Below are 288,358 nucleotides of genomic sequence, written 5' to 3'. Positions count from 1 at the left end.
TGCCATCCGAGCCTGCTGGCGCTGCCGCGGCCCGACCTTCCAGAACTCCGAGCTCGAGGATTGTGATCTATCCATCAGACCACCTCAATACCAGAACGGTATCAAGACTGTCCCGCTACCCCCTTTCCCTTCCAGAGACTAGAATTGAGAGGACCCTCGTGTCCCGATCTCACTGTACTGTGATACTTTGCTTCGAGAACTGCATATAAAAAGCCTTAACCTTATCCCTGTGTGGTGTCCATCTGTGGGGGGGAAGTTACTTGTCTGTACGATCGCTAGAGACGGCCCTCACCGGAGGCCTCTCCCCTTGTCCTCGGCCGACCCTCCAGGTCCCCGTCTAACATTGGTGGCAAGCGGCGCGATCCGAACCAACGCGTAATCGTACAGAGAGTAACTCACCCCACGACTCAACCACAATGAAACAAAAGAGAGCGGATCCGCAGAGAAATTCCAGATGGAGAAACTAGAAGAGTACAACCATCGAGAGCTAAAGCAATTTTGCATGGAACTAGGCATTGCTACCACCAGGCTGAGCACGAAAGAGGACTTCAAACACGCCCTAGAATCTTGGGCAGAAACGGGTACGGCTGTACCCCGGAACCAAAACAGCGAGGCACCAGAAACAAACACCAATCAGACGGAAGAAAGGAGAGCGGGTCTCTCCATGGAAGAGATCCAAGAACGAGAGAAAAGCAGACTCCATGAATTGGAGTTGGTACGGCTCCGGTTGGACGGAGAGCTGAAACTGGCGAAACAAAAGATAAACTTAGAACACTTACGGCTCCGAGAGGAGCGAGAAGAGAAACAAAGGCAGAGAGAACTCGAAGAGAAAAAACTGGCATACGAACACGAGCGCAAGCTAGCAGAAATAGAAATGCGGAAACAGAATAAAGATCTAGGGGTGCCCGAGCGCCCGCACACCCCGGGCACTACCGAACCAAAGGTCCACATCCCCAAGGATGTCGTCAGAGAATATTATCAGAACGACGACATACAGCAGTGGTTCAAGGCCTACGAGATCGCTATGACCTCCCACCGGATTGATCGAAGTGACTGGGGAGCCGGGCTATGGGGGAGGTTCGTCAATGAAGGCCGCGATGCCCTGCTACAGCTCCCTGACCATCAGATGACCTCCTATGACCACATGAAGGCCGCCCTCCTCACTCGATACGGACTCACGCCCGAGATGTACCGCCAGAGGTTCCGCGACTGCAAACGGATCCCGGGTACAACTTGGGTAGAGTATGTGAACTATTTCAGCCAAGCTTTCGAGGGGTGGATCAAGGGCAGCCACGTAACCACCTACGAGCAACTCTTTAACCTCATAGTATGGGAGCACCTCTCCAACAATTGCTTTGTCGAGCTCAGGCAGCACCTTCTCGACAGTAAATTGACTGAACCTCTGCAGCTCGCCGCTGAAGCTGACCGATGGGAAAGCACTCGAGTGGCCCGGAGTGGGCCAAGTGAACAAAACAGAAACAACCATGGTCTCCATCGCCCCCGAGGAGGAGGAGGAGGCCAGGGCCGGGGCAGAGATGCCGTTCCGGCAGCTCCCGCCAGCAGCACCCCGCCCCCGGCCGGTCGGGGAAACCCCCAGATGCGCCCAGGTTTCCGAGCCAACGTTACTTGCCACCGGTGCCAGCGAATCGGACACTATGCCAGCGACCCGAGCTGCCCGAAGAACCAGACTCCCGTGCCCCGCCAGGTCACTGCCGCCGCGCTAGGAGAGGAGCAAACCTCCGAAGAGTATGAAGAGTACGAGCAGGAACAACCCGAGTGGGAACCTGCCGCCATGATCCTGGCCTGCCTGGGGGAAAGAGACATGATCCCGCGGGCTCCCCTACCCGCCAACACCAGAAAATACAGCCAGTGGGTGAACATAAATGGGCGCAAGGCCGAAGCCCTGCGCGACACCGGGGCCAGTGTGACGCCGGTCCACTGTCACCTGGTGACCCCGGAACAAATCTTGCCAAACGTTCTTTGCCCCGTCCGATCAGCCGACAATTCAGAGAGCCTGTGTCGGATGGCCTGCGTCCCCTTCGAATGGGGAGGAGTGTCCGGTATGCTAAAAGTGACTGTCCGCGATGATGCCCCCGTGGACTGCCTCCTGGGAAACGACCTCGAGAGTTCCCCGTGGGCAGCCGTTGAGAGAAGAGAGCACCTGGGGATGTTGGGCCTCCCGGACTGGGCATGCGTAACAACCTGGTCCATGGCCGCCCGTGCCATCCCTAGACCCGAAGAACCCGAATGGCCAGCACCTCCTCCCCCGATCACCACAGAGGAAGACGCCCTCAGTACTGATCCCCCAGAGCAAACCCCAGAAGGGCCCACTCCGCTCCAAGATCTTCCAGAACTGGCTCAGTGGCGTCAAGAGGGTGGACCCACCCAGGAACAATTCCGGCAGGAGCAGAAGACCTGTCCTTCCCTCGAGGGACTCCGACAGCAAGCACTCGCCCAGAGCGCGGGAGACACCGCAGGGGCCCACTGGATCTATTGGGACAATGACCTACTATACAGCGAGCAAAGAATTGCCGAATTGGGGGCCAGTCGAGTGCTGGTGGTGCCCCTCCGCTTCAGAGACTTCCTTTTGAACTTGGCACACGATGTCCCCCTTGCTGGGCACTTGGGGCAAGACAAAAGGTATAACTGCCTGGTAACACACTTTTACTGGCCCAAAATGCGAAATACGTCTCCAACCACTGCCGGGCATGCCCCACCTGCCAGGCCAGCGGGAAGAGCGGCCGAAAAATCAAAGCACCCCTGCAACCATTCCCCGTCATAACCACCCCGTTCGAACGGGTGGGAATAGACATTGTGGGGCCCCTGGACCCCCGAACATCACAAGGGCATCGATTCATCCTGGTCCTGGTGGACCACGCCACCCGCTATCCCGAGGCCATCCCTCTTCGGACTGTAACAGCACCAGTGGTAGGCCGAGCCCTGATGGGGATCTTCTCCCGAGTAGGATTCCCCCGGGAAGTCGTCAGCGACAGAGGCACGAACTTTATCTCCAAATATATGAAATCTCTCTGGCAGCAGTGCGGGGTTACGTACCGGTTCACGACCCCCTATCACCCGCTGGTCGGGCGGTTTAACCGCACTCTCAAGGGGATGATCATGGGGCTGGAGGAACACCTACGTCGCCAGTGGGACGTGCTGCTCCCGTGCCTCCTCTTCGCCTACCGAGAAGTCCCCCAGAAATCCCTCGGTTTCAGCCCCTTCGAGCTCCTGTACGGACACCCTGTCCGGGGGCCCCTCAGCCTGGTTAAAGAAGAATGGGAAATGGCCGCCCAGAAGACCCCTCCGGACGTGTATAAGTACCTCCTGGCCCTCCGCAACCAGACCCGGTGATTCAGGGAACTCGCTAAAGCCAATCTCGAGGCCAGTCAGGAGGACATGAAGAAATGGTACGATCAACATGCCTCCTCTATTGAGTTCGAGCCTGGTCAGCAAGTATGGGTAATGTCTCCCATCGAGCCTTGTGCCTTGCAGGACAAATGGACAGGACCCTTCAAGGTGGTCGAGCGCAAGGGCCCTGTCACCTATCTAATCGACATGGAGTCCCCCGGAACCCCCTCCGGGTCCTTCACGCCAACAGACTCAAACCACACTTCGTACGCTCGGAGCTCAGCCTACTGATGGCCACAGATAGTGGGGCAGAGGAAGACTCTGAGCCCCTCCCTGACCTACTGAGAACCCGTGAGAAAGATGGCTGTCACCCGAACCGATGCTCACCCCATTCCCCGAGCAGATGAACTGGTTGATCGCATGGGGGCTGCCCGCTACCTGAGCATCTTCGATCTGACAGCGGGCTACTGGCAGATCGGCCTCACCCCCAGAGCCCAAGAACGATCCGCCTTCTCTACCCCGGATGGTCACTACCATTTCAAAGTGATGCCATTCGGCATGAAAAATGCCCCTGCCACTTTCCAACGACTTGTGAACCAGGTATTGGCGGGCCTCGAAGAATTCAGTGCCGCCTACCTGGATGATATCGCTGTGTACAGCCACCACTGGACAGATCACCTTCACCACCTCCGAGAAGTCCTGCACGCCCTCCAACAGGCCGGCCTCACCATCAAGGCCAGCAAGTGCCAAATTGGCCAGGGATCCGTGACCTACCTCGGGCACCAAGTGGGGAGCGGTCTGGTGGCCCCTCTCCAGCTCAAGATCGCTGCCATCCAGTCCTGGCAGCCACCCGTCACCCAAACCGAGGTCCGAGCCTTCTTGGGGCTCATCGGATACTACAGGCGGTTTGTGAAGGACTATGGCAGCATTGTGGGGCCCCTCACGGAACTCACATCCAAGAAACACCCCAAAACCGTCAATTGGACCCCGGCCTGTCAAACGGCCTTCGAGAAACTGAAGGCCGCCATGTGCACCGCCCCTGTGCTCCAGGCCCCCGCTAACAGCCGTGAGTTCATCGTCCAGACGGATGCCTCAGACCATGGCATTGGGGCAGTCCTCTCCCAACTAAACACAGAGCGAGTCGACCAGCCAGTGGCCTTCATTAGCTGACGCCTGCTGGCCCAAGAACAGCGCTGGAGCACCATCGAACGGGAGGCCTTTGCCGTAGTGTGGGCCCTCAAGAAGCTCCGGCCCTACCTCTTCGGTACCCACTTCCGGGTACAAACAGATCATCGACCCCTGCAATGGTTGATGCAGATGCGGGGGGAGAATCCCAAACTGTTGCGATGGTCCATCTCCCTGCAGGGGATGGACTTCACTGTGGAGCATCGTCCAGGCCAGGACCACGCCAACGCGGACGGCCTGTCACGCTTTTTCCGCCTCGACGAGGAGAGTCCCCAAGAGGATGGGTGGCTCTCCCCGCCTTTAGCTGGGGGGGACGCATGTTGGACAGGCCTCTTGAAGGGCTCGCTCCCTCCCCGCATGACAGAGCCTGGACACCGGCTCTGCCGGTGCCACCAGAAGAACGACCCCGGCGACCCACAGAAGCAACCCGCAACCCGTCCCCTACGGGACACCTACTCCCGGACATCTCTGTATCACTGGCCCGGGCCCCCGCCAGCACCATTGCCCGGCCAAGCCGCCATCTTGGACACTGCACCACGAGGCCGCGTGCTCGACCCCAACCCTGGGCCTGGCCAGGCCCCGACATCCCGGCACCACCATCCACCCAGGAGGTAAACGGACCACTTGGCAGGTCAATGGGAGAGAGGAGTGTCGATGGCTCTCCCCCGCCAGGTGCCGATCGCCCCCAGCCTCCCCGGGCGCTGGCTCCACCCCCCTGCTGGGTGTCTGGACTCCCTCATCCCGGACCTTCCGACCTCCAAGAGCGAGGGTCCGGACATCAAAGGGGGCCAGACCTATAACTGGGGCAGCTCCAGAGCAGGAAGGCAGTTGCATCCTGGAGTCGAGAGACACCTAGAAGAACTCATCCTTGACGGACTGCTGGCGCTGCCGCAGCCCTGCCTTATGAACCATCGTCCTGCCTGCTGGCGCTGCCGCGGCATTCTGCAACCTTCCTCCTCGTCGGGACCTGCTGGCGCTGCCGTGGCCCTCTGCAACCTACATCGTCTTCGGGACCTGCTGGCGCTGCCGCGGCCCTCTGCAACCTACATCATCGCCGGGACCTGCTGGCGCTGCCGCGGCCCTCCTCAAGTGAGACTTGCCATCCGAGCCTGCTGGCGCTGCCGCGGCCCGACCTTCCAGAACTCCGAGCTCGAGGATTGTGAGCTATCCATCAGACCACCTCAATACCAGAACGGTATCAAGACTGTCCCGCTACCCCCTTTCCCTTCCAGAGACTAGAATTGAGAGGACCCTCGTGTCCCGATCTCACTGTACCGTGATACTTTGCTTCGAGAACTGTCCATCTGTGGGGGGGAAGTTACTTGTCTGTACGATCGCTAGAGACGGCCCTCACCGGATGCCTCTCCCCTTGTCCTCGGCCGACCCTCCAGGTCCCCGTCTAACAGACGCTCTAAAGCACGTCGAACATTACCACCCACAATCATACCGTTCGAAAACTGATCCTGGAGTTCAGTCATTTCGGGCGGTACATTGTCTACCTCATCATTATCCCACTCCTCTCGTAAGGATTTACACATTTCCTCAAACACAAATCTTTGTGTGGGCTCATTAAATTGAGAGAACGTGTCAAAAACCATGCGCGGGGTGTACTTAGCAGGATGCCTAATCCATTTACGCGTCATTTTTACTAACGTCTCACTCTCCCTACCACCAGGAATTTGACTTCGTCTCTGAGAGACATCAGAAACATCGAACCCAAGGATCGGTCCAAATGGAGAGTAAAGATTAGCAACAGCATTAGATATGCGACTACGGACAGCAGGAGAAGAGGAGAGAAGTACAGGAGCAACAACATGAGGGCTGAACGTAGGAGCAGTAGGAGTAGCCAAGAGAGCAGAAGTAGCGGGAACAATAGACTGAGAAGGTATAGGCAGTGGAGCAGTAGGAAGAAGGGCAGGCAGGGGAGCAGGAACAGCTTGAGGAACAGGAGGATTCGGAGGAACAGGACCAACGGCAGGCTGACCAGCAGCTGCCGGAACAACAGGTTGAGGGACAGGAGGAACCACAGGGGCTGTAGTATCCTGCACGTATGGAGGTGGTGATTTCAGAAGATAGGACAGCAAAGGGTCCTCTACCGTTTCTTCTCCCTTTTTATCAGAACTCGACGGTAAAACAGGATAACACTTATCCACCGCCATATGTTGCAGTCTAGCAAAAACTTCCTTTTCCTTCTCTTCTTTGTCTCGCTGAAACTGCTCTGCATTTCGCATCACCGTAATGATACCTTCTCTCTTATTTTTCTTAATCTGTTTGATTTCTTTCTGCTTGGCCTCTTTGCCCCATAACCGAAAGGAATCAAACATGGCCGGCCTAGCTTTCTTTTTGAACAATTTTGCTTCGAGATTATCTAAAATTGCAGTTTCGAAACTACAATGGGGTGGCCAACTAAGGACACCATAATTTTTAGTGTAACGGATCCAATATTCATTATGTACGATAGGACCTACTCCGTGGCGACTATAGAGCTCATAAATTGGAGTTCCAACTGGAGATATCGGACATGAGTCCTCCAACCGGGAATCCGTACCGCAACATTTAAAGAAACCAAACAAAGTACTACGGCCAGGCATCGTGCACACTAACCGAGTTTACAAACTTCAAGGGTTATCGGATTACGATGTCCTCGCAAAAATGCAAGACCCTCGGTTTTTGGCAATTGCAATCGTCAAATAAAACCCAACAACTAAGAACCAACAACTAAGAACCACAAATGCAATGGAACCATGCAAACAACCAAGTAACAACCAAGGATTCTGCGAGCGACCCACAAATACTTAACTGAAAGAACAATGGCGTCACCAGGAAGGCGCGTCTATCGTCTCACCGTACAAGCGCCAAAACAGGTCGACAGTCAGGGCATCAGTCCGTCGCAGCCGTCAAGAGGCGGGAATCTTCGCGGCAAAAGTCTTCGGACCACAACAATTATTTCGACAACAGTATCGATGAAGCGGGGTGCACCTTCCCTCGGAGATTTCACACGAAGTTCCTCACGATCGTCGGGCTTTGGACCGGTACCGCTGATGTCGCCCCACATTGGGCGCCATCTGAAGGACTGGGCTATTCTAAGGCCCAGCGGTGCCAGGGGACAACACCTGAAACCTTCGTGGGTTACCTGTTCCGGCGTACAAATCACAGAGACACGGGACACTTCCTTTGGCGTCAAGATCAGCGTTTATTTACTGCAGGGATACAGAAATCGCAAGAAGTACACAACGTGTAGGTTCTGAGAGACTGCTTCGAATTGCAACAGTGGATCGCTCCTTTTATACATATTTTAGTAATAGCACAACATGGCAAACAAAAGTTTACAACTCGGTTCCCACAGTAAAACTTCAAAAGGGTTGCTTTCATGTATTCAGGAGCCCGGAACATAATTACAGTAGCATCGCCGGTTCCCAACTGTAAAAGTACGTTATCCCACCATTAAGTACATTCCATTCTGGCTGTAAATGAGTTAAGAAAAGAAACAGAAACAGGTGCAAGGAAGACAAAGATAGAGAACAGATTGAAAAAGAGTGTAGGGGGCAATATCGGAAGCATGATTGCAAGATCAAAGGATTCGTGCCTAATGCATGCACGACTGAAACAATAGACCGGCACGGCAAGATGAGCCTCGAGCGGAGCCATCGGCCTTTGCAGTGTCATCCCCCTCATCATAAAGACACCCTCAAAGGAACATGTGTCTTCCGCAAGAGCTTGGGAATCCCAGGGTCACGAAGCGGACAGTGTCCGTTCGCTGACTACTTGAGGGCAAGAAACAAAATGGATGCCATATCTAAAATGAAACCCGTGGGTTCAGATTGAGAAACCCACGAATGAGACGAACGGTTCAAGGCAGCGTAGCGAAAACGCGTACACCCACTAAACTCGTCATTTGCGGTACATAGATACCAAACTCGTCCATATTCGAACGAGTCAAAAACACCATTACGATTCTCACGGAACCTCAGCCTTCACAAGGCTCCCGGCCCGCTTCACCCAGCCTTCACCCGGTCCCCCATCTCGGGATCGGCACTTATTGCTGGGGCAGCCCTCTGTCGAGCGGGGCTGCCCTGAAGATCAGCGCAGGCCATGCCTCCCGCCCAGCCCTCACTCACCGGGGCTGACGGGGCACTCCTCTACCCGGGCGGCGGCGAGCAACATCCCCGGTCTTGCCTTCCACATGGGAGACCGGAAAGGCCGGCAATGGCTTCCCTCAGGCAGGGGGAAGCAGAAGTGAGGCAATCCAGGCCCTGCCCACAGTCAGGCGGGCGCAGGCCTTGCTTCTGGTTTTGCTGCAGCGGCACCTGCATTTTCTTTCTCGGGGCATACGAGGGGTGGGCTCCCTCACCAGCAAAACAAGCACAGGAGCGTGATGGCACCCGCATAAAGAAACAAGTTCAGAAGAAAACAAATGAGGGGTGGGCACCCTCCGGACATCGGGGCATAAGCAGGGTGGGCTCCTGCAAATCCAGGACACACGAGTAGCGGCCATGACGCAGGGCAATTACCAATAAGCGGGCAAAAGGCAGGGTAGGCACCTGCAAGTAAAATATTAAAATACGCGGGGTGGCACCCGCGTTGCCATGATCACGGGGGAATCCCTCACCAGGGGATTCCCTCCTAAAGGGTCAAAAAGACCAGGACAAGCACAGTGCTCCCTGGACACTAAGAGAGGCAGCAAGGTCCTCGGGCAAAAAAATGGAGCAACAAACTCCTCAGCAAAGGGGAGTCCTCCAGTCTCACAGGCAAGGTAGAGGGGTCCCAAGGAAACAAGATCTTCTAGGCATCCAGGGGCTGGGTAGGGCCCAGGAAGGCAAGCCTTCTCCTGGTCCCCAGCAGCAGCATGGCCCTGGTGGATTCTAGTCAGGAAACAAGAACATTTAAAATGAGGTCCCAGCCTCTTTTTATACACAAAATCCCTTTGTCTCTAGGGTGTAAGGTGGGGGAAAAACTAGATGCAGCTGGTTTTGGAGCACTCTGTTGCTCAGCCCCTCTCCCCATTCACTGGCCAGGCTAGGGTTATCAGTCGCACCACAGGGGGCGGAGCCAGCATTGTGGAGGGAAAGCCCAGCCCTATTCAAGTCCCAGGTGCAGTCCCTCCCTGCCATCAACATGCAGATCTCTCCATTCACCACCAGGGCAGACCCATCCTGACTTCTGGATCCAGGCACACCAGCCAGCTCCATCCAATCACAAGCCAGACAGTCAATTCACATTTACTGCACAGGCAGGCCAACTTCTAGAAGTGGCACTTCCACACTAGTCACATTAAAGCTGCACACATCATTGCACAGCATTTAATCACACGAGTCCGCACGTACCAAACTCAACCTTGCACTCCCCACGCATCAGGAATTATCATGGACACACACATTCCGCATGCATTCCTATGGGAGGGCAGGCCAATCTCACACACGCAATCAGAGAGCGCACGCACTTTACACTGTGCCACAGTGCTAAAGTGCGCAAAGACCAGAAATCATTATACTAATGTCACATTAAAAAGGCAAAAAGTTCAGGGGTGAACCTGCCAGAAGCGCCAAGTCCAACAAGAAATAAACACATTTTCCTTGTTTCTCCTCCCCATCAGGGGGGGGAGGGGGAGTGTCAGGGGGGTTGCATTTTGAAACTTTCCAATATCTACCACTAATGGTAAATATGGGAATGCGCCAGCATTCATGGGTGGATGTGTGGGAACACCCATGAGCCACCCATGAAACACCTCTCTGGGGAAGAGTAACGCAAGGCAGTGATTTGCACTGTCTTACGTTATGCATGATTTATCAAGATATGCAGGGCCATGCAAGATGGCCTTGTGTGGCTTGATAAATCTGACTTTTTTTGTTACATCGCCCATGTGCCCCCTTGACTGGCGCATAGGTGACTCAACACAATGATAACTATGCCCCCAAAATTAAATTTTCTTCCTGAAGTGAATGTGGTCTGTTTCTGACTCAGGCTTAGAGGTTGAACATTTCTCAACCGGACCCGATTTCACATCATCGAGTTGTAGACCATTCTGCGCAATAAAGGGTGCAATTCCAAGTGTGGCTCGTCCGAATCAATACTGCAAACCAAAAAACTTTCGCATTGCAATTTATTTGGAGCCACATTGTTCTCTCAATTCACTGTATATATGTAACACTTTTATACCATGCGCCGTTCATGCTGAACACAATTTTCACTTGCGTCACCACCCTTTACTTCACTTGCACATGCCTAGCACCAAGTCCCGTTCGGGTTATTTTGTCATTTATTTGAGTATAGTGCTGATACAACTATATATTTTGTTTTTCCTCCCTCTTCTTTCCTTAATTATATGATGCCATGAGCACGTTTCATAACCAAATGAGTCTCCTTGTTTCTGTTCACGTAATGCTTTTCGTATACATGTTTAATTGCCTTTTTTGAATAATACCAGTTGGGATATTTGGTTTTTTAATCAGATTGTCTACCCTAATCCCAACGTGGTTTATGGTTCACACTCCTGTAATGCTCTACAACCCCGAAGCAGGGCAACAGAGGTGCAGAAAAGAAAGCGAGAAATACCCAGGCAGGACAAACAGCAACCCAGGGGAGCCAACAGGGCCCCCCCCCCGCACCCACCCTGCAGCCGCCCAAGAAGCAAGAACCCCGACTCTCCACCTCCCAGGGGCAGGGAGCTGCAGAGAGCAACCCGAAGGAGAGTGGACCAAAAGCGCATCCCAACATGCCGCCACCGAGGAAGCGAAAGGCGACCCCGACACAAGAGCAGCAGAGGAAAAGGCGCAAGCAAGCAGGCAGGGAGACCCCAGCAACACAGGGAACCCCTAGAGCAAGCACAGACAGAGCCAGCAAAAAAGGAACCAGCCACCACAGAGGCGACAGGGACCCACGCCAACCCGAGGCAGGCAACCAAACAGAAGAGCGAATGCCAACAGCCCATATAAGCAGCACACAAACTCAACAGAGAGGAGAACCCCCCTAACAAGGCCCGAAACAAAACGCAAAAGCACGCGAGGCCAGGAGCAGGGGCACAACCCTAAGGCAGCGACCCAAAGGAAGAAGGCCCGCGGCGGAAACAGAAAACACCCACCACTCAGACCACAGGAGAAGAGCTGAGAAGTGGAGCCGGAAGAGGTAGTGGCAGGCCAACCATGCAAGCTACTCTACTGTGGCTTTTAGTTCATCAAAATGTACGTTTGTTGTTAAACGAATTTTTGTGTCCTTTTTTAATCTATTTAAACGCATACCCTATATATCTTTAACCAGTTCAGGTTTCTGTCTTGCGCTGCCTTTAATGCGCAATTATTTGTAACTCCCTAGACAGACACGGGTAAGAAACAGCATGTAAATGACTGTATAGAAGAACATTAAGGGGGACATTATATAAATACTCCATAACTCATGATATGTAGACAAAATGGTTCACTTAGGAAATAGTTCACCCATATGGGTATTTTATATGCCCTCAGGAAGCAGCCCTAACTCACAATAGATTTATTAAAATAGGAAAAGTGGTTTTTGTATAACAAAAATGCAAATAAATAATATAGAGCACAATCCAATTGACAACTAAATAGAACAAACCACATCATTAGATCAAACATTTAGACTGAAAACTTAAAGAAAGGGCTACAACATAGGAATCCTATGTATGGTGCATTTGTAGAAATTAAACCACTTTTAAATGAAAGTTGAAATCTGAATGGAGATTTATAGTTCATTTAATAAACCAAATCATTTTGAATCGCAATTTGAATATTATTGTATTATATTGTTATTCTGCTGTCAATATTTGTCAAGGGCTGGAATTTGTGGGGGGAATTCAAGATCTTGTGCAGTACAAAGCTGCCACTCCCTTTTGCCATCCCATTATAGAATCATTGATTGGTTAAAGAATAACAAAGGCAACACACTGGTATTAACCAGTCTAGTAAGAGAAAAAAACAGGCCAAGATAATGAGCAGAAAAACACATTCTGAGTAGAAGAACTAGACAAGTGAATTTTCGGGAGCCAGCTCCCAGTAGGAACAATCACTGTTGTGATGCACTGGAGACCTCACTGGCTTCCTTTAATAGTGGAGTAAATAGTTGTGACCTGGTAGAGGAAGAGGCAAGCAGGACGTTAGTGTCAGCCATAACATGCAGAGCTATACCTACCCATAGAATCTAGACAGTTTTCAAGGAACGTCTTGTCCTGGAATTTGGCTCAGGCTACTGATGGGAAAGTAGAGTTCCTGGGCAACATTCTGCAGCTCTGACAAGGCTCTTCCATCGTGTCCTGTGGCTGAGGTGGGCATCAGAAACTACTTAAAGGCATGCCACACCCTTGTCAAGGCGAATTGGCTGCGCTGACCACAGAGGAGATGTGTACAAGATTGGGGTTCCCAGAGAACCTGCCAGCATCACCCCCACTCCACTTCGACCATTAGGGTGACCATGATCAGTCCATCCTGACATGTCAGATTACCTGCACCTGCTACACAAGATGCAAACCCATGAAAAGCTGCATCCAGCCTAGGTGCATAGACTCCGGACATAGCGGTTGACTAGCAGGAAATCACTGCCATATAGAAATAACAGCGATGATGTCGTCAAACAGATCATTAGAACCATCTATCAAATCAGAGTTTACATCCAGACAATATATTCATGCATTTGTTAGGAATGTCATGGCTAATTCAAAGCACTACACTGGACCAGAACAAATGAAGTACTGGGAAGTTAGACTACACTCGGTGAAGGGTGGAACCCTAACCTAATATTGCACATATGAATTAACTTCAGTATAGAGCAGATGAAAAAAATCTAAGGGGGCATATTTTTCATAGTTTCACCCTGTGCAATGATGCAAGCCACCTTGCTGCGCTGTCCTGCATGAAAGGGAAAGGGCAGGAATGCTACGTATTTAACATCATATGGCTAATTCCTGTCCTTTCCATGCACTGGCACACTTTTGGCTGCCTTGCGCCAATGCAATCACACTTGCACCATGGTGCAAAGGTGCCTGCATTGTAAGCAGGATTTTTTTACGTAGGAAGGAACACCTTCCTGCACAAAACAGTCCTGAAAGACATTTTCCTCTTTCTATGTGTGAAAAAAACGAGGAGACCTGTTAGAAATGGCGATTTCTGGTTGGCTGAGGCTTGCACGAAAGCCAGGCAGAAACCACCACTCTTCGTCAGGGCAAGGAAGTCACCCGCCAAGATAACCCCTGCTCACCCCCTTGGTAGCTTGGCACGAGCAGTCAGGCTTATCCCGGAGGTGATGTGTAAAGCATTTGCGCACGCACCCACCAGCAACAACATCCAAGGCCCCTGACAAAAGGAACTCCTCACAAGGTTATATAAAAAAATAGCCTTTGTATTATACCAAACACATTAGATAATAAACACACAATTTACACTGTGCCACCGGCATGGGCGGAATTTACAGGGGATTATGTACATAAGATAGGGCCACCAGGACCACTGTCAGGAATAAGCACTTGGTAGAACTAGCACTTAGAACATAGAACAATTGTAGCACCTAATAGCAAATGTAACACACAACCAGTAACCACTGGTAAAAGGTAAGTACACCCCGCGCAGTCCTAAACACCTTAGGCATATATCACGCAGGGAACCAGGAACTCACTAGCATAACTATGCTAGATAAAACAACGTCCTAGGCATAAACGAAATCTAGAGGAATCAAGACAGGGTGCGCAAAACATACTACTCACAGTACATTTCCTAACACCCAAAAGCATCAGCACATAAATCAGGATAGCACATAAATCACATTAGGGTCCAGGTTGCGCCACTGCGCCAAAACCTACACATAGCAGCTGCTCACTACTTGCTGGGCAGCTGAGGACAAGCACAGGGCCTAAACGCTGCAGCTGGCAATAAGTGCTGCGCAGCTGTGGAAGGCCAACGTAGGTGCAAAGGAAGGCGACTCACTCCTGAGTCCAAAGACATGTCCCTACAAAGAAAACCTAAACGGTGCAGCTGCCCACTACTTGCTGGGCAGCTGGGAAGCAAATTGCGACAGGGGCTCTCACTAGCCCCTCAGGACAAAAACTGCACCACGTGGAAGGATTTCAGGCTCTAGAACAACATATGGTGGCACAGGTTGGAGCCATCTAGGCTCTGATTCAATACTGCGACACAGGCTGGAGCCATCTAGGCTCTGGACACAGCTGTGCCCCAAATCACGTGGGAGCCTTGCAGGCTCTGATTACCACAAATACTGGCACCACTGGGGGGAGCGGGCCGCTGCCAACCGGGGCCGCTCTACCCTCTGAAATGCATCCAAAACGACATTGGAGCCATGGACTCGAACAGACAATGCCCCCTATCACGTAGGAGTCCCTCTCTGGGGACTCGAAAGACAATGGCCCTCGGACGTTGGAGTCCTGCTCGGGGGACTCTTACTAAACTGATGCCCCCAGCACTGCAAAAACCGAGCCCCACTAACCGGGACTCCTGGTGCAACGTCTCCACTCTCTCAGGTCCATTGGGGCTCTTCTACACCGGGGAGCTCCACTCTCCGGTGCGGCGGTAGCGCTTTGGGGGCTCTCTCACCACATGAGAGCCCCGCCTTCACAAGGCTCCCGGCCCGCTTCACCCAGCCTTCACCCGGTCCCCCATCTCGGGATCGGGACTTAGTGCTGGGGCAGCCATCTGTCGAGCGGGGCTGCCCTGAAGATCAGCGCAGGCCATGCCTCCCGGCCAGCCCTCACTCACCGGGGCTGACGGGGCACTCCCCTACCCGGGTGGCGGCGAGCAACATCTCCGGTCTTCCCTTCCACATGGGAGACCGGAAAGGCCGGCAATGGCTTCCCTCAAGCAGGGGGAAGCGGAAGTGAGGCAATTCAGGCCCCGCCCACAGTCAGGCGGGCGCGGGCCTTGCTTCCGGTTTTGCCGCGGCGGCACCTGCATTTTCTTTCTCGGGGCATACGAGGGGAAGGCTCCCTCGCCAGGCAAAACAAGCAAAGGAGCGTGGTGGCACCCGCATAAAGAAACAAGTTGAGAAGAAAACAAATGAGGGGTGGGCACCCTCCGGACATCGGGGCATAAGCAGGGTGGGCTCCTGCAAATCCAGGGCACACGAGTAGCGGCCATGACGCAGGGCAATTACCAATAAGCGGGCAAAAGGCAGGGTAGGCACCTGCAAGTAAAATATTAAAATAAGTGGGGTGGCACCCGCGTTGCCATGATCACGGGGGAATCCCTCACCAGGGGATTCCCTCCTAAAGGGTCAAAAAGACCAGGACAAGCACAGCGCTCCCTGGACACTAAGAGAGGCAGCAAGGTCCTGGAGCAAAAAAAGGGAGCAACGAACTCCTCAGCAAAGGGGAGTCCTCCAGTCCCCCAGGCAAGGCAGAGGGGTCCCAAGGAAACAAGATCTTCTAGACATCCAGGGGCTGGGTAGGGCCCAGGGAGGCAAGCCTTCCCCTGGGCCCCAGCAGCAGCATGCCCCTGGTAGATTCTAGTCAGGAAACAAGAACATTTAAAATGAGGTCCCAGCCTCTTTTTATACACAAAATCCCTTTGTCTCTAGGGTGCAGGGTGGGGGAAAAACTAGACGCAGCTGGTTTTGGAGCACTCTGTTGCTCAGCCCCTCTCCCCATTCACTGGCCAGGCTAGGGTTATCAGTCGCAACACAGGGGGCGGAGCCAGCATTGTGGAGGGAAAGCCCAGCCCTATTCAGGTCCCAGGTGCAGTCCCTCCCTGCCATCAACATGCAGACCTCCCCATTCACCACCGAGGCAGACCCATCCTGATTTCTGGAGCCAGGCACACCAGCCAGCTTCATCCAATCACAAGCCAGACAGTCAATTCACATTTACTGCACAGGCAGGCCAACTTCTAGAAGTGGCACTTCTACACTAGACACATTAAAGCCACACACATCATCGCGCAGCATTTAATCACACGAGTCCGCACGTACCAAACTCAACCTTGCACTCCCCACGTATCAGGAATTATCATGGACACACACATTCCGCATGCATTCCTATGGGAGGGCAGGCCAATCTCACACACGCACTCAGAGAGCGCACGCACTTACACTGTGCCACAGTGTACATACTAATGTCACATTAAAAAGGCAAAAAGTTCAGGGGTGAACCTGCCAGAAGGGCCAACTCCAACAAGAAATAAACAAATTTTCCTTGTTTCTCCTCCCCAGCAGGGGGGGAGGGTGTTAGGGGGGTTGCATTTTGAAACATTCCCAGATCTACCACTAATGGTAAATATGGGAATGCGCCAGAATTCATGGGTGGATGTGTGGGAAAACCCATGAGCCACCCATGAAACACCTCTCTGGGGAAGAGTAACGCAAGGCAGTGATTTGCACTGTCTTGCGTTATGCATGATTTATCAAGATATGCAGGGCCATGCAAGATGTCCTTGTGTGGCTTGATAAATCTGACTTTATTGTTACATCGCCCATGTGCCCCCTTGACTGGCGCATAGGTGACTCAACACAATGATAAATATGCCCCTAAAAGGTAATATTCTTCCTGAAGTCAATGTGGTCTGTTTCTGACCACAGGCTTAGAGGTTGAACATTTCTCAACATACTTATCTGAACTCCAAGTTTCAACCATTTGAAGACTCCATAGGAAATCAGGTGAATAGTTTCTGATGGTAAGGTCCTGTAAGGGTCTTGCTGAGAAGACTGTTTCAATTAATATACCGGCCTCCTGCCACATCAAGATGGGTGTACAGTACAGAGAACTCTGATTTTAATTCTCTAATGCACCAATGGACAGTGCAGCTCCTTCACCGAAAGTTTGATGTGCATTCTTCTCTGCAGATTCTACCATCAATTTTGGATTTTGAAGCATTTGAAAATTGTTTATAACTTTCTTTGAGAAAATAGTAAGGCCTGGGCGGTAAATTCCGTTCCGCTCGCGGAATTTGGGTAATTTTGGGTTCCGCGTAGAACACAAAATTGCCCGAAAATCTGCGTTCCGTGATCTTGCAAAAATTTTTTGCGTGTTTGTGTTCTCAAATGTGTGTTCAGAAGATATTTTCCCCCAAGCACGCAAACAGCGATTGCAAACAGAAAAAAAGCATTGCAAACAAGCTATTCCGCGTGTTCGCGGAATTTCTGCGTGTTCACTGAGATTTTTTACCGTTTCACAGAGATTTGTGTAACGCGATTACGCAAATTCCACCCACCCCTAAAAATAGTGCAGACATTATGGAAAATCTCAAGGCATACTATCACTAAGGCTATTGTCAGCTCAGCTAAGCAGTTTGTTCAGAGTAAACAAAAAATGTTCTGCTCAATTGAATGGTAGAAGTAGATGACTTTGGTCCCGCGAACCATTTGGGGCATGAAAGAGGACTCAGAGTCACGCCAAATTCCCAAGCTATTCACTTTCATGCTTGTGGAATGAACTAGACCTAAATGAGGCGGCGATTTGCCAGGCAAGTGGTCAAAGATCACTTTTTCAAGTGTTGTTACCTCAGTCCCCACTCTGTTCACATATAGGAAACTGTCTCTCTCAACCAGTGGAGCACGTAATTTTTTGTAATTGTCCCATTTTCCACATGAAAGCGTATCTGGGTGTCATGATATTACATCTAGAAAAGGGATTAAAAAACTGAGCGAAAAGGAGCAAATCAACACTGAATATAATGCAGCAACGGGAAGAACCCTAAGGGACTCTGCAAGTTACTTTGAAAAGTGCGATTCCAATGCCCATTTACCAAAGATGCATAGTATTATCTTGTGGTCCACTATATCGTAGGCAGCTAACAGATCAAAGAATATGAGAGCCAAGGTATTGGTTTTAGTACCTGGTGGGAAGGGGTTTCTCCCTGATGAAGGACATGGCTTATTGGGAGCCCTTCGTGTGCCTGAAACCAGACTGATGACCATGAAAGATGTGGTTCGTTTGCACATATTCTTCAAGTTGCCTCAGTACCTCTTCTTACAGGATCATGCTGGAGAGGGTAGGCTGCAAACTAGGTAATAGCCATCTTCCTAGCATCAGCTGTTGGCTTCTTCAGAAGAGGTGTGATAATGGCGTTCTGTAGTGTCTTTGCAACACTATCTTCACAGAGAGAGGCGTAGATCATGGGAGTCTGTCCTCATTCTAATTCAGGAAAGAGTAGCTCCAGTCATGTGGCTTGACACAGCTCAGAATGAAGCCTAGAAGCTTTGGTTTTGTGGGCTACGTGTCATAACTCATACATCATTGGACTGAATGTACAAACAAATTGAAAGGAATGTGCAATGACATGATACAATTCTAAACACACTCACAAGGATTGCTACTAATACGAATTGAAATATGTTTAAGATTAGCCCAGTGATATTGTTTAAAGTAATTATATAGGCTTTGATATATTCAGTCCTCGCAATTTTGCAGCCTACACAATGACATAATTTACAACTTAGTAGCTGCTACTCACAATGGACATCATTCAGTGATTGGCAACGTTGAAGCAATGTCAGAAACAGATGTGTATGGTACCAGAATACCACAATAGCATCTGCTAGAAAATGTGCGTATTAAAATATAATTTGCAAAAATATCAGCACAATGTGGTAAATGATGGAAAATCTACACCTAACAATGTTTTTGGAACCAATAATTGAATGCACAATATTTCTGTCAGGTCATATTTTCACTATGATAGCTTCTGAAATATGACATCAATGCTTTGTCAGCGGTAGTATGCACTGTATAAACTAAAATGACAGGGATCCGCCTCCAATTAGTTCATGCTTCCAAGATCTCATTTCTGGGGGGTGGAAGCACCAGGTTTACAGTGACAGAGCCATAGTTGGCTTCACCGGCAAAATCATTTGACATTGGGCTCTGCCCGTCAGTGGGTCGCCAGGCCGTACACAGTGTAGTTTCCCAGCAAGGTGGCAGTCACTCGTCCTCAATTCCTGCTGACTTTACAGCAGGGGCATAACGGAGGTACCCTGCAGCCCCCATGGCATGGGAGGGGGGTGGCAGGGTTTCTTGTTATGGACGGGGGCCCCTCACCCTCTAAGCCAAGCCATTGCATGCCTTGCAGAATATGTGCAAGGCCATGGAATAAGAGTTAAACGCTCGGGAAAGCCACTCTTCATCGTAGGGGCGGGCAACCATTCGGGGGCCCCCATTGACCCCGAGACCAATGAATATCTGTGCGATCTGTGGCATGCCGGGGTCCCTCACCACGTTTTGCAGGGGGGTCTATCATTTTGCGTCATGCCACTGCCTTACAGTTACCTGCAGACGGACAACGTCTTTTGCCTAAATGACCCCATAATATGTTACAAGTTGCTTAAAGGACCAACATTGATACATTGAGATTTTATGCAGCGACCTTCTCTCTGTACGGCTAGGAGGTCGAGTGAGTATGTTTCCTGCCTCATTAAAGAATGTCAGTTGGTATAAACTTGAATGATTTTGAAAACGTGCTCTTTATTTCCCATCAAAAGGTCACGGGTGTCTTCCAACATAGGATTTATTTATTGTGAAAGGATATAAACAGAAATCAGACTGGAGAAGTGTTGACACATCTGATAAGAAGGGTATGTGTTGCTTGCAGCAGTGAGTTTACCAAGCAAACTAATTAGAGTGATATTTTTTTTAGCAAGGGTGAATTTGAATCAAACAAGGCAGCTTTCATAGCGACTATGACTGACCTAGCAACAGCCAGACGTATACATTTTTCAAAAGCATCTCTGGTGATTTAAAATAAAGCCCTGCAATTTATAGAAATGTCTCATTGTATCATGGATTATAAAACGGCAGAGAAAATGTACGGAAGCAATGGGGACGATCTGCTCTCACAGCTGCCATACATAAGAGCATATCACACAGTGAACTATCGGCTGCACAACTGGAAATGGGCAGTACGAATGACGATACAATATTTGACATTGTGAAATAACAAACGACTCGAGTATGATATGTACAAAGCCTTCAAAAGGTGGTGGGTATGATCTGGCCCAAACTGCCTAAAAAACAGATTGGAAAGAAAAGAAAAAAGTAATTAGCAGAGATGTGAATGTACTACTCACGACACACACCCAAAGAATATCAACGCTCTCATGTATTGCCATTTCATGCAACTTGTGCCTTCCTCCCAATGTGAGGGAAGCCTGGCATGTTTACCAACCCAGCGTATGCCAAGTGCCCCTCGTATCACACACACACTTACACATACACACGCTCACACATAACCCTTCCACAAAAACACAGCATTCATCAAACGCAGAGATCACCAACGTTTTCTGCAACAAATGTCTGTGGCAAGACTGAGGGCCTCTTCATGGGGATTTGATGTTGGGCTGAGCAGCAAGTCACCTTGCTGCGCTGCCCTAGGTCAAAGTGAAAGGGCAGTAATACTCCATATTTATCTAATGCGGTGCATTCCTGTTCTTTCCTCCAGTGCTGGCGCCGTTTTTGGATGGCTAGCGTCCACGCAGGCACCATGGTACATGGGTGCCTTTGTTGTCATCAGTATATTTTTTGTGCAAGAAGGGGCCCCTTCCTGCACAAAAACAATCATTAGAAGTGTCTTCCTTTTTCCATGTGTGCTGCAGAATGCATCAGACATGGAAAGAGGAATAAATGAGGAGAAATAAAGTAATTTCTCCTCATTGTGCCTCACCTCGGGAGGCATGAGGTTTTGTTGCTTCCCCAGGTTTACATGGTCTTGTAAAGCTGGAGAAGCATCAAAATCTATGGGAGTTATGTAGGAACAACCACCACAGTGCCCATGGAATGCCTTCCAAGCAGAGAGTAAGGCAACACATTGATTTGCATTGCCTCACCTTACTCCTTATCTATAAGGCCATTCAAAGCAATGCAAAGTGGCTTTGCGTAACCTCATAGATATGATGTTGTAGTTTGTGCCATGGGAACATCATAAAAAGTGATGCTCCTGGGGGGCAAGGGGCTCATACATTTGCCAATGAGTGTGAAAGTGAATAGTTACCTCACACAAATACCCTACAGTATCAAGGGCATATAAATTGGTGTAGGAATTACGTATAGGCAGCCCACTGTTCTAAGGTTCAGAGAAGAAAAGAATAAAGCTGTTGCCCTAAGAGACCCAATCATATGCATCATATACATGCATATGTCAGATGAGGCTCCCAAATAATTGGTGTGTGTCTAAGAAGAACAGTCTCTCAAACACAGCCTAGATCATTGCTTTGTATGCAGCGCACGCTACGAAATTTGTTTTCTTTATTTAATTGTTTACCTACCTACAATCATCCATGTTCCGGTGTTTACTACACCCCACCCTGCCCCTCCCTGCCCGCCTTTCCGCCCCACAAAACTCCCTCCACGGGATGCTCCTGCTATTAACACAGATAATCACCTATAACTGGTCTCTCGCTAACTGTCTGTGGAAAAAGCAGAACCACTGACATTGTGTATGCTTCTTTACAGTACATTCAACCTCTGTTTATAAGTGCTGGTGCGACTATTTGCATTATTTGCATTTGTTCTTGCCAGATTACTAAAAAGTCCATGGAGTGTACTTTTGCCAACATCACACTGCCGGTCAACCTTACTCAAGCTGTGTGTGAACTGGTGAGATATTGTATCGCCTTGACCTCATGAGAAGGGGGCTAACAAGACACAATGCTCATTTGGAAAAGTTGTAGAAAATGTGAATTGCATGTTCCTGGTAGTTATGAATTACAGTTATTATGACCGAGCTGAGTTTCGAACTCTGTACCTGAACATGGACTTGCTGGCCTGTGACTAGCAATGTACCCACAATATTACCTTAACAGAGAATTGCCATTGCCAAAGTCATGCACATCAAATACCCAGCATCTATTGGATGAGGTTTCTGCTCATGGAAAGTTCCTAGAAACACAAGCTACATATGCAAGTACTGAAAACCAATATAATTCTCGTAGTCACCAGGATGCATGCAAGGAATATTAAAGGCAAAGGATTTTGATTTCAATTTACATTTTTAGGATTACAAACTCTTTTGCAACTATTCACGGGAGGAGCTAGTGAATTTTACATATTGTAAGCCTTTGCATACTTGAATCACCAGCAGCGGCCTGTGCAAGTAAGATCGGTGGGGCAGTGTGGCCCGACGGACAGACGACGAAGAGGGACAATTAATGGTTTATTTAATTTTCCCTTTTGGTTGTCTGTCAAATCCACCCCAACCTTGCCCCACCGGTCTTGCCTGCACTGGCCTCTGCTGTGAATCACATATGATATTATGGTATTTCCACGGGTGGGTACATGAATGAATATAATAGTACTGAAAGCAAAATGCTAATGAGTATTCATTGTGTCAAATCTGATTAAATATGTTTTTTGAGAATCATTTAGATCAGACTAGATTTCTAACTCACTGAAGGTAGATATAGACCACAGAGAGTGGGTTATACAGAGGCTGCCACAATGTATGTTACATGTCATACAAAAAATATTGATCTCCATTATCATTTTACAAACACTAAATTAATTATTTTAGATGTACGTCATCAGCTTTGTACTGCAGGTTAAGTCTGTCTGTAGGAACAGCTGAGTTGAAAATATCTGGCGTTTCCATTTCTTTCTTTTTATCCCATTCCCCTTTCCCCTGATCTACTGCTGACCTGCATAGATATTCTTTGCATGGTCCCTGATTACTGGTATTGATGCTGTTGGATATGGGTTGCAGCTTCATACAGCTGTGGCAATCACCCCATCTAATAGGGATGCAAAACGCACACAGACAAAAAACCTCACAAAGGAGCATAAAACTTTTGTCCTAAAAGACAGGTTACATTGCTTACACAACATAGGTGGGACATTGCTTTGTTGTTGTACTGGCTTGCATCTTCCTTAACATTTCTCACCAAAGTTGTATAGGCATGTCACCTAAGGATGCCTCTCAATCAAAGAGCAATGATGGTAGGGACACAATCTTTGATGTGCGAATTTAGTTGATATTTAAAAATATTGGGCAGTAATAAATGGAACAGACACTAAAAGATTGTTGTTCCTACACAGTACACAATGTGCAATTTTCTGCAATCACATTCCAGTTTACTCTTTTATAATTCATCCTACGTGTCCTATCATGTATTTTCTTATTCAGTACTTATAAAAAGAACAATCACAACTATTTACAGAGTTTAAGTCAGCCCCTGTGTAATTATTAGTGCACATTACATGTCATATATGTCATATAGGTATTGCACACCTTCATAATCACAATGTAAATGTATTATCATCATATTAAGTACTGCTTATTCAGATGCCAGCAGAGTGCACCAGATGTTTACCTCTTTTGCATAGGCTGGGGGAGGGGGACCCTGCAGGTAGTGCCACCAACAAGTTGGGCTGAGCCCATTGGTACTTGAGGAAGGAGTGCTGTAATTCTACTACTGTCATCGACTCTCTGACTAACTGTGCGACTTCTGATTGCATGCCTCATGCCATGTATCAGATACACATTATAACCCTTGTGAAGGTAATATATTTGCAGCATCTGTCATTCTTGCAGATCAATCTGTATGCTCATTTTAGGCACCCACATACTGACTTATCACACCCAACAGCTACTGTTACTCTCCAGCAAAAGTGACCATGTAGTCCACGATTGACTGAAGACTTTGATGGACCTGGCTGGAAGATCTGTGGTGTTATATCACAGGAGGGGATTCCTGGCCATAACGTTTCCTCTACTGTGTTTGAGTGCGCTCCCTCGTCTTCAACAGGAAGCTGGGAAGGCTCATCTTGAGATGCCTCCTTGCCTTCTCACAATCTTGAAAGATATCTGTGCTAGACTGATGTCCTACTTATATCTGACATTGCACCCGATGGTTTGTTTTCAAAGTGAAAGGCCTAGATGGTGTCTAGTTCTGACACCGCTAGGTATTTATGTATGATGTGATGATAATGATTTAGTGTTCATTAGCGGCCATGATATGTTCCACCTCATCCTATTTGCTGTATCATGCTCAAGGTTAACATGTCAGTCTGGCATACCATACATCAGTGTGCTGTATGGCAACTGTGTGGTGTACTACTGGGTGCTATTTAACAATTCAACAGGTTTCTGAAGGGGAGAAATTGCATGAACTTATGAGATGCATAAGTGTGGTCTATCTGTTCAAAAGAGAGAACTTGTGAAGGCTGAGACTGGCCCTCACAAATGTTGATAGTACCGGATATGAATTACAAGATGTATTCATGCAGCAGTTGTCTGGACAGTGTGTGTTATAGTTGTGTACCAGAGGTTGTGTGATGCACTATGAGACCAAAAAAATCTTAATAAATAAATAATTGATCTTCCGATAAATACTTGTGACCATGCACATTACATGCTATGTTGCTCTATTCTTTACAAAAAAGGTGCTCTATTCTTGGCAGTTCAAATTAATCTCTATGTGGGTGATGTGAATAATGAAGAGAAGTGGATCTGATGCACAAGCTTGGCAAAAAATGTGCTGTAGGAGCTTATGTGTTTCCCTTGTTTAATAGTTCCCTTTAAGTCTTCAATGTTCCTCAGTTCCTTGCCTGGAAATCAATATTTAGAACGACGTAGAGGTGCATTAACTTAATCTTCATCTTCAAGTTTCTGAAACATAGCTTTTGTACTCATAAACACTTTTGTGCCTCAAGCAATACATCGATATCATAGTCAGACAGACAGAAAAACATGCACAGATAGATATATAGCTAGGTAGATAGATAGATAGATAGATAGATGATAGATAAGTAGATAGATAGATAGATAGATAAATAGATAGATAGATAGATAGATACATAGATAGATAGATAGATAGACAGACAGACAGACAGACAGACAGACAGACAGACAGACAGACAGACAGACAGATAGATAGATAGATAGATAGATAGATAGATAGATAGATAGATAGATAGATAGATAGATAGATAGATAGATAGATAGATAGATAGATAGATAGATAGATAGATAGATAGATAGATAGGTAGGTAGGTAGATAGATAGATAGATAGATAGATAGATAGATAGATAGATAGATAGATAGATAGATAGATAGATAGATAGATAGATAGATAGATAGATAGATAGATAGATAGATAGATAGATAGATAGATAGATAGATAGATAGATAGATAGATAGATAGATGCAGTTATGGTACAAATTAAAACAAAAAAACACTGAAATTTGCAAGGTATGGTTAAGATCAGCATATATAACTCGCACAACAGTAATGCAAACCATAACTTGCACACCAAATGTAATGCACATTGTGTGAGATCGTGACCATTGCATGTGGTGTGCGATCATGTAATGCGTCTTGACTCAAAGTAGTTGGCAAGTGGATGCAGGCTTGTTGTGTAGTGGGTTTTCAAGCACTCATTTAGCTGGACTATGTAAAAAGTGCAGCTAGAGTCTGTGATACACTTATTTATGACAATAAGTGGCCTCTGAGGTATGTAGGCATGGCCTCTCAGACTGTGTCATGCAGGTTACCTTGGCGCTTATGTAGCGGCCAGGTATCCGCTGAGCATTTAAATTCGGAACCAGGGGTCTTGAACCACTTCAACAAGCCCCACTGGTCCCATGCACACTCTGTAGGGTCTTCTGAGAACTCCAAGTTAATTCTGTGTAGGGACCTTTGTGGCACTGAGGTAGGCCTAAGGCGGTCAGGCAAGATGAACTCTCGCTCTCTTCATACAGATTACTGTCATATCATGAGGGGCGGTTTATCTACTATGTTAACAAGCATTTGCAATGCAATAGGTCTTGCATTAGTGAGAGTTTGAACTATTGGCATTGTAAATGGCAATGCCTTCTATTGATGTGTTCTGAAAACCTGCAATCAGTGCGTGAACAATGCTTGCAGGTTTTGAAAACATAAATAAAAGGCATTGCCATTTACATTACTTAGGTTGCTTGTCCACGATTATCTTGCATGGAGCCAGTATGGCCTTAGAAAGAAGAGGACATATGATATCAGAGTGCATACTGGGGATAATTAAAACTATTAAACAGAAAGTGGGAGCACAAAGGACTGGGACAAACTGAACTGCCATGAATCATAGAATCAAAAATGCGAACTATCTTGGGCTATGCGGACGGCGGGAGAAGGTAAAAGGGAAGCCACAGGGAGTGGGAACACAACATTTACCGAATCCAGAGCATATGTTGTCATCTTTTTAATTGAGCCTCAGACAGACAGACGAGCATTAGCCATTTTATACGCTAAGCCATGTTCAGTGCAGCTCCATGTTATTTTCTTCTTTTCTCTTCATGGTAGTTTTCCATGTTTGCCACAGCATAATTCTTGGTTAGTGTGGTAATTGGGGACCCCTAGACATACCCGCATAGGTACAAGCATAAAAAGAAAATCAATGGTGAACATGAAAAGCTACAGACTTTTTATGCTTTGGTGGAGTGCTTCCATGAGGTACCCCAAATTTCTGATTGCTCAAAGCTATAGCCTATCACTTGAATAGGAAGTAATACTTTCAAGGAACAAGTCTTCATGACTCGCACCCCATTTGAAAGTTTGGCTATGAGGAACGAAAAGTTCCTACTCAGTGCGGTGAAACAAGAACCATCTCTAGAAAAAAACGTATAACTATTTTCACAGCATATCAGCCACTTTGATGAACCAATACTGATATGCAGCTCATACATTATCCAAGGTGTCTGCAAAACACACCCGGCTCACCCCCCAAACAGCAGTCACAAAAGGAGGACCCGGACAACACTCACTAAAAAAAGGAAAACAAGCTCAGCAGACCGGGATAGGAGCAGCTGGAATTTCGCTTACTCAGACAGCCTGAAATGCCTCATGAAGATGCCACTTGAAATGGGAAACAAAATGGCCAGCCATTGCTACAACAATCATAAAACACGAGCCGAAGCAAATGAAAACAAGTGGAGCTAAACTGCGTCTATGCAAATGTGAGCATTTGAACTTAATTTGGTAAAGTTCCAATGTTTCTTCCTTGAAGTCAGGTGAGCACTGGACCACCCCCACTCTGAAGAATCGGGTTGTGTAATGGAAGGGTCTTTGTGCAAAGCAGCATGCATTGCCTCCAAGTACTTGCTTCAAAGCCAAGGAGTGGTGCAGGGGCTGGCTGGCCAATAAGTAGCAATAGATTTCATCTTGCTGAATACCCACATTTAGTCACTGTTACTGCCTATTCCTTTACACTATGTCATACAATACTGTTCAAGCTTCTGAGCGTCGAGGGCACTCTGAAAAGTTTCTGCTCGACAAATGAAAGCAGCCTGTTCAACTCTTGACGAAGGATTGCTTTCAAGGGAGCAATAAAACATCTAAGTTGGAGTGACTGTTGTGAAACCCCCCCACTCCAGAGCCTCACATGATTTCGTTTTCAATACGTGGCTGGTGAATAATAAATATTCCTGCAGCCTGCAAGTCCAAATTATATTGAAACTTTAAAGTAAAATTGTAATTTACACTGAAAAAAACCAACCTATTATTTCACTGCTTGCTCTGCAGCTAGGCTGCAGCTCGCCAGTACTAGAGACACCGGGCCATGGTGTCGGTCTTCCGTGTGGAGCGGGGCTAGCTAAATGTGTGCTTCTGGAAATAATGCGTTCCCGCCCGATGCACAGAGGGAAAACATGGCCTGTGCACACCCTCTTTTACCTACTAATACTGCGTTTCAAATACACGTCAAGAAGTAGCTATGGGGACATATTAATAACAGGCAATTACCAACCTGGGAGAGGAGGTAGGGGGGCAGGTTGTGGAGACCGGTGAAAGTTCTGTGCTGGTACGCAGAGGAGCAGCGAGAGCGAGATGGGACCCGCGGGCAGTAAACAGATTACACTCACATTTCAGTTTCTGCCTGTTCATATTTAAAGACTGCCCCTTAAAGATGTACACGGGTAAAACAGCACAGATATCATGTTGCCACACATTTTTCATTCAAAAGATGAGATTTCAGTAGTACCACGGAAAGAAAGAGCAAAAGCTCTCGTCCAGGTTAGTTGAATTAGGGGACCGAATTGGACTGTGAAGCAGACGCCAGGATGCGTGATTACGTGCTAAATCAATATAGTAACAAGCGAGCTACCGAAATAGGCGAGGCCGAAAAATAAACACTGTAGTTCCCAAAGGACTAAACACACACCCACTGCGTAAGTGAACTGCAATTAGGCGGTGCTGCTTCCGGATTAAACAGAAGTGACGCATCAACTCTACAGCCAATAATAAGCACTGTAACAAAAAAAATGCCAGTGTAAACAAATGGCAAGTGGCAGGAGAAATTCCCCGGCAAAAGGTGGAGTTTCACCTCTTATAGAGATTACTTTATGTCTCGGAGTGACAGCGTATGCCTGCTGCCTAGGCGAGACCTAAAACAGGCCTTTGGGAGCATAGCGATGGATGATGGTAGAAGTTTTCGCTGCAGGCGCATCTCTTAAAGTGAAACACACACAAGATGATGGGGAATATTGAAAAACTCTGGCAATGACTCTGGATAGCATTCTGATGTGCCTGACCATAACAATGCTATTGATCACGTGGAAGTTTCGCAAACTTACAGCTGGAACCATTTGCACTTATGTGCCACTGCATATTTTTTCTGAATCCCAAATACGTCCATCAGTGTGGTCAATTATACTGGTGGTATGCCCCTCGCCTGCGTTTCAAATGGTGCTGCTGGGAACAGATGTGAAATAGACTTTAGCACTAAATAAACAACACATTTTGGAAAAGCCAACTTAGTTTATGTTTTCATCACCACATACACTTTCCTAAAAATCTTGAACGTGCATTTTACAATTTAAATTTCACTAGACTGATAACAAGTATGAACACTCCTTCATGAATATGCATTTCCCATCCATCGCCCTGACATCATAGGAGGGATGTACTCCATTATTTATGTATGCACATTTTCTTAAGCCTTTCAATTAGCATACTGACGTTTACAAACCATGCATGTACTGCAGTCAAAAGAGAACGAACATTTCCACTTGAAAGGGCTGACCCAGCTCCTTCACAATGACGACTTTAGAGAAGCAGTCCAGCCTACAGCGCTTTCATGCAAAAATGAGGCATATTTTCAATCCTTTAACACATTTTTGATCAGAGAACTCGCGATATTTGTATCTGTCATAGCTGATTTTCAGATCATTCACAGCAAGGCTGACCCATAGCCTGTGGCGTCCGGGCTTGAGGATTTTTTACATCGGTTCTCCGATTATCAGGCGAATATTACCTACTTATTTCAAACTAGAGCACATATCCGTACCCGCATTCTACCCTTCGTGGCAAATTGAAATGACCGAGAGTCGGTTTTGGTTATCTATTTATTCTGTACAGGATATTCACTCCGGGCCCATATAGTCGAATTACCATATATACTACGTGTTGAGACGTCATTGCTCACCCGTAACGCTATCCCGAGCAGTATTCCTATCAAGTATGGGACGGCCCACTTAATGGTCCTATCATTTTCTGAGACATTGCTTGCGTTGAGCACGTTTGCGTATATCCATGTTGGACGTCCAGCACGCATTCTAAGTTATGTAGGAGATTCGTTTGAAGCAACAATGCATCAATATTGACATCTGGAATATACTACATTGTGCAAAAGATGGCTACCTGAAGAAGGCGTGTATGCCGAAATGCGCGTTGTAGACATCTGCCGCACTGCCTGAATCAACGCTCCGTCTATTATGTGGATTTGTATATATATTTATGATGACTGTTGAAATCAACTATCTGAAGTGATCAATTTGAATATTGTATCCATAATTGCTGAAATGAAAAAGGAAATATGAACTTTACAAATATAAAAAATAAATAATGAAATGTATCATGTTACCATCTTTCACGTGTATATATTGTAGATATAGGGTGCCTTTTTGAACAGATTGTTTATATATCATATACATAGAGAGGTATTCTTATTAATAGTTTTTCTCCTAGCTATATCTTTACATATTAGCTGATTTTCGATACACTGCAATGATTGTGACATCTTGTCACTTTTCCTCTGTGAAGAAACGTGGTTCTATTGAGGTTGCTTCCTATACAAGACTATTTATTAGCAGACTTCCACAGAAGAGGCTGGGGAAGAAGACAATCCTGAACAAAGAGAAGTCCGGATTATGTTCAAGACTCGGGGGCAGATTTACAAGAAAGTGAGGCCTCTGTAGAGATGAGTCACTTTCCCTGCACCACCCTAAGAATCCCTTGCACCACCATGGATGTGCCGTATTTACAATATGGTACAAAAGGGGGTGGTAATGGACGGAGCATCTGAACCAATCAAACACTCACACCCAGTCAACAAATCTGGGTTTAATCCATCACTGTGCTTTAGCCCACTCTGCCACCCCAGTTCAGACATGGCCATATGCAAATCAGTCTGACCCTGTGCCTCATGGGAACAGTCCAGCCCTAACTGCCAAGCCATGCCTTCCCTGGACCGAAAACAAGCTTCCGAGGACCGGTTTCTGGCATTTCAGCCGTCTTCAGCCCGGCTTGCTTGAATCTAGTGGCAAAGTGAGCAAGGGACTCACGTCTGAGCATACCCTGCCAACTTATGGCGAACAAGGCGGTACAAAAGGGGGTGGTTTTGGACGGAGCATCTGAACCAATCAAACATTGGAGTGGCGGAGTGAGCTAAAGAACGGTGATGGATTAAACCCAGATCAGTTGACTGGGGGTGAGTGTTTGTATTGTCAACGCTCCGTCCATCACCCCCTTTGGATTTTCTTTGTTCGCCCTAAGTTGGCAGGGTATGCTCAGACGTGAGTCCCTTGCTCACTTTGCCACTGGTTTCAAGCAAGCCCGGCTGAAGACGGCTGGAATGCCAGAAACCGGTCCTGGGAAGCTTGATTCCGGTCCAGGGAAGACATGGCTTGGCAGTTCTGGCTGGACTGTTCGCATGAGGCACAGGGTCAGACTGATTTGCATATGGCCATGTCTGAACTGGGGTGTCGGAGTGAGCTAAAGAACGGTGATGGATCAAACCCGATCAGTTGACTGGGGGTGAGTGTTTGTATTGTCAACGCTCCGTCCATCACCCCCTTTGGTATTTACAATATGGCGCACCATGGCGCAAGAATTGACAGATGCGTCAGACATTCTGAAGCATCAGTTGGGGCAAAAGTCGCGGATTGCTGGAGTCGTGTCGCAAGCATGACGCACCCCCAGCAATGCCTTTTGAGGCCCACTACACTGCGTCACTGCTTCAAGCAGGCATAAGGTTTTGATCCAGTGGTGTCCTAGAAGTGATGCAGTGAAATCTTGTAGATTTCACTGCATCACTTTTACAATGCTTTCCTGCGTGGGAACACCCACCGTGCATACATTATACCATAATATGAAGCAGGGCTTTACTACGTGACGCAGATCCGTCACATCGTAAATTGGCCGCATTTTTTACGCTGCCTATGGGTCACAAAAGTGACGCAGCGGAGGCTCAAAAGTGTTGCAAGGGGCTTGTAAATCTGCCCTGGGTATCTCTCAGTGGAACAGACAGCAGCAGCTAGACAGATATTCGTATGGGTTCCAGCCTTGAACAATAATCCTCCCAGTGAACTATTTGCAGTAGAGTAGTATCTTTATAACAGTGTGCATTAAAAGCATTGCGGTTGGACGGGTACTTGTTTTATCTGTTACATTTGTACTTATTGGCTGCCATGCAAATGATTTAATCTTTTCTGCTGTTTCCAACATTTTCATTTCATTCTTACACTTAGAAGCACTGTTTTTTATTGAGCATTTTATGTGTTTTACATTGTCTGATTTGCACTCTAGTATACTTTGAGCTTTGGTTCAGGAATAATATTTCTTATATAAATATATCAGCTAGATTTCATTTGAGACAGGGAACCAACATCTGCCTTCACATCACTTGACTGCATTAGCCTCTGGGAACGGAGTTCAATGCAGAACTGGCTTTACTGATGGCTAAATTTCCCAACCATGGAAGTACTCAAAGGCTGTTATTGTTCAAGCTGATTTGGTTGGGGTGGGTGATCGTGTGCAAGCAATTCACACTTACTGTTAACTACTTCCAGAGACACATCCTAAGTCATAGAATGAAAAACTGCCATTAACCGTCTTTCCTGGGTCTACTGAGAAATCAGGACTAAACCCAGAATGTTAACACAATTGGGCATATTTACAAGAGGGTTGTGCTAACGAAATGGCATATTTCTTCGATGTTCCAGTGGTGCAATGCCCTGGCACCATATTTACAAAGCGGTGTTTACCCACTTTGCATGGCCTAACACCGCTTAGTAAAAATGGTACCTGTTCACACAGGTATCTACAAGAAAGGGGCGTGCAATGGTGTTGCTGTGGATGTTTCACCACAACACCCATTGCATTTTGATGCTTCCCCAGATTTACAAGGATGTGTAAGTCTAATACAGTGTCAACAACTAATGCCATGACCCTTCCTGCACAAAAACAGTCATTAAGTAATGGCGATTTGCTACTTCTATGTGTGCTGCAGAAAGCAACACACATGGAAAAAACGAATCACCATTATTGCAAATCACCATTATGTGCATGAAGGCGTCCCTTCCTGCCCAAAAACAAGCATGTCTGCAACACAGGCACCCTTTAACTATGGCGCAAGGTGTCTGTGTTGGCGCTAGGCAGCTATTTGTAGTGCCAGCACAAGGAAAAACACAGGGTTGCGCTGTATTCTCGTAAATATTGTGCATCCCTTTTCTAAATGATGCAGAGTGGCGCTGCAAAATTTGCCTCAGCTCTGTTCTGCACGATTTCTTTGTAAAAATGCCCCAATGTGTTTTAGGACCACAGTGGACATACATAGGATCGCCCTTTGTTGGGCTGCTTTCTTTTTACCTCTTAGATCAAGATTAGCTCAAGGTCCCAGATGTTCTTACACTGAGAGCTGATTGGGTGTTCTTGGGTGGCATGGATGGGAAAGTGGCAACATTATACAATCTTTAAAGTAGGAGCAACCACTCAAGGAAATGTATCCATAAGTTAGTTTCATGTATTGTGCAAGTTTAATATGTCCTTGGCTTTCCAATGTGATCTGCTTTCCTCTTTATTCACTGTCCGTGGTTTGAACTGGCTCTCGGTGGGATCCATTCTCCATGTGCTGAAAATGTTTTCTCTGGCAACACTTCTCATTAAGAGCTCTGTAAAATTGAAACACTAGTTGGCAGGAGACACTTCCAGATTCTTAAATGGAAACCTCGTTTCTTGTCTCATTCATTAAACATCAGTGAAACACATTACACAGTGTATTGTATCAATACTTTAACATAAGAAAATAGAAGTGAAGTGTATTTGATGGCAATGATAGAGAAATGTATTTAAGGACAGCAAGATACTCTATCTAGACTCTGTTAGACACAATTTTATAAATATTCCTTTATATACAATTATGCATCTGCAGGTCTCTATTTGTTGCAGTATTAAGAATCGAGAATCAACTTGCTGAGTGGGAAAGTAACCTAGGGCCATATGTATCAAGGCGTTTTTGAATGGCAAATACCAAAATTCGCAGAATTTCGGCCTTTGCGACTCGCAAACGGCCGTTTTGCACGTTTTGGAATGTATGAAACATTCCCAAAATAAGGAATTGCAAATGTGTGCGATTCCTTATTTTTCCACAGCATTTAGGGAATCGCAAATTTGCGATTCCTTAAATGCTATTTATGTAGCAATTTTAGCTTGCAAATTTTATTTAAGAATTCTCAAATTACCACCAACTTTCAGTTGATGGTAACTTGCGAATTCTTCCAGAAATGCACAAATTGGCCTTTTTAAAGGTGGCATATGATGCACACACATGCCCATAGGGCATGTATGTGCGCCATATGCACACACATGTTCTTTTCAGGGGTGCAGCAGGGTGTCTTTGAAACACCCCTGCACCCTTGCAATAACTCTCAAATTGCGATTAGCAAATTGCGAATTCGCAATTTGAGAATTATTTTGGATTCATTCCTATGGGCCTCCTGGCCCATAGGAATGCATTGGAAATTATTCCTTAATTGAGAATTCGCAAAATGCGAATTCGCAAATAAGGAAGCTTAAGGAATCTCAAATAAAAAGCGATTTTGTTCATACATACCATTTTGCATTTCCTAAATAGCGATTCCTTAAAATTCGCTATTTAGGAAATGCAAAATAGTTTGATGATACATATGGCCCCAAATCAGGATATGCACATTTTAGGGTCCAATAAATCAAGCGGGGCATCTTCCAACAGTACTAGATTTACACATCAATGTTATTTATCCAAAAAACATGTTATTAATATTAAATTCTTATTCAAGGTTCATATATTTTGTTTTGTTTGTGAGTTTCGTGCTAGAGTGCTACTAACATGCTGAGCCAGAGTGAGAGTTCGGATTGAGATTCACACGAGTTAATTTGGTGAGAAGGTAGGAGTTCTCTTACAAGCTACTTTTAGTCACTTTAAAACGTCAACCATGTATAAACTGTCATCACACTTGAGGAGCATCCCAACGTTACACTCATTTCAGAATCCTAGAAGCAAAAAGCACAAGATACTCTTCCTCAACACTAACTCTCAAACTCAACAGCAAGTACTGGAGTTCCTTCCAGCTCTCTAGGACAAGCCCTTCAAGAAGCCCTACTAATGATGGTTGAAGGCTATACACAACTTAATAAATATGAGTAACTTACTTATTTACCCTTAATCCTTCATAATTAAACATGTAAATAAATTGCTTTTGGAAATACTTGCTTACAAGTTTAAACAGGCTTAGAGGCATGCGAAAGTCTACAATGGCAAGAGTATTTGCACTCCGGGTGCTCCATTATAAGGACATAGATGTGCCCCATGCTCATGGCATCACTTTTAAATATTAAATCAATATGTTATGTATCAATGTTTGTGACTGAAAACCAGTTGAAAGAAAAAAATCGACATGTAAACAAAACCTCAAAGAGGGTGGAAGCCCATCTGCAAAAGAGAAGGGATCCCCTTGGGACCGCCTTCCCCTTTGTGATTGCAAAAAAAAAAAAAATGTTTAGGGACCACTGCCTCCTCTTAGACAAACCAAAAATATAAACTTGTCTTTTTAAATGCAGTCCTTTTTTAAAGAAAAACGAGTAGCATTTTTAAAAATGTTTGCTTTATTAAAAAGCAATCACAGGTATGCTGGTCTGCTGACCCTAGCGGGCCACCATTCTTGTGGAGACTTCCAATCAAAGTAAGATTGAAATTGTGACCTACCTCACTAATATGCATGATGTATAATACAACAGAGTCATTCATTGAACTATTCTGGGTTTTAGGTTGTCTTACAGGTTGCGATATCGGGACATATCAGGATCCCTGGATATTTAGGAATTGTTGGTTAGGACGCCACGAGATACTGAAACCCTTTGTGGGTTAGAACTATCACCACAAATTAAATAGGTATTCTTTGTGTACTTGCACTTAGTACAGTAGTTAGTGCAGTGGTCATTGGAACAATATACTTACTTTGCATTATATTTTAATTACAGAGGTTTCTACAGAGAAGACAGGTATTTATGGCAACTTCTCATGGCATGGGCTATATAGGGACTTCATAAGAATCTTTCCACCGACTCTATAGTGATTAGGTTTCATTAGTCTCCCTTATTCTATTCACATGTTTTGATTCAATTTCACAACGCCCTGTTGACTTACATGGCTATTTTAATAATCACTCACATGGAGATTTAGACGCGCAATTGGATAATAAGGTTTTTACTTTGGTTTTCTTTGCTCCATCTTCCTTTTGGTTATTTTCATTTTCTCTTTTTATATTGGTACATTCATTTGGCATGTGTGATGTATTTCCATCTTGTGCATGAGAATTGGTGTTACCCTGAGTTCACATCTCACATTGTGAGATGTAATAAGTTTTTTATACTCCTGGTCTTAGTGCACTGGTTTGTTTATTTGTTTGTACCTATACAGCCAAGAAAAAGTTGCGGGACTATTTCACTGCTAAGCGACGAAACACGTGTCGGCTGTCTGAAGAGCAACAAAATAAAAGGAAAAAAGAAGAGAAAGAGATTCTTAATTATTCTATACAATTTGTGCTGTTATTGTGCACAGTTAAACAATTTTTACACACTCGACTTGTGCTGGGGCACGTCATTGCATTCAGTTAGCTCAGGCCTAATTTTGGGGAGGTTGGTGGTTTTCCTCACCTTGCAGCACTGTCACTGAGATAAGTAACTTCAAGATAGTGTTATGTGCTATTCTCCTTAGTGGCGCCAGTATACCTAAATAGCATACCACTGTTGGGTTTTTCTCTATTAATAAATTAATAAATAGGTCGGTTCTTAAAAACCTTTACTGGTCACAAAAATATTGCTTGCATAATAAGACGTCTATTTTGCAACCAGATATTAGTACACATGACCCTTAAAGTGTAGGTGCTGGAAGACATCATCTGCACATAATCAGGTAGAAGAATATAGCCATAAATTGTAAGCACAAATTAATACACCTTTTCCCAAAGCACTCTTAAGGCAAAGTAGGTTATTCTTTGCACTGTGTTTTGCCATAGGTGGTATTTGGATTGGTATTGGTATTTATGTGCTTTATTTTGGAGTCAAGTCAGTCAAGGTGATTTTATTTTTCACCAAGTGACATCTTGTCTCATTCACATTACGTCATATTTTAATTACTTGCCTTATCTGATTCTAACGAGAATAGAAGCTGTGGACGGACGGATCCGCGGAGAACATGGCGGCTGCAGGCTAGTGCGGCGCGCGCGTCAGACGCCGAGCTCTGCACCACGGAGCAGCCCTTCATCACTCTGACCTGCTACCCTGTCGAGGTCTGCTACACGGGAATATGCCTTTTTGAAATGCTGTCAGAGCTTTGTCCTGCATCTTCTCATACCCGGATCGTAACCTGAAGTTGCCGATTGTTTGCTGTGGTGGTTCCTTCCTTGGATGCGTCACGGATGTGTCACGCCTCGCTACCTCCTTCCGGCAGCTCTCCCGGCAGCTCTTCGCCCCTTCGGGGCCCGTGGCACAGAGCAGCCGTGGAGCCTCGACGGGGTCGTTCTGCGCGGGGTCAGCTGCGAGGTAGGTTGGGCTGTGCTGGTTCTGGGGGAGCGGGGATTCAGTTGCTGCAGAAGCAGGCTGGATCCAAGTCCACGGACCGTAGTGGACGTGAGCAGGAGGGCAGGACCGGGGAATCAATTACTCTCGGAGAAGGGACTCGGGAGACTTCTGTGTGCTTGGAGGGCCCTGCGTGCAAGAGGGGTGTGAAGGTTAAGGAAATCTCTCGTGGAAGGACAGACACTATAAGTTTTAAACGTGTAACTAAAAACTTGAAAGTGATACAAAGGGTTGGTAAGGAAACACTACAACTCCCAGAATCCCCTGTTTCTGGGAAAGTGGCAGCAATTGAGCCCTCTACCGAAACTTTTGCAACAAGCGAGCCCTCTACTTCCACCTGTACAACCTCAATAAGGGGAAAGTCAAGCCAGAATCTTAAGCCTAAGTCCAAACCTAAAGGGAAAAGAAGCAAAAAAAGCAGTAAAATCGTTCTCCAAGAGGGATGCAAGGCTCTGAATCCAACTTGTAGTGCTGGGAGAGTAACCCCTTCTTTGCGCTCTTTTTTCAAGGTACTGCCCCAAGTATTAGACTTGATACCAGTAAACAACCTGGACGAGAGCGTCAGAATAGATACCCCTCCTGTCAGTTTGATTACTACCAACATTAACTCGGACACTTTTGACCCTATCAGAGCTGCTGATATTTCTGCCCCAACCCCTGCCCCAGTATATGACATGGCCGACCCACTGCCTCCACCTCCACTGAGCGAAATAGCAAACGCCCCGGAAAATGATGGTGAAGTGCAATCTTCGACTCACACTGGTCTTTCACATAATCTAGTGGCTAGTGACAAAGAAGAAGAAGGAGACATCCTCAAGGGCGCTACTAACACCGAGTCCGCATTGGTGGCCTTGGCAGCCTCAATCGCATCAATGAGAGAAGAGATCCGTAATGACTTTCTAGTCTCCAAGACAAATCAGAACGACATTCGGACATCCTGCGAAGCGCTGGAGAGAAAAGTAGATGGCTTGGGGGTGAGAACAGAAGCTTTGGAGAGCTCGATTGGAGAAATGAAAGCAAACCTAGATGCAGCCGAGTCAAAAATCCAAAAATTACGGAGGGAAGGGGACACGATGAAAGATAGGGTGGAATCGCTAGAGAATTATTCACGCAGAAATAACTTGCGCCTTCTTAAGATCCCGGAGGGAAAGGAAGGCGGAGACCTTAAAGGCTTTATAGTTAAACTATTGAAGGAAGCCTTAGACCTCGAAGAGTCAGCAGAGGAGTTGGATAAAGACATACAGAGAATTCACCGCGACCCGTTCCGATTAAACTCTGGCAGGACGAAGCCTAGGAAAATCCTTATAAACTTCTTGACATATGCCCTGAAAGAGAAAATTCTCAACGCTGCCCTTAGACTTAAAACCACAAAAGGCCCTGATTTCCCTTTCGAAATCCGCTCCGATCTATCCAAGACTACGCTTGATAGGCAGTGGGAGCTGGGCCAGAAGATGGATAAATTCAGAGCAGCTGGTGCAACGGTCCAGATGAGGTTCCCGGCTTACTTGCGCATTATGTATAACAATAAGATGCACAATGTCAGATCACCTTATGAGGCAGATGAACTCCTGGAATACATCTGTAATCACTCTCAGGGTAAACTTTAAGTGAGCAGAATCATTAACCATATTCTTCTCTTTATTTCCCCTGTTTACCTCATTCTTACTTGACTCGATGTATCATTGTTGAGAATGTAGTTTGAAGTGGGCACAGTATTAGGGGGTGCTCTATAGGGCTTTAGGAAAAGTTCTAGGAAAAGATTTGGAAAAAAAAAAAACCCTAATAAACAAATAAACAAATAAATAATATAAAAAGAAGGAAAAAAAAAGGGTCTGGGAGTAAAGAAAATAATCATATAAATAAATAAATAAATAACCGAAGATTACTAAAGGGGGAAGAAAATATATGTAAGACCCTACACAGGTTAAAGCACAGGGCACTTGTTAGTCTTTTTTCTTTAAGAAGAGCACTCCGTGGTGTGGGAGGAGAAGGCGCAGCTTGGCGCGAAGCCGGCCATACATCTGGTCGGAGTAAGTATGGGTGGGTTCTCCAAGAGGGGGGGAGGGGGGGTCGGGAGCTGGGGGGGGGGGGAACACAAAAATGCAAAACTATCCTCAGGAGTCTGGCCCTCAAATTCAGGTTTTTCCTTTAATCCACTCAATTGCCACTGATAAGATAAATAAGGCTAATAAAGGGAATAACATTAAAGTGAGCGGGAGTGAAGAATATACTAGGGAGGATGTAGAAAGATGACCTCAGTTCAGTTCTTATCTTGGAATGTTAATGGTCTGCGTGTGCAAGGGAGAAGAGAACGTATTTTACAATACTTGCGGGACTCCCCAGCGCAGATCATTATAATCCAAGAATCACATCTTTTAAAAAGTGAGGCCAATTCAATACTAAAAAACAAAAGTGGATTGACAAATTCATCAGTACTGATCATAACGCTAATATAAGAGGAATCCTTTTAATCTGCAAAAAAACAGCAAAGGTGCAGATCCTCAACTGTAACGAGGACAAGAGTGGAAGATGGCTTCTAGTTAAGATGTCCATCAATGGGTGGGTGTGTAACCTAGTCGGATACTATGGCCCCAATATAGATGATCCGTCTTTCTTAGAAATAGTCAGGAACAACTTAGTGACCACTACGGAACCTATAATATGGACAGGGGATTTTAATGTTATACTGAATCCAAGACTAGATAAATCCACTCACCACAGCGGGTATAGAAGTCATACCCCCTCTAAAGCTAGACAGTCTCTCAAAGGGATTATGGAACAAATAGGCTTGGCAGATCTATGGAGAGAAAAAGCGGGTAACAAACAAGGTATATCCTATAGGAACTTAAAGTATAAACATACCTCAAGAATTGACTTCGCCTTGTTCAGCTACTGCCTCCAAAATTCTATTCCTAGTATCAAGTATATACCCTCCCACCTATCGGATCATTCAGCTCTCTCATTTACGCTAAAACTTCGGAGGAAGTGACATACTTAAAAACCGAAATTAGCATGTTCTTGGATATCAACCTCGGCTCAGCCTCTCTCGATACGGTTTGGGAGGCTCTAAAAGCATATTTGAGAGGTTGTATTACAAACAGAGCCTCCTATCTGAGGAAAACTTATATATCAAAAATTCACAATCTTGAACAAGAACTAGAAATAATTGAGCAGAGACTCGGGGACTCAATTGGGTCGCTTCAAGATCAAAAGAACATCTCCGATCTGAGGAATCAGCTAGAAAACATTTTACAAGAGAGAGTAACAAAGGGATGGGAGGCGAGTAAAATCTCAAACTTTGAATTTGGGGAAACAGCGGGTAAGATCTTGGCTTGGAAGGTCAAGGCTGATCAAGCTAAAAGCCATATAAGAGGAATTAAGGTTGAAGGTGAAAGCGAACTCAGGACAGCAAATCAAGAAATTAGCACAGTCTTCAGGGAATTCTTTGAGGAGATTTACAGGGAAGATATCCTTGACAACCAACAGGCAAGAGATACATGGTTAAATCAGATCGCTTTACCATCCCTTTCACTCGCACAACGCGCGGGGATTGAGATGGATACCTCCGAAATAGAAGTAAGGAAGGTCATCTTGTCACTTAAAAATGGCAAAGCTGCAGGTCCTGATGGACTTCCTGGAGAACTGTACCGTACCTTGGCCGATGCAATTGTCCCCACTTTAACGGCCCTCTTCAATGATATTTTGAGGGAAGGTCACGACCCCCTCGATCGTGGAGCGAGGCTACCATAGTATTGATTCCCAAACCTGGTAAAGACCCAACTTTATGCGGGTCATACCGCCCAATATCACTACTGAACAGTGACTACAAGATTTTTGCTTCCATTTTAGCAGCCAGAGTGGGATCAGTAGTGGGTGAAATTATACACCAGGACCAGAAGGGCTTCATCAAAGGTCGCCAGCTTTCCAATCTAACGTACGACCTTGTGGGGGCAATTGACATCGCCTCATCCTTCTCCGTTCCGCTGGCAACACTCAACCTAGATGCGGCTAAAGCCTTCGATAGGGTAAATTGGCCCTACCTCAATGATGTACTGAGGAAGTTTAACTTTGGGGAGAAATTTTGCCGCACTATAGAACTCATGTACAACTCACCATCTGCACGGCTCCTAATAAATGGAACACTATCTGAATCATTTGGGATGTCGAGAGGCACTAGACAGGGCTGCCCGCTTTCCCCCCTCCTCTTCAATCTGTATATTGAACCATTTGCGGAAGTCCTAAGAAGAGATTAACTTATTCCATCCTTCAGATTTGGGGGGTGGGAAAAGCGGGTAGCTCTGTACGCAGACGAAATCCTAGTTTTTACCTCAGATCCGGAGACTACATTTCCAGAGGTAATAAGGAGAGCTGAAGAGTTTGGCCGGATCTCGGGCTATGAGATTAACCCAAGCAAAACCGACATCATGGCTTGGAACATCCCTGATTTACGGCTAAAAATAACCAACTCAATGAGATACCTGGGTATTCGGATAGTGCAAGATGTCAGCAAAATCGCTCAAGTTAACCTCGAGAGAGTGTCTAATGAAAGCAAGAAATTATTAAAATCTTGGTCCAATCTCCCACTGACTATCCTTGGTAGAATAAGTCTGATGAAGATGTCCATCCTTCCCAAATTTACTTTTATTTTTAACTCCATCCCCCTTGCATTCGATAACGCAGCCTTGGAGAAATGTCAGAGAGAGCTCAATTCCTTTGTTTGGTGTTATAAATCGGCAAGAGTGGCATGGAAGAAATTGAGAAGGAGGAGGGAAAAGGGGGGCCTGTCTTTGCCCGATTTGCAATATTATGCGTGGGCATTCCAACTGTCTCACTCAAGAATGCTCCTAAAAAATCCATCTAATACCTCTATTGGTCTCATGTTTAACGCCATGTTGATTGGTGCTGGGTTACCAACTAATGGATTCATGTTTAAATATGGCGATCAGAAATATTTCAAAAAAGTAAAATTAAAAATTCTTATGTCCCAAGCGAAGTTATGGTCACATATAAGGAGGAAACTAGGCTTACCATATTACTCTAACTCTGCACCCATTTGGGACTCTCCAGGGTTGCCGCTTTGTCTGGAAGACAGGCTTGCAAACTCGTTGAGACTAGGAGGAATATTAACATGGGGGGATTTATTGGTAGGCGAATCCTTGAGTCCCTGGGAGGAATTACGGGATCAACTGGGTTCAGAGTTTTCGTGGTTTAAGTTCTTACAATTAGACAGTTGGTTCAAAGCACTGGTCAGGTCTGGAGTAACTCTTGGGAAGTGCAGTATCACTGAAGAGAAATTGGTAGCTAGATCAGGAGGAGGCAAAGAAGTCTCGCAGTGGTACTGGAGCCTGTTAGAAGAGATAGATGGAGAATTCATCCTCCCGGAACAACTATGGGGTACAGAACTTGGAGCCCAGAGTATCGAACTCTGGCAGAAATCCTGCACCCTGCTATATAAATGTGTTAAACCTGCATGGCTTAGGCGTAACCATTTTTTTACGATACACCAAGCTTATTTTACACCTCTAAAACTGTCTAAATTCATCCCAGGGAAGAAATGCAATAAATGTAACTGCATTGCAGCTTCGGACATTCACATGTTTAAAGATTGTCCAAACATACCATAGTTCTGGAATGAGGTAAAAGTGACTTTGGACTCTATCCTCAATATCTCGATTTCTATTTCACTCCTCTTGATTATATTTGGATGGGATAATAGCATTAAGGGTCATGCAAGGACATTTCTGTTTTATGCAAAACTGCTTGCAAGAAGGGAAATATGCAAGGTCTGGATAGAAAACTCGGCACCAACACATGCAAACTGGTTATCATATCTCTATGCAACCTCTAAAACAGACTTGTTGAGATCAGGTGGCCCACGCAACTGGGCTTTTTGGAATTTTTTGGTTCAGTGGAGACAGTAACCGGGGTTTTTTTTTTTGTTTTTTTCTTTCCCCAGTCCAATGATTATGCCTTAGAACTCCAAGAACTAGGCCCCCCTCATTTGGTCTCAAGGCTAGTTCAACTGGTTAAACACATGCAGCCTGATTCATGAACGGGCCGTTTTGCGAGGCTCAAATAGCGAATCATAAGGAATCGCTATTTGAGACTCGCAAAACGGTAATCATGTAGGAATCGCAATATTAATTGCGATTCCCACTGATTCCTTATTTGCGATTAGCTAATTGCTAATCGCAAATAAGGAATAACTCCCCATGCCTTCCTATGGGCGAAAAGGCCCATAGGAATGCATGGGGAGTCATTCCTCATTTGCGATTAGCAATTAGCTAATCGCAAATGAGATTGCGAGTACAAGGGTGCCAGGGGTGTCCAAAGGACACCCTGTAGCACCCCTGCAATGGAAATGAACACAGGTGTTGCACACACACATGTCCAAAGGACATGTGTGTGTGTAACGTGCAACTCAGAAAAATGCATTTAAATGCATTTTTCTGAGTTTTCGCAATTTACCACGAGGTTTGACCTCGCGGTAAATTGCGGCCCGAAATTGCGATTTCGCAATTGTAAAATGGATGATGAATTACATTTAAGGAATCTCAAATAGAGATTCCTTAAATGTAAATCCTCGCAAATATGCGAATTAGCAAATAGCGATTTTTGCATTTGGGATGTTGAATCCCAAATGCAAAAATCGCACTCGCAAAGGGCCAGATTCTCAGAATCTGGCCCTTTGCGAGCCGATTTGGCCTTGATGAATAAGGCTGTAAGCAGCGACGGCTCGTGGAGGGAGTTACGGTGGGGCAGGAGGCTGGGGAGGGGGAGGGGCAGGGTGGAGGTTGCTAAAAACCGGCATATGGATAATTGCAGGTAAGTAAACAATTTAATTAATAAAACGAATTTCGTAGCTCGCACTGCATTGCATTTTGCGATACAAGGCGCACTACGAAATTCGTTTTATTAATCAAATTGTTTACTTACCTGCAATTATCCATATGCCGGTTTTTAGCAACCTCCACCCTGCCCCTCCCCCTCCCCACCCTCCTGCCCCACCGTAACTCCCTCCACGAGCCGTCGCTGGCTGTAAGTTTGGAGTCATTACCCGCTTTCTCTTCGGGCGATCTCCTGCCGATTCTCATAAATCGTGTTTTCAGGAGCAGGGGTAAACTTGCACCTTAAGTCAACACGCGCATGGCAGTTGGAGGCTGAATAAGAGGAGGGTCCAGGCAAATGAGGATAAAAAAAAAAAAAAGAGAATAGAAGCTGTTTAAATTTCTAGCAAATACTTAGTACTGAAGCCTCATAAAATCCCTCAAACTAGCTATGTTGATAGATTCATGATAGGGGAGAAAAAGCATTTGTTTTTTCCTTATTTTAATACAGGGTCGGAGTTGGACAGAAAATATTGCCATGCCCCAAAATAAAAATGGCCCCCATTAAGGAATTAGGGGCCCGATGTACAACTGTTTTTCGCTGTCAAATATTAAATAAAAAATCGGCCTATTTGCAACTGATAAATAGGTCTGTGGCATCTACAAACCATATTTCGCGAGTGAGTAAAATAGGGTTTGTGACTCGCTATTAGGAAGGAGCTTGCCAAGGGCATCCCTTCCTAATAGAGAGTCACACTGGAATGTACGATTGTTTTACGACCGCAAATGCAGTTGCAAAACAATCGCAGTTACCACCTACTTCAAGTAGGTGGTAAGCCAGTTGCAAATTGGAAGGGATCCCCAGGGGCCCCTCCCCCTTTGTGCTGGGCAGCGAAAATATTTTTAAGAGCAGGCAGTGGTCCCAAGGACCGCTACCTACTCTTAAAAAATAGAACAAAAACGTTTAATTTTTTTCTTTTTTAAATGCATTCCTTTTCCTTTAAGGAAAATAGGCTGCATTTAAAAAACTGCTTTATTTAAAAAACAGTCACAGACATGGTGGTTTGCTGACCCCAGCAGGCCACCATCCCTTTAAGTGCTGGCCATTCCCAATAAGTTGCAAATAGCAACCTGTCTCATGAATATGAATGAGGCAGGTCCCTTGTGACCCATTTGGGAATCACAACCAGTCTCTCAGACACTGTTACACATTCCATTTTGCCGGTAGCAAATTGCAAGTCGCAAAAAATTGCAATTTGCAACCAACAAAACGTAATGGTTGTACACTTGGCCCCAAATAGCTAATAAAAAGAGTGCTCCCCATTTGCAGATCGACGTAGTTTTGAACTTGTAAAGAGAGAACCCACAGGAGTTTTGCAAGGTACGGGAGACTGCATGCATTTGAGCTTGCTGCAGGAAATGTTTGTGTTAATATCAGGAAAAACAACAGTAAACATCAGCCAACTAGACCATAAAACAGGACCACAAATAACTAAAAATCCGTAACACCAACTAACATGTCAGACCAGCCCTTCGGGCAGAGCTAGATTGTCCTACCGGCCAGTCTGCCCCTCCTTAATGGTATATCCAGTAGGAGCCTGTACTTTTAGCTTGGAGGGGGTGATCAGGGCACAAATGCACACATAAACAATCACTCACACTCATGCATTCACACCTACTATAGCACACTCTATAATACTGAAGTTGTGGGTGATAGGTGTCGGGAGGATGAATGTTTTGTAAACCTATGCCTGTCCGGTTGGAATGATGAGGATAGGAAACTACTGGATGGGAAATTAGAAAAGTTGAGATATTCCAAGCCATATCTAATTTACCCAAGGATACTGCTCCTGGAGGGGATGACTGTCTTAGTGAATTTTATAAATAAATGAATCAGGAAGTACTAGACTCCCTATACAAGGTGTACAAAGAGGAACAGACGGGCACTCTCTCATCTGTCCCCAGGAGGGCATTGATAATGGTCCTCTAGAAACCAGGGAAAAACTCTAACTTTGCAGTAGCGACCGCCCAAAATCTCTTCCTAACATTGATGTTAAACTCTTGGCCAATATATTTGCATCCCAACGCTAATGAGTTATCCCAACACCCAAACATCATACCGAGGTGGGTTTTCTGCTAGGCCATACATCGCTTAATCATATGCTGGGATTGGGCAACCTGTTATGACCTCCCAGGGACTTGCCAAATGATTACTTGACTTTTGGACCATGATGGCAAAAAGGCGTCTGAGAGGATCAAATAGACTTTTCTGTTTGTCACCCTAAGGTGATTTGGGCAAGGGGAGAAGTTTATTGCTAAGGTCCATTGGCTTCGTAGTGAACCGACTGTCCAGGTAGTGAACGGACTGTCCAGCTTCGTTTTGTATGCCCTCCCCATACAGCAGGGGACATACCAGGGATGTTCCCGGTCCCCACTGTTGTTTTTACTATTTATTGAACCCTTAGCAGCAGCCATGTGTCAGTCTCCTTTGATAGTAGGGGTCCCCACGCCTGCAGCACTTCCAGTGCCATCCTGTACATGCTTATGGACCTGCAACAATGCCTCCCGGCCCTATGGGGCTCCTATTAGATTTTGCCAGTATATCTGGGCACAACGTCGATTGAGACAAAAGCAGGCCCTACTTTTGTCACTAATTAGAATGTGCCAATAAAGGTAATGCTGCATCTGGCTCACAAAATGAGCAAATTAAAACAATAGCACTCATGGTTATACCGTGGCATTGTAAATCATTGAACCATTTGAATATTGATCTTGCACTTCCAGTTTACAGGTGCAATAGTCTAATGTGGCTTACATTGGAATGCCAATATATATGCTGCCGGCCATGACCTGCTATCTCTTTCAATGGATGCTGCAATAACTTCAGTATCTGGGGGTGTATCTCATTTGGGGTCTAGAGGGGATGGTTCCTAACAATACTTAACCACTCAGTGCTTGTACTTCGTGTCCTTAAAGAGAAGGATACACAATGTGAATTTGGTGGTAGGGCTACAGTTTACATAAGTCCTTGGCACTCTACAACTCATGGTTCCTCCATCTGTATTGCAGAGCATCAACAAGAATACCTAAATCTTTCTCAGAGGCAATACTTGTCCACATTTGAACATTTCCAAACTAATAGCTCACAGACAACAAGATGGCCTCAGTCGGCCTAGCATTGAACATTACTATACAGCCTTACAATTGTCCTAATTGGTCATGATGCACCAGACTAGTGCGGGTGTTCCTTGTATTGTATTCTGTGTTCCTCTTTGTCTGCATATTTCTGTCATGCCGTGTTTGTGTGTAGATAATTCATAGTCCTGTTTTCAGTATTTCAGCTTTGTGTATTCCAGTCCGGTTCCTGACCCTGATTCCAGTCCTGCTTTTCCCTGAGCCTAGTTTCTGTTTTGGTGTTCCTCTTTCTGTTCCCTGTTGTTCTATCTTGTGGTTATATTGTAATTCTGATTGTCGTAGCTTCCAAGGGTGCCAGTTAGACTACAAGGCATGTAACTTTGGCACAGAGGCCCACCCTGCACGCCTACTCCATAGGAGCTGCTGGGGGTCTATCAGACATCTGTGAGATTAGTCTGCTCCTTGCTTTAGTGAAAGATCCTTCAACCTCACCGAAAGATAATTTCCAAAGAACAAAATATCATCTATGATAGTTTGTCTATCGTTTACCTGCGTATCTTTCCTGTTGTGTGTACTTGTGTTACCCTGCAGACTTCCAGTTCCTCTTTCACTGCCTGTTCCACCCTGCGTCCGTCCTCTGCTTCTGTCCTGCTTCTCTTCCAGCCTGCAGGTGCTCCATTGTTTCTATTCCCTTCAGAGGCCACACACAATCCCAGTGTCACCCAGAGAGTCCCCCTGACAGATCACTCTGCTAGTACCCTGACGGTCTTTTTGGCTTTGTACTTATTATATGAATTGTATGCAATGTTATGTTTTCTGTTGCTCTCACATCATTGCTCTACAACGTTCCGCAATGGTGTCTGGCGTTCTGCAGGAATACTTGACATTGAGACAATGATACTTTTCATGATTGGGAATTATGTTGGTCATGATTAAAGTGATGCTGGACATGTTGGCTAGGAACAGTGTTCATGGACCCACTGTTTGTTATGAAAATATAAATAAAGACGTAAAAAAAAGGAATGACTGAGTTGTTGATGGTTAGTACAAAATTCCCAACATGGTTAACCTTTATCTTGATTAGGAGAGCTGTGCCAATAAAGGTAATGCTGCATTTGGCTCACAAAATGAGCAAATTAAAACAATAGCACTCATGGTTATACCGTGGCATTGTAAATCATTGAACTATTTAAATAATAATGATATTGCACTCGAAGTTTACAGGTGCAATATTCTAACTTGACTTACATTGGAATGCCAATGTATATACTTTAAACCTATGGGCAATATAAGGTTTCTAGTCAGCGAGTGACCTGTATTTACAAACTACGAATATCAATAGGGTAGAAAGCAATGCTTAGTGTTGGTTTGCATCTGAGTAGGTGAAATTTAGAGTAATAAAATTGAGGAAAGTGTCTGCCCTTTTCTCACATCTTTATTGTTTCCTTATTCAATTTTGACCTTTCTTCCTAACTTCCTTTGTACTAGCTAATATACTTTATAGTTGTGTTTTTACCTTTTGTCTTGGATTTGATTCCCATTTTAGCTTCCCAAAAATGAGGCACGTATAGTTAGCACAAAAAAACGATTTGTTTTGAAGTAGTTGGTGATGGTTGAACAGTAGGGGAAACAAACCCATTATCCAGAAAGTATAACCTTATTGGTCCTCATTATGACTTAAGGGCTAATTTCCAACCCCTGTGCAATCACATGTTTGCAGAAGGATCGGAATTATGAGTTGTTTGATAATTAACAAACCTTCACTGTATTATCCTAATAAATTCTGGTAGGTCAAACCTGCTAAAATGTATTACGGGGTAAGAGAGGGGGGTCGGTAAAAAGGCAAACATGCAGAATTAATTGACTTAAAAACCACTGTCGCCTGCAATGCTCCATTTTCCTTTTAAAATGGCAGAATAGGAGCTATTTACCACATGTGGAAAATACCTCAGCCTGGGATAGTCGTTTGTACCATGTGTGGCAAATACTTTGGGCCTCATTTATGAAAAGTTACGCATCGCTGCTTGAAAACAGCGATGCGTCACTTTTCATTGCGCCCTCCTTCCGACAGGCTGGATGCGTCATATTTACAATATGATGAATCATGTCGCAAGGAGTTACAGATATGTCAGTATTTCTGACGTATATGTAGGCGCAAAAATGACGCATTGCTGGAGTGTGTCACAAAAGTGACGCAACTTCAGCAAAGGGTCATTTAACATGGGCAAGTCCCATTTCAATGTGCCTGCGTCAGTCTTACGCCCGCTGTGAGGCAGGTGGAAGATATTTATGCATTTGCTTCCTGGAAGTGGCGCAGTGAAATCTCATAGATTTCACTGCAGCACTTCTACGAGGCTTACTTGCTTTAGAACGTCCACCCTGCATACATTATACCTGGCGCAGGTATAATGTGGCGCAGGGGTTTACAAAGTGACTCATCTACCTATTACAAGTTTCAATACTTTATTCGACAGCATTGTCATAAAAGCATTTATCCCTATTCTAAACAAATATAAATACTACGCTAAGTTTAAGATCGACATAAAATGCACATTAAATACAATCAAATACAAAAATGCTGTCGAATTCTTTCAACTTAAAAATTCATGCATTATAAAAATCAGAGTCACAGTGCCTAGTTCATGATTAATGGGATTGATCTTAAAATTAGATATTTTCCATCATACATAATCAATTGCAGTTAAAGTGTGCGTGCGAATCATCCAGGCCCATCCCAAGTATTTGGCTAAGGCGATTGCAAGATTGGGGGCACAATTTGATCTTAATATTCTTAGTGCTTCTAGGTATTTCCTTATACCCAAATTCCTGCAAACCGGTTTTAGCCATCTACTTCTTGGGGCAGCATATAATGAGCAAACGAACAAAAAATGTGGGATGTCCTCAACGTGTACCTTGCAGTAACAACATGTATTTACATTGCCTGGAGACCATTTAAAAGTAAAAGCATTTAAAGGTAGGGAACCAACTCTGAACTGGAAATACAGCTTTCTATACAGGGGTTTTGTGATCAAATCCCAGTACTGTTCACATTTAGGGGTTATTTTGGACTCCAAGTACTGGGATGCCAGCATAGACGGTTGATTAGAAATTAGAACAGAATGATGTACCATGTCCCAATACATTTTTTTCAGTAACGCCTTAGATGGAAAGGCGGAGGGGTCAGTGGTAGTTCATAGGTGGTTTAAGTGCAATTTTTGAAGCAAGTTCCTAATTTCTCTAAGCCAGGTTATTTTATGGAACCGATCAGAGCTAATAATGTCCATAAGAGCAGATGCATAATGACCCAGTTCAGGAGTGGTCTTTATGCGCCTCCAATATAAAAGTGGGCGCAATCTAGCCATGTCCTCGATCTTTTTCCTCCCAAGGTCATATAGGAGCGGGATCGCTGGAATACTCTGCGGGACACCAACCAACCGGCGAAGAAATTTGTTCTCTGCAGTAGCCAAGACGCCCAGATTGGTAAAGCCCCATAGCTCTGATCCATAAAGACAGGCGCCCAGCACTTTCATACTATAAATCTCCATTATAGGCTGAATAGGTTTTGTAAATGAGGATTTATACTTTTATGCTATGGCCCCGGCCAACTGATGGAACTTTAAGACCACGGAGTCCATATGAGATTTCCAGTTCATACTGCCCTGCAAAGAAATACCAAGGTAAGTGAAAGCGTTCACTTCTTCCAAAAAGGACCCATTAAAATGTATTTTTCCCTTGAATTGCTTAGCAGGATTCAAATTCATAAACTTGGTCTTTGTAGTATTTAGCTCCAAACCGCGAATCCGACAGAAATCTCCGAATGCATCAATTGTCTTTTGTAATCCGCTAGGGGTCCGCGAGACCAGTAGAGTGTCATCAGCAAACATTATTACTGGAACCCGCTCCCCATCTAGCATTGGGGCATCTGTTGGAGATTTCTTTAGAAAGTCTACTACGCCGTTAATGTAAAGGGAGAATAAGGCGGGGGCCAGGACGCATCCCTGTCTTATCCCACGCTCCACGGGGAAAGAATCTGTGACGTCCCCCTGTGCACCCCACCTAATCCTTGCGTAGTTATTTTCGTGCATACGCACGAGCAAAGTCAATAGCTCGGGGCTAATTCCAAGGTCGCTCGAAACAATCCATAGTTTTTGTCGGGGTACTAAATCAAATGCTGACTTCAAGTCAACAAAGACAGCATATAATGGGCCATTTGTCAAGGTCACGTTTTTCCAGTAAAGAGTTAAAAAATGGAATACCTGGTCTACGGAGCTAGTTAGGGGTCGAAAGCCAGCTTGGTACGGGGAAAGGATATCCTTATCATCTATCCAGGCTTGCATTTTATTTTGTATCATTCTACCCATCGGTTTTTGTGCTGAATCGATAAGGCTGATGGGCCTATAATTACTTGGTAAAGCCTTGTCCCTTTTTTTAAAAACTGGGATAATCTCCGCACCCTTCCATGATGCTGGTATCATTGCTCCTTGTGCGATAGAAATCGCAAGCCATACAAAGTATTGGCACCAGCTAACCCGGTATGATAAAAATACATCTGCCGGTATTCCATCAATTCCTGGCGCCCTACCTCTAGTCACCCCGTCCAATGCTACATTTACATCTTTCAATGAGAATATTCCATGGCTATAAAATACCATTTTGGGGAACGGATGGGATAGCGAAGTCAAATTGTCAGCATATTGTGGTTTAAAAAAATCCACCCATGCTTCCTTTGCTACATAATTTTTTGGACACTCTGGAATTCCCCCCCTACCCCATTTTAAAATGGCCCAAAACTCTTTCTGCTGTTTAGCTGCACAGGCTTTTTTAAGATCTAACCATTGATTTTCATCCCACAGCCTTTTTGCCCTAGCTTGAGCTTTTCTATAATCATCCCTGGCCTTCAGCACTCCTTCTTTAGTCCTCAACGCTAGGCTGAGGTTCTGCCGTGCCTTTCTACAACAATGGTCATACCACCCTTGATTTCTCTGGGGGCCAGCACCCTTCCCCTGCTGTACTTTTTTTAAGAAAACCCCCTGTAAATTAGCAAAAAACTTAGGATGTGACTCTTCAATTAATTTGTTAAAATTTGGTTCATTACAATGGGCCTGCAATCTGCTGACCTCTTTACCGACAGCCTCCAGTAAGTCCTGCATATCCTCTGGCTTATCCATCAGTGTTGCCCATTTAATGTGGCGGAGGTTGTTAGTTGAAATGACATCTAGCGGCATAACACCCCTTTCCTGGTTAGGTCAGCTTTCTCCTTGGTCCAGCTTAAAGAGCAAGCACAATGGATTGTGGTCGCTCTCTAATCTAGATGTCACTTTCATATCTATTATCTTGTGCCAGTCTCTAACATCTACAAGGATGTAGTCTATCCGACTACTTGACCTTGTATTGTCAAAGGTATGCACACCCTGAAGGTCTGAGGGGGTGCGACCATTTACTGCCCTCAACCCCCTAGCCAAGCACAAGCTCTTCACTTGTATTGCCACCTCTGTCCATTTCTTTACCACAGGTAAATCCAATTGAGGAACTCCCCATTTAGTATCTTCCTCTAGGGACATTTCATTATCCTCGTAACCTAGTGGTTCGAATGTGGTGTTCATGTCTCCCCCCACTAGGATGGTGATATGTGTTGGAAGATTCTCTAAATCATTATCTAATGCTACTACCACCTCCGCGGCTTTACCCCATTGAATTCCCCTGGCATAGATGTTGTAGAGGGCCATATCTTGACCATCGGCCCATGTTATCAAAATTGGGAGTAAATCACAGTTGTTAACGGGCCTCGCTTTAATGGTACATTGTAATGATTGGCGTACCCATGTGATTAGACCCCCTGAGGGCCGCCCTTTTGGGTTCTTTTTCGCGGGGGCAAAAAAATTTAGAAAGCCCTGCCGATAAACAGGGGTCACTGCCCAGGTTTCCTGGAACATAATTACGTCATGGCTGTCAACAAATTCGCACCATTCAGGGGACTCTAATTTATGGTGGATTCCCGCCAGATTCCAAGAAAGAAGTTTAAGACCTGTCTTCGACTGGCTGCCCCTCCATTGTAATGGTGTTGCATGCAGGGAGTGAATCAAAATGGATGGGGGATAGTTTCCCCGCTACGTTCAATGATGCGGGGAATCAGTGTCAAATGCCCCACAGTACAAGAAGATTCCCCACTAGAACTGAGTGTCCTACCATTACTAAAATTTGTTGCAGTAAGCTTCATAGCGACACCTGTTCCCCTCTCTTGAATCCCTGCTGTATTATGCTTTTCAATACTCATCCACCTTTTCAGTAAATCACACTCATTGAGGCCAGAAAGAGCAGAGAATCTATTCTCCATCGGTATGCCCCAATTGCTTTTTATACCGAGGGGTTTGCCTTTTTTTAATACAGGGTTCCATTTTGTTTTAAGCACTGTGGGATTTAGGGTATTCCCTTTTTTTGCATAGAAGAAATCTAGCGTTAACGGGACTATTTCTGTGGATCTACGCTGGGGGGATATATGTTTGCTAGAATGTTTGGCAACACTTCGGGATCAGAGAGGTGTAACACCACACAATCCCCTTTAAATTTTTTGATACCACCCCCGATCCATTCTACTCTTCTAGCTTTCACAACTTCTTGTGCCAGCTGGTCCATACCTCCCGGGGTGAAGGCCATGTTCCTTGATAACCAGTGGAGTGATTTATTTATCAGGGAAGGTGTATTCTCTACTTGCCCAGGTTCTAAGAGGGGAACATTTGCCAAGACCAATATCAGGGGAGATGCCTCCACAATTAATTCTACGGGCCCCTTCTCTATATTAGAATCTGCCATTCTGTCCCTTTGACTTGGCCCTTCAGAATCACCAATGTTAATATCTAATCCCCTAGACCCCCCCCCCTGTATCAGTAGTCAACATGGGGATAAGGGGAGTATTTTCCAGTAAATCTAACCTGGGGGCAGTCTGTGTATTTTTTGATTCGACTCTAAGTGTTTTCTGCTTGGCAATATTTGCTGCTTCTTCTAATGATTTTTGCAGAAGACCCCCCAGCCTATTTACCTCTTCTGTGAGGTGGTCTATTTTACTTAGGAGAGGTTTAGTTATGGTTTTGATTTTACTATCTAGGGCGTTTAACAGTTTCTTAAATTGGTCTTCGTCCAAGAGTAACTTCCCTCCAGAGATTCCCCTTGTGTCTTCACCAATGTGGATGCATCAGGGCGTTTTTTACTTGAGCGAAGCCCGCCCCGTTTTGATAGACTCTTCTCCCCCTCCTTAACAGCTCTTGGAGCTGGTACTGGTGCTGGGGGCTCCTCTTCTAGCAGTATTATTTCTTCGTCAGGTATACTCTCAGAGGCTGAGTCTGCAATAGCTACTAGTAGCTGGGTTAGTGGATTATTCTCAGGTGTCTGAAATACCTGATTGCTAATGTCAAAAGCAGGTGTAGGTAGAGGCATATTATCAAGTGGCAGTTCAGGTGAAAGGCTCAACCCCAGTGAGGATCTCCTGTCATTGTTAATTTTTTGCAACCTTCTGGACCATGTAATTATCAATGGTGTTGACAACTACAGTCGATTTTGCTTTAGACATGATAAAGGGCAACGTAGAGAATAATGCCAAAATAATGCCGTATGATCCAGAACACAGGATGGCTTTTCAGCAAATGCAGCTTCAATATAGGTAAGGAAAACTTACTGAAAATAATTTGGGCAGAGTTCTGGGCCCTGTCCCTGTCTCTTCCTGCCGATGAGGGCCGCAGAGGGCTCACCCTTTGCCCGGGCTTCGCCCCGGGCGTCCCGCGAAGCGGGGGCGCAGCTCTGCTTTTGTGCACCTCCTGGCGCTGGCGCGGTGTCACAGAGGAATTAAAGTCCCGGGGCGGCGGCGCGGTTTGTCAGCGTTAGAATGACTCCTGGCGGTGGCGGCGTGCTCTCGTGTGGATGGCAGCCCCTGTGTGAAGTGGCAGAATACATTTATGAAGTTGATTTATATATTATTGCTAAGGGTCTTTTGTTGATTTTGCTTAATGTTTTGTATTCACACAAAAGAAAATTGAGAAAAGTGTTTAAGCAATTGAAGTCTATGGAAGGTACATGAGTCCCACTGTAGACCATGACACACACCATCCTTTATAATAACCAATCATGGCCAACCCAGGCCCCAGACGCAGACAGCTAAACGTGTGCCTCATAATTGTAGAGATTGTTTAATGAATGGCCTCTTTCCTTCTTCCATTGAAACAGTGTAAGTGTGACTGACATGATTGAAACAGGAGGAAAAGGGCGTTTGAAAGCTATTTACGATCAGTTCGCTTAATGGCTAAGCAATGTCCCATTTCATATGAAGGTTCCCGTGTAGCTCAGCAATAATGGACATGCTGTTTCTGTACAGTGATGTAAATAGGATGTCAGTCAGGGATTATGTGACAAAGTTAGTTCAGGCAAAAGTCACCAAACCTTGGTTACGCTTTACTCTGGTAAGTTAAAGAGAGCCCAATGACTCCTCAATGGAGGACAAACAACGAACAACATGACAAACTGTGGCATTGAGAACGATGCCAAGGGAAGTAGCACGGTGTGGGGCCAGATTTTCCCAATATTTCTAATACAACATCGTTAATGAGGCAATGTAGAGTGGGTCTGCTAATGAATCAAACTATTTTTGTATGTGAGCAAACATGTAATTGTTCATCTGGTGGGTTTTACAAAGTACATATTCACATGTTGGCCCATGTACCACCCACAATGTACAAGGAACTGTTGAATTTGGTTGGCTGTCCAGCAGTCATCATTCTCTTCCATCAAACTAATAATTTTCCGGCCGACCAATCATATGATCCTCTCTCCAAAGTATGATATGTGAAATCCGTGTAACTTTCATGTAGTATGAAAATCTATCATTTCGTGCATCCTTGCACAAGTTTTTGACTCAGTACGTAATAAAAGATAAGCACTGTGAACAACAGCCACTCGCGTCTATGGTAAAATGTTACCAACAATGGCACCTTTCAGTTCTCTGTAATTTTTCACTGCGAATGGTACGTAATTAAGCAAAGGGGTGTATGGGGAAATTTTGGGAAGGGTGGAAGTCTATGCATCCCTGCACATTCTGGAAGGCTATGAACCAAAAATGCATGGAAGATGCACCATGTAAGGCAAAGTTTGAGGTTTTCAATGTATTGTGGGTAGAACAACATTGTAAGATCAATGCCAGACACACTACCCTGGACTTCCAGGGTGTCTAATTTTCAGACATGTCTGGGTTTGATAGGTTTCCCTGTTTGGCCACTGAGCCTGGGCCCAAATATCACAACTACCCCCATTGCTAAATGAGGTTCTTTTTTACAGGAGATGTTGATGTCTCCACATTGTGTTTTGGACCCTTTCCTGTTCCAGGTACTAGGCCTACTTACACAAGTGAGATACCATCTCTATCAAGAGACTAGAGGGAATGCTGGGCAGTAGAGGATTCGTGGAACCCCATAGATTTTAGTACTTTCCATCACAAAAATGGGAGAAGAATGTTTGTTTTTAGTCAAAGTTTCAGGTTTTCAGAGGCTTCTGTGTAAGAAAATCTGGTTAGAGCACACTAGTCACACCACACTGGATTCCCTCAGGTGTCTAGTTTAAAAAAATGTGCAGGTTTGCTAGGTTTCCCTAGGAGTTGGCTGAGCTTGGACTCAAAATCCACAGTTACCCACATTGCAAAAAAGGGTCAATTTTCAGTGGAAAAATGGGATGTGTCCTAGGTGCATTTTAGTGCCTTTACTGTCACGGACACTAGGCCTACCTACACAAGTGAGGTGCCATTTTTAATGGGGGACTTGGGAAAGGCTAAATAGTACAACATTTGTGGCTCCACGCAGGTTCCAGAACTTTTCAGCACAGAAATGTGAGGAAAATGTGTTTTTAGTCAAAGTTTGTGGTTTGCGAGGGCTTCTGGGTAAGAAAACGTGGTGAGAGTCACAATAGTCACCCCACCCTGGATTTCAAAGGGGGTCTAGTTTTAAAACATTTGCAGGTTTTTCTAGCTACCTCTAGGTGCCGGGTGAAGCAGAGCCCAAAATTCACAGCTATTCACATTGTAAAAAAACAGCAGTTTTCATTGAAAAAATGTGGTGTGCCCATATGCTCTAGTAGGGTCTTTCCTTTTGCAGGCACTAGGCTTACCTTCACATGTGAGGTACCATTATTATGGATGGTTATGGAGGATTACAAGGTGGTAGGAAGTTTGTGCCTCCACACAGATTCCAGAACTTTCCATCACAGAAATGTGAGGATAATGTGGTTTTTAGTCAACGTTCAAGGTTATCAAAGGTTTCTGGGAAACAAAACTTGGTGAGAGCCATGCAGGTTACACCACCCTAGTGTTTCCCCTTTGTCTAGTTTTAAAAAATGTACAGGCTTGCTAGGTGTCTCTATGTGTCAACTGAATTAGGATTCAAAATCAGCAGCTACCAACATTACAAAGAAAGGGTAAGTTTTCAGTGGCAAAATGTGATCTGTGCATGTAGTGTTTCAGGGCTTTTCCTATCACGAAAATTAGGCCTACCCATGCAAGTGAGGTACCATTTGTACCGGGTTGTTAATGAAATACTTGGTGGTTAGAAATATGTTGCTTTCCACAGATCCCAGAACTTTCCATCACAGAAATATGAAGAAAATTTGTGTTTTTAGTCAAGGTTTGAGGTTCACAAGGGCTTCTGGGTAAGAAAATCATACGAGAGCCACACAGATCACCACAGCTGGGTTCCACCCAATATCTAGTTTTTAAAATTATGCAAGTTTACTAGGTCTCCAACGGTTTCAGCTGAGGTAGGTCCCAAAATCGACAACTACCCACATACCAAAAAAAGATTCAGTTTTCAGTGGAAAATGTGATGTGTCAATGTTGTGGTTTTTATTATGAAACTTGGGGGGAATGCTGGGTGGTAGGAAATGTGTGGATCCCCACAAAATCCAAAAGTTTCCTTACATAAATGTGAGAAAATATGTTTCTTTAGTCACAAATTTGAGCTTTTCAAGGGCTTCTGGCTAAGAAACTCTGATGACAGCAACACAAGTTACCCCACCCTGGTTACCCGACTGTCTTCTTATTGAAAATGTGCAGGTTTACTAGGTGTCCCTACGCAACAGCTGAGCTAGGGCTGAGAATCCATAGTTACCCACACTGTATAAAAAAAGATTAATTTTTCACTGAAAATTGTTGTGTTTCCATGTTGTGTTTGGGGCCCTTTCCTATTGCATGAACCAGGCCAAATCACACAATCAAGGTACCATTTTTATCGGGTACCATGGAAACACATATTAGCAGAACATTTTTTATTACCAATTGGATTTTCTGCATTTTTACCTTCCAGATGTATGCCAGTGTGAGAGAAAGTTAAAGATGGCAAGATGCGAATGACCCCAAATTGCCAAAAGGGCTTAGCATTCTAAGGTGAAAAGGTCTTTTAGTGAAATGGTATTATGTGACATGCACATTGGCAAAGGGATCACGTACTTTAGTTCTTTATTCATAAGTGTTTATGATACACAAATGTGGAGGACATGTTTGTTGACACCCCAATAATATAAGGAAAGAGTTGAAGATGCACCTCTTTAATGATTACTTCATGTTTATGAAATACCAGCCTACAAACCACCTACTTCTCAAATAATTTTTTCTCTGTATCCTTGCTTTTTTGACCATGTTCAGCGCTCATACATATAAACATTATCCTTGTCTGAGTGAATGATTTAGCTAAATAGCACAATTATCAGAGTTTTAGGCTCCTGTGTGTGGACTAACACAACCAAGGTGGGCATACCATTAAGATATGCTTAGCCCTCTCCCACTGAACAATACCTTAGTATTGAAGTATCGACAGACATAACCAGAAAACGTTGCATAACCATTAGAGCATCCCGATGTCCTTGACTATTAGAATATCTCTCATAATTACTACACTAACATTGAAACTTTTATAACCCAAAATGCTGATGCTCATGTGCAGGTTATATATGTTCAGACTCTATCTTACAATAGATGTTGCCTGTTATCAGGCCAAATCGATGGGATGTATTAATTTTTCTGTATGATCCTGGTGTGTAGGCTGGTTCTCATCTACAGGTGCTTGTCTGGTTACCTGGTAGCAATATTTTTGATATTGGTGTCTTTGTAATGAATCAAGTTATCTTTCTTTCAAAAAAGTGATGACTTAACTTGATTCCTAGAGGAATATTGTTGTGGTGCACATAAACAACACTGAAGTCAAGAGGATCACACTCATTGCTGGATTAGCAAGCAAACCTACACATAGGTTTTTGGGTATAGTTCTGCACTGTTCACCTTTCTATTATGAAATTCTGCCTCAATTGGATATTGTGGGCAATCTAGTTTGATGTGCACTTTCTGGTGTCTGAGGCTGCGTATATCCAAAATGGAAAAAAGCTAATGATAGTAAAAACATAATATTAGATGTCTATAAAATGATAACCAGGAACCTAAGTAATGCCTCAAATCAGAAGCTAACTGACACCAAATAGAATAAGGTAGTGAAATCGAAGACTATGCAGAAATAAAATAAATTAAGGACAGCAACGGGAAAATAGGTTGAAAAATAAGAGGCAGATGGAGCAACTGAACCACTGGCAAAAATGGACCAGAATCACTGTGATGCACCAACCATTGTCAGTGAGGCCCATTTGTAGTTCCTCACAGTAAGAATATGTGTCATAAAACATGCTACATGCAGATAAAAACTGGAAGGATTTTACCAAATTATCGTATCAGGTATGGTGGTACGCTGTCTGTTACAATCATAGACTGGACACAACATATGTTTATCATCCACACCTAGCATTGAAACATATAGACCTTTGGACACCTGTCACGCTCTTCATCGATGCAAGTGCTAAACGCTCTCTGTCCCAGACTCCTTTGCAGCAAGAAGTCGCCAAACCTCCATGACTTCCTTTTTTGTTGTTATTCTTATATTCAAGTTTAGTATATTTGTCTTTCTTTTTATATATCTTGCATAATAACTTAGTTTTTAAACATTACTGTTGTTATGGCTTCTTTTTCTTTTGTTCCTCAATAATGCCAAAACAGATATGTCTTTTTCATATTTTTTATATACTTATTACTTCCAATTGTTATACTGTATGTATTTTTTCCTCTTAATTACTGTTGTATTTTATATACTGTTATGTTCCTTTTTATCAATATATTTACTTTGAAACTTAAAAAAAACCATGCTACATGTACTATTTTGCTTGAGCTATATTCTCTAGGATATTGCAGAGGAGGCCATTCTGTCTGTTTGAACGAGGAGGCTCCATCCCACTGCTGGCACAATACCTGGGGCATTCTCTACCCATGGCATTCTCTACCCATTCTCTACCCATGGCAAATCTCTTCAATGCTTTCCTCTGGTCCCCCTCTTTGCTTTTCGCCTCTCTTGTATAACTGCCTATAGTCATTTGTTTTTCCGGGCAAATTCCTCCCAGAATAAATATTGCTAAGTTTTGGTATTCTAAATAAACATGGATTCATCTTTGAAGATCTCTTGTCAGTCCCACTATTACCTCTGATCTGATTCTAACAGAACCCGAAGTCCAGGAATTATATTTCTTTGACCTGGGATTTTTGCTGTAAAGTAGAAGCAGGCAAAGACGAGTCGCGCGAGCGCGTCAACAAGATGGCCGCCACCACCGGAGCTCCGTAATTTCCTCAGCCACATGAGCTAATTAACGATGATTCTCCCTCAAGGTTTGCTCTTTACTTGCGGCGCTTGCCTTCTGTACTGGCCCCCTACCTTATCTGTAAATTCGGGCCGTTTTCGCCGTAAGGGGGTCCCTCTGTCTGCTTCCTGGCTCCTCTCCCCAGCCTCTGCTCCGGTTATGCCGATTACCTCAGCACAGGGGGCGGTGCATTTCTGAGGAAAGGGCCTGGCTTGGGCCTAGCCACTCCCACGGCTCGCCTTAACTCTTCAACTGCCTATTCCTCAACCACTTTTGGAGCTTTTAATACCCTTTTCCCTCATATTTATTAAAATTCTGAGGTGAATTTGTTTTTTACATTTTTTCTGACGCAAAAAGTGATTTTTTCACCTCAAAATGGATAACAAAAATTCAGTTAACAACAAAAGGAAGCAGCAGGTGTCTCCTCCCCCAAATAAATCTAAGCTTGTTGAAACTTCGGAACCTTCACTTAATCTGATATTGGAGGAAATTAAAGCGCTGCGCATGAATACTGACACTATTGCTAACGAAGTAAAAAATATTCGCAAAGATATGGCGTCTATGTCCATGAAAGTTTCTGACAATTCTATTAAAATTCAGGACAATAAAACCAAACTCGACGCTTTTACACCTTTGGTGGCTCAGATAGTACCAATGCATAGCCAACTGTTGGAATTGGAAAACCGTAATAGACAATATAATCTCCGCATTTTCAATTTGCCGGAAGAAGTTGAGGGTTCTTATTGTCCCCTGTACCTGTAATCTTTGCTGCCTGGTCTTCTAAATGTCAAATTTCCGGAAAAAGTTGAGGTGGACAAAGCGCATAGAATTCCCTCACACAGGAATCCACGCCATACAAAACCCAGGCAAATGATTTTCAAGGTCTTGCGTCATCACCACTTGGTCCTCATAAGAAAAGCAGCCAGAGACATTCCTTCGCTTCTGGTAAATGGCTCCAAAATATTTATCCATCAGGACTTTGCTAAGGAAACGGTTGCTATTCGAAAGGAATTTTCATCTTTGCGTCCACAATTGAAAAGCCTTGGTTTTAAATATGGTCTATTTGATCCGTCAACAATGCGAGTTTGGAAGGACTCCTTCTCAAAATCTTTTCATCGTCCTGAAGACCTAAGACTTTTTCTGGACCAACAAGCTTCGTCATCAATGGAAACACAAGCTTCTGTTTCCTGAACGCATTCAGTTTGAGCATTCCTGGTGATTCTTCTTTCTTCATGGGCTCCAACGGTCTTTGGCCATGCTTGTGGAACGGGTGTGCGTCTCTGTGTCCTTATTTATGTACCCTGTTTGTAGCTTTTTCTTCCTTTTCTGTTTCTTCCTTTCGTGTCCTTCCTTGCCTTTTATAGCTTTCTACGTAGAGTTACTTTTCTTCCATGGCTGTTCTCTCTCTTCTCATCCTTTACTTTCTCTCTTCATCCTCTTTTTACTTCTTTATGGCTGATACACATAATGTTAAAATTGTTTCGCTTAATGTTAAAGGTCTGCGACATCCAGTTAAAAGAACAAAAATGTTGGACTACTTGGGTGCTTCTAAAGCGGATATATGTTTTCTTCAAGAAACACATGTTGATGATACTATTTTACAATATATGAAGAAAAAGTGGGTGGACAATATTGTCTCCTCACCTGCTCTTGGTAAGAAGAATGGGGTTGCGATTTTCTTTGCTAAGAGATTGCACTGTCAGATTATTAGTAAATTTACGGATACAGAAGGTAGATTTATTGTTGTTAAAGTTAAAATTCATGATTCCACCTTCTTTTTGCTTAATATATATGGCCCCACGGCTGACGACCCATCGTTTTGGTCTAACTTATCTACAGAAGTTCTAAAGTTGGGACAAGTTCCTTTGATTGTTGGAGGGGATTTTAATGTAATCATTGATCCGCTGCTTGATAGACTTTCTACTACCAAGTTTAGACCTCCTAAAGTTTTTCATGCTTTCAAAGCTTTCCTTAGTACTACCAAACTGGCGGATGTTTGGAGACTACACTTTCCCACTGAAAAATGTTTTTCTTTTTTCTCTAATCCCCATAATTCTCATTCAAGGATTGATTACTTTTTGATTTCACCTTCCCTACTTCAGTCAACTACAAATCCTGTTATAGGCAACATAGACATTTCAGACCATGCTTTAATCTCATTTGTCTTAAATATCTCCTCTACGTTTACTAAACAAAATAGATGGCGTATGAACTCGAGCATTGTCCTTAATGATAAGCATAAACCTAAACTATTACAAGCCATACAAGACTATTTTTTGTTCAACCCTGAGGATTCCACATCAATTGTCACCAGATGGGATGCATTTAAGGCTTATATCAGAGGTACCACTATTTCTGTTATGGCTCATGAGAACAAACAATTTAACGCTAATATTAAGCATTTGGAAAAGCAAATTGCTAAATTCGAGCGTTTGTTTATCTCTTCTAATGACCCCCAGTACAAACTTACACTTCAAAAGCTCCGATATGAATTCAATGCGATCCTTAGTCAAAGAGCAGGAGTTCAACTTTCAAAGTCCAATGCTAAATTTCGTTTTAATATCAATAAATCGGGAAAACTCCTTGCTAATTACTTACGAATTAAAAGAGATAAGACTCAGATTACCTCCATACGAGGATCCCAAGGCAAAGTGGCTATTTCTCATAATGATATTGTGCAAGAATTTTTACGTTTTTATTCTACCCTTTATAGTAAACCTGACACTTGCCCTGAATCTTTAATTGATTCTTTTTTAAATAAGTGCAATTTACCCCATATTTCCTTATCAGATAGGACAGGTCTGGATTCACCAATTACACCTGAAGAAATTTTGCTTGCCATCAAGTCACTTCCCAAGAATAAATCCCCAGGTCCGGATGGTATCCCAGCAGAATTTTACAAAGAATTTCAATCTCATCTCCTCCCTTATTTGGATACCCTTTTCTCTCATTTTGGCTCCTCTGGTACTATCTCAGGCTCTTTTACAGACGCCTTAATCATTGTTTTACCCAAGCCTGATAAAGATCCTACCTTAGTCTCTAATTATCGCCCCATTTCCCTAATAAACCAAGATTGTAAGCTTTATGCGAAAATCCTTGCTACTAAATTAGCTCCTGTACTACATTCCATTATTCACCCAGATCAATCTGGTTTCATGAAAAATAGATATTCTGCTAATAATACTAGGACTCTATTACACATTATTGAACAAAGTTCTCACCTGACCTCTCCTGCGGGAGGGATGGCCTTAGATGCTGAAAAAGCATTTGATAAGATTCACTGGCAATTTTTATTTCAAACTCTATTGTCCTTTGATTTTGGTGCCCCTTTTATTCGTATGATTTCTGCTTTATATTTTGCCCCTACTGCTCGTTTGTACATGAATGGTCAAATTTCTAGTCAATTTCCTCTTTTTAGAGGAACTAGGCAAGGTTGCCCCCTTTCTCCACTGTTATTTCTTTTAGGCATTGAACCTTTTCTTAATTATATTCGCCTTTGTGATGACATTCAGGGTATTACGATCAATGATGTAACTGTTAAAACCTTAGCCTATGCAGACGATGTTTTATTATTTATTAATAACCCTCTTTCTTCTGTTCCTTCCCTATTAGATATTATTGCTCAATACTCTTTGGTTTCAGGTTACAAATTGAATGTCAGCAAGACTGAGTTTTTTCCTTTAAACATGTTTTGTACCTCAGAGATGCTCCACAATAATGATATTCTTTGGCAACCTACCAAAATTAAATATTTGGGTATTCAATTTGCTTCATCACTGCCTGCTACATTAAAACCTAATTCTGAGTTCATAATTAATTACATTAAAAACAAAACGTCCAAGTGGTCTGTCCTCCATCTTACTTGGTGGGGGAGAATGGAGTCTATAAAAATGGATATAGCGCCTAAAGTTTTTTACTCTTTAACTATGATTCCCGCCCAATTTCCTCTCAGTTTTTATAAAACTGTTGATACACTCTTATCTAAATTCCTTTGGTCTAACAAAGTCCCTCGTATTGCTTACAAAAAGTTAAAAATACCCAAGACCCAGGCTGGTTTTTCCCTGCCAGACTTTCGCCTTTATCATAAAGCGTTTATCTTAAAACAGAGTGCCCTTTGGTTTCAGACTTCACATATGGTAAAACCTCCAATTTGGTTGGATATTGAAGCATCCATTGTACGGCCCTTTTCTTTACCTTCCTTGCTGACAATGTCCTCCACGGCGAAGGTTGTTCATCTTTCTTCTATTATTAAGTCCTCCAGATTGATAATTAATGATTTAGATTCTAATTTTGAACTACCCCTACTTTCCACAGTCCACTTGTCTTTATGGCACAGTGCGCTACTTAAATTGAACAAAAACATCTCCTTCTGGTCCTCTTGGATTTCAAAAGGAATTTTATATCTTAAAGATGTCTTTAATGGTTCTGCTTTTATTCCTTTTGAACAGTTACAGTTAAAGTTTGGTATCCCAGCTACTGACCTTTTAAAATATCAATTTTTGTGTAACTCTATTTTGGATTCCTTCCCCAATGGTATTCCCTCTTCCACCACAAATGACATATTAATTTACCTCACAGCTGTAACATCGTCCCCTAAAGCTGTCTCTGTTTTTTATAAAAAACTTTCCACCTCACAAGGCTCTAATGTTCAGATTATTTCATCGTTCTGGAACAATGAGCTTGCCATCTCCCTATCAGATGACACATGGGCCTCTATATGGCTGGACAGTATCTCTGGCTGGCTCCCGGTGTCCCTTTATCAAACCAATGCTTATATTTTATTTAACACTTTGTGGACTCCATCTCGCCTATTTCGTGCAAAGCTGTTACTGTCTGATGTTTGTTGGCACTGCAATGCTAGCCCTGGCTCACTTCGCCATATGTTATTTGAGTGCCCAGTTATTACTAAATTTTGGTTGGAAGTATGGAATGTAATTTTGAAAATTTTACCTTTACAAGATGATATTTCCTTTACTTTATTAATTTGTAAATCGACTGTCTTAACTCATCCCCTTTCTGCATCAGAGGCAAAATTATTTAATTTTCTAATAACAGCTGCCTTAAAATCCATTACTTTCTGTTGGAAAGATGCTTCTTCTCTGTCAGTCCATGCTTGGTGGTCATGGATCACCTTTACGAGAAGAGGTGCGCAGCTATCTCTTAAAGGCGTTACTCATAATCCACACTCATTTCAGTTGTTTTGGTCTCCTATTAATTCATATGTTTTGCAATGATATTGTTATATATTAGCATATGTTCTATTTTTACATTACATTTCAATTGTAACTCTGTAGTTTATGAATTTATGCTCCTATGACATGTTATTTCCATTACCTTTCCCTCCCTTTCCTCCTTACCCTTTCTCTTTAATTGCGATTCTCTTTTATTATTATATGGTAATATTGTGTATTTTAGTTTAATGCATTTCAGGTTGATTTTTGATCATTTACACTTGTAAATTCCTTCCTCCTTTTTGTATTGTATTTATTCTTTTCATTGTGTCTTAAAACTTAATAAAATCTTCCTGAACATAAAAAAATGAAGCAGGCAAAGACTGCTAATTAAAGCACAAGAGAGACACAGGCCACACATATTCAGACAGCCAGGCAGCTGGCAACAGGTGTTTTCTGCAGTGACTCACTGAAATCACTACTGGCTAAGAACAAAAGGCATGTTTCTGGCCTGTTGGCATGCTTTCATACAAATTAGATTTAGAGATTCGGATATGGAAGCAGTGTTGGCCACACATAAACCTCCACTTATTCCAGCATGCCATAATGCCAGGGATAGATTAATACCATATGTCCCTCCTCTGTTGTAGGTTTGGCCTAGCAATATGTTTTTTGCTGGTCGACACATTTTCTGAACCTGACATTAAATGACGTTTTCTAAATTATTTTCAAAGTGTGTATCTAGAAGTGCCTCTAACTTTAATTCCCGCATACAAACAACAATAATGTAGCCTTTTCCTTGGGCCGTTTATTTCAATGACACATTTTCAAAAGAAACATCTGTGCCATAAAGCATGGTTGGCGGTCCCATGTTGGTTTCACTTGGAGGACAGATTTTCTCGCTGTTACATGCATAAGAGTCATTATCCTCCAAGTCAGCTTGGCTTGCAAATCAATGTTACCAGTTTCCAAGGAGAAAAGATATTTATGCAAGATAATGTGGAAAACATGTAAAGGAAGGAAATAACGAATGGCACTGGAACATGTCATCAGAATACTGCAATGGAACATGCTGGCAGAAAGAAATACAACTCAATAATGAATTCTCAGAAAAGGTGCCTTTGTGGGCCAGAAAAAAAAACAAAGTAGATTTGTCATGATCCAAAATGTTCTACTTCAGTTTCACACTGTTGTCTTCACTTTGCAGTTATTCCATCACCCAATTAAAACATTGCAGGCACCTTTTCCCGCACTACTGCACACTGGACTAAGGGTCCAGCATGACTCATCCAAAATAACACTTTTTGAACACATATTTACTTAAGTACCCTGTTCCATCATCCTATGCAAACCATAGAATGACTTCATTTTTTGTCACTTCATAGATCTTAAATGCAGGCAATATATGTCATTTACTTACCCTTTTAATATATATTGCACGTTTTGCTTGGAAGTGGGTGGCCAATTACTTCTAGAGTGTTTGCCACACAATTGCTTCTTGAGTGTTTGGGAGATAGATGCCATTGCTCTCATAGAGACCAGCACTGGGCAAAATATTCAAACACTTTTATATAAAGTGACAATGCCAATAGGCAAAGGTTTAAAGGAGACATTATTTCTTCTAGGGAGCACTCTGGGGCGAGCACTATCATGCAGCAATTTGACTCAGTAGGTATGCTGACAAAAATATCAAAGACAACATATTGTGTCAAAAATATAATCAGCTCAAAAATATGGTGGTAAAGAATATGGAAGATAAGAATGTATATGTTTAGGTATATAATATTGTTTTTTAAAAATATCATATATAATATCATTTTCTTTACTATAGTGGTATATAATATTGGGCCCGATTCACAGAACTAAGTTAAGACAAAATCCCAAACTTACTACTTTTAGTATTCACAGAAGGCATTTAGTAGTCTTGATTTAGGATTTTGTCCTAAATTAGGATTTTGCCCTAAATTAGGATTTTGACTTAAATTAGGATTTTGTCCTAAATTAGGATTATGTCTTAAATTAGGATTTTAGTCCTGTTATACTTAAGATTAACTTAACCCCTTGGCCGCACCGGTAATACCGCTGGGGGGATGGGGTTCACCGGGCGCCGCCATGCTTGTGACGGAACCACTCCATCACGAGCCACGGGCGAGCTGTGCTTATGATGGAGTGGTACCGTCACGGCTCCGCCCACTCACTAATTCACACGTGGGCAGAGCGGCCGCAGCGTGACAGAACCACTCCGTCATGAGCACACGCCACCCATGGCTCGTGACAGAGTGGTTCCGTCACTAGCATGGAAGGAGTTAAGTTTGTCTTAAGTTTAATTTAAGACAAAATCCTAAATTAAGACAACATCCTAATTTAAGGCAAAATCCTAATTTAGGACAATATCCTAATTTTAGACAAAATCCTAATTTAAGACTACTAAAAGCTTTCTGTGAATACCAAAAGTAGTAAGTTTAGGATTTTGTCTAAAGTTAGTTCTGTGAATTGGGCCCTGTGTTTTTTACTAATTTAATGTATCTTATACATTGTATTATATTTTAGGTATTAGTCAAGTGTTTTTTTAGTATATCTTAATTTTGAATGTGAATCTTTTTTATTTAGTAACTTTAATTTGGTAGTGGATTTTTGGATATGTAGGGGATTAGAGTGGGACGTTATTTAACCATTACTGTGCCAAGGATGTAATCGTCATGTCCTCTGCACACGTCCCGGAAATCTCACTGCTGTGATTTTTTTTTTCAGCCTCGTGGACTGGGAAAGAGATTCCCATGCCATTTGTATTGGGAAACCGGGGGAAATGCCGGGTGGAAGGAAGTTTGTGGCTACCTGCAGATTCCAGAACTTTCCATCACTGAAATGTGAGGAAAATGTGTTTTTATAGTCATTGTTTGAGGTTTGCAAGAGATTCTGGGAAATAAAACCTGGTGAAAGCCACGCAAGTCAGCCCACCTTGGATAGTCCTAAGTTGGCTAACTTTCCCTGCTTGCTGGCTGAGCTAGGGTTCAAAATCTAGGGCGACAAAGATGGTAGAACAAGTGTTAGTATAATTTCTCTGGTCACATGGGGCCTTCACCTGCATAGCCGGATCTAAGATCTCAGACAAGGTCCAAGGGCCCCTGCCTGTCCTCTGGCCTGCTGCACGACCATGGGCCCGGGACAGGGTTCCATCAGGCCTGGGAGGCCTCCCCCGCTTTGCCTGCATGATAAGGTGTGTGAGGGTCTCGGGTCAGAGCTGTGTCAGCGCCCACCTTGTAGCCCTGTGCCTGAGGCCCAGTCAGGGATCCTAGCACCATGGCCACAGGGTCCCCTGAGCCTGGCCATTTGGTTGCATGCCATGCTTTCCACTGAGGCGACCAGATGGCCGGGCTGCCCTGGAAGTCCTGATCAGGGCTCATTTGCTTCCTTGAGCCCTGCCAGTGCTCCCGGAGGTCAAGGGCACGTGCTCCTTCAGTCCCCTCTTTCACTCAGTGAGCACGGATTACAAGAAAGAAGGGCAGCCTTTCTCCAAATTACTGTGGTCTGGTTTTTTTAACCAGTGACTAGATGGCCAAGGAATGGGTCCCGGTGGGCCCTGGGGTGGGTGTCTCCCTGTCCTGATCACTGTCCTCAGGCCTGCCACATGGTAGAGTGCCCGGGACAAGTTCTGCGGACAAGGGGAGGCCTCTCCTGTGCGGCCTGGCCCAGGATCTCTGACATGGACCTACAAGGTTCAGGGGCAGGCTCCCCCGCCCTGGGCTCTGATCTCTGGCATACCCCACTGCGAAGGGCCTGAGATGGGGGTCCATTGCGCCATGGGAGGCTTCTCAGGCTTGGCTTGGTTCTGAAGCTTTGACCGGGGCCGCAGTGGGCACCGGGGTGGGTACCCCCTATACTGGGCTCTGTCATGTGACCCACTGCATGACAAAGCCCCTGGAACAGGCTCCCACGTGCCGGAGAGGCTTCCATCGTGTGGCCAGGACCAGTAGCTCTGACCGGGCCCCAGGGTGGGCTCTCCTACCCTTGGCTCCATCCTCCAGCCTGCCGCACCACCAAAGGCGTGGGACAGATTCATCGGGCCTGGGTAGGCGTCCTCTGTTCCGCCTAGTTCATAAGCTCTGACTGGTGAATCGCTGGGCCCCAGGGTGAGAGTCCCAAATCCTTATCCCCATCCTTGGAGGTCTCAAACAGCAAAGGAGAGATCTTTCGGACACAGGGAGAGGCCTGACCTCTGGTAAAGGAGCTGACTTGGCCCCAGGGTTCTGCCAGGATCTGGGGTGGCTACTCCCACTCGGGATGCTGTCCCCCAGCTTGCCGCACTGTCCTGGACCTCTGACGGGGGTCCTTTGAGCCCAAGGAGGCTTCCCAATCTTGTACAGATTTGAAAGCTCTGATTGGGGCAGTGCAGGGTCCCTGGTTGGGAGTCCCCAATCCGGGGCACTTACTTGGGCACACCAAATGGCAAAGCATCCAGGGGTAGGTCCCGCGGGCCCAGTGGAGGCCTCCCCCATGCTGCCTGGCCCAGGAGCTCCAACTGGTGGCTGCCCCTACTGTGGGCTCTGTCCTCAAGCCTGCTGTAGTGCCAAGGGCCTGGGATGCGGGTCCAACAGGCAGGGGAATCCTTCCCCGTTTTGCCTGCAGTTAAGGTGTTTGCGGGTCCATCACACCCTGTGTGGCTTCCTCTGCTTGGCCTGGTTCAGAGCTCTGACCAGGGCCCCGGCGGGCTCCCTCTTCCAGCCCACCACACGGCCAAACCCCTGGATGGGCACCCACGTGCTTAGGGAGGCCTCCTTGGAATGGCTGGGCCCAGGGGCCCTATCAGGCCTTGGGGTGGACACCCCTGCCCTGGGCTCTGCCCTCGGGCCTGCCCCTCTGCCAAGGGCCCAGGCTCAGGGAGGCTTCCCTAGCTTGGCCTGGTGCAAAAGCTATGACCGGGTCACAAGCAGAAGTACTTTCATTGAGGCAGAGGGAGACCAGATGGCCATTCTTCGAGCCCGGCCATTGTCAAGTGGCCACCCCTATCCCGGCTCTATCCTCAAGCCTGCTGGACTGCCAAATGCCCTAGATCGGGGTCCATTGGACAGGGGGGGCTTCTTCTACTACGCCTCTGACCAGTGCCCCGGCAGGCTCTGAGGTATTTCCCCCCATCCTGGGCTCTGTCTTCTAGCCCACTGCAGACCTGGGAAGGCCTCCCCAGCTCGGCCAGGTCCAGAAGTTCAGACCAGCCCTGAGGAACCGAGCTGGGCCCCAGGATGGGCTCTCCTGCCATGGTCCAATTTCCAAATTGGAAGAGCTAACCAGTTCAAAGTTGATGTGTCTAGAATCCCAATTTATAATCCTACCTTATAGTGAAGTTGGATTTTAAATTGCCATTCTGAAAATGACACTTTTAGAAAGTTGGCATTTTTCTGGCCAATCTATACTGTGCCTGTTGCCTGTCTCTGGTCACATGACAGAGGAAGATAGCTGACAGTTGGGCTTTGTGTATTCCTCACAGACAGCCACACACAATAGGGAGCTCAGGTGTGCCTGGATGGGCCATTACGTATGGGATGGGAGGGAGGAGATGGGCACAACCCCAAGTACACCTTATTAGGCGGTGTCCTACCTCCACACAAAGGGTTGCATACGCCGTGTAGTTAGTCTGGAGTCAGAACAGGGAAGTAAGGATGTCTGGGGATTTCAAAGGGAAATCTCTTGAAGCTTTTCCCTTACTTCAAATTCACCACAGGTTATAAATACTGGACCTCAGACACTACCACTTCTGGACTTGTGCCAGGAAAATGAACTGCTGCGCTGCTGCTGCACTGCATTTTGCTGTCCTCCTGCTTTACTGAGCTGACCTACTGAGCTCTTACCTGAGTTAAAAGGACTGGACCTGCATTTCTTGAACCCAGAATGACTCAAAGGGCATGTTGTCTGGCCTCCTGATCTGAAGCCTCAGGTATATAACAGGTTTCCAATGACCTGGCATCTGCACTTGGACTTACCATCTGTGAGTCTACCCTGCCCGGAGGTACCACTCCAGTCCTGGACCCTTGGAAGTGGGCCTACAGTTTTATACAAGCCTCTGAGGACCCAGCATTACTGACTCATCTCATCTGCTGCACGGCACAACCCCAAACAGAACCAACACATCTCTGCTGCTGCCTTAACAATAACTTAGCATTGCAGCCACGCAGCTCCTCCAAGCTGACGCATCGCCCTGACGGCATGATGCATCACTGACTCTGAACTTCGGATTGCAAGCCCTCATCGACAGGATCCTAGACATTGATGCAACAGAACTATGCACCGCAGCCTCGCCCCATCTCAGAACCGACGCATTGCTTTAGCTGCTCATCGCATCTTCAATAGAGATACACACAATTCTCTGCATACTACGATTTATGGTGCTCTGTTTAGCAGGCCTAAGTAGGTCCTTGTAGCCGGCCAATGCTCCAATAAGGTTGGGCCTGATCTTGTGAGAATTGAAGAAATGAACACTGCTACTCTAAGTACTTTTTAACTCTATACTTTTAAGTAATCTTGAGCATTTTATACATTTCTTTATTTTAATGATTTTTTATTAATTGCACAATTAAGATTTACTGACTTGTGGCTGTGTCCCGGTCCAGGGTGACCAGATTTCCACAGTTGACCTTTGCACCTTTTGGCTCAATTGTCTCCCAAAATTCAATATCTCTAGTTCTACTAATTGAATTTTTGCAATTTTTTGTCTTGTTTCATTTATTAAAAATCACTATTCTTCTCTTACTGTGGTGGTCGTCTTTTGTGGTATGTTTTGTACAGTGTTACTGTTTGAACTGTTGCACAAAAACTTTACACATTGCCTCTGAGTAAAGCCTGACTACTCAGTGTTGAGCCACCGCAGGATGAGCAATATTAATTTAGGGTTTGCTTGTAACTTCACTCTGAGAAGAATTGTGGCTGCTGCTTGAGAAAGGTACACCCCTTCATCCAGTAACCCAATTTCTTACACTGCCGAAAGAGCAAATATGATTTTTGGACCTAAAATATGCACCTTTAATTCAATTTATCAAACCCTGGAGGAAACAAAATGAAGACTAAACAATATTTTAGTTATATCCATAAATAACAAAACTCAAGTAGAATACTCTTAGCCCAGTCTTTCTTGCTGCTAGCTTGTGTAACAAAGTTACGCAGTGTTGGTCCCGCAGGAAGAAATAAAAATATCTGAGTATCTCTCCCTTTTCATTCATTAACTGGCATTTTAAATTGTGGTTGTGTGGGAGTTTGTCAGTGTGTATATGTTTACACTGATGAGGGTTGTTTCCCTTTTAGTTGTTTAACCTAAAACAATGTAACCTACTCATAACTATATGTATAACAGCTAAATGCCTGCAGTTATATTAACACATTTTTGCTTATCTCAGCTCTTACATTCGAGCTGTAAATAAAATAACACTGAGAGGTCTCATGTTTAGCAAAGATGAGTTATACTTGTCAGGATAAACAATGGCCCATTATTCCGCCATGGCAGAGATACCTTCATCACATTTATAAATAACTTCAAACCAGGCAGCCATTTATAATACTTTGACAGGAACCACCATCATGGAAGTTCCTGCCAACACATTTCGATTTTTGGTGCAGGGCTCTATCAACAGATCGGAGCCCTGCCCCACATAGTTTCATTTTTAAAATGAAAATCCCAAAACAGTAATTTCTTTTTGAAAATAAAAAAATAAAATGCTCCTCTCACCATGCAAGTCCCCTCTGAAGGCGAGGGGGGCATTATTTCCATTTTAGTGTTCATCACCACCAGTCACACCCTGACTATATGTCTTCCAATTTAAATAGAGCAGGCAGACATATACCCATTTCTCAGATGGCCCTTACTCTTTCGGACATCTGAGAAGAGAGTATGGCTGGGATGATTAGCTACCACCGTAGCTAAAACTATGGTCCACCCACATCAAAATCTGGCAAGCGGGACCTTATCTTGGCAGTATAGGTACTCTGTCATATACCACCAAGATTTAACTTGGGCCCTGTTGGACTTCAATCATTCTGCACGGTCATCCCGTGACTTCTTGTCTAGCCCCCTGTTTTCTGAACCAGTTTTCTGACTCACCACTAACCAGTGCTTAGGTACTTGGGCCCTCTCCTTTAAACATCATAGAATTGGCTTACACCCGATTCGCACAGTTGATTTACTTGTAAGTCCCTTGTAAAGTGGTACTACATGTACCAACGGCTGTAAATTAAGTGATAATAGTGGTCCTGCAACCCTACTCATACCACTCACTTAAGCACCCTTTTTGATCTTCAGAAAACCTGTTTTATTAGCATTTCACAGTAAATCATAAACACATACCACAGTTCAAAGCTTACAGAAGGCTTATGCCACAGGTAAACTATGTAGTAGTTTGCTTAAGTAGCCTTTCTAAACATGTCTCACGTTTGCCATTGCAGCCCGTGTGTTCTGTTTATGCTGCCCTTCCGACTTGCCAAAATAAACTTTGCCATGCCCAAACCTGCCTTTTTAATAAATATGTGAACAATAGGGTAGGCCCTAAACAGCCAATAGGGTAAGGTGCAGTGTATTTAAAATAGTGGACATGTACTTATACGATTCACATGAACTGGTAGTGAAAAAACCCTTACATTTGTTTTTCACTACTGCAAGGCCTACCTCTTCCATAGGATAACATTGAGTTGCCATATTACAATTAATGAGGGCTAACTTTCAATTGGAAGAAGGTAGGAATACGGAGTTTGGTGTCTAAAGATTTGTAATCTAAAGTCTACTTGAATGATAAAGTTGGATTTTAAGCTAACATTTTGAAAATGCCACTTTTAGAACGTTGGCATTTTCCTGCCCTAACTATTTGGTGCCTTCAGCCTGTTCCTGTGTCACATGACTGGGTATAGTTTCCAGCTAGACTTTGTTTTTTGCTCATAGACAGCCACACAATTTAGGTGTGCCTCAATGGTCCATCAACAGGCAGGATGGGGGGGGCAGAGTGGTGCACAACCCCACTTTCAAATGAATAGGCCTCGCCTTGCTTTCACACAAAGAACTTGTCACTACTGCATTGTTCCTACAGCCAGAATGGAGCCAGGAAAGGGGAGGCAGCGAACTTCAAAGGGAATTCTCTAGAAACTTCCCCTACTTCAAAGTGGGGACCAGGTATAAATATTGGACCCTCAGACACAGCTGATCCAACTGTTAACTACTCTACTGGACCTGTGGATGCTGTGCTGTTTTGCTACAAGAAAGACTGCCACTCATCTGCCCTGCTACTCTGCTGCCCTGCTGCCCGCTCCCCTGCTCGTTGGGAGGAGGCACTGGACCTGCACCCTGCCCTCAGGCTGAAGTGACTCCATGGGTTAGCTGACTGATCTCCTGTTCAGAGATAGAGGGACATAACAAGCTCCCAAAGCTCCCAGTAACTGGCCACCTGACCTGTTGCCTGGACCTGCTACTGGACCTACAACTGCAGCTGCCTGAGCCCTGACGGCCTCTGCTGTAGTGAGTTACTGACCCCCAAGAGGTGCACCTTGGGTCCCAGAAACTTGGTGTGGCATTGGTTGAAGACCTCTCCAAAGAAAAGGAGAAATCCTTAAGTTTTGGGCTCTTTGTGAATGTGAATGGGCACATTCACACCAAGATCTTACAGCCAGAGTCACCTGCAAACTCACACCTCTGGTGAACCTGACTCTTCACGCCAGAGTGACCGCCAGTGATTCCCAGCAACACGAGATCTGCACATTTCCACTGCAGCATAGACAGCGAAGCTCCAGCAATGACTGTCCACTGTGCTCTTCATGCTACATCGTCAACCATCTCAATGCTCCCGGGTTCTGGTGCTACATCGAAGGCCTTCTGCGATGTTCTCCCTGCTTCGTGTTGCCCCTTCCACCACGAACGGAGCTCTTCACACCGGACTTTGAAGGTAACTCTTTCAGTGGACTAACCTGGTCCCTGTATTTGGCCCACACTTCATCGTTGTCGGCCTGAACTTGTGACTTAAACCCAGTCTCGCTCAACCAGATAACCTTCAAGTTTGGGGGTTGCTTGTGTTTCACCCTGACAGATATTGTGATTAATGCTTGAGTAGAGTTTCACTCGCCTCAACTAGTAACCCAATTTTCAAGAATGTATGTCATTACATCGCACACTAGTACCACGCATGCCATTACAACACAGGTATTAGTACGCAAGGTCAATGTACCGCATGCCATAACATCGCATACTTTTACCACAAGTATGCTTTTTCCACGCATGCCATTACAATGCAAAGGCATGCGTGGTAAAGCTATACTTGTGGTAAAAGTATGCAAAGTAAGTAACATCCTACACAACAGACTACTCCCACCCCTACACTGCACCAACCAAAAAAACACTGCCACACTACTACACTACCCACACTACTCCCACCCTTACACTACCCTAAACCCTAACACACTACTACGCTACCCACACTACTCCCACCCCTACACTACCCTAAACCCTAATACGCTACAATAAACAAACACTTCAACACTACACTACCCTAAAACCTAAATCACTACACTACATAAACACTACACTACCCTCCCCAATACACTACACTAAACAAACACGACAAAGCCACAACACACAATAAAACGTTTTTTTTAAAAACACACACAACACAAACATTACCACACTACTTTTTTTGTGTTTGAAAGCTTTATTGAAAGAAAAAATGATGAACAATAATAGACATCAGCAAGAAGTAAAAATGTAAGAACAAAAACTAAAGCAGCATCATTGCAAATGTCATAATAGAAAAATGAAAGCATTTAATGGGATTGTAAAGTTATAAGGAAGGGGGAGGGAAGGGGGGAAAGGAAAAGCAATGCTACAGCAGAATAATAATAATATAAAAAGTATAAGGAATAGCGCCAATGCAAACTATGAAAAGAAACATACGATAAAATAACAGTAACATATGTAAAATGTGATATAAAATAGAAAACTTGCAAAAAAAACTCACGTTAACAATTCGGGAGAGAGTGCAAGTCCTTCAAGGAGGTTTGAAATTCTCTGAGGTGGTATGATTGGATAATGCACGGACTGATCGGTCTAGAAATGTGGTAAGAGGTAACCAGTAAAGGTCTACATTACGTTGTGGTTTACAAGAAGAAGCAAAGGCAACATCAAGTCTGTGGAATTTCCACTTATGTTGTACTGAAATGTTTGAGAGGGATTTCCAGTTTGAAGAAATGTGTTGGAATGCGAGTGCTAGCATGAGATCATAAAAGTCCATGTGAGTGTGGAGGAAGATCTAAAGAATCTGAGACACTGCCCAGAAAGAGATGAATGTGTGAGCAAGAAATGCGAGAGAGATAGGACCACATTTTATTCCAAAAAGAAGACACAGGAGGACAGAGAAAAAATAGATGGAAAGATCAGCTTGTAAAGAACCACAGATCCAGCACTCAGAACCGGGAGGAGGAAGAGAATCGAGACAGAGAAAAAGGAGAAAAATAAAGTCTATGGTAGAGAAAAAATAGGGATTGGGTAAGAGAAGCAGAGCAAGAAATCTTCAAAGATCTTGACCAAATCTTGTCCCAAAGCGTAACAGACCAAGTACAACCAAAATCATGTTCCCAAGAAAGCTCCACTTTAGTTTTGTTGCGTTCCGGGTTGGAAGAGGAAAAGAACTTATAGATTAAAGACGCTCTAGGAAGAGCAGAAAGAATAACAAGAAGAGGAGATTGAGGAGGTAAGGGAGCCTCAGAAGGAAGAGAGTAAACACGAGCAAGAATGGTCTCCATGAGAATAGTAAATTTATGTAAGAAAGAGTGAGGACATTGGAATGAAAGTTGAAATTGAGGAAAAGAACGAGGTGAAACACCATCAAAAAGATGATGTACCCACATAATACCTTTTAATCTCCAAGATGTCCAACAAATAGATCTATTGTTAATAAGAATAAGAGAATTATACCAAATAGGAGTATTTAGGAAAGATTCACGTGAAATGTCTTGCGGAAAAAGCAAAGGTTTTAACAGAGAAGAATCATGCTTACAAAGAGGAAGGGAGGTATAAGGAATTTTGGTAGAGAAACCCAATATTTCTTTAACAAAAAAGGGTAATAACAAAGTTCGTTCAACATCGAGCCGAAGAGAAGAATATGGGGAAGTGTCTGAGGTAAGCCAACGGGAAGCTTGTCGCAAAGAAAAAGATTTATAATAAAGACGAAAGTCTGGAAAATTAACATCACCAATTAATTTGGACCTACGAAGGGCGACCAAAGAAATTCTAGATTTCTTACCTTTCCAGAGGAATTTGGAAAGAGAAGAATCAATGCGCTTAAAATAAAGAGCAGGGATGTGACTAGGTAACATAGAAAAAGTATAAATAAGAATAGGGGCAATCATCATTTTTATAAAATCAAGGCAACCCCACCAAGATAGAAAAAGGGGGTTCCATGAGGAAAATAGTTTCTAAATTCGGGATAATACAGCAGACATATTTAATGTGATGGAAGAAGAGATAGACTTGGAAAACTAAATTCCAAGATATTTGATCTTTGTGCTATTCCAAGCAAAGCCAGACAAGGAGAACAGATGTGGAAGACAACTAGTGGTCAGGGGAAGAATTTCGGTCTTGTCGGAAATAATCTTTTAACCCGAGACGGAGGAAAAAGAATCAAATTCAGATAAAAGGGGGGGGGAGAGAAGATTCAGGATTGGAAATAAACAAAAGTATGTCATCTGCATATGCAGAGAGTTTTAAGTGATCATCACCATAGGGAAGCCAGAAATTGACTTATTGTTTCGAATAGAAGTAAGAAACGGTTCAAGGGCAAGAATAAAAAGAAGCGGAGAGAGTCGGCAGCCCTGCCGTACACCTCTTTGGAGAGTGAAGGAGGAAGAAAGTTGACCATTTGCAAGAACTGAAGCTTTGGGAGCAGAGTACAACAAGGAAATAAGAGAGATAAATTTAGGGCCGAGACCATGCCAGCGTACAAAGGACCAATCCACTCTATCGAAGGCCTTCTCTGCATCAACAGAAATAGCAGCTAAAGGAAAAGGGAAGAGGCCTTATTTAAAACATTAAGAAAGAGCCGGGAGTTGTCAGAGGTAAGTTTACCCTTAACAAAACCACATTGTTCCTTGCCAATAAGATGAGGCATAAAGGGGTCTAAGCGCAAGGTAAGTAATTTGGCAAAAAGCTTATAGTCAACATTAACTAATGAGATGGACGGTAATTCCTACAATACTGGGGATCACGGCCATCTTTTGAAATCAACCAAATAGTAGCATCTTGAAAAGTACCTTCAGCCCTACCAGAAGAAAAGAAGGACTGAAAAAGAGACAGAAGTTTGGTTAACAGAAGATCAGCAAAATGTAAATAAAATTTGACAGGAAAACCATCAGGGCCAGGTGTTTTACTTTTTGTAAGGGAAGATAAAGCAGCAGAAAGTTCTTGTAATGAAAGATCAAGTTCAAGAGCAGGAAAGTTGAGATGGGAATTAGTAGGTGTGGGCAATTTCTCAAAGTAAGATTAAATAAGGGAGGGGGAAGGAGGAGATTATGGAGTGTAGAGTTGTTGGTAAAACAATTGGAATTGGTCAAGTACATCTTTATCTTTACGAAAAAGAATATTGTCAGAAGAGTAAATGGACTCTATAAAAGTGCGCTCTTTACGGGATTTAAGATAGTTAGCTAAGAGTTTACCAGATTTATTGCGACCACCATAATAACGAACACTACTGCGAAGAAGAATAGAAGATGCATTATCAGCCGTGAGTTTGTAAAGTCAATTTTGGCACATAGGAGTTCTGGTGACATACATTTATCTGAAAAGGTGCAAAACTGATGCTCCATTTGTTTTGTATGTGTCAGGGAAAGTTTACGTTTCTGAAGAAACTGTCTTTTTTTTGGAGACAAAATCAATATTAAAACCACTTGCAGTAGCTTTATAGGAATCCCAGAGAATAAAAGGAGGTGTATTTGGTTCAGAATTAAGGTGAAAGAAATCATTGGTAAAGGAGCGAAATAAGGAAGAAAAGTTAGGATCGGAAAGGAGAGCACAACTGAAACGCCAACAAGATGATTTGGGAGGAGGCGAGAGCAAGTCGAGGTCTGTTACAATGGGAGCATGATCAGAAATAACTATAGGTTCAATTGAAGAAGATAGCAAGTTCTGAGACAAGGATTGAGAGAGAAAAATATAGTCCAGTCGAGAGAAAGATGCGTGAGGGGGAGAAAAAAAAGAATAGTCTAAAATGTCAGGATGTAAGAGTTTTTAAGAATCGGTGAGATGTGCCTGTGAAATGGTATCAAGAAATTGTTTATGACATTTGTGAGAAACAAATCGAACTGTGAATTTGCGGTTGAGGAATGGGTCCATAATTTCATTACAATCTCCACCTAACAGGAATAAGTCATTTTTATGCTGAATACATTTACTCGTAACTAACGGCCAAAATGTACAATCAGGTTGGATAGGGCCATAGACATTAAAAACAGTTAAAGGAACTGAGTTAATTAATAGATTAGCAATAATCCATCTGCCCTCATCATCTCTTTCTTCTGACAAAACTTTACATTTCAACTTTTTATGAAGCAGAATGACAACTCCATTCTTCTTGTTATTTGAGGGAGAGAAAAGGTCTGTTCCGACCCAGCTCCGTTTCAATTTAAGAGATTCAAGTTCATTAAGGCGAGTCTCTTGCAGAAGGACAAAATCAGGGTTATAAGAAGCTAAATGAGAGAGAACTCTCTGCCGCTTTATGGGATTAACAAAACCTTTTACATTCCAGGAAATGACTCTAAATGTTAAATAGGAGGAGGTTGATTATAACAACAAATTCTAAACGATATGTATACATCATAAGAACAAAAAAAGAAGCAAGTAGGAAAAATAAATGTGATAACATTGGAAAACGCAAAAACGAGGATAAATAACATATAGCTGAGAAGGGAAAAGAGTAAGAGAGGAGAAGAAAAAAGCAAATAACTACAACAAGAAAGAGGTAATGAAAGAGGGTGACAAAGAGGAATATAGACAAAATTGAATTGAAAAGCGAAAGGATAAGTCAGAAAAAAAGAAAAAAGCAAATAGTGCCAAGAGAGAGGAAAGAAACGAAAGAAGGAAAGGAAAAGAGAAATAGAAAAATTGGGAAAATGTGAGAGTAAAGGGGACAGTACAAATCCAACCAGAGAGAATCAGAAGAAGAGGGAGAGGGAAGAACAGGAAAGAGAGAGGGAAAGAAATAAGAGAGTAGACAGTGCATATGCAAAGGAAGACTGAGAGAAACATACCTGAGGGAAACAGACAAGAGGGAGGTGGGGCAATGTTGACACTCAACAAGACGGATCGCTCGGAGAACGGAAGACCAATGAACCAGGACAAGGAAGTCGAAGACAGGGAGCCATACGGAATGGGAAAAGCAAAAACCAGGAACCTGAAAGAAAAGAAATAAAGAAAGAGAATAAATAACAATACTACACTGCAATAACTTAATACAGTGTACAAAAAGAGCCAACAAGTAAATAAAAAATAGAAACATCATCAGAACCGTTCAAAAGGTACCATAAAGGCTAAACAACAAATATATAAACAATAAATGAATCAGCTACTAGGAGAAGTGGAGATGTCCATGCTGCCATTAGATTGAATGTGAATAAAGTTCCTAAGTTCTCCAGGATCTTGAAAAGTCCATGTTCTATTCTGATGCGTGACTTTAAAGATGCATGGGTGAAACAAACCATATCTTGCGCCCAAAGAGTGTAATGGTGCCCGAAGACTGGGAAATTCCTTTCTTCTGGTCCCCGTGGCGTTGGCAACATCTTGATAAAGAAACACTTTTTGGCCCAACCAGGAGACTTGATGCTTTGATCTAGCTGCGGAAAGAACCAAAAGGAGATCTGAATTTCAAAAAAAGGATGATGACTCGTCGTGGTTTCGATGAGGTGGAAGAATGAGGACCAAGTCTGTGTGCCCTTTGAATGATTAGAGAAGTGGTGAGTGGCATATCCAATAATTTTGGAAGAAAAGAGGTGAAGAAAGTGACAGGATGATCACCCTCCAGAGATTCAGGAAGACCATAAATACGGAGATTATTCCGTCTATTTCGATTTTCCAAATCCTCCGTATTCTGTTGAAGAGCAAGAACCGACTTCTCCAGGGAAGAGATGGTTGAGTATGGGTTGGAATCTCCCAAACTTGTTGCTCCACAGACGTAATTCTGTCTTCCATAGCGGACCATTTTTCTTTGAAAAGTTTCAGATCATTGTTAGTATCCTCAACAAAAGGAAATAGAGCCCGAATCTCCTCCAAAATAAGTTCCATGGAGATAGAGGAGGATAGTTTATCCTCAATCGTTTGGACGAGGTGATAGGAGGAGAGGACTTGGATGATGCAGACTGCAATGCAGAAGATTGATTAGGAGGAGCACCAGCCATTTGAGTTGGAGGAATAGAGTTGAGAGCAGATGGAGAAGCCAGATCCTCAACACAGCGACGAGATGGGACAAAGACAAATTTCGGTTTACGCAATCTGCCCATATAGCGCTACCAAATAGGGAGGAGTAGAAAAGGAGAGATGATGTCAATGAAGTAGAACAAACTCCAGTGAGGAAAGGCACATCTGTTATGTTCACAATGCAAGAAAAATGCAAAACACACAAAACATAGCGTTTAAACTCAGTCAAAAATGAAAGGGCAGCACAAAGCGATATCTGTAAGCACCTTAGATAGTACTGTAGGCAGAAATTGTAGAGTCACTGGGCGCAGAAGGTTCCACAAGAAAGTAAAACATCAAAAAGGTATGTTAATAACGTTCTTTCATCATAAAACATGCAGGAGCAGCAGTAAGAGGCATATGTAGGGCAACATATGTCACAACTTTATATAGGAGATGTGCATAAATTAACAGGAAATAGACTGAGAAAAAGAAAAAAACGCAGGTAGTACAACTGACAGGCGTAGCAGCGTCAAAGCCAACCAAGCGCAGGACAGAAGGTAGAACATCCAGTACTAGTGCCTGCCAGTTGTGAGCGCCAAATGAATACACCAATCTTGTAAACCAAATAAATATGGCAATGTTGAGATTCAAACTCTGTGCTGAAGACAGTCTAGAGGTTCAAATTATATAGGGCGCTAACTCTGTCATGAGGAAAAAATGCAGGCATAGAAGAAGCAGGTTCACGAGCAGTAAAGCAGACAGTAAATCATAGCAAGTTCCATATTGTGGCAGACGTATGGCAGTGAGGAGAGAAAACAGACACAGAGGCCACCAGAAGGGTTAACAGAAATGCGGCAAAGCGCAACATTTCGTGAAGTGAATGGCGCGTCAGTGAGGAAATGGCGTCCGGCATTACTGAGGAGACGCGACAGCTCCAAAGTCGGGGAAAACATTGCGTCGAGGATAGAACAAGGGGCTCACCCTGCAGCGGCCATGCTCCGAAGGAGAAACAGCGTCTGTGGAATTCAGGGCATTCCGTAAGGAGGACGGAAAACGCCACAAGGTCCGGCTCGGCGGAGGAACGCTCTCAAGCCGCCATCTTCTACCACACTACTTTTAAACTACCCTAAACCTCAACATCATCCTACCCTACTTACAAATCATACTCTTTAACTACTAATTCACCTTTGGTGGTGAACTGACTGTCCCTATTTATAAAATACTGTTCATAATGCTGCCATTCCTAGTCTTCACAATTGATAATTGGTGATGACATCACTGACACTATGACACCTGGAATCTTTAAGTAGATTCCATACTGGTGGTTCAATTTAGATAATCTGTTCATGATTTATGACTAATGTTCTGTAATCAGTGAACCTTAGTAAACCTCATCCTTCCCCTCTCCCCATGTCTGTTAACTCAGCTGCTTGTTTCCGTTCCATTGATATCCTTCTCTTGGTGTCATTTCTTCATTCACATAGCTTTCTCTCTTGCCACGCAAAACTTTGATTTAGAGTAGGAAGGTAAAGTAGAATCCATAAAAAATTACTCCCAGGCAGTATTGATCTGCTGTAATGTATTGTTTATTGTTCTATTTTTCGGACACTCAAAATTCCAACACCTGTGCAAACAGTTGTTTTCACCGGTGTCAGAATTAATAAGGCATTTGTTTTTAGAGCCCAAATGTAAATTAAAATATATTGTACTACTTCCCTCTTGACATCAGTCTTATTGCATTTGTGATGTGAGAAGGACATGTACTCTACATTGACTGTAGAACCATGGACACCTTCCTTCCTTCTAGTTTTCTTCCAATAATTAGCATCAACAGTAAGCAGTCACTCATTGAAAACCCTCAGTACATCTCACCAGCATTGCATATCCTTTCGTGGCATTTTTGTAGTCTTAACATAATAATGCTTGCGCCATTCAGTGAAAATAAATTGCATGAAACACTTCAGAAGAAACCAGGTGTTGGGTTTATGGGATGGATGGATTTGCGGCTAATTAAACAAGAATTGGAAAATGCATTAGGTTTCGTCTAAGTGTTTAATAATAAACAGTTTTTTGTTGTAAGTTGTAGCTTGCTGAGTAGTTGTACAATATAAGTTACGGAAAGTCTGTTAAAGTGTTATGACTTTTTATGTACAAAAAGGCAATATATTGTGCTGATACCAGAGGTATAGTGCTGGTAAGTAATAGCAAAATTTTGAAAAATTAAATGAAAGAGGGAAATAAAAGAATTAAATAATGTAATAGCAATATTATGGGGCCTATTATGATGTTGGTCAAAGTTTCCTCCAACCAACACCGTGGCGGAAACGGGACCAAACGACCTTCAGTCGGCAGTCCCGACCGCCTAATCATGGTGCAACCAAGCATGGAGCAGTCACATTCACACATTTCCCTGTAGAAGCATGTGTAATGGCCATAACCCGGCCGTAACATGTGGTCCAATAGGGAAAGTGGAGGTTGTGTTAATCCCTGCACCTCATGGCAGGCACCATAAGGTGACTGCCACAAGGTGCAGGGATTAACAGGGGGCACATAGGTGCCCCTTCAGCCTCCAACTGGAGGCTGCATTGAAAAGGGGTCCTGCTCAGGCCCCCAAACACGCTTCTCAACAGGGTTTCCATGTCAGAAACAGTGCATGTCAATCCGAGTGGCATAAACTGCCGTCCATATGGATTATGGGTCAGTTCCGACTGACTCCTTTACCGGCAGGTTTAAATTCTGACCAGCTGTATCATAATCAGTCGGTCGGAATTGAAACTATTGATGTTGTCGTAAAGTGTCAGACCTAAGGTCGGAGGCTTTACGACCGACATCGTAATCTGCCCTTAAGTGTTTAGAGGAGCCCTGACAACATTTGGACTCGCTACCACTGTTAGATAAGTGCACTTGTGACTGTATGTTTAGTAGTAAAATGTAGCAATATTGGGTGTTTAGTGGGGTGCCTAGAGCTTGTGGTACTGGTCCTTCCCCACTTGCTGCACCATTCAAATCATGTCCCTATTGCCTGTGAGATAGATACACTTGTGACTGTCTTGTTTAGTAGTTAAATTTAGCAATAATCTAGGTTTAGTGCGGTCCCTAGAGCTTTTGGCCCCAGAGCCACTGCACATGCTACACCATTCAAACCAAGTCCCTTTTAACTGAAAGGTAACTGCAATAGTGACTGCCTGTTTAGTAGTCAAACATAGCATTGCCCGGTGTTAGGGCACATGTTGCACCATTCAAATCATGACCCGGTTGTCTGTACAGTAACTGCATTGTGGTTGCCTGTTTAGGAATAAAATGTAGCAATATTAGTGGGGTGCCTGGAGTTTTTTGGTGCCTATGCTACTGCACCTGCTGCACTATTGAAATCTTTACCCTAAAGCTTGCTAGATAACTGCACTAATGACTGCCTGTTTAGTTGTTAAATATGTTATATGTGACAATTGGCCCTAGTGGACACACTAATAAACATGGGATCAGTACTTTGAGGATTCCCAAATAGTGGTTCGAAAGAATTGCTGGGAACTGATGAAAACCGCTTCCTCTTTTTGAAGAAACCTGGGAATCTTGAAAGTCTCAATCCCATGTACAACAGTCTAGATTTAGCACCACTATTCTTGAGCACCACCTTCTTGAAAACAAATGTTTGAATTTGTGAAAACTTGTATTCATGATATTTTCTGACTAGGCAAGAGATAACTGCATCTGATGTAAATAAATGTGTTTATTTTTTCCTTTGAAGACTGTGAATTATTTTTACAGGTTTATCTAAAGAATTCATGTGCATTAGTTTGTCTGTTATGGCCAATTGTCACATGTACCACATTCTACCCAAGTCCTAGTGATTTCGCTGGGTTAACCCCTTGTATTGTAACTCTAGTTGTAAAATATAGCAATATTAGGTTTTAGAGGACTTCTAACAACTGTTGTACCCGGTGCCATTGCACCTGCTGCACCATTTACACGAAGCCCCTTTCAATTGCAAGGTAACTGCAATTGTGACTACCTGTATAGTACTAAAATAACACAATATTAGGTGTTTAGAGGAATTCTGACAACTTGCTGGCCAAGTGCCACTGCACCTGCTGAACCATTCAAATCATGACCCTGTTATCTGCAAGTTAACTGCCATTGTGACTGCCTGTTTAATAGTCACATACAGCAATCTTATGTGTTTAGAGGAGTTCTGACGATTCTTGGGCCAGGTGCTACTGCACCTGCTGCACCCTTCAAATCATGACACTGTTGTCTTTAAGGTAACTGCACTTGTGGCTGCATATAGCATAGATCATGTATATTACCTTCATTTTTAACACACAATGTTTATTTCAACATTTAGAATTTTATCATAATGACCAAATAGATGAAGTTGAACAAATCAATCCGATAATGCCTACAAAGTGCACAGAAAGGTACTGAGGAATGAATAGGAAATTCCACAAACGTTCTAAGGCTAAAGCTTCTGCTTTATACAACTAAGCAATGAAAATTATGCATTCCAGAATACTGTTAGAAGCGGTTTGCCTTTTCCGTGGGAAAAGATCTGATCTTGATAGTGAATGGGACTTATAACAGCTTTAGTAGAAGTATCATGAATGCGTGCAGCCAGAGGAAGTTACCAAAAAAAAGTTCCATAAAAAAGCGTATGAACACAGAAATTCGGCTATGGGAACTGATAACAGCCCTTTTTCAGATATATTAAATGTAAGAGATTTCAAAAGCGCAGTTCAAGTGCTGTGCAGGCAGAACATAAAAAGAGAGTTATTCAGAGCCATCTATCTTTACTTTTGCCTTTACTGTTTCATAACATTACCACCCCAGGCTTATTTACAAGCCCCTTGCACCACTGGTGCCTCTCTTTTTCCTAGATTAAAAGTGAATCTCCGGCTGCGCAAGGAGCTTGTAAATGAGAACCCACATCTTTAGTTCATTCTGACTTTACTTCTCCTACCTATTCATACCATTGAAGTTTTGTTCCCATTAATATGCCCACTTCACTTCATCCCATCTTCAATTTGTCCTACATACCAAATCTTGAACTTTATGACAATGTTAACCAATGCCTTCGTTTCCCTCTGAATTTAATTTAATTACATTGAATGTTAATTCGGCCTCACTGTAACTTGAATTCAATTATACATTAAATTAATTAAAGTTGTTATCTTTTTCTAAGCCCAACTTCAAAACTAAATTAAATTGTATTCATTGAAAAAACCAAAGGTTTTAGGGCTCTTATAGTTAGGAAATCTATTTAAAAAACCTTAGATATTCACAAAACAATTCAGCCATTATAGTTAGCTGAGCTAACTAAAACTCACGCCCCGCAATGCACTGCTTATGACCTGACTTATCACATCACTCATGGTATGGCCAGTCACATTACTGATGACATCTCAAATGACATCACTGATGACATCATCCGGTGACTTTGAGATTTTCTAAAACATTTATTGTGTTAAGTAAATATGGACCAAGGTGCAGCTGCTGAATCAGTGGGTGTATGAGTGCCTGTATGGATCATTTAGTGGGTGAGCGATTGACTGTATAGATGAGTGATTAGGTGTCTCAGTGAATGTATTAGTCACTGACTAGGTTGTCTGAATGTCTGTATCAGTCTGTCAGTTGGTGTGGAAGTGGCTGTATGGGTTGGTGAGTGGGTACATGTGTGGCTGTATGGGTGATTGATCAGTTTTCTGAGTACCTACATTGGGTGTATGAGTGTCTAAAGTACGCATTGTTGAGTGGTGTAACTTATTTTGTGTTTTAATCTTCGCCTTGGAAAGATACATACAAATATTCTTAATAAAGATAATATATCAATGGATTTGCTGTCTAATACTAAAAACACTACTACAATTCCATTTGTATACAGTACACTGACTACGTATTCCTTGTACGTCTTCTGCAATAACTTCTTCTATATTTCTAGGTACATCTTTTGCTATAGGACTACCACTCTTCATTTCATGACATCGTCCTCTTTAATCAATAGCATGAACTAATATGTCATCTGTCATCCTGGAGATACTTTTATTTTCATTAAAGAAAGCCTCTGTACAAGATGTATTTATCCTCCCCTAAATTTAGAATCAAAATGAAAAGCTTCCTCTCTCAACTCGTTCTTCTAGTTTCACTGCATCTCTCCTTCTTCTACACTTTTATAAACGTATATCTAAAGTTACAAGGCTGTACCTTTGCATCTATTACAACATTTGCGCAGAACCTATGCAACCATCTAAACACCCACTTACAACCCATGCAGTGATTGATATACTGAGGCACACATGTGCACTGATGACCAGAAGATCCAGGAGGAGATGGCTGGACAGCAGTTAACCTGCGCTGACCCAGCCTCTGTCCGTCACTGCGGCAACTAGGTCGGACATTTGGAACTGAGTCTTGATTTCTTCATGGCAATGTACATGGCACAGTACGCAAGGAGAGGAGTAAGAGGAAGACACACTTCAGTCCGGAGGAGAAAAGGCTCACCTTTATGGAGATGATGGGAAACTACCAACAACTTCACTTGTGCCACTGACTCTTTGCAGAGCATGCCTACCACACGTGGCTGTGGGCCCCTGGTGACTGCTGGCTTCGGCACACACTGCGGTGGAGTAGGTCACACATTTTGAACTGAGTCTTGCCCTCTACATGACAGAGTCCATGCCATTGTACAGGCCTCATCACAGACTGTATCCCCTTCCAGCTCTGTTGCCCCTGAGTGTGTGTGCTGAAATTCATGGTCGATCTCGGTTTGTAAGTCGGTGGCATCTGTGCCCATGGGCTGGAGGTTGTCTTCCTCTAAATGTTGCTGATACTGAGAAGGTGGAAAAGTGGAGTATGTAGCAGTCAACTCTGCAATTTGCCTGTTCCTGATTGTGTCTGCTCTCTGCATCATGCCTTTCCACTGTCCCCTGCAACCCTCCGTGACATTCCCCTTGGACATTGACACGTGGCACTTCCTCTGTGCATCCGGAACGTCTAACTCTGTGCTGCTCAAGTCAGGGACCCTTGCTGTTCGTACCTTGTACTGCTGATTGTCTGATCACTGTTGTGGTTGTTGCCAGCACCAACCAACCCCTGAGGGGTGGCTTACACTACCCAACATCCATCCAGCACAGGCATCACTGGACTTGTGACCCTGGCAATAGAAGGGGCTGGGTGCACATGCCCGTAGCCAGTTCCACAAATTCACTCAGTGTGTGCATGTGGTCACTAAGTATGCATGTGAGACCGGAGCCATTCCACTTTACATTGTGCTGTGTCCACCGTGTGCAACCATGTCACCGCAGGTGGTGGTGTAGGCCTGAGACATGTCACTGTGTTGTATCTTTATGTGAGCATAAGCGGGGTGGACAGGCATACAACAGTACTGCGTAGATGTGTGGCGCCTCCACACATGGATTTGGGTGTGGTTCAGTGTGGGCCTTGCCAAGGATGTGGCTGATGCGTGTTTCTCTGTTGTAGTGTCTGCGCCACCCATCATGCAATCAACAATGTTGCTATGTGGCATGCCCTAGGTGTGTGTGGTCGGCCGAAGGGGTACATGGGGAGGGCATGCCCGCTCTGGGTCAGGGATCACACATGCCAACTGTTGTGTGTGTCGCCATTAGCGCTGCATGATCCAAAGACATACACTCAACTGCATGTCGAGTTCAGCCAGGCAGGTGCTCTACATCTGTGTCAGCTCTGTCCTTTTGATGGGCATACACACACGTGGGCGGCCACATTCTGCACAGCATCATCACTGTGTCGTAGTCAGGCTTGTAGACATGCGCAGACAGGCATGTCAATGGTGTGCTGTAGGGGTGCATGTGATGTAATCGCACTGTACACACTTGTGAATGTCCTCAGGGGGAGGTGCAGAAGTGTGGCTACGTAGTACACAGTGATGCAGCTCATTTGCAACATGCAGTACATGTCATTCAGAAATCACTACGTCACACATATGACACACAAATGAACCAGTGAGCATGCCAACACATCATGCAGTACATGGTCTTGACTCATATCTCTCTGCACAGTCACTGGTGACCAAGGAATTGCACTCTGCGCTTGGATGAAGACACCCCTCCGAGCCCCGGAAACACAGGCCCAGAAGCAGTACAATGTTGCCCAAATATGCACCAGGGGCATCGTGGAGCGCACATCTGGCATGTTGAAGTCACATTTCAGGTGCCTGGACGTCACAGGTGGTAAGCTGTACAGCCCAGACCTCATGTGCAAGATGATCGTTTCATATTGTGTGTTGCACAACATATGTGTCCGCAGCAAAGCCCCATGGATACGAATGCCAGAAGCACCAGACGATTATGATGAAGATGAGGCAGGTGGACCACTCCCCACTGCAGCCGCAGCAGGAATAGCCTGTTTGACAAGTTCTTCTCCGGTTGACGTCACATTGTGTGGGTTCCTACCAGTAATGGCACAGTTCGTTGACTGCCACAGGCACTGCATGTGGTAATAATACATTCCGATACACATTTCATGCATGCATGTCACTCATCTGTACAGGCAATTCACTCAGATCAGTGTGAGTGCGAGATGTTGTGCTGTCAATTGAGGGATTTGTTGATGGAAGGTTGGTGTGTGACCTCTGTGCAGTGAGGCTGTTTATGGTATCACGTATTCGAACTGCCAGTTCTGTGTGTCAAAGTTGTTACGCTATCCCACTCTTCGGCGTTTCACAAGTGTCCCGATTCTTTCCATTTTGGCTGTCATTTGTCACCTACAAGTGACAACAGGGATTCTTCTGTGCTCTGATATGTGCCGCCATGATGTAGGAATGCACCCTGTGACTCAAGTCCCATGACATGGGCAACATGTACGTAAGGGGAGTCACTGTCCCTACATGGGTCCTTGCTTTCATTCTTGTTTGATCATGGACATGGCACATCGGTGTGCAGGGGGTGTTGTTTGTCCCTCTGCAATGTGAGGGGGAGATAAGGTTTCACAGTGTGTATCATGTTTATTTCCACATTGGCGCAGCTTACATGCAGAATGCATGTCAATGTGCATTGTGGATGTTTGTGGGGAAATGCCTATCTGATTTGGACAATGGTAATTTGTTCTGCATCCCAGCTGTGGGGTTGTACTCGCACGTTGTCATCTCACTGTTTATTTACTCTGCTTTTGTGGGGCATTTTCCCGCCAGGTGCGTGGATTTGCAGGCCGGATGCTGGTTTTCGGTGCTTTTTGTACCATGATTGGGCTCATCGCAAGATTTATTGCATTAGAGATTTGTATTTTTGTGGCATGGCATTGATTTTAAAGCGTCAGTTGATGCATTATCTGGTGACTATCGCATGGTACCACAGTGTTGAGAATGCTTCGTTAACACAGCGTAAAATTCCCGTGATAGACAGCGATGTCGGAGGTTGCGTTAAGTTACTTTTGCGATGGTTATCACACATTCTAGAGAATTTGCCACTCTGAGTAGAGAACACCAGACCTCCAGAGAGGCTTTACTGAAACTGAAGGAGTCATCTCACAGTGAAGTTGTTGAATATGTGGTGTGTGAGTGGGCATATTCTGTGTAAAGACAACGAAGAGAACAGAAGTAACAATTACTTGTCAGGCTATTTCCAAAAGTCACGAAAGAGTAAGCAGTTGAACTCCACAAGCTGAAGATGTACATATTTTCTTTAAAAAGGCTGCTTTCGCTGGTTACCCTATTCAAAAATATAAATCACAAAAAAGGACATTGTCACAACAGCCTATTTTGTTACCCGGCGCTCAAACCTACATTTGTCTTTTTGTTGAAAAAAGACAACATGGCAAACAGGCACTTTGGAACGCTTCAAAACTGCTGGGGATAAAAATGCCACAAAAGGAATATAGGGTAGGAGTGGCAAGACAAAGGATATAGTGGAATGGAAAGCATTGCACATTACATCAGGCCAAGCTGGTCTCTTTCATAGAGTTTATAAGACACTAAGGTGCTTCTAAGCACTAAAGGGAACAGAAGAGGAAATACAATGCCAGATAAGAGATTGACTGACACCAATCAAAGCAAAAACTCAGAGAGGCTAGGTCAGGAGAATTCATCTGATTGAGGAGGCAGGGTATTGAGAGCCGTTGAAAAGATAATAAGGACATACAATGACCTGCAGCAAAACTAAAAGATTAGTGTATAAATACCAGCCTCCCTGGCCACAGTGTTTGATTGCAGGCAAATCAATTCAACTGCATGTGCACCTGATTGTGGTAGGTTCTTTAACTAAGTTTGGGGCACTCACACTTTACTGTCCTTCTCACATGATGGTTGTATGCATATGCTGTCTTTGGTTTAGCATTGCTTACGTGTGCGCTGCATTATAAGTTCCACCACACTGATGCAAAATAGAACAATTCCCAGATGGCAACAAAGTGCTGTAAAAAGAAATTGACGCCCCTGGGATTGTAGATGGCTCAAGGCAGCTCTAGGATAGGCAGGATTAAAAGGGCTGTAGATGGGCCGTGAGACCGAGGTTGGTGGAGACAATGGAGCACAGAAGCAACAGGAGGGCTGCGGGGGTAGGGGGGCTCTGATTGCAGGTGTGGGCCAGCAAAGAGTCTTGAAGAAGCACAGAAGCTGCAGAGGGGCTCACAAGTGAGCTGAGTCTTTAAGAGGGTCAATGGACCACAGCACCTGCTGGCGGCATCAGGACTACTGAGGTTGGGGAAGGGTTTCAAAGCAGCACTGAGGCTGGGTGGTGTGGGGTCGGGCCCTAGGCCCTCATGCTAATGATCACTGACAGACACACTGGCTGTATGGTGCAACTGGCCCAGAGCACATGGGCTCGGCTTCTTTTATTGAAGCTGTGTCATCTGACCAGTGACATCAGTGGTGGGTGAGTGTTAGGTGTAATTACAGGATTAGGACTAGAATGCTAACTGACTCTGGGCACTACATCCCTCCCAAAATTGATTAAAAATTAAACCAAACGGAAAAAGTCCAAAAACCTGTGGGGGAAAAGAAAACACAGAAATGTAACATTGGACTTGTGTTTTCAAACGGGTCTCTTTGGCTGCTTGCAAGCCGCAGGCAGTAACGTTCTTGCATTCAGGACTAACAGTTCTTGGTGGCATGGCTCCCAGTTGTTCGGTGGGTCTATTGTTTGTCTGCGCCGTCTGTACGCTGTTCTCAGCCCTGCCTTTGCTTCGCTCCGTTGGTGATGAGAGATAGATGGATGACACGGGTGTCAACAGTCTTCTGGTTTTGTTCTCTCTCCTGGCTTTGTGATGTTTCCGGGCAGGCTTTAGTGTTGACTCTTGGCAGGTGAATAGAGTAGGTGCAAACATCCCTCTCACTAGGATGTCCCTCTTGCCGGTATTCCTCTCTCACCAGATGTCCTGGAGGACCTCTTTGCCAGGTTTCCACTGGACTGGTGTTTTCGGTTGTGTTGGTCCACCATGGCCTTCGGGCCGTGAGCAGGGCGCTCAACGAGCCTCACCGTTGTGTCCTAATTCCCCCTCAAGGTTGAGTTGTCGACTCTCTTCATTGCTTGCATGGCTTTCACCCCCTTGGGTCCTGCAGACGCGCTTCTGTAGACCTGTCTCCCGTGCGGGACTTTCTGCCACCAGAGTCCCATGAATTGTCACGGGTAGGTGTGGAGTGGTCAGTTCCTCAGCGGGATGTGTGAGCACTCTGGCCATCCAATCTTTCGCTCAGCCTCAGAGGTAGATGTCGTCAACAGTCTAGCTTGCTTTCTTCTGCGTTCGCCATGTGGATGGATGGCTTGTAGGTAGATGTCTTAAGTCTGCGCTGCCGGTGCTCGTGCCAGGTCTTGTCTTCCATTGCACTCAGGTGTTCCAGTGCCTGTCACCGTCCTTCTTTCCGCAGGGGCGGCTTCTTCTTGAAGTGACCGCATGCCACTCCGACTTCTCCTTTCTTCTTTTCTTAGTGGCGGTGGCCACTCTGTTCTTTCTTCCTTCTTGAAGTGGCAGTGTGCTACTCCGATTTCTTCTTCCTTCTTTTCGCAACGTACCCTCATCCCCTCTTCATCTTCTCTGGCCACGCTTCCCCATGCAGCGCACGCACTCCACACTGGTCTTCCTGGTCTTGTCCTAGTCCTAGAACACTGTCTTCTTGGCACTTAACTCTGAGGGTTAGCGTTGCGACCTTCACCTCTTCTTTCAGTCGCTTCCATTATTTGCGTCATGCACTTTCGTACCCCCTGTTGCTGGGTTCCATAGATACCGTCGGTTCGTGTGGGGGTTGCTCCTGTCTTCGCGATACTCCTGCAGCGATGACCTGTGGCCACCAGGCATCGCTGTGCTCTCTTCCGGCGTGGCGTAGGTGCTTCTGGAGTGTTGCTTCTGGAGGGTTGCATCACCACTCCATTGACCTTCTTCTGGTCTTACTTCTTCTTGTTGCCATGTGGTGCGCAATTCGGCGCACTTACGCTTCAGTGTCGTCGGATGCTTGCTGCGCGCATACTGAGCGTCTTCTTGGCGCTGTCGTGTATCGTCCGCATCCGGGGTGCACCTGCGCACTTTCATCTTTTCTTGGGGTCCCAATTTGCTGTCCTTGTGTGCTGTGGGTAGTGCATCTATACTGCTTGTGTGGAGTTCCTGCACTCCTAGCGCGTTCTTCGCGCTTCTGTCGCATTCCTGCGCTGACTATTTTGTGTCCTTGAAGGCTATGTGTGATGGCTTGGCGCCACTCTGGGATGGCAAGTCTCTTGAGCACTCTATTCTGTATGTGGCAGCTCTCACTGTCCGGTGTTGCCTTTCTATTTGTTTTCCACCTGTGCTTTTTTGTCCTTCCCAGCACGTTTGGGCTGTAGCAGCTCCTTCTGTGTTGCATTATTGTCTGCCAGGCATACAGTTGCCTCCCCAGCCTACTATCATGTCATTTAGGTGTTGTGTAACATTGCAGCCACAGTCTTCCCTGTAGTTGGCGCAGTGATGCACTTTGGCCACTAGATGGCAGTGTAGGGCTCTTTATGTTAGTTTGCAGTCCCTTCTCTCCTCGTCCTGTGGGATTTCGCTCGGTTCTATGGTTGTTTCTTTTCCTGGAACCTCACTCGGTTCCACGGTGCTTGTCTTCCTGCTTGGCTTTCGCGGGGGTCGTTGGAGTAGAGGACCCGGGGGGCGGCCTGAGACAGTCGGCCAACCACCGCTGGATGGCTCCCCTTCACCACAGTGAGTTTCTCTTTTTATTTCAGAAGCTTTCTGCCCTTCGCAGCGGGCATAGTTCTACTCTGGCTGCAGGAGCAGGGGGGAAGACTGAAGGACAAATCCCGGGCTCTTGTTTCAGCGGGTGGGCTCCGCTTTGATTGTCTATATACAGCATTGGTCCCGGGCACACATGCTAGTAGTTTATATGCTTGGCGAGGTCAGCGCTGCTCAGAGTAACCGCGGTTGGGCTCTGCTTGGTTCACTCACTCCCCTGGGCATTGTTCACGATTCTCCGTGGGTGTAGGGGCTCTGCACACGCCCCTCGACTGTCGGGGCACTTGACGTTTCGCTGCGGGGTGTATTGATGCTGTTGTTACCGGCCGCGGGCCGGGTGCTGGATTTGAACTTCTGCTGCAGTACTGCTAGGTTGTGTAGGCGGCTTGTGGATCATGGGTATTTCATAGGTGAGGACACTTTAAGTTTGTGGCGGGGCTGGCGTCTCAGCAGTCCGGCCCCGTTGGCGCTTCATTCCTCACAGCGCTGCAGGCGGGGGCGGCTGGAGTTGCTTTTACCGGCTGCGGCCCGGGTGCTAGTTCTCACTTCCCCACCCCGCCGCTGCAGCCTTGTACACACTATGTGCGGGGTGGGGGCGTCGGTGCTTTGCGGGTGCAATTAGAGTTTATGGCGGGTGGGCTCCGCTTGCAGGGACAGTGCCTTGCAGCTCTTCTCATGCTGCGGGCACATTCACCCTGCCGCCGCAGCCTCGGGATCACATGCTGCGCAGGGGGGGAGTCAGTGTAGGCTACGGCGTAGTGCAGCAAGGGGGGGCTCTCGCTAGCCTCATTGCGCTTGGGGCTTCTACTCTCGCGCCTGGCTCACCTTCGGCTGGCTGGCCTTCCTCATCCACGCGGGTGGGCTCCGCGGAGGTCGCCTCACAGTTGGGGCCGTTGCGCCCGACGCGGGTGGGCTCCGGTGAGTCCGCTCTCTCCGATGGGGTCTCTGTCTTGCGGCCGACGCGTGTGGGCTCCGGTCGGTCCGCACTTTCCCTCGGGGCACCGCCACTGCAGGGCGGGTCACATCAGGCCTGAGAGGTGCGGGGTGGGCTCCCGGTCACCTTCTCATGTTCCTCCAGGCCCGGACCTCGACACACGCCCCGTGGGCCTCTCGGCGGCCGGCTTCTTTCTCAGAGGGTGTGCCTTTGCTGCAGGCAGCTCTCTCTTCCCCTTTTCCTTTAAGTTTTCTTTTTAGCTGTGTCACGCTGGGCACAGCTCTGTCCTCATCGCCATTGTGGCGTCGGGCCCTAGGCCCTCATGCTAATGATAACTGACACAGACACACTGGCTGTAGGGTGCAACTGGCCCAGAGCACGTGGGCTCGGCCTCTTTTATTGAAGCAGTGTCACCTGACCAGTGACATCAGTGGTGGGTGGGTGTTAGGTGTAATTACAGGGTTAGCACTAGAATGCTAACTGACTCTGGGCCCTACAGGTGGGTCCATGGAGTACTGGGAGGGTGCAAGAGCTACCAGGCAGCAGGGGGTGCTCTTAAAGGCGCACTGCGGCTGTATGGAGTTTGGACCCTGGAGCAGCCAGTTCATACCAGGATGAGAGGAACCCCAAAGCTGCAGCAGACTCGGAGCACTTTAGGAGTTGGAGAGGGGGCATACATCGACACACAGGGGTGAGAGGCTGAAAGGTGAGCAGCTGCTAAACAGAACAGGTGGCTGTGAAGTTTTTCAACTCTGCCCCAACTGTACGAAGCAATCGAAGGGGACAAATAATGGACATAGAAAGAGAACACTTTATTGCCAAATGTAAGTGATTATTTCAAGATGGCAGCGGGCTCTGGTGTTCCACGGGAGATTTGCCAAACTTCCTGAATACTTTTCTGCTTTTCCTGAAGAGAGCAGTGCCCAGAGGTCAGCTGGTGTGTTCTGGTAAGCTTCCCCATTCTCCCCTGCACACCTCCCATGCCGGTTGTCTGCTGTCCAAGTAGTAACCAATAAAGCATAAAATATTATAACGCAGGCCTGTTTTACCTGTGTTTATGGTACCAGACCATTCCAGTCAATGAGCCTGTGGCGTCTGAAGTGTATAATTCGGCACCAACAAACAAGTTGTTGTTCTACCTAGCCTACTCCCTAGTCTACCTAGCCTACGCCCTCATCGCAGCCACAGACGACATTCGAACACTTCTTGACAATGGAGAAACAGTTGCCCTCATCCTACTGGACCTCTCCGCAGTGTTCGACACGGTCTGTCACAGCACTCTCATAAAACGCCTTAGCAACATCGGGATACAAGGAAAAGCATTGGACTGGATCATCTCGTTCCTCACCGGAAGAACCCAGAGAGTCCGCCTCCCCCCCTTCAGATCAGAGGCCACTGAAGTCATCTGTGGCGTACCTCAAGGATGCTCGCTCAGCCCCACCCTCTTCAACGTCGACACGAGCCCCCTCGCAGCCATCGCACGCCAACACAACCTCAACATCATCTCCTACGCTGACGACACACAGCTGATCCTCTCCCTCACCAAAGACCCAAACATCGCCAAAACCAACCTACACGAAGGGATGAAAGCCGAGTGTATGAAGAACAGCAGTTTAAAACTAAATTAAGACAAGACGGAAGTCCAAATCCTAGGATCATTCCCCTCTTCCTGGGACGACTCATGGTGGCCACCTGCCCTGGGCCCGGCACCCAAACCAACGGACCATGCTTGCAACCTAGGATTCCTTCTAGACTCCTCCCTCTCGATGACCAGACAAGTCAACGCCGTCTCATCATCATGCTTTAATATCCTACATATGCTCAATAAGATCTTCCGCTGGATCCCTACGGAAACAAGAAAGACGGTCACCCATGCACTTGTCACAAGCCGACTAGACTACGGAAACACCCTCTACGCCGGAACCACAGCCAAATTACAGAAAAAACTTCAACGCATTCAGAACGCATCCGCCCGACTCATCCTAGACTTACCCTGCCACAACCACATATCCGGTCACCTGAGAGACCTCCACTGGCTCCCCATCAACAAGAGAATAACGTTCCGTCTCCTCACCCACGCACACAAAGCCCTCTACGACCTAGGACCCAAATACCTCAACATGCGCCTGACCTTCTACACCCCCACCCGCCAACTACGATCGTCCAATCAAGCCCTCGCCGCGATTCCACGCATCCAAAGATCCACCATGGGAGGAAGATCTTTCTCCTACTTAGCGGCCAAAACGTGGAATTCTCTCCCCACCCACCTCCGCCTTACACAGAACCCTCTATCCTTCAGAAAACAACTCAAAACTTGGATATTTGATAAATAGCGTTCCCCCCCTTCCTCAAGCGCCTTGAGACCCTCTGGGTGAGTAGTGCGCTATACAAATTTTAACTTGACTTGACCTTACATGGCATGCCTTGGGAAGAGTTAAAGCTACATAATCTGATTCTACCTCAGGACTGGCCTAAAAAAAAAAGAAAGTCAAGCGCAGCCACTGTAGTTACTGTGCTTCGCACTTTCCAACAAAAAGAAATTGTAAGCACCATCAGAACCACCGTCAGTACTGCACCAGACTGCACATAGAGACTGCGTACCCGCTTCAATACTCCATGGGAGTGAACTTCTTAGAAAAGGTGAGACACGCACCCACCATTAACCTTTTGAAAAATACCATTTTCAAAAGACATACACAAAATCCAATCTAAAGCTTGGGAGAAATGAGACCCCCACGAGGTACAGACAATAGATCACCTAGCCATCTCCCCGTTCATGTATGGATATTAGTGTGGCTATAAGTGTTTTTGTTCCTTGTTCACTGGCACACACCTTTGTCATGAATGTGGATTTTGCCAGCTTTTAGAGTAATATATGAAACTTTTCATTTCTATTCATGAGAGGAGATAGCTACATACGTCAAATCACTAAAGGTTTTTATTTCATGGACTTTACATTTAAAAACGAAATTTAGGTATACGCTATGGGCCTTATTATGATGTCAGGCAGACGCAACAGTATCCGCATGGGAACCGCTGACCATTGGTCGGTGGTTCTGCATACCTAATTACTATGCGACTGCACATGGCGGGGTCGCAAATTCCCATTTCCTTATGGGAGCTTGTGCTGTGGCCGTAAACCGACCATAGCACAGGCTCCAATAGAGAAATGGGAGTTTGTGTGAGTCCCTGCACTGTGTGGCAGGCACCTCAGTTTGCCTGCCACAAGGCTGATTAGTGGAACAGTATTGTGACACTCACAAGTACGTAGGTGTTAACACTGGACCTTCGCTGTAGACTATGCAACACTTATTCCTCTTGAAGTCCCATATAATTCTCATGAGTGGTTCCTAGAACAACAGTGCTTGCCATCTGACACAGCGCAACTGACGCACACATAGTTTGCTTCAACCTTTGAAGGAGACGTAATGGGCACAAAGTAGCTACTGAAGTGCTTACTTGACAAGAGCAAGTGTCAGGAAAAATTTAATACGCAAACTGCTCACTTTAACTCAGTGAACACAGTGAGGTGAGGAAGCAAGGCAAAATCCATGCACATTCACCATGCTTTGTGTAATAAACAAGGCTGTCAAGCACAAGCAATGCGTAGCTCATCAGGAAGGCTGTGAAGAATGCGCCAGGTGGTAGGTTGTCCACAGGTCAACACAAATAAATCCATGAAGAAACACAGCGGGGTCTGGCACGCCCAGGTTGGGGCTGACTGTTCTTGAGGTCACTGGTGGGGCTCAGGGAGTTTCAATAGTAAGTCCTTCATCAAGGTTTTGCTTCAAGCTTAATATTTCAGTGGATTATGTTTCCATTAGTCTTAGCTTCCACCATCCAGTTCTTAGACGCAGGTTCATTTAAAAATTGTCACCAAAATATGTGGTAATGAAGAAGGAAACTTCGTATTCCATGTAAGTATTAAGAAGGTTGATTCAGGATAAGTAGTTCTGATGTAAAGTAGAGCCCCACCAGGAGCAACCTTTCTGCTGCTCAGCCCATACTCCAAATGACACTCCACAATCAGGCATCCTCACATTCCATTACATCACCATGCACACCAACATTCCATAGCACATTCACACTGGCTGAGCAGCAGGTATACCAGTTACTTTCTGCCCCACACACCCAACCACTCTATAAACCTTTCTTAGTGACTATAACGTAAGACTAATGAAAAGTGGAAAAGTTATGTCTATTGTAATACTGTTAGCAAATGTCATACTAATCGACGTTCTTTAAATATGGAAATGCATCTTTAATAACTCATAGATTCCTGTAATAAGAATTAGAAGGTGGATAAGCCAATAGAATGATGAATGAGCAATTCATTTGTTCCATTCATCTTTAAGAAACATACAGTGGGTGCTGGTTCTGCCAGAAAATAATTATCTATCACGTGCGGTCCATATCTGGATCATGTGACTTCATAGAAATGGTAATGTCGTGACCTTAATATGTCACCAGTGGAGAGGGATCATGACTCAAAGCTGCGGTGGAAGACTTGAGACATGAAGTCATGTTCTGTAAAAGTGATCTGCCGTTAGATAAGAGTGCGGCTGAGGATATCTCAAAGTCCCTTTGTCCAAAGCCTTTGAAGTTCTGCACTGCTGCCTTAACTGTGTATGACATCAGCGCACACCCATGAGTACCCCTTTAATGTGTGTGGTTGTGTTAGTGTAGTCATACAATACCTCGTGGCAATCTACAGAACGGCTTGAATTTTTTCACTATGTTGATCCCTATCAAATAATTATAGAACAGCCCACTGCTCTGGCTCTTCAAAGAGATCCCTGATCCTTTGCCCTTGTTCAATTACTTAATCCTAGACTTGTTTTTACGAAGGTTATTGAAGTTGTTTAGTACAATACAACAGTAAAATAGTAATGATTAAAATGCATATATAGCACATAAAATGTGAAAACTAGCTTCAATGAAAAGCTTTTTAAATAAGTATAATATTTGCCTTGTGCCACGTGTATTTTTTTTTATTGTGAAAGGAATTAAATAGCGCCAGTAGCACTCAAAATCCTGCTCATGCAACAATCCTTATCTCTTGCAGGCAGCCGTTCTGGAACGTGCAGGCCCAGTTTAGGCAGGAGAGAAAGGGTTGAGCAAAAATGAGATTTACAATATGGATGTGTGCGATTAATGCTAAACTAAGGGATTCTGCTTAACTGTATATTTTGTACGAGAAAAGAAAACTCTACAAAGTGCCTAGAATATTGACCTCATCCAGGAATATAAAATATGCACAGTGCAGATATAAATATTTATGCACCTGTATCTAATGCCTCGCCAGACATGCTCTGACCTACATTTCCATTAAACAGCACAGGGAGCATTCATATTAATGGGAAACTGCTTGCCCAGAAAGGCCATTGGCAGGCTTAAGGATTTTGGACAAAGCGGCTGGAAAGTAGAAAAAACAACAACGTGAAACCAGATGTTTGTTCTCAAGATCCTTCCATTTATTCACGAAGAAGCAGGAAAAATAAAATGTTGAAACCTTATTGATTTTGCTTATGAAGGAAACTGAGATTGAACTGGCTCCTTTTCCTTCTGCAGGCCTGATGCCGGAATACACCGAGAAACTTGTATTTCACCTTATGCCCACAGCTTAACATGCTGGTGAGTCTACTCTGCCTTTCATCTATCTGAGGTCAATAAAATGAGTACCGTACGGTAGCAATAAGCACCTGTTACTCAGCGCCAACGTGTCCCAGTGGAAGTTGGTTTTGCAAATACACGTCTTATGTTGATATTGCTGTATTAGTTGAAAACAATTTCCTATACAAACAGTAAAAAAACGTGTGTTTGTACGTTCAACCTAATTTTGGTCATCTATCTGAGGGAAACAAGGCTGGTCAAGTACGTTGTGGTGGGTCAAAGGTCATGGCATCTTTCATTCCACTCTAGATGAACTAGGTACTGGAGGCATCGCAGCGCTTCTCCACACAATTTATATTGCCCCTCCGTGTACCTTCTCTGTGGATTCACGGCAGGGCCAGCACTAGGCATAGGCAGTGTCGGCAGCTGCCCAGGGCCTCGCGCTTAGCTAAAAAATAGGGTTCCTGTTTCACTGTGAAGGGCCACACTTTCACAGTTAGCCCACCTGCTCCTCCAGGGCGCCCTGCCTCACAAAATTACATTACAAATGCGAGATGTCTTGGCATTGCTGGTCAGGGCATGGTGGCATTCCTGGGCGTGCAGGGATGGGAGGAAAGAACAAACAGCTTGGAACCTCTGTTAAGTAGCGGCCATTCATGGCATTTTGTTGCTAGGTGACAGATGACCCCTTTGTTTCCAGGACCAGCGGGACACAGGTAAGGAGAGGTGGGTGAGGGGTGGAGGGAGCAGCCAGATCAAAAGGCTTTTGTTAACCTTTGCATCACCCATGTGAATCTGCATTTCAAATGCATATAGAACTGCCAGTGGTAGGGCGTGTTTTGCTAAAGACCTCGTTACTGTTCCGAGGCCCAGGGGAGGGGCCCCCTTCCCTGGGCCTCAAAGCACTGGAGTAAGCTGCAAGGTCCAGATGTGGGGGCCCCCCTTCCCTGGGCCTTCTAGCCATTACTCCCTCCTTCCTCTCGTTTCATTTATGTGTTCCTCCGTGGAATTGATCCAAAAAAGAAAAACACTTTTGCTTTTTCCTTTTGGGTGGCGTCCCAAAAGGAAGACATGACCGCTTATCACAGTTGCCGCATTGCTCCGTTTTGGAATTAAAATACAGACTTATGGAACTGGCGTAAAGTGTGGAATTACTGAAATTTCCAAATTTGATTCATACTATTAAAGGCGTTGATATTCCCAAAATCTGGGTCTATCTTTCTTTCATGAACTATTGTTATCCTATGCCACCTCCTGCAAATTTATTTGTATCATGATCTATTAGGTCTGTTATCAAACAGGTTCTGGAGATGATTTCTTTACTCCAGGAACCACCAAGTATTAGCACCCTAGCGAGAGTTTTGTTTGTTATAATTTTAAGCCCTGATGAAGTTCCGAAAACATCTGGCTTTGGGGAACTAAACGTGTTTGCTGCCTTTGTGAACCATTGTCGATTTTGAAATAAAAGACAAAAAGAAAGAAAATAAATATGGACTTCCTGTATTATGTTCCTTGCACCTCCATTTGTTTAAAACTTTGTGGGAATCTATAACTAAAGGCACCAAAAGGTGACAGGTGCCGGAGTAATGTGCACGATAATCCTGATTAGGCAGCAGAGAGATAGAGAAGTGCTAACCTATTAGTCCGTCACCTTGTATCAATTGTGGTTTAAGCACTACTTTTGTTATCTCGTCTTTCTTTGAACAACATTATTTACCCAGGTAGGAAAGTGCACCATTTCTGGATGTACTGCAATACCTGGTTGGTGGATGGACTGGAAAATAAAAGGCATGGCTCTGTGTTCACGAATCGCTTGTTTCTGTGTAATGTGTGTGATATAAAGTGCTTTGAAACCCCACACTGGTATGAGCTGCGCTGTGAATCAAATTACATGCATCTGAGAGAGAGTGTAGTTATGGAGACTTGAGGGGCACTGTTAAAAAGTGGTAGTGAGGGAATTTGTGGCAGAGGTGGTCGTTGGGGGCACCAACAAACATTGTTACACAGGACTCCACCAGCGCTAAAGCTGGTCACTACCACTTCCAACAGTTCTAACACCAAATCAAAAACGGTGATTTGAAAAACCCTAGAATCTGTAGCATACCTTCAAGTCAATGTATGATTTAGCATTGGTCTCTGTTGCTCTGAGTATTTTTTTTATTTATGTACAATCTTAATTTGTTTGCAATAGTGTCTTGTATATTTCTATTATATCTGTTGTGTTTTTGCACTTAACATAATTCTGGCAAGTAAAGAGTCAACACACAAAAGATTGTCCTATGACTCTAAGCATGTGGATGTGGAATACTGGTAAGAGGATTTACGTTACAACAACTTACTAAGTATTAATGTCATCATAGGTGGCACAATAATGGCACAGAAAGATAACAGAGTATTTTGAAATTTGCGATTATATCCATGCAGTGAGGGGTTCCCTCTTGTTTAATTTTATATTTTAAATGAACTCACCCCTTATTACCTCAACAGGATCTCTCCCCTTTATGAGACAGAACTAGAATGTTTATCATGCACTCATCTGGAAACAATCAGTTAAGATGGAGTGTAACATATGCATCTTTGTGAGACATGCACCTATCTTTTTCATCCAAAGTGACAAATGTAATCCATTTAATACAGTTTTAAAATATATGGAATTATTTTACTTGCATATTTCTTTTTGTTCATGTTACTGATATCCACATTAGGTCTCTTCAGTGATGCCAAATAAGATCAATAGTCCTACGATGTCACTTTCTGTGATGTTACTTCTTGTGATGTTACATGCAAATTAGAGGAGACTCACATCTCGACTTTCACCCGGGGCCCCAGAAGTTCTAGGACTGGCCCTGATTCACAGAATTTAGAATGAACTACATCCAAGTTGTTCTTTGCTTCCTATCCGGAAAGAAGTCTCCACACCAGCTTGTGGTAAATTCTGCAGCCATTTTTTACACCGAAGCACTACAACGGGTCAAAGGGAGGATTATAGTTTGGCACAAAGTAATAGAAAGTGGCTAATTCGAGTGGAACTAGCTTCATTTTGAGTTGTATTTTTACATGGATTGTGTGATGCTGTATGCTTGCTAGCGCATCCCACTTTTGAAAGTAAAACGTAAGTGCTGCATGACGCCTTTCATCTTTTTGCTTGTGTTTGTCCTGGATGTTCTCATTTATTTGGGTTGCTTATTTATAAATCACAAGCTTATTTGCTACACATTGACTACTTGTGACCTCGAGAAAAGATCAGGATGCACTTGAACTTTACAGGGCCTCTCATTGCTATGTACCAACAAGCATTCATTCCCACTTGGTCTATTGATGGGGGCAAAAGAAACTCTAAGCGTGTGTGTGTCCCACTCATGTTGAGTCATGACTTGTAATGTAGCTATGTCATGGTTTGCAGTGTTATTCTCGTGTTTCAGCCGACATTTAACTTAGCCTCAAGGCTTATCCAAGGCTTCTGTCTGATTTATAGTAAAAAAAAGGACACAAGAGACCCAAGTGAGTCCTAACACACATCTCTCTTAATGCCCTCTACCTCAATTTAGAGCATATTTCCAACCCTTATGGAGTTCAGAAATAATCCCAGGAATGCCCCTGATTGCAGATTCGCAGGAGTATTTACACACATAGTTATTTGCCCATATAAAAAATGCACAAATGTAGATTTCTGAATGACTTTTCCCCCTTTTACTCCTTAAGTAAAGATGTTTTTGTGTTAAGAAATATCTTTCTTCCCATTGTTTTTGGATGTGCTTGCTTCCCATGAACATTCCTCATAAACATTTAAGTCTGCCCTTAAGAGAATTAAACATCGCTTTTATCAGGGGCTGTTACAATGTTTTGCCTTCCTCCTTTTTTTCTGACCTGTTTTATGACTCTGCGCACTTTACCGCTTCTGATCAAAACTAAAGTGCATGTGCTCTCTCTTGTAAACTTGGTAAGATTGGTCCACACCTGTTTGGCATGTTTATTTTCCCTGTAAGTCCATTGTACAGTGGTATCTCATATACCCAGAGCCTGTAAATGAAATGCTACTAGTGGACCTGCAGTGGTGCTTGTGACACCTGTCTCAGGTCTCTGCCTCAGCTGGGCCTGTGCACGCAAATTACTGCTGCAGTGACATGGCACTTAAAGTGTTTGGCACGTCTAAAACTCCCCTTTTATATAGGTCACCCCTAAGATAGGCCCTAGTTAGCCCTATATGCAGGGTACTGTGTAGGTAAAAGGTAGCACAAAAAAGGGGGGTACTTGTTATCATGTGGTAAAGGAATTGGAGAAGATTGGTATGGGTAGTAGAGACGAGAGGGGGATCTTCCTTATTCGGAAGTGTTTCTCTCACACACCCATGTGGGTGTCAAGCTTCATCATCAGGCTTTTTGCTCCTCGTGGGGCCAGCACTGCAATTCCCCACGGGCCCCGAGAGAGGGCTCTTTCTCGGAGATCTTTTTGAATAAAACAGCTGAGATGATGTGTGCAAGTGTGTGGGGCTGGTAAGTGAATGTGCCAGTGGTCTAAAACTACCTGAAGGATATCTAATGATAGATTAATTTTGGGGTCCCTTAGGTAGAGTTAAAAACAGTAAAAATGTTGACGGTCGGTGTGAAATTATGAAGTGCGACTGCCTGGCATGTGATGTGTAACAACTATTTAGTTATACTCGGTCAGAATTACATGTTTTACGTCCTCATGGTCCAGAAGGGATCCATGGCGTTCCTAAAGGAAAAGTATTAGATGAGTGCCTCACCCTTACTCACGGCAGGTGTCAAAGTGCAATCATATGTAACATTTCTCAGTGATGAAGCATATAGTCGAGAAACTACCTGGTGTATGCTCAAGCTACCATGTTTCATAATCCAACCTAGAGAATAAGAAGAGAGGAAAAAAAGGGGACCAACAACCACAGAATAAATTATTCTGTGTCATGATCAGTGCAATCGACAGTGCCAGATGAACCTGGCCACTCAATTTCTTCACATTTGTACATCGTTATGCTGTAGTCTATAAGCATCACATGCAATTCTGCCAACATATGGTGCCACCTGTACACAGCATATTGAAGTATATGTGGGAAAATCTTTTAGCAAATCCAATAATTAGTGGACCTTAAAAACTTCAACAATAATATAACATTACCCAGATGCTAATCAATATCACAATATATGTTTATAAGTTATTTGTTCAACAATATTTTACATATTTTTTCCTTTTATCATTTTTTGTTGAATATCAACACCAACACTTTATTTACATATTCAAAAACTGCTTGTTCAATACAATGCATATCACTCAATTGGTATATTTCTGTAATGATTCTTACTAAATCCTATACAGACTTACTCACACATTCAACCTTTATCTACCTTATCATGGATTGGATGCAAATTTATACAAAAAAGTTTTCAAAGCATTTGTTGAATTTTAGGCAAAACACAGTTTGTCCAATATATTTATTACAGATGACCTTTAGTCAGTGCTAGACATGATTAAGATCTTGTCCCTTTGAGGTATGTTGCAATTCATTAAGGATTTAGTTACACCAATTAGGATATGGCCTCTATACCAGTTGTAGAGAACATTCATCATAGTCATGGCTAATAATAGATCGTGTCCTATGCGCGTTTTGGCTTTGAGCCTTCGTCAGGAAGCCATGTTTGATATAACTCCTAGAAGCATATATAAAAACATCTTTTTTACCAAATGCGGCTCCTATTTCATCTACATATATTTAACTATACAATTAAAAACATGATGTGCCACAGTGAAAATGAAAACAATATAAGTGTTTCATGGATTCTTCAATCCATTATGAGTGAGGAAAAGATGATGTTGAATAACAAACCAAAAGAGTGCTCCCCAAAAAAGTTAACCAAGAATCTGTGATCCAAACAGTTTATCAAGAAGTACCAAGTTGATACCTATTGTGCGCATGCAGCAGATTCCGCATACAGATTATTAAAACAAAACCGAGAACAAAGAATGAAAAATAGGATAAAATATTGAAGAACCTATATCTCAAGATTTGCAGATGGTGTGCTACCATTAGTACACTGTTACCTTAAAGCTGAGAGCTGAGCATATGCTCAACTCTTTGGGGAAGATATCTAAATGTTTAAAGTTCTGAATTTGTCTGCAGACCTAACAAGGGACAAATAACTGATAGGTAACTATGTTTATTGAGTACTCTACTGTTACAGGTTGCGCTATATAAATACACCTACATTTACATTTACAATTACATTTAAGGATCCATGTTAAGTAAGGGGGAGAAAAGAACAGGCTTACCGGTGTTGATGGTATGCAGATGCTACAATCCACAGAGAAGATGTGAAATTATGCCACCTGCGAAGAGCAATAGGTAGGTGTTATTTTAGTGCATGCACTCTGCATTTGACAATGAAAATATTGTAAGCAGCTCCTAAAAGTAAATTTTGTATGCTCGGAGTATGGTGTATGCATTCTACTATAGACTATCATTTGAAATGCACCTACAGGTAAAGAAAGAGCTCCTAGATTAAAATTGTATTTGCACTAAGTCAAGCACCTGTATTGTACTTTAAAGAAAGGACAGAGTGCTCTCCAAATAGTTAAGGTTGTAGAGATTAGTGCGCGAGGAGTGGCTTACCCGATATGTCAGGCTCTGGGGCTGTATTGAGGGAGTCTGTGTGGCAGTGCGAGAAACTCGAAAGCGCCTCAGGATGTAAAAGGTCCTTTCTCAGCCTCTTCCGGTCATCACTGGAGATAAAGAATTATTGCCAGTCCGATCGACACATGGGCATGCGTTATTATCGATTTGCAACCGGCAGCGTAGTCCTGTTTGTTTATTCAATGGCGTTCAAATACGGTGTAGTCGAGGCAGTGTTATTTAAAACCCGGGCCAAGGACTCTGATTGGAGTATGAATCAGGGTGGAGTCACGAAAAAGCTAACGGAACGAAAGGTGTAGTGGCATGTGATGGCGGCCATCTTAGCAGGATGTGCCCAAAATGGCTGACCTTTAGATTATCTGAGTTGCAGCGGCCGCTAAGAGAATAAAAACAGATGATATCTCCTTCGGGTGAAAAAATAGATTTATAATGTATTATGTATAGAAAAAAAAGAATGAATTCCATTTCATGATACTTCTATTTAATAAACAACTATAATCTATATATTGTGCAAAGAAAGCGTGTAGTTAACAACACTGGCCCAAAATTCTAATTGATAGGCAGTTGTAGATAGGCTCGTATAGATGCTATCAGAACTCTATATATGGTAAACTATAACAGCGGCCATGTTGACATGGTGTTGAAACATGAAAAGATGTATGAGAATGAAAAAGGAATGGAAGTGCTATCTGAATAAAACTGCATACTGTCTCCTTAAGTTGTTTGCCTTAATAGTTGGCGGAGCTAGATATTCATTCTTCCATTGTCAAAGAAGGTAATGCCAGATAAACATTATGTCCATAAAAGTGCTCAGCTGTTGTGATCTAACGATAATTGACATGTCCTGTGTTTTAAAATGGACACATATGTTTCATAAGTATATTCCTTTTACAAAACTTATGTAGGCATCCTGGACCACCAGAGTTTCCACCTGGACAGGCAGAATTCTAACAAATATTTAATAGCCTGATCCTATGGGATGTCATTGTTCATCCCATTTTTATAGATATTCAGCACGAAGATCGAATAGACCTCTCTCCATTTCCGAAACTTCCAAACTTAAACTGCCTGTGTTGATGCTTATTTTCTCAAGAATCAGCTATCTCGTGTCTTGGGTGGTGTGCTGTGCCTCCATAAAGTGTTTAACTGTTGGGGCATTCATTTTCTTTGTTTGGATGGCTGACCTATGTTCTGTAAGCCTGGTGGTCATGGAACGTGAGGTTTCCCCCACATATCCCTGATTGCATGGTCATAGGATTAGATCTACAATGTTGGTAGTCTTGCAGTTGGTCAGAGTTTTAAGAGAGATATTTGTACCATTAAGGGAATAAGTTTGAGATTCTATTGCGAATTGGCCAGCTATGCATGCCATACATTTATATTTCCCAATCAGATGTTTACTTGCCAATATCGATGTTTGAATGGTACTATTCTGTATATTGGTCATGCATGAGCGTACTATGATGTCTTTTAGGTTTTTGTTCTTTCTATATAGAAAGAGAGGCTTTGGTATATGGGTCTCTTTGTCTCTGGTTGCATTCAGAATGCGCCAGTTAGACATGATAATATGGCAAATTTTTAAATTCATAGTAGAATGACGTGTGGCAAATACCAGATACCAGGAGATGTTGCCTGTCGTAGTAACGTGCTCTCTTGTAGGAGTCATGTACTAGCTGTCTTGGATAGCCCCTGGTGACAAATTTTGCTTTCATTAAGTTGGCTTGTGTATCAAAATCCTCAAGATTGGTGCAGTTCCTGCGGAGATGCAGGAACCGCCCAAACGGAATACAGTTTTTTTGGAATTTGGGTTGGTGACTGTTAAAGTGCAGCAATGTATTACAAGCCATGGGTTTTGTATATAGATCCACTTCCAGATGTTGTGCATTGTGCTTTGTGATTATATTAAAAAATTCTACACTGGTGTTACTAGAGTTGGCTGTAAAGAAAAGATTCCCATCTCGTAAGTTCAGCTAAACAATGAATTTGGGGAGTTCCTCTGCATCTGCTGTCCAGGTGACGGGGAGAGGGGGAGGGGCAGGGTGGGGGCTAGTAATGTATGGATTACGGAGTTTAACAGGTAAGAACACATATATATAAATAAAACGAATTTTGTTGCATGCACTGCATCACCAAGTCTTGAGGACTTCATGAATTACAGCCATTTTAGTTTCTTCTACATTGAGAAATTCCCATTCTTTCTCACAAATCTGGTTCTCTGTCATAGCCTTTGTTGTTATCTCAAGAATTAACTTTTGGACACTCTTAGTGGGATCAATCCTAATCGGTATGTAATGTTCCCTGTTTTGTAACACGTTTTGCATTTTAAGAACATATTGGTCAGTGTCTAGTAAAACTAACCCGCCCCCTTTATCACAGCTTTTGATAGTTAGATCTTTATTTTTAATCAAATCCTGTAATGCTGTGTGTTCTTCGCGAGATATGTTATATGGAGGTGCAGGTATGTGTTTCATGACTGCATTTCAATTATTGAAGACAGCAATGTTCAAAGACTGCTATCTCTGGACCTACTTGCTCTAATGTAGGGAGAATAGTGGAAACAGGGGTGAGTCCTGATTTATTGTGAGTGATCACTGTTTGTTCGTTATGACCTTCAAAAGAGACTCAATGCCTGATTTTCCTAAAAAGATTTCAAATTTGTTAGCTCTGGTGTGGGGGATATAGGATAAACCTTTAGTAAGGAGATATTCGGTGAATAGATCTGTTGGTTGAGGACTGAGATTGAATATCGGTATTTGATCTAATCACACCAGTATTGGGCATGTCTGTTTACCAGTTATTGATTCTCATTCTGATATTGGTTCTGCCCTGGTTGGTACTGGGTCTAAGGTTGTTGGTAGTGGCCTCAGAACCTGGGTTGGTATCTGTTGTGCCATCAGTTCCTTTGGTTCTCTCACCTGGCTAAAAAAGGAGGGCGATCTCCCCTCAAATTCCTACTTGAGCTCTGATCATAGTTATTGATCTATCCTTCTCCCTCCGAATCTGAAGTGGCGGAGAAGGTAGTGATCTTTTTAAACTGTTGATTATATGTGGGGTTATGTTGTTCCATGTAGCTGGATTACTATTGGTAATAATTATCTGCTAAATACGGATATATTTTCTCTTGGCTGGCAAATATAACATCTTTATAAAGTTTTTCTGTTTTCCTCTGCAGTAGGTAGTCATAATAGGAGGCAATATATTTTTTGACCTCCTCAGGCTTCGTTTTGGCCTCTTCAACAGCCTGGCTAGTCTTGATCTTTGTCTCAAGTTCTTGTACTTCGTCTAAAAGCTCCTTGGCTGTTTCTACTATTAAGATCATGAGATCTCTGAAACATCTATTCGCTACCAGCGACCAGCTTTCAAGAAATTTCTGTATTGGTACAAAAAGGGCATGTATGTTCTTTACTCTGAGCCCTTATGGGATTACCCCTGCTTTTAAATATTCAAGAATGAAACGCCCGTGCAGCTCTATTCTTTAAATTTTTTCCTAAGAGCTGTTAGTTTTTGTAAATTCGGTCTAATGCGCGGAGCTTCGTGTTGGACCTACCCTCTCCCTGCCTTCCTGGACTTTGGCGGGTGTAAGGTGCGTCTGAAGTTTATAAGCAGTCTGTTGCCGCAGGTGAGGTGCATCAGAGACAGCCGATGACCCGGAAGTGGGTAAAGCATGGGCATTCAGTGCAAATGTGCAGCTGCCTCTTCTGATGGGTGCTCTCATTGGTAGCCATATTAGAGACATCAAAAAACTGCAGTTTTGCCTGCTCATGTCACAACAACAATTAGTCTGAGATGCAACCAAGGCTTTAGTTCAACTCCCCGGAAAGTAATGTTTCTAGGCATAACTACAATGACATGTATTTTCCAATATGGCCAACACTGAGAGTATCCATCAGCAGAGACAGGTGCATGCTAGCGTGGGGCGTCCTCCATTGACTACACTATTATTCCGAATTACTATGGGGAATACTACCCCTAGTTACAGGAAACATTACTTTTCCAGAAGTTAGACAAAAGCCTCAGTTGCATCCCAGACTAATTGTTATGACATGAGTAGGCAAAACGAAAGTTTTTTGCCTTCTGCAATATGGCTGCCAATGATAGCACCCATTGGAAGAGCCAAGTGCACACTTGCTCTGACCGCCCATGCTTTACCCACTTCTGGGTCATCGGCCATCTCCGATGCACCACACCTGCGATTATAGACTGCTTATAAACTCTATACGCTCCTTAAACCCCCGACTTCCAAGAAGGCAAGGAGAGGGGTAGGTCCAACACGAAGCTCCGTGCATTAGACCGTGAGTATTTCAATCACACCGAGGACTTGTGGAGTATGTGAATACTTAGAAAGCACTGTTATTAGCTTAGTACCATCACTGCACCCATCTGTTTATCATTCCAGACAGACAACTGCATTAGTTAATCAGTCCTGTGCATTGATCTAAGGTAAACATAGGCCTGCTATTGGGAGTAAGAGATGTCATAACTATTTTCTAGGCATTACTAGTGTCAGCACTGATATCTGAAATTATGTAATAGCATATTGTGTGTTTTGTCTTCTGTTTTTATATGTAGTATGTCTCAATATGTCTCAGTGGTTTGGAATAGCAACTGTGATCGCAAACTACTGATCAGTTACTAACTCCTCAAAAGAGGTGTTAAATGATTTGAAAAGCAGATGGTGGGTCCATAGGACACCTTACCTTTTGTGATTGCTGTTGGGTGACCTCGGGAGGAGCATGTGTTTTCCAGAGGAGTGCTGACTGCTCCTCCAAGTGTTTAACAAAATGGTAAGCTTGTTTTCTAAAACAGCATTGGTTACTTTAGGGAAGATTGGCTACTTAAAAAAAGAGTTTCCAGCTTGGGAATGAACACACAAGTATAGTGATCTGCTTGTCCTTGCATAACACAATACTCGAATTTGTAGTCAATGACAGGGGTTCGATAAAGAAATTAGCTGTCAGAAACCCATTCAGAGGGCCATGGGGTATGCAGGGGCTACTAGGTCCAAATGTGGTGGTTGAGGCCTTTCCCTTTAGATGTCCCGGGACCCGACCAATTTTGGATTCTAAGTAACTGGTAGAAGTACTAGTACTGCACTTGACAGTCAGAATAGCGTGGTCTGAGCAGTCCAAGGCTCCCTTGAGGGGAGGGGTGGATATAGAGGAGTGAACACAAGCTCAAAACTCAAAATGTGCGCAGCAGCAATAACTCATTGTCCAGCCAAATACTCACTTTTATGACAAAAGAGAAGTATTTTATTTTCTACTACTAACCATACAAAGGAAAAAAAGACAAACGCAAACAATTACACAATCGGTAACCTCTTGAGGTCATGACCTATTTCTATTGTGATTCCCTGTCCCACTCTCTCTTCAGGTTAGCAATCGTGGTTATTCCCTATTCACTTCTGGTCACATCCAGGGTATGCCCTACTATTAGTCCGAGTCTCAAAACTCCACTCCGACTCTCAATTAAAGTTAACAGTGTTCTTGCACTGCAGTGAAACTAACAGCTGGATCCCCTGGGGCAGACAGGTCTAAAGCTAGTCTTACTAAAACCAGCAAGTGTGAAGCGTTTGGAGTTTCAAAGTGCACCCTGTCTGTGTGTGCTTGCAGAGGTTGCAGCTAAGTTCAAATAAGTTAGCCGGACGCCGTCCAGGTGGCTGCACTTAGCGGGTGCAGAGTCTTTCACCTGCAGCCGCATTCTTGAAGTGACCAGAAGCTTTCTGCTGTACTTACTGTAGGGTAAGTGTTCATTCGGCTCCCAATGTGGGGGGGGGGGGCTATGATGATCCAGTCTTGGGTACTTCGAATTGGTGATGGTGTACCTGTGAACCACTGGCACCCTTACCCCTTTGGTATAACGGGTCGCCACCTCTCACAGTTTATGGGCTCCAGCCCGATCAGTGCAGACCTATGGCCACTATCCACACTGCAATATTTCTCTAGTGGCTCATGCTGGCATACAGGGTCACCATCCTGCTAACGCCTGGGGTTCTGGCCCGATCAGCGTAGCACTAGACACTGCTTATTTCACAACGGCAGTCTCTTGGCATACGGGTGTCACCGACCTTCTCCTACACATGGGCATCAACCAGCCCAGTGTAGCAGCTGTTTTCTCACATCTCACCCACAGAGTCCACTCAACAGGGATCCCCACTGTACCTTGCTCCCTCCAACGCACTCCTCTTCCTCACAGTGCACACTGGTCTTGTCAAGCAGAAAGCCGCTGGTGTTCCAGGGCAGAAGGCCTTGTTTTCTCTAGGTGATGTCCCCTCATCCAGCAGTGAAACTAGCAGGACGTGGCTCCCAGTCCTGGCCACAAACAGAAGACTTGCAGGGCTTGCCCTCCTCACATTGCCTATCTAGCTGTTTTGCAGATTACATTTTTTAGGTCTCATGCTCCCCTTTGTATAGTCCATTCCTTGTCACCAATTGTGATATAGGGTCTGAATCTTTGAAGGTTTTTTGTTTTTGTTTTATATAGCGTGGGCTCGACCTGAAAGTATTGGAGCATTTTACATGAGCACCAGTTACATTATAAGGACACATTCATTTTTTGTAGGAACAGGGAGATTAAGTGATAGTTCAACAATGGGAGACATACATAAAAGACACCACATCACTGTTGAATTTATTATGTGAACTCAACATGGATGGCATTGAGAACTGGTACTTATGTACCACAGAAGTGACTGCCCTTTACACTTCTATACCACATCTAGATGGCTTAGAAGCTATAGAATGGGCTTTATTGAAGCAAGATGAGATTGGAGCTGAAAAAGTGCTGTTACTGAAGCTTCTTCAATTTGCATTGTTTCATCGCTACTTTGAATGGAAAGGAGAATTCTACGTTCAAAGCAATGGAACATCGATGGGCTTTGCTGGAGCTCCTTCGTATGCCAATATCATTATGGCAAAACTGAAACACTGACACATTCTTCAGAATCATAATTGGACCCAACACCTCTTTTTTATTCAAACAATACATAGATGATATTTTGAACATTTAGAAAAGGGATGCGAAGAGTTTGGAGAATAACATCAGTGAGTCCAATCAAATTCATAAACACATCCAATTCACTCATCAAATCGACAAACATTGCATATCTTTCTTGGATGTATTGATACAAATTGATTCTGGTAACATTCGAACAAGTGTGTTCACTAAAGAAATGGACAGGAATAATATAAGAGCTTTTACCAAAGTTCGTTAAAATGCTATCTTCTTTACTCCCAATTCATCAGATTGAAAAGAATTACCTCTGATCCTGAAGAAGCAAATGCTACCATTGAAAGATTTGCCACTAAATTTCAACAACGTTTTTATCTCAAAAAGTAATCGCCAATGCCATCCAAAGAGAATCAACCCTCAACAGGGAGGCCTTGTTGCGTCGTACAGAATCCAAGCAATCCAATCGCATCATTTGTGTCTTGAGACACTTCCCACAATCCAATTTGATAAAATCCATCATAATGAAGAACTGGATGATCATCCAAACAGAACCAGACTTAAAGCAGTTATTCCTGCAACAACCAACCTTTGCGATGCAGCGATCTAACAACTTGAAGGAATTATTATCCAAGAGGCAATAGCCTGTGTTGAAAGATCATAAAGGCATGCAAAAAAGCATGAACTGTGACCATTTTTATAATGTCATGGTCGGAGCTCGGTTTGTACACCCAACTAAAGGCACTATGATTCAAGTTCATCATTCCAGCACATGTGACGCCGCCAATGTCATATACACATTGAAATGCCCTTGTGGGAAAATCTATGTGGGGAAGACTGAAAGGAAGTTAAAGTATGTGTGTGGAGCACAAGGGTAACATTAGAAGGCATAATGTGAAGTCCGCGGTAGTGGCCCATTGGATGGAAGCAAGACACAACGTTGCACAACTCCAATTCACAAGCTGGAGGCGCTCAAACCCCAACAAGGGACGAATCCCCAAAAAGTATTGGCTGGAGCAAAATTTTATTGGACAAAGAAATTACATGCTAAGCAACCCAGTGGGATGAACGACAGAATTGAATACAATTGTTTCCTGTAATGATATGTAACATTGCGTGGTACCTCTAATGTGATTCATGATATGATTCATGCTTATTTTTTGTTCATTGTGTTTTGTTTGTTCTGTATTTCATTGGAAGGATACATCAATGGTTACAGTTGTTTTTGGCAGACAATTTGTTTGCAACTGGCCTTTCAACAACAGCTTTATTTTATCATCTTTCCTGCATTATTGAGCACTGCCCCTTTAAGGCGTAGAGATTCACAGTGGTGTTATAATGTTCACTTTGAGCTACGTCACGTATCCACTGACTCTGTATCACAGTTAGATGAGTGGCGGCATTTTGGTAAGATTCCTTTGTGTTTAACCAAACTGAAGCTCTTGTAACTTCACAGCCACACTGTCGCTGTTGAGTGTGCACAACCCGGGTGAGTGTGTATAGCTTTTGGCTAATTTTGATTTTGATAATGACCGGTAGTTGGATGATTATGAACACTGCGCTGTCACTTTCGTAGAAGCACCCTGCGTTAAGCACTGTTGCACAATTTCATACTGCTGATGCGTTTTCATGAGCCGCATGTAGAAACGTGTCATTGCACTTACACGGTTTACACAACAGCTGCTGTTTATAATATCAATCACGTTGTATCACCAGCACTTCACTATTCCCGCTTTAGAATTTACCATGAACGTTGGTACTATGGGTCTGATGTAGGTAGGCATTTACCGGTTGGTAACGGCCGAATTCGGCCGTTACCGACCGGTAAATGCCTTTTCCAATGTAGGGGGCATGTATTTACAGATTCGGTATTTTTACCGAATCTGTATTTACTGAATTGGTAAAATTACCGAATTGATAAATACAGACTCAGTAAAAATACCGAATCTATAAATGCAGATGTAGATGGCGCTTTAAACAGTGCCACAGGCCCCTAAGAATTCGCTATTTACCATGTAATACTATTGCATGGTAAATAACGAATTCAGGTGTACATGCATACACCTGTGCCATGTGACACACAGACATGCCCTTAGGGCATGTATTTGTGCTACATGGCACACACGCCTGATATTGGGATGCTACAGGGTGTCATGTCATGGTGCACACACATGATCCGTGTTTGCCTATAACAATAGAACTCAGCATTAGGGATCCAGACATCAGTGTAGTTGTGCACTCAGGGCAGGGGTGCAGATCTCTTATAAGGGTAGGAGGGTTCTCCCCTAACAACTGAAGTCTAATAAATATTCATAAAACAGAATGTTCTTTTACTCGCTGCAGCTGGAGATTTTCCTACGTGACCTATCACATACATAAGTTGCATTGGAAAATCAGAGGTAGGTCGCAAAAAGTGGGTGCGCAATGTGTGACCATTTTTGGCAATCAGTCTCTTAGTACATAGGGAACCTGATTCTCTAAATCAGCATTAGTAGTTTGCCTTGGTAGTGCAGTTATTTTCATAGTGAAGTTGAATTAAGTTGTGAAGGTAACTCTGTGAATCAGGCCCGTGGAGATCCTCGTACAGCTGAAAGTACTCTTGGTGCCAGTTGTATGTACCTTCTCCCTGGCACGTTGAGATAAAACAAAAAAGTGTACTTTAACCCATGTAGGCAATTAGACCAAGAAGACATGAACTGCTTACATCGGGGGCAAGTATAATACCTTCTGAAACATATTTCCCTTGCTTTCGTATGAGCATTAATCTGCTAATACACTGCCCACTGCTGCACAGGGTACTAATGAATGTGAAGGCCTCCCCATAACTGATCCTTGTTCTTGATTATTGTCATTCCAAGTGGACAATTCGGTCTGTTGTGGTTTCTCCATTAGGCATAATATTGGCAAACTTCACTATAGCCTTATAGCCTGCCGTCGAGGGCTATACCGGCTATTAAAGGCCCTCTCCAGCGTTAAAAGCCCGAGCCTACAAGGAAGAGGGACTTTAATAGCCGGTATAGCCCAGCTACGAAGGGCTATAAGGCTATTAGAACATTCTGCCACTAGAGGGCAGAATGTTCTAACAAAAAAAACAAAGCCTTATGGGAGCGTGAGGGGATTAGAATCCCCTCAGGCTCCCTGAAGCCTTTGGTCACAACCAGAGCTGTGAACAAAGAAACATTGGAATGTTGGAGCTCCAGGCTTATACCAGCCATTATAAGCCTGGAGTGCTCGAATGTTTTCAATGGAGCTCCCAACATGCCAATGTTCTAATATTGAATATGACTACTCCTGGATCTCAATAGTGTATTGTCTGATCATTATTCTGATCCAATGGGGTTCTTTCTGTCTGTAATTTCGAACCTTCTGCCATTTAATAGAGGCCCACCATGCTGTAGGCCGACTTTCAATGTTATGTAGCGTTGGTTCTGTTTACCTCATGTGTGACGTGTCTCTATGTTCTTAGAACATGGTCAGCTCTAGCTAGTGGATGTGGAAGACTTGGCACTGATGTCTAATCTTTGATACAGTGACACGCACATTAGATTGTCACAATGCTTGCATTACATGTTTCCCTTATCAATGCACTGACAATACATTGCAATGCTCTGTGTGTTTCGATTTATTCTCTGATGCTAATAATATTAATTGGACACACTAAGCAGGATATTAAGGGTAACAGTTTGTCAGAAGCGGTAAATTGCCTTAAAAATTAAATTGTGCGATATTTCAGAAAATGTGATGCAGCTTTAATGTTTTGTTTTTTTTAGAAGGAGATTAACTAATTCGAATTGTTCAACTGGTATTTTGAAATGTTAAGGCTGGATTATACCTTTGTCACTGTTCCTATGTTAAAGGAATGTTATCATGATTGTAGCAGAGGTTAATGCAGACCTGTTTTTTACGTATACATTTCAACTAAATGTATCTTATATTTATAAAGTCAGTCGCCTACACATAAAAAGGGAAGCTATCCCAGTTTTCTACGATATATATAGTACATAAAGGTGACAATGTAAAAGTACAAGGTTGTCTTTTTCAATTGTACTCTATATAGACGAATGACCATAAGCAGACCATTCTGCCCGTAGGCTCATTTTCCCATGTGTAATATTTATAATATTTCTAATTTTTATAATGAGGTGTCCGTATATCTACAAGAAAAAAAGGAGACTGTCACTCATTATTATATTTGAATACGTTTAACCCCCGGGAACTGAATGACCTCAAAAGAAAACCAGAGGTGAAGCAGTCAGACAAGCCAGACTACAGTCGCTTTGAATAACATTTCAAACAGAATTATGTTGTAACCAATATAAAACAAAAAATGAGTGGATATAGACATTAAAATAATATACTCATACTCTGAAACACCCCATTTGTATTTTAAACAGACTGCAATGGAGAATCGTGGGGAAGAACATTGGTTAAGGATCATATGACACTTGAAAACGCGATTCATTGTCAAGGTTTTTTAAGCAATACTCTTAAGGTTTTAGTCAGCAATTCTTTTTATTTTTATCTTCTCGGGCTGTTTTACTAAATTCCTGGGAGTCACATTGTTAATCTAATTTTAGCACAGCAGAGAAGGTTGTGAATGAGCTGCACTTGTGTGCATTGCAAGTCATGTCATCTGAAGATTGTCAATCCCATGATTAGGAATAGAGCTTGGTGCGTGTTGTTTTTCTACATAAACATACATATTCATCTAGTGAATGCGTCTTAACTGATGACCTTTAATGATATAATAATTCCATTGAAGGTAAACACAGTGCCTAATTTGAGACTTTGTTTGCCGGTGGAGCCCACCAGCATTCATTTTTGGGGACCGGCACCTTTTTTTTCTCATGAGATATTGACCACGATCAAAAGAAAAAACAAGCATTTGCAATACAATAGGTCTCGCATTTGTGAGAGTTTAAGCTATGGGCATTGTAAATGACAATGCCTTTTATTTATTTGTTTTGATAATTAACACATAAATAAAAGGCATTGTCATTTACAATGCCAATAGCTCAAACTCTTGTAAATTCGAGAGCTATAGTATTTCAAAGAAGTGGCCGCTATTTTCTCGCCTTGCCTTTCGTCTAATGCAAGCACACAGAGACACGAGTAACATCGAAGCATACATCCTTACGTAAATATAGACGGAGTAGAACACCCGAACTCCAATGCCTACACAAACCAACATACAGCCGGACACACAGGCCAACAGGCTAAAAGCCATCCAGACTCTCGAAGACACTTATGTTAAAGCAAACAAAATGCAGGATCCACCCCAGTTAGGCACATTCATACATAAGTAGCCACAGGCAGACACCAACTAAAGGGTGGGCAAATGCCTAAACCGTCCCCTTCTAAGGAGCAAATAATATTTAGAGTAAAGAAAGGCGTGGAGCGTCATAACCTATTCATTGCTTGGCCTCGAGTCTGAGTAATAACTTCAAAAAGAGTGACGGAAGACTTTAAATTCCATGTGCACCCACTCCTTGCCCTCATTAGAACTATTGCGTGAAATTAAAAATGGCGCGCACAGTAGGTGCCAACTCTCCCCTATACCTCTCTAATATAACCACAGCGTGCAGCTAGGGTGACCAACTGGCATGGGTGCAAATTCAGAACAGTGAGAGTATAAATTCAGGACAAAGGGTCAAAATTCAGGACAAAAATTCAGGACAGAAGGTCAGAATTCAGGACAAAAATTCGGGACCAATGGTGCGTTTAACACCTGCATTTGCATAATAAAAAAAAATGTGAAAATGATCAAAGCTGAAGGCCTCTCAGATCTTACATACCCCACTCCCCCAATCGAAAAAAAACACCTGATGTGATCAGTCATCCCATGGGGAAGTGATGTGTAAACACTAAAGGGGCTTGGAAGGCCAGGGTAAACATGAACATAATAAAAGCACAAAAGCAGAAACTTTGCACTATTAGAGAAAAATAAATACTCAAGTAAGGACAATTGTATTTGTACTATTATCACTGCTTGTGTGACTGTTTAAGAGGCTAACAGTGAATGCATCTGGGTAACACATGCCAAAATGAAACCTCCACTTCCTCAGAGCTTGGGCCCTAGTGAGGTGACAGGATTCCATAAACAAAAGCAGTTTGTCAGGCCCTGTGCTCTGGCAGGAGGCGGCCCAGCAAATGCTGTCACTGATCTGGCTCGCACAATATGTGCACACTCTCATCACAATGTTTCCCCCTTTCCAGGGTGTCCAACCTCATACCAGCGCCGGCCTTCTGCGGCTCCGCAGAGATGCTTGTACCAACAGATACCACCGGGACTGTACTGCATGTGTGATCTTGGGCACCAAGCGCTCACGATCCCAGGCTGGTTCTCTCCATGGTCAGGCAGATTCATTGTTATGTTTCGGAGCTGGGAGATAACAATGTCCTCCCAAACCACCCGCCCTGTTAGGTGACCTCTGACCTTCCGCTCCTCTCTTTAGGATCAGATTCTGACTCTTGGCTGGCCATGAAGAAACATGAGTGTGCCAAGATGATGGATGTGGTGGAGACAAAAAATAAAAGCATTCAGGAAGATTGTGAGCATTGGGGAGAGGATGTAGCCAAACTGCTAGGGCAGTCGACCTCTGAGTTGGGGAACCAGGTTTGAGTCTCTGCATGGACACTCAACATTCTGTGATTCTGGGCAAATCACTTAATCTCCCTGTGCCTCCTAAAATTAATGTGTCCATCTGTAACGTAACGGGTGCTCATGTAAAACGCTCCTATACCTCCAGGCCTAGTGTGCGCTATATAAAGCTCCACAAAAAAAAAGATATGCTGTTTTAGACACTGACAATATAGACCCACGTTTTACAAGTCTGCGAAGTGAAAGATTCATATGTTTATTAATGTTTGGCCTAATTGAACAAAACATTGGCCTTTCTCAGTACCCAAATTGTACTGTTTGCAGCGGTACTGGAGATAAGGCATGGCTGCAAACCATACCCTCAGAGCACTGCTGCAGGAAGTACCAGTTTGGATGCTCTTGGCATTTTTTAGAGGGCAAGGGTAGTTACCATGCTCAAGGTCAACTAAGCATAGCCATGCCTAGACATAATAGTAGGGAAGAGATTTTTGGTTACAGTGCATGACTAAAATGTATGGGTTGCGAAGGTGTAGGTGCTCTGTTACCATAACTTACCATACTCTTTGTGAAAGGCAATCTTTTTAGGTTGTGGATCATTAGTTGAATATCCTTTCAGCTGCAATATCAAAACTCATATTTCACAGGAATAATGTCATACTGATTAATTAATTATTTTTATTATCTATATTATTATTATTTATTACGGTATCAACCAATAATAAGACCAGAAATGAGTGTAATGTGGTATGCGAAAGTGGTGACATGTAGTGTTTTCAAAGCATATTTTAATATTTCAAAAACATGTGTTGTTAACAGTACATAACATAAAGTTTTAGAGTTCTAGTGAGATTTACAAATCACTCTTTCATAGTTGAATATCATGTAAGTATGTATAGAAATGCGGCAATTCAAATTATGATCTTGCCGTTCCTTTTGCATCACACCCTTCCTTTGCCTGAAGTGGAAGAGCCTCCCCTGATAGCATTCCTCTCGTCCACCTGAAAACCTCTGCCTGGTTCACTATCAATTGATTTGGGAATCGATGACTGATAAATTTGACTCAGGTAATCAGGATTTAAGCTTTAGCAGCTTATACTGTCAACAGGGATAATTCCAAGCGTGTACCTCATGCTATTAGCATGGGTAAAAATGACTGCCCAATTCTGTTTTTCAAAGTCTAAAGTAAGGATCTGTATTGTTCAGGCTTGTGCACAGTATTAATCTCTGGACTGTGGAATGACCATCCTACTCGGATTACCAATATCAGGCACAGTGTTCAAGGTCAACTCCTCACATGGGCCTTGGTCACTAGTGCATAGTTCGTAACAGAAATTCGGGGTGAAATATGTGCAGGCTACAACGTAAAAATATACCTCAAAGGAATTGGCATAAATAAATTGTATCTTAACAAAAAAACATACAGTGATATACAGAATTAGTCATCAATAAGCAGAGACTTCCTACAATATTCAGAAATAGTTACAGTGGTTGTTAATACTAAGATGTTTTAATAAAATCTCCAATTATGTGATTTAGTACTTTTGAGACTTGTTCTTTTTTGTATGTTGCAGTTTACATTCCATTTTAACTTCAACTCACACTGAAACCTTTATATTTTTATTGAACAAATATACAAATGTGTCAGATAGTGCTTGATATAATATATTTCTTCATAAAATATATTTAGTCACATTGTACCATTATAAAGCATTCTAAATAACAAGAATTTGTATTTGTCTAACAGCGACTTCCACTTCATCAACTTCAGAAGGATGAAATGCTGAGAAGTCCACTTTGGTGTTCAAAACAGAGTCCTGCAGGTAACACATGACTCCAGCAAAAGTCACAAAACTGCACTTATAACTATCTAAATTCACGCGCATATTATGTGAACTAAGCCAAATGGTCCTTAAAATGTTCTTTAACTGTCACAATGAAACATTTTTCTCATTTAGGAAAGGCCCTACTGTAGAAAGAAAAGAAAACAAACCACTACTAACATACATATACTCTAAGTGTTCCCCCTGAGAGCAAGAGTGTGTGTTAGTGTGTGTGTACATATGTGACATTACGCTGCCTGATTCCCAATTGCTATGGGTGCTTGCAATCACTGTATTTTTCTATAGTGTGACTGTCAGACACCCTGGTGCTCTTATGTGTGTGGAACATCAACATCCATGCCTGCTGACGAGGCGTGGCTTGGATGCCGAGGAGGTAGGCAGCGTGAGCTCGGAGCTCCGTGCCCGATCCCGGAAAATATCCTGAAAATTCATTCGAACCCCGAGATAAAGGACACTATCCGGTACTGGACGGTACTGCGGAGGGTCCGGGACCCACGGAGGACGACACCGAGCCTTCCCACAGCAGTATCTCAACTTTGAAAGCTGAACTCGGCCGAGAAGTCGCGGACCCCAAAATGGCGGCGAGGGCATGAGATAGCTTGTGACGGAGACATCTGCCCGGAGACCCACTGAAGACCGCCCCCGGACACGCTAGAGGTGTTGGCGGCCGCGTCGCGCCTCTCCCCAGGTGCCGGATGGACTTTTGGCGCGCCCTTGGGCGGTGGTTGAGGACCGTCTCCTGATTGGGGCAACAACGGTGCGACAGTGACCCGGTGACGAGAACCCCGGACTTCTGGCGCAACTGGCGCTGGCCGGGCCACGACCGCTCGGTGCTTCTTGCTTCTTGGTGACATTTCTGGGCCTGAGAACCCGGCCGGAGGACGGTGCCCGGCGACGCTCGGAGGGCGACCAAGACCACACTTGAGGACCACCGCCCATCATGGCCCAGATGGGGAAGCCGAAGGGGAAGGGAGATGGCGCGACCGACACTGAGGCGGCGGAAGGAGCGGAGAGAGACCAAGCGGCGTTACAGCGGATGCAGGATCGTATCCTGGAAGCCATCGCCACCACAAAGGATGCCCTGCAGCAAGATATAGCTCAGGTGGCAACGGGCTTGGGCCTCCTGAAGGCCGACCACGACAAACTCAAGGACAGGGTGAAATCCGTGGAGACCACGGTTAAGGACTTAGCCCCGGCCCAGGCAACGGTGAAGGCCCAGATGGCCGACGTGATGGACCGTCTGAAGGTGCTGGAAAGGAGGGCCGAGGATGCAGAAAACAGGAACAGGCGCAACAACGTACGCCTAGTGGGCCTGCCGGAGAAAATTGAAGGCGACGACATGGTGGGCTACTTGGATAACTGGCTGCGGACGGAGGTGGCACCAGAAGGTCTGTCCCCCTTCTTCTCCCTGGAGCGGGCACATAGAGTTCCGGCGCGTCCGCCAGCCTTGGGCCTTCCTCCTCGCCCGGTGGTGTTCAAGTTGCTCCATTACCGGGACAGAGACTGGCTTTTGCAGAGGGCGAGAGAGGCAGGGCCCTTTCAAGTGGAAAACAACAGAGTCACCATGTTCCCGGACTACACGTTTGAGACTCAGCGACTCCGGGCAAACTTCCTATCCCTCAAGCGGGAGCTCCGCCAGGAAGGCATCAAGTACTCCCTGTTGTTTCCTGCCAAGCTAAGAGTGGTGGTGGATGAGAAGTCTTTATTCTTCACGACTTCCGCGGACGCATGGGACTGGTGGGACACTTACAAGGCGGGAATGGACGGTGCTAAGGCCAGGGAGGAAGAGGCTAAGGTGGAAAAGCCGATCAGGCAGTCCCAACGGATCAGAAGGAACCGCAAGAGGACCGGGAAACCTTCGATGTCGCAGACGGAGGCGGAGAGGCAGGCGGCCCTACAGGCGGTGGTGGACTTATCTAGAGCCGCCAGGACTCAGTCTGGGAAGGGTACGGATTCGGAGGCACGGGCTCAGAGACAGGACAATCGGAATTTGGTGGAGCCCGGGGCCCTATTGTGACGCCGCAGACCTCGGGAGAGATACTGGAGGCGTGTTGAACTGGTTTGGCGGAATGGACTCGCTGGTTGGACACCGGGGCGATGGACCCGCAGCAGTGGAAAGATATTGATTGAGGTTTTGGGGAGCTGTAATGTGGGGATTGTGGGGTGGAGCGCGCGGGGCTGATTTGTTGGAGGTCTTATAGCATTGAGCCGCGCCTTACTGGCCCCTAAGGTCATCGCAGTGGGGACTGCGAATATTACCACCTTTCCTTGAGGGGTGGTCGGGAGTGTTGGTTTGGATGGGGGTACTTCCAGTTGCGGGGGGCCTGTCCTGGGGGGGTGGGAGTTGCGAGCAGTTGGGGTTGCTCAGGGGGTTGTAGTTGTTGGAGGGGTTTGGCTTCCTGTTTGGAGAGGGTGGGGGGGGGCCCGTGGTCGCGGGACTTATACGAACACTGTTCTTTGCTGTATGGTCCGGTTGTGTAGGGGGGAATGGCTAGTACTGGAGCGTTGAAATGTGTGACCTGGAATGTGCGGGGTATGCAGTCCATGACGCGCAGACATAAGGTTCAGGCGTACCTCAAGCGTAGGGGGGTTCACATAGCGTTTCTGCAGGAGACGCACCTAAATAAGCAGGAAGGGGCGGCTCTACAAAGGCGCTGGAGGGGGCAGTTATTCTACACGACATTTTCAGCATTTGCGAGGGGGACATTGATTTGGATACGGGCGGGGGTCCCCTTCCAAGTCTCGAAGTCGTCGATAGACCCAGAGGGCAGGTATGTGGCGGTGGAAGGAAGGCTGAGAGGCAGGATGATTTCTCTCTGTAATGTGTATGCTCCTAATGTAGATCTGCCCGCTTTCTTGTCTAACATCTCGGTCAAATTGGCGGGTTATTTGGCAGGGCCGGTCCTCTTGGGGGGGGACTTCAACTCAGTTGAGGATGTGCTACTAGATAGGTCCCATCCCCCGCTGCGCGCGTCCCCAGCACATAGGATCGCCAAGCGTAGATTAGAATGGCAGGAGAGCTGGGCCCTCACGGATGCATGGAGGGCGTTGCACCCCACCACTAGGGACTACTCCTTTCACTCGCACTTGCATGATTTACATGTGAGGCTGGATGCGTTTCTTTGTTCGGAATGTGTGCTCCCCGCGGTGGGAGGGGCGGAATACTTGGCCAGGACGATATCGGACCACAACCCCTTGTTGATGTCTCTGGAATGGATGGTGACTGTTAACTGCGTGCCAACATGGCGCCTGCAACCTGACACCCTGGACGACTTGTTGTTCAGGGAGGCCCTGAGTGAACGTATTGAGAGGTATTTTGAGGAGAACAGTGGCTCGGCTTCCACGAGGGCGGTTGAATGGGATGCTTTCAAGGTGGTGGTGCGGGGACACTGTATTGGGCACACGGCAGGGGCGCCGAAGACTCTGTTGGATGACTTAGACAAGGCTGAGACACGGCTGAGGGATCTTGAGAAGAGGCGCCCGAATCACCCTGAACTGCAGGAGGGGCTTAGCGGGGCGCGGGAGGGGCTGGCGGTAGAGCTAGAGCGGCTGCGTAGCTTCGACCACAAGGCGTACGTGACGAGGGCGCATGCGGAAGGTGATAAGGCGGGGGCGATGTTGGCTTGGCTTGCTAACCCTATCCGGGGGGGAGGGCCGATCATGAGGATCCAGGAGCCAGGGGAGGAGCCTTGCCACTCCCAACCCGGGATCCTGAACAAGTTCCGAGCTTATTATGAAGGGCTCTATCTGAGTGGTGACACGGGAGGGACGGAGGAGCTTGAGGAGTTCTTGGATGGGCTAGAGTTGCCGCGAGTGGAGGACTCGGAGGCAGAAGAGTTAGGGCGGCCCATCTCCCTCGGAGAAATAGGTTGTGCTGTAAAACAGATGGCTAGAAACAAGACCCCGGGCCTTGACGGTCTACCGATCGAATTTTATGGCAAATACCTAGAGCATCTTGCTCCGCGGCTGCGCGAGGTATACAATGAGGCGCAGGAGAAGGGCCGACTCCCGGGCTCTATGTGCGAGGCCCTTATGATCCCACTCTTGAAGCCGGGCAGAGAGGGTGCGGCGCTGTCCTCGTATCGTCCGTTGTCTATGTTGACGACGGACTACAAGATCCTCAGTAAAATTCTGGCCAACAGATTACTAGTGCACATGACGGGCCTGGTTCATGGTGACCAGTGCGGTTTCATACCGACACGCAATACCACTCATAACATCCGTAGACTCACGAGACTGATGGGTGCGGACTGGCCAGACACTGTCTCCCCATTTGTCCTGTCCATCGACATTGAGAAGGCATTTGACAGCCTCGAATGGGGATACCTGTATGAGGTGATGCGTCGCTTCGGGTTGGGAGACGGATATATACAGTGGACCAAGGTCCTCTATACTGAGGCGGTAGCGAGGGTCCGGGTGGGTGCACTGATCTCAAGACAATACCCGATTAGGCGTGGCACTAGACAGGGTTGTTCCCTATCCCCGCTACTGTTTGCGTTGGCAATGGAACCCTTCGCTGCGGTAGCCAGACTGGGCCGCCACTACGCAGGTTTGCCTTTTAGGGGGAGGCCACACCTCATCTCCCTATATGCGGATGACTTGTTGATGTTTTTGGCCGATGCCGGCGCCGAACTTCAGGGGGCGCGGAGGCTACTGGAGCAGTTCGGTAGGTTATCGGGCCTAAGGGTCAACTGGCCTAAATCCTGTCTGTTTCCCCTGAGGCCGGGAGAGCCGTGCCCACTCACTGCTCAGGAACTCCGGTGGGAGCCGCGCTGCCTACATTATCTAGGGGTTTATGTTTACCACGCCCCGTCCGACCTGCTGGATGGCAACATAACTCGCTGTATTAACGCCCTGCGTGGATCTATGGACTTCTGGGCGACTCTACCGCTCTCCCTGGCTGGTAGAATTTCCCTGCTTAAAATGATAGCCCTGCCCAGGCTTTTGTATTATTTTAGGACACTGCCGGTATGGATCCCGAGTTCGGTTTTCAAACGCCTGAGGTCACTGATCATAGCGTTCCTGTGGGGCATGGGTAGGAGACGCATAGCGCTCGACACGCTGTTACGCCCCAAAGATGAGGGAGGTATGGCAGTGCCGGACTTCGAAGGATACTACCTCGCCGCGCAGCTGCAGACTTTTACTCAGGAGGTGGCGAGAGTATATAGAGGTCCCGTGGACGCGAGAGCCGAAGGCACCCCGCGACACGTTCTGGCTTATATTACGTTGCACCAGAAACTCCGAGTGGGAGACCTGACGGTCGAGGAGCAGACTTTCCGGCTATGTTGGGACCGGGCCCGTAAGCGGGCGGGTGTCCGCCTTATGTATGCCCCCGAAATACCGCTGGGAATGGTCACTGCCCTCCCACATGGAGGTGACTGGTCACGCTTGCTAGGGTGGGAGGAGGCGGGAGTACACGTGCTGGGTGACCTCTACGAAGATGGGGTGTTGCTGCCGTTTCGGGACCTGCAGGAGAGATTTGACCTACCGAGGGGTGACTACCTGCTGCACGCGGCAGTCACGGGCGCCATGCGAGCCCACTGGGGGGAAGGGCTGCAGGAACCAGGCACCTCGATGGCTTGCCAGTACGCCATGATGGCGGCGGGAACCTTTAAGGCCGTCACGTGCCTGTACTCGAGGATGCAGCGGGAGGCCTTGCAACCTTTGGCAGCCCTGAAGGCCAAGTGGGAGCTGGACCTCCAGGTGGAGATACCAGACACGACCTGGGGCCAACTGCTGAGGAGGGCGCGGAAGAGCTCGAGGAATGCCAGGTTCCAATTGATCCACTTTTATGTTATCCACAGGGCATACCTCACGCCCGGGAAAATCCAACAGTACTTTGGGGCGACCGACGCTGCTTGCCCCAGATGTAATACAGCGGGGGCGGATCTATGTCATATGCTGTGGGATTGCCCCTCTTTAGGCGACTATTGGCAGGAAGTTGGGCGGGCCCTTAACGGCGCGACGGACAGGGATATCCAGTATACTAAAGCAGTTGGCATCCTTCACTGGTTCCCACACACACCTAGAAATACGATGTCAAGTAAATTTATAGATTTAGGGCTTATCTTGGCCAAGCGGGAGATCACACAAAATTGGAAGTCCAGAGTGGGGCCCACGTATAAAAGATGGTATGGGGAGTGTCTGAGATGGGCCGCGTGTGATAGTACCCTACGATACCAGATGGCCTGGAGGTCGAATGACGAGAAAGCACTGGAAAGGGCGACTGCATGGGAGGTGATGGTGCAGGCGCTCAGGGATGTGGACGATGAGGGGCAGGAAGGCGAGAGCGAACTAGCTGGAGCAGACCCTAACACTATACAGGAGAACACACCTTAGCGATTGTTTGCTTCCTCCTACAACACACCGGGCACTAATACATGGTTACTCAAGCGCAGCGCGACCACAGGGGAGGGCGGGTAGGAAGCTGGTTTGGAGGGATGTTGGGGTACCGAAATTTGGGGAGGGGGAGGGGCGTAAATCACAAAAGCATTCCAGGGTTATGTGCAAAATGAAGCGGTCAGACAATGTAAGACGTACGAGACCAAGACGGAAATGAAACCACCCGCGTCAAGAGCGGGGTGATCCCCCCGGATGAAGATCGAATGTCTTCAATTGAATCGGTTCATATCGTGCTATTTTTGCTGAATATCTTGTCTGTACATTTATATTGGTGATGCAATAAAAATGCTGACTTTCACACCTATACATGCAGATACATTCAGGAGCCTAACTAAATATCATACAAGTGAGGTGATTAAACAAGGTGTAAGGGCACACAGACACTCGAATATCAAAAAACAAATGGACACTATTTGCTTGAGTACAGACCATGGGAGGGCCAGAGGCTCTTTTGGGTGAACCTGGCCCACCCGTCCCTCCCTCTAGAACCGGGCCTGTGTAGGAGCCCTCAGCCGCACAGTAACAAGCCTTTAAAAGGTTCACAAACTTGTGAATTAAAATATGGACCCCAGGGCGTCCGAGTCTCTGTGATGATGGTATGTTAGAGAGAGATGTAGGCTCAGATCTTACAATCCTCCTCTCCCCCACTGAGAAAAGAAAAAAAACTGATCTGCCCAATCATCCCCAGGGGATGTGATGTGTAAACGCTAAGGGGAAATAAACAAAAAAAGCAGTTTTCCATGCCCTGGGCTCTGGCAGGAGAAGGCCCAGCAAATGGTGTCCCTTTGCAGAGGCCCATTATCATTCTGTATGTGATAATTAGGCCGACATACAGAATGATAATGGGTCTGATAGCAGCCTGTGGCCAGGTCCGGGAGGGGCTGTTGCAGGCCATTGATCCCAGCAGGAGCCGAGCTGGCCCCTGCAGTGAGTTACAGAACTGTCAGGCTGCTTGCAGGGGGCAGCTCGCTCAAATACCTGGAATTACGGACAAAAGGCATCCGTTGAAGAAACCCTGACGGACAACGGACAAGAGGCCCAAATTACGGGCAGTCCGTGAAATTTATGGACGGTTGGTCACCCTACGTGCAGCACTATAGTTCTCTTCTCCCAAACCAGTTTAGCGTACGTGTTATGGTGTGGCAAGTGGGAAGGTGTACTGGGCTCGGTGTGTGGACAAAGACCCAGCCAAGTATTCCCAGAAACGAGCAGCATGCTGTTCTCATGAAGCAGTGACGGCCCACACGAACTGCCCTGCCCTAGGCCATGCCTGGAGAGTAGTGGGCTACACTGTCCGTAAACCATGTCAATCAGATACTAATTCACAGAGGCAACAGCTGCGACCTCTCCAGAGCTGCTGCTGGGGGTGAACATACTGGGCAGCTCCGCCATGTACACAGAACATACGAGTTAAGGGCTGTGAACAGAGGGCACTGAAGTGAGGCGCAAACGGTACACAGCTCAGCCACCCTCTGTGCACTGTAAATACTGGATCGTATACAGCACCGAAGGCAACACCAGGTGTCCTCTTACTACAGTAACAGGCTGCACCCTGTCAGTACTGGTGATGGTGTAGAGAATACGTCAGGCTATTTAGCAAGTACCCGTTCTCTAGTGAAAGTCCCGGGCCATGCATCCGGGCATTTGAAGTCGGTGTATTGGGCAGATCCGGTAGAAAAAAAATAATTCATGACTGTCTGCAAAATACCGCATTATGGTTACGAAATAACTATTTACAATTTAATGGGGGGAAAACGAGATTCTGTGTTGTTCAAATGGGAAGCTTCCCTCCTACTACCCACTGGGTTTTGGCCACTCCCGGTGACAGCTCTACTGATTCCTGCCAAGGCAGTACGCAATTTAGGAGTCAGCTTTGATTGTAATTTGAGTCTACAATCCCAGGTAAATAAAATAGCTGGAACCTGATTCACTCTGATTAGAGTGCTCCAAAGGATCCTCTCATTGCTTCCAACACAGACCAGATCATTGGTAGTAAGGAGTATCATTCTGAGTCGACTGGATTACTGCAACGCATTGTTGCTGGAGTCTCCTAAATATTAAATCGGGAGACTCCAGAGAATCCAGTCGATGGCGGCCAAGCTAGCTCTAATGAGATCACGTCAATCATTTAAATCTCAGGCCCTCTCTGAGCTCCAGTGGCTCCCAGCTATGCAGAGGGTACAGTTTAAGTCGCTATGCTTCGTTTTTAAGGCTCTACATGGCCTAGGGCCCAAGCCATTATAGAGCAGATTTGAATGGTATGCCCCTCGCGCAGTGGCGGTTTGTCCGTTTGGACGGTGGGGCGTTGCCCCACTAACAATTATTGCTGCATTTCAATAGCGGGGTTAGCGCGCCACTGCCGCAAGTTATTAATACAATTTCAACTTTGAATGATGAAATTGTATCAATTTAAAGAGTTGCGCTCCGTTGCGCGGCGATGTCACCGTCATGTGCACAAGCATAGATATTGACTGACACTAAAAATTGCTTGCAAAACCACTATTAGTGCCGCGGCTGAGCACTGTAGACAGCACAGTGGGCACACTGTGCATGTTGGGTTTGGCCGGCTGCCTTTTTGCAGCCATGAACCCAACATTCGCACAGTGCCCTTTGAAAAGCAAGCACAAGCTGACTGGGGGTCTGCTGCAAACCACAGACGCTAGTGGTTGAAAAATGAGTAGGGAGTTTACCTGCTCACCCCAATCCTGGCGCTGTTCTCTTACAGAGAGAGCCTCTCTCTGTAAGATAGCAGCGCCAGGATTGGCTGCAGTGCGGCGGCGGTTGCCAGTCTAGTCTGCAGTATAGGAGGCATCCACTTGGCTTGGGTGGGAGGGCCAGCCCGGTGTCCAACTTAGCAATGCGATGCCCAATCACTGTAATGGCTTAAGCCATGCAGTGATTGGGTCATTCTGCCGTTGCTGGGCACATCGGGCTGGCCCTTCCTCCTTCACATCCTCTCAGTCTCACAGTCACAGTGGAGTGAGCACTTGTATACTCTCGAATCGGAATCCAATCGTCGACTCATCTACTATTGCAGTAGTGAGTCCTCCTTCTGAGATTTTTTGGGTGCATGTTTTTTTTCTTTTATACAGCGCTGGCATGAGTTGTTTCATAGCGCTTCAGTGTCCTATAACACAGGTCTAGTTCACCAGCCTCAAAGCGCTGGTAAAAGAGAGCCTCAGTTTACCAAGTGAGGAACAATGATGGCTGTTGTGACCGGATAGTGATTTCTCCTGTATCAGTCTGGGGGAGAGCGAGGTTCCAAATTCACCAACCATTACGCTTTTGTCTGCCAAAAAAACACGTGGTCAAATCCAGACTGCTCATCTTATCTGCCAGTGCCACTGTTGACCTGTTTGTGACCTCCGTCTTTCTCTGGTTGTCACCGATAACTGTGTTAAAGGTGATTATGTCTGTAGCAGGTAAAGGGGGCGGGGGCTTTGAAAGAAAGGACGAGCATTACTCAGCGCACATTTTCAGCATCACTCCTCCTGTGCCTTTTGTTGAGATGAAAACTTCTGTTTCCATACTCTCTTCCTCTTGGTGGAGCCAGCAGAAAGCTCTTTATTTTAATATTTGGGTGCCTCTCAGATGAATTTTAATTAAAGGGGTCGCCATCTGTGTGCAAATCTCTCGGCATGGCTTGTTGATGGGAAGGAGAATGATTGAGGTGGAAAAGGCCCAGTTTACAGGGCTCAGAATTTGTCTATGTCATGCACTCGGTATTTTATGGAAAATAGGTGAAATGCCACTTGCTTCAAAATTGTGCCCATGGATTCAAAGAAAGATGATATCACACATTTTACTCCTGAGTAATACACGAACCAGTAATAACTTGTTTTCTAGAAAGTGATTCCCATTGACGTTTTTGTAATAAATTACCTTTCAGCGGCATCTGTGGGCATACGAACCACTTCTTCTCATTTTACATCTGTTCCGTACTCGTGAATTCTTTGTAATATGCAGCCTCAGTAGTCATCACACCAGACATCATTATCAAACCAAATCTCTTTATTGATGTCATAACTACACTTTCACAGTTGCATCATTATCCTCTTTGCTTTCTCAGATACTTTTCAAAGTCCACCATTTGCCGACTCCTTTTTCTAAATTTTCACAGGCGGAGAACCCCCCCAAAACCTCTGGATGGCAGTTGGGCTTGCTCCCTACGCTTACTCTCGAACAGCCACTTAACCAGAACTTTTACGCCTCACCACTTTCAAATGTCACCAGCCACCACTGCCCTCACGAAACCTTTGTTCCTCTTCAACTAAACTGGTGAGAGTGTCCAGGTTTAGAAGAGTCAAATCAGGAGAAAGGGCCTTCTGCATTGCAGCAGTTTCGGCTTGGAACAAACTCCCAGCCGAACTCAGGCAGATAGAAAACCTGCTGCAGTTTAGAAAGAAGTTGAAGACTTGGCTCTTTCCTGGGGCATAAGTTGTGATTCTTTTGTTCTACTGATCCCGTGCTCTCCAATATACACAGAGTTTAGCTGATCTCCTGTGTTCAAGCGCCAGGATACCCGCAGGGTCACAGTGCACTCTATAAATTCTGATTACAATTACAATTAAAAGAGCATTTCCTGTGAATAACACCACTGGGAACAGCTGGAAGTCATGCCTAGCGGGCACTTTAGGTAGGGGCAATATGCAAAGAACAGGGCCATGTTATTGGATTCTGAGCTCGGTCACTGGTTATGCAAAATGAGAAGTGGGGCAAAGACACTGTGTCTCCCTTAAAGGCTGAGTCTACCTCATACTGAGGACAGGAGCTACAGCCCATTATTACAAACCAAATAAATTCACTGGATTTTTTTTTTTTTTAAATGTACATGTCAATACAACAATCCCACAATAAATCATACAACCTCACATGTAGCAAACATTCAACTCAACCACTTATTCATCAATACCCCTCTACTGACATTTATCACCTTTATTTACTAGTCTAAATACAACCACACTATAAAAGCAAAGGAAATTTCAGGAAAAAAATATATATTTGCGGCGTTTCATAAATAAAACATAGACTGCACTTTTCTGGCGCAATATGTCTATGGACCACAGAGGCAATTTCAACACTGCCCTGTCCCATGGGATCGATACCATGAACCTTCAAATATAGTCCATATTACATGTATTAGTTGCTATAAAAACAGGCAATCGGCCAGCCACACAGCCCACTAACCTCACCGGAAGGCGACTGACTTGGCAAAAAGGTCAACAAACATTTACAATGCAATAGGTCTCGCTATTTCGTGTTTTTAACCTATTGGTATTGTAAAACTTAAAAAAAAAGAAAAGAGCGCAGTGTCCATTAAGAGGGCGAGGTGCTCAGTCTTCAAGTTCAGATAAATAAATAATAGAACCTAGAGCAGTGTCCCGGAAGCGGGCGCCGTGCTCAACATAAAACTTTTAAAAATAAAATTTAAACTGAGCGCTGTGTCCCAAAAGTGGGCGCCACACTCAGCACCCAAATGCAACAAAAAAAGCAGTCCCAATTGTCCCCATTCGTATCAATTAACAAACCAGTGCTCATCCACTACATAAATCATACCGTGAAACAAGCCGATTAACAGATCCTGTCCTTCTGGACAGTAACAAATGGCAACAGGGGTATCAAGGAGGGACTAACAAGCCTCATAACGAATCAGCAACCACCGTTTATGAAAGACAATGACACAAGCCAATTAAAAACATGGACGGAGTGTATGCAGAGCTTCCACTGCATATTCTATAACAGCATGTGTTGCAGAGTGAGCAGCACATTCATGCTGTTGCCAGGTGTAGTAGAGAAAAACGCAGAGGGTATTGTGCTAGATGATTTATTGTCAGATAAATCACAACAGACTGCCGTCAGCTTGTCAACCTGGCAGCCCGGGTCACTGTGTCAACATTCCACAGTGAGCGCCTGGCTGTCACAGGGAATGTACCAACATGGGACAATAGGGAGGGGGGAAAGCAGGGAACAGGAGAAAGGGTAAAGCATAACTTAGGTTACAACACATCATCCCCCTTAAGGAAAAGTACAAAGGAAAATCCGGAAATCTGTCCCAAGGTGAATAGAATACTATGACTGTAAATGTATGTGTCTATCTCATTATGTACTGTTTGTGCCACTGAGGAGAGGTTCTAAATCTGTCACTCCTTCTGTCTTGTCTGATGGTTTCTCTGCTGTCATCACCTCCTGCTCTTCTCACTACTGTCCTATGTTCTCTCCCTTCTGCTGGAACCACTCGATCATGGCTCCATAGTCTCCCATCTTCCACGACCACAGAGTTTCTATTTGGCCGCCGGATGGTCTTGGAGGCATAGAACTTGTTGCCACCTCTCCATAGTCTCTCGGGTTTCTTTACATAGACTCCTTGTCCTTCCTGAAATTCTCTTTTCTTCACTCCCCACTTCTTGTCGTACCATTCTTTGTATTTCTGTTGACTGTCTTCAATCCTCCTCTTGACCTCTTCGTGCTCGATCTCCGTTATTTGTTTTCTCCCCATCCAACCTGGTGTGAGTTTGGTGCCCGCTTTTCTTCCCCTCAGTAACTCAAAGGGCGTGCATCCAGTGGTAGACTTAGGCGTGGTGTGGTATGCCCACAACATGTCCCTTATGGCTTCCTCTATGTTCTCCCCTGCCCGGTTGGCCAACTGTATGCACTCCTTCAGCATTCGGTTGACTCTCTCCACCTTTCCATTTGCTTTAGGACAATACAGTGGTGTACGAATGTGGGTCACTGAACAGTCTTTAAGGAAATCCTTCATCTCTTCCGAGACCAGTTGCACGCCATTGTCGGTCACCAGTGTTGAGGGTATACCTTCTAGTGTGAACACCTCTTTCAGGAAATCTACTATCACCTTGGTGCTCACGCTGTGGACGGTCTTGCAGGTTACCCAGCTTGAGAAGTAGTCCACTAGGACCAATAAGTACCAGTCTTGGGGTCCTTTGCCATGGATGGAACCTGCTATATCAAATCCTAACTTGCTCCACGGCACTTCCGGAACCTCAACTGGTGACAGCGGTGCTCTTCTCGTGATCTTAGTTTTATCACTCAGAGCGCACGTGTAACAATCACGTACCTTGTCCTCCATTTCTCTGTCCATTGTAGGGAACCAGTAGTCTGCACGAAGTCTGGCTTTGCACAAGCTTCTTCCTAGATGTCCTTCGTGGGCCAGTTCCACTACTTTGTTTCTTAAGGCTTCTGGAGGGACTAATTTCCCTGACTTCAGTATGAACTCCCCTTCTACCGATAGCTCCTTCTCACATTCCAATATGGCTGGATCTCTGACTCCATGTCCTTGCATTTCTTGGGCCATCCTGATAATATATATCTCCTGACTTTCTTCAATACTTCGTCTAGTTCCATCTGTGTTTCCCATGACACCTTTTCCACTGCTGCTAAACGCACCTCCAGGATTGAGCTACCCTTCACCTCTTCTTCCTCTTCTCCTTCTGCGGGCGCTCTCGATAAGAAGTCTGCAACTCTGTTTTGTTGCCCAGGTATGTAGGATACTCTGAAGTTGTAGGCTTGTAGACCCACTGCCCACTTCGCTATCCTTGGCGTCATGCTTTCCATGTCCTTCTTGGTGAAAAGGGAAACCAGGGGTTTGTGGTCAGTCTGTACTTCAAACGGGATTCCCCAAATGAAGAATGTGTAGTGACAAATGGCCCAATACACAGCTAGGGCCTCCTTCTCTATGGTCGAGTAATTTTTCTCAGACAATGTGAGTGTTCTTGATGCGAAGGCTATCACGTTTATCTTGCTGCCTTCTCTCTGCGCCAGAGTTGCCCCGATGCCTCTATTGCTTGCATCCGTGGAGATGATGGTTGCACCATTAGGATCAAACTTCCCTATAAATGGAGCTTCAATGATTGCCTTCTTTATGCACTTCATGGACGTTTCTTGTTCCTTTCCCCACTCAAAAACACTGTCCTTCTTTATCAGGTCTCTTAGCGGCTGCGACACCATCGCAAAATCCTTAATAAATTTGGCCATATATTCTGCCAGACCTAGGAAAGACAGTACGTCCTCTTTACTCTTGGGAGCGGGAGCATTCTCCACTGCCTTCACTAAGTCATATTTTGGCTTGATGCCGTCTTCAGATAGGGTGTGTCCCAGGTAGTCCACCGAACTTACTCCTAGTTTGCATTTGGAGGGTTTCGTGGTGAAGCCTACCTCTTTCAACTTTTCCAAGACCCTTCTAGCCATTTCATTGTGTTCTTCTTCACAACCTCCAAAGATAAGTATATCGTCTTGGAAACAGATGGTGTTCCTACAGTCTTTTAATACATGTTGCATGACTCTTTGGAAAGCAGCTGCGGCTGATGCCAAACCAAATGGCATTCTCTGAAACTTGAAAATTCCAAATGGGGTCGTGAACGCTGTCAGTAGTTGGGAATCCGGATGAAGTTTGATTTGATAATAGGCCGACGATAGGTCCAGCACACTGAAATACTTGGCCCCCCTTATGGTGCTTAGCATCTCCCCTATTCTGGGAAGAGGAAACCTGTCCACAAGGATATTCGCATTCAGGTCTCTCAGGTCCACACAGAGTCTTATGCTGTTCCCTTTATCCTTGGCCATGATGACAATCGGGGCTAGCCATGCGGAACTCTCGATTTCTGTAATGACTCCCTCCTTGACTAGTCTCTGAAGTTCCTGCTGGAGGGGCTCCCTCATGCGCAAAGGTATAGACCTAGTCTTGTGCACAACTGGTACAGCTCCCTCCTTTAACACTATCTTGTGCATGTAGTTCTTAAATACACCCAATCTATCGCTGAACACTTCTTTGAACTCTTTGGTGAGATCCTCTTATATTGCTTCTGGTTCAATTAACAACACTTGCTCTCTGTTGTTTGGGTCAAGAGTGATCCCCAACTGCTTCTGATGTTTCCAGCTTAATAGAGTCGATCCTCTAGTGGACACATACACCTTTCCTACTGTGTGTCTATCCTTAAAAGAGATTCTCATAGTCACCATGCCCTCCAGGGGAATTTTCCCTTCATTGTAACCCTTGGGACTGATGTCTGGCGGCAACAGTTTTACAGGATGGTTGGCAAACTTATCATCAAACACTTTCTTGTCTACCAAAGTATATGGGGAGCATGAATCTGCATACATGCTAAACTTAACACCATCTAGTAAGACATCACATTTGGGGTAAACATCATCACTGTCATCTTCCTCATCCCCCACTTGAAAAACGTAAGACTTTTCCCTTTCCTCTTCTTGGTGTGACTCCTCAATAACATGTACTGCCTTTCCCGGGGCCTTACACACCTTGGAATAATGCCCCCACCTGTTGCACTTTCTGCACTGTACATTCCTCGCCGGACATTTCCAGTTATTGGCCAAGTGATTTGGGCTACCGCATTTATAACACACAGTGGAACTTGGCTTGCTGCGATTGACCTCTTTGCTCTTGTCACCTACTTTACAAACTGTTTCACTCTCTGTACTAGATTTGCCTTCAGCCCTCTCTCTGTTTGTTCCCTCTGGTGCTTTCATTTCTCTCATGCAACGTGCCGTGTGTTCTAGTCCCTTAGCTATGTTTATGGCTTCCTCAAGATTGGGATTTTTGGTAAGTAGTTCCTCTTGTGTCTTTGTGTCATTAGTGCACCTCACTAGTTGGTCTCTTATTAACGAGTCTGTGAGCTGGCCAAACTCGCATGTAGCTGATAACCCTCTCAACACTGCTATATAATTGCTCACTTTCTCCTCCCTCTTCTGCACTCTCTTGAAGAACTTATGCCTTTCCATCACCACATTTATTTTCTCCTTAAAGTGAGCCGCTAATTCCCTCAACGTGCTTTCATAAACATTTACACCTTCCTCCACCACCTCATCTTCATCCTCAATCAATCTCCCTGTGACATCTTCGTATATTTTCCTCCCATGTGTGCCTAAATTGTGTAGCAATATATGTTGTTTGCGTATGTTGGTGTAGTTGCTACCCCCAATGGCTATTAAGTAGGATTTGAAGATACCTTCCCACCTTCTCCAGGGTATAACTGGTTCTCCTAACTCATTGAGGAAGGGTGGAGGTTGGCTCATTCCTGCTCCTGCCATTGCCATAAAATTCCAAAAATACTTATTGGTAAATCAATTATGTAATGGATGCCCCCAAGGTGACACTCACAGCACAATGACTAACTGCCCCCCTACCTGCAGTGGTTATAAGCTGAGGTATACACTTGTGGATGCAGGAAAAAAAACTACACTTTTACCACTTTGTCACTAAAACTAGTAAATACAGCAAAATAGCATTGAATCAGTGTTCGTGCAGTCCCCTTTCTGCTTCTACTGGTTGAGGATTATAGAGCCCAATGGAACTGCTGCTTTCCCCTTGACTGGCGGGAACTTCCTGTGGTGAAGCTTCCCCTCAGAGGAGTTCCTGTCAGGACAATGTCTACTTCATGCGTGGCCTCCGGACGTGCACCTCACTCGAAACAACACTGCTGCATTGTTCAACAAAAGCCCCCACAGAAGCACGAAAAGGGCATCAACCAACAGAGTCACCGAATCTCTTCAGGATTGTTGACGTTGAGCGCGCTGCATCATTAAGAGATCGTGTCAGGGCGCCGTCAATGGGGCGCGCAGGGATCAGGCGCAGCCCCGACGTTGAATCAGAGCGCCGGTGACTGAAGGCGCAGGGGCTTCGTTCCGAATGTGTATCTCTGCTGTCTAAAGCGCCTCACAACCGGAAAGCTGAGGGAGTGTTGCGCTGCCCGCCCTGATATTATGGCGATGTTAAACAGATAGAGTCGCCCTGATCGCGCTGACTGGGTTGCTGCACCTTTCCGCCTTCTAATAGTGTTATGATCGGGCAGGCGGCTGAACTCCTTTCCTCAGCTCACATTTAAGTCCCCCGACTCAACAGATTACACGATGCCCGATTAGGCACCCGAGTGTGATTAATGGCACACCGACCCCTGCAGCCTCAATTCCGCTCCTGCACTGTGTCTAAGTCACCACAAATCATGCGATGCCCGACCAGGCACCCGAGCGAGTTATCAACCACTCAAGTGTGATTATTTTAAAATAGCCGATATCGCCGCTCCTCCTTACTTGAATGCTTTCTTAGCCTTCATGTCCTCCAGCATAATTTACACGCTCCTGTCAGTGCTCTTCTCACCGGCTCCGTGTAAGGTATTTTCACCTCGTTGACAAGCACTCATGAATTCCAGGGAAACGGCAGTCACTGTCCCTGGCCCAGTTCCTCCTCCTCGTCGCCAGGAAAATGTAGTAGAGAGAAACGCAGAGGGTATTGTGCAAGATGATTTATTGTCAGATAAATCACAACAGACTGCCGTCAGCTTGTCAACCTGGCAGCCCGGGTCACTGTGTCAACATTCCACAGTGAGCGCCTGGCTGTCACAGGGAATGTACCAACATGGGACAATAGGGAGGGGGGAAAGCAGGGAACAGGAGAAAGGGTAAAGCATAACTTAGGTTACAACACCAGGCTTGACCTAAAAACATACAAATGGAAAGAAGGAGGAAGAGAAAGACCGAAGGACGCATACAAATGTAGAAAGCAGGGACCGGCAAAAGTGAGACAAAGGGGCACCAGTGTCTGGCAGTTGATTAAAGAGGCCTGAGGTCAATCCAACACTATATAGGCTCAGTTTTTGGCACACCAATGTTTTATAGCACGGTCGGACCCTTTGCCACCGGAACTCATTCTTTTACATGTTAAGCACAGAGAAAACATGAAACCTACTAGTAGCAAGTAAATGACTAAAGCTGTGTAATGGGTTAAATAGACTAGGTGTTATCCCTGGCATCTTTGGTGTGGCTTCCCCTGTCTTTTTGCCTCTACCCCCTATATTTTTGATGCTGTGCTGGATTTCGTTTTTGCTGGTTCAGATGCTACTAGTGGGCCCGCAGCACTGATTGAGCCACCCACATGAGTAGCCCTAAAATGGTGTCCCAGGCCTTCCACCCCAGTGCCTGTGGGAAGTCTGTGAACTTCCATGTCAACCTGGCCAGTGTCCCTACTGACCAGGCCTAACCCTCCCCTTTCTATACACATTGGTCACCCCTATGGAAGGCCCAAAGTCCCCCCTTGGGCAGGGTGCAGTGCATGTGAAAGGTAGAGCATGTACTAGTGCAGGTGACATGCTCTGGTAGTGAACTACAGCCATTTTCGTTTTTTACTATTGTAAGGCTACCTTGGCCATAGGATATCATGGGGAATGCTGTGTACAGTGGTTACCTGCATATCTTCCCATAGGAGCAAGATAGGACATAAAAGTCTGGTATCCCTGAACTCATAATTTAATAACCCATCTTTTAGGAAAGGTGGTTTTTAAATACTGTGTTTGAGAACAGCACTTTTAGAAAGTTGTCGAGCGGACACGCTGATTGTAAACGGGGAATACTTCTCGGGCAGAGATACAACGGGCGAAAGCCTTCCTGTAACAACTTACACTTGGAGCTAATCGAACTGCACTCGTAGAATAACATACAGCAGAGGACCCCCGTAGAACCCCCATGCGGGTTGGAATTATCACCGCATACTGATGGAAAGAGAACAGATCTAGAAATAGCCTTGAAAAAGTCGTGGGTTACATTCCCAAATACGACGAAACACGTGTCGGCTGTGTGGAAAGTTTCCAGTGAACAAGAATAAAACACGAACTGATGTACCAATAATAACTACTCTTCGTGATTGTATCAGAATGTGGAAACACTTGTATATATAACATCACTGTAACTTACGTGTGCTAAGGAGTGTTATAGCTTGTGTAAGGCTTGTGCCGTGTTGGGAAGGATTAAAGTGGTTCCTTCTACCTTTTAGCACCGTCAGATATAACCTCTAAGTCAAATCAATTGTGAGATTTTCTTAGTGGCGCCAAATAACCTATACCAAACCACTACTTGTGCTTAACTTTTAGAAAGTTGTTGTTCTCTTGTCTGACCTTTCTGTGTGCCTTGGCCTGTTTGTGAATTGACTGTCTGGTTTGTTAGTGGCAGGGGCTGGGTGGCTCCTAGAGGTTGAGTGGGCCATCCCTGAGCTGAATTGCTCCATCTGCATCTAGAGCGGTGGGAGGGGGTAGCACCTGGGCCTTAATAGGGCTGTGCCTGCCTTCCACAATGCTGGCTCCACCTCCTGCTGGGCGGCTGACGACCCTGCCCCTCTCTAGGAAAGGAAAACAAAGTGCTCAAGTAACACCCAGAACTGGTTCAGACCAGGCTCGAAGCCCTCCTGCACAAAGGGAACAAAGACTTTTAGGGGTATAAGTATAGGACCACAGACTACAGAAAATTAGATCCTCCTAGAATCAAGAAGGAACCTCTGCCAAGGAGAAAGCTGGAAGACAGAAGAGGAAGGACTGTCATGCTGTGTGTTTGTGGGCTGCCCTGCAGTTGCTTTGCTGCCAAGCAGAGGGGAAAGACTTTGCTTTGTGCTGTGTCCCCTTGCTTGAAGATATCTCCAAGGGCCTGAGTTGAGCTGGCTCCCTGTTAAGAAGTTCCAGAAACAAAAGGATTTCACCGCCAGCTTCCCTGAAGTCTACTGGGAGAGCTCTGTCCTTCCTAGAGTGCTTAGGCCAGTTGTGGTGCCTCTAGAATTTGGAACTGTGTTTGGGACGCTGGAAAAGAAGATATTACAGACTTTATGCAAAGTTTCACACATCGCTCGCTTGCGGAGTGCATCCCCCTCAGTGCAAGGAAATTCCCGCCACTGTGAAGATCGTTGCAGCGCCTGTTGCCGCTGCAAGAACCGATGCATCCTTCGCTTGCGGAACACATTGCTCCAGTTCAGGAAAAGTACCATCGCTGCAAGTATCGTCGCGGAGCATGTCGTCACTGGGTGAGATCGTCGCACCGCTTGCTTGCGGACCGCATCACGTCGCTGCGAGAGTTGTCGCAGAGCCATCGCATCGAGGGGCAGTGAGCGGAGAAGATCGATGCTGCGCTGCACATTGTCGCCGCACCTGAGATCGTCGCCGTCCCGAAGACCGTCACATTGTACCATTGCGAGACGCTTCCTACGAAACCTGCGCATGGGATTCCACACAAGGTATCGCATCCTTCCCCATACAGACCAGAGTCATCGCAACATGCCCGCTGCGTCCAGGGGGGTTGTCACATGACCTCCCCGGGGTCTCAGGAGTGACGCATCGCTTGTTTTTTAAGGCTTCAGCTTTCACTTGGTACTTTTGTCGCATCTAAAGGTACTGTTGGCTAAAACGTGACGCAACTGTGGATTATTTTGACGCAACCTTAAGAACTCTTTTGAAACCATATTCTTGAACTGTGTATGTTGGATTTTTGTCATTTTGGTCTTGTTTAGTTTAGAATAAATACTTCTATTTTTCTAAACTGTTGTGGAGTCCATTTGTGCTGTTTTCACTGTGTTACTGTGAGTGTTGGTATAAATACTTTACATATTGCCTTTGATAAGCCTGACTGCTCGTGCCAAGCTACCAGGGGGATGAGTAGGGGTTATCTAAAGAGTGTATCCTCCTTCCCCCTACTAGAAGCAAGGGTCCCTATTTGAACATTGGTACCTACCTCTGCCAACTAGAGACCCCAGGATCTAACACTAGGGTTTAGCTTCAGGAAGGGTGCTTGGGGCATGAAACCCCCCTAATAAATGCCTTTTGTGATAGATACTTGGGTACAGGTGCTTTCAGTCAGGTATGGTGAAGTGTCTGTCAGATTTCACCAAGAATTTGTATGCACACAGACAAAAACACACATACACTTTCTCCTTCTCTGTGTGAAAAGACTAAAAATATTGGTTATTTCACAAAATAAAGCATTTTTCCTTACTTACTACCACTACCAATCCGCATTCCTCTCCCCTTCCACTGCCCCTTAAGCCCTTCTCATGTGTCCTGCTTGTCTATAATTTATTTTAACATTATGCGACATCCTGATTGTTGGAAAATCTGAAAGCCAAACCCCAAATAATACTGACCAAGCCACTCCCCTGCTAACGCATCACATTTGAGCTCCTTCTTCCTTGCCCTCTGTAATCTAAGTTTGAAGGTGCCTGAAAAATAAAAGGAGTTATGGTCAATTACAATTTCACAATTGCAGTGTATCCCATTTGGCCACACAGTAAAACTCAAAGTCAGAAGCTGGGATTAAGTATGGATTTATTAAAAATTCAAAACCAAGCTGATATATATCAATCAAAGAAACATAGTATAAAAATACAGACTTACTAATGGAATTCCAAAATGTCAGAAAAACGGTATCCTCAATAAAAGAAAGTAGTATTAGCCACAATACAAAGATGAGAAACAAAGTCTGATGATTTGATTGAAAGTTTCGATCTTCCTGCCTGTACATGAGGTTGTCTAAGAAAATCTATTAAGCTCTATTCTAAACAAGGGATCAGAGTAACCCTATTTAAGTCAGGGAATCAAAAAGGTGTCAGCACAGCAGAACCTCTGTAGAAGTTCTCTAAAGGGAAATCATTTTGGCTAGCATGAAGCCACACAACAGAGATGTGCCAAAAATGTGGGCACCTCTCAAAGTCTAAAAGGGATATGAATAAAGCTGTGTTGTGATTATCAATTATACCCACAAAACATCCTTTGAGAATTTTATTAGGTTTCATTATTTTCCACCTTCGAACAATAAATCTTGGCAACTACACTCAAGACTTATTTCCTTTGATCTGCACATTAGAACGCCCTTGGATTCCTCCCTTCTCCACATTCTGCTTGGACAGTAGTCCACCCTTCATTCGTTAAGGGTTCTCACCCTTGCCAAAAATACTCCTTTAGAACTACACTATCTCTTTCACACAATGTGCCTTCACTATTCATTTGATCACATGCCTTCGCCTGCAGAGGAGAGAAAAACATTACATCCAAAGCAAACATTCATGTTGAAGGTTAAACATTGTAAAATCCAAATGCTTAAGGGTTTTGGTCATTTTAGTGTGGGAAGCACCTGCATGCATGTCTTAAATGCATGATTACAGATAGGTTACAATATGGATATAGAGTACTATTCACAGGTTTACTTTTTATGTTATAAAATAAATGCAAAATATTATTTACAGATACAAATTAGCAATAATATTGAAATGCAGATATACATGAGCACTGCAATCTGTTGCTACTGTAGGAAAAAACATTAAAATGTGCACTCATATAAATGTCAAGATTACACAGTAAATGCACTTTCTGTAACTGTTCAAGTGCACTACATTATAATAATAATGTTAAGCCACACAAATACATGATGCCAGGTCTAGTAAAACCTGAAAGGGTGGGGCCAGAATTACGCTGTTCCACCCCTGTAAACAGGATTTTGTATGTAATTAAAACCGCAAACTTAGGATCAACACCAACTTAAGGGCAAGTTAGGTAATTGCTTAGAGTGACACCTGGTACGTAGCAACAGACTACTACTGAACTTCAGGCTTGATTCTTCTTTTCAGGGCCCGGTGACTGCAGCACTGCTATGAATGAAGAGAAATGAAAGCAGCAGAGGTAAGCAATGTTACAAGTAGCTGCTTCCTCAGGCCCACAACATGTACATGATCACACATGTGCTGTACCTGACTGATCATGCAGCATTACAGAGCAAGTAGATATAAATATATGCCCTGAGTAGGCCACTGTCTATACCTAACAAGGTCACACAGTGATGCATAAATCCATAATTCCAGTGGCCCAAACTACGCCAACTATACCTTGGAATGTGCTTCTCCTGCACCCCATGAACCCTCAGAGAAACCTCATAAGCAGCCAGCCACTTAGCTATATCGTCCACCTGACTGAAGCTCGCTATCAGGTCTTTTGGTAAATAGGGTTTGGTGTCCCTGGCTGACTCCTTTGGTTCGCTGCCACCATTCCTTCCAGGAGAGGACCCCCGTCGCAGGCTTTGGAGCTCCAGTTCCTTCAGTCTGAACTCGTGGGCCATCCTCCTCTCCTCTTTCTCCTGCTCCAACTTAGCCAACTCCCACCTCAACTGTCTTTTCTCCCTCCTATCGGTGAGCTTGGCTTCCGTTAAGCTTCCCCCAGAGACGCTACTGCCCCTTCTGGAGTAGGACACTGGTCCTGGGAGTAAGTTTTACCCTTCAGTGTGGAATAACTCATCTATCCCCCCCACCGTGTCCTGGTCTACCCCCTCTTCCTCCTCCTTCTTTTCTTGGTGTGCCTCCACCCAAGCCCTGAGACTGGTCTGGAGCTCCCCTTTCCTGGCACCATGTTTGAAAAATACCCCCATTTGCTGGCAGAACATTTTCAACTGTGACACAGAATAGACCTCTAGGTTTTCCACAGCGAACTCCATTGTGAGTCAGGCAAACCTAGATAACACACCAGAAATTGCAGAGTTGCAAGGGCAACCTAAAGCCAACTCCACCCACCACCAGGAACAAATTTGGAAAAATCAAAAAGACAAATTGGGAGGGCCGCAAGGAGAAAACTCCTGGTGTAGGTTTAGTGTATTACGTTGAATTACTATTGAGTAGCTGCAACCAAGTCAGGATCCCACCGCTAGGCACCAATATGTTGGAACTGGGGTAGCCTGGCCTAGGGCAAGACTAACATAACAGAGGCACAGTGTAAAGGTTGCAAACCACCCAACAGTAAAACCACGCAATAGCACTCAAAAAGAAAACGCTACACCAAAAATGTGGAAAAATAAGTACTGCTTTATAAAAATAATATACTCTTTGGTGTCAAACTTTACAGCTTAGGACATTTCAGGATATTGTAGTTTCAGCAATTAAACTTCTTAAACTTCTAAGCCAATTATCAGTTAGCTTCCAAATTACATTTCATTCAGTTGTCTTTAAATCAGAAAATCCACTTCCAGAGATGTTCAATAATACAGTACACTTGTCAATAGAGTAATAATAACACTTCCAAATTGTTATCTAAACTCAATGTCCAGCATTAATTAGGCATTTCATCAGACTCCAGAATCAGCTTTAAAAGATTACTAAACAGTGCCCAATACTGGTCTCCCACAGCACCAACCTCCCTCACTCCTAATTCCTGGCAGTTGAATTATCTGCTAAGTCTACCATTAAAACGATCTTAATTAGATTCCACAGTTTACATCTGTAAGTTCCCTCCACCTTCAATGTTATTTTATGATACTTCTCAGAAATTGAGGTAGCTCCAACTCTGGAAGGGACTCTTTATTCCCTCCTTCTTGTAGATGTGATCCCCTCCCCTTTGTGTGACACTCCTTACTTGTAAACAGGTTTTTCAGCGGTGACAGGGAGAGAACCGCCTTCACAGGGGCAGGGAAGGACTCAGCGCTGACGACGATCACCAGCCTCCCAGTGCACCTTTCTCTTCTCTCCCGCTCGCGCTGAATTCGCTGGTAGCGCTCAAGCGGGGAGAGAGATCTCAGTAAGCGGTTGGCGGCCGGGCTCCTCCGTACCCCCTCTCACTCGCGCTCGCCTCACAGCGGGGCGCTCGAGCCGAAGAGAGGAATTCCCGCTGCCTCCGCTGCCAGGGAAACTCCCGGCGCCTCTCCACAGAATCTCCGAGGGTCGCGCTGATCACCTGGGCATGCGCGAAGCTCCTTGGCTACTCCGCCTCCGCTTCCGCCTTCTCCCGCGCAGGCTCCACAGCCAAGACGCTGCCTCCTCCGGGCCTGCTCGATCTTAGGCCCCTCCTGTCCAAGGGAGTGGAAATGCCAGGGGCATGCGCGGAAGCGCTCCCTCACTCAAAAACCTTGGGGATGTTGACAATGACGCGGCCGGTGCCCCCGGGGTCCTACAGACGGCGAGAACAGCGCCGCTCCAGTAAAACCGGCACCCTTCACTTCCCAGGCGCCTCCTCAGTCGCAATTCGGCGCCGATCTCTCCTGGCCCCTGCTTCCTCAGTGCCTACTGTTCCTTACAAACACCGGGCTCAACACTGGGCTGGAACTATCTTCTCCACAACGTTGGTGAGTGAAGCACTGCCAGGGGGGCAATCAGGGAAGTCCTTCAGCCAGAGCGTCCTGACAGGGGTCAATAGGACTCAGGTGTAGAGGGGGGCTTCCCCCTCAGATAGAACAATCTCCTCAGTAGAAGAGGGTAGGTGGGAGGGATTGGTCAGGGGTACAAGGGGGAACGTCTCCCTGTAGTGGCTGTCTGTCACAGGGACAAACTAACTGCTCCCAGTGCGTCCTCCTCCTTTCACCACTGCCTCACTCCTCCACTCTCTGGTCAGCACAAAATGGCTTCCTAACCTCTGCCCTTATATAGACAACCCCCACAGAGTCCAGTAGGGTCCAGAAGGTTCTGGAAGGCCTAAGGTTATCCTATGGGGCTGACTAAGGTGTGGCAGTTGGAAACAGTTAGGGCCCTCCATTTTGTGAATACAGGAGTTTCCTGACAGAACAGGCCTCTGGGCCTGAGGTAAAAAACGATGAGGGACAAAAGAACACCTATCCCCTTGGCCAACACCTATAAAAAGTCAGTGGACAAAAATTATCAAGGGTATGAGGGGCAAAAAGGGGACAAAATAAATAATAAATAGGAGGGACTACGTCAAAAAGCCAGACAGGTCTAACACGCGTCCCCCCCCAGCTGAAAGTGGGGAGAACTACCCAACCCCTTGGGAGTCCTCATCACTAAGGCGGAAATACCTGGAGAGACCGTCTGCATTGGCGTGGTCCCCTCCAGGCCTATGTTCCACCCGGAAGTCCATTCCCTGTAAGGAGATGGACCACCTCGACAGCTTGGGATTTTCCCCCTTCATTTGCATCAGCCAACGAAGGGGTCGGTGGACAGTCTGAACCAGGAAGTGCGAGCCAAAAAGGTATGGCCGCAGCTTCTTCAGAGCCCACACCACCGCTAAAGCTTCCCTCTCAATGGCACTCCACTTCCGTTCCCGGGGAAGCAGTCTCCTGGATAAGAAGACTACAGGTTGATCCAGGCCCTCTTCATTCAGTTGCGATAACACTGCCCCAATGCCATGTTCTGATGCATCTGTTTGGACAATGAACTCCTTGGAGAAGTCTGGGGCCTTCAGGACCGGTGCCGCACACATTGCCTGTTTAGACTTCCCAAAAGCTTGCTGACAAGCTCCCGTCCAAACTACCCGTCGAGGTTGTTTCTTGGAGGTGAGCTCTGTGAGGGGCGCTACAATAGTGCCATACCCCTTCACAAAGCGATGGTAGTAGCCTGTGAGGCCCAGGAAAGCTCGGACCTCAGTCTGTGTCTTGGGGGGTTCCCAGGCCATGATTGCCTCAATCTTCGCCTGCAGGAGCTGCGCAGTCCCCCTACCCACCAAGTGTCCAAGGGGTACACAACCGACCCCTGCCCAATCTGGCATTTGCTGGCTTTGATTGTCAATCCAGCTTGTCTCAGGGCCTGGAGCACGGCTTGCAAATGCTGCAGATGGTCCTCCCAACTGCTACTGAAGACAGCAATGTCATTCAAGTAAGCAGCAGAGAAACTCTCCATTCCAGAGAGGACCTGGTTCACCAGCCGCTGAAATGTGGCAGGGGCGTTCTTGAGCCCAAAGGGCATCACACAGAACTGGTAGTGTCCCTCAGGGGTGGAGAAGGCTGACCTTTCCCTTGCTCCATCTGTCAAGGAGATCTGCCAGTACCCTGAAGTGAGGTCAAAGGTACTCAGATATTGGGCAGCTCCTAGCCGGTCAATCAATTCATCCGCCCTAGGGATCGGATGAGCATCAGTCCTTGTCACTGAATTCAGTCCTCTGTAATCCACACAGAACCTCAGTTCAGGTGTGGTGCCTGGTGGTGCGGCTTTTGGCACGAGCACCACCGGACTGGACCAAGGGCTGTTGGAAGGTTCAATAACTCCCAGCTCTAGCATCTTGGCAACCTCTCCATGGATGCTAGCCTTCACCTTGTCAGACAGCCGGTAGGTCTTCGACTTCACTGGTGGGCTGTCTCCTGTGTCCACGTCATGGGTACACAGGTGAGTCCTTCCCGGGACAGGGGAGAACAACGAAGAGTACTGCTCCAGGATCTGGCGGCAGTCCTCCCGTTGCTCAGGAGTTAGAGTAGAAGAGAGAATCACTCCCTCCACTGACCCATCCTTCTCTTGAGACGAAAAGAGATCTGGGAGAGGTTCGCTTTCCGCTTCCTCTTCCCCGTCAGTCACCATCATCAACATGACTTCGGGCCTCTCATGGTGGGGCTTGAGACGGTTGGCATGCAGCACCCGTAGGGGCTGTCGAGGGGTCTTAAGGTCCACCAGGTATGTGGCCTTACCCTTCTTCTCCAACACCTCAAAGGGGCCTGTCCAGCGATCCTGGAGGGCGCTAAGCTCTCCAGGCTCCATCACCCACACTTTCTGGCCAGGCTCCAATTCCACCTGGTGAGCATTGTGGTCATACCACTCCTTCATGACTGCCTGGCTGGCCTCCAAGTTGTCAGAAGCTTGCTTCCACAACTTCGCCATTTGGCTCCTGAAGGCCAGCATGTAGCTCACCACATCCTGGGGGGGTTTCCTGGGAGACTTCTCCAAACCATCCTTCACCAGGCTGAGAGGTCCGCGTACAGGGTGCCCATACAGAAGCTCAAAGGGGCTGAAGCCCACTCCCTTCTGGGGCACTTCCCTGTAGGAAAAGAGTAAACAGGGTAGGAGGACGTCCCATTTCCTCCGCAGGCTCTCGGGCAGACTTCTGATCATGCCCTTCAAGGTCTTATTAAACCTCTCAACCAGTCCATTCGACTGGGGGTGATAAGGAGTGGTGAACCGGTAGGTCACTCCACACTCCTTCCACATTGCCCGCATGTAAGCTGACATGAAGTTGGTCCCCCTGTCAGACACAACTTCCTTGGGAGATTCCCATTAGGGCTCTTGCCACTACAGGTGCAGTGACTGTCCTCAGAGGTATTGCCTCTGGGTACCGTGTGGCATGATCCACCAGAACCAGGATAAACCTGTGACCAGCTGTTGTTGGTGGATCCAAAGGCCCTACAATGTTGATGCCCACCCTCTCAAAGGGTGTGCTAACGACTGGAAGTGGTTCCAGGGGAGCCTTTAGCTTCACCCCTGTTTTCCCACTGGCCTGGCAGGTTACACATGTCCGACAGTAAGTGTTGGACGCCACTTTCATCTGAGGCCAGTAAAAGTGGAGGACAAGCCGTGCAAAGGTCTTGTCCTGGCCTAAGTGTCCTGCCAGGGGTATGGCATGAGCCAGTTCCAAAAGAAAGGCTTGGTACTGTTGCGGGACTACCAAGGCCCTTGATGAACCAGGCAAGGGTACCTTGGGTTTACTGTAGAGGAGTCCATCCTCCCAGTAAATATGGTAGTGTCCCGTAACATCACCTGCTGCTTGGGCTTCAGCCTGTCGCCTCAGTCCCTCAAGGGTGGGGCACTCCCTCTGCCCCTTACAGAATTCCTCTCTGGTAGGACTTCCCTCCACATGCCACTCCGCAGGGATGGGTAAATCCTCCAGAGAGTCTACTTCCCCCTCCACGGACTCCTGGTCCACCTCCGCAGGTGGCCGATCTGTCACATGGGGTGTGGAAGCCGGAGCAGGCTTTCTCTGTCTCCGGGTCTGTCCCTTCTTAGCAGCGGGTTGGGTCATTGTTCCAGGCTCCAACCCAGGCGAACTCCCTCTCCGGGCAGTCGCAGACCGTGTGCTTGCACAGGCCCAGTCAGGTGTACCCAGCATTGCAGAATGCGTCCGGTATTCCACCTCTCTCCAAGTGTTGTGTTCCATATCATTCCCCAACAGACAATCGACTGGCACGGCAGGGCTTACGGAAACTCGAAGTGAACCTGCAACCCCCTCCCACTCAAAGGGAACCTCAGCCACTGGATAGTGGCCCATTCTGCCGTCAGCCATCGCGGCGGGGTGGAGTACATTAGGAACAACCTGCTCTGGAGACACCAGCTGACTTCTCACCATAGTCATACTGGCTCCTGTATCTCTCAGAGCCTCCCCTCTCTGGCCATTGATGGTAACCCATTGCCCATACTTTGTAGTATTTGGGGGCACCTGGATCTTTGGCACCATCTCCCCCTCTCCCAGGGACACTAAGGTGACACCCGCCCACTCACCCCCCTTATCTAAGGGCAACTCCTCCCCGAGCGCTACACTAGCTACTCCCGGTGACTTTCCTCCGGTGGGAGGGGGTGGTCTCTTTGGGCATCTGACATCCCCCTTATAATGTCCAACACCACCACATTGAAAACAGTGGAGAACCCTTGGCTGCAGGCTTTGGCCAGGATTAGGGTTTCTGGGCGGGTTTGCCCTAGGGGTGAAACCTGCTCCCTTCCCTTGGAAGTTATTTTGGGGACCTTTAGAGAACTCTTTTTTTTTCTCTCCCCCCTCCTTCTTCTGGGGGGCGCCCTGTCCGGCTTTTTGAGATTCCCCTCCAGTCCCCTTGGAGGACACCCGGGTACTTGCCCAGATGTCCGCCTCCTCTGCAAGCTTCCGGGGATTGGTCTGCTTGCTGTCCACCAGGTGTTGGCGCAGCTCGCCAAAACATTTCTCGAGGAGGTGTTCTCTCAAAAATAGATCGTACAGCCCCTCATAATCTTTTACCTCGCTGCCCTTGACCCAACCCTCTAAGGCCTTTCTGGCGTAATCAAGGAAGTCCACCCAGTTCTGGGTGCTTAATTTGTGGCTCCCCCTGAACTTCTGTCGGTACCTCTCTGGGGTAAGCCCGAACTTCCTTAACAACGCCAGCTTCATGATGGGGTAGTTTGTTTGTTCCTCTGGTTCCAGGGCCAGCAAGGTGTCCCGACCAGCAGGAGGCATGTACTTATACAAACTACCCCCCCAGTGCTTCTCCTGCACCCCATGAACCCTCAGAGAAACCTCATAAGCAGCCAGCCACTTAGCTATATCGTCCCCCTGACTGAAGCTCGCTATCAGGTCTTTTGGTAAATAGGGTTTGGTCTCCCTGGCTGACTCCTTTGGTTCGCTGCCACCATTCCTTCCAGGAGAGGACCCCCGTCGCAGGCTTTGGAGCTCCAGTTCCTTCAGTCTGAACTCGTGGGCCATCCTCCTCTCCTCTTTCTCCTGCTCCAACTTAGCCAACTGCCACCTCAACTGTCTTTTCTCCCTCCTATTGGTGAGCTCGGCTTCCGTTAAGCTTCCCCCAGAGACGCTACTGCCCCTTCTGGAGTAGGACACTGGTCCTGGGAGTAAGTTTTCCCCTTCAGTGTGGAATAACTCATCTATCCCCCCCACCGTGTCCTGGTCTACCCCCTCTTCCTCCGCCTTCTTTTCTTGGTGTGCCTCCACCCAAGCCCTGAGACTGGTCTGGAGCTCCCCTTTCCTGGCACCATGTTTGAAAAATACCCCCATTTGCTGGCAGAAAATTTTCAACTGTGACACAGAATAGACCTCTAGGTTTTCCACAGCGAACTCCATTGTGAGTCAGGCAAACCTAGATAACACACCAGAAATTGCAGAGTTGCAAGGGCAACCTAAAGCCAACTCCACCCACCACCAGGAACAAATTTGGAAAAATCAAAAAGACAAATTGGGAGGGCCGCAAGGAGAAAACTCCTGGTGTAGGTTTAGTGTATTACGTTGAATTACTATTGAGTAGCTGCAACCAAGTCAGGATCCCACCGCTAGGCACCAATATGTTGGAACTGGGGTAGCCTGGCCTAGGGCAAGACTAACATAACAGAGGCACAGTGTAAAGGTTGCAAACCACCCAACAGTAAAACCACGCAATAGCACTCAAAAAGAAAACGCTACACCAAAAATGTGGAAAAATAAGTACTGCTTTATAAAAATAATATACTCTTTGTTGTCAAACTTTACAGCTTAGGACATTTCAGGATATTGTAGTTTCAGCAATTAAACTTCTTAAACTTCTAAGCCAATTATCAGTTAGCTTCCAAATTACATTTCATTCAGTTGTCTTTAAATCAGAAAATCCACTTCCAGAGATGTTCAATAATAGAGTACACTTGTCAATAGAGTAATAATAACACTTCCAAATTGTTATCTAAACTCAATGTCCAGCATTAATTAGGCATTTCATCAGACTCCAGAATCAGCTTTAAAAGATTACTAAACAGTGCCCAATACTGGTCTCCCACACCACCAACCTCCCTCACTCCTAATTCCTGGCAGTTGAATTATCTGCTAAGTCTACCATTAAAACGATCTTAATTAGATTCCACAGTTTACATCTGTAAGTTCCCTCCACCTTCAATGTTATTTTATGATACTTCTCAGAAATTGAGGTAGCTCCAACTCTGGAAGGGACTCTTTATTCCCTCCTTCTTGTAGATTTGCTCCCCTCCCCTTTGTGTGACACTCCTTACTTGTAAACAGGTTTTTCAGCGGTGACAGGGAGAGAACCCGCTTCACAGGGGCAGGGGAGGACTCAGCGCTGACGACGATCACCAGCCTCCCGGTGCACCTTTCTCTTCTCTCCCGCTCGCGCTGAATTCGCTGGTAGCGCTCAAGCGGGGAGAGAGATCTCAGTAAGCGGTTGGCGGCCGGGCTCCTCCGTACCCCCTCTCGCTCGGGCTCGCCTCACAGCGGGGCGCTCGAGCCGAAGAGAGGAATTCCCGCTGCCTCCGCTGCCAGGGAAACTCCCGGCGCCTCTCCACAGAATCTCGGAGGGTCGCGCTGATCACCTGGGCATGCGCGAAGCTCCTTGGCTACTCCGCCTCCGCTTCCGCCTTCTCCCGCGCAGGCTCCACAGCCAAGACGCTGCCTCCTCCGGGCCTGCTCGATCCTAGGCCCCTCCTGTCCAAGAGAGTGGAAATGCCAGGGGCATGCGCGGAAGCGCTCCCTCACTCAAAAACCTTGGGGATGTTGACAATGACGCGGCCGGTGCCCCCGGGGTCCTACAGACGGCGAGAACAGCGCCGCTCCAGTAAAACCGGCACCCTTCACTTCCCAGGCGCCTCCTCAGTCGCAATCCGGCGCCGATCTCTCCTGGCCCTTGCTTCCTCAGTGCCTACTGTTCCTTACAAACACCGGGCTCAACACTGGGCTGGAACTATCTTCTCCACAACGTTGGTGAGTGAAGCACTGCCAGGGGGGCAATCAGGGAAGTCCTTCAGCCAGAGCGTCCTGACAGGGGTCAATAGGGCTCAGGTGTAGAGGGGGGCTTCCACCTCAGATAGAACAATCTCCTCAGTAGAAGAGGGTAGTTGGGAGGGATTGGTCAGGGGTACAAGGGGGAACGTCTCCCTGTAGTGGCTGTCTGTCACAGGGACAAACTAACTGCTCCCAGTGCGTCCTCCTCCTTTCACCACTGCCTCACTCCTCCACTCTCTGGTCAGCACAAAATGGCTTCCTAACCTCTGCCCTTATATAGACAACCCCCACAGAGTCCAGTAGGGTCCAGAAGGTTCTGGAAGGCCTAAGGTTATCCTATGGGGCTGACTAAGGTGTGGCAGTTGGAAACAGTTAGGGCCCTCCATTTTGTGAATACAGGAGTTTCCTGACAGAACAGGCCTCTGGGCCTGAGGTAAAAAACGATGAGGGACACAAGAACACCTATCCCCTTGGCCAACACCTATAAAAAGTCAGTGGACAAAAATTATCAAGGGTATGAGGGGCAAAAAGGGGACAAAATAAATAATAAATAGGAGGGACTACGTCAAAAAGCCAGACAGGTCTAACACACACACACACACATTCTCCCACACCCACACACACACACACACACATCTCTAAACACCAACAGGAGTGATATGTTGACATAGAGGGAATCAAATTCTTTCTTGTTTACAATAAATATTTTGATTGATTTGCCCTTGGTTCAGCATGCTGACAAGTTCCCATATGGAGTCAAGACATGAAGAGTTTATGGTGCCTACACTCCCTTTGGGGAGTAGGATGGCTATGCAAGTGTGCTTCAAACCTCTACAGGAAAAGAACACTGTTAGACCTGGCATCCTTTGTGTAGTTTTCCCAGTCTTTTTGCCTCTCTCTCCTGCATTTCTGACTGTGTACTGGACTTTGATTTTGAGGGTTTAGATACTCTGGGCACTTTATCAGTGCTGAAATACAAGTGCTCCCTGTGGAAATTGTGATTCTAATTGGTTATTTATGATTGGCATATTTGATTTGCTGTAAAGTCCCTAGTAAAGTGAACTCTGTGTACCATGGTCCTCTAAATCAAATGCTATTAGTAGGCCTGCAGCAATGCTTGTGCCACCCACATGAGTAGCTCTGTCAACTTGTGTCAGACCTGCCATTGCAGTGTCTGTGAGAACAGTTTTAAAACTGCCATATCAACCTGGCAAGTGCACCCACTTGCCAGGCTCTAACCTTCCCCTTTACAACATGTAAGGCATCCCACATGTAGGCCCAATGTACCTCCAAGGGCAGGGTGCAGTGTCTGTGAAAGGCAGGACATGTACTGGTATGTTTTACATACCCTGATAGTGAAATGCTGCCAATTTTGTATTTCACTTTTGCAAGGACTAGCTCTTCCATAGGCTATCATTGGAGCTGCCTTTTAACATCTTAGAGGTGTAACTTTCAGTTGGGAACAGCTTGAGATTTCGAGTTTGGGCTCCCTGAGCTCAGAATTTAATAACACATCTTTTACTAAAGGTGGCTTTTTAACATTATGTGTTGGAAAATGCCACCTTTAGAAAGTGCAGAACACAAAACAATGAACCCGGCTCCGTACTCCTGTACACTCCTGATACTTATGGAGTAACGAACAGTCAACTCTTTTATCTGTCCGAATGGAATTCTTATTAGACCATTCCTGTTTCTTTAAAAGTTAATCAAAACAATTTATTTTGGACTGAAAAAGAAACATAGACTTATCAAATTCACACATGAACTTACACGTATATACCATTCACAATAACATACCCTTAAAGACAAAAATGGACTTAGAAACTGTGAAAAAATTATTAGCAACAGCTTGCAACATGACAAAATCAGCAAATTAATTCATACATTATTCTGATGCAAAACACATTTTTGCAAAAATGTACATCATATACAACATCTTGTAATAGACATGAACATATCCAATGTTATGAACCACATATGTTATTCCAGCTCCAGGTTCAAAAGAGTATCTGAATCGTGTATCAATCCTTTATCCAATAGTTTCCTTCAACACTCGTCACATTCAGAATTAACTAAATGCTTCCCATAATGCCAATGCGTTTCAAGAGCCAGGCGAATAGTACTGGGACAATCTCAGGGCTTCATATAAATGGGCTGTATATTATACAAAAAACAAAATAAATAAATGAGGCAAAAACACCGTCAACCCGAACTGACTCTCTCTCTTGTACATGTAACTAACTTAGTGTGTACCTGTTTTCTAGAGTTGAAGCAGCCACTTCAGCTTGTTTACTCCAAGAGGTTTTGGCTTTTCTGCCACTGGACTCGTTTATGTTACTGCCTACGAGGCTCCCTTAACTTTGCCAGAAAAGAAAGAACCAAAGTATTAAATACGCTTCTACTCTCGACTTATAACCCCAGAGGGAAGCACCAAAAAGATATGTACCTTTACTGCAGAGCATGGGCAGGACTGAGTTCCTTGAAGACTCTTTATTCTACAAATGAAAAAACAATATTGTTCTCATTTAACAATGTATCCAAACAGGCAAAATGCATGAAGCACTTTAAAACACTATTACCAAGCGAACTTACTTTACCGCATAGTCACCAATTAAAAACTCTGGATGCAATGGACTATCCTTTTGCTCAAATACAGGTGTGCTTTCCCTCACGGGTATTACCTATAAGAAGTACAAACGTAAGCGCATTTAAGCATACGGTCGTATGTTTTTTAGTATTGGAATTTTTAACCAAACAAACACGGGCAAAACAGTGAATTACTTTTCCCTCAAAAACGAGAAGGAATATTCAACTCGTGCATCATGCTGGTTGTGACTCAACTTGGCATCTCAAAGCAGAGCCCTTCCTGTGTGGAGAGCTATTGTTCATGGGAAAAGGGATTTTGCCCAATCAAAACGCTGTAAAGTCCATCTTTTTGCAAATGCTCAAGAATTGCATTTTGGGATTTGTAGCATGCACACTACACTCTAGATAATTCAGTCAAACCATTCAATCCCGTAGAGGCACTATCAAATTTTAAAATGAGATAAGCGTCCTTTCTCAATAATGCAGCATCAATGTCAAAATAGCGTTTACTTGTTTCAAATATAGACAAAACGTCCATTAAAAATCCTTCTCAGTATGGGAATTGTCAATAAAGTGTTGCCCCATAGGAGCAGTCAACACTTTCTTTTTAATCCTGGAGCGGTGCTGTGTGATCCTTTGATTTATTTGTTGATTTGTTTTGCCAATATATAATAAGGCACATGGGCAGACAATTGCATACAGTATGTTTTTTGATTTGCAATTAGTGAATTCTGAATGGCGCCATTTGGTGCCATTATGGGAAAATTCAACACCTTCAATGGTTGAATCGCAAGCTGCACACGTTCCACATTTATGATGGCCCTCAACAGGTTTTAATTGCCATTGTGGTCTTAAAGACTGTTTATTTTGGATGGGAAAGATGTCTGCTCGTACTAGTTGTTGACCAATACTCTTGTTTTTTCTCATTGTGAACAGGGGTTTTGAAAAGCCGCATTCTAATTATTCAAGCAAGTGCCAATTTTTAATTATTACTTGCCTGAATCTGTCTGTATCTGGACCAAACGTGTTCACACAATGATACGTTCCAATGGTAGTTTCTCCTTCTTTTGTAAAAGAGCTTCCTGAGGTGTGTACCACCCTCTCTTTATTGAGTGCTTCAAGAGCTTTCTTGGGTAACCACAAAGGATCATCTGTTCTTTAAATAGCGCAGCATGGTGTTTAAAATCTTATTTTGATGAACAGTTGCGATTATTTTTAATAGTTGTCCATACGGAAGATTTTTTTTCAAGCTCCTAGGATGAGCGCTTGTATGGTGAAGGATGGTATTTTTATCAGTTGCCTTTCAATACAAAGTAGTTGTTAACTTTTTACCATTAGGCGCCACTTCAACGTCCAAAAACGTCAGCCTTGTCCTACTCTTGGTCAATGTAAATTTAATATCTTGATGGCGGGTGTTTAGCCAGCCATAGAACATTTCCAACTCTTCCTTAGACCCATTCCACAAGCACCAGCTGTCATCTATATGGCGCAGCCATTGCAACATATGTTCTTTAAATGGATTGTTGTTAAAAATAATCTATCCCCATATTTGGCAATAAAGAGAATCGCCATTTCTGGCCCAAACAGACAGCCCATAGCTGATCCTTTGATTTGACTATAAAAGGAATCATCAAATCTGAAATAATTTTTCTTTAAGTCGACCTTGGAAGAATAAACTGTGAGGGTACCCTACGGGGATGAGGTCTTTCTTCCAAGTAGGCCTCAATCATCTTGGGGTGTCTGAGTGTATAATGAGGTGACATCAAACAACACCACCCATTGGGTCATCTAATCAAATTCATGGCCTTCAATGGTATTGATACAAACAGCTGTGTCACACACGTAAGAAGGGTACCTCGGTTAAGAAGGGTTTAAGGAAAAAATTCACATATTTGGAAATGGGTTCCAATAGAGAATCACTTTCGGACACTATTGGCCTGCCCGGGGAATTATCTAATGTCTTATATACTTTGGGTAAAAAATATAAGACTGGGATTCTTGGGAACTTTTTAGATACATATTCAAACTCTTTCGGACCCAAAAATCCTCTGTCAAATCCTGTTCTCAATATTCCAAAAATAACCTAGAGTTTACTTAGTTGGATCATCCTTAACCTTGCAGTACCTCTCCTGGTTGCTCACCTGCTGCCTTCCTTCAGACACATACTTTTAGAAAGTTGGAATTTTCTTGTTTACCTATCCCTGTGCCTCTGCTTGCCTGTGGAATCAACATCTGGTTTAGACTGATAGGGGCCTGTTGTACATTCATTCTAGACAGTCACAGTAACGGAGTTGAGGTGTGCCATGTATGTGCTGATGGCCAATCACCTGGCTGATGGGTCTTCCTGATCTAGAGTGGTGGGAGGAGCTGTCACCTGCACCTGAATAGGGCTGTGCCTGTCCTCTCACAATGCTGTCTCCACCCCCTTAGAGAGTGTCTGGAGCCAAGGCCTGGCAAGGTAGGAACTTGTAAACTACAAAGACTTCAAATGCTAAAAGGAGTATTTATAAGTAGTGGACCTAAAATCCCAGATGTTTAGAACATTTCAGGATCTAGAGGACCCTGCCAAGATGAAGCACTAAAGAGGAGTTAGAAGGAGTACTGCCCCTTTGCTGGGTTGTCCTGAAGTTGCTGCTTCTGTCTGTAGGCGGTGGAAAGAACGGGACTTTTACTTTGGTGTATCCTGTTTGAGAAAATTCTCAAAGGGCTTTAAGTAAAGCTTGCCTCCTGTTAAGAAGTCTCAGGGACACAACGACTTCACCTACAGCTTTCTTGAACTCCACTACTGTAAGGTCTGACCAGCCTTGTGGTGCCAATTTCAGCTCTGGGCCCTTGGAGATTGTTCCTGCTGCATAGAGCATCAAGAAGACATCAACATTGGTGTATCGCACGTGTTCATGCTAAGCTACCAAGGAGGTGAGCAGGTATTATCTTGGGTGTCTAATCCCCTTATTCTGACTAGAAGGAAGGGTCCTTCCTTGGACAGGGTGTATACCACAGCCAACTGAAAATCCACACTTCTAACAAGCACAAGTTTAAATGAGTGACAAGGTAGATTCAATATGTTGACTTCTATCCTTCTTGCCCAAATTTGAACATACCTGATTGGTTTAGCATGGTAATAAATCAGTGGTGGCTGCCACAAACAAAGGTTGGTGAGGGGGTGGAGACAACGCAGTAGGGGGATCGCAGGGGGAGAGGAGCATGGGGAGGGGGTAGTAATAAAATATAAACAACAATAACTTACCCGAAGCCGGCTGCCTCCCTTTTTGCGTCGCGCCTCCTGTGCTCTTCCTGGTCCCGCAGCCCCTAGGACATACTCCCATCCAATCCCTGTGCTGCTCTCATGCTAGGAGAGCAGCATGAGGATTGGCCTGAGATGGGAGTCAGTGGGAGTCAGTGGGGGTTTCCCCAGCCCCGCTGTTCAAAGCAGCCGGGCTGGAGAAACCTGAGTGCTCATATATGTTTTGGTCAACAGTTGATGGGCAGCGAAACACATATGCGCACTTGGGAAGTGTACATAGCACTTCTCCTCCCCCTCCCATCCCATGCCTCGAGCCCGTGCTCCCTGCACATGCTGGCTCAAAGTCAGCAAATGAAAAATAAAACAATGCTTATTTTCTTTTTCATTTGCTGTTTCTGAGCAAGGCAATGGGGCAATGCTCCTCCTTCATTGTGCAGGAGCCACCACTATAATAAATACATTTTTAACAATTGCTTTATGTTATTCAAGGTATTGAAGAATCTTAAACATTTAACTGATATATGTGTCTGTTGTGTTTAGATTCATTCATCATTTTGCCGCTACCTTTAATATCCTGCTGTCTTACCTTTCCAAAAAGAACAATTGATGAACAGAATGCAGAACAATGTCATACATTCACCCCAATACAGAGATCTGGGCCTATTCCATCGTTGTTTTGCTCACCATGCCATTCCAGTTTAGACCCAGCCATTTGCAAATCAGTATTGACCCCGTGCACAATGGAAACAGTCCAGGCAAACTTCCAGGCCATGTCCTCTCTGGACTGGAAACAAGCATCCTAGGACTGGTTTGGGGGTTTGACCCCTCATCAGCCAGGATAGCTTGACTCCAGTGGCATGCAGAGCAAGGGACCCACGTCTGGGCATACCCAACCCACTCGGGTGACAAATGCAAAAAGAACAATTGATGGACGGAATGCAGAACAATGTCTTACATTCACCCCAGTACAGAGATCTGGGCCTAAATCCATTGTTTTTTTGCTCACCATGTATTCCAGTTTGGACCCAGCCATATGCAAATCAGTCTTGACCCTGCGCCCAATAGGAACAGTCCAGCCTGAACTTCCAGGCAAGGTCCTCCCTGGACTGGCATCCTAGAAATGGTTTCGGGCTTTCAGCCCTCACCAGCTAGGATTGCTTGACTCCTCTGGCATGGAGAGCACAGGACCCACGTCTGGGCATACCCGACCCACTCGGGGTGAAAAATGCAAAAAGAACAATTGATGGATAGAATGCAGAACAATGTCATACATTCACCCCAGTACATAGATCTGGGCCCAAATTCATTGTTATTTTGCTCACCATGCCATTCCAGTTTGAACCCAGCCATATGCAAATCATTCTTGACCCTCTGCCTCATGGGAACAGTCCAGCCTGAACTGCCAAGCCAGGTCCTCCCTGGACTGGAAACAAGCATCCTAGGACCGGTTTCAGGGTTTCACCTCTCTTCAGCCAGGATAGCTCGATTCCAGTGGCATGGAAAGCACAGGACCCACGTATGGGCATACCCGTCCCACTCGGGATGACAAATGCAAAAAGAACAATTGATGGATAGAATGCAGAACAATGTCATACATTTACCCCAGTAAAAGAGATCTGGGCCTAAATCCATTGTTTTTTTGCTCATCATGCCATCCAAGTTTGGACCCAGCCATATGCCAATCAGTCTTGACCCTGCACCCAATAGGAACAGTCCAGCCCGAACTGCCAGGCCAGGTCCTCCCTGGACCGTTAAACAAGCAGTCTTGGACCGGTTTCGGCTTTCAGTCCTCATCAGCCAGGATAGCTTGACTCCAGTGGCCCACGTCTGGGCATACCCGTCCCACTCGGGGTGATGAATGCAAAAAGAACAATTGATGGACTAAACTGGGATGGCATGGTGAGCAAAAGAATGATGGATTTAACCCAGAACTCTTGACTGGGGGTGAATGTTCTGATTTGTTCTGCATTCCGTCCGTCAATTGTGTGTCTTTTGCAACCGTTGATGTCAGAAAGAGTTTGGTTCATTTTTTAATCACAAAAAATCAAAAGATTTAGCATGGCAGTCAAGAATTGCAGCGATCAGTAGAAACAAAATGCAAAAATAAATATCCTTCCCAGGATTCAAAATATGGATGTGATTCTCTGCAGTTACCTTGGTGAAATCAATCATTTCATCCACATTGTTTAATCTGGATCACCTGATGACATTTGTCCTGAATGAGTATTTCAGATTCTAGGCTTGACTCTCTCTTCCTACTTCACAAATGTATCACTATAGACTTAGGCATATGCCTGAGTCTTGCAGACTTGAAAAAAGCTGTGGTATTACCTTTAATAAATAAGGAAATCATAGACAGGTCAGTGGCGAATAATTATTGCGTCATCATGCTCCTCGTTTTTCTTGCAAAAATATTAGGGAGGATAGTGGCTAAACATTAATCCTCCTCTCTAGAGAATCACAAATTGCTGGGCATGTGGCACATGGGATTTTGCCTTAAGAAAGGCACAGACATGGTTGAGACATCTGTTGGACTGAAGTGTGTGAATTAATGGAAAACGAAAACTGAGATACCACATTGGAAGAAACCAAATCATGAAAAAACAATTATAAAGAAAGACAAAAATATCAAAAATTAAAGGAAAGATATATATATATATATTTTTTTTAATTTATTTATAGTGTTTATGCATATACATACAGTAAACCAGGGTGGCTTTGCTATGGGGAGTCCACCTGCTAGAAACATAGGTAGATCATACACGGTGGGTTTATGACGGGCCCCCTTTTTGTATTACTTTGGATTAATGTAGGGAGAAGGAAAGAGAAAGAAGTGTGAATAAGTAAAGGGAGAAAGGAGAATATAGCTTAGGTCAGGTAACAGCAAGGCCTAAAAACTTCTGCTGGCTAGGGGTCAAAACTTGGATTGTTCATATCTTATGGTGGGTCGAAAGAAAGATAATTGCAAAGAAAAATTGAATATTACATAAAATGAGGGTGGAGATTAGGACTACTGTAGGAGATTGAGTAGGGGGATGGGTAATATCTTATGTCACTGACACCATTAATGACCTTCGAGATCAGGCATAACATTTAAAACCGTAGTGGAGATTTTGGCCTAAAGAGCAAGGGGCTCCACTCACCTTACTAGGGCTGATATTATTTTAAGAATTCGTAAAGCGCGACTCTCACCATTGCAGGCATCCTGATAACGATGGTGGAGGGACCTTAGTCCGTCCACAATCGTTTTGGGGATTGGGAGCGCCCACCTACAAGGCGGTGGTCCCACAGGCAAAATTATGATGCATCCGCCACCGTGGTGTCACATTGGTCAAACAGGGATATTTTACATATCCCCGCATTTCGTGACAGGCACCATGTGGTGCCTGTTTCGGGGAACAGCCCTTACAACGTGGTCATAACCACGCATGACCATCACTACAAAGCCATTACCACGCGTATGCCTTTCCACGCATGCCTTTACCGTGCATGCTTTTACTATGAGTATGCATTTACTACTCATGATAAAGGCATAAAAGTGGTAAATGCTTTGTGGTGTCGGTCACGTGCGCTTATGACCGCGTTGTAATGGCTGTGGATTAAAGTGCTTTAAAATAGTTTTAAGGGATCAGTGTGACAAAGTCTAAAACTAACTGTGGGCTTCTAGGACAAACACCGGGGTGTCTGTGGCAGGAAATCTCTTGGCTCAAGGGGGTGTGTGGCAGGTAAATTAAGATTGACGACCTAAAAATAATAAAATGGTGGAGGACGGCGTAAGTAATCCTTGTTTGGCACCCGAGGCAACACAACGCGAACAAGTAATATAATATAATTATATTATTATATTATGATTATTATTAATATCGTGTTGCAGCGGATGAGCTCCACGGCCCGGGAAAACAAAGCGGCAATCAAGTACCTGCAATGAGGAGAGGGTGGCTAGGCGAACTTGAAGATCATGAGAGTAGCAATAAGGCTGCGCATGCATGGACTCTACAAATGCTGAAGAAAAGCAACCGGAAACTAAGGTTATCGGAGGTGTGGCCATGGCACATAGAGGAGCACCCAGGAACTGAGGTGTATGTCACTGTGACAGATAAGTGGAGCGTGAATCGGCATGTGAGGGGAGTACGAGTGAGAGAGTGCATGATTGCCGAAAAAAATGAAATGTTGGCATGGAGCAGAAGAGATGCCCTGAGTGAAAGTTTCAGGCTATAGGTAGTTATACACATAACAGAAATACATAATAAAAGTGTGCATGAAGTGGTATGCGTGGTTAGTGTAAGCGTAGTAATGGATCTTTGAAAGTGTCTGGATGCATGTGTGATGAAATGGTATGCGTGGTAATGGGATGGGTGGTAGTGAGTCATGCGTGGTAGTGGGCGCATAGTAAAGGCATGCATGTTGAATGCAAGCATTGTTCTTTTATTCATTCCTTGTTACTTGGTTCAAGTATATGTAAGGGGGCACCATACAAAGAAAGTGCCAGGGGGAAAGGGGGGGCTCGTTACATCAATCAATCAATCAAAGCATTTATATAGCGCACTACTCACCCAGAGGGTCTCAAGGCGCTAGGGGAGGGGGGTCCACTACTGCTCGAACAGCCAGGTCTTGAGTTGCTTCCTGAAGGCGAGGTGGTCCTGGGTCAGGCGGAGGTGGGTCGGGAGGGAGTTCCATGTCTTGGCGGCGAGGTAGGAGAAGGACCGTCCCCCTGTGGTGGCTCTTCGGATGCGAGGGACGGTGGCGAGGGCGTGGCCGGTCGATCGAAGCTGGCATTTGGGAGCGTAGAAGTTGAGGCGGCTGTTGAGGTATCCTGGGCCTTGGTTGTGTAGGGCTTTGTGTGCGTGGGTGAGGAGTCGGAAGGTGATTCTCTTGTTGACCGGGAGCCAGTGCAGGTCTCTCAGGTGTCCGGAGATGTGGCTGCGACGGGGGATGTCCAGGATGAGTCGTGCTGAGGCGTTCTGGATCCGCTGCAGTCTCTTCTGGAGTTTGGCGGTGGTTCCGGCGTAGAGGGAGTTGCCGTAGTCCAGACGGCTGGTGACGAGGGCCTGGGTGACCGTCTTCCTGGTGTTGGTGGGGATCCACCGGAAGATCTTACGTAGCATGCGCAGGATGTTGAAGCACGACAAGGAGACGGCGTTGACTTGTCTGGTCATGGAGAGGGAGGAATCCAGGATGAAGCCCAGGTTGCGTGCGTGGTCTGTTGGTTTGGGTGCGCTGCCTAATGTGGGGGGCCATCAGGAGTCATCCCAGGCGGAGGGTGAGGATCCCAGGATGAGGACGTCCGTCTTGTCCGAGTTCAGTTTCAGGCGGCTGTTCTTCATCCATTCGGCTACCTCTTTCATCAGCCTTTTCATGGGACATCCTAATCCCTATGGTGGTACCTGGTAGGCATCGCCGCCAATGCAGGGATTGGAAGGCCCTCCTCTGCACTGGTGGGCTCAATAGGCCTGTCGGATGCGTGGCGGTGGGAGGTTCCGACTACAATGGAACCGTCAGCTATCGTAATGTGGCAGATGGGAATGGCCTTCCGATGGAGGTCAGACCGCCACCAACAGACTGTAGGTGGCGGTCTAGCCATCATCGTAATGACCTCCTAAGTTTCCCATTTTCAATGGGTATTAAAAATAGCATAAATTATGGATAATTACATCACATTATAGAGGGAATAGAGGTTTAGAGGTGGGGAGACAGGATGAGTGTGATCAGGACGCAATACAATAACAGAGACAAAACAAAATCTGAAAACAAGGCCCCTTCCGACCTGCCATGTGGCAGCTAAGCTGTGAGAATCCTTCCATTTCAGATCGTAATGCTACCTAATGCTTCTTTTCTCAGAAGGATCAGGAATGGCTCAAAAACTTTCGGCTTCTACACTGAAAGTTCAGAGCTTAACACTTTCAGCCTTGGGGCCTTTCAAGCACAGAAAAGGAAAAGAAAAAGAAAAAGAAAACTCATTACAGTATATATGGTCTGAGTTACACAAAATGTAAACTGGATAGGAAAATAAACTGTCAAAGGAATAATAAATATATTTCGTGAAAGAGTAGGTGGCATGGTTGCGTTTAGATTTTGGCTATCCATTTTACTGACAGGGTGGGAGCTAAGGAGAAAGCATTCGGCATGTAGAAAGCAAAAGAATGGCAACAAATATTTTTCATGAGAAAATGACAATTTCTGATCCCAACTGACTGCAGCAATAGCGTCATCTTAGAAGAAAAATTAAGGAATCTCAGGTTTCTTATAAAAAAAGTGGTACATGATTATCCACACGTCCAATGATGATGCAATAAGTAGGTTGAGCTCGAGCCATCATGCAAATCTTCGTAGCAAACTTCATATCCTGCGACCCCACCTATCCATGTCCTACTTTGTCTTTTACAGGCCTAGCATTTGCTTCTGGTGGCCCCCATCACGTCATACCTGCTTCATCATCACTCCGCAGCAGTTGCTCGTTTTCAAAAGGGTCGGTAGTACATGGTGAACCGCTGGAGCAATATCATTTTTGTTTATACAAGCCATCTATGAGGCGGTTCCTGCAGTTTCATCTCCGTCCACTACCACCAACCCCCTTCTTGTACTTTTCCTATCTAAAATGCCCTGAATATGATTGGCAGATGATATATTTGAGCAAGACCTAGCTTCACATACCGAAGAAACACCATCTGCTCACAGGGACTTCAAAGTAGGGACTCTTAAATGTGTTGCTTTCACCAACATTACGTCATGCAGTCTTGGGGAGTGCTGGAAAAAACCCTGGATAAAACGCATCAGAGGATGGGGCGAACTTCAGTTTCTGTTTTCTTCTTCATTGACAGAGCTTGGTCGCTGCTTCAGATACATCTGTGGGGTAGGTCTATGTGGACAATTAGCTAGATTATTTGGAATATTTGTATTTGCAAAGATTTACAATTGAATATTCCAAAACCGGTCACTGCAGAAAGTAATCAACACCAAAATAATCACATCCATCAAGATAAAAAAAACGTTAATGCCAGAAAACTAATTAAAAAAAATGAATACAAAAGATAACAGTTTAAACTGAGACAAATTGTTGCAAAACTAATGCTCGATTTAGGGCAAGTAATATTTAAAGAACCCGAAAAGACCTCTTTTGAAGTTCTAATACCTCTCTGTGGTGGTGAGGACAAGCTAAAATCGGATGACATTTATTGTCACTCCACTAAATTTGCCACGGCAAGTAATGGCCAGATATGGATTCCTGGGGCTCATGGGCTCAATTGTCTCCCTACAGTTATTTTCAATGAAGACAAACACATGAGCGTTTACCAGCTGACTACTTTAAGTTCAGATTGTCTTATAATAAGCCAGGTATCAGAGACAAGCAGTAGATCAATATTACATCCTTTGTGTATAAAAGGTGAATCATTAAAATCTGAGAACTATCCCAACACCTTGTTTAATATCGAGACCATATTTTATGCTAAAATGCTGAATGAATTGCTAGCATGAGCCTCCATTAGCAACCTTAGCCCCGCTCTCCAAACTCAATTTCATCCCACCTGTGGACATTTTGATAATGTTATGGTAACATAACATTTCGATTTATCATAACAACAAACTAGGGAAACGCCGAGGCACGTTTATCAACATTTTGCCCCAGTACAAAGACACTAGAAGGCATATTTACAAGCCCTCCGCACCACCGGAACGTAATTTTCTTTGACGCTCCAGAGGCATATCTCCATTTTCCATATTTACAAGGCAGCACTAGGCCATTTTGCATAGCTTAACACCACCTTGTAAATATGCCCCTTTCCACTGCAGTCCTCTGCGGCAAAGGGGTATGCATTTGGTGTTGCTATAAGCATTCCACCGCAAAACACCCATTGCTTTTTTACACTGCCTCAGATTTAGAAGGCTGAGGCAGCGCCAAAAACGAATGCCATGGAATATTAGGCGTTAGATTAAAACAATGATAAGAAATACATTTTTTTCTCGTTTTTGCTCTTTCAGCACACATAGAAGCTGCAATCACCATTATTGATTGTTTATGTGCAAGAATGTTTCCCTTCCTGCACATCAACATTCATCCCTACAGCGCAGGCACCCTGGCAACATGGCTGAAGGGTGACTGTGCTGGCGCTAGGCAGGGTTTTTTGCACCTGCGCTAGGGGAAACACAGGGGTGCCGCATATTCTTGTGAATACGTTGGATCCCTGCATCTGGAAAATGTCAGACCCCAGGGCTGCCAAATTTGGAGCAACTCCCCGCTCTGGCATTTTTTTGTGAATATGCCCCAAAAAGTGATTCAAACCAGCCCAAAGTGTTGATTTTCAGTTAATGTTCACTTACACAATTAGCAGTTTGTTCTAGTTTGCCTCATTTGTATCAAGGGGCCATACCCTGGTTGGTAATTTACTGTTCTCATTCTTACACACATTGTTTTTGATGAGAAGCCCCAACATTTGTGGGCTGGGGTTTTTCCACCACAAAATAACGCCTCCTTCAGCATGCTAACACTGTGAAATGTTTTTATTCCTGCTACTTTTTCACACCTTTTATGTGTACTGCACTGGACAGCAACGTACTATGTGGGGAAATTGTTAAAGTATGTTGAATCCGACTTTTTTTGTATGTTAAAGTTACCTTTCGAGTAGCAAATCTATGCTAGTAAGCCTTTTAGAGAGCCAGTGGTGATCTCCCTTCAATTTTGGTTGCAGCACTGCATTGAATTATAACTTTGTAAATCTCGACATGCCCTATCTATGCGTATTACATTAATTATCTATTAATTTGCTTGGTGCCTGCAGTGACTGAAACCAAGGAGCTGGAAAAGAAAAGATTCCTCGTTGAAAGAGATACCATAGTTTTATCACAACACTTGAGTACAATTAAAGATTGGGCATGGTGATTCTGTGTTAGGACAAATTCCAACCTGCAAAGGCTCGAAACAAAGATGCAAAGCCGTCGTTTCAGGTGGGATGTTTGGGGTGTGACACCTCCCAAATAAAAGCTTTCTTGGCTAGGTAGTTATGTCACAGGGTGCTGAGACAGTTATGCTATGTCTTTGTCATTTGTTGTCATTATCCTCATTTGCTTAGAGAAGAGGCTTCAAGTTGTTAATTTTTTGGATTGGGAACTTGCCTATAGTTAGATCCTCAGTATGGCCAGCCCAGTTAATTGTGATATGGGCAGTAACTGCTGTTACTGCACATATCAAAGTAATGAGTTTTGAGATCAATATTGGCAGATCAAACAGACCAACATTTATGAGAAGAAAAATGCTTGTGCCTACATGCAAATTTTGTCACAGCAAACATCGCAATCAACGTTATTTTCCAAAAACTTGTAGTAGGGTAGTATTTATCGGAATCAATGAATTCGAACTCAGAGGATTCATATTTATCAGGTACAATAATTATCCCACCAAATTCCAGAGCCACTTGTAATGAGGGCCATAGTGTCTGGTTTACCAAAAAAGTAGTAAATCAACACCCATGAAAGTACTGCTTCGAAAGGAGCCAATGTACTAAATCTTGGAATTCAAAAACGTTTGTAGTAGCAGACATGTAAAGCTGCACCAGTCTCATATTTCCAGATATACTACAGGTAATTTCCTGTAATATTTTGATCATGTGACTTTTTTGGGATTTCACTATTTTCAAAATGTAGACTGTACAAACTGTACATTTTCTCATTGAGAAACGTTGCTTTGACGTTGGACTTTGTCATTCCACAGGGTAAATATAGTTCTGTGGAGAAACCTCTCCCCCAATTTCCAAGGTGTGAAAGCGCCAGCAAGGAGTTTGAGAATGCCCACCAACTCACAGGTTGGTGGGCATTCACAAAGCATCCAAATCCACCCACTTCACACCCCCCTTTAAGCATGAGCGAATTTTGCGGATCTCGCGTTCGCGAATTTTGCGGATTTGCGGATTCGCAATCCGCAAAATCCGCGAATTCCCGCGAATTTGCAGGTTTTTTTTTTTGTGTTCGCCCGTGTTTCTGCCAGTTCGCGAGGGTTTTTCACAATTTCGCAATTTGCGAACTTACCTGTCGGGTCGCAAGTTTTGCGAACTTGTTGTTTCTACGTGTCCAGCCTGTTTGGGACACTCTTCTTCATCACTGCCACTCTCTGTCACCACTGCCACTCTCTGACTACTCATGCCACCCTCTGGCCCACCCATGCCACCCTCTGTTTCATCACCACACCCTCTGGTTGTCCAGTGTACATTATTTTCGGCAAAGCAAAGCACACCTTCCCTGCCTCAAGTGACCTGAATTAATTTGGGGCTGATTAATGTGTCACAGAATATTTTTTTAGCTGGCACCTGCTTCCTTAGTGCGCCCTGATTAGTGATCTTTTGCACTTGCTAAGTGCTTTCATTGTTGCAAAATTAGTTACAACACCTGCCCTGCCCCAACTGACAATAATGAATTAGGGGCTGATTAATGGATTTTAACTTCCAGCCTGGCTCCTGCTTGTCTCCCTTAGCTGTAATTCAGGACCTTTGTGGCATATGTGTAACTATTCTGAGGTTCAGAGCAGGGTCACATAATAGTTTCAACTGGCAACTGAACTCTGGAGGGGCCCCTCAGGAAGCACTACAGGAAATGGCTACTAATGATGAGCCTGAACATTTGAACCTGGTAAGTAGTTACTTTCAGTTTTGCTAAGATCGTATTTCTGCAATTTTGCACTTATTCGCGGGGCGCGAACTCACGCGAACTCACGCGAACAGTGCGAGCAGTGCGAGCAAAATCCGCTGCTCGCGGATTTGCGGATTTTGCGGGAGATTCGCGAATCTCGCGGATTGCGGATTTCCCGAAAATCCGCAAAATCCGCGAGCGGAACAGATTTTCCGCCCATGCCTACCCCCCTTGCGAGGGGGTTACATCCACATAATTGTTGTGGCGTACAATTATTCAATAACAAATATTCAGTATGTTTTGGTGAATACTTGATAGGCATATATTTTCAGTCTTAAATTTAGATTTGTAAATTGGACTCACAATGCCAATATATTATAGGGTGAAGGCTTAAATTATAAACATCAATGGCTCTCTGTTCTGTCTTTTTCGGAAGGTAGGGAGAGTGTGACATGGGACAGCAAGGCAAAAGAACACAACAACCCTCTATTACATTTATACCTATCATTACAGAGCTTGGCTGAACTACACGCATCCCTGGAAAATGTTTTAATTCTAGCCACTCATTACACTGAGCAAGCAAATAATGAAAGTACAAACCTCTCCAGGAAGGTTTGGTTTATACATCAACAAAATATTAAAAAGATTAGTGGCTTAACAATTCATTTGATGGCACAGTTTCCAAAACCATTTTCTGGATAAAATAGCCTCATGTCTGATTAACCACAGGTTGCAGGGAAGTTATAGTTAGTTGGACATTTTAGTCGTACAAAACAAGAGAAATCCGCCCATTATAGTTAGTTGAAGTAACTCAGTGATGTCACTGAGCATGTCATGAGTGATGTAATATGTGATGTCATCAGCAGTATAAAATGTCCAACTAACAATGCCTCTGAAACCTGTGTTTTTTCAGTGAATATATATATATATATATATATATATATATATATATATATATATATATATCCAAACAACACAGGTTACCCCATATGGAAGAGCCTCACAGGTAGGTAGTTGAATGTCTTTTATTCATGAAGGCTGCATGCAGTTTCAAACAGGAACGCCATCAAAAGTTCAACCAGAAGCGTTTCGGGACTTCACGACCCTTCATCATTGGTTATTGGCGCATGCTGCAGTAACGGAAATGCAAACTTATTTAGTTCACCAAACACCTCCCCCAGTGGGCGTTGCCACTCCTGTGGCCTTCTGGTATTCGTAGTTTGCAATGTTCAATACCACACTCAAGTGAGTCCGCTCTGCTGCACACGATATTCAGTGTCTTAAAACACCCCAGTGGGCTGATGTTGCATCCTGCTTTCAGCCTGCTGCACCTTAGTTCCTTCATGAAAGGCTGCCTACCAAACACAGGCGACGCCCGGTGGCCTCACCTCAGTGCGCTGCGATCGCAGCGGGGCTTCTTCCGCGGCCGGAGCAGACCGCAAAACATCCAAACAACACAGGTTACCCCATATGGAAGAGCCTCACAGGTAGGTAGTTGAATGTCTTTTATTCATGAAGGCTGCATGCAGTTTCAAACAGGAACGCCATCAAAAGTTCAACCAGACACGTTTCGGGACTTCACGACCCTTCATCATTGGTTATTGGCGCATGCTGCAGTAACGGAAATGCAAACTTATTTAGTTCACCAAACACCTCCCCCAGTGGGCGTTGCCACTCCTGTGGCCTTCTGGTATTCGTAGTTTGCAATGTTCAATACCACACTCAAGTGAGTTCGCTCTGCTGCACACGATATTCAGTGTCTTAAAACACCCCAGGGGGCTGATGTTGCATCCTGCTTTCAGCCTGCTGCACCTTAGTTCCTTCATGAAAGGCTGCCTACCAAACACAGGCGACGCCCGGTGGCCTCACCTCAGTGCGCTGCGCTCGCAGCGGGGCTTCTTCCGCGGCTGGAGCAGACCGCAAAACATCCAAACAACACAGGTTACCCCATATGGAAGAGCCTCACAGGTAGGTAGTTGAATGTCTTTTATTCATGAAGGCTGCATGCAATTTCAAACAGGAACGCCATCAAAAGTTCAACCAGACGCGTTTCGGGACTTCACGACCCTTCATCATTGGTTATTGGCGCATGCTGCAGTAACGGAAATGCAAACTTATTTAGTTCACCAAACACCTCCCCCAGTGGGTGTTGCCACTCCTGTGGCCTTCTGGTATTCGTAGTTTGCAATGTTCAATACCACACTCAAGTGAGTCCTCTCTGCTGCACACGATATTCAGTGTCTTAAAACACTCCAGTGGGCTGATGTTGCATCCTGCTTTCAGCCTGCGGCACCTTAGTTCCTTCATGAAAGGCTGCCTACCAAACACAGGCGACACCCGGTGGCCTCACCTCAGTGCACTGCGCTCGCAGCGGGGCTTCTTCCGCGGCCGGAGCAGACCGCAAAACATCCAAACAACACAGGTTACCCCATATGGAAGAGCCTCACAGGTAGGTAGTTGAATGTCGGTAGGCAGCCTTTCATGAAGGAACTAAGGTGCAGCAGGCTGAAAGCAGGATGCAACATCAGCCCACTGGGGTAAATAAACTATAAAATCGTTATAAAAAAGTATAAAAATAAAAAAAAGAAGAAAAAAAAGTTCTTTTCAGAACTACCTCCAATTCCCAAAAAAGAGCTGTATTTTTTACATTGTACAATTCTTTCTTTCAGAGAATGTGTACTGAATAAATGAATGAATAAAATGAGCGAATGAAGGGGAGAAAGTGATAGAGGGATCAAGTGACAGAAGACAAGTGAGAGAAGGTGAGTTGTAAACAAGAGTGAGTTGAAGTGGAGAGAACGAAGGAGAGTGACTGGGAATGACGGAAAGAAAGGAGTCAAGGTGAAAAAAGCGGATTGATATTGAGAGAAAGAGGGTGACAGACGATAAAGTAATGGGACTGAGAGTAAGGCAAGGGGAGTGAGGGAGAAGGAAGGTGGACTGATTGAGAGTGAGTTGATGACAGTCAGTGTTTGAAGATGAGTGAGGGTAATTGAAGGGAAGTGACAGTGAGGGGACAGAAGGAGTGAGGCTAAGAGAGAGGGAGTGAGGAAAGGGGAGTGAGGATGTGAGCGGACAGAGGGAGTGAGAGAAGGAGTGAGTAAAGTGGAGTAAGGTGAGTGAGGGAAGGGCAATGAGTGAGGGAGCAAAGGAAGGGAACAGAGGGGAACAGGACTGAAGCAGAGGTACTAAGAGAAGATGGCTGGGGGATAAAAGTAAGGGGAAGGGGAATGAAGGATGGAGAATGAGGGGTAGTGAGGGAACCTGAGTAAGGGAACAGGAGTGAGGGAGTGTGAGAGAATGGCAGTGAGGATGAGTAAAGAGGGCCGATAGAGGGTGAATAAAGGCAAGTGAGAGTGAGACTAGGGGAGTGAGAGAGTGAGGAAACAGAGGGAGTGGAGGAAAGAGTGAGAGAAGGAGACTGAGAGAGGAACCAAAGAAAGTTAAGTAAGGGAGTGTGGGAGAGTTAAAGGGAGTGAGCATGAGGAAAGGGGACTGAGAGAGTGAGGGGACGGAGGGAATGAGGCTAAGGGACAGAGAGTGAGGGAAGGGGAGTGAGGATGTGAAAGGACAGACGGAGTAAGAGAAGGAGTGAGTGAAGTGGAGTAAGGTGAGTGAAGGAAGGGCAATGAATGAGGGGGCGAATAAAGGGAACAGAGGGGAACAGGACTGAAGCAGAGGTACTAGGAGAAGGTGACTGTGTGCTGAAAGTAAGGGGAAGGGGAATGAAGGATAGGGAATGAAGGAAAGTGAGGGAACCGGAGTAAGGGAACAGGAGTGAGGGAGGGTGAGAGAACGGCAGTGAGGATCAGTAAAGAGGGGTGATAGAGGGTGGATAAAGGCAAGTGAGAATAAGGCTAGGGGAGTGAGAGAGTGAGGAAACAGAGGGAGTGAAGGAAAGAGTGAGAGAAGGAGACTGAGAGAGAAACCAAAGAAAGGTAAGTAAGGGAGTGTGGGAGAGTTAAAGGGAGTGAGCATGAGGAAAGGGGACTGAGAGAGTGAGAGGACAGAGGGAGTGAGGCTAAGACAGAGGGAGTGAGGGAAGGAGAATGAGGATGTGACAGGACAGAGGGAGTGACAGAAGGAGTGAGTGAAGCGGAGTAAGGTGAGTGAGAGAAAGGCAAAGGATGAGGGAGCAAAGAAAGGGAACGGAGGGGAACAGGACTGAAGCAGAGGTACTAAGAGAAGGTGACTGGGGGATGAAAGTAAGGGGAAGGGGAATAAAGGATAGAGAATGAAGGGTAGTGAGGGAACCGGAGTAAGGGAACAGCACTCTAAGCACTCTAAATTATTTTTTTCACTCTAATTTTTTACACTGTTTTTCCCCGTGGTGCGCTCAGGGTACGCGTACCGGTAAGCGCCCATGTGCGCGCACCCTGAGCTTACTCCGCGTAATTTGTTTAAAAAAACTAAAATGTTTTTTTGCTCTTCGGAGTCAACCTCGGCCCCCCTGATAAAACATAAGGGGGGGCAGGGTGTCTCTACCCTGCCCCCTATCAATGTTTTCCACTTTTATTTTTCACCTCTTGTGTCTCTGTTCTTCAGAGTCACAAGATGGCGGACTATGCAGACCATTTAGAATGTTTACAGACACCCAAGAGCCAATTAGCTTTTGAAATTTAGAACCAATTAAAATGTTTCTTTGGTTTTGAATTTGTGTGTGATGAAGTTTCATTGGTTTTCTACATGAATATACATGAAAAATGGGAGGGAAACACAGCCATTTTGTGAGGAATTTTTGGTGTTCTATTTCTGGTGTGAAATTTACACAGTACTAACTCTTCTACTGCTTTCTAAAAGGTGAGTTGTTAATTTGTAAGGGGAATTTAATACTTGATAAAGCTAGTTTTATATTATCTATTACTAAAAAACGATAAATTAAAGTGATTTTTTTTTCCTGCAATTTACAGAAAGAAATTTGAAAAGAATATGGATCTGAATGAGGACACCGTTGATATTAATTTTGAAATTTCTGCGAAAAGTCGAGTTTTATTGAGGTCTTGAATGATCCTGTTGATAACACTATCCATGAAGAAGACCTTTTTTTGAGAGGAGATGGAATGGGGGATTTAAATGATGAGACTTTGGATGCTGAATTAATCGAATGTTTGGACTATATTGAGTTCCAGGGCTCATGTATGGAGACTTCTGATGAGGAGATTCCTGATCAGTTAATGTTAGAAGTTCTTTTAAATTATGGAATTTCTGAAGAATACATATATTTAGAAATTATAAATTGTTTGAGACATTTTTTATTATTCTATTTGTAATTTATGAGATAGTAGCAAAATGATTGTGGTATAAAGTGAGACTTATAGTATAGAGTGCAACATTTACTTCCCTCCTCCCAAAAAGAGTGAAATGTAATACTTCAAAACTTGAAAAGGGAGCAGGGTAGAGTGCCCCTCACCCCCTAGACCTTCTCAGGAAGTCCCAAAAGGATTTGATTCTGCTTTCCTGAGAGACTATGGTTTGATTTAAATATACCACGATAACTTGCATTACACCATGCAAGATACCTACAGAGGAAACAATATACATTTCTCAGATGAGGAAAACAGAGTTTTGGTCTTCAATTTTAGACTCTGCATCAGTACCTACTTATAGGTACTGAAATCACCCACATAACACAACAGCTCGTTTTAGAGCTACCCTACCTCTAAGCAATCCAAATTATTATTAAAAACTATTTTCTTTCACTGTTTTTCCCCGTGGTGCGCTCAGGGTGCGCGTACCAGAGAGCGTACCCGGGAACGCACCCAGCGCTTACCCCGCGAACATTTTTTTTTTTGCCCTTAAGAATCCTTCTAGGCCCCCCTCAGAAAACCTAGGGAGTCAGGGGGTGTCTACTCTGCCCCCTTTTAATTATTTCCCCCTTTCTTTTTCACCTCTTGTGTCTCGATTCTACCGAGACACAAGATGGCGGACTCTCCGGACTGTTTAGAAAGTTGACAGACACCCGACAGCCAATCAGCTTTCCGCTCTCGCACTCCCGTAGTGCGCCGGGTGCGCTCCCCGGTACGCGTACCTGTAAGCGCTCGAAGCGCACATATAGATATATATGTGTTTTCGAAGTTAATTTAAAAAAAAAACACTGGAGCAATTTTCAGCAAATATAGCAAAGGCACATCTGTGTACCAGTCCCTACAATGTAGCCAAGTTTGGCGTAATTCCGTTCAGCGGTTCGGGCTGTAGACTTGTCAGACCGTCCTATAGAAATTAACATGGGGAAAACACGTTTTGGGACCCCCCTTTTTTCTAAGCCCCCATTTCACGAATCCCCCTGAAACGCAAATTCCTCAACCAGCGCCATAGTTATTCCCAACAGAATGTTGCAGATTTCCTATGGTAGCCAATCCTAACTATAACTACCTACTGGCGAAAGCCAGTAGGTAATATATATATATATATATATATATATATATATATATATATATATATATATATATATATATATATATATATATATATATATATACATATATACATATATATATACATATATATATATATAAATATATATATATATAAATATATATATATATATACATATATATATATACATATATATATATGTATATATATATATATATATATATATATATATATATATATATATATATATATATATATATATATATATATATATATATATATATATATATATATATATATATATATAGTAGAAAAGACCACTCGCTTCAGAATCACCCAAGGACACAGAGGGGATTCTTTTGGGAGCCTTTTAATCACTAAATGCGCAGTGTAATGCATTTCGGCCTGAACGGCTTTCCTCAGACGCCTCTGCAAATGAATGGTTCCGTCTCCCTCCTTCCTTTATTGATGCGGTACTTCCATTGGCGGGAGGGCAGCAATCCTGTTCAACTTGAGGCAGGTGTGATCAAATGTGAGACCACAACTCCCGGAATGCAATGTTTTGGCAAGTGCGTTGACAGGAAAATGGAAAACTCAATGAGTGCTGCAATTACGTGTGGGGGCCATGTAGTGGCAGAAAACATCCTCCAAAGTTAAAGTGTCTGGGCTCCCAGCCACATATATATATATATTATTTGTGACCCACCCGACGCTAGGAAGAGACTGCGGTAAGGAGGTGATTCCACTTCCTATTTGGGCAACCGGGATTCCTGTGCTGGCCCCCGTGTTATATTCCTGGCTGAAGGGTTGCGGCGGTGATAAGGTGGAGCTGAGGGGGCACCGGACTGTTAACGTGCCTTACCTCCCAGTATGCTAATACACCTGTGCCTGCCTTTCACACCTATTCTGGATGTGTCACCCCGTGGAACATCTCCACTCCTGCAATGAACAGCAGTGAGCATTGTGGGATATGCAGTCCTTGTACCCTGGACTGCACAAGAGGGCCGTTTAACAACTGGGGGCAGAGCATGGTGAGCTCAACAGCTTTTTAAGGCAGGACTATCCATGTCGCAGCTGAGAAGCATTTTGAGGAGGGGCGCTGAGGAAGGCATACACGCCGAAATGCATTCGCCATGGACATGTTAATAATAAAGTGCTTCTTCAATCCTACTTTTGGGTCACTGCTCGTTCTTTGGAAGGAGGTGAAGGTCATATATATATATATATATATATATATGTGAGCAAGGGCATCCACCCGAAACGCGTCAGACCGTTGTGCTGTGGTGATAATAAAACATCTTTGCCTGAAATTTTGGGACTCGCCGTGGTTTCTGTTAGCCAGAGCTGGAGGTGCAGGGCCAGTATTTCTGAATATATATATATATATATCACCATCCGCTCTTCAAAAAAAGAGCAAGGCCACAGCTGAGGAACAATTTGGAAGCGCTTTAATAGCCTGCACAAACAAAGAAGAGTGCTTTCTCTTCCTATGGCGGATGCATTTCGGCGTTCTCTGCCTCTTCAGCGCCAGGTGCATGTGCTTGTGTGAACGGGTGTGAGTGAGGTAGATATGTCCTGCCTTCTCCCAAACAGACCGCGGCTCCTTCCACTTCGTTGACATCACGGTGCATACACCTCTAGTGGTCCGCTTGATGGTCAGCTCCTACAAGGTCCAGCAAGGAACAATTTGGAAGCGCTTTAATAGGCTGCACAAACAAAGAAGAGTGCTTTCTCTTCCTATGGTGGATGCATTTCGGCTTTCTCTGCCTCTTCAGCGCCAGGTGCATGTGCTTATGTATATAGATATACTCACGAGCAAATGTCCCAAGCGGGGGGAGCAGCTTAAAGCCGGTGCTGGCAGCGAGGATCGGGACAGCCTCGCTGTTTATTGCTGGAGCAAGAAATTCTTCACTAAAGAAGACACCGCACACCACTTTGAGTTAAGCTGGTTTCTTTATTCTCCTGTAGGTTGGGGAAAACCTACAGGAGAATAAAGAAACCAGCGTAACTCAAACTGGTGTGCGGCGTCTTCTTTAGTGAAGAATTTCTTGCTCCAGCAATATATATATATATATATATATATATATATATATATATATATGTATATAGATATATAGATATATATATATATATATACATATGTATACACATATATATATATATATACCTGAAACCTATGGTTTTTTCAGTGAATTTCAATGGTTTTTTAAATGCTAATTTCTAACTATGACATCACTATTAAGTCCCCTTGAATCTTGAAGGTCCCTGGGAGCAAATTATGCACGAACTAGAATTGATGTATTTTGTTTTATACGAAAACTAAAACTGAAAAAATACTACGCATTAAAAGCAGACAAAAATCAAACAAATGTGTCTGATAATAGTGTGTATAATTGTGAGGATACCCCATTTTTACAGGCTGCTGACGTTTCTGGGGTAGTAACCATGCATGACCTTCTTGAAGAAGAGGGGTCTGGGGACAGTCAAGTAACAGATACTATCGATGTTTCCACCCAAGAAAGGTTGCGTAAAATTGATTTCATCCAACAAGGGGCGGGTTTAAGTCCTTTCAAAAATAAATCCAGCTTTGTCCCACTAATGCCAAAAGACTCGATTGATACCTACCATGACAAGATTTGAAGCAACTGAACATAAGTACCAAAAAGAATAAACATCAGCGTGGCTCTTTGTTTAGGAGACTTGCATATGACAAATTGGTCAAAAAACTTGGTGAAAATTGTGACATCGTGATAAAAAAATCCGATAAAGGGGGTAACCTTGTTTTATGGCCTAAAAACAGTATATAACTGAAGCTGAGAAACAACTAGGCAATGCACAATGTTATCAGAAAGCCACATCTACAGAATATGAGAATGCTAGAATGATCTTGCAAAAAATATTAGCCCAGTGGAGAAGGGAAGGCCTGCTATCTAATGATGAAAGTAAATTTCTATTTAAAGAACACCCAGTGCTGCCTGTTTTGTATCTTATTCCTAAGATACATAAACAGGTAGTACCCGTACCTGGCAGGCCCATCATATCTGCTATAAATAGTGCTAGCGAAAACATTGGTCAGTACATCGACCACTTCTTACAAGATTTGGTTAAATCCCTCCCAAGTTTTGTAAAAGACACTGGGGATTTTCTGACAAAAATAAAAAATGTAGAGTGGTCTAATGATCTGTGTCTAATAACTTTAGACATAGAATCCTTGTATACAAGTATCAACCACATACAAGGATTAGAAGCGGTCAAACACTTCTTAGCCACCAGGCCTATTGAACTGTACGCGCACAACAAAATGATTGTGGTATTGATTGACTGGTGTTTACACAACAATTTTTTCCTTTTCAACAACACACTGTACAAACAGAGGAGAGGAGTCGCTATGGGGGCCTGTTTCTCCCCCAGCTACGCGTGTTTACACGTGGGCTGGTGGGAGGAACAGGTCCTTAGGCGTCAATACAGGGCTGTATATGATCAACATATGGCGTTGTATCTTCGTTACATCGACGATGTTTTCATCATCTGGCGCGGTGACAGAGCATCCGCACAGCAATTCGTCGATAACATCAACAACAACGACTTGAATTTAACTTTCACTTCCCACATACACACCACTCAAATAAAGTTTTTGGATGTCAAGCTTAAGGTTGTTGATAACAAGTTGCAAAGCACGTTATATAGAAAGATCACGGCTGGCAATATTACATTGCACGCCAACAGCTCACATCCTAGGCACCTCATCGCCAGTATACCTTACGGTGAGGTCCTTAGACTCAAACGTATTTGTAGTGATGAGGAAGACTTCCGGAAGTGTGTTGATGACATGCGCACTAGGCTAAGGCAGAGAGGCTACAGTGACAAAATCATCAATGCGGCTATTAATAAAGCTGACAAACGCTCTAGAAGCAGCTTATTCAAAGAGAGGCCCACACAACCAACACCTGAAAATACCAACTCAGACAACCCCAGATTGATTTTGACCTACTCACGTCAGGAAAGGAAAATCAGAGCCATTGTACAAAAACACTGGCCTATTGTCCTTACAATAAATGTCCTGGGTGAACGGCTGTCCATTCCCCCTGCTGTGACTTTCAGAAAAGGCAGATCCATGGGCAATGATCTGGATATAAATTCTCCAGAGACAAAAATCCGACACTGTGGTTACATCCTGCAAAGGGTTTTAAAAAATGCAATGCATGTTGGGCTTGCAAATTCGGCTGTAATAAGTCGACGTATGAGACCCCATTTGATACTTCCCCTATCTCCATCAAGGGGAGTTTCAATTGTAAAACGGACTTTGCTGTCTATATCCTGACATGTACCTGTGGTTTAAATTATGTGGGAAGCACAAAGCTACAGGTACATGTCAGGATATTACAACACTTGAGAGCCATCCTCCATAATGATGCTGCCTATCCCGTGGCAAGGCATTTCGCGAAGTGCCACAACAAAGACATCAATTGCCTCTCTTATTTTGTCATTGCTGCCGTTCCAAAATGTAAAAGGGGCGGCAACAGAGAAAAGAAATTAAGGCAGCTGGAGACCAAGTTCATATTAGAACTAGATAGCAAATGGCCAAGGGGTCTTAACAACTCGGAGGACATGTACACATATTTGTAAATAGTGTCTTTATATGTGTGTATTGCTGCAGCTCACAGAAATATAGCATTTGCACTTTATCCTTTGCCCATGGGCTCGCAGAGTAGTTCTGCCATGTTTACTCTTGTGACTCTCTTCATTGTTTTTAACTCATTTTATATTGACCATAACAACAAGATATATCTTTCATGGCTTTTTCCATAAGTCCTATGGACATTGGTTAAATTGTTTTCAATATCCGACTGTACGAAAACACTTACTTGTGTACATATATCATTGACCTGCTATGAACTTTAATACTGTTGACTATGTTGATATAATCTGCACAATGGACACTTTATATTTATTACTCTTGCACCTTTGCACAGTATTTAGCACTTTTTGATAACTCTATACTGTTCACGGCCAAGCAGGACTCAAGTGAATTCTAATTGAATGTGTGAATGAAGGGGTCTTTAGATGTATAACAGATATCATTCAATCAATGTAAATCTTGGCTAAGATGTTCGCAGTCGGACTAAAGCACAATAATTTTAAGGACAATTGTGTAAATATATGAAATGAGGATTTACCCTGTCAGATATTGTTCAAATTAAATAATGTGTACATATTTGCCTTTGGTCTAAATCAAACGTTTATTCCTGTAAAAGATTTCATCAATGCATTTAAGCAGTCATTACTTTTATTGTGACTCCGAAAGACCTACAGTTATTCGGTAGTCTTTCTTCCATACTCATTCATCACGTGACTTGTAGTCCACGCAAATGAGGGGGTGTGCACATTGGTGTAAAAAATGTATAAAAAGTACAAGTGACATAATTTTTGCTGAATGTGATCAACGGCTCCTGAAGCCCGAATAGAACGCTTTATGAACCAAGCACTACTTTTTTGCCAAATTTGGGATAATTCCGTTTAGCAGTTCGGACTGTAGCCTTGCCTAAAGTTTCCTATGGGAAAAATTTATTTTTTGACTCTTAGTTTTGGAATTTCTCAGCAACTGCCGAACAGACTTACACCATTTAAAAAACGGTCGCTTTCTGAACCAAGCACACTAACTTTTTGTCAAATTCCGGGTAATTCCGATCAGCAGTTTGGGCTGTAGCCTGTCTCAAAATTCCCAATGGAAATTAACACATGAAAAACTCCTTTTGGCAACCCCCTTTTTTCTCAGCCCCAGCTTGACCAATCACCCCCCAAACCAGGATAGGAGCTGACCTGGATAGACTTATTTTTGGGAGAATTTTGCGAAGATTCGTCAAATGAGGCCAAAGTAATTAGCAAATCAAATAATGCTCTTCCTATGGAAACTAGGTTCTAACTATAACTGCCTACTGCCTGTACTCTTACAAATACGGGGTATGTTTACTAAGAATTTGCACTGTATTTGCGACACAAATCGATGCAAAATCTATTTTCCGCAAAGTACTTTCTAGAGAAAACCATGTTTTGCACTAGAAGTTCACTTGAAAGTAACACAAAGTAGTGCAAAGTGCTGCTTTGCATTTCAGAGCACCAAGGGGGCGTTCCATGGGTGGTGCATGGGAGATTCCCATGCAAGCACCAAGGGTTTTGACGCAAAACCCTATCTACTAAAACACGTAGAAAGAGTTTTGCATCCAAATAATAATGCCCATTACAAATAGATGCTATCAGGATAAAATGCTTTCATTTCTCCTTTTTTTCTGACGTTGCTATACTCACACAGACCCCACTACACTGTATTGCAAGGGTATGTGCTTGGCGCACGGATGCTGGATTGTATGCCGGTGCTAGGGAAAGGAACGGAGAGTGCGTCTCATATCACTGTAAATATGGTGCACTTCTGCTCATTCTCTCACGCAGTACAGGCCAAATTTTTTTGCTACTGCGCAGCATAAGAATTTGTGAAAAAGAACCCTAAATTTGAATCAGGTATCAAAATGTGCTCATAGTAACCTTACACCCTGGTACTTTGCTGCGCTATAATATCAGAATAATTTTTGTAACTGTAACCTTGCATGTGATTGCAGAGCTGGGGAACATCTAATAATTTCTGAATAACGAGATACACAGAAAACAGGATATTTCCATCAAACTTAGGGCTGGGTGAAATTTCTGTTAAACTGGCATAATCTGATCAAAATTTGAGCTAAAATGTGTCAAGTCTTTTAATGAATAAATCAAGGTCAAGAAAGGTCTGGCACAAATCCCAAAAAGGGTTCGTTTTATAGGTTTCAGGCAGTGAAAACCACATGCTCGATATGGTGCTATCTGACATAATTAGGCTGTACTAATAAGGTTGCTAACACATGGGTTAATAGCTTTACATTTAATTTACGAAATGAAATTATGATATTTAAAAAGGGTATATTTAGGAAAACATACTTTGATACATAATAAGGAGTACATAATAAAAATGAACGAAATAGCATGACATGTGTGAAAACAAATAAAACAATAGACAGTATAACTGATTGAGGAGTCTTAGAGCAGACTTAGGTAAAGAACCTTGGGAATTATTATCAAGGGGGTTTATCTCCACTTTTTTGGCTTTAGAAGCCAAGAAAGCGGAGATAAAATGATCTCCCTATTACCTAGCTGTCGCTAACACCAGTTAGCGACAGCTAGTAGGAGATAGCGACCATCTTGGGCCCCGCTTTGCATGTCAGTGAAATTTATCACTAATGACATGCAAAGTGGGCGTGCCAAGATGTTAGCGACTGGAAACAGTCGCTAACATCGCTATCTCTTATTACCAACTTTTGGAGATATTCGCGCTAAGCGCAAATATCTCCAAAAGCTAACACCTGCCCTGAGCAGTTCTTAGCCATGTTATCCAATGGGAGTTGGATAACATGGCTAAGAGCATTAGCTCGGTAATGCATGAATATCGCTGACTTTTCAGCGATATTCATGCATTTCGGCCGATTTTTATCGCTTAGGAGATAAACCTTGATAATAGCAAGGCTCCTAAGCGATAAAAATCGCCGCAGCACGGCAATAAAAATATTGCCGCTAAGCCAACATAGCTATAATTATCGCTAGTTGTTGGTAATATGCCCCCTTGAATTTGCTGCAAAAACAGAAACATTCAGCACATGGCTTCCTTCATAGAAAACACATTTCAGCTCAATAAATAAAGTGCATCATGAAATGAATTCTATTTCACTTGTTTTCTGAAATGGAACAACACAGAAGAGAAACATGCACATAGGAACTCATTCATGTAATTTTAAAAGCACATTTTTCATTATGTCACTGCAAAACGAATGTCAATAAAGGCTGACTTAACCTAATCATGTAAACTGCAGCCTGTTTATGCTAACTAAGAGACATTTAAATCAAGCATTATTTTCAATTCCTTAAAATACATTCATAGATATTTTCTTAAAATTCTTGAAATTATGCCATTACATCACATCACCTAGTTTTAGTACTAAATACAATTTTTGCATTTTACATAATTAATTGTGCGATGTATTTGCAAACTTTTGTGTAAATACGCTAAAGCAATTTGCATAAATTTCTCACACACCTAGAAATCTCTTAATGTTAGAGAGCGCATAACTTAATGATAATAAAAGTCATAAATCATTTTTTTCAAATATAATACAATTTCTATGCTTTGCCAGAACTGAGTCTCCTATTAATTCAAATTCCGCAATGTAATTTAAGAGGGAAACAATTGCAAAACTTTACTGTGGCTTTATTAAAGCTTGTACTACTTCAAAATGGCATAATACTACTATGGTAATTGAAGACCTCAGACACCCAATTCTCATTCTGTTCATTAATGGGCAAGGAAATGTTTCCTCTGTCTTCCAGGAAAAAATTTATCATTAAAACAACATTCAAAATTAGCTTTTAATTTGGAAGAACACCTCTAACAAACAAAAACAAAGTTCTTCACCTTTTACTAAAATCGTTTCCGTCCCTAAGAACCAAGAAAATCATCACTTTTCCCGTTAATAGTCTCACAAGTACCACCATTTATCTTTCGAATACGGTGACTTATCCTGTGTAATGCGATGCAGGCTGAGCAAAGCATATTTGCCAAAGAAAACAGGCAAAATTTATATTAAGGGATGTCCTAGAGGAGGATGGATTATATTACTTCTGTGAGTTGAGATATGGATTGAAAACATATATTACATTTGAAGCACAAAAAGCTTTTCAAATGACTGTCAAAATTTAAGAGAAATGTTCTCAGTTGAGTTTCTTTTCATGGTAAAACATGTATTTGTTGCTTTTCTACAAGGAGGATTGCATCTTTGCAGCAGAAAGCTGATTCAATGCCAAGACTAGAGGGAAGGATTATGTTTTATCTTCCTTTTCTTTAACACAATATTTTCAATCAGCAGCTATTTTAACATTTAGGAAAAAAAATCATTTTCCCATTAAACGCAGGGAAAACCAACAAACAGTTAATGAGTCCTTCCTCAATGTTCAGAACACAGGATCCCACACAGTCCGTCCTCACTGCCTGGACTTTCTTCGCTGCTCAGCAGCCAGTTAAATATGCTTCTTGTTTCACTTGGGTTGTTTTCCTCAGACGATTTTATGTGATTGTAACAGATAATGGTTTTGGTGTATTGTTGATTCTGCCACGTCTGGGCATTATTATATTGATGGATTTTTTTTTTTTACAGATTCCTGGTCTGGTGGAGGGATAATTGTTGCACTCCTCATGCGTCCAGGCCCTGATCAACTTTTGAGGTAATGAGGCCCTCTCTCGCTAGAAGGCACTGCTCTGCCACATCTCACTGGCTCTGTGCAGTGCATCTCATTTTTCCATTTTATAGCAGGGTAGAGTGCTCTGCCGGAGCCCACAATCCGCTGTGCCTTGTCCCAATGCTCAGGGTTACAGTCAGTCAGCTCTGTCAGTATTTTTCCCATATTCTTCATAGTTTACGCCCCTGCTGAGTGTCTGCACTGTGAGCTTCACTTGCATTGGCACCCTACGGAGCCCGTACTGCAAAACAGGCGCTAAGGTCTTTCTTGGCTTGATACGCCTCAGACAGCGAAGCCAAAGAATGTCCCTTGGATTGGTGCATCCCGATCATGAGCGTCAAGACCACCCACATTGTCTGGGCCCTCTCCCAGCACCCAAACCTGCATGCATGCAGCCTGCATAAAAGTAAGCCTGAGCGGTGAACTCCACTCCATTCATGGAGTTTTTCACACTCTGCGGCGCTTGCAGAGTTCTGAAAAAATCGGCTCTGTGTAGCAGGGTTTTTTTCCTCACTCATGCTCGCAAACGTCAGTTAACCAGTGTGAGTGAGGAAAATCCAATGCTAGACAATTTTCCAGAGTAATTGCTGAACCCGCACGATGGCGGTTGGTCTCTACTGCTTGCGTTGAGAAACCTTCCGTTCACGTTGAGGAAGCTGCCGCTCGAGTAGAGCTTCCACTCAAGCAGCAGAAAGAAGCAGCTTCCTCTCGCACTGTGTGAGATTACACTGATTTTACAGCATGGGATACACACCTGGCACAAACAAATCGGTGCAAAAGGCACGGAGTAACCCACTCTGCCCCTTGAGGAACTCTGTGTAGTTTGAATGAGTTTTTTTGTCACTTCACGGAGTTTCGCGTAAACTCTGTGGACTCCTCCCAGGCTTAAACAAAAGCAAAATATATTTCAAAGTGATCTCCTCGTGCCTGGACATAGTGACATTCTAGTGGTTTTTGTACCCTGCAGTGCATCAAGATTAAACATGGTGCATTCTGAGACCACCTATGCGGAAGAAGATTCCCTTGCTTACTTGCAGTGGGATGAAGATCTTTATGAGGTGGTGGATGTCTCAATTCATGGTGCCGTAAATGATCTAATAGAGCCCATGGAACAATGCCTTTCCCAGGGAATTGCTCAAGTGTGTGCCAAAATACCCAAGACCCAGGCACCTGTCCTAGTGAAGCTCCAGGGATACCACAGGGTAAGGTTCCCCACAAAGAACTAGACTAGTCTCAACATTCACCATGAATCACCTGATCAAAGCTGTGTCCTCCACATCTTTCAACACCTTCTGCATACTATGCAAGACATTCAAATGGATTCCTGCCAACACCAGGAAAACAGTCACTCACACACTCGTCACCAGCAGACTGGACTATGGCAACACCCTCTGTGCCGGAATCAACAAAAAACTCCTCCGCAAACTCCAGACCGTCCAGAAAGCCACAGCCAGGTTATTCCTCGATATCCCAACCTCATCATCCAACACCTTCACAACCTCCACTGGCTCCCCATCGAAAGACAAATAACTTTCAAGCTGCTCACACATGCCTACAAGTCCCTCCACAACACTGGACCCCAATACCTCTAAGACCGCATCTCCTTCCACACCCCCAAGAAAAACCTCAATTCAGCCGACCTCTCCCTAGTCACCATCCCATGCTTCTACAGGACCAGAGCATGTTGGAGGGCTTTCTCCTACCTTGCTGGAACAACCTTCCCCTTCACTCTGGCAATGACGCTGCACCAATTCAGAGACAACCTCAAGACGTGGAACTTTGAATGACCCCAACAGAGCTGTCCCATCCTCAGAGCCTGAGACCCAAATGGTTGAGGAGTGCACTCTACAAAAACGTGATTGATTGATTGATTGATTGGTCGATTGATTAAAGCAATGCGAGGAAGGTGTGGATAGAAACGTATCTGTATGCCTTAAAGAGGCTTTCTTGGCCAAGTCAGTACCTCAGGAGGCCTACCCTTGAACCTTCTTCCTTTTCCACCAAGCCTGATCACCCTGATTCTCCCAACCAGCTGGACAGAGATTCCCCTTGGGAATCGGAGTATGATGCGCGTTTCTCAAGGTCTTGGTACCCGACTCCTGACCCCATTGACGCTCAAGGAGGTGGTTCAGCTATGTTAGATCCAGAGAACCTCATACACCCGAGGTCAGCTGTAAGGGCCATGGGGGACAAGGTTGCTAAGTTTGTTGCTGGGCACCTTTGCAAACCACTAGAGAAGGAGGCCAGAAATGGACTCAGGTCAGAGTGTCCACAGCCTGCCTTGGATGGAAAGGTCACCTTCCTCCCTCGACAATGATTACAAAAAATGGACACCTTCTTAGCACAATGCATGAAGAACCCTAATAAAGACATAAATAGGTGTGGTACTTGTGCCGGGATACGTTGCTAGATGACATAGGTCATATGGCCAAGATCCTGGACATGGTGGAAGAGGCCAAGATGTCTGGTTCATTCATTTACCCCAGAGGTGCTTTTGAATTGGGCACAGTGCACAATATTTTTTTATTTTTTTATGGGCAATGCAAACTGTGCCCTATCAACAAAGCATGTGGCTCTTTACTGATAAAACTCGACCCCAAGTTAGAGAACCTGGCCTCCTCTGAGTCAGTGGTATTAGCGCAAGGGGGCCTTTTTGGGGACCCCTTTGTCTAAAAACTTTGAAAGTTCAAAGTGACTTTCACTTCCTTGAATAAAGCACTATTCAACATCAAGCACATATTTACCCCACATGTTTTCCAGGGGGCTGGTTGAGGCAGGGTCCACTCAACCACTGCCCCTCCAATTACATCCCTCCCAGGGGCAAGGCTCTGGGCACAGCCAGTACCAAAATAATGCATGCTCAAAATACGACTACCCGACAAGAGGGCAATGTTTCTGGGGTTGAGGTAGATACAGAGGACAGGCTGGCAGTGCCAGGGCAAATGGTAAGTATCCTTCCTCCTGCTCAGATTAAGGTGGGAGAGCAGCTGGCAGGGTTCCTCTCTGGAGTTCCATCACCCCAGACGTGTGAGTCTTGCAAACCGTGCAGGGCTTCCAAATAGAATTTTAACACCGCCCTTTTCAGGTTACACACCCAAGGCCCACATGTTTCTCTGCCCGAGATGCAGCTCTTATAGACAAAGAAGTCTTGACTCTCCTCCACAAGGGAGACATCTTTCACTCTGACCCGCATCCTAATTTTTTTTTCAGTAACTTATTTCTAGTAGACAAGTCCTGTGGCAGTTACAGACCAGTTATATTTCTTTGAGATTTAAACGAGTGGCTGGTGTACCGCCACTTCAAAATGGAAGGAGTTTATACCCTCAGGGATGTCTTTCTTCCGTCACACTAGATGGGAAGTCTTGACCTGAAAGACACTTACCTGTTTATCCCTGTTCCCCATCACAGATTTCAGCAATTTCAGTGGTGTACTCAGGATTTTGAGTTCACACACTCCCGTTTGGCCTATTGTAGGTGCCATGATGTTTCTCCAAGATCCTCAGACTGGAAAAAGAGTTCCTCAGAGCGCATGGCATCCGGTTAATTTTTCATCAGAACAACATGTTTCTCATAGCCCAATGTCCCTAAAAATTGATTTCCCATGTCCAGATCATTATAGACCTTTTGCAGAGCTTGGGGTCCCTTCTTATTGTCTCCAATGAGCGACCTTCCTAGGCTTTAACGTGGACTCCACGTCGGTGTCTCTGAGCCTTCTCTCTTGGAAGGTGGACAAAATAAGGCACAAACTTTGCCATAATCTGGCCAGGTGCTGCACGTCGCTTCGACAAATTGCCTACCTGGTAGGGCCACTCTTTTCAGGCAATCTTCCCAGGTCTGCTTCATTACTGGCGTTGAAAGCCCCTGAAAGCACACAGTCTGAGGAGGGATTAGGTGTATGCAAAATTGGTGACACAGATGGAGAAAGGGGAGGGGAAATCAGATGATGGCTTACCCCCATGGAGGCATTGACCGGAGGGCAATCTTCGGGTCCATTCTTGACCTGGTCATCAAATTGGATGCCAGCAGGTCTGGCTGCAGTACCTTTTGCATATCTGCTTATGTTTCATACTGCTAGGTGTGGCATTTTCATAATTTCAGTGTGATTGAGTGACAATTCAACAACTATGAGCAAAAGTTTCTTGCAAGCAAAATCAAGCAATGAGGATGAGGGCAACATGAAAATAAGAAATTACACCCAGTTGAGCAAAGAGAAACTCCAAAGAGAAACTCCAATAACATCTTAAAACTGCTGCAAAGCACCAGAAATAGAAGGGCAACAGTCATGTTACTCATGAACTCTACAGCCTGCCCGCCGCAAACAGCACAGCACTGGGCAAGCCTCAGGAGAGTGAAGTATAGCTGCCAATTTTTCAGATTGCTTATGTGTGACATTTTTGCAGTTTCAATGTACTTATGGCATTCTACTACTGAATGAGTGACACAAGTAAAACCAAGAAATTAGGATTAAGCCCAAGTAAAGAGCTAAATGTTGCATGTGTGAGAATATCTTATCAACACCCTTCATATACATTTTGACCTCGGGAATACTCAGATAAGACTGGGGATAATAAATGTGCAAGCACGCTGAATATATGAAGTTGGAAGGGATATCTACTGAATGTTCACATTCTCCTCTCAGGGTTGAAATGGTGTGTGTTCAGTGTCCAGTTTCTGTGTACATAAAACAGACATGTGAAAAGGATTTTGAAAGTTGTTGCAACTTGCCATACTTTTTTCTGTTTAATATAGCCATAAATGTGTGCCTTCAGAGCTCAGTGTGAATTAGCATATTAACCCTGTGCACTAATTTTTAATGAGTATAAACTGCCACTAAACTAAATGCTGATCTCGGCTGCAAATTATCCGAATTATCTTGACATGTTTTTTTCTGCCTAAAAACTTCTGGACACACCAGGAATTCAGCCCTACTGTCAGGTGGCTTTAATACCATGTTATTTATACAAAAGTATAAAAAAAAGCTCTGCCTGACCTCAATATGGCGGCCCGCTGGGGAAACCGGGCTCACTGAGTGCGACGATCTATCTTTGCAACACTCGGCCTGCTACACCATACGAGCTTTAGCGAAGTGAGAGGGGCCCATAGCCACTGCTGGCTGGATTTGACGAGAGCATATGGCATCCTCCATAATGTTCTGTGAGCGTGGCGGTCTGCGGGGACTGTCTGCGGGGGTGCCACAATCACTGCTCTGGGCCATGCATCAACAGACAGCATATGCTGAGGAGAAAACTTGCAGAGGCGGAGTGGGAGGCGACCTGTGGTGCAGCCGGCAGTTGGCGCTCATGCAGCTCTACCGAAGTTCTGCCCCCATACAACAGATTACATGCTGCGTGACCTGTGAGGCAGATGCTGTGATTGCCTTGCATGGAGGCCTAAGAGGAGGTCTTGAAGCTTGCCCCAAAGAGGCGCTCAATCCAGCAGCGAAAACTCCCTCAACTCCTGAGTTTAAGGCAGAGCGGGTGAGCATACTAGAAGCAAAGACAAACTGCACAGAACCCCTGTACGCTCTCTTAAGGCATCCTGGTGCACAAGTGACCCACTGGGATTGTGTACTTGTGCATGGCTGTGAGTGTGATGGTGTGGGCATGTACTTGGGTGTTTTTGTACTAGTGTATGTAATTCTATGTGTGTTTGTGTTGGTGCACACAGATGTTTCTGTATGTGTGCTTATGTCTGTCCGTGTGATGGTGTGTGCATGTACTAGAGTATTTTTGTACTAGAGCATCGGATTGTTTGTGTGCTTGTGCGTGTGGATGTTTCTGTATGCGTGCTTGTGTGTGCCCTCTGTTTACTTATGAGAGTGTGTGCGCACATTTGTGTGTGCTTGTGCAAGTCTGTGCATGTGATGGTGTGTGTGTGTGCATGTACCTGTGTGTACGTCCTTGTGTATTTTTGTTCTGGAGCATTTGATTGTATGTGTGCTTGTGTTTTTGGTAGTTTCTGTATGTATGCATGTGTGTGTGCATCTGTGTGTGTATGAGAGTATGAGCTCATTTCTCTGTGCTTGTGCATTTCTGTGCATGTAATGGTGTTTGCGTGTTCATGTACTTGGGTGTTTTTGTACTAGAGCATGGGATTTTATGTGTGCTTGTGTTTTTGGATGTTTCTGTATATGTGCTTGTGTGTGTGCGTATGTGCGCATATGAGAGTGTGTGCTCACATTTGTATGTGCTTGTGCATGTCTGTGCGTGTGATGGTTTGTGCACACTGGATTTGTTATTCTCTGGCAGCCACTGTCCTGGATATTGACTCTAACTGCCAGATACCTGACCTTAAGATGGCCACCAGTGTACCAGTGTACAGTACAGTCCCCTGCCTGACCCAAAGATGGCTTCCATAATGGTCCCCTTCATGTTGTTGTTTTACTTCCCTGGGACAGCAATTGGACATTGACCAGACCTTAAACCTATCCCCTAACCTGCTTACACATTAGGACTTGGAACCTGCGGAACTTACCCCAGGCTGTAGAGACCAAGCGATTTGGCTGATGCCCAGTGGAGCTAACATATAGCTAAAGAGGAGATGGGTTGTGGACTTCCTCCCTGCCATCACCTACCCAGCCGGACCTTGGGCAGATGTTCCCCTCGTCTCTACGTCCTATCTTCCTCCTACCCCTTTACCCTATCCCATTACCCTACTTTGCGCCATTCACCTTGTCCCCTATGTTCTTTAAATGCTTTTCTTGGCACTTATGTAACTTTTAACTGATGTAAATTGCAACATTATTGTTCCTCATGTAAAGTGATCTGTTTCCTTCAGGTATAGCCAGCGCTATATAATAACTCATTCATTAAATATGTTCCCATTTAGTACTCTTCCTCTCTTTGTCTACTTCCCTAGCTCCTATCCCCTCTCCCCTGAATCTCTCACCTTGCCTGCTAGTCTGCCTAACCCCCTGTCCTTTGTGCCCTTTGACTAAGCACTCCTTCTCCCCTTGTTGGGGAAAGAGCCAATATTTATACTTTGGCGTCTCAGCAAACCCGCTGAGAGAGCCCACTGCGCTAAGAGAGCCACTCACAGCTGAGGTATGGTATGGCACCCCTTGCCAAAGCACTCCCTCTCCCCTTTTTGGGAAGGATCCAGTATATAGGCCTTGGAGTCTCAGAGAGAGTCCACTGCGTAAAGGGAGCCTACCGCAACAGAGATAGATAAGTGATACCGCTTTCCCTGGGATCACAGCTTACTGGACGTTGCTTTGACTTGTCTACTGGTTTGTGTCCCTGTCGCACTTCCCCTCAATCAATCAATCAGTGACACTTATAAAGCGCGCTACATACCCGTGGGGTCTCAAGGCGCTGGGGGGGGGGGGGGAGCCGCTACTGCTCGAACAGCCAGGTCTTCAGCTTCTTCCTGAAGGAGAGGTGGTCTTGGGTCAGGCGCAGGTCGGTCGGGAGGGAGTTCCAGGTCTTGGCGGCCAGGTGGGAGAAGGACCTTCCTCCTGTGGTCGCTCTTCGGATGCGGGGGACGGCGGCGAGGGCGTGGTTGGCTGATCGGAGGTGGCGTTTGGGAGCGTAGAAGTTGACTCGGCTGTTGAGGTAGCTCGGGCCTTGGTCGTGTAGGGCTTTGTGTGCGTGGGTGAGGAGGCGGAAGGTGATTCTTTTGTTGACGGGGAGCCAGTGAAGGTCTCGCAGATGTCCGGAGATGTGGCTGGTTCGTGGGATGTCGAGGATGAGTCTGGCTGAGGCGTTCTGGATCCGCTGGAGTCTCTTCTGGAGCTTGGCGGTGGTCCCGGCGTAGAGGGCGTTGCCGTAGTCCAGTCGGCTGGTGACGAGGGCCTGGGTGACGGTCTTCCTGGTCTCCTGGCCATGCTGTGTACTTCCCCCTCCCCTTTTCTTTCCCGCCTTCATTATCTGTCTACTTCCCCAGCTCCTACCCCCTCCCCTGAATCGTTCCCCTTGCCTGCTTTTCCCCTTACGTATTTATGCTTATTGTTTTATCTCGACCTTACAAGTAACTATGTTGCAATGCTCTAATAACCGTGTAACCTTTTTAACTATGTGAGCTGTAACTATGATCTGATGCTCATGTAAATCGCTCTGATACCTCCGGGTCTAGCCAGCGCTATATAAAACCTTTAAAATAAAATAAAAAATAAATAAATAACAAAGAGGTTATCTTTGTGAAAATTAAATCACAGGTATCATCCAAATAAAATACAGTTTATGAATATGCTGCATGGATAATGGTATACATTCTGACTTTCCAGCAAGGATTAACCCTTTGTTGCTAGTAAATCATGACGAGTCAACTGCCAGTAGACGAAAATTATGACAATAACATCTGCGATTATAATCAATGCAACAGTGTTTAATTTTTCACACTTACCAAGTATGTCAGTGGTGGGGTGCAGGTGGTAAATAAAGCCAAGCTTCTGCCGATAGCTGGGTTGCTAAGTGTCTGTCATGATCCCTGGCTGCAGACAGGTGCTGGAAGTTTGCACAAGTCAGAGTAGTCTTAGGACAGTGAGAGCAAGGAGTGTATGCAGTGTGTAGCACCGCTTTGGCTTGATCACTGTGCTGGTGCCTTTTAAAGACACTCAGTACAGAGCAGCACCCTTCAGGCTCATGAGTCCAGATGCAAGCCCCTGGATGGGCACTACATGGAATGCGCCTGATGCACGTGTAGGCTAAGAGGTCAGTTCTATCGCACTGTCAAGCAGTTTAAATAAAATTGTTATCTTTGGGACTCCGATGTAAGAGTATGCTATAAAGAGTGGGTTAACATTGCATTAATCAATATTGTCATGAGTTCTTGAAAAGCACAGGCAGTCCTTTTTGGTTACCTGGGTTCTTCACTAACTGCTCATGTTCTTGGTATTGAATAATTAACCTAGCAGGGTGCAGTGGTTGGCATCACAGTGGTGCCCAATGTCCATCTCTGACATCCCCCGACAGGCTACAGGGTTCGGAGTAACCAAGACTCTTCAGGTCAGCTACTGGATGGAGAGTTTTCAATTCATCTGTGCTTCTAAAGATTATTTTAATTTTAGACAAAGTGTCTAATGTGAAGAAGCGAGTCAGACAGAAGTGGCAGCCATTGTTGGTCATCGGGGTAGGAATTTAACTACTAATGCAACTAGAATAAGACCATAAAGTGTGATTGAATACATTGCTGTTATTGAATTTTTAGTAAACAGATAGACAATACAAAAAATAGTACAATACCTGTATCTAATAAGAATATTTGACAATTAACCATAATTAATTAATACTAGGTACAATATAATATAATATCTAATCATATTAATACAGAAAATTATAAAGGGAGGGAGAGGAACAATTATACATATGATATTGATAATCAGCTAAATAGTACTACTAATTAAGAAGAAACTATGTAAAGTATCAATGAATTTGTAATTTAAAGATAAAAATGCATTTTAAGAAGATAAATAGATATCAATAGGTTTCCTGAATAATTGATAGGAATTATAATTATGAATAACACCTTTCAAGGAAAAATAGTCTCCTCTTCTTGTGAAAATAACCCATGACCCTCAGGCATGAACAGATAATGATGAAACATCTTTCCAGCATGAAATAATGGATGTTAACGCTGCAGTTACAGGAAATTAAAAAGTTTACCTTCTAAGATAGTTAATTTATAAGATTTACAAATTTGCAAATTAAATGATAAATCATCACTATTATTAAATATCTTTTTTATAACATCCCAAAGTTCAGTCCAAAATTAAAAAATAAAAGGACATTCAAAAAGCATATGTTTTAATGAACCCGTATGTAAATTACAGTGACAACCTTTTGAAGTCGGGAGGAGTTTAACTTGAAACAATCTCAGTGGAGACTTTAGGCAATTATATAAAATATATGAGTTTGTTTGATAAAGTGAAACAGATAACTATTCCGAAATACCATTAAGCTATATAGTTTTCCATGCTTCATAAGGTAAAGATATCAGAATCAGAATCAGAAAGTACTTTATTCGGTTAAAAATCATTAACCATGAAAGTAACAGCATGAACAATACGCTATGTACATAAGGTAACTTAAAACACACATTATCAGTATATTTCATTTACAGTAATGGTTTTCCGCAATTTGAGAACATGTTTAAAGTAGCTTAAAAGTACCACAACAGTAAAAACAGTATCCATTCCCTGACATTCTAAGAAAGCTAAACGGCATCTGTTTAAATTCATGTCTTTAAGAAAGGGGATTAAAAATGTTCGAGGAGTAATATAAAATTTACAAAAGAAAAAAATGTGGATATCGGATTGGGCGGAGGAATCATCAACAAGGGCAGGTTGGTAAGTTTTGCGACCATAAGTTCATTTTTGGGAAGGACAGAAGTCTGAAAACAAGATTCAATCTAAAGCGGGTTAAAAGAAATCGATCATAATTTGGCATCAACAGGGTCAAATAGGGCTGTACTTTTACTCCAGTCAGTATTAAATTATGCAAAGCAACGGTCTTTTTGCTGGGTTCTGCTCTTCTTCTTTTATCCTTGAGGTAATCCAAACTCACTTTTTTCAAAAAATTTCTGGGCATAGTTCCCATAGATAGTGGATCCTCGTAGTATTCGCAGTGTCCAATATCAAATATAAATTGCTTAATGTATGCTAGCCATTCGACAGTGCCCGTATTTTCCATATTCAATATATCCTGTAACACAGCCCGATTAACTACACATTCATTAGTGGTCCATACCCTGTGCCACAAGAGAATGGGCTGTATTCTAATTAAATCTGATACGTGAGGTTGACCCAGTTCCATATGGCAAAAATAAGTTGAAACACTCTGTGGTACAGCTAAAACATCCCGCATACATTTTTTTCAACAATTTGTAATGGGTCAATATTAGAAAAGCCCCAAAGTCCCGCACCATAAAGGGCTACGGATATACATGTGGCATTATATATGGTCAGGATTTCTTTTATTGGTTTGTTTCCCAACTTTTTCAAAAAAGTCTTAAGGGCCATTATATTTTTTTGGAACAAGAGAGTTCTAGCCTTTATAGCACTTATCCATCCCCCCCGCTCATGGAACAAAATACCCAAATAGGGAAAAAACGAGATATTTTCCAAGGGAACGTTATTTAAAAACATACTTTTCGACTTTTTTCCAGATTTTGTACCGCAGTTCATGTAGTATGTTTTACCACAGTTAATTTTCAGATCTAAGCTCAACATGAACTTTTCAAAGGATAATAACAATTTCTGTAAGGCCAAGGGGGTTCGAGCCATTAGAACGGCATCGTCCGCATACATGAGCGCAGGGATCAACCTCTTCCCCACTCTAGGCACATCCCTGCACTCCTGCAGGAGACGATGTTCAAGTCCATTAATGTAAAGAAGAAATAGAAACGGGGCCAAAACACAGCCCTGGCGTACTCCGCGTCCCACTCCAAATCTTCTAGTACATTCTCCCCCACGGCCGTATCGAACTGATGCCGTGGCACCCGAGTATAAATCTCTCAGGAAGCGAATTATGGCATCATCGACGCCTAGCCCTTTCAAAATATCCCACAACTTAGAATGCGATACACAATCGAATGCCGAAGACAAATCAATGAACATAAGATATAACCGTTCCCCTTTAACCCTAGTATATTTTTGCTGGATAATCATTAGATTCAAACATTGTTCGACGGTACCCATACCTTTCTGGAAACCGTACTGTAGGTCGCTCATTATTTCATTTTCCTCTGCCCAGTTTTGGAGTCTTGCCAAAATTATTTTGCCAAGAATTTTTACAGATGAATCAAGAAGGGAGATTGGCCTATAGCAAGCACAATTTTGTCTCTCACCCTTCTTGTAAATCGGCACAATTATCGAGGTAAACCAGGATGAGTGCAGGCCATTTGCAAGAGCGGCATTAAAAAGCTGTACCAACATGGGGCCCCAAATCTCTATGTTTGCTTTATATAAATCTGCAGGGATCCCATCTGGGCCAGCAGCCTTGCCTCCCTTCGTTGCTTTCAACCCGTTTAAAACTTCCTCCAGGGATACAGCCAACTTTTCCTCACCCATTTCATCGTTCACAGATTTAAAAACATTTGTGGTGTGGGGAGCATCCTGCGAGCTATATAAAGTTGAAAAGTGTTCCACCCATTCCTCCTCGGTAATTGCCGTCTCTATACGAGCTTTATGGCTATCAAAGAGGAAGGGAGTGTTAACTGCCCTCCAAAAAGCGGATGCATCCTTAGACTGCGCAGCCTCGCAGAGTGCCTCAAGAGCCTCCTTTTTTATGGCATTTTTCCTACTATTTAGGGCATTGTTATAGGTTTTCCTTAACCCTCATATTGCTAAGTGATCCCGGGGAGACCTATGGATAGCATATTTCAAATTACTTAATGCCCTGGTACAAGCGGTATCAAACCAGCTTTTAGTACGCCTAGTCTTATTTTTTAGCTCCACCCACAAGCTTTTCTTAATTTAAAGAGCTATTGTATCAAAATGTCTAAGATCTGATTGGAGCAAGACGTCTCCCCTGGGCAAATAGAGAAACTATCTGAACAAGTATTTAGCAGCTTTGCAAGAAACGTTTCTGGCATGACCTTACCCCATTTTAGTGTATACCCGTTTTGCATTCCCAAAATCAAATCAGAGGCTATATGGGGTGAGAGTATGTTCAGAATGTTCATAAAAAGGATTCTCAACCTCTAATGATAAAGGCAAATGATCACTTAGGGGTAACTCTAAAATCTCTAAGTTATTAATCCTATAACTGTAACTATTTGATACAAGAATAAAGTCAATAGTGGACATGACTCCTCTGCCAATAAATGTAGGTTGAAAAGGAGTAGGGTTCTGAATGATTTCATTTGCAAAACTCAAATCATACATAAATGTTAGTTCATTAAGTAAATCCCCGATCAAAGAATGATCAAAGTGTGTTAGATTTATATCTTGTTCTAACATTAAGCCACAGATCCCCTTTTTACCCTTTGTACAGAGTGGACAGTTAAAATCTCCCCCCCCATAAAATTATCATTTCCTTATTTGATTTATCTATTTCGTGTTGTATATTTTCCCTAAGTATTCTTAAGGTATTCGATATTTCACCTTTCGGGATATTATTGTAGAAATTAATCAAAATTACAATACTTACCTTTATACTTATGGTTATTAGTTGATAATAATTCGAATTAGATTTAAAACATACTTTCTCGTATTTAAGCTTATTAGAAAGAAATGTTATTAGGCCTCCCTTCGCGCGTCCATGTTCACCCCCTCAGCTGAAGTAAAGAAGGTTCTATACCCACTTAAGTACACCGGGTCCGTGGTCCAAGTTTCTTGAAGGGCCACGATATCCCGCTCATCTAAGATTATTTCCAAGGATGGATTATTTATTTTATTCTTTAAACCTGCTACATTCCAAGATAGGAATGTACAGGAGTTCCCTTTTTTATTACTTGCTTCCTTTTCTACTGTGGAAGTATCACAAACTGTCTCCTTACATGGGGGACTTACTCCTCCATTTTTATCCCCACCCTCTAGCTTCTGGGTGATGACAATATTAGAAGGATTCTCATCAACGTCACCAGGATTTATATCTATGGTCGATTCTAAAGATTGAATTGTTTGACATCCCTCCCCTAAGGTGGACTTTATAAAGTTCTTTTTAGGAACAGCCACCTCTTCTAGGCTCTGTGTGTTTGCCCGCTCGATAACCTTTTTTTGTCAATTGACATAATCAAGGCCTGAAAATACATCAAATCTGTTGTAGGTTGGTAGATTATAGGCTGTACGGGAAAAATCTCTATTCTCCCAGAAAAGGTTATTATTCCTATAGTCTAATCCGGGCGTTGTTGGAAAAAATTGCCTCCGATTTATACCAAACTGTCTCCCAGTTTGGGATAATGGAATCGTACCATATCCACGTTGGTTTGAGGAAAACCAATCTACTGGATGCCTTACTCTATCCCTATCTCCATGGTTTTGCCCTGGACAATACGGATAGAAGTAACTAAGATAGTGAGTAGTGATAGAGTCACTACCTTTTGACTCATACCAATCTCCTATATGGCGGACCGCTCTATGGTCTTTGAAATTTACAATAATAACATCCCCTTTCTTGTCTTTGGGTCTAGAACCCACCCAAACTGATCGCCTCACAGCCAGGATTTCTCCATTGATATTCGCTGGCAAGGGTCTATTATTGTGTAGCCAGTGTGTTACTTTATTTCTTAATGCACGGTGATCTTCCCTAGCGTCCATAAGTAACTCGGGGACACCTGCCATGACTATTGTGTAGGGGGCAGCTTCAGGCGGTAGATCAACATTTTTCTGTTGGTAGCGTTTTCTGTTATAAGGATTTGCTATAGCATTGTCCTTGATGGCCTTAGGTTGGAGTATCTGTGGCTTTTCTTCTACCGGCATTTTTCCCTCACCTTGGCCGGCTACTGCATTCGCAGGTTTAGTGTCAGGCTTCTTTTTTAACACAGATACAGGTGGAACGCTTTTTGTTATAGGTCCAATCAATTTTATCCCTTCTAGGACAATTTTTAAAGAGGGGACTGGACAAGGTGTTACTGGTTTGGAAGCAGTTGTCATTGGGTCGGATAAACCACTAGATTTCATGAGATGTACCCCCTGTATCAGATCAGCTAGTAATTGCGTGTTTTCCCCAACTTTTTTGTCTAGCTGATCAATTCTTGTATTACACAAATTAATTTTTTCCAACAGGGGTTGAATTAGCCCTTTTAACAAACTTTCTAGTTTTACTAATAAACCAGTCTCACCCCAAGGACAAGGGTCAGTTGCCAATTGAGGTAAAATTGGGAGGGATGATATAGTGGCTGCATCAGTCGCTACTGGAGTCAAACTTCTCTTCCGTAGTTTCGCTTCCCTATTCGTCATGGGGCATCCCCCTCTTTTTTTAGTAATATTGGTAATAGTTTTCAATGGTGACATCTGGGTTAAATTAGTAAGTGGTGCGGGAGAAAATCTGAGGGAATCTGATGGCCCTTCATCAACATAGGTACTACATAGACTCATGTGGTGTGGTTTCAAACTAACAGGGGTTGTTAAAATGGAGATCTCATTTGTGGAATAATCTGATACTCTGATTTTATGGTCCCTGTCTCCTAAGTTGGGTGACCTAATTTCTTCCACATTGCTATGTGTATGCGATACCGATGGGGCTAACCCTGTATAACCCTCACAAGTACTTTTATTTATCATATTAACTTTTTTAGGAACTTGTACTTTGTGCGCTTGCTTCCCCCTTCTCTTTCGTGTTATTGCCTTTTTGAAAATTCTTGCAGGTGGGGCATGTTCTTGTTTTTCCACGATATCTGGATAATCGGAAAGTTTTATAACATGGACCTGTGCTGTCGCAGTAACTACTTTACCACAGGGGAATAGGAGGTTTTTTAGGCGAAGATATATTAATTAGGAGCGCCTCCTCCTGGGTCAGAGATGGATTCCCCTGACCAAGAGAGGCAAGTCTATTAGAATTAATCAGAGTAATTTTTTGAATTAGATAATTATCCATAGGCCCTTTATCTAATTTCTCCTTATACATTTTACTAGCTTAAAAATATACAGATTCTGAAACAATATAGGAAATGGTTACAAGTGGATAAAATGACAATACAAAACAACAACGCTACCGTACTCAGCGCCCACACCCTTGACCTGAATATATAACGGAAGTTGTCATTGAAAATATACCTGGCTATCAAGACGTCCCAAGTCCCGAGAGCACCAAGCTCTAATGCCCAGTCCAGTCTCCTCAGGCCTCTGAGGGCCTCAGAAGGCCCACTCTTTGCCCGGTCTTAGCTCCGCGCGCGTCCCCGCTAGCGCGTCAAGTGGCTGTCTCTAAATAGCAGGAGTGTGCGGGAAGAGGACCAGCAGCGGCGAGTCTCAGAGCGCAGCGCCCGCTGGTCCTCGCAGTCCCGATAAGTTGTTTGCGTCCCTCGACGGCTCCTCCACATCTCCTCTCCAAGATCAGGGAGACCGGTAAAGTAATTTCCTCAAGCGGCTCCCGCGAAGCGGGGGCCACGAGGAGTGGGCAAACAGGCAGCGGCAAAACCAAATGGGCACAAGTAACTGCTGTGGATAGCAGTAAAGATATAGAAAAGTCATTATTCCAAAATGTTAAAAGCATATTAATATTATCACCCTTAAATGAAGTCATATTTTTGTATAATATAGAAATGCCATGAGATAAAGTAGAGACAGTTTGAATAGAAATTGATACATCTGACTGAACATTAGACAGTATAAAATGTAAATGAATCCAAAATAGAATTGCATAAAAATTTATATTCAAATAAATCAGAAGGCAAATTACATTTCTCCTTTATAATCATCAAAAGAGATAAAAGCGTTGTTATGAAAAATACCAGCCTTAACCCATGAGTGCCAAAATCTAACATTTTTGGTAAGTTTCATATTAGAATTATACCATAATGACATATCTTCAGTAATAGATATGGCTGATTGAGAAATCAAATCAAAATCATGTAATATTAACTTAGTGGAATTCAAAATAACAGATTTATTGAAAAATATATATTTATTGGACATAGGTAATAAAGAAGGTAAAGGAAACAGCTTAATTAAACTCTTTTCTGTAGAAAGCCATGTATGGGGATTATTAAAATGATAATGGTTAGACCACAAAGAACTTTGTTTGAATATAAAAACTTTGTGATAACACAAGAAATTTGCTACAACAAAACCTCCTTGACCTTTAGGTAATTTACATTTTATTAACTAATACAAGGTGCCTTATTGCACCAAATAAATTTAGTAAGAAGCCAATCTATATCTTTATAAAACTTCATAGGAAATTGGGTAGGAATCATGGCTAAGGATTGAACAAATATTTGGTGTTAAAGTCATTTTTATGGACTCGATTTCCACCTACCACGAAAGATGAAGTTAATACCATTTAGATATTTTATCTTTTATGTAACTTAAAATAGACTCACAATTTAATGATATCGTAGTTTTCATAGAAGATGAAAAGAAAATGCCTAAGTATTTACATTTTTCTCTTTGCCAGATTATATCTTGCAAGGCTAACATATCTGAGGTGCAATGAATATTTATAGGAAAACATTCAGTTTTATTAGTGTTTTATTTATAACCAGAAATTAAGGAATAAAGTAAAATAATCCAAAATATAGGAGAAATTGGGGAAATAGGATTACTAATAAATAAAAGTATATCATCTGTATATGCTAATGCTTTAACATTAACTTCTTTGATATGAATACCATGAATATCATTACACTTCTTAATTGAAATAAGCAAAGGTTCTATTACAAGAAGACATAATAGCGGGAAAAGGGGACAACCTTGTCTGGTACTTCTGAAAAGAGAAAACTGGATTGAAGTTTGGCCAGTAATAAATAAAAGTGCTATAGGAGTAGAATAAAGTGCAGAACTCATACAAATAAATATATCACCAAAATGAAATGCAAATAAAGTATGAAATAGAAATTGACAATGAACTTTAACAAAGGCTTTTTCAGCATCCAATGCTAACACTCCTGCCAGTAAAGGTAAAATGGCCCCTTGTTCAATAACATGCAGTAATGTTCTGGTATTCTTTGCAGAATATCTATTTCCCATAAACCCTAGTTGATCAGGATGGAAAATAGAACCTAAAACAGAGGTTAACCTAGTTGCAAGTATTTTAGCACAGAGCTTACAATCTTGATTTAATAAGGAAATTGGACAATAATTGGAAACAAGTGAAGGATCTTTATTAGCTGTAGGCAAAACAACAATTAACGTTTCAGTTAAAAAACCCGTAGTAGTCCCTGCGGAACTAAAAAAGGTAAATAATTTAAACAAATGAGGAATAAGTTGTGATTGAAATTCTTTGTAAAATTCTGCTGGAATGCCATCCAGTCCAGGGGATTTTTTTTGTTCGAGAGATTTAATGGCCAATCTAATTTCATCTTCAGTAATAGGTAGATCTAATTTGGTTTTAGTTAAAAGGAGAATCTTGGGTAATCCACATTTATTTAAAAATAATCAATTATAGAATAATCAACAAAGTTAGGTTGATTATTTATAGTGGTATAATAATTTAAAAATTCATTAACAATATCAATTTGCGAAATGCCAACTTTCTCATTAGGGCCATGAATCTAATTATTTTGAGTTTGATCTTTTTTAATGCATAAATAAAAGCCATCCGGACCTATTTGTATTAAAACAAAATTTGGCTTTAGAATCATAGAGTTGAATACCAGCTCTTCTGCTAATAATAGAATTAAATTCATATCTTTTTTGTAGTTTTATCCTATACTGAGGATCATTAGAAGTGATAAAAAGCCTTTCAAATTTTGCAATTTGATTTTCCAATTCTTTAATTCTTATATTAAAAGTTTTGTTTTCATGTGCCATGAGAGAGATAGAAACACCTCTAATATAAGCTTTAAAGGTGACCCATCTATTCACCAGGGATGTGGAAACCTCTGGGTTAAATTGAAAATAATCTTGAATAGCATTTAATATTTTCAATTTGGTTTGGATATTAAGAACAATATCAGAATTCCTTCCCATCTGGAATGTGATTTAAAACTTGAATTAAATTGCAAAACAAAAGAAATTAAAGCAGAATCTGATATATCAATATTACCAATGGTTAGAGTAACCACAGAATTAATTAAATGTCTAGTTATGCGGTTTAGAAAAAAAGGTAAACATTTTTACCTTGGGAAAATGCAATCGCCAAATATCAATTAATTTTGTAGTTTTAAAGAAAGATTTAAAAGTTAGAAAAGCTTTTGGAGGTCAAAATTTAGTGAGAGAGGATCTATCTAATAATGGATCAAAAATAAGGTTGACATCTCCTCCAACTATAGGAGAAACATTACCTAACTTAAGTACTTCAGTTGGTAAATTAGACCAAAACCCAGGATCATCAGCAGTAGGGCCAAAACCATTAATTAAAAACATAACAGAATCATACATTTTAATTTTAACAAATCTATCTTCTAAATCAGACGATTTACTCAAAGTTTGACAATGCAGTCTTTTAGCAAAAAGAGTAGCACCACCATTGTTCTACCTATAGCAGGAGAAGATACAATAATACCAACCCACTTTTTTCATATAATCTAATATTTTATCTTCGATATGTATTTCCTGAATAAAACAAATATCTGCTTTACACCTACCTAAATAATCTAAAATCTTTGCATGATTCACCAGATGTCTCATACCCTTGACATTTAAAGAGGTTGTTTTAACATTGTGAACATTAGCCATAAGAAAAATAAACGAGAGTAAAAGGAAATAGATTTAAGAAGAGGAGAGAAAATTGAAGAAAAATGTAGAAAATAGTAGTTCTAGAACAATATAAAAGGAAAAGGAGGGAAAAGAAAAGAGACAAACAAACATAAAAAAGACCACCACAAATAAACATTAATAACAGAATTGAAATGCACATGCGCTTTACAAGCAAGAGCCCAGCAAGAAGAGAACATTAAAATTAGTCAGAAATACATTTTGTCACAATGTTCAAGTACCAGAATCATGCGTATCCATAGAATGCTGTGAATGTTGTTCCAAGAATTTGAAAGGTTATCTTTCCAGATTTGCATTGTTGAAGGGTCAAATAGGCCATATTTAAAACCAAGACTTCTCAATTGAGGACGAATGTCAGAGAATTTTTTGCAAATCTAAACAGTCTCTTTAGCAAAGTCTTGGTGGATGATGATTTTATTGTCATTAACCATTAAGGATGGTATTTCTCGCGCTGCTTTTCGTATCATGACCAAACTATGGTGACGTAGAACCTTAAAAATCATTTGTCTTGGCTTAAAGTAACGAGGATTGCGATGGGATGGAAAGCTATGCGCTTTATCATTTTAAAATTTCTCAGGAAATTAAATGTTTAAAAAAACAGGCATCAATTTTTCCAGGTGTAGTCTGGAATTAGCGTCTTCAACATCCTCAGGTAGATTACAAATACGCAAATTGTATTGCCTATTACGATTTTTCATGTCCAGGAGAAGAGTAGACATAGGCGAAATTTTTGCCACAAGTGGTGCGAAAGCATCAACTTTTACTTTGCTATCTTGTATTTTAATAGAGTTAGCTGAAACTTTCATTGACATACTCGCCATATCCTTACGTAGGCTTTTATTCTCAGGCACAATAGTATCAGTGTTAGCAAGCAATGCATTAGGCTTATCAAGAATGAAAGCCAATGAGGGTTCACTAGATTCCACCACTTTAGAATTTAAAGGAGAAGGAAAAATGTGCTGTTTTCTTTTATCATTAGAATTCTGTGCATTGTTATTCTCCATTTCCGTATAATAAAAAAGTGTGGAGCAAATGAAGGCAAAGTTCAATGAAATAATTAGAAAGCAGAAAAAATAGTGCAAGGATAAAGCTGGTGCAGCAGCTAAATTAGGCTGTGGGTGTGGTAAGGCCAAAGCCAGGCCCTTTCCTGAACACTTGCTCCGCCCCCTGACAGGAACTTTGGGCAGTACTTTAAGGCAGAGAAGGCAGTAGAATCAGGTGGAAGAAAAATACCTTTTCCGACGTCAAAAACAGCAAGTAAAATCACCACAGCATCAGGTAAGTCCTCAAAAGACCATAGGGTTAATTTGGAATAGTAGAATGAGTCCATAAAAACGGGCCTCCTCGTCACGGAGCTCACAAAATGGCAGCCATCTTGAATTTGCACACTCACGAGTGTGCTGTATTGCTTTCTTTTTATAGATCCATATCTCAAATTCTGAATATTTTGTTTGATAATACAAATTAGGTGAATATAAAATTGGGTTCAGTTCTCGAATAACACTCACTCCATGCTTCTATGATTCAAATATCTTTTCAAGAAGGTCCGATATTAGAGACCTGAGAGTGACGGCGAGCTCCACCTGTGACTACGAGTCTCCAGCAGCTGCTCCAGCAATGGGGCATCATGATAAGATGGGAGCACCAGCTGCACAGGCAGCGGTGGGCTGCCAAACTAAACTTAGAAATATAAGTGCCACCCACTCGCCCTCTCATGGCTTAAGTCCTGTCTCTGCAAATGCACACAATGGTGCTGTCATGTGACACTTGAATACTACTGTGGTGTTGCCTCTGGGCCCAGGCCTGCCTGGCCAGAGCAACCGGTTGGGCCCCAGTCATACCTGGCACATTCCATCAAGTAAACTTTTAATTCATCTCATCAACACAAACTCAACGCAAGGTAAGCAGTGAGTAGTCTGTCTGCGTTACTATGCTGAGAGAGCTAATAGCAGTGCTCTCATCTCCAGCTTGTCAGCAACTTCAGGAGACGAGGCTCTATAAATGCTTGACTTTGCATTTTAGTGCAGTGATGCAGATCACCACACTAAAATGCTTAAGTCTAATGCATTATACATGGTACTTGGCAGGGCTGCCATTAGGGGGATATCTCCATAGGAGGAAGTTGGGCATTAGAAGAACAGAGCTTACACATAACCTGTCTAGAGCTCCTGGCAAGATCATTTGTGGTCCAGTGTTGGACCAAAGACTGAATCTAGTCCTGTGTCTGCTGAAGATGGACAATGTCTCCACAGTGAGATATATCAATCACCCAGAGGGCACCATATCCTGTGTTCTGGCAGACATGGCAGATGATTTCTGGAACTTCTGTCTGGAGCATCGCATCTCTGTCATGGCAAAATATCTTCTGGGCCAGTACAACCAGGTGGCGGATTGCCACTCCAGACATCTTCACAACTCCGGTTTACTGGATCCTCAGTTCTTCTGCTGCATTGATGCCTACTGGGGCCCTTTCTCAGTCGATCTGCTCACATCCTCTCTCAATCCTCAGCTGGCCGGCTCTTCAGCTGGAGACCAGATCCTCAGGCAACAGTGATAGGTGTCTTTCTCCACGACTTTAGCCAGCAGCAGGACTATGCCTTTCCCCCATTCTCAATGATCACTCAGTCATCAGCTCAGGTCCGTCAGCAGGTGGGGGAAGTAGTCCTGATAACCCCATTGGAGGCCACAAGTATAGTTTCCATTTCTTCTTGAACTTTCTTGGGATTCTCCAATACGACTCCCCTATTTCCACACATTCTGTTAGATCTGGAATGGATGCCACATCACCTGGTGTCAGAGGGTTCCCTCTAGTTTATGGCAAGGTGGATTACAGGCCTTTCACAGCAGGCTGAGTTTCTCCTGTCTAAGGCCTGGGCGGACAGTACCACCTAATGAAACCATTTCTCATGTGTGAGATGTGCTCGTTGGTGTCAGCGAGGGATCTGGATGCCGTGGTCACAAATATAGTGCAGGTTTTCAATTTTCTCTCCAGCCTAGCAGGGGACAGTCTAGCTCACTGTTCGATCAACCCAGTCAGATCACCATTTAGGCAAGCATACCCCTGTTGAAAGAGCCCTAGTGGGACAGCACTCTTTTGTTTACCCCCTTCTTAGAGGTATCTGCCTTTCGGCAGTATCCTTTCCTACAAAAGCCTGTCGGGTCTGCTGGGTAATGCAACAGGCCGGCAAAGATGCCAAAGGATTTGGAGCGCATTCCACAAGGGGAGGAATGGCCTCCAGATGCATTCTGTCTGGGAGCATATCTGGAGGACCTGATTCACACTGTGGACTGGTCCTCAGAAATAACCTTCAAGAGATTATATTTTAAACTGGTGGTGGAAGTGGCTCATTTTGTGGTGAGTAAGCTGTGAACTAGCATAATGCTCACCTCCAGTCCTGACATAGAATGAAAGTTTGCCTTACAACATGAAGGTAATTTTAAATTCTATTAAGAACACAGAGGTGAGGAGTATCCCACCCGGCGATCATTACAAAGCAGACCCTATCTGTATGGTATTAATTGAAGTTGCTGTTTAAGTTTCTCTCCCATGTATGAAATAATGTTTGCAATGTGATCAGTCGAGACAAAACTACGGTCAGAAATGATTACTGAGATAGCTTTTCTTTGCCAGAAACGGTGGATCAAAACAGGACCAGTGAAAATTAACTGATGCCGTGATTCTCGCGAAGAAAGAAGAGATGTCCAAGCAGTGAAGAAGGACTATGTGGAGTCCTATATTGTGGACATTAATAAAAGACTCAGGAACTGTTTGTTTGTTTTCCCTGAGGTTCATAGGAAAAACATTTTTTTTCTTAATGTTAAAATGGCTGCTGTTCGAAAATATTGTATTAAAGCAAAGGAAGATAAAGCATAATTCTCACCTCTGTGTCCTTAATGGAATTGAAAATTACCTTCACGCTCTTAGGCAAATTTACATTAATACTGCCTTAGAAACCACAGTTTAGCTCTTGCAGTGCATCTGTTTTAAGGTATGCATTTTCAAATTATCTGAAGGTCATTTCTCTTGTGCTTATTCACAGTGCTCATTCTACCACCATATTTATTTCACTAAATAGATCACAGTTCTATTCTGTACCCACTCAATCACAGTAACTCAATATTTCTGCAGGTTAGTGCTTGACCTTTGGAAATCGCAGCCCAGAAATAAAGAATCATTATCAGGATTTGCTGCACTGGCTCAGTTCAAAGCCATATGCCTGTTTCTTCGCATTTGAGGGGCCTAAACCTTGGACATTTTCAGAAATAATTCATGAAAGACAGACTGCACAAGTCGGAGAAAAAGAGAGGCAATCCCAGCTCACTGCTCAACACCTGCGCTGTCTTGCATAACATTGTATTGCTTCCTCCCTTGTGGTTTGTTGTTATGCTCGTGCCTGCCCCCAATGGCATGTCTGTTCTTCAGTACGTCAACACAACTCAGAGCATATGGCGCATGGCCTTGCGACAAGACGCAAGAGGTCTCAGATCCCCCTAAAGTCGGATGACTCAATGCCCAAATGTCAAACTGTATTGTACAACAAATATTTTTCTGTGGCTGATAAAGCGTAAAAGCGGAGGGTCACAGGCTTCTAACTGCCACACAATCCCTGTACCCTCTTATCCTAACGTAAACTCACTGGAGATCCAAGGAGTGAAGGGTTTGGCAATTGGTGGTGTAGGGGGGCGTGGAAGAGTGCGATTGTTCAGGTAGTTTGGACTGCTTCGTACAATCTAGCTACGTTAACTGTTTACAGCCATGCTCGGTAGGGCACACTCAATGCCTGACAGTTGATTGCTGTTAATCTAGCAATGTCCTTCACCCGTGTGCCATAGGGAATATTTTGTTGACCCCCTTAATTTAAAGGGCCAGTCAGCTCTTTTAAGACTGACATAACCTGAACATTAAAATCAAGTATCAAGTGAAGGAAAGGAAAGGAACATTGGGTGAAGACGGTGGTGTAGACTATGCTAAACAAAAAACATGTAAGGAGGTAAGCTTGCAGTGTTTTTGCATTTGAAAAAGTTGGGTTTTGTGCTTCTGGCATCTTTTTGTGACTTTGTGATTCTCCTATATAAATATTAACTACAACAGAATATTGATCTTGCATCCTCTATGATTTTGTGACTTAGATATATCTCCTGACTGATCATTGATAATGATATCTCACTTAATACCTAACTGCGCGGGTGCACGAGCCCACACAAAGAAACTATATATACAACACTCCCAGTATTATCAGTCCAGACTACTTATTTATTCAGGCATTTGGAAGCTATCCTTCATGATCCACAAAATGATACATAATAAGACAAGGCAAGGGAATAGGGCCAGTCACAGCAACAGTGGACAGGGTAAACAATGCCACCTTTGTGAGACTAGAGACAAACAAAAGTCAACAAAACAAACAAACCAATCCCCTGTTTTAAGTATTGCCACAGCTGAGGAGACGACAAATATAACTAAGTAACAATAAAGGGCTACATCAAGATATAAAAACTATATCAACTCTAGATGCACCAGTTTCTTCTCCAATTCCCTTTCCAAATACTGTCGCAGGGCCAAAGTATGCATCATTTAAATACAGTAATATTACTGGGATAACATATCAAACACATATACCAACAGATTCACTGGCTTTCTCCACGAAATAAATTGATGATCCCCTTCACCAAGCAAAGGAAAAGCATTCGAGCTCAAGGAACAAATGTCGACCCCCAAAGCTCAACCAGCCCAGTATGGTTAAAACTACTGCACAAGTACATCATAACTATAATCATAAGGAGTCGGAAGATTTACCAGACTTTCCAATAATGTAACTTTTATCACCTTCATCTCGTTGTGTTTAATCAATGAACGATACAATTATCAATTCAACTAACACTACAATTAACACAGGAACTTTTCCATAAGTGAAACTGATGTTAATCTGTTGGATGAAACTGAATACACAGAATCAGAGGAAGGGCATACAAAAGGTGACTCAAATCATAAGGAACAATAAAAACCAATACAATCTTAGCCAATACTTATTCAACATTACTTGCGGCTATCAACCCCTAAACCCTGCAAACATATAAATTAGAATTGCATGTTGCTCATATGCAATCACTTGCTCCCAGTATAACTAATGTGGAGAAGAAAATCTATAATATGAAAGCCATGCTAAATGTTTAAAGCTCAAATAACCTTATGTTAACTTGTGCATGTGCACCTATTGTGGATACACTGCACACATTACTGGAGTTATCAACACTTTTGCAAGACAATCTGAAAATACTGGCAAGCAAAACCACACAGCTTCCTAAGAGGCCCACTCTAATGTGAGCAAAAAAATCTAACAAAAGTTCAGTGGATGTCCCATGTGCAAAGTCTCTATGTTGATAACACAGTTCAAAACCTGTACAAGTACAAAGTCATGCCAACTAATATATCTGAAGATGAGTAGGTTATTACCATGGCTAAAGTAAAGTGAGCACTGCAAACAATTAGGGAAGCACCAGGCCCAAATGGACTCCCTCACTCATTTTTTAAAAAAAGACATTAGATGCAGACTGTAGTCCGAGAACTTTATTAAACAAGTTCTAGGAACTCTGCACCAAGGTCTCATAACACAACTTGGAGAAGAAAAGAAAGAGAGAAAGAAAAGAGAGAACAGGAAAAAAATACAGATGACAAAAGACAGTGATGGGAGTGGTATAAAGAAAAGATGCCAGTATTAAACTCTAAAATATTATATGCTAGAATCAATAATTCTTAGTTTGCAGACCTTGAACTATCGCAACTATCGGAACTTGCTTCAGTATTGGAAATTGTTTCTCCTCATGTGTGTAAATGCTATTCGTGTAATGCTGGAAGCACTAGATGTTAAAAATTGATTGGTTGAACCCTGGTCAAGCAGCAACCACAATCCTAGTCAAGGTAAGAGGCAGGCACACTCTAAATTACCCTGTGCTCACCATTTCATAACTTATCACAGAGCAGTCAGGCTAAACGTAAAGGTAATGTGTGAAGTATTTGAGGATTACTTGAAGCTGTAAAATGGTGACAGTACCACACAAAAAGACCCCACACCAGTATTAGAAAAATAGAGTAGACTTTTATAAATAAAACAAGACTAAACCAACAAGAAACCAATTAGTGGAACTGGAGACATCTAGCTTTAAAATATACCGTGGAATATAGTGGCAAAAATAACAAAGTGCTACTGAGGGCTATCTGGGTGTGCCGGACTGGGACAAAGTCACAGGTTTAGGCTGACCATGATGGAGTGCAAGCCAGCTACAGTGACCCAGTTAGGTCCTCTGAACAACGTGCCCTAAATCCTGATTGTGGAGTGCTGCGTGGATCTGTAGGGAGATGCGTGGCACAGAAGAGGTGATGTGTTGGTTTCAAGATGCAATAAAGCTGTGCTGAGAGGTCCTAAATCGTTGACATTGAAGTCCGGCATTGAGGATGTGAGCAACAGCTGAGGCAATGCATCAGTTCCAAAGGAGCGGTGAAGCTCTAATGCAGAGTTTCATGGTCGTCATAAAGGTGACCATCGATGAGGGATGCAAGAAGCATATGCTGGGAAAAGCATTGGGCAGTGGTGCACCTGAAGGCATTGCGGTGCTCCCAAGATGCAAGATGCGAGAGGCAGTTCAATGTGAGTCTTTTGTGATGGGTCCAATCCAAGCAACAGCAGCAGAAAGTAGGTTCTGGTCGGGGGATCACCATTCAGCCGAGGAGATGCATCAGTTCTGCTTAGGAATGTGTAGCTCAGCAGAGAAGATGCATTGGTTCTGCTGGAAAGCCACTTAGGCCCACTTTCAAGGGTCTAGGTCTGGGATGGCAACCCTTGACAGAGTAGACTCACAGATGGCAGAGTCCAGGTGCAGAGGTTGGAAGCGTACTATGTCCCTGTGGCTTCAGATCCGGAGGCCAGACAGCTAAATCTTGGAGTCACTCTGGGTTCTGAGGTCAAGTGATGCAGGGCCAGTCTTTCTCACTCAGGCAGGAGGGCAGCATGCCAGCAGGTGAATATAGCACTTTACTACGAGTTGTATTACATCGCATGCAATTACATCGCGTGCTATTACAACGCGGTTGTTACAATGACTGCGTTGTTAGTCCGCAATGCATTTACATCGCTAGTCTTTACAATAACCTCCACTAGGGGGCAAGCTGGACTGGATACTTTTATTTACTGTTGCTACTCAAGTTTGTGCAACAGTAGGGAAGGTGTTGAAATCCATTTCCAATATCTCAGCGCCCCCTAGTGGAAGTCGTTGTAAAGAGTTGAAATGTAAATGCATCTCGTACTAACAACACAGTTGTTGTAAAGACTGCGTTGTAATAGTATTGAGGTGTAATGACCGCGTTGTAAGGGTTGTTTTCCCCAGCAGGTCAGTATAGCAAATCAGGACTCCAGCAGAACAGCAGGTGGTGGTGTCTGAGGTCCAGTACTTATGCCCAGTAGTCCCTTTAAATTGGTGGAGACTTCAAAGACAAGCGTTTGAAGTGCACAGATGCCCAGCCCTGTCAGCCTTGGCTCCAGACTATCTACAGGGTAGCCCTTTATGTGTGGACAGGACAAAGCCTTTTTGGGTGTAAGTGAAACTGTGCCTAGCTGCTCCATCCCATCCTGCCAGAGATGGCCCATTGAGACACACACTAAGCTACCATTGCATGTGTCTGTCATTAGCCAACTACACCGAGTTATATGACCAGAGACAGACTGCAGACATCAAAAGGCTAGAGCAACAAAATGGCAATTTTCTAAAAGTGTCATTTTCAGAATTTCAATTTAAAATCCGACTTCATTATAAGTTTTAATTTTAAATTGTAATTCCAGAGACACCTAACGTAAATTACTGATATATTTCCATTTGAAATTACATTTATAAAGTACAATAAGGTAATTCTCATGTTATCCTATGGGAGATATAGGTTTTAAAGTAGCAAAAAAAACAAATGTAAGAGGTTTCAACTACCAGGACATGTACAAATTAATAGTATAGGTCCTGCATTTTAAAGTAATTGCACCCTGCCCTCTGGGTTGTCCAGGGTCTAGAATAGAGATGACATATATGCAGAAAAAGGGAAGAGTTGGAACTGGCAATTTTTTTTTTTGCTTAGTCGAAATGGCAGTGTAGTGGGTTTTTTAATGCAACACCCATGGAATTTGACGTTGTCCTAGATTTACAAAGTGATGTAAACCTGGGGAAGTGGCAAATGCATACACCTCCCGAGTGGAGGAGTAATGTGTAAAAATATGCTTATTTCTCCTAATTGTTTCCTGTTGCCTTGTGTGCTACATTCTACAGTACACATAAATTGAGGAAAAAACCTCTTAGGATTGTTTTTGTGCAGGAAGGTCCCCCTTCCTGCATAAAAACAATCCTGCTTGCAATGGAGGCACTCTTGCACAATGGTCAAAGGTGCCTACTTTGGTACTAGCCTGACAAAATGTCGCCAGCGCAGGGAGAAAGGAGAGTAATGCATCATATTGCTAAAATACCCGACACTAGAGCAGGATGTGTAGTTTTAGAAAACATTTGATGATCTCTAGGGATAAATAAGATCTTTTATACCTATGTGTAAAATTCATAGGAATATCTCAAATTCCAACAATGCTGGTCTACTGGTCAATGCACCTTAGATCAGGGCGGAGAACTGTGTGTGAACTGCGGCTCAAAATAGTCCTAGTGGTATTTCGCTCATGACCTAATCCTCTCTGCCCGACTGCCCTGATCTAAGGTGCATTGACCAGTACACCAGCAGGGTTAGAATTCGAGATTCGCTGGGGATTTTACATGTGGGTACAAAGGACGTTAGGTATTCCTAGAGATCATCACATTTTTTCAAAAACGACAAATCCTGCTCTGGTGTAAAGAAGGGATTTCTTACTTAATCAGTCCTGAAGAAACACCATGGATTCCTCCTGGAGCACATAGGCAGGAAACATGTCAATATTTTAATAACACACTGCAAAATTGTCACAGCTCATAATACCCCACCTGCAATCTTTGCACTCTTTCAAATTGTTTTTATTTAATTTCTGTTATCTTGTTGTCCAGTGTACTACATTATTACTTACGGGTATATATGCATAGTGTCACATAATAGAGCATAAAAATGCACCTTTACAACAATTGAACCCCAATGCATTAGTTCCATTCCAGTAAAATACAATATATCTAAATACAGACCATAGTCTAATAAAGATGTCTCACAGTGAGTGTCATGTCCTTGAATCAAATGTCAGGGTTTCAGAGTCTATTGCATCTGACATTGTTGTCTGCTGTGGTAGGGCTAGACCCCGGTAATCCGCCCATCTCTGCCAGATTCTGGGGTGTTTCTCTGGACATCCGGATGCCAGGAAAACTGATTTTTGTAGCTCCATACAGAAGTCTATACCGTTTTTCCGTATTTCAGAATTCCATAGTCTATCTATGTCTCGTTTAGCGATGGTAAGGCCAAGCCATAGGAGATAGCGTTTGTACCTGTTACCACCAATTTCATCAGTTTTATGGAGCAGTGTGAGTTTAGGGAATTTGGGGAGTTCCATCCTAGGATTTCTGTGCTTGACATCCACAATAGTAGAAATTCCTATATAGTCCCATCCACAAAAACCCTTTAGATCCAACAACTGGGCTAATAGTTTATTTTGCCATAACGTTGTTTCATACGTTATGCGTCCCCACCAGCCCATTCTTCGTAGAGATTGCAGCCAGGAAAGAATTACCTCTGGTGGTGGGTGGCAATGATTGGACATTAGATCTGCAGTATTGATAAGATCAATCAATCAATCAATCATTTGTAAAGCGCTCTACATACCCGCGAGGGTCTCAAGGCGCTGGGGGCGGTGCAACTGATTGAACAGCCATGTCTTGAGTATCCTCCTGAAGGTCAGCAGGTCTTCGGTCTGTCATAGGCTCAGTGGGAGGGTGTTCCATGTCTTGGCGGCGAGGTGGGAGAAGAATCTCCTACCCGTGGTTGTTTTTCGGATGCGCGGGACGGTGGCGAGTGAGAGGTTGGCAGATGGTAGCTGGCTGTTGGGGATGTAGAAGGAGAGCCGTCTGTTGAGGTTTGATGAGCTTGGTCTGGGCTCCTAAATAGAGGGTGTTTCCGTAGTCGAGTCTGCTGCTGACGAGGGCCTAGGTGACTGTCTTTCTTGTATCTGTCGGGATCCATCTGTAGATCTTGCGGAGCATGCAGAGGGTGTTGAAGCAGGAGGAGGAGACAGCATTGACTTGCTTGGTCAATGAGAGAGTTGAGTCGAGAATGATTCCCAGGATGCGTGCGTGTCCGGTGGGTGTCGGGGCTGCCCCCATTGCCGTTGGCCAACAGAAGTCATCCCAGGCTGAAGGGTTGGAGCTGAGGATGAGGACCTCCATCTTGTACGAGCTCAGCTTCAGAGGGCTGGTCTTCATCCAGTCGGTGACGGCCTTCATTTCTTTGTGGAGGTTGGCTTTGGCGGTGATGGGGTCCTTGGCGAGGTAGAGGATCAGCTGAGTGCCGTCGGCGTAGGAGATCATGTTGAGGTCGTGCTGTAGGGCTACTTGTGCAAGTGGGGTCATGTAAATGTTGAACAGCATCAGGCTGAGAGAGGATCACTGGGGTATACCGCAGATGATCTCAGAGGCTTTGGAAAGGAATGGGGGGAGGCGGATGCTCTGGGTTCTGCCAGAGAGGAAGGAGGTGGTCCAATCCAGAGTCTTCTCTCAGATCCCTGCGGCGTGGAGGCGTGCACGTAGTGTGCGTTGGCAGACGGTGTCAAAGGCAGCAGTGAGCTCTAGGAGGATGAGTGCTGCGGTTTCGCCGTTGTCCAGCAGGGCCCTGATGCCCTCGGTGGCGGTGATGAGGGCAGTCTCGGTGCTGTGGTTGCTGCGGAACCCTGACTGGGAAGGGTAAAGGATTCTGTTTCTTCGAGGTATCGGGTTAGCTGTCTGTTGACGGTTTTCTCGATGACCTTGGCCGGGAAGGGGAGCAGAGAGATGGGCCGGAAGTTCTTGAGGTCTCTTGGGTTTGCCTTAGGTTTTTTGAGTAGGGCGTTGATCTCAGCGTGTTTCCAGATCTCTGGGAAGGTCACGGTCTCGAGGGAGAGATTGATGACGTTGAGCTGGTGGGGTACGATGGAGCTGCTTGCTCTGTTGAAGACGTGGTGCGGGAATGGGTCTGACGGAGATCCGGAGTGGATTGAGCGCATGGTCTTGATGGTGTCATCGATGCTCACGCTGGCCCATGCTAGCAGGTGGTCGTGGTCTGTTGTGTTGCTGTCTGTTGGGGGCTGTCTTGGTGTTGAAGCTGTCATGGATGTCGGCTATCTTGCGATGGAAGAAGGAGGCTAGGGAGTCGCACGGGACTTGCGGCGGCGGGATGTCTTTGGTGTTGGAGCTGTGTTTGGAGAATTCCTTCACGATGTTGAAGAGCCCCTTGCTATTGTGCGCATTGTTGTCAAGGTGGTCTTTGAAGGAGGTCCTCTTGGCCCCCCTGAGTTGGTGGTGGTTGTGGATGCCGTCCTTGTGTGCTGCGTGGCTGTCCAGGGTTTGTTCACTGTGACATTTCTTCTCAAGTTTCCGGCAGGCTTGTTTGAAGGCTAGGAGTTCTGGGGTTAACCAGCTGGCCCTTTTGCTGGTGTCTATGTGGGGGGGGGTTTATTCAGCGGGGCGAGGGTGTTGGCGTAGTCCTCAATGCAGCATTTGAGGCTGTGGGCAGCGTCGGTGTTGGAGGGTTCGGTGGGTGGGCTGAGAGCGAGGTTTGCTTGTAGTTGGTCTTCAGTGATTTTGCTCTAGCAGCGGCGGGGATCTGTTGGGTGCGGTGGTTCGTGGTGGGTTTCTGGAAGGTGAAGTGGATCCAGTGGAGGCCAGTCCAGAGGAGTTCGGTGGTGTGGCTGATGGAGACATACGGGGTTGAGGAGAAGACGGGGTTGAGCGTGTGGCCAGCAGAGTGGGTGGGCGTTGTGACGAGTTGCTTCATCCCGAGGTTGGTGAGGTTATCAATCAGGGTTGTGGAGTTGTTGTTGTTGTTGTTCTCAAGGTGAAACAACACTACATACGCGGGATAAGCATCCAGTCATTCAGTACCAGAAGGTGTGAGGCCGCTTCGTACGTTGATTGACAGCAGGTGTTAAGTGGGACGTGGGATGCACCCCCCCAAGGAACTGCCCCAACATAGTGTTGATGTGTCGAAACCAGAATGGTGAAATTCAATATGGGTGATTCTGCATGTGATAGAGTAGTTGTGGGAGATATACCATCTTGATTATCGCAGACCTCCCATATATAGATAATGGTAGCCACACCCAGAGTCGTATGTACGTTTTTGGGTGACAGCGCATAAATTCTGAACCCACAAAGTCTTTGGATTCTCTGACAGGAGAACTCCTAGGTATTGCAGCTCCATAGTGGCAAGATGATTGACTTGCAAAGTTGCATATATAGGTTCGACTTTTCCCCAAATATCTTTATTATCTGCAGAATTCTAGGGCCAGTTCTTAAAAAAGAGTTTATAAAGAAAAATAGCATGTTGACCGCGTATAAGGCTATACGATCTGAAATAAAGCGCCTTTCCAGACCCAGAAGGCCAGAGTCTCAATGGGCAGTGCGTACCACATCTGCAGAGAAAGGGAGGCAAAATACTGTTTGCTACTCAAACTGCAGCTGCCAAGTCAGTATATAGGAGCTAAATATATGCTATGAACTGTGGGCCAAAATTATAGCATCGTAAAAGTGCGAATAGGTTGGTCCAGCTAATTTAATCAAAAGCTTTGTCATTATTCGCCAACAACAGGGAGGCAGGTCTGTCTAGGCAGTCTATTGCTGCTATTGCATTGTGGGATTGTCTAATGTTATGGCAGGTAGAGCGGTGAGGCATAAAACTAGCTTTATCTAGGTGAACTAGGTCTGACATATGCAGTATTAGTCTATTCGCAAGGATTTTTGTGAGTATTTTCACCTCAGTGTTTAGAAGGGATATAAGGAAGTAGGAGGTGTGATCTTCAGGCGGCCTACCAGGCTTGGGATGTACAACTGTTTTGGCATGTCACCAGTCTGGTGGCAGCCCTATAGTTGTAACCGTTTCCTGAACTGTGTTGAGGAGATGGGGCCCTAATTGGCCTATACACGGCTTATAACATTTGTTGGGGTAGCCATTTGGGCCAGGGGCTAGGCCTGTTCGCAATTCTGATATAGCATTGTTAGTTCTTCTAATGTAATGGGCATATCAGGTTTTTTTGTGTGCCATCTAATATGGCGTGTGGCGGTATATCATTGAGAAAGATCTTTATTAACCATATGTGTATGACTTCTCTTGGTTTGTATAGTTCCCCATATAATTGTGCAAAGCTGGATGCAATTTCTGTCAGGTTTGTGAGGGTTGCTACTTGTGCATTGTGAATAGGGGAAACATGAGTAGGGGTCACAGCCTGTCTACATAGGCGGTAAAGTAACTTACTAGACTTGTCTCCCTACTGATAGATTCTGCTCTGGGATGCTAGCCATGTGTACCATGCCTCAGCCAATAGGTCGATCTGATTCTGTTGTTGGGTAAGCCATAGGTTTCTGCGAGTTGTGTGTGTCGCCGTCTTGTCCCTGTCTCTCTAATGTTATTTTGCAGGCTATAGTGTGCGAGCATACTTGTCTGGTGTTTACGTTCTGCTGCGGAGCAATTAAATCTATCCCATCCATGGTAGGTTTCATGGCCTTCCACAGTATTTCCGAGAAGGAGGCTGATTCGGAGTTGAGGGTGAAATATTTTACTACTGCTTCATGGATGTGGGATCTATACTTCTGGTTCTGCATTTGCCAGGGGGAAAGCCTCTACCGGAATGGGGATCAATGTGGGCCTTCTGAGAGTTGTATTATGATGGGGAAATAAACAGATAACTCCAGGGCAAAATTAGAGCCTCTAATACTCTTTGGAGAGGATTCTCTGGTATGAATATATAGTCTAGCCTGGATAGGGTGTCATTCACTGAGGAGTAGTACTGTTAGATCTGTGGGTCTCTAGTTGGCAGAGGTAGGTACCAATGTCCAGATAGGGACCCTTGCTTCTAGTCTGGATAAGGAAGATACACTCTTTGGATAACCCCTGCTCACCCCCTTGGTAGCTAGGCGCAAGCAGACAGGCTTATCAAAGGCAATGTGTATACCAAAACTCACAGCAACACAGTGAAATCACCACAAATGGACCCCACACCAGTTTAGATAGTATTTTTATCTAAACTACACCCAACCAAAATGACAAAAATACAACATACACTGTTCCAAAATAAGACTTTAACAAGTTGCGTCACTTTTAGCACATCACAGCCCCAGACGTCGCCTTCCTCACGGAAACCTGGATGAACGCCTCCTCAGCGCCCGACATCGCCATCGCCATCCCAGACGGCTACAAGATCATTCGGAGGGACCGCGTCAACCAGACTGGAGGAGGCATCGCCATCGTCCACAAGAACACCATCCGCATCACGACCAACACCGACGACACCCTCGCACCCGCCGAGCACATCCACTTCCAGATCCACACCGACCCAAAGACGACCCTCAGAGGCACCCTCATCTACAGACCCCCGGGACCACGCACACAATTCAGCGAAGACATCGCCGACTTCGTCAGCCCGCACGCCCTCCTCTCCGCTGAGTACATCCTCCTCGGGGACCTCAACTTCCACCTGGAGAACAACAACGACCGCAACACCACCACCCTGCTGGACAACCTCGCAAACCTCAGACTCAAGCAGCTGGTGACCACCCCCACCCACTACGCCGGACACACACTCGACCCCGTCTTCTCATCCAGCAAGGACATCCCCTTCAGCCACGCCACCGGACTCCACTCCACTGGAAGGACCACAGCTGCGTCCACTTCAGCTTCAAAAGGAGCACGATCCACCACCACCAGCAACAGGTTGCACGCAGAAGCTGGAACAAGATCACAGCCGACCAGCTCGCAACTTCCCTGAGCAAGAACCCACCCACCAGCGCAACGAACCCCAGCGAATCGGCCACCAACCGCACGAAGTGGATCAGTGACTGCGCAGACGACCTTGCCCCTCTGAGGACCCCGCTTAGCAGACCCGGCAGCAAGAAAGCCCCATGGTTCACCGACGAACTCAAGAGCTCCAAGAAGAACTGCAGAGCCCTCGAGAAAGCCTTTGTGCAAAGACCCAACACCGGACAACATGACTGCCCTCAAGCTAGCCACCCGAAAACACCACCAACTGATCCACGCCACCAAAAACTGCATTCAAGGAACGCTTGGACAACAACGCGCACAACAGCAAGGAACTCTTCAAAATCGTTAAAGAGCTCTCCAACCTCAACGCCGCAAACAATGACATCACCCCTTCGCAAGACCCCTGCAACTCCCTCGCCTCCTACTTCCACAACAAGATCGCGGACATACACAACAGCTTCAGCACTCTACCGACGCACGCCACGACCGAACCAGCGCCCCCCACATCCACCCTCCGCGCCTGGACCCCGATCAGCACCGAAGACACCGTCCGCACGATGAACTCCATCCACTCCGGATCTCCGTCCGACCCCTGCCCTCACCACGTCTTCAACAAGGTCGACACTGTCATCGCACCCTACCTGCGGGACATCATCAACACCTCCTTCAACACCGCTATCATCTCCTACGCCGACGACACCCAGCTGATCCTCTCCCTCACCAACGACCCCGCCACTGCCAGAGTCAACCTACACGAAGGGATGAAAGAGGTAGCCGAATGGATGAAGAACAGCCGCCTGAAACTGAAATCGTACAAGACGGAAGTCCTCATTCTGGGAACTTCACCCTCCGCCTGGGACGACTCCTGGTGGCCCCCCGCCCTAGGCAGCGCACCCAAACCGACAGACCACGCACGCAACCTAGGCGTCATCCTGGTCTCCTCCCTCTCCATGACCAGACAAGTTAACGCCGTCTCCTCAACGTGCTTCAACATCCTGCGCATGCTACGAAAGATCTTCCGGTGGATCCCCACCGAGACCAGTGAGGTTCCGTGACTATTTGAACCCGTGTTTTCAACATTGTAGTAAATACATTATTTTGGTATCAGTGAACCGCAAATGATCCATTTAGCATATCCTGGTGTTTTCGCTATGCTACGAGCAAGAGCACTCCTGTTATGAACACATTTCTGATCTACCCATGGCATCCATCTTAGATCACGGAAGCCATTTTGTGTTTCTTGCCCTCACGTAGACAATGGACACGCAGTGACCCCTTTCACCTAAGGACACGTAAGCTTTAGCCGGAGATTCACCTTGCTAGTGACACGTGCACCTTAGAACAGAACACGCCATGGCTGCATGACTCGGCAGTAGCTGCCTCCTCTGCCCGAGGCCAGTCCTGCTATACTGGTTCTCGTGTTCGTTGGCCTGATCATGATTAGGCGGCCGAAGCTGGTAGCCTTGCCCATTTACGACCCACAAACATCTCTTATCCTGCTTTTCTATCTTCTGCACCTGGCTCTGCTCCTTTCCTTCTGGGCCTTTATTAGGGGGAGGTAACGAAATTTACGATGAGGCGGTCCGGGTCTTGAATGAAAAGTTGACATGGGATTATGATGGAACAGTGGGAACCCCTCGTTCGTAATGTTTTGACATCAGATATTGTTGATGATTCCTGTGCAACGCCAAATATGTATTGTTTAGGACACAAAGGTTTGGGAATGTACTAACATGTAAAGAATTTGCCTCAAGCCCAATATTTAGTATATAAGGAGCAACCCTCTTTGTACAATTCGAACATGCTCCTAGATTCTGCCCGTGTGTAGTTTCTGTGGACTTCTGTGTCCCTGCAGTAATAAACCTTTGGTCTTTGACGCCACCATCGAGAAGCCTGTGTTTCTGTTTATTTGTGCACCTAGACAGGTAGAACTCCGGGGTCTTCGGGTGTTATCCCTGACACCTCTGGACGGAACCAAAAAGTCCAGAACTCCAATTGGCGCCCACGTGGGGCGACGTCATTCGGTACCGGTCCAAAAGCCTGAAAAGTTCGAGTAGCTTCGTGTGAAGATTCCTGAGGGAGGCGCCCCACTTCATCGATCCCAGCATATCACAAAAGTGGCCCGACGTTCTCTTCCACGAGGGTTCCCGTTCAGGACGGCTGCAGTGGTCCGTTGCCTTGACCGTCGCCCTGTCTTGGACCCGAGGTTCAGTCCTTAGTACGGCGAGACGTGACGGGTTTCTCCTTGGTGACGTCTTCAGTGCCTCAGTTAAGTATTAAGTGGTTGCTAGTTGGTTACTTCGTAAGGGTTGTTCCCTTTTGGATAATCCTTTTTCAGTTCTTGGTTTGGTTTGGTTTCGTAAGGTTATCACTGGTTGTTCTGGTTACGATAATCATTTGGTTTAGTTTGGGTATCGATACATTTGTTCGCTTTGGTAGGCCTAAATTCTTGGTTCGAGTGCGCACCTTTGTTCGTGTTTTTGTTTGTTCTGTGTTCCGGGTTATAAAATGGTAAGTCGGAAAAATTGTATGTTGTCGTGTTTTGGTTGCAACAGTGATTCCCGGTTGGAGGACTCATGTCTGGTTCCTCCGATCGGAACTCCTCTTTATGATCTGTATTGTAAGTTTGGAGTGGGTCCTATATCTTATAATGAGGTATGGGTCCGATATACAGAGAAAGACGGTGTCCTTAGTTGGCCACTGCATGGTAGTTTTGAACCCCAAGTTATTGATAATTTAGAAACTAAATTGTTCAAGAAGAAAGCCCGGCCGGCAATGTTTGATTCTCTTCGTTATTGGCGGAAAGAATCTAAACAGAGAGAAATTAAAAAGTTGAAGAAAGAGCAGAAAGAGCAAGAGTTGACTTTAGAGCAGTCTGCCAATCAGCTGCAACTCAACGAATCCGAGAAAGCAATGGAGGTGGCCAACAGAGAGCGTAATTTAGCGATAGACAAGTGCTATCCTGCCTTGCCATTGAGTACAGCTAAGATAGTAGAGGACCCCGAAAATGATCCTCTGTTGTCTTACTTGTTACGGTCACCCCCACCGTATGCACAAGGTGCTACGGTTCCACCATTACCGGTTGCTGGACAGCCTGGTATTCCTGCTCCCCAGAATCAAGCTCCTGTACCTCCTGTGGTCAATGTTAATGTTCCTTCGGCACCCCCTCTTCCAGGGTTGCCGGCTGCTTCTCAACCTATACCTGTATTACTTACACCTGCTAGTTCACAGGCTACTCTGCCTGCTACTCCAACTGTTCCTGTTCTATCTGTCCCAACTGCTACTTTATTCTCTGCTTCTGCTAGTATTATGACTCCACTTTCTGTTCGTCGGAGAATCACTGATTCTGTCTCTAATATTTTATCTCCCTTCTATAAAACTCTGATTAAGACTCCCACTTCTGACTCTGTGCAGAGACGTAGTCAGCTTCCCAGTACTGAAGAACGGGGAATATTAGATTCCACAGCTCTTAGATGGATCTCGAAGAGTAGGAGATATAGTTCTAGAGATGTATTAGATACATTCATGCAATGGAATGAACCGACACAAAGATATGTGTTCGACGAAATGTGCTCCCTTTTACGTGAGGAATTAGAAGAAGATGACTCTGAATCAAATTTAGAAGAATTAATTAGTGTTCAGAAAGAGTTTGCTGCTGGTACGATAGTTGGTCAGAATATAAAAGAAGCGATGGAACTAATTTTAAGTTATAGGAATGATCCATCCCTTCGTTCACCGAGGGAGTTAGAGAAACATAGTACGAAACAGAATCGCCAATATCCAATGAGGGAGGTTCCTCCAATTTGGAGTGAAGCTGTGCAAGCTAATGCAAACCTTGGAATTGTAGCCGCTCCGGCGCAATTCCAGAGAGTGTGGATACACATTCCGTGGAAGCGAGCTGAAGTATTAGCAGTAAAGCAGGCCTTGCCAGATCCGCGTAAAAATCCAGCCGGATATTATAAGGAGTTAGCACAGACAGTTGAGGCTTGTGTGATGAATCTAGCGGACATTGACATGTTATTTGGGAATGTAGTTCCGCAACCAATTTGGACTAAAATTCGTAAAGAGAATCATCCAGTTGCACTAGGTGGTGATTTGGCAGCTATAATTGCAGCGGATGGTCAGCAAACAGGTGGTTCCAAACCCGAACCTCTAATTGCTAATTTGCCTGGTAGAATAATTGACTTAATGAAGACTCTGATGCCAGCACTGCGTGTTAACTGGGACAAGTTGTCCGCATGCAGGCAAAAGTGTTTCCGACTTTTTCACAAGGTTCGAAGAGACTTTCGTAGATCACAGTGGTCAGGATATGAGCACAGAAGGAGGACAGAGACTATTCATTGATAAATTCGTACACAATTTGTTGCCAGACCTTAGTAATAAATTGAAAGATTCCGAAAGTGCGTGGGCTGTCTCTACGACTGCGCAAATTCTTGCGACTGCTCAGTACTATGAAAATAGGGATAAAGAGGAGAAGGAAAAGTCAGAGAAGAAGACGAAAGATTTAAAAACTAAAGTTCTTTTACAGCAAGCATATCCGCCTCGCACGAATCAGACTAATACACAGCAAGGGTCATATCAAAGGACAGATTATGGTTCTCAGAGACCGCAATACCAATGGAATCAATGTGCATATTGTAAGAAAGAAGGTCATTATAAGAATGAGTGTCCTGTCTTAGCGCAGAATAACGCTGCAGCAGCTCAGAGAGGTCGTGGTGGTTTTGTGCAAAATTCTAGGGGTCGAGGACGAGGTGCTATGCCTCCACAAACGAATGATCGCCCTTCTAATCACTTTGATCAGCGAAATGGACAGTCTGCTCAACAAAATAGATCTCAGCAGTATCATGTTGAAGACTATTGTGAAACTGGTGAAGGATTTCAGCAAAGTGAGTACTAGGACAGCCAAAGACAAAGAGAGGGAGTAGTATCAGTTCCAGTAGATCAGAGTGGGCCTTATGTCGCAGTAGCAACATCAGGTGTAGTCGAACCGTTTCTGTTGGATACTGGTGCAGCAAAAAGTTCTATCATACATGAGAAACTCCCTGGCGCACCTTTGTCTGGCTTAACAAATGTTTCTGTAGGTTTTTCAGGCGCCCCTGTTTACAACCCCGTATCTGGTGCTTTGTCTATTTCTGTTGGACCCCGTCAATTGAAAGCACCTTTGATTTTGACGACAGGTTGTAATGAAAATCTGCTTTGTTTAGACTTGTTAAAACGACTATATGCGACATTGTACTGTTCTCCGGAAGGAGTACAGCTTACGTTGGGTAAAAGAATCACCTCTCCAATGTACTTGTCGATGGATGCGCTCCCACCAGAGCTGCGTTCTCTCCCTGATACTCTTTGGGCGACTGGTCCTAACGATGTAGGTCTTTTAGAAATTCCACCATATGTAGTTACTTTGAAAGCGAATGTCAAATTTCCACGAATCCCACAATACAAAATCTCTAGTGAAGGTGAACGGGCACTTCTATTAATTGTGCAAGATTTAATCGAGAAAGGTGTAGTAGAAGAAACTAGAGGAAATGTCTGTAACAGTCCTGTATTGCCAATTCTGAAACGTACTGATCCTTCAAAACCTCCAGTCTATAGGTTTGTAATAGATCTTAGGGAGGTTAACAAGATTGTGATTCCACAGTTTCCTGTGGTTCGAGACATAACTGCATTGTTAACGTTGATTCCTGCTACAGCCACATGGTTTTCAGTTATCGACTTGAAGAATGCCTTTTTCAGCATTCCGATAGCCGAGGAAAGCAAAGATATTTTCGGCTTCACTTTAGGAGGTCGAAGCTTCAGGTTTAAACGTGCTCCACAAGGGTATTGTGAAAGTCCGTCCATTTACAGTCAGGCATTAAAAAGTCAGTTAGATTCCTTTGTACTTCCTCTTGGTTCTGCTTTAGTGCAGTATGTAGATGATCTTCTAGTGGCTGCCGATGACAAGGAAACTTGCAAAGCAGCTACAATTTCGTTATTGCATCATTTGTCTAATTTGAATCACAAGGTGTCACCTTCGAAAATGCAATACTGTTGCCAAGAAGTGACCTACCTAGGTCATCTCTTGTCAAAGGAGGAAAGGAAGTTGACCCCAGAGAGAATAAAAGCAATTACGCAGATTAATGTTCCCCGCACACAGAGAGAAGTACGTGCCTTTTTAGGTATTACCTCTTACTGTAGGCAGTGGATCCCAAATTTTCCCTTTTAGCAAAACCGTTGGTAGCCTTGACTGGGAAAAATGTTCTGAGTCCGGTGCCATGGTCTGCTGAATGTCAAGAGAGTTTTTCTGAGCTACGAAATGCACTATGTTCAGCTCCTGTATTGGGTACACCCGATTACAGTAAACCATTCACGCTCTATGTTCACGAGAGAGAAGGTTGCGCGTTGAGTGTTCTGACACAGAGATTTGGTGATAAACAACGCCCTTGTGCGTATTTTTCATCAACATTAGATCCGGTAGCTAGAGCATTGCCTAGTTGTTTGAGAGCTACAGCGGCAGCTGCGGCTTCCATTCGACAATCTGCTGGTTTGCTGATGAACAACATGCTAGTGGTCATGGTTCCTCATGCTGTGGACACACTCATGAATCGAACCAAGACGCAACACCTTACCAGTGCTAGATTATCTGGCTATGAGCTGACACTGCTAGCGAGTCATATTCAGATCAAAAGATGCAATGTATTGAATCCAGCAACATTGTTGCCGACTAATCAGGAGTCGAGTGATTCTGAACCCCAGGATTGTTGTTTCAGAACCGAAGAAGAGACAAAAGGACGAATTGATTTAAAAGACACTCCGTTGTCAGATCCAGATGGCACGTTGTATGTTGATGGGTCTTGCTTTAAAAATTGGAGAATGGTGATGTGACTGCTGCCTATGCAGTAACGACTCTGAGTACGATTGTGGAGACTGCAAGAGTGAGTCAGAATTCTGCCCAAGCTGCGGAATTAATTGCGCTAACGAGAGCGTGTGTTTTAGCTAAGGGAAAGAGAGTGAATGTGTTCACAGATAGTCAGTACGCGTTCGGCGTGGCCCATAGTTTTGGCCGTTTGTGGAAAGAGAGAGGTTTCATTACGTCCCATGGGACTAAGATTCAACATGGTCAGCTAGTTAATGACTTGTTGGAATCTCTAACCTTGCCGACTGAAGTTGCGATTGTGAAGTGCAGCGCTCATAAAGCAATCACGGATTATGTTGGTCGTGGGAATGCTTTTGCTGATGAGACTGCTAAACAGACAGCTAGAAATATGATGAGTAGAATGTATGTTGCTACGTCTGCAAGATGGATTTCTGAGTCTGGAATGTGTGAGGACACAGTGGAAAGCGTGAAAGAAATTCAGAAGGAGGCGACTGAGGAGGAAAAGCTTGCATGGAAAGAGAGTACGGGTAAATTGGACTCGAGTGGGTGTTGGATTGATTTGTCGGAACAACAGCGTTGGATGTTGCCTGATGCGTATGTGCTTGCAGTAGTAACGATGGCACATGGAGCAGCGCATATTAGTTCTAAAGGGATTTGTAAAATGTTGGCTCCAGTTTGGAAGAATGATGGGATTAGTAAATGTGCAGAGAGAGTGGTGAGAAATTGCATGGTATGCCTGATGCATAATCCTGGCACGGGAATCCCCACACCTGCAGGTCACTTTGCTCCTCCTTCTTGCCCCTTTGAAGTGATCCAGTTAGACTTCATTCACATGGATCGTTGCAACAATCTAAAATACGTCCTAGTGGTAGTTTGTGCTTTCTCCAGATGGATCGAAGCATATCCACTGAAGGACAATACTGCCTTGTCCACTGCCAAAATTCTTCTCAAAGAATACTTCCCTAGGTATGGCATGCCACGGATTGTATGGTCAGATAACGGAAGTGAGTTTGTAGGGAAAGTTATGCAGAGTGTGTGGGTCTAGGGATCAAACAAAAGTTCCACAGTGCGAACCATCCCCAGTCTGCTGGTTTAGTTGAGGGTTACAATGGTACCCTCAAACTAAAAATTGCTAAAATACAGCCATCCACGGGTTTGTCCTGGCCAGATGCACTGCCTTTGGCTTTGTTATCAACAAGAGCAACTGTACATTCCAGAGTAGGGCTCAGTCCATATGAAATAGTCTTTGGTCGTCCCGCCAATGTTTGGGGGGTACCTAGGCCAAAAGAATTTAGACAGCTGGAATATCCAATGTTAATTGATTACCTTTTCGACTTGACTGCTAAATTGAGTCTTATTCACCAACAGGTTTTCGATGCATTGCCAAAGCCACCGGAGAGTCCAGGTCATCAGCTGAAACCTGGGGATCAAGTCGTCATTAGAAATTTTGCAAGAACGAAAAATCTTCAGCCCAGATTCGTTGGCCCCTTCCAGGTGGTATTGGCGACGAGAACTGCTATTCGTGTGGCCGGACGGAAGAATTGGATACACACAACACACGTCAAACGTGTGCCTCTGCCACTTCCTTACGATAACTGGGTGAAGAAGGGAATCGGTGCCTCTGAAGCAGAACAAATACCCAGGTTTCTTCCTTTCAGCGATGCAGAACTAATCACTGATACATCGAACTCTGGCTCTCCTCCTGAAACTGCTCTTTTGAACTCTGAACATTTGCCATCTGCAACAAAAGAACATTTGCCACCTGCGAACCTGAATATTGCAACACCTGCTGAAAATACACTGTTTCCAGATCAAACAGCTCCTGCAAAACTGAGATACAATTTACGATCTCGCAATATGGACAAATAAAGCAGGAAACTGCCTATTTTTCACATTTTGAATTTGAATACCGTACATTGCCTCCAGCCAGGAAGTTTGCTATTGTTTTGTTGTTTTAAATTGCCTTGCCGTCCGGGTAGCCGTAGGGTCGTGGCTGTGTGCCTAGTTGAATCTGCGGGGGTCAGACACAAGGTCGATCTTTCTGTTAGTTCTGGGAACTCCCAGGGCTGATAGAGGCATTTTCATCTACGTACACATCATCAGTGGTCGCGAGCGGATTGTAGAAGATGGAGCTTCCTGAGCTGCAACGAGAGAATGTAATTTATGTTCGCAGAAATAGACTGTACAGAATTCTTCACAGCAAATGCTTTCTAATGCAATGTGCAGTTACGTTTTTAATTGTTTTGATAACGTTGGTGGGTGGAATTGTTTTTGGTGTGCATTTGATTTTTATGCCGGTAACTACAGTACCTCCCCTTGATCCTGCTACTTCTACTGTTTCTTCTATGCATTCTTTTCACTCGTTTCCTGAACATGAGCAAGCTCGACGCTCAGAATTTATTAACAACACTTTTGTACAGCTCTTGCATCAACACCAACTGGTAGTTAACACTACAGACTGCTGGGTGTGTGGCTTGATACCCCACACTATGGATAAAGGCATTCCCTATCTAGTCTTGCCTTTTAGCTATAATGGATCATTTCAGGCCTTTCAGACCATTTTTGCCTATGCCCTTGAGACCTATCCTCCGCGTCCACCACGTTCCACTAAATACAACTCTGCCAACAAAGCTTTAGTCCAGGGAATTATTGACATGATTAAGGACGTCAATAATACTCCATCTTACCCTAGAGATGAATTACGGGTATATTTGAGTTGGAATTCTACAGAGTATCGCCTTAGTTTGGGAGAAAGCAAACGTAAAAGCTCCACTCCAATCTGGGTCGTGCCTCACCGAGGTCAGGTCTGTTTGCAAGGAAATGGGAGAAATCGAGAGCTCAGCTAGGGAGGAGTGAGTGCGTTGAGACTTACGTGTTTCCGTCTAACTCTTCCCCTGCCTTCCTTACCGCTAGGGGTACCTACTTCATCTGTCAAGACAGAGCATATACATGGCTGCCTGCTGACTTTTCAGGTTCATGTTATATTGCTCGACTGTTACCTCCAACGTACACTGCTTCTTCAGACTATCACAAGACCAGAGTAGCAAGAGGTGTTTTCAGCAAGGAAGATACCGCTGGTCAGGAAGCTGGAGACTTCTTCAAAGGTTTCCTTCCGTTCTGGGGGCCTATGGCCAATAGTAGAAATCTACGTCAGCTAACATAGGTAGTTGAATCTACTATTACAGAAACTGCTGGTGCCCTTAGTAACCTAACAGCTGAGCTTCAGGCGGATCGACTCATGATGTTGCAGAACCGTATGGTTCTAGACGTAATACTTGCAGATCGAGGTGGGGTATGCAGAATGATCCAATCGAGCTGCTGTGTTTTTATTCCCAATAACGCTCCAACTGTCTATGAGGCGATCTCTAAGCTACACAAGATTTCCGACTCTATACACGTAGACAAGGGAAACTGGTCCTTCATGGAGTGGTTTTGGACTCTGATATCAGCGTGGGGATGGAAGGTTCTGATGGTCATCGGTGTCATCCTGGTATTTCTATTCTCATGCTGCCTGATTATCCAGTGTGGTCCCGCTTTGTGTAGTCTCTGTGCTGCAACATGTTTCAGAAGACCACCTGCGTTTGGAGAAAAAGCGCGAGAAAGAATGATGATGCAGCAACATGTCAATGACCTGATGAGCATAGAGATAGACTCGGACATAGAGTAATTGCCTACGTTAGGGCAAAAGGAGGGTCTGAGGTTCCGTGACGATTTGAACCCGTGTTTTCAACATTGTCGTGAATACATAATTTGGTATCAGTGAACCGCAAATGATCCATTTAGCATATCCTGGTGTTTTCGCTATGCTACGAGCAAGAGCACTCCTGTAATGAACACATTTCTGATCTACCCATGGCATCCATCTTAGATCACGGAAGCCATTTTGTGTTTCTTGCCCTCACGTAGACAATGGACACGCAGTGACCCCTTTCACCTAAGGACACGTAAGCTTTAGCCGGAGATTCACCTTGCTAGTGACACGTGCACCTTAGAACAGAACACGCCATGGCTGCATGACTCGGCAGTAGCTGCCTCCTCTGCCCGAGGCCAGTCCTGCTATACTGGTTCTCGTGTTCGTTGGCCTGATCATGATTAGGCGGCCGAAGCTGGTAGCCTTGCCCATTTACGACCCACAAACATCTCTTATCCTGCTTTTCTATCTTCTGCACCTGGCTCTGCTCCTTTCCTTCTGGGCCTTTATTAGGGGGAGGTAACGAAATTTACGATGAGGCGGTCCGGGTCTTGAATGAAAAGTTGACATGGGATTATGATGGAACAGTGGGAACCCCTCGTTCGTAATGTTTTGACATCCGATATTGTTGACGATTCCTGTGCAACGCCAAATATTTATTGTTTAGGACACAAAGGTTTGGGAATGTACTAACATGTAAAGAATTTGCCTCAAGCCCAATATTTAGTATATAAGGAGCAACCCTCTTTGTACAATTCGAACAGGCTCCTAGATTCTGCCTGTGTGTAGTTTCTGTGGACTTCTGTGTCCCTGCAGTAATAAACCTTTGGTCTTTGACGCCACCATCGAGAAGCCCGTGTTTCTGTTTATTTGGGCACCGAGACAGGTAGAACTCCGGGGTCTTCGGGTGTTATCCCTGACACCTCTGGACGGAACCAAAAAGTCCAGAACTCCACCAGGAAGACGGTCACCCAGGCCCTCGTCACCAGCCGCCTGGACTACGGCAACTCCCTCTACGCCGGAACCACCGCCAAACTCCAGAAGAGGCTCCAGCGGATCCAGAACGCCTCAGCACGACTCATCCTGGACATCCCCCATCGCAACCACATCTCCGGACACCTGAGAGACCTGCACTGGCTCCCGGTCAACAAGAGAATTGACTTCCGTCTCCTCACCCACGCACACAAAGCCCTACACAACCAAGGCCCAGGATACCTCAACAGCCGCCTCAACTTCTATGCTCCCAAACGCCAGCTTTGATCGACCGGCCAAGCCCTCGCCGCTGTCCCCCGCATCCGAAGAGCCACCACAGGGGGAAGGTCCTTCTCCTACCTCGCCGCCAAGACTTGGAACTCCCTCCTGACCCACCTCCGCCTGACCCAGGACCACCTCACCTTCAGGAAGCAGCTCAAGACCTGGCTGTTCGAGCAGTAGCGGACCCCCCTCCCCTAGCGCCTTGAGACCCCCCGGGTAAGTAGTGCGCTTTATAAATGTCTTGATTGATTGATTGATTGATAGATGCGACAAAAGTTCCAAGCGGCAGCTGCAGGGTCAGAAAACAAGCGATGCGCCACTCCTGAAACCCTGGGGAGACAATGCGACAACTCTGCTGCACTCAGTTGACGGGTTGAGTCAATCCGGTCTGTATGGGGAGCAATGCGATACATTGTATGGAATCCGGGTTTGCAGGTTCTCCGGTAGGAAGCGCCTCACACAGGCACGATACGACGATCTTCAGGGCGGCGATGATCTTCAGTGCAGGGGCGATGCATGGCGCAGCATTGATCTTCTTCTGTTGAGGCCCCTCAATGCGCTTGTGCTGTACTCTGCGACAATGTTCGCAGTGACGGGATGCGGTCTGCAGGCAAGCGGTGCAATGGGTCTCACAGCGATGACAGGCTCAGCGACGATATTCAGTCATACTTGATTCCAGGATGATCTAAAGTTCTGGATATCCCTTTTTATACCAATATTTTCTTTGTTCTCTGAAGGCAGAGAGGCCTTTGCCTAGTCCAAACCAGTTCTGGTAAGCCCTGGAGCACTCTGTTTACTCCTTCTTTCCTCTGAGAGGGCAGGGTCGTCAGCCGCCTAGCAGGAGGTGGAGCCAGCATTGTGGAAGGCAGAAACAGCCCTCTTCAGGCCCAAGTGCTATCCCCTCCCACCACTGAAGATGCAGATGGAGCGTTTCTGCCTAGTGCTGACTCACCCTGCCTCCTAGAGCCACCCCAGCCCCTGTCACTCACAAACCATACAGTCAATTCCCAAACAGGCAGAGGCACACAGAAAGGTTAGACAAGATAACAACCACTTTCTAAAAGAGTTCAGGGATACCAGACTTCAAGTTTCTATCTTGCTCCTAGGGGAAGATATGCAGGTAAACATTATATACAGCATTCCCCATTCTAGCCTATGGGCAAGATAGCCTTTCAACAGTGAAAAACAAAATTGGCAGTATTTCACTATCAGAGCATGTCACCAACACTAGTACATGTTCTACCTTTCACAAACACTGAACCCCGCCCAGGGGGGTACCTTGGGCCTTCCATAGGTTTGTCCAATGTGTACAGAAAGGGAAGAGTTAGGCCTGGGCCAGTGGGGACACTGGTCAGGTCAGCATGACAGTCAACAACTGCGCACAGGCACTGCAGTGGCAGGCCTGAGACACCATTTTAGGGCTACTCATGTGGGTGGCACAATCAGTGCTGCCGGCCTACTAGTAGCATTTGAATCACCAGCCCTGGCACACTCAGTGCACTTTACTATGGGCTTACTGATGAAACAAATCTGCCAATCATGGATAACCAATCATAATAGCAATTTACTCAGGGAGCACTTGCACTTTGACACTGATCAGCAGTGGCAAAGTGCCCAAAGCATCAAAACCAGCAAAAACGAAATCCAGCACAGCATCAAAAATACAGGAGGCAGAGGCAAAAAAGTCAGGGGAAACCACACCAAAGATGCCAGGTCTAACAACTACATATAACAAGTATCATGTGGGTGGAGTGTTCTCCAAGTATCAACCATTCTGCAATATTGATTTTAGCCGTGCCTAGGGGTTCGTGGATTAAAGAACCTAATGGTACCCCTTAGGTAGTGTTAAGACATCATTTTTTACCAGACGCATTACCCTCCCTCCACCTACCCTCACTCATCATTACGGCTGAAAAAAAAGAACTTCACTAAAGAGCCCTCTCGCAGGACCTGTGTGCATTGCAGCACTGGCCCCATGAGGAGCTAAGCCCTATGATGAAGCATGACCCCCTTTTTGGTGTGTGAGGGCTCAATCTTCCAATAAGGTAGATCTCTCCAATCCCCAGAGTTTCCAACCCCGCCCTACTCTCTCTTTCTCTATAGGAACAGCTTCACTAGGCTTGTATTGATAATCTATAGGGTAATGATGCAGTGCCTGAAGAGCTGGTGTGATAGGTCAGTGTGTGTTGGCTGGTTTCTGGAGGTTTGTTGGCCTGTTTTGTTGTCTGATGGGCCAGTTTTTACAGTTGATTTCCTTGCTATTCACACAACCATAGCCTGCAGCTAGCACACATTCATTGAGTTTCCCTTGCCTTCAAAAACAGCTATACAACGGTTCTTTACAAGTTGAAAACTCCCTATTTGCAAATTTGGACCACTGTTTTAGCTATCTGATTTGCTAACCGGGGCTTTCATTTTTCTGTCACAGTCCCTGATTGAAATCATAGCAGTCACACATCAACAAAGCAAAATGCAAAATATTTTGTATCCTAATAACACTAATCTGTCAGCGGCAGCCACGTTGCTTTTTGAATAAGGAAATAACCCTTCTTTTTTGTTAAAGAGTTTACTCCCATACTACTAACCTACATGCATGAATAGGCAGACACATGCAGTGTGAAGTTTCCTGTGCAATAATCATTGTAAGAAAGGCAGAAGAGGTTGGCCACTGTCTCCATTTCTCTTTCTCATATTCAGTATCACAGCTCATCATTCCTGTTTTGATTGTTTTCAGTCAAAGATGCCACATGACATGGTTGGATTGTTTTAGTTCTGCCATGTTTTACCCGTTTTACTAAAACGAGGGAACATTCTTCTGATGTCTGCTGTGACCTTCCTTAGATCTGTGTTCCCTGTAGTTCACAGTCGTGTTTGTCTTCATGGGTAATGCATGCTTCTTAACTGCAAATGTAAGAAAAGAGCCTCTGTGGGGACGACACTGGGCTAGTTGCATGCAGCTACCTGCTCTGGGGGCTTTAATAATCACTTTTATGAGCATGTCAGTTTGCGACAGCTTCAGTTGAAGTTTGAAAGTCGTGGTGTTTTCCCACAGACGCTGTGCTTTAGGCAGGGTTAGCTGTCTCCTTGACAGATAAGAATTGTTTTACGTATATATACGAACGCTTTCTGCCGTCGCTTTTTTTTAAATAAAAGCTGTCGGATTTTCTAAGAAATGTATATTCAAAAGGGTGCCATTCTATTGTTCTTTAGGGCATTGCATGCATCTATAAAAAACGCCCCTATTGTAACAGAAATGTTAATTGTGACTTACTCAACCTTTACCAAATAGTTCGGCCACATAAGATGCTTCTTAGCATGGTCGAAGATGGAATGTGTCCTGATTTCAAAGTAGTTTTAGTTGGTATTTTATTTTTATTTGGTACTTTTATAAAGCGCTGCATGTAGCCTTTCATCCCTTGGCCATGTTTTTGATCTCTATATTATATAGTCCCTAGTATTTCATGTAAGGTGGTTAGCCTGTGAGTACGGAAGTCTTTGAAGCCTCTTGTAACCCATAGACTTGATCACTGTTCCTCTAACTACTATGGACATAACTCTTTGTTGCACAAACACACTGCAAATGTTTCTTGTGCCACTCAAACCTACATTTTAGGAAAATAATATTAAGGGGTGCTCGCTAAACACTATCCAATATTTGAAAGTCAATGTTTTCATAACCTAAATATGTGTTAAATTGAAACAACAGCCTCTTCCCGTTTGGGAATCAATATGCAAACACCACTTTTCCCTATAATGACCCTATACTCATCGTGCCGAGTAAGAGAAGACAACGCCAGTCCCCAGCCTCTTTCCAAAGGACAGGCTATGTGTGCTTGTTCAATGTTGTACTCTCTCAGAGGAAGCAGTAAACCTTACCAAGGCCAGGCGAGATCCTAAAAATCGAAATAGGGAGGTAGGAGCAGACCCGCCATTTGGATATTACATACCAGTGGCAGCCCCAACTCATCAATCGATTGTGGTAGGAAGGTCTTCAATTTCCCAGTCCAACTTGCCCGGACTTGAATGTGGTGGGGGGAGGCGTGGAAACGTTACGGATCTCCCAAACAGAGGGTACCAGAAAGGCAGCAGTTGGCCCTCTCCCACTGTGAGAAAAATTAAGCTATTATTTTTTTATGTTCTCTTTATTATATTCTTTTTTCAGTGCAAACAGAATGCAAAAGTCTAATATGAACACTCAAGAGCCTATGGCAAGGAGGTCCATCAGTTAATCAAGCACCTATTTCTTGGTCTTCATAAATACAGGACCTCGGATGGTTTTGTTTTTTGACAGTATATTTTTAGTAAGTTTTCAATGTAGGTTAACAAGAGATTAGTACACAGTCGTACGGAATGTTGAAATGTTTGTCATAATCCACACAGTAACTTTTATATATGTAGCTTCTTAGGAGTTATCATACTCAATGAACTTCTATCAAAAATGTGCGTCCAGAAAAAACAATAAAGCAACGAAAACCAAAAGATACGGTGTAATGCTAGTAAGCTGCATCCTAGGTAATCAGCCAAATAAGAAATTTGGTGGCATGCTTATTGGTTGTTCTTGGACTTGGCCTTTTTGGCAGGTTCACCCCGAAACATTTTGCATTTTCCTAGCCTATTTCTGTAACCTGGTGCTGGTGATTTTAGGCCTCTGCGCACTTTTTCACTGTGGTCAAGTGTAAAGTGTGTGCTCTCTCTGTGTATGTGTGGTGAGAGTTGCCTGCCCTCCCATAGGAATGCATGGGGATATGTGTGTCCATGGTAGTTCCTGATGTGTGGGGAGTGCAGGGACAAGTTTGGTATGTGCAAACTCGTGAGATTAAATGTTGCGTGATGATGTGCGCAGATTTATTGTGTCTAGTGAAGAAGTGCCTATTTTAGAAGTTGGCATGTCTGTGCAGTGAATGTGAATTGACTGTCTGGCTTGTGATTGGCTGGAGCTGGCTGGTGTGCTTGGCTCCAGGAGCCAGGATCGGTCTGCCCGGTGGTGAATGGAGAGATCTGCATGTTGATGGGAGGGAGGAGTGCACCTGGGACCTGAATAGGGCTAAGCCTTCCCTCCACAATACTGGCTCCACCCACTGTGGTGTGTCTGATGTCCCTGACCCACCCTGTGAATAGGCAGAGGGGCTGAGCAAAACAAAGTGCTCCAGAACCAGTTGCATCTGGTTCGCCCCTTGCCTGCACCTTTGAAAACAAAGTATTTGTGTAGATAAAAGGAGGAGCTGGCAACCCATGTTTCTGTTCTGCTTTGGGATCCGGATTGCTGCAGGGCGTGCTGCTGCTGGGGCCCAGGAGGACTTGCCAGAAGGGCTGCCTCCCTGGACCCAGCTATGCCCTGGTACCTTTTGCCTGTGTCTCCTTGTTTACAGAATTCTGGGACCTTTTGCTTGGGACTCTTCACTCCAGGGCTTTTTGCTTTGCCTAGCACCTTGGGAGCGCTACATTTGATTTTCATGCCAGGAGGAGCGTGGTGGCTCCGCAGCGCTCAGCTGCCATCTTGTGCCCTAGAGGGATTTACCCGGCATGTCAGCTTACGTGCGTGTAAGCTTGCAGGTGCCCACTCTACATTATAGTGCTGCTTATTTTTCATGTTATGCGCGGGTGCCCACCCCACGACTTTGCCGTGATTAGAGCTCGCGGGTGCCCACCACGCTTCTACTTTTATTTCACTCACAGAGGGAGCCTACCCCTCATTTCTGCCTATAAAGTGATCACCGCGGCGTCCCAGGTCGCGGACAGGAAGTCAGGCCACCAGGTGCCTGACGGCGGGCGGGACTTCCGGTTTCATGGAGGAAGTCCCGCACACGGCCGGCAGCCTGGGGGAGGTAGCCTGAAGCTGCCGGAGGAACAGGCGATGCGCTGGCCTCCGTGGGGCTCCCATGAGTGAGGGAAAGCCCCGCAGGTGCCACCAAGTAAAGCGGGGAAGGAGGAGGGGGCACGAGGCGTGTTGCCGGTGCCTGCCTCCACCACAAGCGCCAGACACATCCTGCCGCCGCCCGGAGGAGCCCCCGCCAGACGACAACAGCCTGGTGAGGGTCAAAGGGCTGGGGGGGCTCCGGGTGTGTATCATGGTGCCCTAGAGGCACAGGCACAGAGGCAGGATTGCATATAGGGCGGCCACGGATGGCAGTGGGCCACCCCAATGTTTTAAAGGGCCTATGTTGTGCTCCCACAACTGGGCCCTATTATTTATAGAGCCTGCGGGCTCCAATGAGGCACAGTGAAGTGGGTGCATTTAGAGCGGCCCCGGATGGTAGCGGGTCACTCCAACTTCGTGGGCATGTTTACCCCAACAGCCAGTGCACTTCGCGTTCCGTTAGCAAGTCCTTCTGGCGAGTGTGTCCGTTTCCAGAGCCTATGCGTGGCTCTAACATTTGGTGCTTCTCTGATTATTTAAGGAGCCAGTGGGCTCCTGGGGCAAGTTGATTTTTAGCATGAGTGCTCGTCCTTAGGGCATTTGTTGGTTCTGAGCCTGAGGGCTCCAACGAGGGGCAATTATTTCTTGGAGGGCCCAGAGGGGCCATCCTTTCAGAGCCCATTCCCCATTTGCCTTTGCTGATCCCAGCTGCCCTGCAAGAGCGTGGGCAGCTGCAACATTTGCGCCGTTCTGGAGAAGAGTCTCTGAGAGGGACAGAAGGGGCACAGAGGACCCGGCCTTCCACAGCTGCGCAGCACTTGGTGCCAGCTGCAGCGTTTAGGCCTCCCAGTGATTGTTCTCAGCTGCCCAGCAAGTAGTGGGCAGCTGCAACGTTTAGGTTTGCACAGATGGCGCACCCCTGACTGGTGCTGCATTGACAGCGCGCCCTGACATTCTGGACAGAGGGCATTTGAGCCCCCTTTGGAGATGGCCAGTTGGCCAGGGGACCTGGTAGATGTATAGGGTGCAAGGCCCTAATGTGATTGATGTGCTCTAAATGTGGTGCTAGGAAATATAATGCTTTTGGTATGTGTTACGCACCCTGTTTGATACCTATAGATATGGTTTAGGCTTATGAGGTTGTTTTAACTATTTAGGTTTGTGTTAGTGAGATTATACTTCACTCTGTGATTTACGCCCCTAATGTGAGGTATACTTAGGAGGAAGGGTCTAATGTGTTTAGACTAGTGAGAAGATTGCATAATGTGTTTAGGCTGGTGAGGTTGGCGCAGGATGTAATTCGCGCCTAATGTGACTGTGCATAATGTAAAGTTATGTTACAGGTTGATGTGGAGTACAGTGAATACCAGTGGCTACTGGTTGTAGGTTTATGATCTATTTTTACTCGTACCAATTTCTGCTAAGTGTTGATCCTGAGAGTGGCCCCATGTGGCCCTGTCCTGTGTAAATAATCCCTTGTCAATATTGCCTGTGCCAGTTGGCCCAATGTATATTGTGTGATTACTATGTGATGTGTTATGAGAATACAAAAGCTATTCTTATATAACCTTGTGTGAAGTTCCTTTTGTAGTGTGCCTGGGATGTTGTTGCTGTGTGCGTGTGCAAACGCTTTACACATTGCCTCCAGAATACGCCTGACTGCTCGTGCCAAGCTACCAAGGGGGTGAGCAGGGGTTATATTTGGCGTGTAACTCCCTTGCCCTGACTAGAGTGGTGGTTTCTTCCTGGCTTTGGCGCAAGCCTTAGCCAACCAGAAATCTCAGTTATAATAGTTGTAATATATCATTATTAATAATATAGCACAATTACAAACTGGCATCCATTTGACTGAATGTTTGGGGCATACACTGATATCATATATTGCACCCTCTTTAAGGGAAGGGTATCTGATTTCACTTCAATTTTCTCTAAAGAGACATCCCACATTGTGTATCTAGCACCTTGTCCCCCCTGCTTTGCGGACCAGACATGGCAGCTATCTCTGCTAATGCCCATTTCCTAACATCATTTCACCAGTCATGAATATACGGTGCTGATGTTTCCTTCCAAATGCATTGCAATGCGGCTTGTTGCTTATAATAATGATAAATCTATGAATTTGCACAGCTTTTGTTTCTTTATGTTGTGGTTCTTGATTTGCCTAGTGTGACCCTAACCATGAGCATACCATGTTGAATGTTCAGGTATCATTAATAGCTTGTGTGATTTTGCAGTAAACACCTCTGGTTTTTGGTGTTTTGTGGGGCTTATATTTCTTTTTTTCATTGACAAGGACCCTCTTATTTTCCTTGTAGGTGCTTTTATGAGTCTGACACTTAGAATGTTCCTTAGTGTGTAAGTCTATTAGGGATTTAGTGAGTCCGCTCTAGACAGTTACCTGCCACATTCCTGCTCTGTTCTTCGCTTTTGCTGACTCGGGGAAGAAGGATTGTGGGCTGCATGCTGTGCGCTGAGGGCGCTGAGGGCCGCCATTGCTGTCTCATCGCCGGGGGAGACTACATTTCCCAGGCTCCTTGCGGCTGCTGACGATGCGCTTCGTGCCAGGAGGTGCTTAAAGAACATTCGGGGCTCCCGCAGCGCTGGAGTCCGCTCTTGACAGTTACCTGCCGCATACTTGCTCTGTTCTTTGCTTTTGCAGCCTCGGAGGAGAAGGATTGCGGGCTGTGCACTGAGGACCACCATTGCCATTTCAGCGCCCGGGGAGACTACATTGCCCAGGCTCCTTTGCAGCTGCTGATGCCGCGCTTCACACCAGGAGGTGCTTAAAGCCCATTCGGGGCTCCCGCAGTGAGGGACGTGGGCGGGAGTGCCCGGGCCAAGGGCAGGCCCGTTCGCGCCCGTCAGCGGCAGACAGAGGCTGGGCTGGGCCACCACCTTAACTTTGTCATCTGGACTTTAAGTAAGCAGACCTACCGATGATGTCTTTGGACTAAGGGGACACTGATAATACATCTTCTTAGGCACGGGAGGGAGGACAGATTGCTATAGCTAAACTCGTGCCATCTATTTATTTTATTTATTTATTTATTTATTTATGCATTTTTATATAGCGCGGACTTTACCCGAAGGTGTCAAAGCGCTTCACAAAAGGAACAGAAATGAAACATAATGAGAAACATTACAAAAGAACAGATTGCAAAAGCATACGTTACGTTACATAAGGTAATAGTGACATTTGTGAGCAAACAAAATACATGAGGTAGTAAAAATTGTGAGCAACCAAAAATACATGAGGTAGTAAAGGTAATAGTGACAATTGTGAGCAAACAAAATACATGAGGTAGTAGAAATTGTGCGCAGCCAAAAATACATGAGGTAGTAAAAAGTGCACAGGAGGAAAAAGTGACAAGTGTGCAGTTACAAGAGAAAACAAAGTATCATTTGGGGTTTGTTGTTGGTAACTACGCTTTGTATTTTTGGACTGAGTTTGCTAACCTAGGCCATGAGTAAGATTATACGTAAGAGGGGCAATAGGGCAGGAGTTGTCGGCACAATGGATGCCTTTCTATCTAGGGCGGAGTCCGTGCTAATGCACGAGATTCAGCTAACAGAGCGGAGGCTTTCTCTAGAACCAACAAATCCATTACCATCACTAGCCCCTCTGATTAAGCAAAATCCAATTGTAGCTATGAGTCCTAGTTCACCACAACACATTGTACCCAATTCACAGCAGGGCACTCCAGGACCACCAATAACAGCTAATCCCCCCAGTTTAACCTTAGCTCCCTCTCCGCTACACACCCGTACTAGACAACAAAAGCCTAAACAAGTCACCAAAGGGAAAAATCAGTCAAGAAAGAGAAAAGCGTGTAGTGCACCAAAAACAAGTTCCCAGATCTCTAAGCAGGCCAAGAATATGAATCTTGCATCTGAGCAGGGAAGTCCTGTGGTGTCATCTATGATCTCAGATAGTTCCAAGGGGGGCGCAAATATTTCCAACACATCTGTGGCTGTTCAGAGCCCTAATTGTTTTCAGATGACATCGGACCTAGTGAACCAGCTTGAAGAAAGGCTTTTAGCATTGATCAATCCTGTTATGGTAAAACTTGACGTATTTTCCCAAAGGTTAAGCATATTAGAGAAGCTCTTATTTAAAGATCCACCCGTCAGCCAGGGAATTAGACAAGCAACTAAGCCAAATGACAACCAAGACTACCAATAAGCTCCCAGGGCAGTGGGTCGGCACGTCTCCCTCCAACTCCAATGGAGATGCTACAGAATCACTGAAAACAGCCTGAACATAGGGGTAGTGTAGGAACACAGGGCCCTACAGGTAAAATTAAGGGCCGTGGGAATGAGCGGCCACTGGGAGCCTCTTTACATCTCCCAACTGAGGCAACGCCATATACCATCATCCTAGCCAATGTACCGAAAGTTCCACATTACGAAGAGGAGCACTGGTCCTCTCTTAAGATCAAGCCACTCCACTTTCTGAATCATAAAACAGGTCTAGGAAACCATCTTTTTCAGCAATTTATGATGGTTAGAAGGGTTCCCTGGGTAGGGCACTCTCAGAAAGGTTCAAATGGCGGGTGCATTGTGCTTAGCTTTAGGTCGCCAATCCTGGTCGGGGATGTACTGGACCGGGCAGCGTACTCTAGACTAAATATGAGGGTATTAATGTTCTCCCACTGGGCTTTTTCTTTTGTCTGATACATATAAAAGATCAATAAGTTACAGGCAAACAAGTAATTTGCCAAGAGATATTAATAGGGCAATCCTGGTCTCTAATCGTTTTGATGCGCTGAGCACATTGGATTCCAATGATTGACTGCCCATTCTAACAGACCCCAAGACTCCGGGAATAGCCACCTTACAATGGCATGGTGATGTTGAAATTGTAAGTCCCACTTATAGTGATAAAGTTATTGCCTTACCAATTCCTGGCCTATTGGAGTGTAATAGCGACATCATCGATAAAAGGATGGACAATACAGAGATAAGTAGCTTCTACCTTACGCCGAGGCCAGTTGTTGTTGACGGAGTACTAGGTCCCATGACCACAAATGATGCTCCTGGAGACAGTCAGTCGCTGTTAAGTGACTACACTAGCCCTGGTCAGATAGTACAATCTCTAGTTTCCTGGAATATAGCAGGGCTTAAGAACAAATTAATATCTCAAGATTGGAAACATTTATAGACAATCATAATGTCCTATTATAGCCAGGAAACCTGGCAAATGGAACCACAGTACAGACTAGGCTATCTGAACCTCTATAACCCAGCTACCCCTACCCTCAGGGGAAGACCAATGGGGGTTCTGACCACTTGAGTCAGACAGGATGACAGCTACAAAGTCAGCCAGCTGGATTCTAAGAGCAGAAAAATGTTAATCATTAAAATCCAAAGGTCCAAATATAGAGATCTGTATATCTTTAATATCTATGCAAGGGGAAAGCCCGGGGGTAAACCCTCAGAGACCACCTTCCTGCTAGATTCGTATCTTGATCACTATAACGGCAAGGGAATTACGCTTGTAGCAGGAGATTTCAATTGCTGCTTTGAACCACTTGATAACAATGATATTGAACTTACACTCGAGAAAGATCTTGCTTGGGATATTCCGCAACTGACCATACCTTCTATCAAGAAGTGGTCTTAAGCTGCATTACAGCTTAAAGTTTTATGTCTGGAACAGGGGCTTAGGGCGGTAAATGGTAGAACAAAGTCAGACAAGCAGGGTGATCCCACTTTCAATATTGGCGGCAAAGGCCACATTAGAGCTCCAGAGATGTGTCACGGACCAGGATATGATGTTTAAAGTTATCCAAATACATACTAATCTTTTTAACAGGCTTAGGGCTTTTTTTAATATGGAGGTCCATAAACCAAATGGTAGGCCTAAATCCCCGGCGGAAACATGGTATCGTAAAACCTGTAGGGATGCCTACAAAGCTTTAGCTTTATCAACAAGATCAAAAGTCAGGGACAGGATTCAAGTTGCAAGGGTGATGTATTAGAAAGCGCAACATGAAGCAAAGCGATCTTGGGACGAACAGTACTGGTCGGAGTTATATAATACTAGTAGAGCCAGGAACACAGGTGTATTTTGGGAGTTGGTGAAATGGGGGAAGGGGCACCCTAGGGACCACCCACAAAGCTATGTTCCTCCTGATCTGTGGGTCTCGCACTTTAAGATGCAGTTTGCCTGTCCATCCTTTGATAAGCTCTGACACCCCTAACATTCCTCTAGATATTACACCATTATACTTCAGCCTAAACGAGGTGGATAGAACACTTAACTCTGTCCCAAAGGGTAGAGCGCCCAGGTTGGACAGTGTCCCTGCTGATCTGTTCATACATAGGAGAGGAGTGTGGGCACCATATATCCAGTCACTTGCTAATGCTATTGCAAAAGGCTCCCCCATACCTAACACCTGGAAGGGGGCCGAGATAATCCCTATATATAAGAAGGGGGATCGTTCGGACCCTGCTAATTATAGGCCTATAAGCCTGATAGACTGCATCCAGAAGGTGATAGCAAGGCTCTTTTGGTCCAGGATCCAAGCCTAGATTGAGGAGGAAGATATTTTGTCCCATCTCCGGGCCGGGTTCCGCACACACACGAGCACCATAGATCAGGCTTTTAGATTTGTTCTAATTTACTGGCGGGTGGTAATCCTTAGAGGTGGCACTCTCTTTGCGGCGTTTGTCGACCTCAAGTTGGCATTCGATTTGGTACTGCTTTTTAAGATGTGGAGTGTCTTTCTAGAACAAAGTATGCCACTGGATGTACTTGATGCTTTAATTAAACTCCATGATGCCAATTTCGCTCAAGTCTGGTGGGGAGAGCAAGGCAATGTTACAGACAGGTTCCCGATTCTTAGAGGGGTAAGGCAAGGGTGCAAGAACGATCTGACGGATGCCCCCTAGCTGAATGGAATACCGATTTCCCTGCTAATGTTTGCAGATGACACTCTCTTAATCTCTAAAATGCAGCAAGGTCTACAGAAGGCTATTGGGCGCTTTGAAGTGTTCTGCAAAGATTATGGCCTTACCATTAATGTGACCAAGACAACATTTATGGTCATGCACAAGCAAAAGCTTGTGAGAGGGAGGGTTACTATGAATGGTGAACTCCTCGAACAGACTCAACTGTTCTCCTACCTTGGTATCACATTGGGTTCCAGGATAGAATGGAAACCACATATCAACCAGTTGGCTACTAAACACGCCAAGTTAGTAGGTGCATTAATAAGGGAACTGTGCCTTTCGGCTACTAAACCTATTGCCCCAGCAATTAAAATCTATAGCGCATCTATACTTTATGGGGCTGAACTATGGGGGTTTAGTAACACTGCACTACTGACGAACTCTCAAAATAAGTCTGTGAGGGGATTAGTTGGTCTTCCGCTATCTACGCCACTTCTGCCTCTTTACTATGATCTGGGCTGCCAACGACTAGAGGATGTGGTGCGCTTTATACCAGCGGCTGATTGGAGGAGTCTCTGGGTCACACCTGAACTCTCCCAGTATGCCCAGGCCCTCCTCGAAGTTCGAGACACAGATACAGCCAACAGAATCCCATGGTTGAGAGAGGTTAAGGCTGTCTACACCACTATGGGCCTGAGATTATTGGGGGAGAACACTACTGTTAATCCCTTCCCACCTGGAAAGGTCTTTAGGGAGCTTTATTGGTCAATGGTGTCAATGTGAAACTTTAGAACTTGTATTGGCCCATCACTTACAAGAAACTTCCTTGAGCTCAAACATGAATCTGTCTATGAGGGCTATTGGGATATTATCACAATTCAAGAAGACTGGAAACGGTACCACCAATACGGGGTGGGCACCCATCCTGTCAATTCCTTCACCGACAAATGGCAAGCTAAAAATAATACATCATGTCATTTCTGTCCTACTCAGCCGGAAAATATAGCCCATATTCTGTTTATCTGCCCTGAGTATAAACATCCTCGGCATAAGTTGTTGAAGCCCATATGCTTGTTGAAGGGCATTACTACTGGGGCAGAGGCCTTAAGGATCTTTCAAACTGAGTGCTCAGAAATTTTTACATTGAATGTGGGCAATTCGGAGGAGAAAGCTACGCCAGAACTAAAATGGTTTTTATTCAAATTCTGTGTATTATCATGCCTGTGATGCTAATTGATTATTGACCTTGGATCCTTTTTTTAAAAACCTAATTTATTGAGTAGGTTTTTATATTTTGTTTAAAAAAAATAATGTTAACTTATTATATGGAATAACTTGTAGACTCATTTCTCTGGTAGGAATGCCGTGCCACTGATACTGTTATGGTTTTTTAATTTGCGTAGTTTTTTAATGTAAAGTCTTTTATGATATATTTATCGAAATAAAGACTTCTTTGAATTGAATTGAATTTGCATTTATTGTGTACTTAAGCTGGGCCTCTATGGCATTTTTCCCTTGTACCTCTTATCATTTTTATGAAAAGAAATCCTTTCTATTTGATTTTGATTTAGCACCTGTCAGGAGCAAGAGCAGCTATCCAAGACTGAGACGAAATGTAGCCCATTCAAGGTCCCTACCTACATTTCTTTGCTACAGCCAGTTAAGGAGAGTCGTTCCCTTGACTCTGATTAATCTGTTCTTGCAATTATTGGCGGTTGGTTGGATGCGGGATTTCAAGATGGCCGCCATCCGATCTTCTATGGTTTAGCGGTCTAGTTGATATTGCGAGTTTTGAGAGCAGCTGTGAAGACACTCGCTCGCGCTATCAACTGCGCACTTCAACGAGGATTTCTGAGGTGAAGCAGCATATTCTTCAGTTCGAAGAGCTGAGTTCGTGTTTGGTCAGAATTCGAGAGAAGTACAGAAGAACTAAGCTAAGTGTTCTTTGACTGTGTAATTGGAGAAGATATTTTGGAGTATTTTGAAGGCTGAGATAGCGTGTTTTTATTCTGGACATGTATTTCAGTCAGTACATTCTGGAAAAGGTTCTGCAGAAAAGAGAATAGACTAATAGAACCTTTTTGCCAAGTGAAAGGTCATAAGGTTATAACTGTTTAGTAACATATAGATTAAAATTCATCATTAGAGTATTCCAGCGACTTGTATGTCAGAGAGACAGCAGAAGTTCCAATTTCAAATTCTGAACAACGATACGATAATAGAGACTACTGCTAGTAGATATAATTATATATATATATAATTGTACTTACCGACAATTCCTGAGGAGTCTTCGTTATGAAAAGTTAGAAAGAGACAAGATTTACTTTTGTCTATAGTACAAGGAAGTACAGGGATATTCAACATTAGGTGCAAGTGAAGTCAGGTAACAAACATTCTAGTGTGGGACGGCAGGGTGCAATTTTAGACAAGAGTTACATGTTATCTATTTTACAGAATTCACAAGAACTACCGACACCTAACTCAAGAACAAATACTGAATTTGGTCCTATGATTTATGACTGACTTCAACAAGAGAGCAGCTATAGCACTGTAGAAGACAGGTATAGATAATAACTAGTAGTTAGATATAACCGTGGGGTTGGGTTATTGTGAATGCATGATTGTATATTTTGCAGGGTTCCATAAGAAGAGAGAATCCAGTCAGAAGAATAAGGGCAGAAGACGAGTCCGAAGAACGAGAACAGTGCTGTCTCTCTTTTTCTCTCCAACTCCCCTTTCCCCCTCACTCCTACACGTGAGATTATCCTCGCTGGTAGGGGTAGTTGGGAATTGCGGAATTGACATTGGCTCCTGTGGAAGCTACAGCTTGGACAGGTACTTGCGAGTCTTGACAGAACCCAGTCCTTTTGAGTCTAATATTTGATTCTATACAATTCTGCTAAACTGTATTTATCCTGAAGAGTAGTGTAGTCTCTCACCACTCCATTGATTAAAGATTCCAAAGCCAAACTAGTTTAGTAAATATTTTTAAGTTATCAAATAATGAGGTTTAGATGATCATTGGGGTTTGGCTCCTACAGCCCCAAACCAGATATTTGCATTCGACTATGGGTGTGTATCATGTACAAGGACAAATGTCACACCTTCAGGAAGGGACCAAAGTGCCAGCTCTACTGCATATGAAGGCTTATCCACTTTCCCTGCATGTATGTCTTTTAGCATCAGTGAGCTACTTTTGATAATATACTGGACGTAGCTTGTCACCTGGTTGTCTCCATTGGCCTTTCTGATATTGGCATGCCTTGTAATTGTTAACTAATATTTTGTGGCTCACCCATCACACTTGATATTGTAATGGTGCTGCAGCATAATATAATTCATAACTGAGAGCCCCTTGCCATTGTCCACAATTGGGGCGTACAACTTTAGCCTACCCACCCCGCGCCTTCCTTCTCCTAAGATCACAGAGGCAAGTAGGGATTGCAAATCACTGAAAGAAGGACTTTCTGAATATCATTGGTAGTCCGGAGAAAATATATTGGATTCTAGGTAGTATTAAATCTTAAACACTGCCTCTCTAACTAGTGTTGTTAGTGACAGCATGCTCTAAAAAGGTAAGGGCTGCCTAATTGACGTAAATGCTTTGTCTAGATTGCCATCTATAAAATCCTTCTCATCATGGTATATGTTTATCTGTGAGCATTTGATTGTTAACAGTACTATCTTCAGGTGACTTTTGGGGAAATACATTTGTCTCCCATCCCAACGGTTGAGCAGGGGAAACAGGTTGTCCCAATTGACTTTTAGTCCCAACATTCCGCTCAATACCTCAAGTTGGGTTCATTAGAGAGGTTAGGGTGTTAGTTCCTGAGGGTACCTCATAGAAGCATATTAATGCATCATCCAGATAGAGCGACACAATGTGCCAAGTATTATGCACTTTGATTCCTCATTCCGGCCCTCGGCTCTCAGGAGACACGCCAGTGACTCCATGGCGAGTGAAAATTTAACAGGTGACAGACGGCAACCATATCTGGTGCCCCTGCCAAATATTAGATTAAAATATTTCAATTTCCCAGTGTGCATCTGGCCAAAGGGTCCATGTTCAGTAATTGTATCCCTCTCAGGATCTCTGGGCCCAAGCCCAGGTGTCTTAGTACCTCCATCAGCTAAAGCAAATTGTTCGTAGTAAATGCTTCTTTTATATCCAGGGATGAGAACGAGGTGTTCAGCCTCTTGCGGTTTTACCCAAATCATAATGTAAATGTAAATGTAGTAGTATTTGTATAGCGCACTGAATCGACCCCCGAAGGGGTATCTTAGGCGCTTGCACGCATACCGCTGTGGAAACCTTCCTGGCTTTTCCCTGTGAAGTGCCCACTCCTGGGCACCCCCAAGGTGAAGCCAGGCATCCTAGCGTTTTTGGGGCCATTGTGGAGATTAAGCAAGCTATTGCCCAGAGTTGCAGAGTGGGACCCATGATTAGAATAGGCCGGAGGCGAGAATTATCAGGTTCGCAGAAATTGAGCCCAAGACCCGCCGAGGTGGGAATTGAACCCTGGTCCCGGGCTAACCTCTGCGCCAGGGTCTGCCGCTCTAACCATTGAGCCACGCTGAACCAACCTTTTAAGTTCAGGAAAGTCTTCTTACCAGGAAGGAAATCGTTTACATTGCTAAGTATAATGGTTTGGTCTATTGGTATCAGGCAATTGTCCAGTACATTTCTTAGTAGTTAAATTTATTAAGGAGAGTGGTCTATAGGAACTTACAATCAGGGGGGTCTCTGTCTGGCTTTGAAATTACTGTTGTTGCTGGAAATTGCCATTTTGCTGGTGTCATGACGAGCTCAGCTCGTCATCAGCACAGCTCAACTGTGCATCATGACGAGCTGAGCTCGTCATGAGCATCGAAAGGGTTAACATTTCCCACATAGTTGTACAAGCATCCCGCTTGTTTGTGCGTCTCCTCTCCTTGAAGCAATCTAGATGCCAACCTGGTGCTTTATGCGGGATAACATTCCTTCGGAAGTCGAATATGGCCTGGTGTTTTACCCTGTGTTAATTGTGTGATGGCTAGTTGTACCTCCTAAAGTAGAGCTGTTTCTTCAAATCAGTACATTGGAGTGCATTAATTGAAGGAAGTGCGATCGTGTCTAGAAATAAACTGATACTTTGAGCAACAGCAGCCAGGGTTGTGGTATTGAAAGTATTATAATATTGTTCAAACACATGTTTGATCTAATTTTACACAGTAATCGCACAATCGTTTTTGTTGCAAACAGCACCAAACTGTTTTCTGGGGACATCTGACCTAAAGCAATCAGGCAAGCATGTGGCCGGGTTCATCCCCTTCAGAGTGCTGTCGTACAACATGTACCGAATGTTCCTCTTTACTCAAGCGAGGCAATAGAGCTTTATGTTCCACTCGAGTGCATACCAGAGTGTGCAGAAGGAGAGAATTTACAACTGATGCATTTTCAAGCACTCTTATATGTTTCTCTATAGCACTCAGCTCTCCAGACAAAGTACATTTCCCTTCGTATACTGTCTTAAGACAAAGGTGCTGTACCATTGTGATAAAAGCATCCCATTCTATCAACCCTTCAGACACAATCCCATTGTTCTTGGTGAAATAGTGTTTAATGTGATCTGATGTAGCCTGAGCAAGAAATCATGAATAGGTCTGGAGAAAGTCCCAGGTAGGTATAAATGAGATGGAACGGCCCAGATCGAGCTTAAGCTTGAGGGGTTTGTGATCTGGGAGAGTGCCTCCCAGATATTATGTGGCCAACTCAACATTAAAGTAAAACAGGTCTATTTTAGTATGTAAACCCGAATAATGTGTACATTTCCTATCCGTGGGTTGCATCCCTCTCCAGGTGTCAATAACCAATATATATCTCGTCCGTTGCACCAAATGTTGAGTCACTGTCAGTGACTGGGGACTGGGCAACAGTGAAGTTTAATGAACCATGTGTGTGTCAGGAAGACAATTAAAATCTCCTCCTCCCATACACAGTTTGTCTGCAGGTTGCAAAGTAATGACGGGGTAGGGTTGCTCAGTAAAGCTGCAAGATTCACGTTAGGGACATATATTCAATCTCTCTATTACTACATATCTGCCCTCAGAGTCTACCTTAGAGCATGTTATTGTTAATGTAAATGGTACTCCTGGGGCTACTCAGATGAGAACAAATCAAGCATAATTGGAATAGGTTGTTCCCACTATGAAGACTCACCATTTCCTTTGTAATGTGTGTAACTCCGGTGCTGTCAAATGTGTTTCCTTCTCACTTTGAAAATGTTTGTGTCTTTGTTGGAGATATGCATGTAGTCTATATCATATAGTGGGCATTGCAATACCACCCACATTACAGGTGATACAACTATATTGAGGTGAGTACCCTGTGTTACACCTTGCTAAATATCACAAAGATTAAAAACATCCAGCATAGACACCAAGCCCACTCCCAATTAACACTAGGACCCAGAGGCAGGTATCCATGCAGCCAGAAATCAGACTCGTTTTTAGAATAAAAAGCTTCCCAACTCCCACTTCCTGGTCAAAGATTCCAGAACTACCCCAGCAATAAACTAGCATGTGGAACATGTGCCAAACACTGCATTTGAGGGGCGACAGTGATATTAATATTGGTCATGCAAAATTCGGAAGCAGCTCCACCCCAATATCAGCACTGACAACTCTCAGGCCAGTTGTGGCCTCTCTATCTAGTCTGTTTAGTCTATATTCAGGGGTCGCATGCTATAGTGATACAGCGAAGTACTGCTGGGTGAAGCCAGGTTTCAGTAATAAAGGTAATATCATGATTGTCAGTAACAAGGAGATCATCAAGTTGAACAGCGACGCATGTCAAAAAACTTACAGGGACTTGTTTTGGCATACATAAAACCCTACGAAAATTCCTCCCCCTTTTGCCTGCGGAGGCCAAAGAAACAGTAGTCCGGGCACGGATCCTTTCTCGGTTGGATTATTCCAACACGCTTTTTGTTGGATGTCCAGGCTATCTGATAAAAAAGCTACAGGTAGTCTAAAACGCGGCTGCCCGGCTCCTACTGGGTCTCTCTTCCAGGCAGAGTCTGCAGGTCCATCTCCGCCACCTTCATTGGCTCCCAGTTGAGGCCCGTTTGAGATTCAAGATGCTGGCTATTGTCCAACGGACCTTGTATGGATTGGGCCCACTCTATCTGCAGAAGCGCTTTGCTTTCTATATCCCTTCTAGGATTCTGCGGTCTTCGGGCCAACTTCTCATCCAGAACCCGCGCTTTTTGCGCCAGAGGTTAGGTGGCTGCTCCTTCACCCGTAAAGCAGGCCTAGCCTGGAATGAGCTTCCTCTTGCTCTCAGGAGGGTTTCTGATCCGTCTGTCTTCAAAAAGAACTTAAACACTATTGTTCTGAGCCCATTCTTTTAGAGGCTCTTCCCTGCTTAGCTGGCTGGTGGGGGTTTCAGGGTAGCAGCGCCGGGACACTCTGAGTAGCTGTGCGCTTTAGAAATGCAGTATAACATAACATAACATATCACTTGTGGGAATGGAATTTGGTTTGCAATAATCACCACAAAGCTGAAATTGCTTTGTTTCGAGGCTCCACTGTGGTTCTACTGCTAAACTCTGAAGGGAAGAGACTGTTGGGTGCTCTGCCTGACTGAAATTATTATGACATTGAAATGTGCAGATCTTCTGGGGGTGAGGAGAGAGTATGAGAAGTGGCAAGATATGCATATATGAAAGCCTTCCTGTTCCAAAAGCAAAATTGAATTACACCTGGACTGGGCAGTTGGGATTGACTTGGCATTGCCTTCTTATTGCCGGCGGTGCACCTACTGCACATCTGCACCTGTAAGCCTCTTTTTTGGCCCTAGGGCTTTGGAATAGTTTAAAACAGTATTTTAAAATGACTTAAAACACAGTAGAAGTGATCAAGGTAGAGAAAAAGAGGAGCGACCTGTTAAGTGTTGCACATCCACACCAAGAATCCTAGAACTTCGGAAGTCTAGGTTTCCAACCGTGCTACAAAATTGCGGTCGAAGCAGTCTCTCCGAGCTACATAATGTTTGCAAAATAAGCAAGTCAGTGTGGGCAGGGAATCTGGGGTGGAGCAATTGCTGAATACCGTGACTTTGTGCTGTGCAAAAGAATCTGCAATAATTCAATTCATGAAGCACATAAAATACGGTAAATTCCTTAAAACAGTATTTTTAAAATAACTTTAAAAACAGTAGGAACGAATAAGGTAGAGGAAAAGAGGAGCAAACTATTAAGTGCTGCATGTCAGCCCCACAAATTCTTTAGCACTAGAGCTTGGGAAGACTTGACTGCTGACCATGCTATACAATGGCAATCACAGAAGTCTTTTTGAGCAACCTAATGTAGTGCTAATTGGGCTGGTTTCCTCCACTCAAGTGGCGTGAGCCATGGTGGACCAGGGAGATTTTGCAAAATCAGCAAGGCAGTGTGGGTGGGGAAACTGAGGTGGAGGAATTGCAGAATAAAGTACCTTTCTGCTGTGCAAAAGAATCGCCAATAATTAAATCTATGAAATTCATAAAATACAGTAATTCCATAAGCATTTTTCAAATTACTTAAAACACAGTTGGAGCAACCAGGGTAGATGAAAAAAGTTGTGGCCTGTTGTGAGCTGTGTGGTTGCACCAGTAAGCCTCCTTTATAGTCCTACAGCATCAGAAGTCTAGACTGCAGACTAGTTGTGCTAGTTCCTTCCGCTTAAACGGCGTGAGCTGTAGTGGACCAGGGAGACCAATTACAAAATACGCAAGTCAATGGGTGCAGGGAAACTGGGGTAGAGCAATTGCAGAATAAAGTGACTTTGTGCTGTGCAAAAGAATCACTAATAATAAGATTTATAAATCACATACAATCCAATAAATTCCTTAAAGTAGTGGTTTTAAAATTACCTAAAATACAGTAGGAACGATCAAGGTGGAGGAAAAGATGACCGACCTGTGGTTGCTGTCTCGAATATTAAAGAGGCGTGCCACCACTGGTCTTAGGGAGACACCTGGATATATATTCGGTTATGAACCTTATAGGCACATTCCACAGAGAGGAAGGCTGACAGTATAACCTCTAATACTATGCTCACTTCTCCTGAAGCAAATCCAATGCTAGTGCCTTCCTTCTGCTTTGGTAGTCTCATGATGCGCCCATTATTTCTGCATGAATGACTCTCTGAATCTTTCAGTTTAAAAAATTTGACTTCTTCCTGCAGGTTTTTTAAATTGCAGTTGCGTATGCTTAACAAAGGGTTTCATCATTAAAAACTTTAACTCATTTGTTTCTACTCTTTTGTGAGTTTTTTGTGAGATGCTTGAAGCAGGCCTACCTCTCACTATCTTGAGTTTAAATGTGAATTTCATGTCCAGTATGGCCTGCAATATCACATAAAATGTGGTGAGTGCTCACGGATAGTTGCTTGTATGCTTGTATAGTAATAGTAGTACTCATATCAGCTTGCAAAGTTTTGATCATCTCTATTTTTATTTAAAATATATTTTTATTGCAGAATTATAAACCACAGGATACAATTAATCAGCCAGTTCACTCGTGATATCCCCCCGTCCAATAAGAAATCCCAGTCGTACACAGCCATTCAGCCCGCATCCCGGAGGCCGGGTGGCATATTACTTCGTTCAATAGGAAAACATCACGGTGCACGTCCCATAGGGACCATGGTTGAAATGTCGTTTTGCGTATCTGCTTTTACCCCCCCACCCACAACATCACTCCCGTCAGCCATCCCAGTGATAATCAGTGGTACCGCCCTTGTCGGGACCTGCCCTAGGCGCTATGGGTTGTCACACCTGGCCGCTCTACCCAGCCATTCCACACTCCACACAGTACCCACCGTCCTAGTAGATCCAAGGTGCCCTAACGAGCAACCATCTAATGGCTTCCGGCCCACCCCAAACTCCCGACAACCAGCCCCCCCCAAAGCCCCCCCTCCCCTGGCAACTGCTAAAGTGTGTGCCTCGTCCTGTCGAATTGGATGGATCCACTACAGTGCGTGGTACCATACTTCTGTGTTCGCCCCGCGGTGTCCATCGGCTTAGTTCTCACCATCCTCATCCTCTACCAAAGAATCACGCAAAGCCTGTACCACTAACTCCCATGCACGCGCCGCATCCAATGCCTTCTCATTCCCCAACTTTACAGCTTGCTTCATCCGGAGCACACTCTCGCAGTCAGACCACCGCAGCAGCTCATTCTTCCATCTATGCAGTGAGGGTCCCCCCCTGGACTTCCAATGCCACGATATTTCCCTCTGCGCCAATATCAGACCCAGGTCTATGAATTTGCTTGTCACCTTGGTGTGTTTAGTATGCGGGAACCAGAGCAGCAGGCACGCTGCCATGTCGAATTCCACCTCCCTGTCAGTCACTTCATTCAGGAGTTCCCCTACCTCCGCCCAATAGGTCCCCAGGTGTGAGCACCCCCAAAACAAATGGTCCATGTCCGCTCCCAGAGACGAACACCGTGGGCATCGGGCATCCGGTACCTGAAAGTACCGCTGTAATTTCTCAGGAGTTAAATAAGCCCTATGAAGCACATAGAAATGTACCTGCTGAAAGCGCGCATTTCTAGTGCCCTTCCACGTGCGCCGCAGGATGTGGCCCCATGCCGTATCCGGTATGGGTCGGCCTACGCTCACCTCCCATTTAGCCTTGAGCCCTTGGAGTGGTTCCAGTCCCTCATTCAGCATCCTATTATGGAGGCACGTCACAGCTTTAAACGTACCAGCCGCCATCACCACATATTGGCACGCCATAGTCGTCGTGGGTTCCATGAGCCCCCCTTTCCAGTGCTTCTGTATGGCAGCCACCACTGCCGCGTGTAGGAGGAATCCCCCATCAGGCAGCCCGAACTGGTCCCGGAGCACTTCGAACGGCGCCAAAGCCCCGTCTATGTACAAGTCACCCACTACCTGCAGTCCCGCCTCTTCCCAATCCAGCAACGGGGACCAATCTCCCCCGTGCGGCAAAGCCGTCAGCATCCTGATCGGGATCTCCGGTGCATAAGGCCGCGATGCCCTCGCTCTCCGAAGGCTCCTCTGCCAGCACAGCCGGAGCGTCCGCTCTTCCATGGTGAGGGCCCGTAACTCGAGCCTCTGTTGCATGATGATGTAGGACAGCACGTGGCGTTGTATCCCCCGATCCCGGTCCTCCTCTGGACCCCGAAACACCCTAGCTACGTTCTGTGGAAGGACCTGCAACTGCGCCGCAAGATAATACAGCTCGAGGTCGGGCACAGCCATGCCCCCTTCTAGCTTGGGGCGAAGTAGCATGCTCAGGGCCACTCTACGGCGGCCATGCCCCCATAGGAAGCCAATTATCATTGACCGCAGTTCTCTAAATACCCCCTGGGGAATCCAGACAGGCAGCGTTCGGAAATAATAGAGGAAGCGGGGGAGCGCCACCATTTTCAACAGTGCAATCCTGCCCAGAACCGTCAGCGGGAGGGTCGACCAGAAAGACAAGCTGCCCCGCAGTGCCCGGACACAGCGACCAATGTTGCCCTCCAATAGGTCCGCAGTCGCGTGGTAGATGCGAACACCCAAATAGGTGATGCAAGAGGGCTCCCATACCACACCCAAATCGCTGCCAGGGACTGGTGATCCCGCTCGCAGCGGGAACACACAAGTCTTCGTCCAATTGACCTTAAGGCCCGACTGCTGGCCGAACTCAGACAACAGATCCATCGCTCCGACCAACGCCCCGAGGTGTCAGCCAGGTACAGGAGCAAGTCATCCGCATATAGCGATATATAATGCCACTGCCCGCCGCTGACTATCCCCGCATACCGGTCACCTGACCTCGCATGGACCGCCAAGGGTTCCATCGCCAGAGCAAACAATAGGGGGGAGAGAGAACATCCCTGTCGTGTGCCCCTGCCCACCGGGTATGCCGCAGACACCAGGCCGCCCAAACGCACTCTCGCCGTTGCCGAGGTATATAAGACCCTCGTCCACCTCCGGAACCCCTCGCCCATGCCAAACCTCTCTAACACTCCATCCAGGAAAGACCATTCCAAACTATCAAAGGCCTTCTCGATGTCCACAGACAGGACCGCCGGAGCTCCCTCCCCGTCCAAGATGGCGTCTATTATTCCCACCAGGCGGCGGATATTCAGCGCCGTGCTCCTCGTGGGTATAAACCCGGCCTGGTCCTTGTGTACCAGGCCCGTCATATGTGGGGCCAGCCTGGTGGCTAGGATTCGGCTCAGGATCTTATAATCTACCGTCAGCATGGATAGCGGGCGATAAGACCTCACATCCGCGGCACCCCGGCCAGGCTTTAGGAGCGGTACAATCAAGGCCTCCCGCATGGACCCAGGCAATGCCCCCGTCTCGAAAGCTTCCGTATATACCACCAGCAGCCTGGGAGCCAAGCTGTCCACATATTGTTGATAAAATTCAATCGGCAGTCCGTCCACCCCGGGCGTCTTGTTGCGGGCCATATGTTTGATGGCCACCCGTATTTCCGTGAGCGTGATCGGGCTACCCAGCTCCTTCGCGTCTTCCTCGTCCAGGACCGGAAGCTGCCTCTCCCCCAGGTATTCCGCGATGTCCTGAACCCCCACTCCCAGCTGACTCTGGTATAATTCCTCATAATACCCCCTAAAACGTTCCAATACCGCAGCCTGGGAGTACACCATTTCTCCCTGCGCATTATTAATGCTGAGGATTGGGCAGCCCCTAAGTTCCGGGTTAGCTAGTCTGGCCAAGAGGGTACCCACCTTGTCCCTTTCTGCATGTGCCCTGATGATATACTGCCTGTAGTCATAGCACCTTAAACGTTCCGTCTCGGTGGCAACCACTTCCTTCGCTTCCAACAACTGGGCCTGTAAATCTGGCCTAGCCGGCCTGCGGCGCTCCAAGTCCCTCAAAGTTTCTTCCGCTTTCATTAGGTCGTTCAACACAGTCGTGCGAGCATTCGAGAACCTACCCAAACACACCCCTCTCACCACCACTTTCATTGCATCCCATTCAGTGGACCTACTCGTAGCCGTACCCTCATTCACTCCGAAATAACTATCAACGCCTTGCCGAACCGCGTCGCTGAACACAGAATCCTCAAGCGTCTCCGGCCGAAGCCGCCATGTTGGTATCACTGAGCGCTCTCTCTGCCACTGAATGTGCACCAATAGGGGGTTATGATCGGAGATAGTCCTAGCCAGGTACTCCGCATGGGAAATCAATGGGGCTAGGGATCCACCGCAGAGCACCGAATCAATCCTGACATGCAGATCATGGAGAGCAGAATAAAAGGAATAATCCCTGGCTCCCCTGTACCGCTCCCTCCAGACATCCAGCAACCCCCATCGTTCCTGCCAGTCCTTCCTGTGCGCGGCCAGCCTGCGCACCGGGGAGTCCACTAGGGGGGGATGGGACCTATCCAGAGCTACATCCGTGATCGAATTGAAGTCCCCCCCTAACACTATCGGACCCGCCAGGAAAGAGGCCAAGGACCCCGAGAGGCTATCAAAGTATCGAGCTTGGTCAGTGTTCGGTGCATAGACACAGCAGAAAACCACATCCCGTCCATATAACCTCCCCTCCACCGCCACAAACCGGCCATCCGGATCCACTACTTGATTCAGCACTTGAAAGGGTATCCCCGCCCTCACACAGATCAACACCCCCCTGGCATACGCTGAGTAAGTGGTGCCAAACACCTGGCCCCGCCATCTTTTCTGCAAGGCAGCGCACTCTTTTTTGGTGAAATGAGTCTCGTGGAGCATAGCAATCTGAACCCCCCTGCGTACTAGATATGCATGTACTTTGTGACGTTTCACCATAGTCCGCAACCCCCGGACATACCACGTCAGGCATTTCAAATTAGGTAATGTCCCCATTCCAACTTCGTACAGTCCGATTCAAATAACGAAGGATCATGGCCCCCCCAATGCAGTTGCCCCCCCCCGAACATTCCCAAAACTGAAACACTTCCCAAACCCCACTCCCCAGGACAGAGCACACGAACCCAATGGCCTCCCCCATCCAAACCTTGAACCAACTTCTCACACTCTTACCCTGTGGTCTCCACCACAGTCGGCCTTAAGGGCCCAAGGGGGGTGAGTCACCGCCGACCCCAGCTAGCGGAGCCCGCGCCCCGCGCCTTCATCCCCTCCGAAGCTCACAGCTCCCCCTCCCGGCAACCCGCCCTCCATCAACAGGATACCACCCTACCATGAAGTCTCGATCTAGTCCCAATTCTATCTCAGCCGCAGAAAATACCATCTGATGTCTGTGGGGTCACTATCAGCCCCTTCGAGCTTTCCGCCTCTGAAAGTTCCTCTCCCGTCCTGCTGCCTTCCCCTCCCGAGTCCGTTTCTGCCCGTTCACTGTTCTGTTGCGACCCTGTAATGGCCGCCGTCGCTGCGAGCGCATCCCTCTTCTCCGCCTCCATTTGAGCCTCCCGTTTCTCCCGCTGGCGCCTGTTGCGGGATCTGATGCGTTGTGACTGCCTCACCCGGGGCTGCTTGGGTTGGTCTCGCCTACTTTTATGCGATCTGTCCGTCCCCGCTCTATATGACTCCAGCCATTGCCAAACTTCATCCGGAGCCTGAAAAAAGTGCGTAGAGCCATCCATTATGATCCGCAGCTTAGCCGGGTAGAGCAAGGAGTACTGGATGCCTTCCTCCCTGAGCTCCTTCTTCACCGCGAGGAACGATGCCCTGTTCTTCTGGACCGCTTGAGTGTAATCCGGGGAGATCGTAACCTTACTGTTCTCCACCTCATACGGGCCCGACATCCTGGCCCGCTGGATGAGGAGATCCCGGTCCTTGTAGTGGAGGAGCCGCACCACCATCGGTCGGGGGGGCGGCCATGCCCCGGCGGGCGAGCAGGCACCCGGTGAGCTCGTTCCAGGGTGAAAAAAGGAGTAAGCCCCTCCGGCGCTACCACAGTGCGGAACCAGTTCTCCATATAGGCCACCGCATCCTCCCCCTCAATCCGTCCCGGCAGGCCTACGACCCGCACGTTGTTCCGTCTATTGCGGCCTTCGGCATCCTCCGCCCTCCGCTCCAGTGAGTCCAGTCGGGCCAAAATGTCCGTGATCCTGTGCTCCGCAGTAACCACCGATGGCTTCAGGTCCAGCAACAGTTGGTCATGGTCCTTGACCCTGTCCGCCAGCTTCGCGTGATCCGCGCGTAGCAGCCCCAGGCCCGTGGCCACTTGGGCAATGTCATGGTGCAATGCTTCCTTAGTGGAGGTGATCGCATCAAGTATGGCATCCAAACGCCGGTTCAGCCGCTGTTCTTGGTCAAGCTCCGGGGAGGGACTCTCGCTCAGCCGAGTTGATGTCGCCGAGTCTCCCTCGCGACTCCCGGGCATCGGCCCTCCGATCGCCGCCATGCCAGGGTGCTGCGTCACAAGTCCAGTCGCCCGTTTTGCGTTGACGCCCGTGTTTCCGTGCCAGTCTCCGGGCACCGGGCAGTGCAATGTCCCCACCGACGCTCTCAGGAGCAATGGCCAGGTAGACGGGCTCCGTTCCGTCACCCCCCTCTGAAGCCTGAGGGAGGAAGGATGAGTCTTAGGGCGGTGGCCAACGAAGGTCCCCAAGCTCCTGGGTGAATCAGGTCAGCGTCCCCTGGTCTCAGGACACAGCACCGCCGATCCTAGTGCCTCGGGCAGCCGAGTGCAGGTTCTCTTGCCACTCGGCGACAACTTGGCTCAGGGCTGAAGTTCGGGGCCGTCCGACCTCCTCGCCGCCATTTTCTTCGCACCCTCGGCAACACCTCGGCCGCCTCTTCTCTCGATCTTCTCGGGGCCAGCAGTCCCCCAGCGACTCTCCGATTATGCCCAGCTGTCCCCTTACACTTCAGAGGGCAGGAACGTCGTCTTCGGGTCGCCTAGGGTCCCAAAAACAGGAGAATTAGCGGGATTCCGCGCGGAGCTGCGAGCTCACGCCGCCATCCCGATCGGCGTCCAAGCCACGCCCCCCAGGTTTGATCATCTCTACCGTACCCCCAGTACTGATGGCTAGGGATTTTACCACAATCTGGTCATATGTATGTGCCTGAGACCCTTCATTCCTCATGTGACTGTATGTTTCACTCCTTGTACGGCTAGGAAAACTATGAGTATTTGTGTGCCAACATTACTAGATCAGCAGTTATGCACTCTCTCAGCTCCCTCTAATGTGCAGGGAAGGGGATAAGAGGTAGTTTCACCCCCCTCGATTGCTATTTCCAATACTTCCTCATCGAATTGAAGGATGGGGCGGGTGAGGCAGAGCGAAGCACACTACAGCACAAGGTCTGTGAGCCCAACCACATTCAATGAGGTCTTCACTGTATAATGCATCATACCTCCTAGCAGTCATTACCCTAGGCCTTCCTCAGTCTTTCAAGGCATTGACTCCAATTAAGTTTTCTGAGCATTGGTGTGATTAGTAGTCCTCCGTGTCTTACTTTCCAAAGACAGCCCTCACAGCTTCACTAATAGGGTTCACACTCCATTTCTCACTATGTCTTTCATGGTCATCAAAGAGATCTCACTTACCGAGTGCCACACACCCAACCTCCGCCCGCAGTGTCCCCAGGGCCAAACTGTGTTGATGTCAAAGGGGCAAAGGAGGGTGTAAACCTCTGCTTCTGAGTTGACTTGCTGTGTCCTGAGCTCCTCTGGGGGGAAAGGAAGTCTTCCAATACTGTGATGGACCCACATCTGCTGGGCTGCATCTAAATGAGCCCGGTCCATAGCCTAGAGTTCCCCCTTCCGGTGCCTTTCCAAGCAAAACATCTTCAACGCCATCAATCTTTATGAATAATAATGAAATGATGGGGGGGACAGCTTTGGAATGGCCCTCCAGGACGACTCCAACTTTTTGAGCATGGGACTCCACTGCAGCATCCCACACACGCTGGGTTAGGCAAACATCGCTGCCTTAACAGTGCCTCCATTCGTAAAGGCTGTGTCCTCTCAGTCCTTCATTCCTCCACCAGAGCTCCTGAAATTGCCCTCTGCGGTGTATTGCCTCACAATCCCGGACCACCACAACTTGAAATTACACTGGGAGTACACGTGTTGGCTGTTCACCTATTGCACCATCCACGACTTCCAGTAGTGCAAATAAATACTTCTAACATGTGAATTATTGGAATTTACTCCAAAGAAGCAACATTTATTTATTTATCTTCATGCCCTGGCACAACTCGGAAACAATAAGGGTTGAAGTGCAAAACGAAAATAATTAACACCCATTACATTTCTCTGAACTTTGCCCATAAACAACTCAAAAGTAAAAATAAATCCCTGTTTTTTGGAAACTTTTTGTACAAGCACACTCACCATTTATAAAAGCCCTCCTCTTGATGTATCATATATCTCATTCTTATAATCCAACTTCCACAGAAGGAACGGTCTTTGATCTCCACGATTGAGTATTGATTGTCTTAGCAACTAAAGATCTTATAACAACTACATTATTTAATTATCTCAAAATTTCCAAGGACTGGTCCACATTGCCAATTAACGTAAAATCTTTTCTCAGGGAGAATTTTAATATCGAGAATCATGCTAATTTACTGGAACAATTTCTTCTAGAAATCGCTAATTTGGAGAAATCCCAGTCATATTTTGCTAACATCCTGATGCTTGACCGCTTTGAATACATGTTAGAGGTCTAGGGAGACAGCTCGCCCATGTTGTGCAGCCTTTCAGGAGGTATAAAATGAATGACTTGAGAAGAAATACTTCATTCACCTATGGTGTGTGGCCATTGTTATTTTGTACATGACCCATAGAATATGGCTCCATTCAACCTATGTCATTTTTATTCCCACTTCAATCTCCAAATTCTATAATAAGGTAAAGTTACCAGAGCTAATGCCCCCAGAGTTCCTTAGTATGTTGGCCCTCGTTATTTGTTGTTGAATAATCTACTCTTATATTTTTACACTTAGGGCCTGATTCACAGTTTGCCAGAGGTGGCATAGGCCCATAATGTACTTGTGAATCAGTGGGCGGAACATCTGACATGTTTGTGACAGAGTATCCCACCTTCCAAACTCAGGCCCTTAGTCACTTTTGTGGTTAATTCCAAAACATGTTATTTGAAGATATAAAAAAAGAGCCCCATGTTTGAATTCTCTGCCATTTCTGGAGTAAAATACAAAAATGCACATATTTATGCCCCTCTGACCCAGATCTCAGTCCCTGTATCCAAATGGGAGGTTGGAATTCTTCCCCATAGGAACATATTTTAGTCAGTCCCTCTTGTCAAGGAAAACCCCATGCCCAGGCTAGCCGAAGTCTTAACATGTATATGAACAAAATAACATTATCTGTGAATTACAAAATTGGTTGAAAACGAGGCCCTTCTGGAACCGTATAAAAGCCAGTGCACCTAAGAAAAAACAAGGCACAAAGACATAGGGGCTTATTTACAAGGCCCTTGCGCCAATTTTGCATCACTTTTCCCATGTAAAAAATGACACAAAAGTGGCGCAAGGGCCTTGTAAGTCTGCCCCATATTATTTTGCAAACAGACTTTCAATTGAAACCTCACGGTTTTGGGAAACAGGGAGCACGTAGCTGTAATTGAAAGGCAATGAGAAAGAAATAAGACAAACTTCAGTTGTTACAAGAATGCTAACTTTTCAGTTAAGCAGCCTAACCGACATTTTTTATCTCAAGAGCCAAGATGTATCAAATTCTATGTTTTTACTTGATATTAATATTGCCTGGACGATTTATAGTCTATTTGTTCTCATGCCATGTATTCTTGTTGGATTTGTCTTACTAAAACATTATTAAACTTAAGCAAAATAGACAAGATCTGAAAGGCAGGCTTTAAATTCTAAAGATGGGTATTTTCTTTAGGCATAATATGAATCAGATGTTGCAGTAACTCTACAGTAACAGCTTTCACTAACACTCTAAAATGGAGATCGTGCTGACCTTACCAGCTTAACAAATCGGTTGCCAATTTGTGGACCATTTTATTGGGCCCGGTGCTAAAATTAAATGAAGTGGGTTTATCACTCAGCAATTAATTGGTGCGTGCTCCATAGCTGTTCTTACCATACCAGAATGTAACTAGTGTCATTCCCCAATCTGTCCTGCCCACACAGGATTTTGACTATCTGCACATTCGTTGCATTCAAGAATACACATTCAATTAATTTGGGTATTTCCAACTGTCTATTTCTCGTCTTCAATGCATCGAAAAGGCAAGCATTAGGGTCCTCTTAGGACTAAACAAGAGTGGTCATGATTCTGGCCACCTTGAACAGTTGCACTGGTGCCTAGTACACAAGAGGATTTTTTTCCCAGCCTGCATAAAGCAATGGTTTTTATAGACTGGACCATAGCTTTATAAAATACCTTCCGATGCCTAATCAAAAATGATCCCCAAACCTATTCTTTAAAATGTAGAAATTCAAACTTAGATAGTAGATGAGGTGATGACCAAAGCTTTCAGAATGGAAATGGCAAAAATCTGGGGCTCCCTCTCGTTGGAAATCTGTGGGGAGTCTGAACACCCGAACTTTCAAACATAAGAGATATTCATATATTAGAAAGTAGACTATTCAGAGAGTAGCATTATGTTTGCCCTGGGAGAGTTAATCTAGATGTTCTACTTAGACTGTCAAGAGACTCTGTTAGAGTGAATATCGTAATAATAATAATAATAATAATCCTCAGCATAATCTAGTGTTTAATTTACCTGTAGTAATACTTATAATGCATTTGATAATTTTGTATGCTGCCAGTTGTTTGTTTAAGGCTATTAGGTATCTTTAAACAGAATTTCTTGCTCATGGTTATAAAATAAGTTGCACGACAATATATAAAAATACATAATTGCATGAAAACTACATTTATCTTAATTTTTCAGTCAATGTGTCAGGAACATTTTCCAGAATCCCTCTTTATTATTTTTTTGTGATTTGGCAGACATTTGATAGCAAATTATATTCATGCATGCGCTGAACTTTAAATAGTGAATAGAGTCCGATATGGAAGGATCCCATGAAGTCCCAGTGTAAAAGCCTAGCTAGTATGGTGGCTGATTAGCAATGAAAACCTTGTCACAAACCAGCAACATGGATGTCAAGTAAGACCTTTGTAGTAACGTGACGCTACACAAATGGGTAAGTTGAAATTCTTTATTTTCTTATAAGAATAGAATAGGCACATCCCCAGCTGCAGGCACTGGGTGAGACAAAGAGTTCTCTCAGCGAACGTTCTAATGCCACCTTCAGTGACGTTCCAAGGAGGTACCAACCAGGGAGGGGAAGGAGGGGGGAAACAGGAGGGGGATATACTAGTGGGAGATTACAACAACCTGCCTATTAAGGAGCAGAATCCTTGCATGAGTAATGCATGGAATGAATTAGTAATTAAAGGTTCCCAGTGTTTATTATGATAAGTATGACAGCTTCCTTCTATAATCATTATGACATCATCTGTATTTATGTTTGGGTATTGATTCAATGTTGTATGTAAGGTATTTATAAAGGGCACCCTTATCCCAAAAATTATATTCCTTTGGCATTTTAGGGCAAACCTCCTTCATTAACCCCTTCACTGCTAGGCCTTCCCCCCCCTGTGGTAAGCCTTTTTTTGGCAATTTGGGGTAGTTCGCGCTTAGGCCCCTGTAACTTTTTGACCACATAAGGTATCCACGCCAAATTTGCATCCTTTTTTTCCAACATCATGGGGATTCCAAAGGTACCCAGTGTTTGTGGATTCCCCTAGAGGGGACCCAGAAATTAGCCAAAATACAGCTAAATTTAGTTTTGGGGGAAATGGTAAAAGGCCGGGCTACTGAGGAAAGCATCTGTTTTTTTCCTTGGAAATGGTATCAGAAAGGGGTTGTGGTGATGAAATCACCATCTTCCAGATTTCAGGGACAAGTAGACTTTTGTCAGAAAACCAAAATATTTTGCACAGTTTTGGCATTTTTCTTGGACATAGACTATTTGTGCTATTTGTTGTGTTTTAACCTCTTTCCAGTTAATGGGTATGAAACAAATAATCGATCCTCGAAGGCTATACATTTGAGAAAAGTAGACAAAATTCTGAATTTAGCAATGGGTCATTTGTGTAGATCCTTGAAAGTTTCTTTATAGAAACTAACCATTAAATATAGGAACTCTGAAAATTAGTTGAAAAAAACAGCCATTTGTGTCAACATTTTCACCTGTAACTTCTACTAATTATGACATCTGTTTGAAAGCAATAAGTTGTTACATCTGCTGGACCTTTCCGGTTGTGGGAATGTATAGGACTTGTGGGTTTACCAAGAACCAGACGAACCCAGAGCCAATAACTGAGCAGCAACTTGCAATGTTTTTTTATTACGTACCAGGTATATAGCAATTATTCTGGGAAAATTAATACATTGAGAAATTGTTATGAAAGACACCTATGTATTTCTGAAATGGGAATCAAATATAGATTTTAGAAACAGTAGATATTTGCACATTTCCGAAATTGGAAATACCCGTACTAGCATTAGAATTATAGGTAATTTTTCAAAATGACTTATTTTTTACACATTGTCTTTCATTTGGAAGGCAGAAATGCATCAAAAGTCAAAAGGTAATAACAGTTGCTCTACAATTCTGTGTTACCATAAGTCTCCCGATAAAAATGGTACCTCACTTGTGTGGGTAGACCCACAACAGGAAACGGCTCAAAACGTAAAGTGGACCCTTTGTTTGCAAAATGCCTAGCTGTAGAATTTTAACCCTTGTTCTGCCGGCACCAAGGGAAACTTAGCAAACCTATACATTTTTGAAAACTAGACAGCAAGGGGCATCCAGGATGGGGTGACCTATCTGGCTCTCACCAGGTTCTGTTACCCAGAATCCCTTGCAAGCCTCACAATGTGTCCAAAAAACTAATTTTTCTCACATTTCTGTAGTGGAAAGTTCTGGAATCAGTATGGATTCACAAAATTCCACCAAGCCCATATTTCCCAAAGTCTTCCGAGAAAAATGGTACCTCACTTGTGTGGGGGGATCAAGTACCCGCGACAGGCAAGGGTCCAAAACCTATTGAGGCGACATCAAAATTACCTATCACAAAACACCCTTGTTTTGCGAGGGGAGTCCCATGAGTTATTGGCCCCGGGCTCTGCGGCCATCTAGGGAAACCTACCAAACCCACACATTTCTGAAAACTAGACAATCTGGGGAGACCAGCAAGGTGTGGCTTGCTTGGGTCCCCCACCATTTCCCTCCGAGAATCCCCTGCAAACCTCCAATTTAGATGAGAGAGAGAGAGAGAGAGAGAGAGAAACTTGTTTATTTAGACCATAGTCTTTTAAACTATACAAACAAAATGCAAACAGAATCGGACAAAGTACGAGCAGACAAAATATTCCTACATCATAAATAGTTAAAATTCATATTTGTTAAAAAGAAAAAAGAGAAGGTTAAAAGAGGGTAACACCTCCTGATACACAATTCATTAAACCCACATTTTACCAAAGTTTTCACATATCTGGAAGAATAAAAAGACAGATTTAAACTTTATAAAAAGGCTTAAAAGAACTTAAAATCAGTGCCCATCCTTCGATATCTCCCTTCCAAAATCTTTTACGGCCTTCAGGAATTTGCCCAATGCAATTGCAATTTCTAGTGAATGCATATCTGTTAGTAAGCATATCGCATGGGCACGTGTAAATGTCTTATGTGATAGGAATATAGGACGTAAAAACAATTTCCTTAAATCCTGTACAAATGTGCAATCAAGCAATATGTGCAACATATCGTTTCTTATACAACGCCCACAATTACAATACCTTCTGGGCCAATCAATACAGATTTTAATTTCCAGTCTATCTTCCAGGGGTTGATCCCAACCGGGTCCTTAATATTTCATGTCGTAACCCTTGGTTAGGCAATATTTCCAGATAAGGGAACCAGCCTTCATTTACCCATGAGATCTTTAACCACTGGACCTACTTTTTCTCCAGCATGTAATTCAGGTCCTCTGCCCTTGAGAGCGACTGGCCTTGTTCCCTAAGTGCTTTCTTTGTAAAGTCGCCTATCAGGGCATTATGGGTAGATCTCAATTTAAGACGCCCTAATACTTTCTGGAGAGTTTTTCTCACCTCCTTTGCCCAGGCAAGATTACTTGTCTGGATTTCCTCTCCACACCATTGTGAGACCTTAGGTGTCACTCCTGGGTCGTGGCGCTTCCAGAATCTTGCTAGGACCATTTGGGATTGTACACTCCAAGAAATCAGCCCTAGTTCCATTCTAATTGCTGAACCATTGTACAATTAGGTAAAGACAATAACATTTTTAAAATGTTTCCCTCTTTCTGATCCCACGTATGTTTACCGCTCAAGTATAACACTTCTGCCCCATACAATACTTGGGGGGGTCATTGCTTCAAATGCCTGTATCATTTATTTATGTGTCATGTCTCCATATTCTTTGTTAAACTTTTTTAGCCCACAAGTAGATGAAAATGCTTTTGCCTTTTGAGCCTCCAAATGGGTGCGCCATTTTAGTGCACTATCAAACCAGAGGCCTAAATATCTATATTCCTTAACTGCCTCTAGTTTGTCATCACCCAAAAACAAATTGAAATTCTTTTTACTCTTCCCAAAACATAAAACCTTAGTTTTTCCCTATTTACAATCAGTATTTTCCTATCACAATAGTGTTTAGAAGCAGTTAATTTCCTTTGAAGTCCTATTTCAGTTTGTTCCATGATCTCTAAGTCATCAGCATAAAGAAGGCAAGGAACTTTATGGCCATTCATTTTTGGACTTGCACTTCTTTCTACTTCAAGTGCTGCGGGGAGATCTGCCAAAAAGATTGAAAATAACAGGGGTGCCAAGACATACCCCTGTCTAAGTCCGTTCCCTACTAGTATCTTGTGAGTTAGTGCCCCCTGGGCCCAGTTTCCACTGTGAAGTTCTTTTCAAATTTAGATGAAAAAATCCCTTTTTTCTCAAATTTCGTTGTGGGAAACTTTTGAAATCTGCGCGGATCCACAAATTTCCTTCTACACAGCATTTCCCCAGGTCTGTCAATATAAATGGTACCTCATTCGCATGGGTGAGTCATGTACCTGCGACAGGCAAGGGCCCAAAACCTATTGAGGCGACATTAAAATTACCTATCACAAAACAACCTGGTTTTGCAAGGGGGTCCCATGAGTTTTTAGCCGCAGGCTCAGCGGCCACCTATGGAAACCTACCAAACCCACACATTTCTGAAAACTACACACCCGGGGGAGTTCCAATGGGGAGCAGAATGACTGTGAATATTTTTTGGGTGTGGGGACATTAGTATGTCCATTCTGGGCAACCCCCCACGCATAAAAAAGCCAGCAAAATTGCAGGTGCCTATTTGGCTTTTTGCCCTCCCTGGGCAGATCAGGGGGCACTGCAGGGGGTACATCAATAAAAAATTCCTGGTTTCTAGTGGGCTTTCTGCCCCCCCGGGGGGCATATTGGGGCTACTGCTCTGGTCTGCCCCGGGGGGGGGGCAGAAAGACTGGAATTTAACTGGTGGGGGGCATTGTCATGCCCTTTTTGGACAGCCCCCACCCCAGCATCAATAAAAAGAAAAATCCCTGGTGTCTAGTGGGCTTTCTGCCCACCTGGGGGGCAGATCGGGGACTAATGCCCCCATCTGCCCCCCAGGTGGGGCAGAAAGACTGTTGTTCCCAAAAGAAAATGGGGGAGCAAAGGCCTTTGCCCAAGGGGCCACTCACCCTTCACTGGTCTAGTGGGTGGATCCCTGCTTGGGGATCAGCCTCCTGGGGTGATCCCCAAGCAGGGATCCACTAGGGAAGGGTACCATTGAGAAAGGGAGATTCTCCCCCTTCCAACGATACCTTTCCCATCTTTTCCGGTGCTTGGGGGGGCTGAGATAGCCCCTCAAGCACCGAAACTGAGAAACTGAAACTGAGTTTCAGTTTTGATTTCATTGTAATGACGATAGCGCACCATGTGCGCCTCCTTCATATTATTGAAATACAAAAATAGGCCTGGGGAGGTCTTCCCCACCCCCTGAGGTGAAAAAGAAAGGGAAATCCCTCTGCTGTCTGCAGTAGAGGGATTTCCTGAGCATGTGCTTATGACGGAATAGTTCCGTCATGAGCACACTAGAACTTGTGCTCATGACGGAACAATTCCGTCATGAGCATAGAAGAGGTTAAGGTCATACATTTAGTCACACAATGACAAGTGACTGTACGCTTATGCTTTCGGTTGATGTGTCCTGTAACCTGGGAAGGCATTGTGCATGCCAAAGGGCAAAGCAGCAGAAATTAAACCCGCCATTTACAGACTAGTCAGATCTCCTCTGATTTTTTCACTTCATGACTTCACAGCAGATCGCATCACTGGATCTGCACTCCTGAAACATCCATGATGTTCTGATTTATGAGAGGAGCCTTTCTTCACTTTTGCACCACTTAAAGTGGTGCATGCATGACACAGAGCTCTCAATTCGATTGATGAAGCCATACAATGCCACCCTGCATGGCTTTGAGGGACCTCAGAAATCATGAGCAAGCTGACGCAGCGCATTTTGCTGCATCACCTCACTGTACTCCCTCCCCCCGGAGGCATTCCTTGGCTGTTGCAGTGGGTTTTCCTATGCAACACCCATGGAATTTAATTCTGCCTCAGATTTACAAAATCATGTAAACCTGTGGAAGAGCCTGCGGGGAATGAGATTTTAATATCTTTTTATGATCAATTTAATAACTTATCTCATTCGTCAATTTTGGATCGCTTGTTTTCTGTCATTGAGTAAAAGACAAACCCCGCATAGGTTAGATAAAACCCATAAACTGACGCAACTCTGAAGAACCACTTACAACTGATAAAGTTTAAAAGTTTTAATATAAAATTAAGAAAAGTTGCAAATACAATCCTCTCAGGATAAGATTCATTAAATATACAGGAACTAGAAGGAACATATATTCCCTAAAGAACCTCAGTCTACAAACGAATACAATTAAAGTCAGCTCGAGAATCAACAAATTAAAAAGCATAGATATGATGTGGTTCCGTTGCGTCATCTAAAGAAAGAGAAAAATAATCAAGTTAATCTGTCCCTACTCTATACTAAGTGACATCCCTACTTCGCAAGTTCCTAACCTAAAAAGGTGTCAGCAGTTTGACTTCCAAAGAAGTACAAACTCTCTTAGCCTCTAAAGGTAATTTCTATCGAGAAGCAGTACCCTCTCTGCCTACCCATCCGCTCTCTAAGGGTCCTCGGCCTACTGCTCTCTTGCGCTCTGATCTCTCTCAGCGCATCTGCTCAAGTCATCTACTCTGAGCTCTTCGCCTTCGCCTTCGCTCTCGCAATTCGCTTCGCCTTTCGCTCTCTTCTCCCCGGGGTGCTGTCCCTAAAATACACAATCACAGTATGGGTGGAACGCCCCTTCGACGCCCACCACGGACTTTCCCCATGATCTCATTCTTTGCCCTTTTCCATGGCTTCATCTCTTTCCGTCGTCCGTTAGGTTGACCCTTCTCCTTAGGCGCCATCTTCGTCTTCTTGCTGGTGACTTCATTGACATATCAGTTGTCCTTTCGGAGCAAAAGTCTATCACCTCAGCGGAACTTTACTCTTTACAACTATATGCATAACCTTTCTTGGTCCTGTGAATGGTCATTTCAAAACAAGACTCAAATTCCAAGCGCCCCTTATCACGTTTAGGCCATAAACTTCGTCCGGCATTGTCACCTTAAATCTAGCAAGAACTAGACTCCTTGGCTCGCACGTTCACATCAAGGCTATTCACGACTCCTGTGAGCCCACTAAATTACAAACAGCGGACTACACTCCTGCGAACCCTTGGTCAGCTAGGTTAAAATCACACATGACCTAAACCCTTCTAACATTCTTACAAGAAGCTTTCTACACAGTATAACCTTTAACACACATTTATATATAATCGCATTTAGTAAATCGTTTGCTTAAATGAATACATTCTACATAGAATATAAATTACATAGGATACAAATTACATAGAATATAACTTTATATTCTCATTCGTTACATCGTTATGTATGTTCTCTGCACATCTCTCCATGTTACATTTCTCGCCGTTTCTCCATTTAAAGTTACACATGTACATGAATTCTACTTTGCACGTTCTTCAGTTCGTAAGCATTTCTACACATTTCTACATTAGCCCACTATGTATACGGGCCTTCTAAATCTAATGCATGTTCAAGAGTAAATACAGTTACATTTCCTATATTACTTTGGTAACATCGGTTGATTATATGCTATAGGTGTTAACTTCACGTTACAGTATACATTTCATTCCTACGTTATACGATATGCTTGTAAATATGACTCGGATATACGTTTTATTCTAATTGCGCTCTCTCAGTTCCCCCCTTTGATGACTTCTGGGAGTCATCACTAAAAGCAATTTGAATAGCACCCTTACACAGAACTAGCTACAATATTCCCTCTTTTTATCGTTTCGAGAGCTCTTAAGCTTTTGTACTGTTGATCTTGTAAAGCAGCTAATCTCCTTTCTTGCTCTCTCATGGATCTTTGTAACCGGTTCGACCTATACCATTTATACAATTTCACTAACCCTAATATTGTGATTATGCAAATCAATACTATCAATACAGGTTTTAATATATACCACACAATGCTTTTACCAAGGTTGGCAAACCAACTTCCAACCTTTCCTATTCCATGACCTACTTTTTCCCAAACATTTATTTTTGATAAATCTTCGATTTCTCTATGTATCTGTGTAATGTTCTGTATGACTTTCTCAAGTGGTTTTGAATTGTCAGGAATGTAAGTACAACATTCTTGGACCTTCAAAGCCTTGCAAACTCCGCCCTCTTTTGCTAGCAGTACATCTAAAGCAAGTCGGTTCTGAAGAACCATTGCTCTAATCGACTGCATCTCTCCTTCTACTAGCATTAATGACCTTGCAGTACTTGCAGATAATCTATCTACGACTGTAGCCAGTCTCCTGATCTTAACATCGTTAAGTATCAAACCTAACATAGGAAACATCGCTCCAAATATGTCTCCAACTACTTCTGCATCTCCTACTTCCCTTTTCATTCTTGTCGAAGCCTTTCCTTCTATAATCGCTAAATCCTTTGCATGATATATTTTGGGGAAGACAATTGCCAAGTAACATGAACCATACCAATTGTCAGGCAGTTTTACATAGGCATTTCTTCCACATACAAAATATACATTTGGAATCGCTTGCATCCCTTTCATAAAATCCTTCGTGTAGTACTCTAACCTAAAAGCATGTTCGCAATTTACTTCACCTACAAATACACTCTCATAATACGTCTTGCTTCGAGTTAAACATAACTTCCCTTTCTGCGTTCTATCCAAAGCTATTGGACCATTGCTACCTTTCTTCTTGTGTGCCTTTCCTTCTTCAGTCCAATCTGTTTTCCACTGTCCTGACATTTTCAGAATCTTCTGCCTTCTGTATCTGTCGTCTACTTGTCCTATGAACTTTTTCTCTACTTCTGACACTTTGCAAGTCAGATTATTTCTGCGTGCATATGATGTATCTAATGTATCCCAAGGAAGAAAGAATTTAGCTAGTCTATCCTCCTTTTTATAATAGTCCCACTTATTCATTTGTTTATAATTCGGAACTTCAGGCAGTACCGAATCATAATTTGAAAAGTAGTACTCAAATCCTTCCCTACCATAAAATATACTAAGCAGTAAACTACATGTTATCCCATAAGTCAGTGGGAGATGATGATATTGGATGCCTTCGTCTACGGAAGCCGGCAATTGCATACAAACGTAACATTCTTTGGCCTCCATGGCATCGATATACTCGTACAACAATTTGGCATATGCATTTGACCTAAAGTTTCCCTGTGACTCGTCTACGTGTAACCTACGAGCTTCATTCGCCAGTAACGCCTTTTCACGGATGACATTGCTCTCCTCCTCCTTCCCAACAAGAGCAGGTTTCAAAGTCGTTACAGGCTTTATATCTTCTGTTTCTTCATCACTTTCATGTCCTACCATGTATGATATGGTCACTACCGTAATTATGAGAAAAATTACTACTGCTATTAGTGTACCTACTATGCATCTAGCTTTTCGGTTTGGGTTGCCGTTCTCCATGTTATCAAAACAGCGTAACTCCTTCCTTTGCGAGGAAAGTTTTTCTTTTCAGTCTTTGCTTTAATTGCCTTATTCGATCTCTCAGTTTATAAAGTGCTCTTTATCAACAAAAGTCTCTTTTCACAACAATGTCTTTTTCTCTTTAGCAACAGACAACCCTAACCCTTCTCCGTCCTCTAAATGTAATCCCTAAATTTATTCTTCTTTCCACTCGGCTCTAGGTTATCTTCTTCTTTATAGCTTATATACAAAAGTCTTTATGCATCAACAATTATTCTCGTACCTGCAGCTTTAACAACAAGTTCCAATAGTTCAAAACGAACAACTTTTTCTTCTTCTTCTGGAATTTGATGACCAAAAGTTGGAAACTGTAATCGATTTAGCACTAGATCTTTGATCCGACTTAGGTATGGGGGTATGGGAAGTGTGAAAGTCAGTAACCCCTCAGTCTCGAGTCCAGGCGTCAACATCCATATCTCCACTGCCACAAATGGATCGAGATCGATTACCTTCACTTCTTTCACTCTCCCAGATTTCTGTCCCCAAAACATCTGCTAGAATGGTCCACTCTGGGGTGGCGTACCTTCTGCAGGGCACACGTACCCTTCTTGATCTCCTTGGACTCTCAGTGCCTGAGTCTGTAGTTTCTTCTTCTTGGTCCGACTCTTCAGCGATCGGGACAAGGGTTCTTTCTTGGTCTGCTTTTAAGCTTGGCCTTCTCCTTCTCTCCGGCCAACTAGCTTCGTCACTCCTTGTCCTCCTACTCCTTGTTCTTGGACTTATCTCTTGGTCACTCTCAACTTGTTCAGTATCTGATTCGGACTCCCAATTACTTTCTTCTCCTGAGGCGACTTCGGTCCCACTGGTGTCCTGACCGTCGTCAACCTGTTCCGACACCGGCTCAACCTCTTCGATCACCTCTACAGCTTGGCTTTCCCCCTCTGTGGCTTCTCCGCTTTCCGCTGGATTCTCATTCGAGAGAGGAGCTGTTTCTTCCAGAGGTGTTGGTACTCTTCGGGTGTGTGAAGCATGTATCCAGTTGGGCAAACCTCCACACTTTACTGCAGTGTTCGTAACTAGTATGACTTGGAACGGTCCTCGCCAGCGCACGTCTAGACAGTTCATTCTAACGTGCTTCTTCACCAGGACCCAGTCCCCCGGACACAGGTCATGGCACAAGTCTTGTGCTGATGGAACCTCTGCAGCCTGGACCTGCAGGGACACAGAATTAATGGCATCAGATAGTCCCTTGCAGTAGTCCAAGATCAAATCGTCTGTGATGTTCAACAACGCTGCAGTCGGAACCGATGGCAATCTCATAGCTCTCCCCATTAGCACTTCATGTGGAGAGAGGCCTGTTTTCCTATCGGGTATGCTACGTATGCTCATAAGAACCAATGGAAGTGCGTCTGGCCAACTCAGGGATGTTGATGAACAAACTTTGGCGAGTCTGGACTTTATCGTGCTGTTGATTTGTTCTACAATCCCTGAAGCTTCTGGTCGATAACTGCAATGGAGCTTCTGATCGATACCCAAAGCTGAGCACAACATCTTCACTATTTCGCTGTTAAAATGAGTTCCTCTGTCCGATTCCAAAGAGGATGGCACCCCAAACCTCGGTATCAACTCTCTAAGTAACAATTTCGCTACTGTGAGTGTATCGCACCTACGTGTCGGGTAAGCTTCAACCCATCTAGAAAATATACAGACAATCACTAACACATATCTGAGTCGATTGCACTTAGGCATTTCAATAAAGTCCAGCTGCATTCTGTTGAAAGGCCCCCCAGACCTCCCAATGTGACTCAATGTGACTGGTGTTCTCTTTCCTACGCTTAGCTGCTGACAGATCACACATCGCTGACATACTGCTTCTGCCGCTACTCTAAACTTCAGGTTAAACCACGTTTGTCTGAATACTCTCACCATAGCATCTCTACCTATGTGTGCTGATCCATGCAATTTCCTTGCCATTGGACTAACAAGTTTGTTCGGTAAAACTGCTCTCCCATCTGCAGAGATCCAAAAATTCATTTCACTTCTAGTACATCCAGCTGTCTCCCAACCCTTTTTCTCATCCTCTGGTGCATTTTCCTGAACACTCTTTAGCTCATCCCACGTATCTACAGTGTCTAACAACATTGTCAATTCAGTTCTTTCCTGTACTCCCCCCACTTCTACATTGGTGTGAGAATAACCTTGTTCTGCGCAATAACGCGCTACCTCGTCAGCATAACGGTTGCCTTGCGACACAAAGTCTACGTTCTTCGTGTGCGCGGCACATTTGACAACTGCTATGGCTGACGGACCTTGCAATGCCTCTAACAATAATCTCACGAATTCTCCATTCCTAATTGGAGAACCCGAGGAGGTCATGTAACCTCTTTGAGACCATAACTGCCCGTAATCGTGAACTACCCCAAAACCATACTGGCTATCGGTGTATATGGTGACTCGAATTTTGTTACCTGCTAAACAGGCACGGGTCAAAGCAACAATTTCAGCTACCTGAGCGGAATGTACTCCTTCCAGGCAGGCGGCTTCCACAACTCTGGTAATAGTACAAACTGCATATGCTGCTCTCAGCTGACCAATATCGTCTCTTACACATGAACCATCAACGAAGAATATTTCATCGGGGTCAGTCAATGGCTCATCTACGATATCTGGTCTCGGTTTGGTGCATAGTTCAGTCACATCAAGGCAGTCATGATCTGTACAAATTTCATCATCAATCTCATTTGGAAGTGGCATCAAAGTTGCAGGATTCAAGACGGAGCATCTCTTTAGGGTCACATTCTCGGCAGCCAGTATGACTTGCTCGTAGCGTGTGAGCCTGCTATTTGTCAGATGCTGAGTCTTAGTCCTGGTCATTAACAATTCTACAGAATGCGGTACGTACACCACTAACTGATGTCCCATTACCACACTTTCACAACGTTCAATGCTGACACCCGTTGCAGCAACGGATTTGAGACATCCGGGCAACGCTGCGGCTACTGGATCTAAGGTAGCCGAAAAATACGCCACTGGCCTACGCGCATCTCCGTGTATCTGGGCCAAAACTGCTAAAGCGCATCCCTCTCTTTCGCAGCAATAAAGCAAGAATGGTTTTGTGTAATCAGGCATTCCTAAAGCCGGGGCACGACATAAGTCCTCCCTCAGCTGCAAAAATGCCATCAAACAATCTTTGTCCCATGGTACCGGATCACTTACTCCCTTGTGCGTCAGTTGTAATAACGGTTTTGCCTTCAGTGAGAAGTTGGCTATCCACTGCCGACAATAACCGACCATGCCTAGAAACATCCTGACTTCTCTTTGTGTTGTAGGCACGTTCATTTTCATGATCGCCTCTATTCTGTCTGGAGACACCTTCCGCTTTCCCTTTTCAATCCTGTGGCCCAAGTATTGCACTTCGGTCAGACAATACTGCAATTTACTTGGAGACACCTTGTGTCCGTTCTCGGCCAAGTGATTTAACAAGGTGATGGTGTCTACCCTGCAAGCTTCCTCAGTTTCTGACGCAACTAGGAGGTCGTCTATGTACTGGACTAGAACCGAGTTCTTGGGCAGTACTAGACTTTCAAGATTCTTCTTCAGTAGCTGGTTAAAAATCGATGGGCTTTCTGTATACCCCTGAGGGATACGACACCATGTTAAAACGCGATCTTCCAGCTTAAAAGCGAAAAGATACTGGCTCTCTTCATCTAAAGGAATCGAAAAGAAAGCCTGGCACAAATCTATTACGGTGAACCATTCAGCTTGGAACGGTATCTGAAATAATATCACTGATGGATTCGGTACCACTGGACAACATGAGACAACAATATTATTAATCTTTCGAAGATCCTGCACTATTCTGTATTTTCCACTAGGCTTCTGTAAACCCATAATCGGGGAGTTACATGGACTTCCCACGATCTCCTTCAGTATTCCCTGCTTAATCATGGACTCGATCACAGGCTTTATTCCTGCAATCGTCTCCGGTGTCAACTTATATTGTGGTATTCTCGGATACTCGGCGTTGGGTCTTACCATGATCTTTACTGGTTCTACCCCTTTGATCAATCCTATTTCTTCTCCAGTAAAATCCCACACCTCAGCTGACACTTTCTCCCCCAAATCCCGTGGAAGCTCCTCCACTGTCAAGGTAGGATATAGTTCCACACATTCCTGCGAGTTTACAACTTTAAAATCGGCATCCTCATCGTTGGTCTGCACTTCTACTCCTTCAGGTGTGCAATGTATTGTGCAATTCAATTTACACAACAGATCTCTTCCTAGCAAACACACAGGGCTAGAATCACAGATTACAAACTGATGTTCATCACTGTAATTCCCTATTTTTACTGACACTGGTTCTGTCAGGGGATTCGTCATCCTCCTGTTTGCGACTCCTACCACCTGTATCGTCTCTCCCGACATTGGCAAACCTGGGACTACCGCTGATCTCAACGTGGATCGAGTGGCCCCCGTGTCCACCAAAAAGGTCGTAGGACATCCAGCTACTTCAGCTTCTACGTATGGCCCTCTCTGATCTACTTCCAGGGCTGCACCTAGAGTACAGTCTTCTTCCCTATTCACTCGTTGCCCTGTAAGAGGATCAACGTAGTAGCATTCTTCTCCTCCTACGAACAATGGCATTTGTCTATAGGTTTTTCCTCCATTTGTAATGCGAGGCGGTTGAGGAAACGGGGCTCGAGGAGTCTGATTCCCCCCTTTGATAAACTTTCCCTTCGGGACTGCTGTTCCCTTTACCATGCTGGGTTGAACCTCATCCTCCTCCTGTTCTAATTCCCCCGTCTCGACATTATATGGACACTCGCGTCTCCAATGTCCCACCTCGTTACACTGATGACACCTCGTTGTCTTTTTCAGTGTCGCGATATCCATTCTCGGTCTTTCTTCCTCATCTCTGCTCTGATTATTCTGTTTCTTTACTGGTGTTCCTGTTCCCTGTTGCCGCGTCCACCCTTTCCAGCTGATTGCATCTGCACCAACATCAGCTTTTCTTTAAGTTTCTTTGCCTTTGAGTCTATTTCGTCGCTACAGTACCTTGCATATCTCAGAATCTCATCTAATGGTTTGTTCTGCCAACAAATCAAATGCTGTTGTATCATTAGGCTTATGTCTGGTCTCAATCCTAGAACAAACTTCGACACAAACTGTCCTATGTCTTTAGGATCCATGACATCCAACCCGCTATACTGTTTAAATGCTTTCAGCAATCTCTCGTAGAATTCGTGAACTGTCTCTTTAGGTTCCTGAGTTGTTCGATCTATCTTAACCCAGTCTATGTCTTGCACCGGTACTTTCTCTTTTAACCATGCAATTACTCTTTCGTACTTTTCCATGACTCTATCGGATGGGCCGTTTGTCTGGGCATCTCTCGGAGGCTCACAAGTGGGCCATTCGATACTAAGTTTGCATGCCGTCCACAAATCTCCGGGTACTACGATATCAAACAGAGTGTTCAAATCGATCCATAGCACCTTAGAGATCTTCACGAACCTCTCTACCTGCTTGTACCACTCTACGGGGTTCTCTCTAAGCTTGGGGAAAGAATTAGTGAATGCTGCTAAATCCCCCCTACTCCAAGGTACATGAACGTAGTTTCCGTTCGCGATTTCTCGCAAAGGGAAAGCTTCCATTCGCATTAGGTCTCCATCCTGGGACTTCACAAGTGCACTCCTTCTGACAGATCCCCTCTTGGACCATTTTTCCTCCCATCTATCCAGATCTCTCCATATCCTGATACACATGATCAGTTCCCTTATGTGTACTCTTAGCCCAATCGTCCTACGCTCATCTAGATCCCGATCCGTGCAATTCAGCCTATGGTTGGCCTGTAAGGCTTTAGTCCGTGACATGTCTATCATATACTTGTCTGCCAATTCGGATAATTTTTCATGAGCTGCCCTTGCTTTCCGAGTAACATCCTTAGATAAAAACAGTATTTCATCTGGGTCGTACAGCTCTAATCTTTCTATTGCCACCGTGCCATCAATTATCTCATCCAAGTCTGATTTTAGACTCATTACATCAATCCGTCTTGCTTTTATTTCAGCTCTCAGTACGTCAGTCCTAGGTTGTTCTCTTACTTCCCTCTCACCTCCACTATGCGCCCTACGCCTAAGCACAGGTGAGTTATGAGGAGTTTTTCTTCCATCTCTTTGTTCCCACCTCTCTAGATCCCAAGCCTTTCCATCTTCCCTTGGGGTGTGGTGGAACATTGCTCCATTCCCCATCACTACATTCCGTCTTTTCGGCTCGGTGTCTCCAGATACGATATAGGATCCACCGTGCTGTTCTAAACCATTGTAACTCGCTTGCTGTCTGGTGTCGCTCAACAACCGATAAGATCCTTCATGGCCCTCCATGCTCCCGCGATCTCGTTCGTGATCACCGGATGCATGGCGAGACGTTTCGCGACTCCCTATATTCTCGTGACTTCTTTCGTGTTCACCGGATGCATGGCGAGACCCTTCGCGGCTCTCCATGTTTCCGTGATTTCGTTTGTGATCACCGGAGGCATGTCGAGACGTTTCACGACTCTCCATGTTCCCGTGATTCCAATGTCGCGCATTTTCATCTGGGGCATGGTGAGTGCATCTGAAACTATTTCGGTACTCCTGCGTCCTTCGTTCTCCCTCACTAAAGGTGACGCGAGGCACTTCCCCACACCCTGCACTCCTGTCGTCGTACATTTGCCTATTGCCACTGGTAGTAGGGCAAGTATCTCCTCTGCTTCCTTGACTCCCTCTCTCCCACTCTGGGCTGCTTTCGCCAGCTCCACAATGAGAGAGGATCCTGTTATCCTGATCACTCCATTCTGCTCCTGTTTCTAATTTCTTATTCTCAGTTTCTTCGGCAGTATCCCATTCTCTCAAATATTCCCTTAACTCCTTATAGGATTTCGGTTTCGGTCTCCGACTCTTTGGTCCTGACAACTGCCTTTGGGAATTGGTCGTGTTATTCCTTCCCCCTGTCTCTGCCCTTTCTCTGTCCCATCGTGCCTGTTCCTCCTGCTGGACCCCTTCTGGGTTGTAGATTGACACTATAGGCCCTATGGTAACAGGTACTTGTAGAGCATCTGGCATTTGATACGACCTTGCATACTGCGTTTCTGGCACCTTCTGGACCACGAATCTTCCTACTACTCTCTGTTCGGAACTAGATTGAGGTACTTCCTCACCCTTCTTGGCATCCCACTCTGTTACTGGAAGCGATTTATATTCCCCCCATCTAGCTCCGTCCCCTTGTTGTAGTACAGGACTTTCGGCTTCTCCGCTGTACGGAGGTGGTCTATCTGTTAGTAGTCTCTCTATTAGATCCTCATCTGGCTCGCTATCCTCATCTTCTTCTAGAGGTTTCTTTTCTCCCGTAGCTTCTAGCATTGTGAACAGTTTGTCTGCCTCTATCTTTTGTATCCTCCACTTTTTGGCTTCATCGTCCCATTTAGCATCCTGCACTGCTTTTACCGATCGCCTCACTCTTTCCTGGCGCCTCTTTAAGCTCTTTTCATGTGCTGCTCTAAACCACGCACTAAGGGCTTCGAACTGTGTTGGCCTCGGTAGAGGTCTTGTTGCAAGCATTACCGCTTTCAGTTGGTTCAATACTTCTAGCTTAAACGTCCCGTATCTCGGAAACGTCAGTTCCTTATTCCCTTCTGTTAGCTTATTCCACTCGGAGATCCATAATATCGAGTGTAAGCCTACATTCACTGCCATATGATAAGCTGGTGTGCCTTCTGGTGGAGCTTCTTCTCCGGCATACAAGTTTCCTCTATCTCTCTTAAAGATCGCCCTTAAACGTTTAAAACACCTCATTTTTGATAATCTACAAATTTCCTTTACTCTCTTCCTTGTTTACGTCCCGATGACAAGCCAACCAATCCCTACGCGGCTCTTGCTAATCGGCCTATCCCAGCGCGATTCTACGCTGACCGACCAATCTCAGCGCGGCTCTACGTTGACTTCACTCGTTCTCTTTGCAGCAATTCCCTTCCGTTGTCAATTCGTCTCACGATCTTGCATGCGTTTCATTCATACACCGAAAAATGACTACTTCCGTCCAAGCGATCACTTTTCTCTGACTGTACGGCCACAGTCTAACTGTAATTGTCACCTCTACTGGCGAAACGTCTTCCCTCTTACGGTCAGACGCTTGCCTCACTGATAGGTTACTTACACACAGTAAACGTACGACCAGCGTCCGTTACTCATACACTCACTCTTACGCTCCCCCTATCATCGGTCTGTCGGGCGATCAATGGTACCTCATGACCCCCTTTCAATGGTAGACAAATTACTCTGGGTGTTCGTTACCCCCCGAACCACTTAAGCTCTCCTTGAACTTAAGATTTTATCCGGTTGCGCGCGCTCACAACCTTCCCTCAATCACACTACAGGCATTCAACTCCGCTTGACATTACAACACAGGTACAACATAAAATACCGCAATCTTACAACGCATGACCCTTATACTCACTCTCGACCGACTCTGCTGCTTTTCTCTCGACGCACCGTCAGCACCGTCTTCGGCAGGGATTCTTCTTCTGGTCGTCGATGACTAGGGACCTTGGGGTAATCTAGACCTGACCTAGGTTGTCTTCCTCAAGAAGAAAACCATCCTCTGCTACCAACTGCGGGGAATGAGATTTTAATATCTTTTTATGATCAATTTAATAACTTATCTCATTCGTCAATTTTGGATCGCTTGTTTTCTGTCATTGAGTAAAAGACAAACCCCGCATAGGTTAGATAAAACCCATAAACTGACGCAACTCTGAAGAACCACTTACAACTGATAAAGTTTAAAAGTTTTAATATAAAATTAAGAAAAGTTGCAAATACAATCCTCTCAGGATAAGATTCATTAAATATACAGGAACTAGAAGGAACATATATTCCCTAAAGAACCTCAGTCTACAAACGAATACAATTAAAGTCAGCTCGAGAATCAACAAATTAAAAAGCATAGATATGATGTGGTTCCGTTGCGTCATCTAAAGAAAGAGAAAAATAATCAAGTTAATATGTCCCTACTCTATACTAAGTGACATCCCTACTTCGCAAGTTCCTAACCTAAAAAGGTGTCAGCAGTTTGACTTCCAAAGAAGTACAAACTCTCTTAGCCTCTAAAGGTAATTTCTATCGAGAAGCAGTACCCTCTCTGCCTACCCATCCGCTCTCTAAGGGTCCTCGGCCTACTGCTCTCTTGCGCTCTGATCTCTCTCAGCGCATCTGCTCAAGTCATCTACTCTGAGCTCTTCGCCTTCACCTTCGCTCTCGCAATTCGCTTCGCCTTTCGCTCTCTTCTCCCCGGGGTGCTGTCCCTAAAATACACAATCACAGTATGGGTGGAACGCCCATTCGACGCCCACCACGGACTTTCCCCATGATCTCATTCTTTGCCCTTTTCCATGGCTTCATCTCTTTCTGTCGTCCGTTAAGTTGACCCTTCTCCTTAGGCACCATCTTCGTCTTCTTGCTGGTGACTTCATTGACATATCAGTTGTCCTTTCGGAGCAAAAGTCTATCACCTCAGCGGAACTTTACTCTTTACAACTATATGCATAACCTTTCTTGGTCCTGTGAATAGTCATTTCAAAACAAGACTCAAATTCCAAGCGCCCCTTATCACGTTTAGGCCATAAACTTCGTCCGGCATTGTCACCTTAAATCTAGCAAGAACTAGACTCCTTGGCTCGCACGTTCACATCAAGGCTATTCACGACTCCTGTGAGCCCACTAAATTACAAACAGCGAACTACACTCCTGCGAACCCTTGGTCAGCTAGGTAAAATCACACATGACCTAAACCCTTCTAACATTCTTACAAGAAGCTTTCTACACAGTATAACCTTTAACACACATTTATATATAATCGCATTTAGTAAATCGTTTGCTTAAATGAATACATTCTACATAGAATATAAATTACATAGGATACAAATTACATAGAATATAACTTTATATTCTCATTCGTTACATCGTTATGTATGTTCTCTGCACATCTCTCCATGTTACATTTCTCGCTGTTTCTCCATTTAAAGTTACACATGTACATGAATTCTACTTTGCACGTTCTTCAGTTCGTAAGCATTTCTACACATTTCTACATTAGCCCACTATGTATACGGGCCTTCTAAATCTAATGCATGTTCAAGAGTAAATACAGTTACATTTCCTATATTACTTTGGTAACATCGGTTGATTATATGCTATAGGTGTTAACTTCACGTTACAGTATACATTTCATTCCTACGTTATACGATATGCTTGTAAATATGGCTCGGATATACGTTTTATTCAAATTGCGCTCTCTCAAGCCAAATCAGTACGCCTCCCGAGGTGAGGCGTAAGAAAATAAATATGTTGATATTTCCTTTTTCGCCCTCTTTCTATGTGGGTTGCATTTTTGCAACACACATAGAAAGGGGAAAACACCTCAACACATTACGTCTGTGTAGGAAGGTGTCCCTTCCTGAACAAAAACAATTCTGCATCAACTTAGACACCCATGAACCATGATACAAGGGCGCCTA

This window comes from Lissotriton vulgaris, chromosome 3_1, assembly GCF_964263255.1.
Source record: "Lissotriton vulgaris chromosome 3_1, aLisVul1.2, whole genome shotgun sequence".
Classification (NCBI taxonomy): domain Eukaryota; kingdom Metazoa; phylum Chordata; class Amphibia; order Caudata; family Salamandridae; genus Lissotriton; species Lissotriton vulgaris.
This window is presented reverse-complemented; position numbering follows the sequence as displayed.